The sequence below is a fragment of the Maylandia zebra genome, linkage group LG7, assembly GCF_041146795.1.
Source record: "Maylandia zebra isolate NMK-2024a linkage group LG7, Mzebra_GT3a, whole genome shotgun sequence".
Classification (NCBI taxonomy): domain Eukaryota; kingdom Metazoa; phylum Chordata; class Actinopteri; order Cichliformes; family Cichlidae; genus Maylandia; species Maylandia zebra.
In genome coordinates this window covers 20,663,391-20,951,748 of record NC_135173.1, presented here as the reverse complement: position 1 = coordinate 20,951,748, position 288,358 = coordinate 20,663,391, and the positions used below count along the sequence as shown (strand labels likewise).

The 288,358-nt window shown below is 40.6% G+C and overlaps 10 protein-coding genes and 4 long non-coding RNA genes across 35 annotated transcripts in view; 7 read left to right on the top strand and 7 right to left on the bottom strand.

Moving 5' to 3' along the window:
* The window catches only part of LOC101476659 (putative oxidoreductase YjmC), a 7,841-nt gene extending 2,636 nt beyond the window's left edge, over window positions 1-5,205 (top strand). Inside the window, exons 2-11 of the mRNA XM_004563853.6 lie at window positions 159-307; window positions 493-681; window positions 1,443-1,504; window positions 1,744-1,797; window positions 1,919-2,017; window positions 2,170-2,305; window positions 2,581-2,699; window positions 3,189-3,284; window positions 3,476-3,586; window positions 4,706-5,205. Of these exons, the coding sequence (XP_004563910.2) occupies window positions 159-307; window positions 493-681; window positions 1,443-1,504; window positions 1,744-1,797; window positions 1,919-2,017; window positions 2,170-2,305; window positions 2,581-2,699; window positions 3,189-3,284; window positions 3,476-3,586; window positions 4,706-4,771 (1,081 nt within the window). The 3' untranslated portion in view covers window positions 4,772-5,205. The remainder of the gene's footprint in view (window positions 1-158; window positions 308-492; window positions 682-1,442; window positions 1,505-1,743; window positions 1,798-1,918; window positions 2,018-2,169; window positions 2,306-2,580; window positions 2,700-3,188; window positions 3,285-3,475; window positions 3,587-4,705) is intronic.
* A 1,309-nt stretch (window positions 5,206-6,514) lies between these two features.
* LOC143419416 (uncharacterized) lies at window positions 6,515-17,282 on the bottom strand. 2 transcript variants are annotated; one of them, XR_013099372.1, is made up of 6 exons: window positions 17,153-17,282; window positions 16,099-16,247; window positions 15,233-15,397; window positions 15,019-15,153; window positions 11,075-11,896; window positions 6,515-6,773 (listed from the first exon to the last, which is right to left on the bottom strand). It is a non-coding gene; the product is annotated as an uncharacterized LOC143419416 (long non-coding RNA). The 2 variants fall into 2 exon arrangements; XR_013099371.1 differs by having other exon boundaries at window positions 6,515-11,896.
* Window positions 17,283-135,076: 117,794 nt separating this feature from the next.
* LOC101476359 (cyclin-dependent kinase inhibitor 1C) lies at window positions 135,077-137,459 on the bottom strand. Its single transcript, XM_004563852.5, has 3 exons — window positions 136,758-137,459; window positions 136,478-136,595; window positions 135,077-135,932 (listed from the first exon to the last, which is right to left on the bottom strand). The coding sequence occupies exons 1-2, from the start codon at window positions 137,266-137,268 to the stop codon at window positions 136,480-136,482; spliced, it is 627 nt and encodes a 208-aa protein (XP_004563909.1). The 5' UTR covers window positions 137,269-137,459; the 3' UTR covers window positions 135,077-135,932; window positions 136,478-136,479.
* A 2,160-nt stretch (window positions 137,460-139,619) lies between these two features.
* LOC112429841 (uncharacterized) lies at window positions 139,620-143,367 on the top strand. Of its 2 annotated transcripts, XM_024799254.2 has the most exons (5): window positions 139,621-140,126; window positions 141,016-141,266; window positions 141,434-141,601; window positions 141,722-141,817; window positions 142,268-143,367. In XM_024799254.2, exons 2-5 carry the CDS (start codon window positions 141,123-141,125, stop codon window positions 142,583-142,585), a joined length of 726 nt encoding a protein of 241 aa, XP_024655022.2. In that variant the 5' UTR covers window positions 139,621-140,126; window positions 141,016-141,122; the 3' UTR covers window positions 142,586-143,367. The 2 variants fall into 2 exon arrangements, with proteins under 2 accessions (XP_076742161.1, XP_024655022.2); XM_076886046.1 differs by having other exon boundaries at window positions 139,620-141,266.
* A 3,729-nt stretch (window positions 143,368-147,096) lies between these two features.
* ptdss2 (phosphatidylserine synthase 2) lies at window positions 147,097-172,542 on the top strand. 6 transcript variants are annotated; one of them, XM_012922585.3, is made up of 14 exons: window positions 148,121-148,283; window positions 148,792-149,125; window positions 152,838-152,939; window positions 156,053-156,135; window positions 160,405-160,472; window positions 161,115-161,249; window positions 162,820-162,870; window positions 163,115-163,228; window positions 164,022-164,140; window positions 164,235-164,349; window positions 165,097-165,242; window positions 166,223-166,408; window positions 169,459-169,622; window positions 170,354-172,542. In XM_012922585.3, exons 2-13 carry the CDS (start codon window positions 148,920-148,922, stop codon window positions 169,610-169,612), a joined length of 1,479 nt encoding a protein of 492 aa, XP_012778039.1. In that variant the 5' UTR covers window positions 148,121-148,283; window positions 148,792-148,919; the 3' UTR covers window positions 169,613-169,622; window positions 170,354-172,542. The 6 variants fall into 6 exon arrangements, with proteins under 6 accessions (XP_004563906.1, XP_004563905.1, XP_004563907.1 ...); XM_004563849.5 differs by lacking the exon at window positions 148,121-148,283 and adding an exon at window positions 147,097-147,175 and having other exon boundaries at window positions 169,459-172,542; XM_004563848.5 differs by lacking the exon at window positions 148,121-148,283 and adding an exon at window positions 147,832-147,941 and having other exon boundaries at window positions 169,459-172,542.
* Window positions 172,543-173,339: 797 nt separating this feature from the next.
* Window positions 173,340-177,882, bottom strand: tmem168b (transmembrane protein 168b). Of its 3 annotated transcripts, none has more exons than XM_004563843.5 (4): window positions 176,012-177,882; window positions 175,768-175,913; window positions 175,346-175,620; window positions 173,340-174,833 (listed from the first exon to the last, which is right to left on the bottom strand). In XM_004563843.5, exons 1-4 carry the CDS (start codon window positions 177,134-177,136, stop codon window positions 174,286-174,288), a joined length of 2,094 nt encoding a protein of 697 aa, XP_004563900.1. In that variant the 5' UTR covers window positions 177,137-177,882; the 3' UTR covers window positions 173,340-174,285. The 3 variants fall into 3 exon arrangements, with proteins under 3 accessions (XP_004563900.1, XP_004563901.1, XP_004563902.1); XM_004563844.5 differs by having other exon boundaries at window positions 175,768-175,910; window positions 176,012-177,880; XM_004563845.5 differs by having other exon boundaries at window positions 175,768-175,910; window positions 176,309-177,880.
* Window positions 177,381-198,986, top strand: LOC143419413 (uncharacterized). Its single transcript, XR_013099369.1, has 3 exons — window positions 177,381-177,511; window positions 198,109-198,235; window positions 198,856-198,986. It is a non-coding gene; the product is annotated as an uncharacterized LOC143419413 (long non-coding RNA).
* On the bottom strand, window positions 178,982-185,702 carry samtor (S-adenosylmethionine sensor upstream of mTORC1). Its single transcript, XM_004563842.4, has 5 exons — window positions 185,446-185,702; window positions 182,797-182,938; window positions 182,545-182,673; window positions 182,077-182,191; window positions 178,982-181,770 (listed from the first exon to the last, which is right to left on the bottom strand). The coding sequence occupies exons 1-5, from the start codon at window positions 185,603-185,605 to the stop codon at window positions 181,138-181,140; spliced, it is 1,179 nt and encodes a 392-aa protein (XP_004563899.3). The 5' UTR covers window positions 185,606-185,702; the 3' UTR covers window positions 178,982-181,137.
* ppp1r3ab (protein phosphatase 1, regulatory subunit 3Ab) lies at window positions 187,416-194,529 on the bottom strand. The gene is made up of 4 exons (XM_004563841.4): window positions 193,711-194,529; window positions 193,099-193,163; window positions 192,902-192,990; window positions 187,416-192,146 (listed from the first exon to the last, which is right to left on the bottom strand). The coding sequence occupies exons 1-4, from the start codon at window positions 194,490-194,492 to the stop codon at window positions 189,216-189,218; spliced, it is 3,867 nt and encodes a 1,288-aa protein (XP_004563898.2). The 5' UTR covers window positions 194,493-194,529; the 3' UTR covers window positions 187,416-189,215.
* Window positions 198,987-199,082: 96 nt separating the features above from the next.
* Window positions 199,083-201,791, bottom strand: LOC143419414 (uncharacterized). Its single transcript, XR_013099370.1, has 4 exons — window positions 201,660-201,791; window positions 200,854-201,026; window positions 199,805-199,875; window positions 199,083-199,200 (listed from the first exon to the last, which is right to left on the bottom strand). It is a non-coding gene; the product is annotated as an uncharacterized LOC143419414 (long non-coding RNA).
* On the top strand, window positions 200,907-210,130 carry LOC101479479 (forkhead box protein P4-like). The gene is made up of 14 exons (XM_004563863.3): window positions 200,907-201,038; window positions 202,160-202,240; window positions 202,686-202,797; window positions 203,042-203,219; window positions 203,675-203,779; window positions 204,466-204,553; window positions 205,515-205,646; window positions 206,381-206,564; window positions 206,656-206,726; window positions 207,986-208,087; window positions 208,195-208,316; window positions 208,916-208,985; window positions 209,070-209,200; window positions 209,291-210,130. The coding sequence occupies exons 1-14, from the start codon at window positions 200,907-200,909 to the stop codon at window positions 209,418-209,420; spliced, it is 1,638 nt and encodes a 545-aa protein (XP_004563920.2). The 3' UTR covers window positions 209,421-210,130.
* A 2,138-nt stretch (window positions 210,131-212,268) lies between these two features.
* LOC101473572 (uncharacterized) lies at window positions 212,269-218,787 on the top strand. Its single transcript, XM_004563840.4, has 4 exons — window positions 212,269-212,426; window positions 212,941-213,030; window positions 213,286-213,522; window positions 217,571-218,787. Exons 1-4 carry the CDS (start codon window positions 212,366-212,368, stop codon window positions 217,840-217,842), a joined length of 660 nt encoding a protein of 219 aa, XP_004563897.1. The 5' UTR covers window positions 212,269-212,365; the 3' UTR covers window positions 217,843-218,787.
* Window positions 218,788-219,575: 788 nt separating this feature from the next.
* LOC143419412 (uncharacterized) lies at window positions 219,576-220,452 on the top strand. The gene is made up of 2 exons (XR_013099368.1): window positions 219,576-219,833; window positions 220,142-220,452. It is a non-coding gene; the product is annotated as an uncharacterized LOC143419412 (long non-coding RNA).
* A 6,164-nt stretch (window positions 220,453-226,616) lies between these two features.
* Window positions 226,617-256,285, bottom strand: ankrd26 (ankyrin repeat domain containing 26). Of its 13 annotated transcripts, XR_013099367.1 has the most exons (47): window positions 256,202-256,285; window positions 254,989-255,955; window positions 254,560-254,674; window positions 254,275-254,448; window positions 254,028-254,134; window positions 253,786-253,923; window positions 253,367-253,524; window positions 253,223-253,249; window positions 251,050-251,086; window positions 250,892-250,961; window positions 250,762-250,813; window positions 248,273-250,404; window positions 247,871-248,051; window positions 244,803-244,864; window positions 244,635-244,719; window positions 244,280-244,384; window positions 243,774-243,841; window positions 243,620-243,689; window positions 243,488-243,532; window positions 243,079-243,090; window positions 242,603-242,869; window positions 242,330-242,428; window positions 242,176-242,246; window positions 240,143-240,769; window positions 238,986-239,161; window positions 238,492-238,707; window positions 237,820-237,850; window positions 237,586-237,727; window positions 237,207-237,420; window positions 235,759-235,933; window positions 235,112-235,258; window positions 234,529-234,991; window positions 233,743-234,248; window positions 233,471-233,623; window positions 233,170-233,345; window positions 232,888-232,981; window positions 232,754-232,780; window positions 232,272-232,349; window positions 231,974-232,108; window positions 231,770-231,882; window positions 231,162-231,303; window positions 230,732-231,022; window positions 230,175-230,410; window positions 229,800-230,031; window positions 229,346-229,403; window positions 227,486-227,531; window positions 227,288-227,381 (listed from the first exon to the last, which is right to left on the bottom strand). XR_013099367.1 is itself a non-coding variant. In XM_024799251.2 (46 exons), exons 2-46 carry the CDS (start codon window positions 255,186-255,188, stop codon window positions 227,254-227,256), a joined length of 6,891 nt encoding a protein of 2,296 aa, XP_024655019.2. In that variant the 5' UTR covers window positions 255,189-255,955; window positions 256,202-256,285; the 3' UTR covers window positions 226,617-227,253. The 13 variants fall into 13 exon arrangements, 12 of the variants coding, with proteins under 12 accessions (XP_024655019.2, XP_076742158.1, XP_076742149.1 ...); XM_024799251.2 differs by lacking the exons at window positions 229,346-229,403; window positions 248,273-250,404 and adding an exon at window positions 250,485-250,684 and having other exon boundaries at window positions 226,617-227,381; XM_076886043.1 differs by lacking the exons at window positions 229,346-229,403; window positions 248,273-250,404 and adding an exon at window positions 250,485-250,681 and having other exon boundaries at window positions 226,617-227,381.
* Window positions 256,286-288,358: the final 32,073 nt, after the last annotated feature.

The window sequence follows — 288,358 nt, the reverse complement described above, 5'->3', positions numbered from 1 at the left end:
TGGACTGTCGACCGTTGAATTTGATATGACTGATAAAAAAGTAATATGTGTAATGTGTTTTTAGTACATGCAATATCTAAACAAGCAGTATGATCACATCATCATCTTTACTCTACTGTTTCAAATGTTTCTTATTAAATATCACGTTCCCCATGCAGATGTTTGATCAGCGAGGTGGAGGTCAAAGGCTTCATTGAGAGGTGCATGACAGCAGTGGGTACCAAGCAGCATCATGCTCGCAGTCTAGCTGAAGTGTTGGTGGAAGGAGACCACAGGGGCCACTACAGCCATGGACTCAACAGGATGGGTCAGCCTCCTTCAAAACTGTGTTTTCATCATTGTTGCTTCATTGTTTGATCCTCACTGTACATATCATTGTGTCTTATTTGCACAAAAACTAAGCATCTTTCCTCACTGATGCTGGAGACATCAGCAGTAATTTTAAATTTAAGTCTGTGTGTCGTTTATGTGTACTCACTATATTTTTAACAGACATGTATGTGAAGGACATTCAAACTGGCATCTGTGCCAAGGATGGTGAGCCAGTGGTAGAAAAGGAGAGTGAAGCGACAGCACTGGTGGATGGGAAGAATCTCTTAGGCCCGGTGGTGGGAAACTTTTGTATGAATCTGGCCATAAAAAAGGCCAACGACGTTGGCATTGGCTGGGTGGTGGCACACAGTGAGTCCCATTTCAAGGAAATGTTATAGTGGCGACACAGTTAAACAGGTTTCCAGATCATTTATTATTGAACTGTTTGCATTTTACTTCCAGTAAGAACCAAAATATAGTGCACTATGTTAGACATAACTGGTCTTATACTAAACAAGCAATATATGTCTGTCATTTGTTGCCCTGTTTAAAAACCTGTTCATTTTACATAGATATTTACTAAAGTATTTGATTATACAAAATCTTGCCTTTATAAGTGCATGATTCCTGTTCAGCAACTAGTTGACTGTTTGGTTTGTTTAACACTCAGTGAGGTATATAAGACTCAGTTAGACTTTATTAACCCTCTGAAGTCATAAGTCACTATTGGTAATAATAACCCTACCCTTAACTTCTATTTTGGAGAAATAAATCTTTAAGTAGTTTTTAAGAGTGTAAATTAGAATTATTGCTTTCCTTGTTGCCTGACTGCCAAAACTTAAGATAACAATTAAAAACAACAAAGAAACCTACATAATTAGATTGCACAGGGTTTGATTAGGATTGGGGCCCATGATGATTTAGCTCTTAGAGGTTTAAGAAACTTTCATTTAAGGGGAACAAGTGCTCTGATCTCATCAATAAAATCTTGAGTTTTTAAATATAATTATTATATTTCAACACTTATTTATAGTGGAGAGATAGTTCTCAAATCTGACGACTAAAACAATGACAGTGCATTACCACTGCTGTTCAGCTATTAAATTTATATGTGACCTTTTTCTTTTTAGACTCCAACCATTATGGCATTGCTGGATACTATGCAATGCAGGCGCTGAAAGAAAACATGATTGTGAGTGAAATGTTTGTCTGTTGATCTTTTTTCCCCCTTTTCAGTTGATTTTTTCCCCCAGAAAGAATACATTTTTCAATTATAGGCCCAGATTTAGTATGTTTTAGTATAGCTTTGTATTTCCTTCCAGGATGATAGATGTCAATGACTTTGTTTCTCAGCTGCTTCTTTAGATCATAGCATGATCAGTTGCTTTTGCTTTTTGTTTAACTTTCTAAGAAAAAATCTAAACTCCACAGGGGATGTCATTTACCAACACATCACCACTGGTGGTTCCCACACGTGCTAAAGAGGTATATGTATTAACTATTTTAGAAAAGAATCCATAGTTAATGCAATATACGACATTTTAATTAAGATATTTATGAATTTGATCATAAAATCTTCATTATTCAAACTCTGTGAACTCTGCAGTGTACTTTGGGCACCAACCCCATCAGTGTTGCGGCTCCTGCTAAAGATGGAGACAGCTTTGTTTTAGACATGGCCACTTCAGCAGTAGCCATTGGAAAGGTAAGATCAACATCTCTACTGCTGCATATTTGTTTATTGCACATGTAAGCTGCTAACAAATTAAATGCAAGCGAGCAGTGATTGACCACTGAAACAACAACATTTTTAATGTGGAAACATTCTTCTCTTGTACTGTATATAAATGTGCATAGGTGGAGCTTCATGAGCGGCGTGGAGACCCCATTCCTGAGGGCTGGGGCTGTGACCCTCTGGGAAAAATTACAACAGACCCCAAGAGAGTGCTGACTGGAGGAGGACTGGTGCCTGTTGGTGGCAGTGAAGCCACAGGTCAGAAGCAACAGATCTTGTCAAGAATGTTTTCATTCTTCATGTGTGAAATATGTGTTTGTTTGCTTGCTTTTTTAAGTCTATATAATTGAACCACAATCCTAACTGGCTGATTTGTGCTTCATCTATACCAAGATACACAGATCTGAGAAACTCATATAGGAGATTAATTGGAAACCAGTTATCAGAACTGGTGGAATTACATGCCATTGATGGCTAGGATCAGTATAATACATTTATTCCATGCATATGTTTTTCTGTGTTTTTATCTTCAGGAGGGTACAAAGGCTATGGTCTGGGAATGATGGTGGAGGTGTTCTGTGGCATCTTGGCTGGTGCCCAGTACAGCAAATACATCCGCACTTGGAAAGTAACAGACCGTGTTGCAAACCTGGTACATCTTGTTTTGCCTAGTTGTGAAATACAAAGGACACACTGGTTCTATTTTAACATGTCCCTGATGTAACTTGTGACAAAACTGATAACAAAGTGTTCTAAAAGTCATGTTGTTGTTTTATCTGTGAAATGAAACAGACTGAGAAACAAGTTGAAACTGTTGTATCACCTTTTTATTAAGAATAATTCAAACACCCCCCCTTGCTCCCACAGCAATGATAAAATACAGTTTTTGAGTAGCTAGAATAGATAATACACTGCAGATAATGTGGTGCTGATTATTAGATCTGGGGCAAAGTTCATAAAGTAATCAGCCATCATGTACCAGCAGAAGAGAAATCAGCATGACACAAGTCTGAAGTGTTTGACTGCTGTTATCTAAAACAGAGGCCCAGCTAGTGACTCTGATATAGGTCATCTGACGTCAAGGCTCTGTTTGATGTTCATGTTTGATGAGCTCACAGTGTCACCTGTTTCGTATTTTCAGGGTCAGTGTTTTGTGGCAATCAATCCAGAGAACTTTGCTCCCGGGTTCAGTGACAGGATGTCAGATCTGCTGTCCATCCATAGAAACCTGAATCCTGTGAGTTGCTCCCAGTGATGGAATATTAAATGCTAAAAAAGATTAATCAAAAATGCAGTTGATATCCAGTAGTTACAGTTTCTTTGTTTTATGAAATCAAGTAGGGACAAACATTTGCAGATTAAAAGTGAATTTCTTGCTCTATACTTTCTTTTTTTCTTTGTTCCTTTTTTGTGGCTTATCTGCTTCAGGCTGACCTAGACACTCCTGTTTTGGCTGCCGGAGATCCAGAGAGGATGAACATGAAGAAATGTGAGGATATGGGTGGGATCCCTTACCACATCAACGTCGTCAAATACATGGTAAAAGCTAAGAAGTGGGGATGTTCTCATGCTAGTCTAAACTGCAGTGGCTAAAGGTTGTCCTTTTTCACATAGAGCTCCCAACATGAAATGCTTTTCTTCAGACCTGTTGCTTTTACTGGAAATACTCCATTTGATTTGAGTGAGAGTGCTTCTTTGGTGGAGCCAGGGAAAAAAAAGTGTTAATTAAATAGCTCCTGCTCTGTTTTCAGTTACACTCACACATTTTGCTCTAGAGAAAAGCTGATAGAGTCCCAGATATTTAACCTCTAGTGTTGCATGAGCTATGTTAAATGGTATTGGTAAATGGACTGGTTCTTATATAGCATTTTTCTACCCAGTCAAAGCAATTTATACAACATGCCTTATTCCCTCATTCAGACTCATTTATACAAGCACTTTTTCCCACACCCAAGTGCTTTCTATCTAACATTCGTATTCAGATGAATGCATCAGAGAGTAACATGGCGTTCAGTATGTTGCCCAAGGTATTTTAGGTATGCTGAACGGAGCAGCCAAGGATCCACCGCCAACCTTCAAATTAGTTGATGACCTGGCATCACATATGAGTAAAGCTGTGACTTATTTGTGAGAAACTGCCCCTCCCTGGGCCATCAAGGTCACACAGCCAAAGTGTGAGTGAGGGATGAAATGCCTGGGAAGGGATTTCAAGCCTGTGTTGCAGGTAACTGATAGCTATTGTCATAGGCTACTGTATTCATTGATTCAAGGTAGATATAGAAATCTAGCCTCTTTTACTCCTCTCAACCAGTCTATCTTCCATGTCCAAAATGAGAACATTTCTAACCAACGTAGAGGTTAAATACTGGGAACTCCCCATCAGCTGTTAGAACTCAAGAAGCCTTTCAGATGAAAGGTGAAATATTTTCAAATCCAGTTCAACTCACATGCTTGAAGACTACCATAACCTGGATGACTGAGAACCTACACAGACTACAGGAAGATTTAGAGGTCCTGTTTTAGCTTGGCATTAACACAAGTTTATGTTTTTAACTAGAAAGTAAATGAGAGTATTTTTACCTAAATACAATCTGACTTTATTTAAAACCTCTTTAAGCATGATGCTAACTTCATTAGCATTTTGTATTTTTCCTGCAGAATGAATGCGCCAAGAAAATCGGTGTCAACCCACTGTTGCCATGTGACAAGATCGTCTCGGGTTAAGTTTATCCAAACAGGATTCTCAGCTGTGGAAATCAGCCACTAATGCTCAACTTGAAGTGCAATTCTGTTAATACACCTTATACATTTTAACAGTAATATTTTATTCATGATTATACATGTGACATGTACTGTTATTTTTTTTTTTACTTTACTAAAAAAAAAAAAATGATGTTGTTGCAGATGCTTTTGAAGTTTCATCATACGTAAAGACACAGTGCTTTATCATCTACAATTAAATATATCATTCCTTGTTGCTGATGAAAGACAGTACTGTTGCTGCACAGCAATCACAAAAGTATTATACTCACTTCTAATTGAAAATAAGAATTTTCTGCTTCTTTGCTACTGATGTGAAAATTGTATTTTTACTGTGAGATCATCTTAAAAACATAATTCTTTTATTCCCAGATCAATAAATGCCATACTATTTGGAATGTAATGTGTGTTTTTTTATGCATTAATGCAATCCTGTTTTTAATAGACATACTTTAGCGACCTCTTGATCTACCAATAGATGAGGATGTAAGCTTCTCTCACTCAATCTCATCTGTCAGGGTTCATAGCCTAAACAAGTAGTTCAAATAATTCTCCATAACTTTAGTTTATAAATGCATGAAATGCACGAGAACTAGCACAGAAATATATCTGATCTTCCAAAAGCCTAAAATTTCATTTTTACTAAATGTCATCAATATTTTTTGTTGCAGTTAAACTCTACTACATTCTAAAACCATGCAAAATTCAGCCATGTCCTTCTTTCAGTTTGAGCTTGTGAAACTGTCAAACGCTTTGGGTTTACATTCTCCTCCAGTTTTTTGCTCATGTAAAAACCTTAAACACTAACACAAAGAATGAGTTGTGTAAAATAATCTCTCAACTTTCGAATCAAATTCAACTCTACTGACTTGAAAATCTGATATCACAACACTAGATGGAGACATAGACTCATTAAGTCCTGGGTCACTATTTGCTAATGCTATAACCTGACAGTTGTATGATATAGTCCAGGGGTCCCCAATCCTAGTCCACGAGGGCCGGTGTCCCTGCAGGTTTTAGATCTCACATTGGGTCAGCACACCTGAATCACATGATTAGTTCATTACCAGGCCTCTGGGGAACTTCAAGACATGTTGAGAAGTTAATTTATCCATTTAAATCAGCTGTGATGGATCAAGGACACATCTAAAACCTGCAGGGACACCGGCCCTCGAGGCCTGGGTTCAGACCCCTGATATAGTCAGTTCAATTCAATGCAGTTATATTTATGTAAATCGGAAATTTATTTAAACTGCACATCACAACAACAGATGTCTCAAGGTGCTTTATAATGTGAGGTAAAGACCCAACAATGATACAGAAAAAACAGACAAAACCCCAACAATCAGATGACCCCCTATGAGCAGGCATATAGGTGTAGGTGGCATATAGTTTTCTAATGTTTTTCTTTTGTTTTGTTTTGGGTTTTTTTACCATACATTAGATAATTTTAATGTAATATCACATAATTTGGTGGTAATTTCCTTGTTACACAATTTTTCCATCACTTATAAAGGACATAACCTAAGGACTGATTTGCAAACTACACTGCCACAGTTTAGACAACCTTAGCTATACACACAGATGTGTGTTTGTACTACATCGTGGTATAAGTACAATGAACTGCCCACACAGGATTACAGATGTATTTGTTAACACAGTGCACCACCAGCATTAGAAATCAATCAACTTCATTTATTGCCCAACTGCTTTCAGACATGTGGCTTTATTTGTAAACTGCCTCTATGCTCTATTTGAATCGGGGAGTTTTCTTTTTTCTCAGGGGGTCTTCAGCTTGAACAGCTAATTAACACTGAAAATAACTCAAGAAAAGGCCCCTCTCCAAACGGCAAAGAAAAAGCAGTACTGGACATTGACAGATGCCCAGATTAGGACCTTAATCTCCCATGCCAAAAGTCCTGTCACTGCGCTCTGGACTCTGGATGTCCCGTTAACACTCGGCCGACTGCAGACAAAAGGGGAGAAATCAACAAATCAATGGGCTTTCAGTCCCACCAGGGGAGGGAAAGGAGGTGGCGGCAGAGTGGGAAAGGAGGTGGGGGCAGAGTGGGGTAGTGGTTGGGTGGGGTCAGAGTGGTGAGTGCTGGGCTGGGCCAGATTTGTGAGTGGGTATGGAAAAGATGCATAAATATTAAGTCTGGGCAGAGGGGGAAGGTGGCTGTGTGCTCGGGTGGAAGGCTCCACTGAGTCCAAGGATTAAGAGGCCAATTCAAACACTTGCTATAGGGGCCAGACTCAGAGGTGTGTGTTCATGGATGGATAAATTGATGGTGGGGGTCTAATCTGCCCTGGCCTTGGCCCGGAGCCCTTGTGTGGATTAGACCAGGCCCCAGAAAGCACAGAGAGAGCAGGGCCGCTGGCTAGGATTAAGCAGATTCTAACAGGTGTGTTCTTTTGTAGGGGGAGGGAGTCGTCACTTACTGAACGAGCAAATCATGAAGTAACTGTTTATTACTCATTGACGCCAATGATGCCAAAAGATGTGGATTTGTGCCTGCTAAAAAACATGCTTGGTGATGAGTGTGTGGTGGTGCAAGGTGACATGCAGGAAACTAGTCAAATGAGGCAAAATGGAAAAAGATAAATAAAGAGGTAATAAACTCTCAGATTACTCCCACAAACACTTCGTCATCCCAGCAGATCGGTTGTTGTCATAGCTGGACTGGCCATCGGGCATACCGGGCGTTTGCCCAGTGGGCCACTGGCGATTTTTTGTTTTTATGGGCCGATGGATTTTTTTAAATTTTTTTTTTTTTTTTTTTTTTTTTTGTTAGGAAGGGTATATATAATGAAAGGTGTTGGATTGGCCAATTGGTCATGATCGACTCTGGGCTGGACCAATTACAGCCGAGGAGGCCGAATGCACCCGCCCCCTTGTTTAGCAATCACGTGATTTTCGCGCATTGCATGCCGTGAACTCGTGGCAAAACAATCCAAGTACCGCATCAAATGCAAGCATTTGCAGCACCGCAAAACGTTCATTCTCCGGTTCCAATACCTTCTTGTTTTTTCTTTGCCGCACAAAAAAGGAATGTACAAAACAAAAGGAGAACAATGCTGGTCCGTACAAAGACAGACTTGATGAAAAGTCAAAGAAAAGATACGAGGAAAAAATCAAAGGTGTGAAAGTGTCAGACCCTTACGAGCACACAGAGGGACAAAAGACGTTAGCGTGCTGCCCAACTTTCACCACGCTCATATTTATAATTACACGGTTCTTGGAGTGAGTGCATACACTCATGAAGTTTAGTAACTTCAGGTCACTGCAACAAGCCCAGGTACAGTTTACCGACGGATGGGTGCAGGACCTTGAAATGCACCGTGTAGAACGAAAGACCATCGTACGAACAAAGGTAAGTTTACCAGTCTCACAAATCGTCTTCATAAATACACATTCGTTAACCGTTTATTAATATAACCTTTGAGCTCAGCGGTAATTAATTAGTAGTGGAAATAATTTCTGGTTCTTTACAGAAATGTAGCAGTGACAATAATATTGTATGCTGTAATCGCACTGGACAATTAGTGATACAAAACAACTGTTTTATCCTGTGAATAAAAGTACCGTAAATGTCGGGCTATAAGCCGCTACTTTTTGCACAAGCTTTGAACCCTGCGGCTTTTAGTCAGGTGCGGCTTTTCTATGGATTGTCCGTGATTTTTGTCATATCGTAAGACGATTTGTTTTGTGTGTTCCGCTGTTGTACGGCACTACGTTGCCTGGCGGAAGGATCGGGGTTCAAGAGTGGTATGTTAGTCACATGTCCGTCCGCCAGGCAACGTAGTGCCGTACGAAGTAGCGCGAAAAACAAACTTCAAAGTAGCGGTACGCGTTCAGCGGGAGTCGTGGATGATGAGCGGCGATAAACTTGCAAGTTATGCCCAAAAAGCAAGTTATGCCCAACTCCACCGGTGGATTCTGACAGCGTGGAAAAGTGTGAAAACATCCACGATCACCAACGGATTTTGAAGGGCTGGACTGCTGCATGATGGAGAGGAGGACACCGCCACGGCCCTTCTGAGGGTGTTCGACTCTGACACTGACAATGAGGATTTCTTTGGTTTTGAAAGTGACAACGAAGGAGAGAAGCGGAGAGTGGATGACGAAGCCATCCTGAGCCTGTTTGTATCCGACACTGGAGAAGAGGACTTTGGTGGTTTTAGTGTGTAGGAAGAAGAGAAAGATGGTGGTGAATGACTGACTTTTCTTCTTGTTAAAGCTGTGTCACTGCACCTGAGCCTAAAAGGTAGTCCGAATCTATTTTTCTGGTGTGCTGTAGGCTACTGTTATGTACTACATGTGCAAATATGTACCCATAACTTGTTTTTCAAAATATTAATAAAAGTGATGTCTCCAAACAGCCATCTCTTTCCTGACAATTCCCTTTGTGCATATTCTCTTACATATGATAAGTCAACATTGAAACACCTGCGGCTTTTGGTCAGGTGCGGCTAATGTATGTACAAAACAGGATTTTCCCCTGATTTTAGCTTGTGCGGCTAATATTTAGGTGCGCTTTGTAGTCCGGGAAATACGGTATATGTTTTTGTCAATGTACCATAATAACAGAAGCGAAACGCAATATTGTGTCAGGACAATTTACTATTTATGCACAATAAATAAAGGAGCATAGCGCGACAATTTCTGTTCAGCGCCAGACTTGCTTGTAACCTATATCACCAATTATGTTAAGAAAAATGACGTATTAACGACTAAAAAACTCTGACCTTTGTGGGAATGCTTGGAGCAGACTAACATGTGAGCTGGAGTGTTCTGAGACGTTATATTTGGTAGGGGAGACCGGGGATAGTTGTAACGTGGGTCAGTTGTAACACTTCCAATTTCTCCAATCAGGGCTAAGTTTCAAATGATGTGACTCATCCTGTGCATGCCCAATTCAGTTCTGCTATCACATGTGAAAAATCAGCACATTTTGTCAAAAACAGACAATTTAACACCAAAAAAAGTAATTTGTATGCCAAAAAGTAAGTTTTTCTACTTTATTTCAATTTATAATAGCATTATCTGCTTTGCAGTTAAAGTCATCAAACTTAAATTATGTTATTTGTATGTCTATGGGGATATATTCTGTGTAGGTCTTTAGTGCTAATGTTTTAGCCGTTGGCTGTAATGTTAGCTAGTTCATGGCTATAGGAGTCTGGGTCAGTTGTAACAATAATGCAGATGTTACAACTTACCACACTATTACTTTAACTTATATTAAACAAGTTGGGGCAACGGCATCAGCAGAGAGAGGTTCACTGGTCACTTTTGTATATGCGGTTAATGCCATTGGCAACACAATTCCTCCACTGTTTGTGTTCCCACACATACACTATGCACACCACTGTGTCAGAGATGGACCAGTAGGAAGTACTGGTAGTGGAAATAAATCAGGATGGGTGCAAGAAACAGATTTCCTCATCTTTCTGAAGCACTTTGCAAACCACACCAAGGTAAGCCATGATAAAAAGTAATGGAATTGCGATGCTGGTGAACAACTACCTTTTTTCAGCTTCATTGTTATGTTCAAAATTGGTGCAAGAGTTGTAGGTTATAATGCCCACTGAACCAATGAGGCCAAACTCAAGGAAGACCAACCAAAATTAATGAAATATTCAGTTGCAGAAAATTCCATAATTTGTCTTTTTGGGGGGGGTTGGAATATGTTCAAAAGCTAGATTTCTGCATTCTGTCACACACACACACACAGAGCTACATAAATGGCTCTAAGTGCATTCATGTGTTGAATAAACAAAGATTACATGTTAATGTTTTGTTAGTACCCTTATTGAAATAAGGGTACTATGTTACAACTAACCCACACTATGGGGTCAATTGTAACATTTCACTATTTGTGTTTGAGGCCATACCATGCAATGGGTAATTGTGCTGCAGAGAAAATAGCTGCACTATTTAATAGCCGAGACATGTAAATACTTTGCATTACATTTTGAATCCACTACCTTAAAAGAGCTCCAATTTACAGACAGAAATGTCAAAAATGTTACAACTATCCCCGGTCTCCCCTATATCCAGACCATCCGTCGGCTCTTACTTCGGAAACATGGCTTAAAACATTTCTCTTCAACGACGTAATCCGATTAAAAAAAAAACGATCGGCTTCCCATGGCTGTCATGCGACCGGCTGTTGCAGTTAATATTACAACAGCTTCTTGCCATTTTTTGTGTTTCTTTTTATCCTGTGTAACTGAGTTCAATTGAAAGCCTGCGTGCACTAGTACCTCTTGCCACAAGTTCCCAGAATCCTTTGCGGTTTTACCCCTGAATGACGTCACATTTTCAATCTTTATCCTGGTGGGCCGGTCTCTAGTCAAAATGCCCGGGCCGATTTTTTGTCCCAGTCCAGCCTTGGTTGTTGTACCTGTGAAACAGCAGCTCCGCTATGGAGGAGAGGGAGAGAGCACTTTCACACTTGTAAGAGGATCAGCTGTGAGGAGCTTAGAAGCTCAATGACCACGTTAGAAATAGAAACAGACTTGGGGGATAGTTTATTGCACTGATGGGAAAGGTTTAGGAATAGGTGCCATGTTTAATTGGACTTATAACCATCAGTGGTGGGGAAAGGCATATGCACAAGTGTGTATTGGCCAGTAGGCGGGAGGAGGAGTAGAGTGATCATGAGAACGGGGTGAGCTAGGAAAGCTCTGCTGCTCTCATGCTGAGTCTTTAATGAAGTGAAACGACTTCCTGGTCTGTTCCTCCCAGCTGTTGTCCCTGCAGAGCCAAGATATTTGGCCTTGGCTCTTTGTCCTTCTCTGCCTACCATACCTCCAAATGTCCGAGCGAACACAGGAAAAAATAAAAGCAAAGCATCTGTTGTGTTGTTCACTCCAACTGCTCGGGAATGCAAATACGTCTCCATCTGTTGTCTCTCTTATTCGGATTTGAGCTCGGTGTTGATTGGTGCCACGGACTTTCTTAAGTGCCAAGAAGATGCTGGATACTGAACTCGAGGCTGGAATATTGGAATGATTTGCATAAAACATCATCCAGCACCTTCCCTCCCTCTGCTGGGACGATCTTCTTAATACTAAACACACCATCTAGAACAGTAGTGTCAAACACAAAGCAAATACTTCAATCTGGCCCATCCGACGGGTTTGGAAAATATGAACAGCAGCATAGATTTTAAGCTAGATTAGATAGATTGTTAACCCCCCCCCCCCCATCTCCAACTGCCATTCAATGGATAAACAATGAAATCACAGAAAAGTTCCTGTTTTTTCACTGTCTGCTGTAGAAAGGACTGTTTTCTTTACAGCCAGTCCAAAATGTGTTTGTTATAATTTACAATTTCATAACTACAAAACAGTCTGGAAGATGAACTACCAGAACGTTTTCTGTAATTTCACAAAATGATCATGTAGTTTCTCTGGGCTATATGTGGCCCATGATGTCAAATGAGTTTGACGCCCCTGATCTAGAGCATTTTGACATTAATAAATATGTCTTAATATATTTTTTAATGCTTTATTTCTTGAGTTGAAGTCATGTCACATATAAAAACAGATACCAAAAACACAAAAAGCAAGCCCCAGCATTCTCACTTCAACAATGAAACTATGCACGCACACACACACACACACACACACACACTAAGTGAGATTAGATAATGTTCATGAGAAACTACAGAGTTTGAAGTAAATCTAAATAAAAGTCAACATTTCCTTCCCCAAAAAACTCTTATTGCACTGGTAACTGAATAGTGCAACAAGAGTTTGCTGGTATCTCAGACATGTGAGTATGAGAAAGTTGCCACTCTGTGCAAAAGGTGTACAAGATTTCTACATTTTACCACCAAGCAAAACCAATCACAGGATGCCCTGAGGTCTGCTCCACTGATAAATTTGTTGACGGTCGCTTTAAGCTCAATTTATTCCAGTTTTAGAATCTTAATGATTTTAGCACACTCATCTTCACTCATATATTTACATTATCTCCAACATCAATATGAGTCACTGCAATATAATAACTGACTAATGATTTACCAGAGTTTCACATGTTTGAACACTCACACAGGTTACTTTTACCTAAATAGTGATTTCTACAACAAATATTTCACAAAATGCTGACAGCTGCTTTACAGACCACAAAGTCACAACATGAGAAAGATGCATACATTTTGTTCTGAGCTGATAATAAAGCCACAGTGTCTACTGATGGCAGACTGATTGTAAAAGCTTCTTCAGTGTTTGTAAAGACATTCATTTTAACAAGTTAGTATGCTCTGATATGAGATTTGCCAGTCACTAAATGAATGAGGAGTTTAAATGGAGCACCACAAACCTGCTTTCACAGTCTTTCTGAAACACACCCTTGGCGTGGTGCAAATAAAGTGTAAATAAACTGCTGGCAGATGTTCTTGTTTAGCATGAGAAAGTTGCACAAACCACAGGAAATTCATATAAAATAACAAAACAACCAGCCTCGTGCCTGTTCAACCTTAGCCACATCACCAAAATGCAGAACACCAACGACAAACGCAAAGTACATAAATAAGCATAAATAGCTGTAGTTACCCTTGTTTTTTTCTATAGTACACATACTACATACCGTACATTGTGAAAACACATACAGGGAGTGCAGAATTATTAGGCAAATGAGTATTTTGTCCACATCATCCTCTTCATGCATGTTGTCTTACTCCAAGCTGTATAGGCTCGAAAGCCTACTACCAATTAAGCATATTAGGTGATGTGCATCTCTGTAATGAGAAGGGGTGTGGTCTAATGACATCAACACCCTATATCAGGTGTGCATAATTATTAGGCAACTTCTTTTCCTTTGGCAAAATGGGTCAAAATAAGGACTTGACAGGCTCAGAAAAGTCAAAAATAGTGAGATATCTTGCAGAGGGATGCAGCAGTCTCAAAATTGCAAAGTTTCTGAAGCGTGATCATCGAACAATCAAGCGTTTCATTCAAAATAGTCAACAGGGTCGCAAGAAGCGTGTGGAAAAACCAAGGAGCAAAAGAACTGCCCATGAACTGAGAAAAGTCAAGCGTGCAGCTGCCAAGATGCCACTTGCCACCAGTTTGGCCATATTTCAGAGCTGCAACATCACTTGAGTGCCCAAAAGCACAAGGTGTGCAATACTCAGAGACATGGCCAAGGTAAGAAAGGCTGAAAGACGACCACCACTGAACAAGACACACAAGCTGAAACGTCAAGACTGGGCCAAGAAATATCTCAAGACTGATTTTTCTAAGGTTTTATGGACTGATGAAATGAGAGTGAGTCTTGATGGGCCAGATGGATGGGCCCGTGGCTGGATTGGTAAAGGGCAGAGAGCTCCAGTCCGACTCAGACGCCAGCAAGGTGGAGGTGGAGTACAGGTTTGGGCTGGTATCATCAAAGATGAGCTTGTGGGGCCTTTTCGGGTTGAGGATGGAGTCAAGCTCAACCCTCAGTCCTACTGCCAGTTTCTGGAAGACACCTTCTTCAAGCAGTGGTACAGGAAGAAGTCTGCATCCTTCAAGAAAAACATGATTTTCATGCAGGACAATGCTCCATCACACGCGTCCAAGTACTCCACAGCATTGCTGGCAAGAAAGGGTATAAAAGAAGAAAAACTAATGACATGGCCTCCTTGTTCACCTGATCTGAACCCCATTGAGAACCTGTGGTCCATCATCAAATGTGAGATTTATAAGGAGGGAAAACAGTACACCTCTCTGAACAGTGTCTGGGAGGCTGTGGTTGCTGCTGCATGCAATGTTGATGGTGAACAGATCAAAACACTGACAGAATCCATGGATGGCAGGCTTTTGAGTGTCCTTGCAAAGAAAGGTGGCTATATTGGTCGCTGATTTGTTTTTGTTTTGTTTTTGAATGTCAGAAATGTATATTTGTGAATGTGGAGATGTTATATTGGTTTCACTGGTAAAAATAAATAATTGAAATGGGTATATATTTGTTTTTTGTTAAGTTGCCTAATAATTATGCACAGTAATAGTCACCTGCACACACAGATATCCCCCTAAAATAGCTAAAACTAAAAACAAACTACAAACTACTTCCAAAAACATTCAGCTTTGATATTAATGAGTTTTTTGGGTTCATTGAGAACATGGTTGTTGTTCAATAATAAAATTATTCCTAAAAAATACAACTTGCCTAATAATTCTGCACTCCCTGTATATGTCATATCAAAACAAGCCCACACCTGCAGTTGTTTCAGTTTTTCAGTGGTGTTTCCTGTCAGCTGGTCAACCTCACTCAGGCGGACATCCATATCAGCCAACCAAACGACAAGTTCCTCCCTTTGTGCTTCAAATCCCTCCCACTCTGAGACAAGGAGCTGAAAGAGATAGAGAAAAGAGTCAATTATAAAGAAGAGAGAAAAGTGAAACCCTCCTCAGAAGGTCTGACTCGCATACGTGCAGTTGTGCAGTGATGGACTCCAGTTTGGCGTTCACGTCATCCCTCGTCGATGCCAACAGCCGAGTCTGCAGGGTGCCCTGGAAGAGCTGAGTTAATGTTAGACTCCTCCTGGTCAGGCTCTCCAGCTGGATGAGCCGAGGTCTCCCCTCTCGCCGCTGCCTCTGAACACAGAAACACAAATTGCATCTGAAGCAGGAGGTGCAGATTTTTTTTGCTATTCTTTTCTAAATGCAGGCTAGATCAAGTGGAGGTATTTGGAAAACTTTTTTGGCCAGCGGACGACTGTTGTCTTGCAGAAAGTCAAATCAAACATATGCGATACACAATCAATTCACAAGAACACATTATAAAAAATAAGTCCAGTTCTTGCCTGATTTCAAGTGAAATCTGCATCAAAACAGGGTGACAGAAGTAAAACGAGTGCACAAAGCCTCACTTTGTACAAGCCTGCTATTACAGTTCTCCTCTATGCAGACGACTTTCCGGTTTTCAAGGCACAACTTGGATCTGCTGTACGAATCTTATGGATACACACTAAATAAAACAATAGTGTGCATGACTCCAGATTCTGATCCCTCATCCTAATATGGTCCCAACATAGCAACAGCAATAAAGCAAATGTTGAGGCTTCAAAATACAAAGTCCATAAACCAATGGCTGACATGGGTTTTATCATAAGGGTGACAAATATACAGATTTCAGTCTGTCTTAGAGATTTGATGTTCATTTACCTGCAGATGCACTATACGTACCTGCTCCATGGTTTTTCACAACATTTTGCACATCACTATTTAATACAGGAAGTACGTGAACTAAAACAAGTCATCGTTCTTTGTGAGAGGACCATATTAATGAAACAAACCTCAATGACATCATAGGGATCCCTAAAGATGCTCCTGCTGCTTCTCTTCCTCCTCATCCTAAGCTTCCTTCTCCTTGTCCTCACCTTCCATCCAATTGTAATTCAACCTAATTGTGTTTCTCCCCCTCCTCTTCCTCATTTTGTTGGAGCTGTGAACACAATTAATGTGAATCTGGATTAATTTGTGCAAACAAGAAAAATCTACAGCTTTTTGGTCAGAGGTGCTCTTGTGATTTAAGCCGGGTAGAGTAGATTTATGTGTTGATGCTACCTGCTTCAGCTCTGGCTGCTGAGTGATATTTACACCCTGGCTGGATTACAAACTTTAACCATGTGCTGAACTTTGGCCCGGCGTTGATACCTCTTGTTAGTATAACGACCTCTTCTTAGCTTGTATGTATGATGTATGATGGTGGATAAATGAAATATACAAAAAAATTAACTATATTACAAAAGAACATCTATCTTGGAAACATCAAATGACCGGAGCATAACTTGTCAACTAGTCCGAAACTAAGTTATGCAGGAACAGTCAAAGACACACCTTCTCATGTCACATTTCTATTCATTTATATATTATTTGATTAGACAATAAAGAGTTATTCATTCAAAACACTTATGCATAGCTGTATTTTATACAGCTCATACAGAATTCAAAGTAGAGGTTCATGTGAGTATTTAATGTACGGCTCAGATCTACAGAATTTCAGAGTTTCTAGAGCAGACACAGAGCTCACGCCACAACAGGCTTCAGGCGCCATTTTAGTGACTTTAACAATATATTAAATTTTAATTTCGGTCTAGCTGACACTAGGTTATGTACGCAGCACGCAATTGAACCACATATTTTAGAAGCCAAAGGTTCAAATTAGCTGGGAGCAGCTTCACTTAATTATAACAGTGGTTTTGTTAGGAAAACAATTGGATACTAAATTGCGCTGACCTCAACGGCTAACGTATCTAGCTAATCGCTACTGTTAGCACAACATTAACAGCAAGCTACGACGAGTAACAAAAACAAAACAGTAATAAGGTTTCAATGAAAATGTTTTACCTTTTCCAACAGTCCCAGAATCCACAGCTTCACAGTTCAGCAGGTACTGAAGACTGTTATCCGTTTCGCTGTCACCGTCCGTGAGTTTTTTCCCCCGAAAGGTCACGGCCCGCCGCTCGCACACTCTGTCTGCGCATGCGCATCCCAACGACTGACCCCCGTCCGCTCCCGGGAGGTTACAGTATGACGTGTTCTGACGTCACTCTCTCGCTCCCTGTCATTTATTTGGCTCGAAACACATATTAACAAATTGCTCAGTGATGAACAACTACTCAGATCATTTACCTAAGCAGTGCGCTTTGTCAAAACGAAGTGTGTGTTCATTACACTGACATTCTGTTCTGCAATTGTTATTTACTTGTATTTTATAATTTGACTTACATACTACTGGGTGGTTTGTAAAGTTTACAATAACTAGTATTATCATTATGCTATATTTTCAAAAATATATAATAATCTCAAAAGTAATGCATTGGAGTAGAAAATAGTAATGCTTTATTAAAATTTAAAACTAAAGTACAGTATTTGAATGTGTGTATTGTGTCTATTGTTAGCAAATATTTCTAACTTTTATTTGAATATTCAGTTTCCTACCATCTTCTCTTAAAGGGTAATTGCCAGGTATCCCGCCCTCCCCCTTCGCACACACATGCACACAAAGAAAACACACAGTATAATTCACAGCCTCATTATAGTGAATAAATATTTATGCCATTTACACCATCAAACTTAGATTGCTAAGGATGAAGAACCTTTTGTTCTTTAAAGAACCATTTGTAATAGCTGAAGAACCATCCACAAAATAAAAAGGTTCTTTGACGTATGATGGTTCTTTAAAGAACCATGAAGACATCTGAAGAACCATTGAAGAACCATAATTTTTCTGAGTGTGGATGGGGCGTGGCTGGATTGGTAAAGGGCAGAGAGCTCCAGTCCGACTCAGATGCCAGCAAGGTGGAGGTGGAGTACTGGTTTGGGCTGGTATCATCAAAGATGAGCTTGTGGGGCCTTTTCGGGTTGAGGATGGAGTCAAGCTCAACTCCCAGTCCTACTGCCAGTTTCTGGAAGACACCTTCTTCAAGCAGTGGTACAGGAAGAAGTCTGCATCCTTCAAGAAAAACATGATTTTCATGCAGAACAATGCTCCATCACACGCGTCCAAGTACTCCACAGCGTGGCTGGCAAGAAAGAGCATAAAAGAAGAAAAACTAATGACATGGCCTCCTTGTTCACCTGATCTGAACCCCATTGAGAACCTGTGGTCCATCATCAAATGTGAGATTTACAAGGAGGGAAAACAGTACACCTCTCTGAACAGTGTCTGGGAGGCTGTGGTTGCTGCTGCACGCAATGTTGATGGTGAACAGATCAAAACACTGACAGAATCCATGGATGGCAGGCTTTTGAGTGTCCTTGCAAAGAAAGGTGGCTATATTGGTCGCTGATTTGTTTTTGTTTTGTTTTTGAATGTCAGAAATGTATATTTGTGAATGTGGAGATGTTATATTGGTTTCACTGGTAAAAATAAATAATTGAAATGGGTATATATTTGTTTTTTGTTAAGTTGCCTAATAATTATGCACAGTAATAGTCACCTGCACACACAGATATCCCCCTAAAATAGCTAAAACTAAAAACAAACTAAAAACTACTTCCAAAAACATTCAGCTTTGATGTTAATGAGTTTTTTGGGTTCATTGGGAACATGGTTGTTGTTCAATAATAAAATTATTCCTCAAAAATACAACTTGCCTAATAATTCTGCACTCCCTATATTTAGAGCTATTACTTTATTTTCTTTTACTCTCCACTATTGCTCCCGAGTCACAGTTCCTCACTTTTAGGTATACAATTAGAGAAAACTGTATTTGCGATTTCTGATTTGCAGCTAACTTTCAGTAAAACAACAAACACTAGGAAAACAGAAAAGACAAAACAGAGTCAAATGACCCCACCTACTTATTGTTACATAACAGCAAGAAAAAAAATAGCACCAGTAATCAAACCCATTACTGAGAATTTTTGGGGATATGGCCCAGAAGAGGATGTCTCTCTTTTGATCAAGCTAAGATTAGAGATGAGTAAATAAAACTTCTCATCGTCTCTTTTCTTGAATCACTTTGTGGTTTGCACACCTTTGGATATGGCCACCCCTGATGCCAGGTTCTTACACCCACATGTCAAGAGACAGCTGAGGTGCTGACCTGCTTTTGTCTATGTGTGAGGTCCTAATGGCAGTCTAACAGTTGTCCCCATGTGTTTTCCACTTAAGGTAATGCTGACTCTGTCACTTTCCCTTAATTTCCTGTTATCACCTTCATTATTTAGCTTTCACAAGGAATTCATTTAGGTTTGTTTGCACTGATGCTTTCTGTCATAAATCAATAAACACAGCAAAAATAATGTAGATTAATCTGTTGTTTTATTTCATTCTTGCTGTTTTTAGTGGTTATTTTTTTGTATTTCTTAGGCAATGAGAACTGAGAACTGTGTGTGATTTTGACATTCATCCTTTCTGTATAATTACTGCTAAACCAAGAAAATACACATTGCAAATGGTAAGAATTTGATTTATTTCATGAACATGTTTACCAGTATTAGATTGTCAGACTGATCTAAAAACAATCCCATCTGTTAGGCCTCATCAAATTCTTTCACAGACACTGTCTCAAACTGGTGTAATATAGCCGGAATAGTTAGATTGCTCAGCCGGCAGAGTCAGCTCCTGTGAGCAGTGAAGATTTTGTCACTTTTGTGTTGCTAATGCCAGCTTCAACCCCACCCCACAGTGCAAAAAGCACACCTCAAACAGATTCAGATTTCACTCTGCATACACTGATGTCCCTGAAGACCTTCAACAGGATCCTGCTGTGTCCTCTTATGAGGTGACAGGTATGACACAAGTCGACAAATAGTCACAATCTGACTTCTCTGACTGTAGTTCTCACCATCAGCAGCAGTCTTGACTGAGCTGCCAGTGGCAGCTCAGTGCTTCATTTGCTAACCAGCTGGTGACCTATTGTTTTTGCTCTGAGCTTAATAATCATTGCAATCAATACTTTGTTGTAAAGAAAATCACACATAATCTCAACTAATCTGCAAACAACAACTAGAGAGAGATATACAGACTTTATTTTCTATTTTACTTTGAGGCCATATAAATATGTGATATATATATATATCAAGTGGTGATTCAAGTGGACATTTAGTGTGCAGAGAGCCTCTCATGAAAGACGCATGGGGAATATGTATTTGGAGTGGGCTCCATGTTCAGTATATAAGTATACTGCTCAAAAAATTAAAGGAACACTTTTTTGCATCGTGACAATTAAACTGAGTTACTGATCTGTCAGATAAGTGGTGGTGGTGGGGGGGGTTCTAATCAGTTTCAGCTGCTTTGGTCTTCATAAAATTAACAACAGGTGCACTAGACAGTGAGGCAATCCACAAGACAGGAATTGTTTTACAGATGGAGGCCACAGACATTTGGCTAGGGTCAGTGTCACTACTGGTAGCATGAGGTGACACCTGGATCCTACAGAGGTTACACAGGTCCAGCTCCTCTAAAATGATACCTTCGTGCGTGCTATTCCCAGTAGGCTTGTGTGTCTCTCAGCACACAAATCAGGAGCATACAGGAGATTCCAGGAGACAGGCTTGGATAGCTGGACTGGGTCATAGAGGTCCTTAAACCATCAGCGGGAAGGGTATCTGAGGAACAGGATGACCACTACCAGAGCCACAAAGTGAGCTCCAGCAGGCCACTAGTGTCAATATCTCTGATAAAACAATCAGAAACAGACTTCATGAGGATGGCCTGTGGGGCTAATGTCCTCTGGTGAGCTCTGTTCTCACTGCCCAGCAACGTGTAGCCTGATTGGCATTTGCCATAGAATAACAGAATTGGTAGGTCTACCATTGGTGCTCTGTACTTTTCACAGATTTCACAGATTGGTTTGGTAGTGGGTCAATATATCCATGGAGAGAAGTAATTTTTTAAAATCTATAAATTGTCATCTGTTTGTTCAGTTTTGGTTTGATTTGGTTCTCTCCCTTGAGTTTTGATCAGCCTGTAACTGAAGAGGTCTGCTCGCTGCTTATAATGTTTCCAGGCAATTAAATGAAATCAAAGAACAAATGACTCACCCGTTCTCAAGCTGTTATATAAACAAACAATGAGATAATTTCAAACCATGAAAGGCTTTTGATCATTCCCCTCCCTACTAAATGAAAGCTATTTTCTTGGTGCCCAGCAAACCTCATTCCCCCTTAGATAAGGTGTTCTGGTGCGAGATGTTTTTTTTTTCCTTTGGCAAAAGAGGCCTTGGTACACAGCAAAAGGACTTACAGAGCAACCTTTAACACACTCGCAAAGGCCACCCATCACACAGTCTGCTTCATTAGGCCAGCTGCTGCCCTGTTTTCTATAAGGAGTCAGAGGGCTGCTGACAATAACAGGTGACAGGTGATGGTGGGAGGGCCTGGGACAGCAGCTCACCCTTCTCTGTGGCCAGTCACTGTTGGTTTAGGGGCTCCCAGGCCAGTGCTTGGGCCTTGTGTGATGGATTGCTACAGCTGACATGGTGATGGTTGGGGGAAACTGATCCAACAACAACCTGACCCTGAGGACCCCAAAGCCTTTTCTGAGCTCCCTTTTTATTGTGCTCACTCACTGAAAAGCAGGATTAGAGAAATGTATCAGTTTGCTGGACAGTTTATGGTCTCTTTAGAGATGTTAGAGATGTGATTTCAGCTTGTGAGTGTTAAATAGCAGTAACAGAGGGTTTCTCATTCTGCACTACCTCAATGTGTTATTTATGATGATATACACTCACCAGTCACGTTATACCTTTGTGTTTCAGAGCTGCCTTAATTCTTAATGCCACAGAGTTAACAAGGTGCTGGAAACTTTCCTCAGAGAATTTGCTCTATATTGACATGATAGCATCAGACAATTGCTGCAGATTTATCAGCTGCATATCCATGATGCAAATGTCTGGTGTCTGTGGAGGCCATTTGAATACTCACTGGCATGTTCAAGAAACCAGTTTGAAATGATCGCATCTTTGTGGAGTAGGGCATTATCCACAAAGTACCCTTCAGAACATGGTTACAATGTGGATATGAAGACATAGGAGACTTTTTGTTAGTGCGCCAGTGCTCACTGCTTCACAAAAAAATAATGTTGCTCTTCACTAACACAAACATACAAATGCAAACTTCTTAAATTTAAAAGAAAAATATATATATTAAAATAACTAAAAACTAAAGAAATTGCATCAAGCCACAGCCTCTGTCCTTCCTTCCATCCTTTCAAACCATAAAGGGATGGAGGTGGTCAGCAACGATATGTCTGTGAAGGTTCTCAGTCATCCAGGTCATCGTAGTCAAAGGAGCTTGCAAAGAAAAGCGTCTGGACTTCTTTAAGTTGCTTGAAGACGTTTCACCTCTCATCCGAGAAGCTTCTTCAGTTCTAAGGTCAAATGGTGGAGAGTCCCAGATATAAACCTAGTGGGAGTATCCCCCCACAGAGGGACAAAAGGACCCCCTGATGACCCTCTAATCGCCTGAGCCAAGGTGGGAAACTGGGCGTGGGTCCCAATCAGCCAGAGTTTCGGGTGTGTCCATTGTGAAACCTGGCCCCACCTTATCATGCAAATTCCTGAGGTCAGATGGCCCAGGATGTGAGTGGGCGTTAAGGCGTCTGGGAAGGGATCTCAAAACTGGATTATAGATGGCAGAGAGTTGGTGTCGTAAACCCCCGCCTCTGTTCAAAGATGGTCGCTCACAGTGGACATAGATGGCTTCTTTTACTCCTCTTTCAAACCATCTGTCCTCTCTGTCCAAAATGTGAACATTGGCATCCTCGAAAGAGTGTCCTTTATCCTTAAGATGCAGATGGACTGCTGAGTCTTGTCCTGTGACAAGTTTCTCTGATACGCCGGCGTATCAGAGAAACTCAGGAGAGTTTTCTCCAAGCATGACATCCCAGTGTATTTCAGACCCAGCAACACGCTCAGACAGAAACTGGTTCACCCGAAAGACAAAACGCCAAAACACAAACTTAACAATGTGGTGTATGCTGTACAGTGCAGCGAGGACGCCACTCACATCCTGGGCCATCTGACCTCAGGAATTCGCATGATAAGGTGGGGCAAGGTTTCACAATGAACACACCCGAAACTCTGGCTGATTGGGACCCACGCCCAGTTTCCCACCTTGGCTCAGGCGATTAGAGGGTCAATCAGGGGTCCTTTTGTCCCTCTGTGGGGGGTCACTCCCACTAGGTTTATATCTGGGACTCTCCACCATTTGACCTTAGAACTGAAGAAGCTTCTCGGATGAGAGGTGAAACGTCTTCAAGCAACTTAAAGAAGTCCAGACGCTTTTCTTTGCAAGCTCCTTTGTCAGCAACGATACTTAGACTGTGGTGTTCATTTAGTACAAAGCAAAGGATCTAAAATGTGCCGAGAACACCAATACACCATCACCAGCAGCCTGAAATAGTGATATAATTCATGATTGGTTGTTATGTCAAAGTCTGACCCTGCCATCCAAATGTTGCAGCAGAAGTTGAGACTCATCACAGCAGCTTTTCCAGGTGAGCCCATGTGAATTGTGGCCTCTATTTCCTGTTCTAATGTGAAATGACTGGCACTAAGCATGGTCTTCTGGTGCTCTAGCCCATCTAATTCGAGGTTCAACATGCTGAGCAGTCTTTGGACAGAATTGTTTTTGGACAATTCTATAAATCCTGAATGTGGTACAAAAAATCCCAGTAGATCAACACTTTCTGAAATACTCACACCAGCCTGTCTGGCACCAACATCCATATCTCGTTCAAAGTCACTGAAATCACTTTTTGTATGATTTTACTGTTCTGTTCTATTGATGCGCATGTTTTACACATGTGATGATGAGCTGACATAATGATTTCAGCTTCTGTATGTCACCAAACAGGCTCACAGAATTAGCTTGTTAAACTGTTATTTGAGACTAATTTTATGTTCAATTACATTACATCAAATTACACTGTAACTGAATTCAGTTTGTGCTCGGCTGACCATCGTGACGCCATCTCTAACCCAATAGTCTCCCATATGTGGTATGTTGTGGTACTCACGCCCATAAACATGTTTCCCATCCACCCTCCATATGGGCCCCCACACTGACCTTCATCTCTGTATTACACACATGCACACACACAGTCCTCCCTCCTTCCTTCCAACCACATGAAACAGACAATCAACAATAGCTGTTTCAACAAGGTAAAGAAAACTAATATGAGTGACTGATATTATCAGTAGATGTGATGTGAATAAGACACAATAATATATTAAATACCAAAACAATTACGCAAAAAGAATTTTCTTGCCTGAACAAACAGCTGCCAGATAAACATTTAAAGTCAGTGAGTATGTCTTCTTAAAGTTGCTATAAAACACTGAGAGAGCCTTTCTGAGTTGAATAAAAGTGAAAATAAATCAGGCAGTAAGATAAGGATCAGGTGTCTGCACACTGATGTATTTGTACTGAACCTTAAGGCTTGTTTATCCAGCTGTGCTAATAGACTCATTATGTGGAACACGTGTAGATTAGCCCATAGCCGAGGCCCGGCTGAGGAGCACTGTAGCTCCTTTTAGAGTCATAATGTACTTTCTCTGGCCAGTGTTCAGTTTTATTATGTCCTAAAATAGGAAATCCAAGGACAAGCACCATAATAAAGTGATCCAGTGGGGTCAAACTCATAATGTCTGCACTGGCAGACTAGTTTTTTAATTATTAACCACTCATTAATTCAGCTGTTTCAGATGCAGCCTTTTACCGCTGATCTTAACTTATGTAACAGCTGTGCGTTTTCTGCTTTTCTGGGCTTAAGATATAAACATTGATGTACTCAGTTACTGTTTGCTTAACACTTTACTTTGCCTTCGTAGTAACTCACAGGATTAAAATGTACTTTATTTTTTTCCACTCAACTTGTGTCACAGTTGTGCCTTTTTTTTAAAAAGAAACAGTTTCACTTATTTTTGAGTTGTCATAGTGTTCACTTCTAAACCTCACAGAGATCCTGCAACAAAACTGAGCTTTATTGTAATTCCACATTGCTAATAACGTACCTGTTGACTACTGGGGAAAAAAAGCTGTCTCTGCCAATCTGAACCTTTAGTCCCACAAACATTTCTTCATGGATCTGTTCCATTTGGCTCAGGTGAAAGGGTTCAGGTGAGAGCTGAGCTGACCTGTTACCTGCTTCTACAGCGGCCCTGAAAGGTCAGAATGCACTGCAACGTAAGTAAAACAAGAGCAAAACGAAAAATGCTGACAAAGTGCACAAAAAAACCTCCCCAAACATCCTTAACAAAACTCACAAAACAAAACCAAAGTGTGGCGTGACATGCTAACAGTAAACAGCTAGTAGCAAACATGTAGCTACAGTATTGCATGATGACTCATGTGATTAAACTGCACATTACCTTGCTTTTTTCTCTTCCTCACCACACTGATTAATACACTCTTTCTTTTAACCATCAGTGCAGTTCTTCACATGCGTTTGTAGTGCTTTTCTACTTGCTGGTGTTTTTATTAAGATGTAGCGTCTCGCAAGAGCTAGCCGATTAAAAACGTGTGTAGGACACTTCTGTTGTCACATACAGCTCAGTTCGGTGATGTTAAGAAAGGTTTAAAGCTACCGTGTGAAAATAGCTTTAAAGTGAGGAATCACATTTTATGAGACCAGAAAACTGCTGGACACAGAATGTTAATGTTTTGGGGCAAATACTGTTTTTGAAAAAACAGCAACCTATCAGCAACAAATATCCAGTTGCCTGCTAGTTTATGGTGAGCATAAAACTATAACGTCATGTTTGTTATCATATCTATGGCCACACAAAACAGATGCAATTATGTTAGACATGTTCGACCAGCTTGTTGAACACCTTAGTTTGTTTGTAATTCTACATTTTTTACATTTGGAAATAACTAGTAATTGTTCCAGGTGTAATTAATCCACATATATGTAACTACTCCATATATGTGATTACAGTCATGTAACATAAAGGTTCAGATTTACTGTTCTGTATAACACAAATCTTTAATTGAACAGCTGTGTGAGTCAAATGGGATATATTGTGCATTTCCATGTGTGTTTTGTCTGGGATCGTTTAGGTGTGGAGTAGCTGTGGGGGGTGACAGTGTCAGCTGGTCCATACAGTGAGACGACACTACAGCACTTCCACTCCATTGACAGCGAGGAAGTCTCTGGTCTGTTTGGTGCGATCATCAGGACAGCTGGTGCCTCGGCAGCTGCACGGCTGCGGGGTGGCTGGGAAAGAGCCCGTCCTCGGCAAACCCAGTAGGGGCTACTTCATCTGCTCAGCTGTTACCCACCCACCCCCACCCTTCCTCCTTCATATCCTCCCAGCTCCCCTATTCTTCATCAGCTGAAAGCAGCAGGAGAGACAGCTGGCTGATGCTGCCAGAAAGAGGAGGGTGAGGTTGTGTGTGTATTTGCATGGAGCACGGGGTAGTCAAAACACCAGTGACATCACTGCCAAACTGAAGCATTTAAATTCACTCACAAATGTGTTGTTTTGCTCCTGGTTGCTTGTCTTATTGTCAACTTGCAGGCTTCTGTTTGTGAAGACTGAAGTGAGTTTTCAGCATTTAAGTGACATAATTAAAGTGAACCTGCCCATTTGCACTGGCTTTAACACTACATGCATTAATAAAGTAAACTGGACTTTTTTTTACTTTGTATAAAGCACGTATGCTGTACTTAGTGTTTTGTTTCAAATTGATGCTTTATGTGCCAGTACCAATAATATCCTATTTTGTTATATACACTAACCCTGTGAAGCCTGAACCGTGAGATAAATGAAGCTGGAGTGTTTATTTAACCTTTTGACAATTTTTCAAAAATAACAATTTGCATATATTTTAACATTTTTGCGGCATTTGGCATTTTTGGACAATTTATTGATTGATCTTAAACAAACAAAAGAAAAATTTCAGATAAATTCATGCATGGTCCTAAGTCCAGAACCCCCTGGGTGTCTGGTCATTTGCTCACATCTCTTCCATTTACTCGATTCAATATGTGTCCAACATGACCTCTGTTTTCTTCTTTTTTCCAGTCCCTTGTTTCATGATTTTATTAAATGCCTGAATGACTTGTATTTATTTTTGTATATATTTGCACTATCTGTTGAAGACTATGGTGTATCTTTTTGTTTTACCACTTTGTTTAAGTGTTAGACAAAAAAAAATCAGGAATCCATCCAATACTGAGCATGCACTTTATAACCAGTGCAACACTGCAGGGTAAAAGTGCTTATTTTCATATCATTCTGAAGGATGTTACAATACAAAAATAACTGTGCCTGGCATGGATGTCCATTCATTGTGGAGGTTTTGTTGTTGATTATGACTTGGGGGGCGGGGCATCCTGGGGAGTTTAAATGAACAGAAGTCGAGTAGGGAGGAGGAATAAGAGGAGGAGGAGGGATGTGGCTGTACTAGAAAGCAGAGTTCCTTTGTCCTCAAAAAATCTGTCCATAGAGGGGTCAGGAGAAAACTTCAGTTCAAGAGGGGTGAAAACAGAAAGAGAAGTTGATGTCATACTGAGCACAGCTGCCTTGAGGTAACAGAAAGAGGTAAATCTGGATTACTTGAATGCAGTTATTAGGCGCAGTCAAACAGGATATCTAGCTTCTCCAAAGTATTTCCCCCTGGGTTACATGTTACTGTAATCATTATACCTTTGGATTGTTGATCAGAAAAAAAAACTTTATATTTATTTATATTTATTTATGTGAATTTAGGCAAACCAGCTTTTTTCCAAAATAATCTGCAGACTAATAACATGATGAAAATAATCTCGAGTTTTGGCTCCAGCAATATGCTTTTTTTTGTTATTTTAATATGGCCACACATTTTCACTTGCAATACATTAACGCCCATCTTTGATGAACCTGTAGGCTTAAATTCACTGCATGCCCAGGGGTTTAAAAAATAAACCCTTTGCTCTGGGCGGGGGGGAGGGTAGAACTGTGAATGCGAAGGATGGACAGGGTGGGGGCGGGGGAGGCTATACATATCCATCTGTCTGGGCAATAAAGCATGATCATTTCATCTCCACTGTCATCCTGTTACGGTTTCATCTAAGTGGTCACAGCCCATCTGCTGGTTGCTGGTGACAATTGATCCCTTATTGATTCATTGAAATGTTTAATGACAATCAAGGTCAATTAATTAACCATTTGCTTGGTGTTTCAATTACCCTGGGCTAATTTAAGTCCACTGATTAATTCTGGGTCCCCAATGGTGGAAATGAACCGCAATGTCAATGGCGGGATTAAGGGCACAACAATGGATGACAGATGACTGACAGAGCACTGAGTGGCTTTGGAAAGCTGTCCTGATGTTCGTATTGTAGATTTTAATGAGTGCATTGTGTTAACGGACTCCAAAGATGAACTGACCATATTGCTGCAATTTATTTTGACTACCACTGGAACATATTGAACAATTTCTTGTTATTTTTGTGAGGTCAACCTTGCCAAAGGACAAAGGCTGAGTGGCTGTATAGCCCGGTATTCATATCACAGATATGTGAGCCTGTCAATTAGAACAACAGGAAACCTAACAGTGTGAGTATGTGGGGGGGAATATACTTCAATTAAGCTTCTTGTTGTGATAAATCTTTAACAAGTAAACACTAAGGCCAGCAGGTAATCAGCATATCTTGAACGCTCAGGTTTACCTGGAGAGGATCGTTTTAAGAGGGGGCGATTCACCTCCTTTTGGGGGCCTCTTTTTAGTGCTGTGCCATACTGCACATTCTGGTATTGAGGTTTTGGTATAAAGGCAATATGAATCCTCATCAATTTGCAAATTCTGAACACATTTTAAGGACCACTAAATCACTGTGATTTTTACTTTTGTGCTGTCTTCTTTGGAGACCTTGAATATAAATGCACCTGTCTCTAAAGCACTTTGGGTTAGCTTCTGTTGTTTAACTACGCTATAGACTGTAAATAACATAGACGAGACAATCAACAAAGGTTTCATAATTCATGTTTGAGGTATACTTTTTCATTTCCTGGAAAAATTATTTCGTTATTTCGTTTACATACTGAACTTTATCGATAGAAACCAAGTATCTCTTTTTTCACCCATAGTTCACTAACGCCACAGTTACCACAGCCAGTTGGAGTCCCTCTCTTTAAAATTTAAACTAAAGTTTGAATTTTATGCAAAAGATAGCTTCATACATCATTTCTTCACTTTTCTTTACCACTTAATAGAATATTGATAGAATATGGTCATGGGTGGAAACAGGAAAAGTGGTAGGGCATTTGTGTGTGTATTTCTGTAACTGTGTATTCAGCAAATGATGTCAGCAAAACCTATAGTGACTGTTTGGAGGTATAATGTTGGCCACCTGACACAAAAGAGAGTTTGCAGGGTTTGCCGTTTCCTCACATTCTCTGCCAAGTTTGGCTAAACTGGAGATTTGCATTGAAATCTGTTGGATGATGTGAGGATCTATTGTTTCTGCTTCTAAGTGTCTTTCCATAAATCCGGTTAAAGGTTTTTTTTTTCTACCCCACATCTTATAATAATACACTCCTTACTCCTTATACAAAGATAAACACAAACAAGCACATCTTTATTTCCACCTTTGTCTCCCACGTCCTTCACCCGCTGCTTAATCTCAGTGTTTGGTGACATCAGTGTTGCTCTGTGTTTGCTATCAAATACAGACCTCATCTATCAGCCCTCCTGGCCTGTGAGAAAGTCCCGCAGTCAGCAAGTGGATGTGTGTGCATGCGGTACCAGGAGGGTGTGTGTGTGTGTTTTCTCCTGGCTATGCCAAGATAAAAATCAATAAGCTGTAAGTGGTGAATTTAATCTCTTGCTATCTTGAGTTCGAACTTATCAGTGTTTCCCGTGTTAGATTAAAAAGTATCTCAGACCTGTTTTCTCAGACCGAAAAGGGCAACGTGTATATGGGGGTAAACATCTAAATATCTACAAATAATTTGGGGGATTTTTCTTTTGGAACTTGATCTCTTGTTTTAGAATAAAGCAAGGGAGTTCAAAGACTCTCATAGTTTGGTAAGTGAATTAAATCTTCCCCATACTAGAGCTGACCTGTTAAGAGAAAAGCAATAATATACATAATTAATGAGGATATAAATACATGATCTACTTTTCATCTAAATGTATTTAGCATTATATCTATCATATACATTAACTAAAAATGACTGAAAAGCATTTACTTTAAGATGGTTTGTTTGTTTTCTGATTTTTTAAAATCTCAGTTTTAATTTTCATCAGAATCCGAATCAGAATACTTCATTGATCCCTAGGGGAAATTATGTTGGTTACAGTGCAAACAGACAATGCAAGAAGTAAGAAATAGCACAATATATGCAATATATACATACATATAAGTCACTTACTAATAAATATCTGAATAAGAAAGAAGAGCATGTGCAAAAAGGGTGTAGCTATTATTAGTATACAGTGTGTTAGGTGGATGAGTTGTACAGGGAGATGGCCACAGACAGGAATGATTTCCTGTGTGTGGCAGTGGTGCTTTTTGGTAATCTCAGTCTCTCACTGAACGTGCTCCTGTGGCTAGCCAGCATGTCATGAAGTGTGTGGGAGGAATTATCCAACATTGTCTTTATCTTGGACAACATTCGCCTCTCCGACACCACCTTAAGAGAGTCCACCTCCATCCCCACAACATTGCTGGCCTTGGGATCAGTTTACTTAGTCTGTTGGCATCTGTGACCCTCAACCTGCTGCCCCAGCATGCAACAGCGTAAAGGATAGCACTGGCCACAACAGACTGGTAGAATATCCTAAGCATTGTCCAACAGATGTTGAAGGACCTCAGCTGCCTTAGAAAATAGAGTCGACTCTGGACCTTCCTGTAAAGTGCTGTGGTGTTTAACCCGTCTCTTCTGTGTCAACATAGCTCCAAGAAACTTGTAGTTAAGTCTCTGTAATGAACACACAGCGCATTTTCTTGATCACTGTAGTGGTAATCAGATTACTGTCACACTCTTACATGGCGGTAGTAACTTAAAAAGTTTTGGTAGGGTCATGTCTTGACCTTTTTTTACCAGCAGGAGGCGGTGCCCGTCCGCGTAGGGCCTGATGAAATTAAACACTGCTGTCTCTCCACAGTAACACTTATTCCCCTCATCTAGTTCCAGCATGTCATTTTATACCTGTGTGTGTGTGTGCGCGCGCGCTTGTGTGTATTAGTGTGCTTTTCTGATTAAGAAAAGCACACTAATACATCTGGGGCGCACAATCTTGTGAATAAGGACATTTTGGAAACACTTTTAGGGGACCTAATTCTTTAAAGGATATTTGAGGGCATGTGCTTGAAGAATAACGCTTTGAATTTTGTTTCATCTCACAGGTAGCTTTTGCTCATGTCTTCACTCAAGGTATCAATTTACATGTTGTGCGCAAAGACGCTAGCACTGTGTCCTATATTTCATAACATCAGTCTTTGAGTTCCTATGGAGACTGCAGCCTGCCTCCACCCTCGCTTTCCCTTTACACAGCAGTAAGAATTACAAAATTAAGTTAACTCTGTAAATATTATTTATGACCCTAGGAAATGAGTTTTTGTTGGTAAAAGCCTTATCAGATGTGAAGTTTATTTATTTTGTTGCAGGGAACCAGGCAACTTATAGTAAGTGTTCAAGTGTTTCAGATACCAGAAGGGGGCAATAGAGGTCCATTCCCAGGTGGTATTCCCCAAATGCTAAATGGTCTTTTCTCCATCCAGAGAGCTCTCTTTCCCTCCCTCTTAATCAGAAAGGCACACTAATACACACAAGCGCGCGTGCACACACACACACACACACACACACACACACACACACACACACACACACACACACACACACACAGAAAGAAAGAGAAATCACATCGCTCCTCCTAGGGATATGCCAAGGGAGAATATCGCTCCAACCTAAGAGGAAACATGAGGAGTTTGCTTCAGGTAGGCTGTGCAAAACTTGACGTTGGTTCAGCAATGGTCGCTCATTCCACTACCCTTTCCACCTATGTTAAAACAAGCAATCAAACAATTGACCAACGACTCCAACACGTGTTGCCATGGATACATCTAAAATTAACGGTACTTTTTAAAATCTGTGTGTGTGTGTGTGCTCACCAGATGCAGATTCCTGAAGGTGTTGCAATTTCATGTATCTGTGCACTTTCCCGTCAGTGCGCTAAAGGTCAAACGCTTCCTCGTATTTTGTCACAGCTGCAACTGCATGGCATCCTCCCACATAAACCACTGGGTTGTGCATGTGTGCACGTCTGCATGTGTGCACTTATGTGACATGAGGAATGAGTGTGCTTCAAACCAAAAACAAAGGTAAGAGTAAAAATAGCACCCAGGGCAGCCACAGCTTGAGAGAATGACAAATGTGTAAAAGCAGGGGTGTTAGTGGTGGTGGTGGGGGTATTCACGTGATTCACATGAATTATGATTGGTAATGATTGGACAAAATGTTACCCTTAGATAAGGTTCAGAAATATATTACTTTAGCATAAACTTTTTGATCAAATTAAAAAATTAAGTCGTGCAAAAAAACAGGCACGCCTTTCTGACCTGAAATTCACAGACAGCACCTTACAGTAAAAAACAAACAAACAACTAATTGAAATGGAAAAAAGAAGTAAAACTATTTTCTTGTCCTTGTCCACAAACATACAATATGCTTAACAGTGTCTTTTTTTTTGTTTGTTTGTTTTCTTTTCTTTCTTTCTTTCTTTTTTGTGTGTGTGTATTTTGGACACTTCACACTGCCCACTACTTTCATTTCCCCTGGAAACTGTGAACTCTGGGTTGTTCAAAGATCATATGACCTTTGTAACAAAGTTGCTATCATTGCTAATATTGGAGTCATTGTGAGTTCCTGAGAAAACTCCCACTCTGTCTTTTCAGGTATCTATCTATCTATTTATGTTGAAGTTGTTCTCTTACAACTGTAAAATAGGAGCAACAAGGTAACACTAACAGCCTACAGAGAAGGATTTACAAACCATAGCACATCTGAAGAAAGCACAGTCCTGATGCCTCTGCACTGATGCAGCAGTAACTGGATTTTTTTCAACTTAAATGTCATTTATTTAATTAGACCTTGATTACTATAGAAATGCTGCACTAAATTATATCTACTTTGGAAAAATCTTTTTTTTTAACTTTCACTGTTGTGTAGTCTCATATTGTTCCATGGGAATTATGCATATGTATTTATCTATTTTTACTGATTATAAGAGCTCCTCTGAAGTTTATGAAGAACTGACTAGCATGAGGGGTGGTTCTCTCTACAGCAATGACAGCTGACAACTCATCTATTTTCCTTATCTGGGCTGAGATGATAGTAGACTAAGGTACCTCGGACATCCTTCCCCCAAATTCTCCAGCACTTCCTGGGAAATTGTTCCTAGGGCAAGAAGGATATCTAATCCCAACACTCATAGAGCAAGCACTTGTCTGTGTAATTGTTGGAGGGTTTTTTTTTTGTACAATTATGAGTTCTATAATCTTAAAATATAAAAACGCCTTCAGGTGGTTCTTGTGGTGATATAAATAAAATTGAACTGAACTGAAATCAGAAATGGGTCTTGTTGAACCAGTAGGGCAGGATATATCCCTATTTCCATTGCCAAGAAATAACCCAAACCAGAAAAAAAACCAAATTTCTGCTCAAATAATGACATTGCTCACAACCATGTCAAAGTGTGAAATGTGCACCCCGTCTTTTCACATCGCCTACCTCCCTCTTTATGTGTCTGTGTGTGCAACCTCCATGAGTGCCTGCGTTGACTTGCACTAATGGCCAGTCCTCGGCTGCTGCTGCTGCACTGCCTGGTGGGGCTTGCACAGACTCAGGTGACATCATACCCTCCTGCCACATCCACACGGGCCTGGTGCCACTCTGCTTTTGCCCCCTCTTTTAGAGCAACCCTCTCTATGAGGGCTTTCATGTCTACTAGGCCATGTCATGGGTTTAAGTATGAGTTCATTTCCCAGGCTGGAGTCCAGGGGATGTTTAATTTGGCCCCAGGCGCTAATCATTTCACTGAAGTGGAGGTGATGGCGATGTGTTTATATACACTGCTCATTTTAGGGAAGTACACGGACTCTAAATGCACATGCATTTGCCAACGTAGCTAGCATGCATCTGATTAGAAAAATTTTCACACTTTTTAAAGACCAGTGAGCAAAGTTGTTATTAGTTCCGTGTGCTTTTTGTGGAAAACAAGGACAAACGTGGATCGTCTTTCTTGAAGTTAACACGGCAAGTACAGGGCGTGCATGCAATTAAGGACTTAAGCACTTACGTAATATGCATGTGGTGCAAATGTGTGAATGGCAGGGGTACAAAAGTTGTTGTTTTGTGCCTCACAAACACACCTGAACAGAAGTCTAAAGCATTAAAAGACTCAACGAAATACTAAATGCTCCTTGCCCAACTCTGACATTTATGCCAACCTTAACCTAACCGCAATGAACATTATTACAAAACCAATATTCACATTTAATATGATTTAGATTCAGACAGATTTATGGTCCCACATTACACACATAAATACACAGAGACACACACACACACATATAAACATATCAAGGATACGCTTAAAATTTACTCCCAGTTTCCCACCCCTTCCTCTGTCTACTATGTGTTATTTCATTGAAAAGGTTGTGATAAGTGAAATCACACTAAAAATGTGAACCCTGCCCTCATGACTCAACTTACACGCAAACGCAGCATTGAGTCAATGCCACCAAACAAAGATGACATCATCTCACAATGTGTGTTCAAAGGGGAGGGGAGGGGGCATCTGCAAGTGGTGTGACTACTGTTTGGTCATTTAGTGTGTGTGTGTGTGTGTGTGTGTGTGTGTGTGTGTGTGTGTGTGTGTGTGTGTGTGTGTGTGTGTGCGTGCATTGGTGTGAGTGTCTGAGAGGTGTGTCTGTCCATGTGCATCTGGTTGTATGTGATTGCATGCCTTCACATCTTAACCCCCCACATGTGTGAGAGCATGCGAGTGCGATTCGGGATGACGCTGAGGAAGAAGCAGACTATGATTCACCACCCATCTGAAAGAGGTGACTCTCCAGGTGTGTGTCAGCTTTTTCCCGCCAAAATTCCCCCCCATTGTTTGTTCATCCTCCTCCCCCACCGGTGTACCACACTCCTTCTCCTCCTACAACCTCCCACCTTCTTTTCTCTTCTTAGGCTTCATTCTATCTCTGCTGACCTTTGACCTCATGCTCCCGTTGACCCAAGAGGCCGGGAGAAGTAACTCAGAGTGTGCCTCTGGACAGAAAAAGAGCTTGCATAAGTGTGTGCAAATGCATTATGAATAAATTATTTTTTAGGGTGTCAGCTTGTTAATATAAATTTCTGTGTTCAAGTAAGGAGCTTTTTAGTTCAGTCAGTATTTTTACACTTTGGAGACTGTGCAGATGTTAAGAAGTGTGCAGAAAATGGAAAACATTACAAATCCTGTCTTTTAAATTCACAGGCACTTTTCCACCCCTTTTCTTTCTGTTTTCCCTCGCAAAATATGATAAATAATAAAAACACGATAAAGCCAAAAACATATCACAATGTAATGACACAAAAATAATCAAAAACGTTCAACCGTATACTTCATTTATAAACCAGATACACAGCGGGTTAATCTTTTTGTGTGACTCAATCAGCATTCTTCTAAAAAGAAAAACCTGAAAGAGCAAGCATGGAGTAGAGTTGGGAACATGGCAAGGACATCACCTAGATGGGTGGAGGGGAATGGAAAAGTGTCAAGGAAAGGAGAAAATAAAATTTCATTTCTTTGAGGGTATTAAATAAAAGTATATTAAATAAAAGTACAAGTAATAAAATTATTTGTTGATACATACGATGAAAGATTCTTCCACCTTCGCTGCTGAATAGACATAAATTGCAGGTGTGATGAGATCTATAGCATATGTGCTATAGAACTGAGTTAGGTTAAAGAGAAGGAAATAACAAGAATAGGAAACAGATATACTCTATCTCTGTTCACTACAACACAAGTGGAGTTGGCACTCGGCAACAACAGCAACAGAGAGTTGAATTTCCCAGTCAGGAGCCATTTTTCATTCATTCATTTCATTTATGCAACAAAATTACAGTCAGCTGAAAATGTAAAAATCAGCTGCTCAATGTTGTGCCTCATATTAAAGTAGAGGCAAGAATTTGCATGATTTGTGTAATGTCATGTAATTTTGGGTTAGCATGGAATAGCATGGTTTTGGTAGAACAGTATTGATTCTGCCTTGTTAAATAGTACTGAAAATGTTGCTATCGAGCCCTTAAATACAGGGTCAGTACTGGTGATACTAATACTTTTAGCCTTTAAAGCCTTATAAAGCTTATGAAGATGAGAGCAGTGTGTCATGATTAATGAGGCAAATCACCATTAATTTGCAAAATTGGAACAAATTTTAATAGCCACTAAATCATTGTGATTTTTACTTTTGTCAACAATTAGTTCAGTCATGCTTCATATATTTTGAAACTGGGTTTTTTTGGACACCTGCCTGTCTCTAAAGCACTTGAGTTTAACTTCTGTTGTTTAAATGTGTTAAAATAAATAATAAAGACGAGCACACTTTTAAGGCTTGAAAATAGAACGCGTTGCTGTTACTGGAGATCAGGGCTTGTTTCTTCCAAATATCAGAGTCAACTTTACTTGGCCAAGTTTGTGCACACAAACAAGGAATTTGCTCTCTTCACACAAAAATAGGCAGAACACACTATATATAATAGATGAAATTAAGGTAAAAAAACAAGTTACAGAAAGTCTTAAGGAACTATACAACTATAAGTGCAAAACTATTGGATACAAAAGCATTACAATATTACATAGTTTTACATATTGTTGTCGCTGTAGTATAAGTATTAATAATAATCATATTAGAATTGAGGGCAAAAGAATGAACGAATGATGAAAAGAGGTAGGAAAAATGGAGAAAGCAGAAGCGAGAAGAAGTAAAGTCATGACCGTGTAAACAAACTTATCAGATGGGTTTATGGTTAAATTATGCCATGTCGCTTTACTTCATTTCGCAATTTCAAGTCCACTGAATCACTCATTGTTGTAAGACGTTGCAAGTTAAACAGGGTTATCGGTAATGTCATGTAAATGGCCTCATTGCCATGGGAAATAAAAGACAAATAGCCATCTTTAGGGTTTTGCAGTTTACGAGGACTTGAAAAATGCATGCGCACATACTTTAGCAACATGCATTTTGTTTTTTTCAGAGACACTCAGTGACTCATACAAAGTCACTGCTTTTGACTGCACATCCATACAAGAGAGTGGTGCCTCTCAGAGCAAACATATAATTGTCAAAGCCTCTCGCTCCTCGACACTTACTCTTTGCTTGTTTGAAACTCCACTGAATAATCTTGACCTCCTGGGTTCAGGAAAGACGCACAAGAGCCAGTCATATGATGTCATCAGGGTCAAAGGGCAGGATTGTGTAGCCTACACAGCCAGACCAGCAGCGGTCTTCGAACAAGCCCTGGCTTTATTCATCCTGACCTCCTGGAACAGTTACAGGATCCTAGAGACACAAAGAAGTTGAAGCCAGAAACACACAATGACTAATTTTCTACTCACTTTAAACAACAAATATATCTGTGTCCACAGCTTCTTTCCACTGCAAAGAAATCAACACAAAGAATAACAACAAAAAGGCTAGGTCAAGGCAAAACTGGTTTTTGTGGCAAGTTTTAAACATATAAAAGTGTTGATCTTTTTAAGGTCCAAGGTTCACGTTTTATGTGCCACATAAAATTTAGTGGAAATAAATGTTTCATTGACTAGCTGAAAGTCGCCTTCACAATGCTCACATTAAAAATAGATAAATAAATCAAAGTCCAAAACAAAGTAAGTTATAATCTTACTATTATGCTCATCTAGTTTAAGAATTGCAACAACAATCAGGATTTAATTTGGCTATATTTTGCTTTTGTGGGGGGGATTTTTGCCTTTTTTTTATCTAGCATTACTTTTATCTAGTAGACATTTATGTAAAATAACAAAATAACATATTGGGGGGCAAAATCTAAAGAACATGACAGAGCTGTAAGAGAGACACACAAGAGGTAAGAGATATGGCAGGAGATGGGTGTGGCCCACCTCTCTCTTCACACAAAGTCCTATTGTTCCCTGAGCCGTGCACATGCCAACAATGGGTTTGAGTGACAGACGGCTACCAAAACCAGAGGATAGGCAATGGCATCTTTGTTTCCCCGGCTCATATTGTGGTGGACAAAGAGTGCTCTGCAACTGGCAGAGTTGGGGGAGGCTACTTTGTAAGTGTAGTTTTACATCAGCCACTTCGCACTGGGAGAATTGGTCACTACGGTTGGGGTGGGCAGGTGGGGGGAACCAAACAAATATTACAATGATTAGTCACACTGAGAAATGTATATTTTGGACATTTGCACATTGATAGGTTTTCAATGGGCTATGTGTATGTGTGTGGGGGTATACTGGTTTTCACTAACATTACATTAATGCTTGTACTACTTAAATTATCTTTTAACTATTACTAAACCAAAAACCTGATCTAAATTATAAATAAAACAAAAAAAAAAACTTGATGTAAAATCCTGACTCATAAATATCCTTTAAATGAACTCAGCTGATGCTTATAGAGAGACGAGTAAATGAATGTTAAATTTGTGGGACTGTTTTAAAATCACAATTACTGTAGTTTGGCCTGTCTTAGGTGTAACGTGATCCCACGTTGTTGCATCGGAATGAAACATATGAAGGATAGCAAAAATGAGTGAGCACTTGGTGCGCCTTGTGAAATTGTCTCATGTGCAAATATTGTGCTTTGCGTGAAGTTCCGTAACTGGTCAGGTTACACAACAATGCTTCTAACGGTGCTGATCAGATGCAGACAGAGACAGAACTGGATAAACTGGATTAGTGTACTCGGCATGCTAATTATAGTATATCCAACCTTAGCAAATGTATTTAAGGTTTAACCGTTATTTACTGATCGTTTTCAAAGCAAATCTTTTCCAGTTCTACAAACAAACGAACACCATGAGCCAGTTCATACCCTCAGATTCAGTTTGAAAGTTGAGGCTTGACTCAAAAGGAGATTGTCCTTTTGCTTTCATCGATCTACTGTCACAGTCCTGTTATTTTGTTGTCTTTGTTCTGGTACTTTATGTTTCTCAATGAATTCATGTTTGTTTCTGTGTTCTAACGCCTTCACGTTTCAGTTGCAAATATCTTTTGGTTTCTTCTTTTGTAAAGTGTATTGTTTGTTTGCTTTCACCTGTTTGTTACTTTCACCTGTGGCTTGTTCCCTTCTTTGTGTCTCACTGTCCCGTCTTAGTCTGATCATCCATTTTACTCGCTTGTAGGGATGGGTACCGGTGTCCGGTGCCATGATGGCACCGATTCTGACATAAACGGTAGTAACCAGACCGAAAAGCAGCGCACATTTCGGTGCTTTATTTCGGTGCTTTTTTTTCCTGAGCTGTGATACACTTTAGATTCTAGCCAATCATTTTACGTTTCCGAGGATAGTAGGCGGGGCCAGGTACGTGCGTTCTTTTAGAGCAGAGCTACAGATTAAAAATGGCCAAGGCGAAGCGGTCAAAAGTCTGGCTGTACTTCACAGCAAAATATGCAAACTCAGCAGCCTGCAACAAGTGCTTTAAGGTGATACTGTGATACTGTCAAAGGAGGTAACACCTGAAATCCGATGAAACACCTGGCGACGTATAGAGTTTTTTTTAAAAGCCCAGAAATGCGCCGTATGATAGCTTGCTGCGAGACCTCTGACCGAGCACATCTACTGTGCGTGGGTTGCCTGTTATCGGACCCGGAGTTAGCAATATCCCCCAAAAACCCCAAAGAGGAGAGTCCTGGCCCCTAGCCCTGCCAGTGTAGCAGAAATGATGATGGCAGCAGCAGCCGTTCTTCTCTGCGTGAGTAGCTTAATGTTGTTCATGTGTAATTTACGTTGCGTAGGCTAACCACGTTATTACATTAATGCATGTAAGGTGAACTAGCAAACATCATCATAGCTACATGCGGCTGTCTTCTTGTTTGATGGCAGATACTCCCTTCACCCTGGCCAAAAAGGCTAAAATGACTAAAGAAAAAGAGGGAAACAGTTAAACATGAGAGGTTTTTGGACAAAGTTTGTGTTTTTTCCATTGATTAAGCACTGCTTCCAACCAAGAGTGATACCATATATGCCCCATAGCTGCAGAAAAGGCTAACTTTGTTATCTTTTTACAAAAAACCAGTTGAACATGAGAGGTTTTTGGACCAATTTTGTGTTCTCCATTCTTTAAGCACCGGTTTGAGCACCGTTTGAGCACCGGCACCGTTTCAAAAGTACCGATTTGGCACCGGTATCGGATAAAACCTAAACGATACCCATCCCTACTCGCTTGTGTGAAGAAAGTTCAACATAGCTGGGCTTTCTTTCTGTTAGCTAGCTCAACAAAACCTGTAACAGAACACATATCACGATGGTGTTTATTAACTTTCTTTGTTACTCCGTGCTCTGTGCCTACTCATGGGTTTTCTAATGCATTAGACTGGATCAGTACTTCTCCTCAATACTCAAAAAAGGGGGGAGGGGAGACAAAAACTAAAAATGGACTGATCAATTTTCTAATGTGTTCTACAAAGTGCAATTCCAGCAGTGTAAAAAACAGCAGCAGATTAGCACCAAGCACAAAAACACATCTTTTTTTTCTGAATGACCAACTAAATGCATGACCATTTCAGTGACAATGTGAGTCACAGTTTAAACTGTGGATTTTGCAGGTTATAAAATATATTCCTTCATCAGGTGATTTATATCGCACTTAGATGATAAAAGAAAAAATAAAAGTGTTCTGTGTCTGTTTGCTTGATAGTTGCTCCCAACCAGGGTATGTGTTTTGCATAAGTTACCAGGGTGATCTAGCCTGATCTGCCTTTGTCACACTGTACAGTACCTCCAAATTCAGGCTCAACGCATCTTGCTAACCCATTCATCTTGCTTCATAGTGCACCCATCTGATATTCTGTCATCCTGTCAGTGCTGGATTTTGACTTCTGATTGCTCCACAGCACATCTTAACACCCAATATCGAAGAACAACCTGAAGACGTAATGTAGAAACAGTTACTTACAAAGTCTCAGTTGTTTTGTTTTTTTATACAGTATCATCTTTTTTTGTGTTTCGGATGTTGTTTCAATCATTGTTGTGGCAAGTCTTCTTTTGCTATTCATTTTATTTCCTTCACCACCACCACCTACCTTCCTGTCTTAATTTACTTTTGGAGCATGTATAAACAGATTCTTTTATATATGTATTAGAGTTAACCAGCTTATTTAACGTCATGCCACCTAGGTGTTAGATAGCATGTGAAAAGTCATGAGAAATCTGAATGAGAATTTTCACACATGTACTAAAATGCTGAACTTTGTGGGACATTACACAACGTCTGGGTGATTTCACCAAGGAGATTCATGTCACACATATATTGGTACCTTTCTTGTCAAAACCACACAGAGAATTTCTATCAGTGCAACTGTAGCAGATGCAGATGTTCTCCTGCTGTTTTCTGCATATGAGAAAAGTTTGGACAATGTCCCGCCCTGATTCTCCTGGCATTTTCATTTGTGAAAACAGCTTGAGTGCAGTCATTATCAGAAAAGCGCTGTCCTGTCTATGAGGGTACAAATTTGTAGCAACCATCTGCCAAAGAGTGTGAAGACACAGTGACACTATGTGCATGAGGGAATTCATCAAAAAGTGCTTCTGTGGGGGACAACTTGGTAACACCAGAGCACATCTTTTGATAGCATTCACTAAACCATGACACAGCTGGTGGCAAAATCTACTGCCCCTTCTCTCCTCACTATCCTCATCCCCCCACTCCACCTCTGTTTCACTCATCTTGCTGATCCTGCGGATTCCGTCTGGGCAAACTCCCCCCGTCAGATGTGGCCCAGCCGAGTGTGGTGGAGCTTGCCTGGTTTTACGCAGTGGGGACCAGCGGAGACTATTGTGCATAATCTTGCAACGCAGCAGGTAGCCGGCAGAAGCCGCATGTCGGGAGCCTTTGAAGAGAAGTCGATAGGGGCCAAGTGTGTGGGGATAGTTGGGGTGTACAGAGTAGAAAGGGAGGAGGCAGGGGGACTGAGTGGAAGCCCCCAAAGAGGCAGTTTAATAAAGATATTTAATACCTCAGAGAGGCCCTGCTTTGACTCTTTTGAAGGAACATGGAGATGAAAAAGAGGGCCAGGCTGAGTGTACACCCCAAACCAACAAGAGAAGGGAGGAAAAAGAGGAGGGGTAGGGGAGCTAAGAATGAGGGTAGAGAAGACAAATGACTGGATTGAGCGTAGTACAGTCTTTAATAACTGTTGACATTGACAGATCTAAAATCTAGCAAATTAATTAATTAATTATGATCATTTAGCAATAGTGGCTTCTACTTTTAATGCACACTTCAGTCGTAATGTCTTTTAACTTAAGTAAGGCTGGACCCTTGCTCTTTTGATTGCTCATTAACACAGAGTGTATCAACAGCAGTCATCCGATTTCAGCAGGCTATCTTTTGAAAGTTATAGAAATTTAAAAAACATAGTGGAATATAAAGTTTTAGATTTCTACTATTTAGATGAAATCTGACCCCACAGATATTTTTTGGTTTTAAAATATGCAACATTTAATTTATTTACAACCAGCATTCATGGACCAATGTTAATGGATTTGGTTTAACTTTTAGAAGACAGGAAAGATATAGACTAGGGATGTGCACTAGGTAACTAGGTGAGCAGTCATTGCTATTGCCACTACTAGTAGTTTAATCCAATTGTTAACATTTTAATTGATACCCAATGGCAGTAAATTGTTGTGGAGCTGCAGTCCCGACATTGTTATAGAAAAACGCCTAAACTCTGGTAATCAAGACCTGAAGGTGTTGTTAGGCTTTTTATTTTTAGGTATTCTGAAGGCGGATACATGCGAGATGAGCTTTCTGCGATGGGTCGCTCTGGTCTCCCTTAGAGATGTGTTGATGAGTTCAGTCATTCAGGAGAGTAGGCTCAGAGTAGAGTTGCTGTACTCCTCCACAATGTAGTATAACTTGCACTGTTTCTAATGCGAAATGCAAAGTGCCACAAAGTTAAGCACCATTTAAAGTATAAATAATAATTGAAGAATGTGATTAATGTGTAGAAATTTGTGTAGAAACTCCTGAAGACAAGGTCCTCAAGTTGAAATTAACATCTAGTATTTCTATTTCTAGTTTCATAATAGTTGGTTAGTCTTCTCCCCCCACCCCAAAAGTTGCTCAAACATTTCAGCTAATTTGACATGTTTTATGGCAATACATTTCCCAGTGCAGCTTTGTACAGACAAATACACAAACTTCTACTGCCTAGCCAACTTTTGAGTGCCCCACCAGCTGAAAGAGCCTTGTTGTTTCATATAGTGACTGTGGGCAGAATTTTCAATCCATGACCATGCTTGATGCGCAATATTGGACAGCAGCAAGGCATTGTGCCCCCCAGCGCCAACCCTCCTCCATATTCATAGAAACAGGATGGAATCTAATAAACGTAGGCTTAGGAGAATCAGTTGTCTCACATGGGAAAATCAGCTAATTGTCTAGCATTGTAGGGAAACAATGCCTCAACTATGAGAGCGTGGAAACTGTTGAGAACGTAAAGAACGCAGACAAGATTGGGTATATTCGTGTGAATTCGCATCCACGCTGAGAAGTGGCTGAAGGTGGACACTTCGAGTATTTCCATGCTCAAATTTCCCATTTATGCAGATCTTTTGAATCTATCCAACGTCATTAAAAATGACCCCACAGATTGCTTTTGTAAGGAATCTCTAAGAAACTCACAGTGAATTTTACTGTTAAGGAGCATCAAGAAAGGACACATCTGATGACACAATGCCCCAACGTCCACATTTGAAGTTGGGTTTCTTTTCATCCATCCATCCATCCATTCGCTTCTACTTATCCTTTTTCAGGGTCGCGGGGGGCGCTGGAGCCTATCCCAGCTGTCATAGGGCGAGAGGCGGGGTACACCCTGGACAGGTCGCCAGTCTGTCGCAGGGCCAACACACAGGGACAGACAACCATTCGCACTCACATTCATTCGCACATTCAAACCTAGTGGCAATTTGGATTATCCAATGGCAGCTCGGTGGCACGGTGGTTAGCACTGTTGCCGCACCGCAAGAAGGTCCTGAGTTCAATTCCATCATCAGGCCGGGGTCTTTCTGTGTGGAGTTTGCATGTTCTCCCCGTGTTTGTGTGGGTTCCCTCCGGGTACTCCGGCTTCCTCCCACCGTCCAAAGACATGCAACTTGTGAGGGTTTCTTTTCATTATTAAAAAAAACAAACAAAAAAAATCCTTAGTGCTGTGTTTGTTATTGCAACCAAGAAAAAGGTTCAAACAACCTTTCTCTGGTAAAGTGTATTTGGCAATGCAATTTACCAGAGTATCTTCCAATAAAAGGGCTTATAGCAGTTTACCATAGGCGTCTCATGTTACTGGTGCACTGCTGGAACGCTTTAATGCCTTACAGAAACAATAGTCAATAGTTAAATGTAGATTTATTAGTCTAATTATTAATTAGAAATAATATCCATGTAGATTTCGGCAGAATCTTTCCTTTGTCTCCCGCAAACACAAAGTAGGAGTTTGTGAAAAGCGTTTTACTGTCCTCGAAAAAGGAAGTCTTTGTTCCAGTCCAAAGACACATGAACTCCTTCATGCTTTTTATTCATGATGTACTGTGCAGAGTTACATTAGTTTTGTCCCTCTAGCATAACCCAGATACGCACAACTGACTTTTCATGTGTGTTTTCCTTGTTAACTGGGGAAAGAAATCAGTGGTTAGTTTATGAAGTTACACTTCAAACAAAATGTAAAATCGTAAAATAAATAAAATTATTTGTTTCTTTTTAGAGCAAAATGTTGTACTTTCTTAATAAGTTTGTTTCTTGGATGACTGTATAACAGGCCGCACGGTTACCGGTCAGGTTTAACACAGAACAATTTTTACTGTGCACATATTATACAGGAGATGCCGGACTAGAGCAGCGCAGATACTGAAGGACCCGTCCCATCCTGGCAACAAACTGTTCCAACTTCTGCAATCTGGTAGAAGGTTCCGCATCTTCCGGGCAAGGACAGAGAGACTCAAGAGGAGCTTCTATCCCCAAGCCATCCGTGCCCTAAACACACACACCCGCCCTCTCACATCATCTATAATTGACTGAGTCAGGACTCTTCCAGACACTAAACCAAGGCACAATGTACATTTCAATTCCTTTAATTTTAAATATGTATATATTGTCTATCCTGTAAAATAGTCAGATGTCTATTCATATTAATGTACAGAATTCACCTGCTTGCTGCTACTACTGCACATTCACCCAATGTATATACTATATATATATACATATATATATATAATGTTCTTCCTCTACACCCCCCCCCCCCCCCCCCAATTTTTTTGCACATGTCGAGGAGCGTGTCAGGCTACATTTCACTGTGTGTTATACTTGTATAACTATGCATGTGACAAATAAAGAACCTTGAACCTTATACATATAACTTTTACTATACATAGAAATTCCCCCTGAAGATTGTTGAAAGAGGAACAACAGTGTTTGTGGTTTAGATGCACTGCCTCAAGAGTACATCACAGCATTTTCACTGACCTAAAACCCTTCATGACAAATGATGATCAACACTGTGTACAATAAGATATATATATATAACAGTGGCCACACATTCTTTTCTGTGTTATGATTTTGTCTGTTTCTCTGAAAACGATTCAACTCAAACCACAGAAATGACTGATTAACCCAACGAATTAATGAAAAACGCATGATAATAAAGACCTATAATGTTAATACAACCAAAATGACTTTCTAATCACATCTTTGTTGTAATGCATGGAAATCACATCAGTGCCGATGTTCAACATAAGGCACGTGATAACCTAGTTTTCTGCTCCATCCTTGTAGGTTTCAGCTCACTAAACTTGGCCCCTCTGTGGCACGCACAACCTATTTATCACCTTTAGGATCGAAATGACCTAGTTAACCGAGGATCCCATGACTGAAACCGCTCAAACTCTCACTTTCCTCCCCCGTTGAATGCTGATTTGTTACCTAGTAATCTCATTTAGCCCCAGGGCGAGTATTCTGCCCATATCACATTTCCTGTAGAGTTGGGACGTGTGTTGTGTTTACAGTTTTTAAAATGTTGCAACTGTTCTGTGGTTGAATACAGGAATCATTTAAAGAGGTTGATCTCCAGAAAAAGTTTCCCCAGTCTTTTGATAAACAGAATTATGACTGGTGAGATAGCTGAAGTAGTGAGGCATCAATTGTTTTTTCCATTTTTAATGAGTCACAACCTGGAAAATTGCATAACACTCATTATATCACAAAAGAAAAGTTACCAGCAAAGTCTCACAGAGCTCTTATACAACAAATCAGAGCAACACACCTGCATTTCCAATCTATGGTTACAAAGTCTTCACTTTCTGTCAAAGCAGCATACAACAAACAGGTAGTAACCTCTTATATAAACTGCCCTGACTATCACCAAAATACCTCTCTCCAACTCGTCGAGATGCAGCAGAGATATTGTAACCTGAATGGCCCTGTGTCCACTGTGATGTTGGCTGCTGAATTCTCTCATTGTGGGACTAATGGAGGAAGAGATAAGATTTTTTTGGTACTGTTTAACACCGCAGTCCCCTTGGCTCCAGCACTTGTGGTTGGCCAATGGGCTGTCTGGCTGGAGGCAGGGAGGTGTAGGGTTACGAGACGAGTAGAACAATGGGGCCGAGTGCCTGAGTCAGCACTATCTCGCTGCTCCGCTCTCCCTACTCTCCCTGCTCACCCGTTTTTTTCCCTCCAACAAATCTCGCCAGCCAATCGCAGCTTTGTGCTGTGGAGGGAGAATACGCACACTTTACAAATGCACACACACATACACACGCTTGAAGAAAGGAAAAAAGTCAGTGGGGGTTGGGTGGATTGTGAGACAGAAAAAAAGCAAAGCACTGTCAGAGTGTAATGTAAAAGGGGCCAAATCTTAGAGTGTAACTTTTAACTGCTCTAATCCTAAGGAGGAAATGATAGCTAAAAAACTAACATTTGAAGGCATAACAGGATCAGTTCACAGAGCTAAAAGTCTTGTTTCCTTTAATTAACAAGCGAATATCCATTGTGGGAAGGACAGCATTTCAAAACAAAGTGCTGTGATTTTTGTTGCCATGTAAGACAGAAAACATGATTTGCCACACAATAATCTGTCTGAATGTCATATTTGACTCAGAATTGAGTAGTTTTGAAGGAATACAAAGCTATATATTGTTAGGGTGAACATCCCAACATAGTATCATGTACAGACAACATTAGCAGCTCTCATCTCATAGCTGCTAATCTGGAACAGTCTGTCCCTCAGATGTTTCATACCCAAAGCACCTGGCAGGCATCAGGTTGTGTTGCTGGAGTGAAATCCACTGTTCTTGGACAATAATGCGTGACTATTTTAAACAGACGAGTGCTGATACTTCAAGGTTCAACAGATATTTTGAAACACTATCCCAGTATCGCTGTGTATGTGATTTTTGCTGTATAGGGTTACATGTTTAAAGGCTTCTTCCAAACTCTGTGCATACCATCTGCTCCTCAATGTAAACCAAACCCTGATTCATATCCAATGTCTCCTAAAGGTAAGATGACCCAGCAAAGGTTAACAAAACAAATCTGAGCTTCATTCAGCAACTTATAATGCTGCAAAATATAATATTTTCCTACCCCTTATGCTGAATGCTTTTATACTTTTCAATAATCTATGTAGGTGTCATGTGACACCAGTATAAGTACAGCTGCTATTAATTTGCTTGAAGCATTATTATGCTAAGATATTGCAGACTTGGTTTATTCGGTGGATGTTCTGTCTCTCTAAATGGAAACCTTGTAAGCTGAAATGCTGTCGCTCTATTTTAAATGTCTCAGACTGACACTGAACCAAAAAGTGTTAGTCAGCAGCAACAGCAGCAAAAGCAGTGGCAGTGTTTGATTCATTGAAACGTAAGTACCAAAACAGAAGTCTGTCTCATTTTTTCTCCCATTTCTTTGAAGATTGGAATTTAAATAGATGTTTTCAGACATTCATATACACACTTATGGATGCCACTTGAAATATAAAAATGAAATAAATAATTTATTGTAGGACAGCGCGCATTTGTTGTGACATTATATGTATTTCCCTCCAGAGTTGGATTAATTTTTTGCCAGGACCTCCCAGTTTTGATGATGGGAGAGTTGCACCGTTCAAGTCTTCTGCTTTGCATGCCAAAGATTCTCAATGGGGTTTAGGTCTGGATCAGTGTGTGGACTCTGTGGTGTTCAATCCATGTGTGAAATCTATGTCTCACGCTCCGTGAACCACTCTTCACAATTTGAGCCCAATTAATCCTGACATTGGCATTTTGGAATATATCCATGCCATCACGGTGGGAAAAAAAGTTCATTTATTGAAACGCCTGGATATTCCATTTATTCAGGTAGTCAGCTGACCTCATTTTTTGACACATGATTTCCAGCTGTTATGAAAATGTGGTAGCAATGATTTGGGCTTTGCAAGTGGTAGGAGACATGAGAATTTAAAAGAATTTAAGTAGTCTTTAATATAAACTTAACTGTAAATACTAATGAAAACACCAGTGTCATATTAGCTGATTGGATGTTTAAACATTGCTGCTCGCGGTGATCGATGTCAGAGGGGTGGCTGTTGCTCAGAACAACCCGTTCTCATCCCATGGCGTAACATACCAACTATTGTGACAAATCGTTGGTACGTTACACGTTGGGAATGAAAGCGAGTTGGAATGAATCTATAAATGCAAAATTAAAATAAACTGAACAAAGCATTACGTAAATCTGTTCACTGTTAGATCCTGAATCACATTGGAAAACACTATGTGATGGCCACAACATGAAGCTATTTCATTGTTGAATTATCAGTGATACCTTCATGTGTTTGCTTTGGACTGGACGGCTGGAGCCTCTGCTCTTACCGCCACAAGCGGGTTTATATTGGAGTTAATGGAGAACCTAGAGCATTTAATAAGGACGTGAAAGGGTACCTTTTAGGGTATGTTACGTGTTTGAATAATGCACTGCTCAAAAGGTAGAGCAGGTCATCTCTGCTGGTGGTTCAATCCTTGGTTGCTCCAGTCTGCAAAAGTATCATAGATATTGAACCCAAGTTGCTTTCTGATGTATTTATGAGAGTATAAATGTCAGAGAGAAAGCTTGTATGAATAAATGAATGAGGCGTATAAAGGTGTATAAAGTGCTTTGTGTGCTCAAGGATAATAGAAAAGCGCTATATAAGAACCTAGATTGTTGTTATTTCATTAGCATACAATGCCACCGGCCACTACCTGGGATTGCAGCCCTGACGGACGGCTGGACCCTTCTCTCCCTCTCTCTTGCTCTGTCTGTGAAAGGAAGCTAAGCAGCGCTATTCTGCAGTACTTTGATGTAAAAAAATGAATACTGGCATTGTTAGAATGAACTGGAACATAACCAAGCAACCGACGCAAAGCGTAAGTATGTTCTACAGCAGGGAATGGACGCTAGCACGGAGGACACCATGGATACTGTTGCTAGCACTGGTAAAGTTAGCCAAACTCTGCAAACTAATCCGACACTTTGTGTGTTTGCGATGTTACACACAGTTCTGCATATTTCAACAACACTGAAACCACGCTTTGACTGACGAGGAACATGACCTGTGTTTTTGTATAGCTCCTAAAATACACAGGAAATATTTGTTTGTCTAGTGTTTAGCTTCTTAGGTTTACAGTGGCCTCCGTTTTAAATGTTTTCTGTCTTTGGGAACAGTCAACTAGTCTAATTAACTTTACCCTCTCTCCCCCCCTGAATAGATGATTCAAGCTGCTGTGCTTCCACTACTTGTTTTGTCCTTGTGAGTCATGTGTTGTGTGTTGTAGATGCTAACTGATGCAATAAAGCTTGTCTGTGTTGCAATTTTAATTTCAGCATCAGAAAAAAGAAAAAAAAGTCAGAGTTAAGTACAATATAGTTACAGTTATGAAGGATACCAGGTAAACTAGCTGTTTACGTTTTTAATGTACAGTAATAGAGGCTTCTTATGTAGAAAATGACAGCTTGATTAACTCTCTCACTTTCACATACACAGTGTCGACTGTCACCAAAGACATGACCTCCTCCTTCCTGTTGTGAGCTCCAGCTGGTTTCCTCTCCCCAGCAAATGCCCCCTGTTGAGTGTGTAACAAATTTACAACTACTCTTCCTTCCTATCAGGGAGGGTGTTGAGTTTGTGCGTTTTGGGTACCTCCTCTTTATTTAAAGGGCGTGTTGGTTATGATTCAAGCTGCCTTAAATCTTACTGAAAAAGGCCTTCCATTCAACACCAATGAAACAGACAAAACTGCCCACAGAAACTCGCTTTTACCAATATACTATTTCCATAAGTGATGTTTCTTTCTCAAACAGAGCATATTACAGACCTTCTGTCTGCCTCACAGACTCATTAGTTGATGGTTAGCTAGCGGTGGAGCCAGCTGGATTCCACCACACTCATTACCACCAGCCCTAAATCAGCTCCCTCACACACACATGGCACGAAGATACTATTATCACACTCGCACACACAAACATAAAGTCATACCCATTACTCTGCCATCTTAAATGAATGCCATAAAGCAGAGAGGGGGTCGGCTCCAGCCCTCTGTGCCTACTGATATAGATTGTTACCACACCAGACTAAGAATGTGTTGTTCAAATGCCGGACATTTATGGCAGGTGATACTGAGGGAAGAGGTCAGAGGCCAGGACATAAGGAAAAGTGTCTTGGTCAGTAAGAAGTAAAAGCTGCATGCTGATGACTGCATGTGGGTCACTCAGTGCAGATTTTGGGCACTAGAGTTAAACATGTCTAACAATATTTACTTCTTTTTCAATGCAACTTTGAAACGACCCATAAAACAACACTGTAAGCTTACTTCTTTATTTTTCTCAGCTGTGCATACAGAAACCAATTATAATCGGTTCATCTTTAGCTTGTATGTGTTTAAATGTTTTCATGTTCAAAAGAAAGGCGACAAGCAGGAGAGACAGAAATGAAAGAACTGGTAAGAACTTGCACCAATCCTGAAGATCCGAATTTTTAGGATTTTAACAGTAGACGATAACAAACAATCAGATGCTGTCTGTGCACACTGGTCTCATAGAAGGTGTTACAATTGTTAATTCACAATTGTAAAGCAGATAATAAAAACGGTACTGTTGCTGTAGCTTTTGCAAAACTGATTTTTTTTGTGCACTCATGTGTTTTTATCTTTAGTTTTTTGAGGGAAATTACTTTATTTCTCAAAGAGTTAAAATAACATTCTCAATCAGCAAATACATTTTTAAATTCAGTTTTTCTAAAAATAAAAGAAGTGCAGTGCGCTGTATGATTGAAACATGAAACGTGGTGACTTTTTTTCTGCTACAGGGAGTGATGCTAAAATGCTGCTGCTACAAATCTTTTAAAATCAAAATCAAATTAAGAAAACTCAGAGATTTTAGTCACCTTGTGTGCACATGTGTTTGTTAATGGTGTGTCATGTCAATTGTGTGGACTGATGCTGGTTGAATGCTGAGTGAGGTGTTGTCCACAACACAAGGGTTTTATTTGATTTTTTTCAAGGCTTGTAGTTTCTTCTGATGTTTACTTAGGAGTGTGTAAACAGAGGTAGTGTGTGGTGTGTGCATACGTGTGTGTGTGATCACACAGGTCTTTCCTTTTCTTACTAAGTGCTTCAGCTGTGTTGATACAATACTAAATCTAACAAGGTGTTGCTTATTTTTGTGTTTTTGATTGTTTTGACTCTGTGTCTTTATTTTTAAATATGTATTGTATATCAGAACATTACAAATAATCCATAGCATAGAAAACAGACAATGGCCCTCTTTCACAAGCAGTGTGTTAACACGATCTGTGCCTAAGTTGCATATACAAATGTTACACAACAAATCGTTGCCTCATCAATATTTTTGTACCTAGGTTTGTTCTAGGAACCAATTTAGAAATGCCTCAGACCACACGTACGAACAAATGATGAAAGCCTATTTATGTTGCTTGGTCTACATGGTTTTTCTGTTGTTTGTAAACATTTCTTTACCTATAAATCATAAACCTTAATAGCTTATTTATTATAAAATTATTACTAAATATGATTTTTGTTAAAGCTAAATGTTTATATGGAGAAGTAAAAGACTAGACTTTCAACATTTTGCTGTAGGTCAGACACATTAATTGTCATATTTATATAATCATAGAGGTTTTTAACGGTAAACATCAAAATTGAGTCATAGATGACTAAAAAGCCAAGACAATAATTTACATCATAGGGTTTACATCGTAAATCATGTAGGCTTTACATGATTTACATTGTCTGCTGACTACTTTTAGCCTTTTATGTCAGTCCTGGTTCTTTGGATGTAGCATGCCCATGATTTAAATGAAAGAGTCCCCTCTCCCTGCCTTCTGTATGTATGTATGTTTGTATGTTGAATCATGTGATGATGCTTCATAATGCTGCATTGCTTTATTATATTTTTATATTTTATATTTTTAATTAATGACATAAAATTAGCATTTGTTGTTGCTTTAAACTAATGTAAAACTTTGGTTCTAGTACTACATGTTACAAAACATCTCTAAATTAAAATGGAAGGGAGTGTAATTTTAGCCATCAATCAAAATATGTTAATGTAGTCATATTTTCTGTTGGTACTCAATGTGAGTAAACATGTACTAATATTAATATGTTTCTGTGTGTGTGTGTGTGTGTGTGTGTGTGTGTGTGTGTGCCTGCCAGTCTCAAAGCGCTAAAGCATTGCACTTGGGTCATATTCACCAAGTGCCCAGCAGCTAACGCCCTGGAGAACAGACAGGGTAGTGTATGAAATGTGTGTGTGTGTCTGTGTGTGTGTGTGTGTCTTGGGGAGAGGAAGTAGGACAGATAGTTTGCACAGGTGTGTGAGGGGTCTCTGGGTGTGTATGTGTGTGTGGGTGGATTGGTTTTGAGGCCCAGTAGTTAGTGTTACCCTTTGAAACTGTCCTGCAATGCTCTTTCTCTTTCCATCTTTGAACGTATCCGGTCGTTCAGTGATGACGTGACGAATCCTACTTCCGGGCCTAAAGTAGTCTGCGTTTAATATGGCTTTTGTGTTGTTAACATGTTTAATGTTTTGTATTTTCTTCTATTGAATCTCAAAAAGCTCCTAAAACAGTCAGTGATCACTGTTGACCTCCCTCGGCTTTTATTACCGCTAATCATTTATTTAAGCTCAGTTTTTAAAACCTTAGGATGTAACTACAGCCCAGCCCATGCAGCAGTATATGAATGACTAACCTCGTATTGTGGATGGATTATCTCAGTTGTTCTCCTGGCTGAAGTTTGGTCCTTTTACAGCATCCTGCCATGCGATTACATTTGTTCCTGACCACCGAGAACACTCACAGTAACTTTTATCCAGTGGAAAAAAAGTTAGCTTGTTTATATTATGCTAACATAGCTGTGTCGCTAGCGGTCACGTAGTACATCATTATATACCAGCTAGCCAAACTTTACTAACCCTACAAACGTCACTGCTGTTTAGTTTTCTGTCTTTATGTTGGAAGTGATAACAGAGCTGTACGTTTTAATTTGTTTCCAAAACCCCGCAGTCAGGACATGCTATATTGTATTTAGATAGAAGCTAGCGAGCTAACTTCCTGTTAACTTCTAACTCTGTTAAATGTCATAAATTCCGTTTTCATGGATGCCTGGATGTTAAACTCAATTGTTACACCTGGTAGAGCAGAACGCTGATCATTTTATTAAAGATGAAAGACAGTTTTTCAACTCTCAGTAATGCCATAGTGATTGTTTGATATATGGACCTGCAGCGGAGTTTAGGCCCAGACACGACTAGTGACGTCAGACTTAACGACCGGATCCCATGCAGAGGACCAGTGTGTTCAACATAAAGTAACAAAGAATGGACTCTTTGTGTGTTTCAGCAGCTGCAGGAGTCACATAGAGCTCTGGTTACTGTTAGGCTAAAGCCCAAAATCAAGGTGAATGTTGAAAAAGTGATGAGGAATTATTCTCCTTTCCTTTATTTCTGCTAAGGTACACTAAACAAAAAAAGCTCAGTATCAGTGGAAATTCTTGCCTGTTTCAGATGTTGTTGTCTCTTTTGGGGGAAAAATGTGACTGTCCCAAACATAAGATTTAATAATTTCTATGTAATGGCAATAACTTTGTTTGTTACTGCCATTTATAACTGAGAGTGCACTCGCACTGAATAAACAGAAAGAACTTGGGCTAGTTGTGGAGCCATTTGAACCAATTGCTTCAGGCCAGTCAGAGGGCATGTGGGGCCCTGAAGTATCATTAGATGACACATGCAAGTGTCAGATTAGGCCACAGACATGACCTGGTTAACACAAACAAAGGTAGCTACGCTAATAACCTAGCTGAACGTCATCTTAATCATATTTTATTCTGATAAGATTTATTTTCTGTAAACATTTCTGTCAACTGTAAGTTAGCTTAGGGATATAATGAAGTTCTGTTTTTCCTCCCTGAGAGGATTGTCATCTTACCATAAATGGACAGAGGAGTGGACAGATAACAAAGTGCACAATGCCAGTCTGCAGGCCACACACACACACGCACACAAACAGCCAAACATCTGGGTGGTCTTTCAATAGCTACAAGGGTTAATGGCAGTCCTGTTTGGAAGGACTGACTCCTAACACGCAAACACACAAATCCATGTACACATATAAACACACACACAAGCATTTTCTCACTCACATACGATAGTGACTAACAACGACGGTGATGTGCCACCATGTGTTGAAGGTCAGTCAGTCGATGATTGTGTAATGATTCTGTGTTTTGTTCGTGTTCAGGACATGCATTTGTGTCCTGCAGGGATATGTTGTGATGTATTTTGTATATAAAATACAATGTTTTACACATACACATATGTTTCTCATATAAATAAAATGATTGATTAGTAAGTAATCAAGTAATCAAAAATAAATAAAAGCAGCAGACTTTCTGGCAACCACTTAGCAACAGGCTACAATGAGCTGTTTTTAGGCTTTATATACTTACTGCCACCTGATGAACGAATCCTATCATTTTTATTTCACAACAATAACATCCCAATTCTATCCACAAATGCTGAATTATACATGATATATAAAGTAATCTAGCAATGAGTTAAAATCTCCAATTTCTAACATTTTCCATCAATTTCACTTTGTAGCAGCACAAAGAGGCCAAACAATAAATAGCATGTAGCATGAGCATGTTGTAAGTTGCTTTTGTGAAACTAAGCAGCTGAGTGCCCAGTGCAGTTAGCAGACTTTATTTAGTTTTTACTACCAAGTCGTGTAAGGAACACATGCTCTTGCAGGTAGCTGTGCTCGAAGAATAGTTGTGCGTCTGGGACAGCGTGGCCTTCTCATGATAGGCCATTTCCAATCACAGTTTTAGATGCCATGTACAGGATGTTGCTATTATCAGGTAATATTACCAGTTTTTTATAGATTATGTAAACCAAAATGCAAAACACAAATGGAAGTTTTAGCCAATCTGATTGGTCACAGATGTTGTACCAGTTGAAAACCTCAGAAAGCTGTTCTTCATTGCTATGCCAACACTTACTGTCACCATGGAACTTGTGCAAGATCACTCTTTTGTCTTGCTTACAGTCTCCCATACGTACAGTAACAAAGGGGACCTTGTGGCTGCAGAACACTTGTTTGCCATTGTACAAAATTTCTAATGCTTTTAATCATATACGCTTCATCAGGCATTACTGCTGCATTGTTTATGTACCCCCCCCCACACACACACACACACACAAAAATCTCTCCCTCGTATTTATTTGAAAGTGTAAAGAAAAGGAGGGGTGAACTAAAGTGACAACTGATGAATGGCTGTGTGTGAGCCTGTAAAAACAGCTGCAGGTTTTGTTTTGGGAGCCAACATCATCACCAAACACACACATACACTCATGCACTAACACCACAAGTGAGCCAAGTAACCCCAAAAGGGAAAAAAACACTCTTGTCACACAATCTTCCCCATCCACTCCTTCAAAAAACAAAAGCGATCGCCTTAGGTTTGGTTTTGCATTGTGTTAGAGCACCACACCAACACACTGACATGTACGCACTTAGAACCCCCAGCTTCTCAAACTCTGAGACGTTTTTCTTTGTTTTTAATAATTGTGAATGCACACTCGCTCTACAGAAACAAACCTCACACAAACACACACACACAAACACACACAAGAAAATCCACAAATAAACACTTACTTTTGTTAATTTATTACAAAAGCCAGAAAAGATCTAGGAAGCACTTAATGTGCAAATACACTTCCCTGAATCAAATTTAATATGTTTAAATTAGCATAATATTTGTTTGTTAAAATGCACTGATTGTCTTTTTTTAAGTTTGTTTGCGGTGCGCTGAGCGCGGCTCTGTTCGCCTTTCTGAGAAAAGTTACAATTATATTATGCATGAAGTGAATGCGTGTGTGTGTCTATGCTGGTGCCAAGGGCTGGACTGGTGCTTAGTGCCAGCATGGATAAAGAGCAGATGGCGGCCCTTACACGGTAGAAAACCTCCAGTTCCCACATTCACCCATTCTATTCAGCCTTCACTCCCATACTTCCAATTGCGGCATGGCATGTGTGGCAAGGATAGCTTAGGTTTTTACTTGAATGCATGTTTGTAGTGGGAAAAAGAACAAAAAAAAAATCTGTTCTCTCATGCAAACTATTTCTTTTCAAGCGGTAATCATATTAACAATTGGAACTGAGAAGTGTGGCCTCACCAATAATTGGGGAAAGGCTCTTCATGATGCTGAATCAGTTTGGTGACTTTGAGAATATTTTAGCTTGTGACAGAAAAACATTTCACAGAAGTAAAACAAAAAACAGCAGAGTATCTTGCTAGAGTAAATGCTCCTAATTTACTCAACGATTGCCTGTTTTTTGTGACATACAGTACGAGATTTAGACTCATTTTAAAATAAGCAATAAAATTCAGTTTGCCTTTGTTTGGTAAATACTGCTTTTACAAGACAAAGGCACACTGGCACAGTCTACAGTAGCCATAAGACCAAGTATTTGAAACAAAGTTGGTGTAAAATGTCTTCACAGAATCTGCAGATAAGTCTTCTCAATATGCATGTATGTAGAGGTTGTGGAACAATGTTCTTGACTGACAAACCAGAAATAGAGTTACTGCAGACATTTTTGGCATAGGCCCCAAAAACATCTTTTCAAAAGAGACTCATACCAGCTGTGAAGCATGGTGGTGGAAATGTTTTGGTTTGAGGTTTCTTCATTGCCTCAGGGACTGGGCAGCTTTCAGACATGGATTCAGCTATAAAACTTGCATCGTATAAAAGAGTACATACACATAATGCAAAGTTGTTTATTTATTATGAGAGTTATGGGATGGTCTAGAAAAAAACTGATTAAAAGTTCCAGCAGAAATTAGTCTGGAAGTGTGCAGTGCATTTGATGCAAGAAAACGCTCAAATGTCTTTATCTTCGAGAATTTTGATAGAAAAGCTGGTTTAAGAAAACAGGAGAGAGAAAGCGAAAGCAACTGGTAGACGGTTATGCAAAATACATGCGAAAAGTTAGTCATTACAAATAGGTTAATAGCTTTTAAAGCCAAAGAGGTACTTAGCCTTTAATGCCAACTGATGTTTTTGTTTTACAAGGGATTTTATTTGTGGTTTTGTTTCCGTACTTTATAACAACTTTATTCACTATGCCAAGTAAGTCAAAACGGTAGCCTGTCTAAGTATCTTTGAAAAAAAATCCCATTTGTTTTTTCACTTTCAATTTCAGCAATTAAATAGGCAAATTGTGTTTAACAATTTCATATACAGGTAGCAATTTCCTGTAAAGTTTACATGCAGTTTATATAACATTAATGATGATTAATGATATTTCATAAACAAAAGTTGGCAAATCATTTAATTCGCTAATTCATAACCCTACGTCCTGAAAAGAGGAGAGGGCTCATTGATGCAGATAAGAGGACATGAGAGAAACAGAAGAGGAAACAATTCTTATGTCTTAAGCAAAGGTATGATGGCAAGAAAGCACTGGCCAAGAAGTCCTCACTTTTCCAAAAATGTCCTGACTTGAAAGGTCCAAGATTTAGCCTGGTCCACACACAGATAGCTTGACTGGCGCACACACACACACACACACACACATACACACAAGGAAAATGGAATACCAGCTCCATTATCATGACTAGTAAATAGGACTTCACCTGAAGAAGAAGATTGATTGACTTCCTCGACATCCTAGCTAAGTCAAAGTCCAACTTCTGCTTATTCTCTTTGCTGACTGACACAATGACGTTTACCCGACTACCTGACTCATCTTAATAATTCTTTTTGAGTTAACATTTTAACAGTAATGCATAAGTAACCCAACTAAAAACTTAACTGATAGTAAAGAATTAACCTGTAATAACTGTTTTACATTTTGAGAAGTCACATGATGCAGAAAAGTTTTTTTGTGGTTGATGTGAAACTGATAAGTAACTTTCATTCTGTCTCAGATATTTCAGACCACACTGCACATGTCTGCACAGTCTGTTCAATACAGATCAGATGATATCCTATAAAATTTAATTATGCATTATATTAGTGACTGCTATATTTTCCAAACATTAACAAATATGATCAGAGTATTTTAAAAACACTTATTTAAATTTCATGCAGCCTAATAATAATAATAGAGCTTATATAAATTAATTTCAGAATAAAAAAAAAGAGTATTATATTAGAAACAGAAAAATACTCAACTTTACTAAATTACCTGCTTTAATTTCAAGTAGCTTAGCATATATGTAGCAATTTGGGTAAAACTGAATTTGTTTGCCCTGACTTAATTGAAAAGCTTAAAAAAACTACTGTCAGGCAATACAAGTATTTCATGCTGACAAATTTTTCACATTAACCTCAAACCATCAAACCACTTTCTCAATATTACTCTTGAAATTATTATATAAATCTTGAACTCATAAACTGATTGTTTGGCAACTATTAAGATTTTAAAGGGACTTTTGTCTAACTACTAAACATATGCACATGGAAATTGACAATAAAACAAAAAATATAAAAATGAGAAACACAAATGGTCATGTACTGTACTGCTAACAAAACCACTGATAAACAATAACACCATAGGCTCTGGGCTTCGACAGCACCTAAAGAATTTGTTTGATGTCCCTGCTAAGGTCCGCATTTCGTTACTTACTCCACCCTTTGCTCCCCATCTGCCCTCCATTGTCTGGCCACTATGAGCAACAGGTGGTATTGTTCCCACGGTGACAGTTGCCATGGTGGCACACAACCTCACATCCACACACAGCAATCACTTTACTAACCTTTTTCCTGCTCCTGCCAGATGGGTGATGTCATGCCAGGAAGCGCACCACGTCTCCAGGTCAGGTTACTGCTAGAGTTCAAGCTTGCAGGTGTCTTGCTAATGAAAATTCCCATGTGAAATACACATTACTGCTTTGTCTTTGCTGAGAAGAAAGACATCAGATTTCGCTGTGATCTGATTTGGATTTGAATGAGCTATTCAACCCAATCTCCCAAAAGCTGCATATTATATTTCCGTGATCACCTCTTATATTTGTTTATCATCTAGCAGCCAGCGTGTTGTGAGTCAGTCCCTGGCAATTATACTCACTGAAGATTTTCAGACCATGATTGGCCCATCACCTCAAAATCATCACCTCCTCTTCCAAGACGTTTATGGAGACTCAGCTGAACTCTCTCATCATCCATGCACTGGCTGCTACCTTTTTTTTTTAATCTAAGCTGCTTAATGAAGTTATTTAGAATGTTTCTCCAAGCGATCTGTTGATCTGAGGTTATGTATTTCTTTATTTCTTTTTTTGTTTTTTTATAGAATAGATCTGGCATTATGTTTTATTTTTATAACAGACCAAATGCAACCCAGAAACTGTCAATCTGTCAGGATCAGAAAGTCAGACATTACTCAGACACAAATGATAGGCCACAATTAAATTGTTTAATCTTATGGAAAGGTTCATTGATTTCTAGATCAGGTCATAACACAAACATTTTCTTCTTCTTCTTCTTCTTCTTCTTCTTCTTCTTCTTCTTCTTCTTCTTCTTCTTTGTATGGTGCTCTGGTGAATAATGTTTATTGTAGCCAGACTGACTTTAGGCTGTCAGTGCTCATTAGGATAATGATTGTGGGACCTGGCAGGTGCCCAGACTTTCAGAGTGCGATGGTTGGAGGAGGGAGGGGGATTGTGGAGAGCTGTAAAAGCCCAGAAGGGGGGGGGGTTGCTCCTTAACAGGATCACATTACACTCCCCCCACCCGACCCCACCCCTCGACACACATTCACACACAAACACACCATTTTGTCCGCTATAAACAGACAAAACAGTGAATGCTTCAGCTAACACGGATCAGCATACATTTTAAAGAGAAAGAAAACAAATATGCCATACAGTTGCTTTTCTCCTCCTCCTCCTCCTCATACCATCCAAGCTCCAGCTACAGACACAAGGTTTCAAGTTACAAATCCTATCTTGAAATATTGTGTAGCTGTATCTGCAGTATGTCAGGCAGGGAAACGTTTTAACCTACCAAATCTGTTCATTTCTCCTTTTGTCTTCTTCATTTGTGATGATGGGAATAAAAGTGTTTTTATAATCAGGTTCATTTCACAAACTACAAGCTAAGCTGTAACGACCAGAAATGTTGTAACTATAAACAGCTTCTTTGCCCTGTCTCACGTTTCATTTATTTTGAATATCTAGTTTCTGCCGAACACACACAGGCTTGAAATTAAATATATACTGTTCTCTTGGGATATTTGTTTCACTTTGAATAGGTTTACCCAAGAAACACAGATTCAAATATCTTTAGCTAATATGTTACTGTTACTTTCTACCATTTGATACAATACTGTCATAATAAGTCAATCAAAGTAACTGACTAGAAAGCAAACACCAAGGCCAAAATTTGTTATGCTGTTGGTAGTTATTGCATGCTTTGGGGCATTTTGTGACCACTAATGCTTTTTACAGTCTAACTGACATGGGAATAAATAACAACACAGTGACACACAGAAGTTCAGCTCAAATAGATTTAAATACAGACACAAACCACCTTGGATGATGTCCAAACAAAACAGATAAATGTGAAACTGTGGTCATCTCCCACATCTCTTTGAAGCGGTTGTGTAGACTCAGATGCTGGTGTGAGGTAGCATGTTTGTCTCAAAATCCTTCACTCAGGTGGATCAAGGGCATTCATCACGCACTCAAACATCACACGTGTCTGCAGAGGGAGGGATTATCTATTCAAAACCAGAAAGGTCAGGGTGAGGAAGCAGCTCAGATCAACTGAGAGATGCAACAGATCATAAGTAAATGTTAAAAATAATGTTCAAGAGATTTATTTTTGAAAGGGTTAAAGTGACTAAATTTCATCAGTCTTTAATGTAACAATTATAAAACATTTTGTGACTTTGCTTCAAATCTTCTGTCATGTAGATAAGATTTCATCCACCTTACATTGTCATGTTCCACAAAAACCGGTCAAATTAATTATTTTCTTTTCTTCCATAAAATTCAAGATTCCAAATGGCTTTAATGCTTAAACATGAATAATAAAAAAAGAAGATTAAAAGTTCAAGGGAACAAAGCCGTGTGAGTCAGAACATATACCAAAAAGGGTAAACAACTCAAAACAAAACTGACCATGTGATTTTTTCATTGTTTTTGACTCACCGCAGAACAGGCACTTCTCTACAGCAAACAATTAATCAATTGTAAAGTAACATTTAGCTTTTCTCACAGGTTTTACTTTTGTTTCCACTGTCTATTTGGGCAAGTTCCTGGAACTCGATAATGGCACAGGAAGTGGTACTAAATGAAAGCCATGCTAGCCATGCCCTCAGTTGCGAATGGCTGAACAAGGACAAAGGCAACAAATCACATTTTTCCTGGGAACCAACAGGACGGTACTTCCTTAAGGGTAAAAATGTGTTCTCCTTCCCTGCTTAAGAATAATCTCACACACTCTAAGCGAGAAAATTGTTTATGTAGATTCATTTGATCCAAGAATTCATTGCTGCCTGGTCAAGGCTTCAACTCCGATAAATCGAATCACTGGACGTGACCTCTTGACTGTGCCATTTGGAGTATTTTCAATGCAGAAAACATACTTTTCTGTGTTTTTACTGACAATGCACCCAGGACATCAGATCAGATCTGAAGAAATGAATTCTTGCATTATATTTTGTATGTTATATAGCACCAATTAGCAAGTATGTGATTGCAGAATGCTAAAGTCAAGGCATTAACTTCAGGGCGATGTCAGAGTGCTAACATGCATATTTTAAATTGTAGAATATTTTTCCGTTTTAGATCAATTATCACACCTCACATCATAAGTCTTCAGGGCTAGATTTTTATTCTTTTCTCAGTTTGTCACCCTCTCTCAGTGGTATAAGGGGGATCTAGCTGGATGTAGTCCTAAATTGTTACATACCATCCATCTTTCACTAGACCTTGTCTAATGATTGTAGAGTCTGTGTTCCTTGCAAGTGAATACGAGTCTATGAAACACATTAACACTAGTACATCTGATAAATACATTAAGTTTTGTTTTGTTTTGTTTTTTAAACTTAATGCAATTCAAACTCAGTTTATGTTGAAACCAAAAATGCGCAAATGTATCAAATGCGGTGCTGGAAAACAGAACCATGTGAACCACATCTGTTATTCCTAGTGAAATTGCAGGTCTGTACAGGACAATGTATAGGAAATATCATTGATCTATTCGTGAACATCATGATGGGCGCTTGAAGGAATCAAGCTTGCCTGCTGTTCTCCAATTGAGCTGGAGGAAAGCGATCTCTGCTGCAAAACAAAAGCAGAGGGGGTCAATCCATTAGCGGGTTAATGCAGTGTGTATTTGTGTGCGAGAGACGGATGTTACATACTGTTGTTGTGGACATCTGAGGTAGATTGGGAAGTTATGGGTGGGAGCCTTTTCTTCACTCTAGACTGAAGTAAAAAAAAAAAAAAACTCTTTTCTATCACGCCTCACTCTAAGTGAATAGTGTAGAAGCTTCCCAGGAGAGCTGACCTCTCTCTGCTGGTGGGAACCTATTTGTCTCCTTCCTTCTTTCTCCTTCTGCCTCTGAAAAGAGGATGCTTTAACCAACGCTACACTAACTAGAGACCGTCTTGAGTTTCACCTTTTACTAAACTCCCACGAGGACCCTTTCAGCTTTCTCAGGTTGACGAAAACATGACAACCTTCTTAGAAAAAAATAAGGAGGACAAGGACGAGGTGCAAAGTATCAAAATGTAAACCATGAAAACAATCTGTGGAAAAATCTGCTTTAAAGGTGGCAATCAAAACAGCCTTCATGATTTATATTAACCTCAGCTAAGCTTGGCAAGATAATTAACAGAAGGACGTCAGCTTTATTTTTTGCACTGGACATGCACTGGGGGAAGACTGCTTTGACAGATGCCCCAGCACAGCACAGGCAGGTGGGTATTATAGGATTCAAGACCAGTTATGTCCATCTTCTATGGTCTTATCTAATCAATGCTGATTATTAAAATGCAAATTAATTAGATTAAAAAAAAACATGATAAGTACTCAACCTTGTTTCTTACTCTGCCAATAATGTCTTTCTCCTAAACACTGTGTTTACCCACAGACATACACACAGTTCCTGTAGATTTCCTTGTTTTAAAAAAAGGGCATACAAGAATAAAAGAAAGGGAAACCAAAGAAGAGGACAATTGTCATCATGTCCCCAGAGAGGTCTTCCAGTCATACCCCTGCCACAGACAGGAAGTCACACATATTGTTGGCCAAACGGAAAGGTACCAGGGGTTCCCTGAAGGAAACCTGAGCATGCAGGATACTGGATCACTGAAGGGGCCTGGGCCTCCCTTTCTATATCGGCAGGTACAATAGAATCTGCTACACTAAGTACTATTCAGCACAAGTAAGGGATATACAGCTACTATGTATGGTGAATAGAGTATCTGCGCCCTTAATTCAGAAGGGATTATGTAATGGTGGCAAGAAAAGGAGGATATTACAAAAACAACAGTGTCACTTTCACCTTCAACTGACGTCACTGGACAGTGGTCACTCTTAAATGTGAAAGCTGTGGACCATCTCACAAAACAATGTTAAATAAAAGCATATATAAAGTATGTGTCAGATGTGTTACAGATTTGACATCAGTCACAATACAAATTCAGACTTAATCCTATGAGCTTACTTTAAATCTGGAAAACATTCACCACTGTAAATGGAGCCTGATCAGATAGTGTATGTGTTGGTATAAAACCAATAGCAAATGCAAAAGCATTGAGCACCTTAAATTCTACTTAAAAGAACCAAATTTGAAAAAAATGGAAAGCTGTAGTTTCATTCTTATATAGGGCTTCTTGTATGTATCTCTTTTATAAGCTAATTGCTTTTACCCAGTGTTTTACTTGCGGTTTGTTTAAGGTGAATAGTTAATGACATCTTTTCCAGTGCTTCTGCTCTTTGTTTTCCCAGTGATAATTTAGATTTTTAGTCATATCAGTAGTGTGCATGCACAATAGAGCTCTTTCAGAAACAAAAAAAGCAAGTGCCGGTTTGGCACATTATGGGCTTGCAAGACACGAGCCCATAATGTGCTGAAACTAGGCACGAAATTTATTTAGCAATACAGAAAGAGACACACATTTCCTGAAAAAGGTTTGCAAGCAGGAAAAAACTCAGTAGCCTCAAGGTAATGGGCATGCTCATACTGGCAGTAGACACTGATGACATTTCACCATCAAAACCATCGACTGGAAAAACAACAACAGGTTTGCTGGATTGTGAGGGGAATCCTTGGACTTTTTATAGTACTTGTTCCTGTTTGGTATCATACTTTTAACTGTAGTTTTTTTTAAATTTAACAGTGAGAGAAAAACAATACTTATTTCAGTATAAAGAAAAATATTCCATCCATCTATCCATCCATCAATATTCTGCCACTTATCCAGGTTCCAGAAATCATCCTAATCAGATGCCTGAACAATCTCAACTGGATCCTTTCAACACAGCCGGTTTTGCGACTTTAGTCTGAGTCTGTCTCAGATGACAGAGCTCCTGACCCTATTTTTTAAGGTAAAACCCAGCACCAAACCACAGGATACCTCAAGGAATAAGGGCAAAAGCCTTCACCAAGTTCATTAAAATATGAACTCCCAAGCACCCACAAATATAAAGATAGGAAGGGTACATCAGGACTAAATGACCTCATTTCATAATTTCACCATCTGATTCTGGGGTTACTCTCACGACAAGCAGTCACAGCTCCGTGATCTCGTCTCACCAATGGAGGTGCGTGATATGGTCCTCTCTGACTCAATGCCCACAGCCTCCCTCAGAATGCAATTTTAGTTCAGCCAGATCAAATTAACAATAGAAACTAAAAATATCATGGATTGGTGCTTCTACCAGTACACCCTCAATATCTACCAGTATGCCATGATTGTCAAACATCTTTCCTCATAACCTGATCAACTGGTTAATAATGTCAAGAAAACATTTTAAGAAAATAATAATGTGATGCAAATGTTTTGAAATATTGAAAGGGGGCCTTTGTGTGCTTCTACCAGGTAGACTGTATTTTTACACATGCTAAAATTAATTGTTGAGTGTGAAGAGAAAGTTTATTTACTCTAAATTCTTACCCCAATTTTTTAGGCATTGTGTTATTTTGCACAAGTGAACTAGGCAACATGGCACCATGACAGTGTGAGATAATGAGTGAAAAACTCTCAGTTTCACAATCCTCTTATCTCGTGCATTGCGTGCTGCCATAGAGAACACAGAGTCCCAAGATCTGTCCTGTAATGCACTGAACTACACAAAAAGTAAACTGTTAGAGCCTCATTGCATGTTTGATACTGACATGAAGTAAGTATCAGTGTGATACTGAGCCAAATATGTTTTACCTGGGTGTGCTGCTGTTGTGTAATTTGGTGGATTCCTGCTTTCTTACTCTGTTGTAATTACACGTCATGTACTCTAAGCACAAGGATGTTGACAGGGCCTTCTCATCTCTCAGCTACAACTCATGCGTAGATGTGATTGTTTTCTTTATTACTCACCTCATTTGTATCCTGGACTTTGCTACGGTGTCACTGAATGATTTTTATTTAACTCTTAATTTTAAACTGACCAACTGTACACAGACTGCATTAATGTTTTCAATCTTTCCTTCTTTTTTTTAACTTTTGCTTTAATTTTCTGACTAGATTTAGAAACAAAATGTTCTTTAATGAAAGATTGTGTTTAGGGTTATATGGCCGTACACAACAGTGATGCTGTAATTGAAAGCCTGTGTCCACATGTAACACTTGTCCACAAGCGATGAATAGATAGTGAGACCCGTCTCACTTTTTCCATATCCTGATCTATGGCACCAGTACCAAAGGATGCATTGTATATATTTGTGAGCTGCCTGGCGGTTTGTGGATTTTATTTTTGCCTTATTTGGTTGGTGGTGTGGGTTAGCACTGTTGCCTGACAGCAGTTCTGGGTTTGAACTTATTGGTTGGCTGGGGCCTTTCTGCATAGAGTTTGCTGGCTTTCCTGTGGGTACACTGGTTTCCTCCCACAGTCCAAAGACATGGTTGTTAGGTTAAATACTAAAGCTAAACTGGCTCTAAGTGTGTATCTGTTAATGGTTGTCTGTTCCTCTGTTTAGTACTTAAATAAATTCATCCATGATTATACTGCCATCCTGGGAATTCCAGGTGAAAAGATATAAATTATCCATTATTTCCATATTTATCACACTATAAACCATATTTCTATAAGTCTTAAATATCTGGATTAATAACACCCAAAGAAAAATTGCAACTTTTCTTATGTTTTAAACTTTCCGCTTGTGACATTACTCTATTGTTCAATTGTCTGAATTCAGACAATTGAATAACACATAATGTGTATAAATAACTCATAAACTGTCTTCATCAATTTTATCTCTTCTCTACATTTACTCTTTTCTTATTATCACCATATTCTTCTGTAGTCACTATTTTAGCTGCCAATGCAGTCTGGATGCGATTCAGTACCCTGGAGACAACAGGAGATATGGACTGTGTTTTTTCTTGTAGAGCCTAGGGCCATACAGCTGTTCCTAAAATTAACAAAGATGTTTTTAACTATTTAATGTGCTGATGCATTGAATATTATTCCAGTTTAATTCTTTAGAGAGCAGATTTAAAGTAAGGTTTTCTTTTTTCCTTGTGTTCAGGGATTTTTGGTTGATAATTTTTTCTCGCTATAAATAACATTAAAAATAAATAAGATAAAATTACTATAAAATTGTAGATGCAAAAATTTTAAAATGGGTCATTTTGACAACTACAACTACAACTAACAGCTTCCATTCCCAAATAAAACCTAGTCAGCGTCCACAGTCTTACTATTGAATCCAAAGAACACTCAGCAGGATTTACTGCACTCAAGCAGAAATTATTATTTAACTAATAAGTAAAGACTGCCAAATCTGACAGTAAATATAAAGTAAATTATTACTGGCATATATATCAAATTTTACTGCATATGCCAGAATGTACATTCATATGCATATATTAGCATACTGATCACAGACATGTCACTGAGGTAAAATAAAACAGGAAACTGGCTTATGTTTCAACTTGCAAGTTGTCCACATGTGGAAAGAAGAAACCAAGATCAAGCTGCAGCATGATCAGTTATCACAGGATATTAATCATATTTCTTCTACTGTCTCTTACAGATGAATACAGACATTTTGATGATATATAAAATCGTGGCAGACATGTCACAGCACTTCCTTTGACTGCATGCTGAGCACATACACATCCACAAAAAGGAAAATCCCCCCATGCAGCTTCTCTAGTTGTAACTCTAATTGAAGCCTCATGCCAGCAATTGCTACATTTGCTTTTATAGCCCAAATTCAGCAAATGATTTTAATGAGAGAGTGGCACGGGCTCTAAGATGCTAACCTACTGCTTAAGTGGACGCTTGATTAAAAACAAATGTTCTCACTCAGCAACTAGAAATTCATCAAACTCTATGAAACTTGGCAATGTGCAAAAAAAGAAAGAAAAGCATACGTTTTTTTCTTTAATTTGATGACACGTATTGTCTAAAAATGCAATATTTTAAAGTAATGCTTACAAAGGGCTTTCCCCTGCTTTTTCAGTAAATCACAGAAGCACAATATTTTCTTTTTTTTTGTGTTGTGACATGCAGTATTTTGAGATTTTTATTGCCATCATGTCACATAAAGAGCATTCTGGGCAACAAAAAATTCCCTTTGATACTTCATGGCCAATGTCTTTTAAGTAAGTCTGCCAAAACAACCTCAAAGAACCAAAATTGCTGTTTTGGGGAGGCTGGTGGAACATGAAGCACATTTGCCCCAGGGCAGCTCTGTCTGGGGAGGGCTCCACTCTGGCTCCAGTGGTCTACAGTTAGTTAGGGAGTCTTCAGACAGATGTGGAGAGCTGCATGCGATCACTGCCACTTTAATTTTAGTTTAGTCATCATGTGGTTGTGAACATGGCTGGCTGATGCCAGGCTGGCTAGAGGTAAAGTGGATGGAGCCTTCTTCAGTCACCACCCTGCTCAATGTCTTTCTCATTTAAGAAAGATTCAGTTTTTATTTTTATTTACTTTGAACTCATTATCAAACTTGCATACAATATAGTTTGATTTATGATATAGTTTGTAATAATTTGCACCCGATACACCACTGAATACTGATGTAAATTTGTGGGCCTGGAAGCATCTCATGGACGCTCGTGTTATGATTCTGTGGGAATGATTCCTTCAAAGATGAAGGTTTAAGCTTAATTTAGACTTGAATCTATATAGCAGTTACAAAATAGCCAGCACAAGTGGCTGAGAAGAGATTATAGATGTGACATCGATAATCTATAATAGGCACGGATTTAATGCAGAAGCAAAATATGTTGTCGTCTTAACAAGATGCCTTTGTGCCCTGAATGATGCTGCACTGTCCTTTTTGTGAAATAGTTAAATTTATTTGTGCAGGTTTTCATTAAACAAATATGATGCACACATATATATGTATGTCCACACCTCTCAAACTTCAGAATCACTGGTGGAAACAGTGTGGGTGTTTTTGACCCTGAGCGTGAGGTACTTCCTATATGTAATGAGTAGGCCCTGTATATTGAGTGGGAGGGCAGCAGCTGACCATGAAGCAGTACTGTCAGGGTCAGTCTATAATTAGCAGCTTTTGGCATGTCCAAATAGAGAAGAACGGAAGTGTGGCTACAGTCTAATCAGCTTTACATCAGAGAGTAGGAGGAGGAAAGCACCACACTGAATATATGGAAGGTCAAATTACAAACTGTGGTTACATGCATCAACACAACCCACACACACCCAGCTGTGTTTCCATCACTTCAGAGGACATCACGTTGCCTTAACTTAATCCTAACCATACCACAACTTGGCTATGTTATAACCCTACCTCTAGTCTACAGCCAGACTTTTAACCCTAAATTTAAGGATTTGTGTTGTAAGCAGAAGGCGGGTCCCCACAAAGTGACTCCGACAGATTTACAGCTCTGAAACACGAGTAATATAAGCAGATGGAGAATTTCCAGCAGGCACCTACATTCAAAAGTCAACAGGCAAACACACAGGATAACTTTTGAGTACATTCCCCCTCTTTGTTTCCCTCTGTCTCTCGGTCTTACACTCAAAAAAGAAACTTCCCAAGTTTTCAGGTTTAAACGTCATCACAGTTTCATAAGTCATGTAATTTCTAAACAAAATTCAGTAAATGTTGAATGCTTATGCTGTCCTGTGGGTCTGTTCGTATACAAAATGCAATTCTTAACCACATTCTGTATTTGGCGAGCTTCCATTAGAGCTATTTTGGAGGAGAAATTACACTGACTTAAAATTGTTATATATTACTTAAAAGACCTTTAGAAGCCTGTGAACTAAGTTAAGGCTGAGGTATGCTTGAAATGCCCTAAAAAAAGGCAAAGTGAGGGGGGCGCTCGTGTGCAGCTATGGAGTAGACGTGTTTTCTGTGCTCTCCGTGCCTTCTCACTCATAAAGTTGCACTTTAAGTTTATTTCTAGCTGGGTAGTTTTAAAATCTGTTTCGCGGACTGTCGGAGCCGATCTTTTGTCATCATGCCGAAGAAAGATGAGTGCCAGAGGGGTACGTCCAAAGCGAGCCAGTCGGCGGCAGGTAATGATGCCATATTAGCGGCTATCGCTAACCATGGAGCTGAGCTTTCCAAAATAACCTCGCTCGTGGACGGGTTGAAGAAGTCGGTTGAGGGCCGTCTCGATGCAATTGATGCAACGCTAACTTCTCTCCAGAAGAAATATCATGAGTCTGAGCGCCGGTTTGAAGACCTTGATGAAGCTATGTCCGCTAACGATAGCCGATTAGCAGCGCTGGAAGCATCGTGCAAAGAGCTACAGGTGGTTAACACTCTCCTCAAAGCTAAAGTCAACGATCTGGAGGGGCGCTCTCGCCGACTCAACGTGAGGATTGCGGGAGTTAAGGAAGGGGATGAGAAAGGCAGCCCTACCGACTTCGTTGCTAACCTACTTCCAGAACTTTTGGGTCGTGAGAACTTCAGCAGGCCGATAAAAATAGACCGAGCCCACCGTAGCCTGAGACCGAAGCCACAGCCCAATGAACGGCCACGTGTCATCATCGCTAAAGTCCACAACGACCGTGATGTGTTTGACATACTACGACTCAGCAGGCAAAGGTCTCCTTTGCTGTACCGCGGAGACAGAGTTTCCATTTTTCCTGATTACACTGCGGAGGTCTCGGCGCAGCGGCAGGCCTTTGGTGGTGTGAGGAAGCGGCTGATCGACGCCGGTGCTAAGTGCTCTCTTCGCTTTCCCGCAAAGCTCCATGTCGAATATAACAACACATCGAAGACTTTTATGTCGCCGGAGGAAGCTGCACGGTTTGCTGACTCCATTGGCTCTGCAAATGAATAATAATTCACAAGTGACTTACTAATTTCACGACATGTTTACATATTCGCGCATTTTCTGCAGTAATGTTCTCTACCCAGCTATGTTGAATGTTTTGATCCAACATCTTTGTCCTCAGCTGATCAATGCGCAATATAAAGGTTTTTTTGGTTTGCATACTGTGATTTACATACTGTAGAGTTCATCTCTTTCCCGCACTGAAACGGTGTACAGTGCCTATTTTGCCTATTGGGTTTTGCCTCTACAGTATTTGTGTTACGTTGTGATATTGGGAATATGCACATGTTTCTGTATGCTCTGTCTCATTTCTGCATATTTGCAGTTTTGTTGCAACGGTTAAAGTTTTATATCCATCTAGATATTTGAGTTGGATCTTTCGTACTTGGTGCACAATTTTGTTTTTCATGTTTGTTAAATAGATTATATGTGGGGCGCACGGGGCTCCACGGTATTTTCTTTGAGTATTAGTGTTCAGTCAGGCTGGCCCTGGTTCCCGGCTGCCTCCCTGTTGGATATTGGGGGTGTTCCGCTATCTTTTTTTTCTGCGGTTTGTGGGGTGGGTGGGGGTGGGTGTCTACTTGTTTCTAAATATGTGTCGTTTTTGTTTTTTGATGTAAGTGCCAGCTCTTTATTTGTCAAACCTCAAAGCCTTCATTTTGTCCTTCCACATCGTCGTACACCATCCACTCACTTAAGATGGGGATGAGCCACATCACTTTTACAACCTGGAATTGTCGGGGTATGGGCAAAGCTCTTAAACGTGGTAAAGTATTTTCGCATTTAAAATCTCTGTCTTCTGATATAATTTTTTTACAGGAGACCCATATCCAACCTTCAGAGCAGAGGCGATTAAGATCGGTATGGGTGTCACAGGTGTACCAGTCCGCCTTTTCTTCCAGGGCGAGAGGGGTTGCCATTCTTGTTCGCAGAACTATTCCTTTTATATTCAAAACTCAGATATGTGATCCAGGTGGGAGGTTCATACTTGTTACAGGTACAGTCAACTCCACCCCTGTAGTCCTCTTGAACATCTATGCCCCTAATTTTGACAACCCTGACTTCTTTAGTAAAATATTCAATCTTGTCTCACAATACAATGACCATAATATCATTATCGGTGGTGATTTTAATTGTTATTTCGATCCATTGTTGGATAGGTCTTCTGCGTCCCTGGCCCCAACCTTGAGAGCTGTTTCTGTACTCAATACTCTTACTAAATCTTTGGACTTGGTTGACATTTGGAGGCACCAGCATCCGTTAGAAAAGCAATACTCTTTCTTCTCCCCTGTCCATGGCAGCTTCAGTAGAATTGACTATTTTCTTATTGATTCCAGGCTTATTTCGAAAGTGGTTAGTTCCACTTATCACAGTATTTTAGTTTCGGACCACGCACCTCTCTCAACGGTAATTGACTTCAACCTATATACCCCCCAATACAATTGGAAATTTAACCCCTCTTTATATCTAAATGACTCTTTTACGGTTTACCTATCTACTAAAATCGCAGAATTTTTACAATTTAATGATAATGGTGTAGTTTCAGACTCTGTTTTGTGGGAGTCCTTTAAAGTCGTTATTAGAGGCCATATTATTGCTTATCAAGCTTCTCAGAAGAGGGACAAACTCAGGCTGCGTACTAATATTGAGGCAGAGCTGTCTGTGTTGGAGGAGAAGTATCGCGATACCGGGGCTGCTGACACACTTAATACCATTCTCAAATTGAAATATGACTACAACCACATGTTGGGGGAGCAGGTCATGAATTGTATTCGTCGATTAAAACAGAAGCATTTTGAGCTTGGTGAAAAGGCTGACAAGGTGCTTTCCAGACAGCTGAAGGGCATTCAAGCTGAAAGGGCGATACACAGAATTCTCTCTGCAACTGGCCAGTTGCTGTCCGATCACAAGCAGATAAATGACAGATTTCGCAGTTTTTATTGTCAGTTATACACATCTAGTACTACGGCCACAGTTGCTGAAATCACTAATTTTCTTAATGCTTTAGACATCCCGACTCTTCCTGAGGCTGCACGGGGCTTACTCGATGCAGACTTTACGCTGGAGGAAATTAGAAATGCAATCTGCTCCTTTCCTAATGGAAAAGCATGTGGTCCGGACGGTTTCGGGATAGAGCTTTATAAGACACATATTGACGTTATCGCTCCCCTGCTACTTCGGATGGTAAATTGCGCAGTGTTAAACGGCTCATTCCCTCATTCTTTCTACGATGCCCATATATGTCTCCTCCTGAAAAAAGACAGAGACGAAACTAATGTTTCTTCCTATCGTCCCCTAAGTCTTCTCAACTCAGACCAAAAGATAATTGCTAAAGTCCTAACCAACCGGTTAAATAAGCACATAGGCTCTATAATTCATCCTGACCAATCGGGTTTTATCCCCAATAGATTCTCTTTTTCTAATACTAGATGTCTCTTAAATGCGATGTACTCAACGACACTGCCCAATTCTGCGCTGATTTCACTCGATGCCCAGCAGGCTTTCGACCAAGTGGAATGGAGTTATTTGTTTGCTACTCTTGAAAAATTTGGTTTTGGGTCGAATTTTTTGAATATGATTAAGTTGCTTTACGCTTGCCCTCGTTCCTCGGTCCTTACCAACCATGAGAGGTCGCTCCCGTTCCTCTTACACCGTGGGACAAGGCAGGGTTGTTGCCTCTCTCCAATGCTTTTTGCTTTAGCTCTTGAGCCGTTGGCCATTGCCATCAGAGCCAATTCCCATATCTCTGGTATAAATTGTGGCACGTCAGAGTACACCATCGGTCTGTATGCAGATGATATCATATTGGCTCTTTCAGATTTAAAGATCTCCCTTCCTCCACTTCTTAAGCTGATTGACAGCTTTGGCCACCTATCAGGGTTCACCATAAATTGGAAGAAGTCTGTTCTTATGCCGCTGTCGTCTGGTCTGGGCCCTGATTTCCTGTCTAGTTTGCCCTTTAAGGTCTCCCAGGATTACTTTTCTTACCTGGGTATTAACATCCCTAGGAACTCAAAACTCCTCTTCAGGCTTAATTATTCGGTTCTAACTGATGAGCTCAAGTGTATGATAGATAGGTGGAAACTTCTCCCACTTTCAATGATTGGCCGTATCAATATAATCAAAATGGTTGTGCTCCCTAAATTCATGTACCTATTCCAGAACGTTCCTATTTTTCTCAGGTCTTCCTTTTTCAAAGCGTTGGATGCCATTATCATGCCTTTCGTTTGGGCCTACAAGCCCCCCCGCATCTCGAAGTCTCACTTGCAAAAGCCCTCGGACGAGGGTGGTCTGGGCCTTCCAGTTTTCAGACATTATTACTGGGCCTGTAATGCCAGAGCCTGGGTCTTCTGGAATCTGCCTATAGTTGGTGATGCTGTGGGATGCAGGTCCAGCCCTAAATGGCTCGAATTGGAGCTTAGCACTGCTATCGAGCACACTGGAGCATCCTTGCCAGCTATCTTATTTTCAAAATCGGTTATTAAAAGTGCATGTGATGACTTTATTCTTTGCAACTCCGTAAAAATATTGAATCAAATTAAGAGAATCTTGAACCTCCCGGTAGTGTCAACTTTTGCCCCGATCTGCCACAATCCTAGCTTTACGCCTAGTACAATGGATGCTGCTTTCAAACAATGGCCTGTCAAAGGGTTAATTGCTATAAAGGATCTTTATATCGACAATCATTTTGCCTCTTTTGCTCAGCTTCAGACAAAGTACAATCTCCCTACAAGTCATTTTTTTCGGTACTTACAAATTAGGAATTATGTCAAGCAAGCATTCTCAAATTTAGATACCATCCCCATACAGCATGTCTTTTACAATATGATGAACGAACCTCCCACCTCAAAACACTTAATTTCTCGGCTTGTCAACCTTTTTTCTTCGGCAGCCCCCTCTTGCCATATTAAAGAGGCTTGGACAAGGGACACTGGTTTGGTTATCTCTGACGATCTATGGGCTGAAGTGTTAAGTCGGATAAAACTATGCTCTGTTAACGCCCGGCTTCAGTTAATTCAATTTAAGGTTGTCCATAGACTGCACTATTCCAAAACCAAATTGAACAAGATTTTTCCTAACGTTTCCCCCAAATGTGATAAATGTAAACTTGTGGACGGTACTCTTGGGCATCTTTTTTGGTCCTGTTCTACGCTTACAGCCTTTTGGACTAGTATTTTTAGTTTCTATAGCACTGTTTATGATAGGCAACTGTATCCTGACTGTCTTATGGTGATCCTGGGCTGCTCCGGCGACTCCTTGGCACTTCCCTTTGCTGTTCAACAGGCCCTCATGTTTGGTATGGTGATTGCCAAACGTTTGATTCTGGGGGAGTGGAAATCTGCCTCCCCTCCCTGCTTCAAGAGGTGGCTCGAGGAGATGGTCTCCTGTCTATACCTGGAAGAAATTCGGTTCTCTACGTCTGATTCCATGGAGAAGTTCAGGAAGATATGGGGGCCCTTTATAGACCACATTAAGAAGGACAGTCCACACCCTGGGTCCTGACCACATTGTTTTAACTGCTTTCATTCTGAGCTGTTGCCCATAACTGTTTTTGCATGATTGTTATCAGCTCCTCCTAGCGATCTTTGGATTTGATCTTGTGGATTGGACTCACTAGATTGTGAGTTGTTTGACATGTATACCACTTGCTTTGTTTGCTTCTCTGCTGTTTTTAATAAGTGCTGGCCTTGTACCCTGTTGTGTGGTTTGTTGCTCTGTTTTTTTTGTTTGTTTGTTTGTTTTTTTTGGTTGTTATTGTCTTTATTGTCTGTGTTCTTCTGTCCCGCTGTTTGTGAATGTGTAAAAAAATTTTGAAACTTGCATAAATAAATACATTAAAAAAAAAAAAAAAAAAAAAAAAAAAGGCAAAGTAAAAAGCCAGTCATCACAATGTGAACTGAAATATACAGACAGTGCATTCTGGAGGGTATTGATAGCGTTTGTTCACATGAAAAGTGACAGATGAAAGAGTGTGTGGGGTTTAGAGGGGAAATTCAAACATTGGAAAGCAGATGTGGTGGGAGGGGATTTCATATACTGTTCATTCATCAAACAGATTTTCTGATGGGCTCCAGTATGCTTTTCACAGTAACAAATACACAATTTTGTTTCTGTGGGTATGTATGTATTGTTTGCAGAAAGTCACATATTCTTGTTCTATTAATCTTAGTCTAAAAATTGTGTTTTTTGTAACACTTTTGATCCATGTCCAGTGATAACTGTGCAATAAGTTATAACTGCTAGAAGATGCAGTAAAGCTTATTATGATAGTTCAGAGCTAGAATCCTACTATATGTTCATTTTGTGTAGGATAAATGCTTTTTTGTGTGTTTGAACACAGTAGTTATTTGAATGTGTGTTTATGAAGGTGTCAGACAAGGAGGTGATTGGGCCGTGTGCACTGCCAACGACCTTGACGTTTCACTGTCACATTTTGCATACCAAGTGCAATTACTTAATTGTGGTGGTTTGCGGTTGCTCGCATATGTTGGCAAAGCCTTCCGAAAGAAGCATGCAGCTGGTTTAAAACAGTGGCTCGACTCTTCCCTCTAAGACAAAGAACCCAGGTTTGAATTCCTCCTCATGTCAGTATGGGTGAAATTTAAGCTTTCCCTTCGTAACCTCAGCCTTAATCATAGTTGTTTTAGTTTTGCAAACCATTACATGTGGCCAACAAGGCAGTGGGAAGTCTAACTTGAACTATTGTCACATCATTTGTGGTAGAGGATCATACTCATCACATAATTTGTGTCTACAACATGTAATCTGCATGCGTTCTTTTCATCAAGTTTTAGGAGACATTGGTTTTGGAGGCATAACTTGTAAAAATAATATATATCTCCTGTCTCACGCCATGTCTGTCCTTGGATATCTGCTACAAATAATGGTCTTTTACACTGTATTCGCATCCACCCTCACCTCTCCCTTTCCACTGTGGTGATAGATGTTATCGGGGCTTCTGCAGGAAGAGCTAAAAAACTAAAAAAAACAGCATATACAGAAGGTATAACTGGCTCGGTGCCCAGCTGTGAGTGTGGTTGCAACACCCCAGTTTTGTGTGTGTGTGTGTGTGTGTGCGTGCGTGTGTGTGTGTGTGTGTGTTGAAAATGGTCTAGAAACAGTGTTTGAGTCTATATAATGTGTGTGATGGGGGTAGATTGGAGAAACCTTCGTCTTGATGTTTGCTTAGAGTGGTTGGATGTTAGCCCAGTGCCTTGAAGATTAGGATTACTGGAGAGCAAATTGACACTTGTGTGGATGTGCTTGTGCTAAGCAGTTCACTGCAGGTTGCAGCAGGAAGATATTACAAATGCATATTATATTTGCAAGCAGTATTTTGAAGTATAGTCTTCTGATGATGGACAAATTTTAAGATGGAATTATGCTGAAAAACGCTTAAAAAGTTAAAAGAAATAAAAATAATAATAAGGTTTACTTTATTTACTTTTGCTGAATCCTTTAGCCTTCCACAATGAGACTGTAAAAAGGGACATCACACTGTCCTATCCAGGAGTGTAGCTATCATAATTGTTGTCTGAAAGCCAATAAAATGCCAAACCCATTTAGTTTCACAAGTGGAACATTATATCATTCACTATAATTGTCCACTTGACAGTCATATTTTATTATTACTTTATTAGGATTTTTTTCATTTTGCATTATTACAACCATAACAGACAAAACCAGGGAACAGAAGAGGAAAAAAAGTGAAGTTGAGGAGAAAGTTAACAGAAAGAGGAGGTGGGGGAAGCGAGAGAAAGGAAGAGAGAGAAAAAATGCTGAGAATTTGCTTCAACACATGGTGAAAAAAAAACAGCAGAGAAACCACGGCAACAATAAACGTGTATCAATAGCAATGACAATGTTACTGAAAAGCACACAGCACTAATAATACAAGACATTTTTAGAGGCAGCAGCAACTCAAGATAGTGTGTGTCTGTGCAAACCGGTGTGAACACTTGCGTGCATAAGTGCACTTGTGTTCATAAGGTTTCTCCATGCAAGTGTCTAATACAGGGAGTGCAGAATTATTAGGCAAATGAGTATTTTGTCCACATCATCCTCTTCATGCATGTTGTCTTACTCCAAGCTGTATAGGCTTGAAAGCCTACTACCAATTAAGCATATTAGGTGATGTGCATCTCTGTAATGAGAAGGGGTGTGGTCTAATGACATCAACACCCTATATCAGGTGTGCATAATTATTAGGCAACGTCCTTTCCTTTGGCAAAATGGGTCAAAAGAAGGACTTGACAGGCTCAGAAAAGTCAAAAATAGTGAGATATCTTGCAGAGGGATGCAGCAGTCTCAAAATTGCAAAGTTTCTGAAGCGTGATCATCGAACAATCAAGCGTTTCATTCAAAATAGTCAACAGGGTCGCAAGAAGCGTGTGGAAAAACCAAGGCGCAAAATAACTGCCTATGAACTGAGAAAAGTCAAGCGTGCAACTGCCAAGATGCCACTTGCCACCAGTTTGGCCATATTTCAGAGCTGCAACATCACTGGAGTGCCCAAAAGCACAAGGTGTGCAATACTCAGAGACATGGCCAAGGTAAGAAAGGCTGAAAGACGACCACCACTGAACAAGACACACAAGCTGAAACGTCAAGACTGGGCCAAGAAATATCTCAAGACTGATTTTTCTAAGGTTTTATGGACTGATGTAATGAGAGTGAGTCTTGATGGGCCAGATGGATGGGCCTGTGGCTGGATTGGTAAAGGGCAGAGAGCTCCAGTCCGACTCAGACGCCAGCAAGGTGGAGGTGGAGTACTGGTTTGGGCTGGTATCATCAAAGATGAGCTTGTGGGGCCTTTTCGGGTTGAGGATGGAGTCAAGCTCAACTCCCAGTCCTACTGCCAGTTTCTGGAAGACACCTTCTTCAAGCAGTGGTACAGGAAGAAGTCTGCATCCTTCAAGAAAAACATGATTTTCATGCAGGACAATGCTCCATCATACGCGTCCAAGTACTCCACAGCGTGGCTGGCAAGAAAGAGTATAAAAGAAGAAAAACTAATGACATGGCCACCTTGTTCACCTGATCTGAACCCCATTGAGAACCTGTGGTCCATCATCAAATGTGAGATTTCCAAGGAGGGAAAACAGTACACCTCTCTGAACAGTGTCTGGGAGGCTGTGGTTGCTGCTGCACGCAATGTTGATGGTGAACAGATCAAAACACTGACAGAATCCATGGATGGCAGGCTTTTGAGTGTCCTTGCAAAGAAAGGTGGCTATATTGGTCGCTGATTTGTTTTTGTTTTGTTTTTGAATGTCAGAAATGTATATTTGTGAATGTGGAGATGTTATATTGGTTTCACTGGTAAAAATAAATAATTGAAATGGGTATATATTTGTTTTTTGTTAAGTTGCCTAATAATTATGCACAGTAATAGTCACCTGCACACACAGATATCCCCCTAAAATAGCTAAAACTAAAAACAAACTAAAAACTACTTCCAAAAACATTCAGCTTTGATATTGATGAGTTTTTTGGGTTCATTGAGAACATGGTTGTTGTTCAATAATAAAATTATAATAATAACAATGGATACTTTATTGATCACCATGGGGAAATTACTTGCTTTTCTCTGCATTTGACCCATTCACTCAGTGAAGCAGTGGGCAGCCCACTAAGCAGGCGCCCGGGGAGCAGTGTGTAGGGACGGTACCTTGCTCAGGGGTACCTCAGGGTAGCCGTTAAGTGGATTCGAACCGCCGACCTTCCGATCATGGGGCGACCACTTTACCTACTGAGCTATCCCTGCCCCTTTTTTATTATTCCTCAAAAATACAACTTGCCTAATAATTCTGCACTCCCTGTAGTGGGTTTGGGGAGCATGAAGAAGGCATGGAGGAGAGCGGGGCCCCAGAGGCTCCCCAGAGGTCACCCAGCAGCCACAGTGCAAAAGCCCCATTAAGCAGCGACGAGCCCGCAGGGTCAACCGGCAGTCGGCTATGCTAGAGCAGACCTGGCTCTGGGACCCAAGGGCACCCTTAAGAAGGGGCCTGACGGAGTCAGGGGGCCCAGGCGGCTGCCAGGAGCCAACCAGTACACACCCGAGCACCTAGCCTCGGACACCGAGAACCTCCAATGCACTGATGGGTAAGGTGCACCAGCCACTGGCAGGGGAGTGTGTGTGTGAGTCTATATGTCTGTTTACACTGTGAGGTCATAGTGGATGTGTTAATTCTGAGTGTGCGTATGTGTGTGATCATGCCATGCAGCTGAAATAATCATTGCGTAAAGATCGAGGGTGCAGAAACAGTAACAAACAGCTCAGAATCTTAGAGGAAAGTTCTGTCTGACTAAGTAGGAAAGCAGATGATCTGTGCAATGAGAGAAGGGAGAAGGAAGAAAAACATGCAATGGGGCATGAAAGATTAGATTTAGAAGAAAACAAGAAAATTGTAACCAATACCTTTAAGCTGCGGAGACTGCTGCTGATTTATCTGTTATGAGTCACATTGAATTAACAAAATGACATGAATAGGCTTGACAGATATTAAGGGAAGAGGAGGACAGAAAAATGTAGTGGATTCTTATCTGGAGTGGTACCAATAATATAACCAAGGAGTGGTGCTGGGGTTGTGGTAGAGCTGTCCATTCACATAGAGCAGCCAAGACAGCAAGGAAAGCTGAAGTCATTTACGCTGAAGTCACTTTCATTCAGCTCCCTGTTGTAATTCTTCACTGTCTCCTTCTCATTGAAATGTTTGAATTTGGTCACAATAGGACACAGCCTTTGGGCTTCAGGCCCGCTGGCTCCCAGGCAATGGATGCGGTGGAAGGTGATATTCTTCACAGTGTTCCCCAGAAGCTTCAGGTGGGTCTTGATGAAGGTTTTAACTGTAACTTCTGCATCCTCCTCAGGTGACTCTGGGATGCCTGAAAACACCAGGTTATCTCTCATGCTACAGGCCTGGAGATCAATGACAGTCTCTTTTATTTTTTATTTTCTTCACTGAGCTATTGTCAGTTAAAGAATTGACCCATACCGAGGTGTTTTCGGTAGCGAGTGTTTCTACCTGCTGCTGACCGAATTCCAAAGATTCCCTTAGGTATTAGAATTCCCGTTGTAGAATTTCGACCAAAGACATCGCATCATCACATCAAAACTGGACAATCACTTATCAGTTAAGTCCATGACGTCGGCAGTCTTTAACCGGGCAGTGATGTTGTTCTGGGGGAGTCAGATGGCGACTTTAAAAAGCAATGTAAATAGAAAAAGGCTTTGACAAATAGTAGAAAATGCAAATACACGTGAACAAAAATATTAAAAGCTCGCTTAATAATAAAACATTTTTGAATTCAGTGGTACACATGCACAGAGTTGGACCAAAATATTGTTGGACCATTAAGTTTTCCTCTGTGATGCAACATGTTTTATATTTCAATGCTTCTGTCTATCTACAATACACCACCAAGACATCACAGTCTCTGGCCAAAAAGGAACACTTGGTCAAAGCCAGTTCCCCTTTATGTGCGATCCTCTATGCTGTTGCATGCTGGGGGAGCAGGCTGAGGGTCGCAGATGCCAACAGACTTAATAAACTAATCTGTAAGGCCAGTAATGTTGTGGGGATGGAGCTGGACTCCCTCAAGGTGGTGTCGGAGAGGCGGATGCTGTCCAAGATAAAGACAATGTTGGATAACACCTCCCACCCACTCCATGACATGCTGGTCAGTCACAGGAGCACGTTCAGTGAGAGACTGAGATTACCGAAAAGCACCACTGAACGACACAGGAAATCTTTCCTGCCTGTGGCCATCTCCCTGTACAACTCATCCACTTAACACACTGGTTACTGCTACAACTACACGTTTCTTTTCCAGCTATTTATTTATGAGTGACTTATGTATGTATATATATGTATATATGTATATGTATATATTGTACTATTCTTAGTTAGCGTATTGTCTGTCTTGTCTTAATGTTGGTTTATGTTGGTTTATAATGGAGCACTGTAACAAAAAATAATTTCCCCCAGGGATCAATAAAGTATTCTGATTCTGATTCTGATTCTGATTATAGGACAACCGCAAACATACCTGTGGCTCTCAAACAGAAGTTTGGTTTCTTGCGGCATAAATGTCCTTCTGCCTTTTTTATTCTGGGTTAGTTTGTATGCATTATGTAGCTGTAATAGTTGTGGTTATATGTAAAAAGAACCAAGCATTTCTGAATTTGCTGCTTTGACTTACAACAAATTTCTCAAATCACGTTATGTGTTATGGTATTTAAAACAGTCTGAGATACACCTGATTCTAGGAAAGTTTAAATAATATGGTTAATACTTTATCTAGTATCATTTTAATTATTATGGAGCCTTTGCTTATGTATAATAAAGTACAGTAGTTATGTTTAAGACTTTAAACTGGCCCTTCATGCCTGCCAGAAATTACACATGTCAGACGGTTGGATAGGGTCAGAAATTCTATCTGCCTTCACCTTTCCAAAATCAGAAAATGGGGGGAGGTGTCTGTGTTAGCCATTTGCCCTGTGGGATTGTAGACCCACAGAGGCATGTCTGGGCGTCTGGATGCTGCGTGATTCACTTATAAAGCTCCAGAAGATGGAAACACTGAGCTGATTGTCGTCTGACTTCGTCTACAAGTTTACTTTAAGAGGCTTTGTGTGAGCTGACATATGTTAGCAGCAGAGAACCAGATGCAAGAATTACAATCAAGTGTCAGAGTTGACTGGACAGACAGAAAAATGCCTGTTTAGGCTCACCAGCAATGATTTTAAACTGGGGTGCACTGTGTGTGCAGATGAGACAAGGAAGAGTCACAATGAGAACATATTGAGGTGACTTTTTTTTCCTGTTTATTAAACAGGAATAATTGCATTTGAATCTATATACAGAAGTGAAATAGCTAGAAATGAGAAAAAAAAGTTGCATTATTAATTACTTGAATCTCCCTTTGTGAAGCAAACTTTGTCATTTGGGTCATTTGTGGTTTCGAGGATGGGAGTTGGAGCTGAATGCCTCACTTAAAAGCTGAAATAGATAAATATATCTCATATATTAGAAACACAATCTTCCATCCTAATATGTCAAAGGCTACATTTACTTTCCAGGCTGCACCACATGTCCAGACAGGCTGCATTCATGGAAAAGCATTGAGAGTACAGCTGTGTGGCAGGATTCCACTCAGTATGACTCCAAGAAAATTTAAGAAAAATTCATGCCTGAACTTGTAATAAAATAGAAGCTAATGTTGCACACAACTATTGGTTTAATAATTTAGTTAAAATTATTTGCGTGCCAAACTCTAAGTTTATGTACTTGGAACAGAAAGTCCACTTTTTTAAGTTTGTATTGTTTTATTTGGTTTGTTTTAGCTGAAACTGCAAGTGCAAGCCTCTTTAATCAGGTTATAAATCTGACTTGTTAAGGTTTCAGACTTTGATAACATTCACTTTTTATCCAGAGTTTGCTGCCAGTTGTTTGTATCTAATTTTCTCTATGTTTTTAATGGAATACGTTTCAGCCAAGCAACAGTGTGCTTCAAAAGGATTTCTGGAAGAAGCTGAGAACTTAAATAAATGTAACTGACAAAAACTGATTTTTCTGGCCTACATATATAGCACCTCTAGCTAGTTTTTTCAAATTCTTAGTGGTGAGTCGAACACACTCATTTTAGTGACTATTAAGTCACTAAAATGAGTGTGATACATTAAAAAAAAACTTTTATAAAGATAGTAATATTGCATTTGCAGGGGGATGAAGAAATTAACATAAACATTAAACACAAATCTAAAGAATTTTGATTTATAATCCCATATAGCAATTAATAATTAGTGAACATGCATACATGTCCCCACCATTAAGGAGGCGATAGGGTGCAGACAGACATATGCTACATGATAGTAAGACTTCTAGGACCTTGTGAGTGGAGGCATTTATCTAATGCGCCATAGCAAATGTAATGACAAATCAGTTCATTGAGATGAGCAAATTCAAGTATATGAACTGTAATGTAATTGAAATCTTTAGGATCATCTTTGAGAAACATGATCCTATCGAATGCTATTTGATTGGCCCTTGAATATAACTTATTTCAATGCATATCTAATCCATTTGGGACTCTGAATAAAGTACTTACTGTCATTTCTTAGTGTTCATTTTTTGTGACCTGTGACCCTGTGTGAGAGGAGTGCCTCTACGTTGCCTTAGTGATGGGTCAAGTCACAAAGAGGAGATGAGATATTTTATAGATTTTTAAAGAATTTGTTAGCTGACAGTTCAGGTGGGAGACAGCAGAGGCCTGAAGCAGTGGTTTAGTATATGAAGGAGCCAACAGTAGCCAGTGGATTAGTGAATGTTACTCATTAACCCAATCATAATAATTTGACTGGGTTTGCTCTTGGCTGTGGGGCTGTATGTACGTACATATATAATAACAGCGTATGGAACAGCAGCAGCCCGGTGGGTGGATGTCTGCCCACCCGTGGTTGTCTAAGGGCTATTTAGGGGGTTCCCTGTCTGCTTTGAGAGGTTATTATAGGGGATGCGGGGTTGAACCGAAACTGGGGGCATGTCAGGAGATAAGGGAGGTCCTTGTTGGAGGGGCCACAAATTTAGTATAGGTTTCAGACCCTGACTGCTTTTTTTTTTTTTTAATCTAGTAGAAAGGAGGCAATGATTGTAATTATTTGATAGCCCACTCATTTAGCTGAGTTACCGCCCTCAGTGGAGTTGTATAGCTCTGATCCACAGCTGCTCTGAAACACAGTTTCATTTGTTTTCACCATCGTCTAGGGGTCATGGCATTATTAATGATGCTTGCAGGTCTTTAAGTGACATGGGCTGTGTTATAGAATTCGCGTGCTGAAAAGAAAAAGAGTCCTCTGTGTATAGAAGCAGTGCCAAAAAAAAAAATCACACATCAGATAATTGAGCCACCATTTCAGTTACAAGCGTGGTCAATTAGTGAACAAAACAACATTTCTGTTTTTTACTAACCTGAAAAAAAGAAAAAAAAATGATTACATTTAAAAGCCACAAAGCTGCCATTATTCTCATCACAGATTTTGATATTATCAGTAAACATGTTTGCTTTTCCACTAGAAAACACCTTAAAGGTTAGATGAGTTTAACAGAAGAGTAAATAATACCAGTAATGCTTGTTTACCATGATAATTTGGAGCTTGACTTCTTTCCTGTCTTAACATGACTTTGCTGACGTACATTAAAGAGATGGCATTAACGGACACTATTTCTAAAGGCATCATCCAAATATACCCAGCATAACAACCAGCCACAGCTGCGTTTCCAGAAAGCCAATCACAAGAGAATCAATCATCCCTCTGGCTGATTCCATCAAGCAACAACTGTTAGAAAATTGATTTGATTAGACATGAGACATGCACAGTCATAATCTTCCATCTGACTGCCAATTAGTGGCACACAGTTGTGCCGTGTTGACACTGAGCCCGATCTAGTAAGTGTGCAGATGCAATTTTAGAGGAAAGTGGCATTGGACACAATGCCCGCATGCTCAGATGGGATCAGATTCATGGAAAGGAGTGCATGTATGAAAGGGGCTTTATAAAGTAGCTAACATAGTTAGTAAAACACAGTGCATTTTTCAGTACTGGTTTTCAGTCTCATTGGCAGCTCTTTTGCTCACGCCAGATCTCTCAGCCTATCGAAATAAAGTAGGCTCCTGACACTCCCCGGAGACGCTCTTGTGGTTACTGCTTGGGTATTTTAAGGTCCTAAAAGCCCCGTTGAGCTCAGGTAAAAGGGCTGTTGAGCGGGTTATTTTCAGCCACCAGGTGTTTATCAAGTGCAAACATACGTTGTGTGTGCCCAATGTCTGCTTTTGGATTTGTGTATTTAAACTATGTGCGATAGCTGCATACTTGGCTGTGTGCAGACTTCATCATGGGTAGTTCGTGCACTTATTTTACTGGGCTTCTCAAAATAGCTCTGGCCCCAGTGTGATTGTGTGTTTATGTGTGACGGACACTTCTAAAAGCCGGGGGGAAAGCTAGCCTGGCAGCCCGAGTTGTCTCGGAGCCAAACCTCCAGCTTGATGTGTGGTTAGCCTGCACAACTATACTTAGTGTAGCACACCCTGTGTGCAGTTATGTGTGTGTGTGTGTGTGTGTGTGTGTGTGTGTGTGTGTGTGTGTGCCGTGTGGGGTCTGCCAGACAGAGACAAGGGGATGTCTATGTGCACCCCTACCTATTAATTCTGTTGGGGTGGGGGCTGTGGCTAATGGTTAAAGCTAACCACAGCTAAATTGAGCTGTTTGTAAATCCAGGCCTAGAACATATCAATGTGAGATGTGTATGTAAAACTGTCAGCTTAGTTCAAAACTTTAAGATTCTGTGTGTGTGTGTGTGTGTGTGTGTGTGTGTGTGTGTGTGTGTGTGTGTGTGTGTGTGTGTGTGTGTGTGTGTGTGTGTGTTTGATTGTGTGAGTCGATATTAGTCATCAATTACTCGTAGTACAGGGACATTGCTTCTTTTACAGACTCAAGAGTTCCCATAACAAAAATCTTTCATTTTTGTGGACACTCAGTTTCAGCTTAAGATCAAGGTGCCCTTAAGTTAATATCTGGTTAGGTTATAGTTAGCTGAAGGTAATGCTGGATCAGTCCACGTAATGTCAGTTGAGATGTGAGAGAAAGTAAGAGACGTGGATGAATAATCCATATTTACAACCAACTTAGGAAGGGAGTGAATTAGGAACAAAGAAACAGTGAAAGAATATTTAATAAAATGAATGTGGCCTAAAAATTTCTGTCATCATATGTATATTTTATTGGTACAGCATCAAAAGTGTTTATTGAGTTTTGTTTATCTCTGGTCAATGAGTTTATTACATGGTGAAAACATTAATTAAAGATGGATATCCATAACGTTCTGTCTACACATCTACACCAACAGGCTCAGCCAGGGGCAGAAATTAGGGAACTAAGAGGATTGTTTAAAATATACGGGTGCCAAAACCTGAAGACAATCAGTAATGCTTGTTTTCACTGATTGATGCAGTTCTTTGAAATATTTTACAGGGCTGTTAAAAAATTATTTGCCCTCTTCCTGATTCCTTTTCTTTTTCTTTTTTGTTTGGATATTTGTCACACATACATTTTTCAGATCACCAAACAGATGTTAATATCATTCAGAAATAACCCAGTAAGTAAGTAAACCCAGTATTAACCCAGTAAGTAAAAATACAAATTTTAAACAGTGTTTCATTTATTAAGGGGGGAAATGCTGTTCTCACCCACCTGGCCCTGCATGAAAAAGTAATTTCTCCCTAAACATAATAATAATTGTGCCACCTTTGGCTGTAAGAAATGTTGTTGTAATCAAGCATTCGCAATAGCTGGCAGGCCTTTCACATTGCTGTGGAGGAATTTTGGCCCACTGATTTTGTTTTTATTCAGCTCCACATTGCAGGGTTTTCAAGCATGAATGGCTTGTTTAAGTTATCGTCAAAGCATCACAATTGAATTTAATACCAAACTTGAACTAAGCCACTCCAAAACCTTTTCTTTTTTTCTTCTCTTCTTTTTTAAGCCACTAAGATTTGGACTTGCTGGTGTGTTTCAAATCATTGTTGTGCTACAAAAGCCAAAGTGTAAAGTGTACTTCAGGGTATGAACTGAAGGCCAGGGATTCTCCTTCAGGATTTTCTGGTAGGGAGACACAGGAGCTGTAGTTTTACACTCCAACTTTATTCACCTCCAAACATGAACTGAGCATATTGCGCCCAAACACAGCAGAACCCTTCCTCCCACTTCGGTGCGGGTGTGGTGAGTCGCCACACATGCAACCTCCCCCGAACACCTAAACAAACAGTCCACTAGTCCGGGCTTAATCAAAGGTCCAGAACGGCTGAAACGGGGAGTCCGAGAACTGGCTGTGGGTTCACCAGGCCGGGAAAGACAGGCCGGACGAGTGCTGGCGGGCACAGAGCGCTCTCAGAGGGAGGGTCAGAGTCCAACATTCCGGCAGCAGGTGGCAGGCCGCGGAGGGGGGGCATGGGCCGGCACCACAGGAGCATCCTGCAGAACGTGTGCAGGCTTAAGGCGGTCCACTGAAACTGCCTCCTGCCAGCCCCCAAAATCCAAAACAAAATGCTTGGTACCTGGTGCAATAACCCAAAACGGGCCGCCGTAAAGGGGGGTTGATGGGTGTCACGCCAAATAAAAACGAAAGGAGAAGATTCCAACGACCGCAGAACAAAAACATCTGGCAGGCAGTGGTGCACGGGGCCAGGGACAGAAAAGGGGCCTCCAGGGGAGTGGAGAGCCGGCACCGAAACATGCCCAAGGACCAGTTCGGCAGGAGAAACCCCAAGGTCCTCCTTAACTGCGCTGCACAACCCCAACAAAACCCAAGGCAGACGGTTGACCAAGTTACCACTCGTTAAGGAAGCACGGAGCGCGGCCTTGAGCAACCGGGGAAACCGCTCGCACATCCCGTTAGCCTGCGGGTGGTATGCCGTGGTGTGGTTGACCTTGATCCCCAGGCCGTCAGCCATGGCGGACCAAAGTTCCGACACAAACTGAGGGCCTCTGTCCGAGGTAATGTCAGCGGGGGGACCAAAACGCGAAACCCACGTGGACACGAACGCCAGGGGAACCACCTCCGGCCACCTGGTGGTGCAGTCCACCACAGTCAAAAGGTGTGTGAAACCCTGCGACTGTGGGAGCGGTCCGACCAAATCGACGTGCACATGGTCGAAACGCCTACCAGGTACGCGGAAAGGTTTGAGGGGCGCCTGAGTGTGCCTGTGGACCTTTGAGCCTTGGCACGGAACACATGTGGCAGCAGTGCACGGGACAGGCAATCAGCAACCTGGTTGGACTTACCAGCTACGTGCTGAATGTCTGTAGTAAACTCTGATATTGCTGCCAACTGACGCTGCTGGCGCGCACTCCAAGGGTCAGAAACCTTGGACATGGCAAAAGTCAGAGGCTTATGGCCAATGTATTCGGTAAAATTGCGGCCCTCGAGAAAAAAATCGAAAATGTCACTTCGCGAGATGCAGAGCCAACAACTCTCTGTCGAAAACACTGTACTTGCGCTCAGCGTCTCGGAGCATGCGACTGAAAAAGGCGAGGGGCTGCCAGATGCCGGAGATGCGCTGTTCCAACACAGCGCCCACCGCTACATCCGACGCATCAGTGGTCAATGCAATCTCCACTGACGGGAACGGATGGGCCAGCAGAGCAGCGTCGACCAATGCCGACTTCGCCGCGGAAAACGCACAGAAGCGGTTAGGGGACCAGTCAATGGGGTCTTTTGCTATTTTACCTTTTAAAGCAGCATAGAGTGGTTGTAACCAGTGAGCAGCCCGGGGAAGGAAACGATTATAAAAATTGATCATCCCCAGGAACTCCTCGGTTTGGACCCTGTCCGGCAACGGGACCACACTGTCAGCGGAGATGCGGTGCCCCAGGAAATCCAGGACCGGCAAACCAAACTGACACTGGCACTGATCATCAACCGACAAGTTGATGCACCAAATCGATTTTGGAAAAAATCGAGGTCCCAGCGAGATGGGCGGAAAAATCCTGGATGTGGGGAATCGGGTAACGGTCGTTCTCTGTAACATTATTTAAACGCTGAAAATCCCCGCATGGTCGCCACCGCCCATCTGGCTTGGGTACCGTGTAAAGTGGAGAGGCACAGGCGCTGTTCGAGCGCTGCACAATGCCCAGGCACTCCATCCAGGTGCTCCATAGCCGCGAACTCCTCCCGAGCGACGGACAGTTTTGTGGGGTCGAGGCGACGAGTGCGGGTGAACACCGGGGGTATGACCGTGGAGATAAAATGCTGAACTCCGTGTTTTTCTGCCGCGCTGGAGAAATTAGGAGTTGACAGCGACGGAAACTCTAACAGCAAATGCTGAAACACGTCTCCGGAGGCCACTAAATTGGCCTGGATGAGGGGGTCGGCGGCCCGGGTAAAACGGGGTAGTGAAACGAATGACACAGCGTCGATCAAACGTCTGTGGGCAACATCGACTAACAGCCCATGGGCATGAAGGAAATCTGAGCCTAGGATAGGCACAGAGCTGGTAGCAACAACAAAGTTCCACTGGAATTCCCTGCTGTGGAAAGTAACAGTCACTAACCTTTCTAAGTTGCAATAGGAGAACCGTTAGCCGCAATCAGCCGCGGACCGTGGCCTGCCGCTAAACGGTCCGCGGCAAATTTGCCACGGCAAATGAAGCTGCAGCAGGAGGCAGAGGGCCAGCGGTAGCTGGCGCATCCAGGGCGAACTCAATGGTTCGCTGCGTGTTCAAGGTAGGGTCACCAATATGGAGACATTTGACACACGACACAGGAGCTGCAGTTTTACACTCCAACTTTATTCACCTCCAAACATGAACTGAGCATATTGCGCCCAAACACAGCAGAATCCTTCCTCCCTTGGGTGTGAGTGGAGCCCTCTAGTGGGTCGCCACACAACTATTTTGCTGGTAATACCTGAAATGAGTAAAGAAAAACAACAGCCTATTTATGCAAGATATATTCAGAATTTTATTGGGGGGGGGGGGTTATATTGGTTGGTTCTGATTATTGGTGGGGTCATAACCCCCCTAACCCCCTGGAAATTATGCCCCCTACTTTTTATGAAATGCTGTGTGAGTTTTATGCCAGATGTAACAGGACACAAACCTTCCAGAAACTTCAACTTTTGTCTCATCAGTCCACCGTGAGCCCTGGCAGCTGACCTCTCATATGTCAGTACATGATGTCTTTTACTTTTATTACTAGAACCTTCAGTTTCTTTAGTTTAGTTTAGTTTTTCACATCCTCAGTTTGTTTTGCCTGTTGTTAAAAGTTGCTGGAATTTATTGACCTTGGGTACCATTGCTGCTGTGTGTGCTCCTTTAGATGAAGAAGAAAACAGAATGCATGCAGGTAGCCTTTGTGGTGTTTTACCATCATGCAGTTACAGCTAAGTTTTTATCACCAAATTTAGATATATATGTACTTGGATGATTAATTCTGTGAGTTTGTAGAGTATGTGAGCATATTTCTGTCAGTGATAATAGATGTGGACAATGACTTCGCTCCCCTTTTTTTGTACAAAATTGTCTTGATGTTTCTTGACCCGCATAACTGCTGTCTTGCTAGTAAAGAGTTTCCCACATTCAGGCATCTTTAACGTGATGGATCAAGCACAACCCATACAAAAATCCAAAATATTCAGCCAATAATGAAAATTCAGACATTCTTTTTCTTTCATGCTCCTTTTTATAATACATGATAACAAACTAGTGTCCAGTGTAGTATTGTTTCATGATATCCAGCTACATTATTCCTTCTTGTTTAGTGAACCAGTTTTTAAACTGCTCCACCAGCAGGAATATTTTCTCTTGAATTCCTCCTTGTTAGAAGCTCTCAGGACATTATAGCTCTGACTTTTGGCCTATTTGTCATTAGTCCTATTGAGGTAGGAAGTGAAGCTTATTGTATTGTCTCACACATTTTCCTGTTCTAGTTTTTTCCAGCCCAAACAATGGTGTCTTGATCCTTTCCCATTCAAACAAGACATAAAAGCAAACAGCTCTGTCAAACACTGACTTTGATTTTGGTCAGTGGTATTATTTGGCTATCTTTAGCTATCTTTAGGGGATAGACATCTATTAAACAGGTGATTTCATTTTAATTTTCCTGGGTTTTTAAGTCTTATCACCTTACACACAAAGAGGAATCTATGAGGGCTTAGTGGGGTTAAAGCTTTACCTGACTTGCCATTTTCATCCTTCTTAAAACAGCCAAAAACCCCTTCTTTAGTTTCCTATGACCTACTGATTTATAACCTAGGTAGTGCTTATTTCATTTGGGTCGGTTACAAAACCAAAATTATGCTATTTAAGACTTGTTTGGGATCTCAGGAAGATTTGTGACTCTCCACCATGGCGGGGGGCCGAAGGGAACAGGAGAGAGCTTATAGAGCCACAATGGCATGCTTAATTCGTTATTACACTGGTGGGATTTTGGGTGATCATTTTATAACTTAGAGACTGTCAGCGAGGCCTGAAACATTTTTGAACGCTCACTTGTTTCACACAGACGAGAGAGCGAGAGGGCAGGGATTGACTTTAGTGATGGATGTTACAGTCTGGAGGGTTGTGTGGTCCAAATAACACCCCTACCCCTTCCGGCTTCATCTTTTAACTTCAGTAGTAAAGAAAAGGGGTTTACATTCTTTGGGCTGAAAAAATTTTTGGTCACAGGAAGCTATGGAGCCCTTTGGCTCTGTGTGGTTCCTACAAAAGGAAAACCTTGTTATTTCCCATGTTTTCACTTCATCTCCTGCTTTGTCAGTGGTGGTTGCATGCGTGTAGGTGGTTCATGATCACCTCTGTGTGACTGTGTGTGTGTTTGTTTTTGTCTAGGTGTGTTTATATGTGAGTGGTTGGCTCAGTCATACCTTATTGTTGTCTCGCTGGATGATTGATATGTTAGTCCAAGGGAATTTAAAAATTTCATTTCTCAAAGCAAGCTGTCAAGAGGCTATTGGTCATGCATTGTGTGCTTTTCCATATACAGCATAAAACATGAGAAAAAGGTATTGTGGACTTTTTTTTTACATAAATCTGTAATCATTTGTAAACTGTAATAAAATAATAGTTATAAAACTGAAATTTTCAATGTATTTTGCATGGTTTTATCTTTGTTTTGGTAATAATTGCATAGACATTGTATGTCTAACAATTTATAATTTCCTGCAGTGATTATATATAAATGTTCATCAACAATAATAACCTCCCCAACCCACCAGAAATTCAGGCAGTGCTGCTACAAAATAGCAACTGAAAGCGTATTAATTAAGGCGTGACGGTGGTTAAGCAGGGGATGAAAATGATGTGCCAGGAGTTCTCTGTTTTCGCCTGCTCTAGTGATCCTCAGACGTCTCCGAAAACGTCGGAGCACATTTGGAAATATATGACATCTTGATAAATCAAACAGATATTTGAAGCTTACACAGCTACATTCTCGCTTGAAAATAACTTAAAAGTGAAAGAGTAATATTTAAAAGTTTTTAGCCGCTTCTCTGCCGTTGCCGCGTTTGGGTTTTGGACAAAATGCATTCTCGAATATTTAGTTGTACCAAGTACACACAAGTCACCACCAATGCATGCTCGATAAAAAAGGTGGAGCAAGAACACATCCGGAAATCTTTTGCGTTCTCAGCTTGATGCGTACTTTGAATTGGAACAGTACTTGATCTCCGACTGATGACGTATCACGAGTACACGAGAATCCAAGTACGCGAAAGTACGCATATTGAGACAGGCCCTCTGTTAGCTGCTGTTAGCCAGTTTTAGTGAAACTTTCTTTTAAGTGGATTAAGCTGCCTGTTGGACTTGTACACTTCTAAAACTCTTTACAAATAAACTCTCACACGATGTGAGACTGTAGTCAGAAAGTGATTTCTAAGCTACTCGAGCTCAGCGTTAGCTTAGATAATGCCTCTAGCCGCATACATAAAACATGATATTATATCACTGTATTCAAGATGGCAGGACAACATGGTGGCTTCCGCAAACCAGCACCCGCTCCTGTGTAGTTTGTGTGAATGAATTGGTTTGTGGGAAGATGTAATCATATACTAATGAGTATGAGTAGATGAGTACAATATTATTTTTTTCTATTAAACAAACCTTAAAAAATGACTGACTGTACCTTTAAAATGACCAAATACCAACAGAAGAAAAAGGTCAAATTAATTACCTTTGTAATTATGTCTGACCTACACAGTAATTTAGCCTCGGGTCACTCCAGTTTCTGTCATTGATATCTGTTGTTATTTCTACCCTGACACCTTCAGAGAAACAGAAGTCTCACAGAGACCATTTTTTGTTTTTTTGTTTTTGTTTTTTTTTGGGGGGGGGGGGGGGGGGGGTTTCTCTGCTGATGGATGTAGTGAAGCACCTTATCACTACAGCGCTCTGCGTTTACTCTGCGTTCACTCTGCAGCGAGGTGTGACCTAAGCCTCCTTCCATGGTCTCTTGGGCAGGAACAGCACTGCCTCACCCTGCTGTGCAGCACCAGGCTGCAGCGGAATTTTCATTATTTTCAAAGCTGCTGCTCCTTCTTGGGTGGTCCTCGCCATGTGTCGGCCCCCAGTATGCGTAAATATGTGAGTGTTTGAGTGTGTGTGTGCGTTCGTGAGTTTGTCTTGTTGCTTGCACATTTTCTGAATAAATTTTATCTACGTGGCTTCTCAAGTATATATTTTTGCCAAAAGCTCCACAAGTCACAGATTCCCTCCCCAACTAATTAGCCATAGCTGCATTTTATGAGGGTGATAATCTAAAGTGGGCAGCAGCCAAGTGGTTAGAGCCCAGCTAAGTCAGGAGACGTGTCTGAAACTGACAGATAAGGCAAGTTTACTGATTTAATACCTGTTTATGTCTGTTTGTGATATCTTATCTTTTATCTTAGGAAAGCAGTCAAAAAATTTAAGCAGTGTAATAGTTCTGATATATCTTTCCACATAGGCTGCAGATGGTACTTAGAAGTATTCACAAGTTGTTTAAAGATACCTAAGGCAGGATTTGTGGCTTGAAAAGTATATTTGAGAACACTGTACGTATAATATTGGATTACAGTGACACTCAGTTTGACAACAGATCCATTCTTGGTCATTTCAGGTTGTTTCAGCATTTTCAAAATGAAAAAATGGACATTTCCTTTAACATATTTGTACTAAATTGCACTTTTGCTTCAAGGAAATCTTCCCAGCAAAGTATGAGGAAATTAAGCACAAAAAAAGCTAAATGACCTACATGCTCCACACGCTTGTGTATTTGGACATTTGCACTCAGGCATCGACTTTTTAATAAGAAAAAGGCAGAACTCCAGGTATTTTTCAAAATTCTCATTTATTTTGCTTATGCAGAAGATTATATTGAATATCTGTCTGCGCAAAAATTCCTTCTGACTGAGTGCACACCCAGTGTGCATGCACTACAGCTTGATGTAGAAAATCATCCGCTTAAATATTTGTGGTTGTTTAAGAAGAAGCTTGCTTGGAAATTTGACTCTTCCTCCTCCAAAATGATTTTTCCGTTGTTTTGGCCAATTCCACAGAACCTGGAAACAGAGCCAAGCTCCGAGCCAAAAGAGCCAACTATTAGTCCGTGCAAAACTGCACATGTTCTGTAGAGTATAAACCAGCTGTATGTACCATCATGCTATTTTCACAGTACAACTGTAGCACATGATCATCACACAGAAAAACTGCAACCAATTTTCTTGTCATGAGGTGGCTACATGATGAGGACTATTCCTGATATGAAGAAATGTGCAAAGGAAAGTGGAGAAGTCAAAACACTCTATGCTATTTTTTGATACTATGGACTATCATTCTCAGTCCCAGAGGTGCATTATAGTTTCCACAAGAGCTTTATGTGAGAATGGTTTCCGCATATCTACCACATAGCATCCTAACTAACTTCCTCTGCTTCTGCCGCAGAACTAAAATTCTCTGATGCTGTCCGTTTACTTTGAGCTCTGGTGAATCATTTCTAGATTTGAGGTTAGGTCAAAGCTGAAACACTAATATTGTGAACTGTGTTGAGCATTGTCATTGCAATGTAGCAAGGATCCTACAACAGTATCTCGAAGATCTGATGCAAAGTCAGAATTTTATAGAAAAAAAAGGGGATTTGGGTGTGGGAAAGCAAATTCAACCACAGAACAATAAACACGCACACACACTAGTGAGACCACTGACTTTAACTAAGTTTAGAATAGAAAAGGAAAGAAAACAAAAGGTTTTAAAGAGGATTTCGCAACAAATATACTTCAATTCAATACAGTTTTATTTACATAGCACCAAATCACAATAGCAGTCATCTTAAGGTGCTTTAAATTGTTAGGCGAAGACTCTATAATAATATGAGAGAAGTCCCCAATAAACAGACAGCCGCTTATGATCAACTAGCAGTGGTAAATAAAACTCCCTTTTAACAGGAAGGAACCCTCCGGCAGGACCAGGCTTAGGGAGGGGCAACCATCTGCCGTGAGAAGTTGGTTCGCTTAACCATTACTTTCACAAAGTGATATCATGCAGGCTGGCTTCATGGAAATACATGAATTGGCCATGGCTTCTTACCACAATATTCTGTTGTGGTGACACCTAACTGGTTAAAGTAACACATGAGGATCAAAGCGGCTGGTTTGTTGTTCATTGTCCAGGTTGCTAGCAATGATCAGTCCCACTTCCATCATTTTCAACATTAACCCAAGTAGTTTAGATGCCTGAATCTAAGAAAAATAGAGAGAAACAAAGAAAAAAAATGTCTAACATCTAAAAACAGCAACCTCAAATACATCTCAGCTCAAATATAGATTAATGAAAATAACTTCTTTGTGTGAACTGGTTTTAAATGTAAAGGTCGATTTTTGTTTAACCATGTTCAACTCTGATTCAGCGTGTTACTACATGATACCACACCTGTCACCAGCTCAACAGGTTTTTAAGGAAAAATCAGTTACCTACAGAAAGCTTTCTTGTATATCACCTACCTGCAGCCAGAATACTTCCATGTAATAAGAAAGGAGCATGCAGGCATGAATTCAACTGATGGAGTGTGGAGAGTCAATAATAAGTCTACAAGAAAATGATGGAGGCCAACACCTTCATTAACAGATGAGGTGCTTGTGTGAATGCAAATGTCAGATGCAGCAACCTGTTCTTTACACCCATGTGTGTCCGATTGCACCCATGTGACAGTGGTATAAGTAATAGTCCGGTTTGAGATATCTTTTTTTTTTTTGGGGGGGGGGGGGGGGGGTTAGTATAAAAGTGCGCACGAGTGTGTCTCAGTCTGAGTGACTTTGTCCTTTTTTGTGCAAACATGCTTCTCTCTCTCTTCAACAATCTCAAAAACAATAGCCTGTGGTGAAGTCCTGAGAAGCAGCCAAAGCTAGAAACAATAAGAGGGGCGTTGCATGTCTCAGCAGGAAGCTGTTCATTGCCCGAGTCTTGGTCAAGGCAAATGTGAAAGACACAGCAAAAGCTGCAGCTGAAGTCAGGTGAAATACCTGAAATCTCAGAATCATACTGGGCTGCTTGCGATAGAGAATTTGCCCATTAAAAGACTAGGAGCAGAGAAAGTGATGGATTACCTTCACTGTTCATAGGAGTTTGTTAGGCTGGGAAGGACATTCAGTATGTTATCTTGCAATGCTTACTGGACAAAAAGACTGGTGAACTGTCCAGAGTGTACCCTGTCTCTCACCCTTTAGCAGCTGGGATAGAGTCCAGCCCCCCTCCAACCCTGAATTAGAAAATGAATGAATGGATAGAAGAAACAGCAAATGTTTATAGCCTGATTGCAATTTGAGGGATTTCTCAAATGTTCACAGCAGCTAGGATCTTGTAGTAGAAAAAAACCTCCTAAAACATCAATCTTTGCTAAATCACCTTTTGTGAGTTTTATATACCTTGATGAAGGTGAGACAAACAGATTTACAAGAGCTTTTCTCATTATTTTCCTGTTATTTATTTAGTAAAAGCAAAATGTTTTGAATCAAATTTAAAATAGAAATTCAGCTACTGAAATGTGTTATCAATCAAGTCACCAGGCAGGAAAGGCACAAGGACAAGTCTGGCCTTGCCTATCAGTCTCGGCGCCAAGTCAATATTTTCATAGCCCTGAATCCCAAATCACAAGTTTGACTCAGAGTCCTTGCCAATCTGTACAAACCTTACCCAGCCCCTAACTGCTGCTTCAATAATTTGATATAAACAAGTAAGAGAGGCTGCGTGAAAACAAGCCTGGACACATCGGTGTGCTCACTTTCACTTTTTGGTTCATCCCAGATCGTTCAATCATTTCAGTCTGAGGAAGGACAAGCACTGACTGATGAAAAGAAAATGCAGTTTGAACATGATTAGGTAAAACCCCCGTACTTTCCCCGGACTAAATCCTGCACACATGAATAAATAAAGGAGAAAAAGCCCACTTACTTAGTTCTTTACCTTTTGCTCTTTCTCATTCTGCTTTTTGTCTCCATGTTTCTCCCGCTATCCTTCCTCTGTATCGCCCTCAAAGTCCTTTCCTGAAGTGTGAACGTTATTAAAACCAAGGCCAGCACCGGCCTTGACGCCTTTTTTAGATATCATTTTTAATTCATAGTCCCTGTGGAGTGAGTGATGGTCTCCGTTTTCCTCTGTACCTTCTTGTACATTTACTGAAATCTTATACCCCTCCCTCTCTGTCTATCTGTGTTTATACAAAGAGCTGTCAAACTTACCAAAACATTAATTTAAAAAAAGTGACAAGATATATTGTAATTCCTCCAAAGGCACTTTATAGTACTGCCAGATGATAATTCTGAGGGATGCAGCAGAACAGGCTCACACTAAGAGGCAAACACATACGATTATGTGAGGTGTACAGCAGCAAAAGCTTACCACATAGAAAGGCACTCTTCAGATTAGACATGTGTCATATTGTAAGCAAATAAACATCAGCTGCAAGTGGAAAAGTTCTTGTTTTATTCTATTTTCTATTGTTAAAATTGAAATGAAAATATTTCAGAATGATCAATAATAATAGACATCAGTAATGCAGACTGCAACTGTTTACATCTTTAACAACTTTAAGTCTGCATTATTCGCCTTCTTCATTGCAGCCTTAAAGTGTCCCGATGTCTTTGTCACGACATTAGAAGATCCACTCACTTTAAAGGTAACTTGCTTCCCTAAACATCTATGTATGCTGCCAAACAACAATATGTAAATTAATAATTGTTTAAATCACTACCACTTAGTACTGAACCCTGAATGATTTAACCATAATAAAGCCACTTTATGGGCAGCACTGTGGCACGGTGGTTAGCACTGTTGCCTCACAGCAAGAAGGTCCTGAGTTCAATTCCACCATCAGGTCTTTCTGTGTGGAGTTTGCATGTTCTCCCCGTGTTTGCGTGGGTTCTCTCCGGGTACTCCGGCTTCCTCCCACCGTCCAAAGACATGCAGCTTGTGGGGATAGGTTAATTGTATAATCCAAATTGCCACTAGGTGTGAATGTGAGTGTGAATGGTTGTCTGTCCCTATGTGTTAGCCCTGCGACAGACTGGCGACCTGTCCATGGTGTACCCTGCCTTTCGCCCTATGACAGCTGGGATAGGCTCCAGTGCCCCCCGCGACCCTAAAAAGGATAAGCGGAAGCGAATGGATGGATGGAAAGCCACTTTACGCAAGGGATGAACTAGTTTGGCACATAACAGACAAGTTAACCCATTTTAAATTTTATTTTTGGTAATCGAAGTATGTCACAAAAAACAGATTGCTGTAATATAAAAATTATATTTTTACACCAACAAGGTGATTCCCAGAGATCTATTAGCTGAAAACCTGGCATATCTTGGCATCATGTGTAGTGCGTCCTTAGAACAAGAGCAGGACAAAAGAACAAGTGGCAATCTCAAAATCTATGTACCGCAGATGAACATTTGTGCCCTGAAGAAATAAGGAGGAATCTACCAACGGACCTGACACTACAGTGTAGCCGTCTATGGTTTTGCTGAAGTCTCATCGGAAGGTGTCTCAGTGGAAGGTTGACTGTCAACGAGCCAGTCTTTAGGAATGAAAATAAGGAGAAAAGACCAAGGTACATCAAATTACATAAGAAATGGACTAAAAATCATCAGCAGCAGGTCTTTTGCAGTGATGAATCCAGATTTGACATGTTTGTTTCAAATTGTCAGTATGTACGGAGAAGGTCAGAGAGATACAATAAGTAGGTCCTTCTCTTCTGGCTAGAAAGCCATCAGTAAAACATGGTGGAGGCTCTGTCATGGTTTGTGGCTGCCAGAAATTTTGTGGATATTGTCAAATTGATGGAATTATGAATGCAAAAAAGTACAGTCAGCTTTTGACCATGCAATATCATCTGGAAAGCATCTGATTGGCAACAGCTTCATTTTCCAGTACAACGACGATTCCATCCACACTGGAAATTCAGTAAAATCATAACTGGATAGAAAAAACATCCAATCCAACACTATCAGTCATGGATTGACTTCCCCTGAGCCTGGCCCTCAACATTATTAAAGCAGTGTGGGATCATCTTGACAAAGAATGGAACAAAAGACAGACAAACATTATATGATAAAAGTCTGGTTTGAATATATTGTCTTTATGTGGCCAGATTCTTTAGCTAAAGTGACTGCATTAATTGCATTAATGTTAATCACTTTAGTGTTCCAGTGTTAAAGAAAGCAGAGTGCTGAGCTGGAAGGGGACTAGAAAAACCACACGATCTTAGAAATCCAGTTACAATAAAATGTTTAATCTGTATGAAGCCTTACTCATGTGACTCTTTGTTAATTACTAATTATACAACTCTGAAAACTGTAAACATCTGTTTTATCATTCATCACAATGTTGCAAAACGATGCTCAAGTACTTTAGTCACTTCATTCAAAAAGATGCCATCCAGTGGTGAGTGCTGTGGCCACGCAGCAAGGAGTTTCCTGGTTTGAATCTGTTGGCCAGTTGGAGCCTTTCTGTTTGGGTACCCTGGCTTCTTTCCGCAGTCCAAAGTCATGCATGTATGGTTAATTGGCGTTTCTGAACTGGCTGCAGCAGCGAATGGTTGTGTGTCCCTCTGTGTTAGCCCTATAATGGATGTCAAGGGTGTACACTGCTTTTCAGCCTTTGGTATGGGCTTTAGCACTCTATCTCCATGAACTGGAGAAGCAGTTGTGAACAAGTGTGGACAGGAAGTGTATATAGATGTGTATTGTCCCAAAGCTGCAAACAGTTTTTCAATAAGGCTGAAACAGCTTCATTTTTCTGCAGGACCTGTTTTGCCAATCCCACAAATGAAATCACTTGAATCAACTTAATGTCCACGGTTCAACTATAGTTCTTTAAACTGCATTTGCAACACCACATTTCAAGTATATGATCATTTTCACCTCAAAGAAATACTTTTGTCGTAAGATTTATTCAGGAAACGCAAACCTCAGTGTGCTCCAGTGTCTTGGGTTGTTTTGTGCAGGCGGGAACAGGAGGAACTGTCGTGGTCTGGGTGGTTTTCCACAGCATCAGCTCCTCCCCACTGGGTGGAGTCTTTGTTGTTCCTCACCTGATGGCAATCGTACCAGCAGTATTTATGACCGGCGCACTCAACTGGTCTTCACCAGATTATCTGCCAACTTTAATCAGTTCTCGGCCTCACGTCCGTTCCTTGGTGACTAATCGTGTGTATTAACCGTATCTCTGTTTTTCTCGTCAGCCTCTGAAACCCACCTACCAAGCTCTCCTGGATACCAGTTTGCTGCCGCCGGTAATCCCTCTCCGTTTTGGAGCTGCCATTCTCTCCTGCCTGCCTCCCTGCATTGCATGCAGCACCCACCTGGACCTCTCCTGCCTCCCCCCTCCACGCAACCCCCACCTGCAAGCTTGTAAGACAGCTCAGTGTACTATCCTTAGATTCACTCGCAACCCTCTGTGGGATTCCCCTGACTGCTCTGTCCTCTGTTTCAGTGCCCTGGCCCGCCACAGTTTCCCCTGCCCAGTACCTGCACCCAGTTATCCCTGCCATCTAGTTATCATCACAGTATTTTTCTCTCGCCTCAGACATCTAGTTTATGTTCATTGATTCTAGTCTGCACTTTCTGTTAGCCTCTGAGCATTGTAAAATAAAATCTCTTTTCGTTACACCTCACCCCTGGCCTCCGGTTTTGAATCTGCACTTGAGTCCATCCCATGTCCACGGGCCACTGCGCCTGACAGTATAATCTGGCGAGTATATGAACTCAGCGGATCAAATCCGGACTGCCGTCTCGAAACAGGGCGCCATTCTTGGTACTCACGAGGACGCGCTCCAGTTTCTCCTGGCGAAGGTTAACTCACTCACTGACGAGCAGGAGAAGATGCAGTCCGCGGTTCAGAACCTTCAGTCAGCCACTGCCTCTGAACCCGAACCCGTTCCCAGTACGTCGGCACCGGTACCCGCGCCGCCGCCGCCTCAGCCCACTGCGGATTCTGAGCCTCTGCAGACGCCGATGTTCCGCGATGCCGCCTCCCCGGAGCCGGAACCCTTTTCTGGCAGCCGGGGGGGATGCAGCGGTTTCCTCCTTCAGTGCGAGCTAGCGTTCGGTCGCTCACCCCGCTCGTTTGTTTCTGATACCGTGCGGATTTCTTATTTAGTCGGGAAACTGCGCAATCGCGCCCTTACATGGGCAGAGGCTTATCTAGCTAGACATCCGTTACCGACTTGTCATTATGATGACTTTTTGAGAGAGTTTAAGAAAACTTTCGCTCACCCGACCTCTGAATGCAGTTCGGCGCGGAGGCTGTTGCATCTTCGTCAGGGACGGCGGAGCATTGCGGACTTCCTGATCGATTTCCGCATCGCCGCCGCCGAGGCGGGCTGGTCTGATCAGGCTCTGCATGGGGTGTATTTGCACTCTCTCAACGATGAGATGAAGGACCACCTGGCCTCCCGGGATGAGCCCGCTACTTTTGAGGAGTTGGTTTCCCTCACACTTCGCATTGACAGCAGGTTGCGGGAGCGAGAGTGGGAGAGGGACTACAGTTCCCGTCGGTCCTTGCGGCGGTCATCTCCGGTCGTTTCTCCCCCGCCACCGCTTCCGGTTCAGCTGTCCACTCCCATTGCTGGCACAGGGGGTGGTGAACCGGAACCGAAACCATGCAGATCGGGCGTTACCAGCTGACGGTGGAGGAGAGAGAGAGGCGCCGCCGTTCACGTTCTTGCTTTTATTGTGGCTCCGGTGAGCATTTGATTTCTTCCTGCCCTAAGAAGGGAAAAGAGACCGCCCGCCGGTAGGTCCGGGGGTACGGGTGGGCAGTACCAGGGTTAACGCCAAGCCCCGATTTTTGCTTTCTGTGACACTCTTACTCGGTCAGGGAGCCCACGTCTCATCAGCGCTGGTTGATTCAGGGGCCGAGCAGAGTTTGATCGACAGGGGATTTGCTGAACAGCTTCAGATCCCTCTTTTTGAGTTAAATCCGTCTATTCCAGTTAGGGCATTAAACGATCAGGTCTTTTCTTACATTACTCATCGCACTGCACCGGTTACCTTGATCACTTCCGGCAACCACAGAGAAACACTGATCTTTTACACCTCACAATTCCCTGACACGCCCATAATTTTAGGTTTCCCATGGCTAAGACATCATAATCCTCACCTGGATTGGGTGGGACAGAGGGTCGTGAGTTGGAGCCCATATTGTCACGCCAACTGTCTCGTCTCAGCTGCCCCACCAGGGGCCACCGAGCCCTCTAGCAAGGAGAACTGCACCCCTGACCTCTCTGCGGTTCCCCCCGAATATCATGACATATCAGATGTTTTTAACAAAGATAAGGCACTGTCCCTACCACCCCATCGCCCTTACGATTGTGCCATTACCTTGTTTTCCGGCTCCACGTTACCTTCCAGCCGTCTCTACAACTTGTCACGCCCTGAACGGGCTGCCATGGAAAAATACATCGGAGACTCACTGGCGGCTGGACTCATCAGACCATCAACTTCCCCCGTGGGTGCTGGCTTCTTCTTCGTGGGTAAGAAAGATGGCACACTCCGTCCATGCATCGACTTTCGGCCCCTTAATGACATCACAGTTAAAAACAAATACCCATTACCACTCATCAGCTCCGCTTTTGAGCCCCTCCATGGGGCCACCATTTTTACCAAACTGGATCTCAGGAACGCATATCACCTAGTCAGAATCAGGGAGGGGGATGAGTGGAAAACTGCGTTTAACACACACTTAGGACATTTCGAGTATTTAGTCATGCCATTTGGCCTCACTAATGCACCTGCAGTTTTCCAAACCCTAGTGAATGATGTCCTTAGGGATTTTCTGGATCGTTTTGTCTTCGTTTACCTCGATGACATCCAGATTTTTTCCAAGGACCTCAAGGAACACAGAGTCCATGTCCGGGCCGTACTCCAGCGGTTGTTGGAGAACAAATTATAGGTCAAAGCCGAGAAATGCGAATTCCATGCACCATCTGTGTCATTCCTGGGTTACATTCTTGCAGGGGGGCAGGTGAAGACAGATCCGGCTAAAGTGAAGGCAGTAGCAGAGTGGCCACTACCTACCTCACGAAAACACTTACAAGGGTTTTTGGGCTTCGCGAACTTCTACCGCCGCTTCATCAGGAATTACAGTCAAGTAGCCGCTCCCCTAACTCGTCTAACTTCCTCTAAGCTTCCTTACCATTGGAGTCCAGAGGCCGACGCCGCCTTCTCCCGGTTGAAAGAACTGTTTACCTCTGCGCCGGTCTTAATCCATCCTGATCATAGTAAACCTTTCGTCGTGGAAGTAGACGCGTCAGGCGTTGGGGTCGGGGCGGTGTTGTCCCAGCGTTCAGGTTCATCTGCTAAGCTTCAGCCCTGCGCCTTTTTCTCCCGCCGCCTCTCACCTGCGGAGAGGAATTATGACGTTGGAGACAGGGAGTTGCTTGCTGTAAAGCTAGCGCTGGAGGAATGGCGGCATTTACTTGAGGGAGCAGAGCATCCATTCACTATTTGGACTGATCATAAGAACTTAACCTATTTACGCACAGCCAAAAGGCTCAACTCGCGCCAAGCTCGATGGTCCCTATTCTTTACTCGATTTAACTTTTCCATCTCTTACCGACCAGGCACCCGCAACACTAAGCCGGATGCTCTGTCCCGCCAGTTCGACCCTGTGTGTGACCCGTCTGATGCACCCACCATCTTGCCGGCAGGAGTCAGGATCGGTTCTGTCGCCTGGGACGTGGAGGAGGACATCCGCCGTGCGCTGGAGACTGAGCCAGACCCCGGCACGGGCCCTCCGAACCGACGCTATGTCCCCACCGTGGCTCGCCCTAAGGTGATCGATTGGGTCCACAAGGGCAAATTTTCTTGCCATCCGGGTGGGGGGAGAACAGGCTCACTCCTTAAAAGGTATTTCTGGTGGGAGACTATTGATAAAGACGTCAAAGAATATGTAGCTGCCTGTCCTGTCTGCGCACGTAACAAATCGAGCTCACTACGCCCAGCTGGACTTTTACGACCCCTCACTATACCTCATCGCCCCTGGTCTCACATTGCGTTGGATTTTGTCACTGGCCTTCCCGTCTCCTCAGGTAAAACCACAATTCTCACAGTAGTAGATAGATTCTCCAAAGCTGCACACTTCATTGCCCTAAACAAACTCCCCACCGCAACGGAGACAGCCAAGATTATGACTGCGCAGGTCTTCAGACTCCACGGCATACCTTGCGAGATCGTGTCAGATAGGGGCCCTCAGTTCATTTCGCGAGTGTGGAGGTCGTTCTGCACCGCTCTCGGGGCAAAACCCTGCTTGAGCTCAGGATTTCATCCACAGACGAATGGGCAGGCCGAACTGCTCAACCAGGAACTGGAGGCCACCCTCCGTTGTGTCGCTGCCTCCAACCCCGCCTCATGGTCCTCATTGCTGCCGTGGGCAGAATACGCTCACAATCGCTTACGTCTTCTGCTACTGGCCTCTCGCCTTTCGAGGCCTCCATAGGTTGCCAGCCGCCTCTCTTCCCCGACCAGGAGGCCGACCTCGAGGTTCCCTCGGTCCAACACCATCTCCGACGTTGTCAGCGGGCGTGGAGGTTGACCCGTCGGTCGTTGTGCCGGTCCGTTGCTCGCCAGTGCCTGTACGCGGACCGTCGCCGCAGGGCAGCCCCTGCCTACTCCCTGGGCAGAAGGTGTGGTTGTCTGCTAAGGACGTTCCCCTCAAGGTGGCATCTCGTAAGCTGGCCCCGCGTTTCATTGGACCCTTCGAGGTGGAGCGGGTCCTCAGCCCTTCTGCGCTGCGGTTGAAGCTGCCTTCCTCGCTGCGCATTCACCCGATCTTCCACGTCTCCCAGGTCAAGCCGGTGGTCGTGAGTCCGTTGTGCCCTCCTTCCGCTCCCCCTCCTCCCACCCGGCTCGTTGATGAGCATCCTGCCTTCGCGGTCCGGCGCATTCTGGACGTCCGTCGGCGGGGACGGGTCCGGCAGTTCTTGGTGGACTGGGAGGGTTATGGGCCTGAGGAGCGGTCCTGGGTGTCTCGTTCCTTGATTTTGGATCCTGCTTTGCTTTCTGCTTTTTACAGGGCTCGACGCGGGCCGCGGGTGGCTCGGTCGCCGGAGGTCGACCCTTGATGGGGGGGTAGTGTCGTGGTCTGGGTGGTTTTCCACAGCATCAGCTCCTCCCCACTGGGTGGAGTCTTTGTTGTTCCTCACCTGATGGCAATCGTACCAGCAGTATTTATGACCGGCGCACTCAACTGGTCTTCGCCAGATTATCTGCCAACTTTAGTCAGTTCTTGGCCTCACGTCCGTTCCTTGGTGATTAATCGTGTGTATTAACCGTATCTCTGTTTTTCTCGTCAGTCTCTGAAACCCACCTACCAAGCTCTCCTGGATACCAGTTTGCTGCCGCCGGTAATCCCTCTCCGTTTTGGAGCTGCCATTCTCTCCTGCCTGCCTCCCTGCATTGCATGCAGCACCCACCTGGACCTCTCCTGCCTCCCCCCTCCACGCAACCCCCACCTGCAAGCTTGTAAGACAGCTCAGTGTACTATCCTTAGATTCACTCGCAACCCTCTGTGGGATTCCCCTGACTGCTCTGTCCTCTGTTTCAGTGCCCTGGCCCGCCACAGTTTCCCCTGCCCAGTACCTGCACCCAGTTATCCCTGCCATCTAGTTATCATCACAGTATTTTTCTCTCGCCTCAGACATCTAGTTTATGTTCATTGATTCTAGTCTGCACTTTCTGTTAGCCTCTGAGCATTGTAAAATAAAATCTCTTTTCGTTACACCTCACCCCTGGCCTCCGGTTTTGAATCTGCACTTGAGTCCATCCCATGTCCACGGGCCACTGCGCCTGACAGTAACGCTGTGAATGTTGAATATGGTGTTGCTGAAAATAGCAGGTGTGCACAGCAAACAGATGGAAGTCAAATTTTTAGGGTCTGCCTCAAGGGACTTTAAGCATTAGTCGCTATAGCAAAGCCTTTTGACAGAATACCCAGGCCTGTTTATGTAACTCCATTTCCAGATTTTGCATCAAAGGGACTCTTTGTAGCCATCAGAGTTCAATTTGAATTTCAAAGGGAATACGCCAGCGCTTATTAAAGTACAGAGGATAAAATCAATGTATTCATTTGCAACACCAATGAGTTGAGTCAAATTAATTCTGTTTAATCTGCAAGTTTTTTGGCATTCACTCTTTGAGTCCCTGCCAGTGTTTTAATAAACAGCTTCGGGATCACGTTTGACCCTTCTGTTCCAGCATTCTTTCCTTTGTGCAAAATCTCATTTAATCACTGTTATTGATTCTTCTTAATCGCTACTGCCGGTTTCATCTCATTTGGTGACCTCATCTGCAGTACTAATGATATACGCAGTGCCGTCTGTTCAGTTTGAAGGCAGATCTGGTTATCTGCCAGGTGGCACCTATTCCCAATTGGCATACCCATACAAAGCTTAAATGAGTTGGTCATTCATTACAGAGCTTCTCCTCCACACTAGCTCATTATGTACTACTGAACAGCATTTATACTTGTCTATTTATTACTATTGTTTATTACACTCTTACCTGGTAAATGTTGAGTTATTGCTATGTACTGTTTTAACCCTTTTTGTTTTTCATTTTTTTATTTTTGCACCAATCAAAATTTTATACCTTAGTGAATATGTTTTGTTTATGTGACCTAGATTAGATTAGATTAGATAGATTAGATAGAACTTTATTAATCCCTCGGGTGGGTTCCTCTGGGAAATTCGACAGAAGTTACAGAGTTACAGAATATTATATATATATATATATATATATATATATATATATATATATATATATATATATATATATAATACACACACACACACACATATATATATATATAAATACAGAGACAATATAAATAAAATATACGAAGGGGATAAATAGAATAAATAGGAATAAAAATAAAAATACAAGTGAATTGCACATTTCAAGTATTGAGTCTATTGCACCGTTGACTATTAACAAAAGTATTGCACAAAAGGTATTGCACAGTGAGGTGAAGAGGCACTACAGCTTAGTTGTTCCCCCCTCCTTTGTCCTCCTGTTTCCCCTCCCTCTCCCCTCCAGGGAGGAGTTAAACAGTCTGATGGCGTGTGGGACAAAGGAGTTTTTAAGTCTGTTAGTTCTTGTCTTTGGGAGAAGCAACCTGTCACTGAACAGACTCTTCTGGTTGTTAATGGCCGTGTGCAGAGAATGTCTGGCATTGTCCATAATGTCCATCAGTTTCTTTAATGTCCTTTTCTCTGCCACTGTCACCAGAGTGTCCAGCTTCATGCCGACCCTCCTGATCAGTTTCTCCAGCCTGGATGAGTCCTTCTTTGCTGTGCTGCTCCCCCAGCACACCACAGCATAGAAAAGTACTCCAGCAACCACCGACTGGTAAAACATCCTCAGGAGCTTCCTGCAGATGTTAAAAGACCTCAGCCTCCTGAGGAAGTACAGTCGGCTTTGGGCTTTTTTATACAGGTGCTCTGTGTTGCATGACCAGTCCAGTTTATTGTCCACCCACAGCCCGAGGTACTTGTACTTGTTGATGACCTAGATAACTGAAAACCTACACAGACATGTGCAAAAGATCTTCACTCGTGCATCACAAATGCTTAATGTGTTGAAATGAGTGCAGGTGGGATGGGGTGGTGCTTTAATTATCCCTTCAAAATTCACTATCTTTATGTAAATTCTCTCAAGCAAGCATGGTCTTTACTTCAAAACATGCATTATATTAAACCTCCTTTTTAAAATTCTCATTGCGTTTGGACAAATTTCCACTTGTGGTAACTGTTAAATTATGTGCAGGCGACATACGCTGAACATGACATGTTAAACAAATGGAAATCATGACATTCGCAGGGGGATGATGAAATGAAAAGAATATATACAAAAATAAAAAGAATTTGGATTTATATTAAATCTGTTCTTTTTTAAACATAGGCTTTGATAGTCAGTGTATGTGTGAATATGTTCGTGCAGAGTTTCATTCAGACATGTTCAGGAGGAGATGGGGTACACACAGGCACATATACACACATGTGCTACAATCATAGTAAGATTTTATGGCAAAGCGTAAAGTTATAGAAAACAATGGCAAAGGCCAACAGAGGGTGGGCCTCCAAACTCAAGCATATCCCTCGAACCAACCTGCCACAACAGAGACAAAAAGGCAAACAAATCAAGCAGTGCTGACCAACAACTGAATTGTCATTGAGTGCTTGTGCTCAGAGCAATGATAATGGGCACTCTGCACTGTGTCTGACAGCTCACCGTTTTATGGCCAGAAGAGAAGGCCTTTGGTAACTCAGCACCAACAGATGTGTTTACGCAACCTTTATTACCTGTCATTAACGAGCTGTCATTGTGTGTGTGTGTGTGTGTGTGCGCGCGCGCGCGCGCGTGCGTGCGTGTGTGTGTGGAAACAACTGAAGGCTTACTTCAGAGGCATATGTGCACAGGATGTGACTGAAACTGTGGGCTCAATCAAAGAATGGGTTAGAATACTAAGATGCCTTCAACAGAAGAAGCTCTCAGCATGTCTGCTCTTTTGCCTATATGAAAAGGAAGATACTAGCATTGTGTCTATCCAGAAGATAGACATAGCATGCTGGAAGCAGAGAGGCAATTCATGTTTGTGAAGCAAGCAGGTGTAATCGAAGCTCCAGTTAAGCAAGGATTACAGTAACTACTGTATTTCTAACACTTAGTGTAAAATGATATTTTAGTAAAGAAGACAAATCCAGCAAAACCGAAAATGACCTAAAGCAGGTTTTCAAAACATCCTCAGCGTATTTTCTGGGTTTTAAGCAAAGATCATTTTGGCATTACTATTTCAGTAAGCTAGCCTGTTGGAATAAAGTGCTAAACAAGTTTTGTTCCTTTTTCTGCAACAAAGCCTGTTGCAACATATTTTATCTATGAAAAACAGTTTTTTCATGTGACGATATTTTTCGTGTTGTTATTGTTGTTGCCCATGTTTTCAGCATACAAAGATGGTGAATAGCATGCAAAAACAGAACCAAGGCTTGAAAAAGAGGAAATGTTTATGATACAAAGATAAAATCATAACATTTTGCCTACAATTTCAGTGTGTGCAAAATGTTACACCATCAACTTATTTTTCAGCGTATAAAGATAAAATGTGGAGAAGTCAGAGTTGCTAAACAGGAACTTGGCATGCTTGAAAATATGCTTGTTCCCTTTTTTGCTGATGCTTAGATAAAAAGATGACACTCATATTGAACCCTGTCTCTTATGTGAAAGAAGAAGGGGGGTGTCTGCTCATTTCCCTTCGTTTCAGAGCTTAGTGCTAAGGTACCAAGTATCAGTAATAGTAATCGTAATAGTTTGTGGAGGCCCATCCATGACTGATAGTGTTTCCACTGTGTAGTTTTCTATTGACTTTGGTTTATTGCATTGGCAGTGTGTTTGGGCTCATTGCCATGCTAAAAAATGAAGGCATTGCCAATCAGATGCTTTCCACATCATATTGTACGATAAATCAAAATCTGACTTTACTCTTCTGCATTCATAATTTTTTCAACTTTAACAAGATTCCCAGCACCACTGGCTGAAATAATGCCGAATCCGTGGTAGAGCCTCCACCGTGTTTTACCTGTAGACACTCACCTCTCTCCTTACATCCTGAAAACAATTTGAAGTTAAAATTTTCCATTTGAATTCATTACTCCATTGCGCCTGTTGCCACTGATTTTCTTTCATCTATTTTTTCCCATGTTTTAGCGACAGACTGCTAATAATAAAGTACTTAAAGATAACATTTAAAATTGGCCCTTACCCTTTTAAAAAACACAAGAGTGTGTGTCTCTTTGTCAGTTAAATATAAAGAAATGAAGAATGAGGGGGAGTTCAAGCTTGCATAGCATAGTACAGGTGCAGCTGTTTTACCGTTTAATAATGTAGTTATTTATTTATTTTCATTTTATTCAGTTTGGATTTTTGGTGTTTTAGCCTTCTCAGCTAAAAAAACCCCCACAGTAAACAGATCAATAATAATAATAATGATTATCAATAATAAGAGAGGAGCAATGATGAGAAAACGGAATGTGAAGGAACCCAGTGACAATGCTTCTACCCTCATTTGCACAAGGAAGAGGAAACACACAAAGAATTGTAAAAAGAAAATAATCTATCTAAATGTTACTGAATATATAATAGAGGAATTAATTAAGATGTAAATATATTCAGAAACATTAACGGCATATGAATTTATTCACAGTTTTGTTTTTGTTTTTTATTTCTGTATTTTTGCATTTTTGGTCCACCAGAAAGCACTTCTGGAAAAAGAAAACAAGAAGATAATACAGTAAAGAATAAACACAAAACAGTAAAAGGAACAAAGAAAATTGCAAATAAATAAATAACAAATAACACAGGCATCCAAAAATAAGAAAACAGCCATGACAGGACCAATAAGAGTGTGACTGTGAGGATATAACGAAAGCCCATGGTGGCGATGATACTACCGCAACGAGCAGCTGCTATGTTTGCGCTCTGCTCGAATAAACAAGGCACAAAAACTATTTACTGAAAAAAAACCTTCCCTTTATGTGCTATGAAAAATCTGGCAATCCTATGAAAAATGACTGGAGAGGCCAAGCTAAAGACTAAAGTGTCTGTTTATTTTCCGCCTGTTCAGAGTTTGTTTCTGTTTCTGGTTGACTGCACTGTAAGCTTTGGAGAGGTCCACAGCTGCAGGCTATAGTATACCATACAGACCACTGCAATTATAGTAGAGCATGTCAAACAGCTACAGTGGACACTCCAGGGAGTGTGTGTGCTTGTCTTTTCTGTTACATTGTGCGTTTAGTTATATGGACAGCTGCCAGTGGAAGGAGGAGGGAGGGGTGTCTGGTTGGATATCAGTGTTTGCCCTGGCTAAGCACCAAGAGACTCCTCTGTTTTTCTCAGCTGGCGATAATAAATGGAGAGGACAGAGACCGAGAAGCCTCTCAGCTAGGAGAAGGGGGGAAGAAAAGGAATAAAACATAAAGACTGTCATGTACTGTGTAATAAACACAGAGAACGGGAACAAAAAAAGATGGGCGATAAAATCAGAAAAGGAAATATATATATATATATATATATATATATATATATATATATATATATATATATATATATATATATATATATTAGGAAAGAGAGAGGTGGAGAAAACACATAGAACAATACAGTAGGGAACAGGAAGAAGGAAAAAAAAGAGGAAAATGCCAAAAAGTGCATAAAGTCTGTGTATGAAATGAAAATGAGGATGAGGAAGTGCTGATCACATTTCTGAAAGCTCTCACATTTCCTTTTGTACTATTGTAAAGCAAAACATGAATAGTAATTAGTTTAAGAAATCAGCCAAATTATGTTTTGAATGCCTTGTACCTTACAGACGTTTTAGAAAGAACAACCAACAACAATCAAAAAATGACTGTTTCTATTCTTCTTAGTGAAATGTGTGGGTAGGTTCTCAGCCATCCAGGTCATGGTAATCTACAGAGACTGGACTTGTTTAAGTTTCTTGAAGATGTTTCACAAGAGCCAGCTCAAGAGGTCAAGACTCAGGTGTACATGTGTATCTAAAGGTGAAAGGTCACTGTTCACATTTTTGACAGAAGTTTGAAACAGGAGTGAAAGAAGTCATCTATGTCCACTGTGAAAGGTCATCTTTGAACAGAGGGGGTGGCTTACAACACCAGCTGTCTGCCACTACAGTCAGTGTTTTGAGGCACCTTGAGGCCCACTCACAACTTGTGTCAGTTGATCTAAATAAGCACCATGACAGGGTGAGGCAAGGTCTCACAATGGTTTCACCTAAAACCTCCACAGCCTTTTTCACACCTAAGCTCATGTGCCTCATCACATGATCAATTGTAGGTCAATGACCCTCTAAAGGTAAACTCCCACTAGGGCTTAAAAACCTGGGACTCAACACAATTTGGTCTCAGAAGAGGCAAGTCCTTAGATTACTCAGTGAGGAGCATAAATTACTCTGTTTATCACTGATTCAGAAAATGTTGCCTCTCCTTAGCTCAACAGTTAAGCAGTATTGGTTTCAATCAATTCACATCACATCATCAGATGTGGTGAAAGTCCTTTCCACAGTCTAAAATTCATGGATTCACCATTTTCAAGCTCTGTAACACTGAAATCTTTACAAAGCAAATTTCTAATTGCTACAGTCTCAGTCTGCCTTCAGTTTTCTTTGAAACACTTCGTTAGCAAAACTTATTGACATGCATTCCCTGTTGTTGGAAACATGCACACATAAGTCTTTCTGCTTAACAGACATGCTTATACATAACATGTAATACTTTTTAAATGGCATTTATGGGACTGTGAATAGTAAAACTCAATGTTTGGTTAAAAAATCTGGAAAAGCATCTGATTGTTTGATGCTTTTAAAATGGGACATTGTAGTGTATTGTTACTATTTTCTTTTTTCCAGTGTAGGAAATGAGCTTATATTTTCAACATGAAAAAAACATCATGGATGCTTCACCAGTGACTCTAGTACACATTCTGCACTTGTAAGTCTGTTAGTATCTGCTGGGGTCTGGTAGATGTGAATTTAATTATCAGAGTCAGTATGAATGTGTAACTTTCAAAGCACAAACTTTTACAAACACACGCAGAGAGGTTAGCATGTTAGCGTAATGTTCGCTCATCAACCTGTACAGCAGCTACAGTCATAAAGAACTACAACTCGCGAACCCATACATTACCTTCTCTCTGACACAAGCTTGCACACATGCAGCCTAGGGCTTATCATCTCAATTTGTTGCTTTGATCACAGCGACCACAAATCCAGCTGGAGTGGTGTTTATAGTGTGTAGTTGTCGCCTCTCTGTGACTGTAGAGTGGAAGACGTGGGTGTCATACCACGTAACATGGCTTCCAACTTCATAAAGATCAGCCAATTAGTTGCGTATTTACACTGCAGTCCAGCTACCCAGCACCTCATGCCCTTTTCATGTAGGCTTCCCTGTCTGTTGGCTTTTCTGTCTGGGGTGTAGGGTGGTGAGGCAACGTTGGCTAATTGGGACCCACATCTGACACGGGCCTCCTCACTGATGTCAGAGCCCAGCCCAGATGTGACGCTGTGGACAGATGAAAGAGTTTAGTAGGCGCATTTCTTTTTCCATCAAGGGAAGCAAGGAGTGAGCGGTGATCTGGTAGAAGAAAAGATGAAATAACTGGCAATAATCTTAACCGTAATGGTTCGATAACAACGAGCTTTCTGCAATCTCCACGTTAAGAGCGGATGGGAGGGAGGTAGATAAAAGAGGCCAGCTCCTCGGATTCAGATGGCTTTTAAAATGTTTGTTGTTGTTCAGTTTGAAGTTTTCTGTTGACGATAAGAGCCCCCTCTGATCACAAGACCTATTATTGAACTATTCAGAAGGCAGCTCATTACAGACATCTGATAAAAAAGGAGAAAAAAGCTAAACAAAAAGGGCTGATTTGTGTTTTCAAGACAAAAGACAAACACACAATATCTAAGTCCCAGTGGGTTTGTTTGCTTGGTTTGCTTGCCCCCCCTCTGAGCTGTGCTGCAAGTGTCTCTTAAGGCTGACAGTGTTTTTCGGGTGGGGTGGGAGGGGGTTCTAATCAAAGGGGTGAAAATCCTCTTGGATGCAGTAAAAGTAGGGATTGTGTCAGTTAATGAGATGACCAACAAGCTTCTCAACTGCAAATGAAGCCTTCTGATCCACAGTGAAAAGACATGATCTGGTCCACTCGCTAGTTTGCTGACGGGAGTATACCACAGGATGAGGAGTTTACTTCACCTGTCAGCATCTGATATGGGCCATTGCAGTTTTTTGCAAACAATAAAGTATCTTAATTACAATTATTATAAAAAAGTATTTTTTTTATTGTTTATTTGTAATATAATAAATCCAATTTCTTAACCAGTTATACAACTAGTGTCCTGGAACAGAACAGGTCCTGTGAGCCTGTTCCAGATAATACTGGGTAGGGCATGGTACATCCTGGACAACTTCATATATTTATATGAATTTATGTAGGGGCTGTTAAGTTGTGGGACAGATAGAGCTTGTATTTTCACATTAAAATTCAGCTGCATTTTTCATTGCTATTGCTATTTCTGTTTTTACAGTCTAACCTCTATCTGAGATAATCAAATAAAAATGAAAAAATAGAACAACAGAAGAGATAGATAAAGCTCATTCTATATATAATCACTGCCCGCTTGTCTTTCTACAGTGCATCAGTTTTTTGGAAGACTAGTTCCACACTAATGTCACATTTAAGATGCTATAACATGTTTTGACCAGCCAATTATCCCACATAGGATAACCCGAAAGCAGTTTTTCAATTTTTCTTCCACAAATCAGAAAAGCAGATCAAATATCCAGGGCTCAGTGATTATTATAGACATTAAATTGGTTTCGTTTTGCTACTCAAGCTATGATGTATCCCATTACATTGACTGCACTGATGCTCAAAGCTGTACCTAGGGCTGCCATTATGGTCACCAGGTTAAGTAAGCGTCTAAAAGGGCCTGGTTTCAATTCTGCCTGAGGCCACTTCTTGCATCTCATTTCCCTTCGTGTTCTCTTCTTCCTTTTTTTGATCTGCTGTACTGACATGCTGACGAAGAATAAAGGCAAAAAATAAATAAATAAAATGTTGCACATAATAAAATGTTCTGGAAATTTAGATTTCCTTGGGTTTTAACTGAAAAATTCCTACGTCCCGTACTTGGGAAATTATAAAGGACCAGAATTACTGGAAAAATAAGTCAAATGAAAAATGCAAAAATTTGAACCCACACTTATGCATGTCATGAAAAATGTTCACAATATGAAGGTAAAATATTGCATGGTTACATATAACAAAAGCGTATGAGATATGCTAACAGTGAACAAAGGTGGGGGCCTACCTCACCAGCTATCAGCAACCTGTAACACACACCTGAGATTTTTTCCCAGGTAATTTAACTGCCATTTACAACTGACCCGAGTGACCTTAATGACTAACAGGGTGGGGCAATGATACACAAACATGCCCTGACATGTTTGGATTCTGGGCTTGTTGGGACCACTTCCAAGGTGACAGCCACACTAGAGATTAAGACTCTAGTGTGGCTAGACACACACAGAAAGCACTAGAGATTTTGCAAAGTGTACCTTGGTCATAATGATTTGGCTACATTGTTTTCAATTGTAGCAAAAAGAAGTTCAACAGTGATTCCACAAATAATGTTGCTCATAAAAATCCCCCCCTTCCGCCAAAGTTGCACAGTCAACGGTAAATCTACCCACAATCATCACAGTGAGTGATAACAGATGGAAGTGTGAGATTCAGAAAGTGAAGGTGGAATCAGAGCAAATAACTAGAGGAAAAAAGCTTTGACTAAAAAGAAGGCTACACAGATTGACATTAAATTATAGATACAGAAGATCAGAAATGACAAAAGGCTTCCAAAACCCAGAATCAACACTGACATGTTATTTTTTTTAAAAAGAAGAAGAAGAAAGTACAAAAAAGCCTGCCTTCCTCCTGCTTTGACCCTTTACTTCTCCCAACTATCACACGGGGGCATACTTGAACCAGCAGACCGCTTTTTCTCACCCTCTCCGGCCTGTTGTGACATATGCACACAAGCTCGCACACACAAACACACGCCCTCACTCACCGAGGGCTCCGACATTCACTCTCACACAGGGCGACACCCCCTCTCTTTTGAAAATCCACAATCACCATTCACTCTGCAAAATCCACACACACCACGTCCTGTCTGCTTGGGTACACTTCATCAACGCACACACGCTCCTGCCTACACACATACACTCACACCGACTTGTGCATACACACTTCACAGAGGGCCCCCTCGCCTTATTGCCTCTCTATTTGACTGGTGCCATTTGTTTCACACTTTTTATCTGCTTAAGGTTGCTGATGAAAGCCTCGTCCCCGGTTGTTAAAGACTTATGTGATCACTTAAGATTTAAACAAAACGTCAGCTAAATCAGTATAAAGATATTTTGAGCACTCAGCATTTGAAAACTGATATTCAAATCAAATTCAAATTTTATTTGTCACGTACACAGTCATACACAGTACGATATGTAGTGAAATGCTTGGACAACTGCTCGTGACCTAAAGAAAACAAAAAAAGGAAAGGCTATGAATAAGATAGGAACATCCATCCATCCGTCAGTCATTTTTTTAACTACTCACCTGATTCAGAGTCATAAGGAGGGGTGGAGTCTATCTCAGGTGACTTTGGGCTATCACAGGGGACTGATAAACATCATGTACATTTAACTTATCTCAGAGTCAAACTGAACACTGCCAACCAGCTAAGGTTGTGACCTCTATGGAGCTACTCAGTAGTTAAACTAATGTGTTGCTCTTTATTAACCTCAAATATCTCATATCATTCCATGGCAGACAGTGAGGATCTGTTGCACTTAAAGTGTTTGACTGTGAAAGTGATAGTGCCAGTCATCTGAATGAGCACATTTGTTATTTTTACATAATAATCTTGGTCAGGTCTTTTTTCACATGAACGCCAGACTGTGGTCCACACATTATGTTGAAGGTTTTCTGTTCCACATGTAGCACAAAGGTGTTTTCTTATTACTTACACCAGATTTATATACGTTTTATATACGCTATATAACGTTTGATGTAAGCTGATGGGGATCTTCCGGGAAATGAAACTACACGTCGGGTTGACACACCCCACAACTGTTGTGTCTGGCCTGTCCACTGCTGTTGAATCCTCTTGTATAGTTCTGGCTATTTTTGTGCTTGAGTTTGTGAATTTATCAGTGAGAGAATAACAATCAACATATCACTATAAGGAATAATAACCATAGAATCAATATAAGGATTCACAAATATCAGAATAAATGTGAGGGAATCTACAAAGAAGTGGAAAAACTGGATAGACAAATATGTTTCCACCCGAACAAACTGGCACTGCATATGAAACACTGGGACAGGAGTGCATGGTAATTAACACGTAATACACTGGCACAAGCATGAATGTAGTTTACATCTTAGGCTCTACAAAGATTTCCTGCAGAAGTCTAAATCAGGAGTTAAACTGTCATTCACTGGACAATTACCTGTGCTATTCTCACATGGGTGTGAGTGAACAACACTCAGAATTGTGTTAGAGAGCCGGCAGTATAAAGTGTGTTTAATGTCCCATCTGTCTGACCCACCTCAAAAACAGGGCTGCAGTGTATGTGCGAAATCTGCACTAAGAACCCAGTGAATCGCGTGCGTCTCTGCAACAGTTTTGGTTACATCTGAACGCAGATGTGTAAAATGTTAATGTGAAACTGACCTCTGAATGACACATTGAGAAAGTCATAAATGTTACAAATGATATGTGCGAACGAGTCTTAACTACTGAGGACCAACACTACAGCGAGTGCAGAATTATTAGGCAAATGAGTATTTTGTCCACACCATCCTCTTCATGCATGTTGTCTTACTCCAAGCTGTATAGGCTCGAAAGCCTACTACCAATTAAGCATATTAGGTGATGTGCATCTCTGTAATGAGAAGGGGTGTCGTCTAATGACATCAACACCCTATATCAGGTGTGCATAATTATTAGGCAACTTCCTTTCCTTTGGCAAGATGGGTCAAAAGAAGGACTTGACAGGCTCAGAAAAGTCAAAAATAGTGAGATATCTTGCAGAGGGATGCAGCAGTCTCAAAATTGCAAAGCTTCTGAAGCGTGATCATCGAACAATCAAGCGTTTCATTCAAAATAGTCAACAGGGTCGCAAGAAGCGTGTGGAAAAACCAAGGAGCAAAATAACTGCCCATGAACTGAGAAAAGTCAAGCGTGCAGCTGCCAAGATGCCACTTGCCACCAGTTTGGCCATATTTCAGAGCTGCAACATCACTGGAGTGCCCAAAAGCACAAGGTGTGCAATACTCAGAGACATGGCCAAGGTAAGAAAGGCTGAAAGACGACCACCACTGAACAAGACACACAAGCTGAAATGTCAAGACTGGGCCAAGAAATATCTCAAGACTGATTTTTCTAAGGTTTTATGGACTGATGAAATGAGAGTGAGTCTTGATGGGCCAGATGGATGGGCCCGTGGCTGGATTGGTAAAGGGCAGAGAGCTCCAGTCCGACTCAGACGCCAGCAAGGTGGAGGTGGAGTACTGGTTTGGGCTGGTATCATCAAAGATGAGCTTGTGGGGCCTTTTCGGGTTGAGGATGGAGTCAAGCTCAACTCCCAGTCCTACTGCCAGTTCCTGGAAGACACCTTCTTCAAGCAGTGGTACAGGAAGAAGTCTGCATCCTTCAAGAAAAACATGATTTTCATGCAGGACAATGCTCCATCACACGTGTCCAAGTACTCCACAGCGTGGCTGGCAAGAAAGGGTATAAAAGAAGAAAAACTAATGACATGGCCTCCTTGTTCACCTGATCTGAACCCCACTGAGAACCTGTGGTCCATCATCAAATGTGAGATTTACAAGGAGGGACAACAGTACACCTCTCTGAACAGTGTCTGGGAGGCTGTGGTTGCTGCTGCACGTAATGTTGATGGTGAACAGATCAAAACACTGACAGAACCCATGGATGGCAGGCTTTTGAGTGTCCTTGCAAAGAAAGGTGGCTATATTGGTCGCTGATTTGTTTTTGTTTTGTTTTTGAATGTCAGAAATGTATATTTGTGAATGTGGAGATGTTATATTGGTTTCACTGGTAAAAATAAATAATTGAAATGGGTATATATTTGTTTTTTGTTAAGTTGCCTAATAATTATGCACAGTAATAGTCACCTGCACACACAGATATCCCCCTAAAATAGCTAAAACTAAAAACAAACTAAAAACTACTTCCAAAAACATTCAGCTTTGATATTAATGAGTTTTTTGGGTTCATTGAGAACATGGTTGTTGTTCAATAATAACATTATTCCTCAAAAATACAACTTACCTAATAATTCTGCACTCCCTGTAGACTACTGAGCTGAACACTACTTTTCAATGTGGTTCTGGAGATTGATGAGTGCAGCCAAAATTGGGTTCTTAACACCAGGACACAAATGTCGCGATGCTTTACCCTAACTTTGTCTTTTATCAGTGACTTTCCAAGATGCCTAAATTCATAATACCCTCAAGAACAAAACAAACCAAGTTGGAATAAGGAGGCTGACAGGTCGTTAAAGATCTGGACAAGTGGCAAAAGATGCATTGGTGGATGACTTTAACTTCATAATTTCCAGCTTACTTTATCCTTTTTTGAGATTTCTGTTAAGCTATAGGACAAAGCAACTACATCACACACCTGATTTCCTTCCCTTCCGTCTTCCTCTCTTATTGCCTTTGAAAAAGTTTCCAGTATTTATTGTTCTCTCTGCATGCACATGCAGGGGTGCACAAGACCAAGAAAAGCATCTGATTATGCTTAAACGAACTGGACCACACACCAGCACGCACGTAAGCAACATGTGGTGAACACACACCTGAGCCACGTTTGGCTCAGTGGGTGGTGAAGAGATCACCACATTTCACCTCGTTAAACAGAGCAGAACTATTCGGCACCATGCGGAACAATGTGAACTGAATGGGAGAGCTCCTTAACATAGGGCTGAAAGAGTAAGAGTGAAGAGTTGGCATCTTAAAACGTATCGGTACCTTCACACTTTGTAACGAGGTTTGCAATCTCTCAAAAAGTCTTGGGTACTTACATCTTTGTCTTTGCTCCTGGCATAATAAAGCTTTATAAATATCAACTTATAATGTAAAATAAAATCAAGCTTGTACTCTCCAAACCTCCAAAAATAATGCTCCTTTTTAAGCAATATGTTTACAAAGATCGTGTGCAGCAACTGTGCACATCTCAAGCAGCAAGAAGATTCCCATACAGAAAGTTGCACAGGTAAGTAGAAAGCATTATAATTTGTAAAGCCCCTAAGCAAAGTACGCAAGGTGTTGTTGTCCTGGTTCCTCACTGACCTGCTCTCAGAGTATAAAACCAGTGACGGTTGAACATATTTCTATGAAAAGAGTAGTGTGTCAGGTTATATTTTGCATACACGACATGGAAAGCAAAGACTCACGTAATAAATAATTGTGGGTCAACATTTAAAAAAAATGATCCACAGAAATGTAGAAAACAACCAACCAATCCTGAATTTTAAATAAGTACAATAAAAAGTCTGGAAATCTACACAGTGATTGCTAATATGTTATTTGGGGTGTTTTGTTTATTTTTAAATTATTATTATTATTAATAACAATAATAATAATAATAATAACTTTATTTATAAAGCGCTTTCAAACTAAGTGCTGTACAGCTATTCGAAACTGAAAAGACAATTAAATAAAAACGATACATAGCAATACAAGTTAGAAACAGTAAGAATGTTAAAAAGGCATAGAATTAAGACATGTAAGATAGGGTGAACAAATGTGTCTTCAATTTAGTTTTAAGAACCTCCACAAAGCATGCCTGCCTAACATCTTGAGGGAGGTTGTTCCCCAAAAATGAGGCACGAAAAGAAAAAGCACGCTCTCCAGTTGTCTTTTTTCTGGCTCTAGGAACCTTTAGAAGGCCAGAGTCCTGAGATCATAGAGCATGGGATGGAACATAAAGGTGTAAATTAATAAGCTAAAGAACAAAAGTGCAAGTTAAAAGTCCAGGTGCATTTATTCACTGCACAAATCAAAGAAAGCTGTTCCCTGTCCATGCTGCTATCCCATCCTCAACCACTCTCTAGGAACAGATCAGGGATCATACGCAGGTTTGAAGGGGTGAAAGGTAAAAAAAAATAGAATAAAAAGGGCGTGGGGGTGAATTTGGGGGACAGACAGGAAAGGGGGGTACCCACCATATCTGGGAGCAGATGGCGTGCCTCTCCCTCTCGCTCTCTCTTTTGGTGACGTCCACTGGGAATTGAAGAGGCCTTTAAGCATTCCTTTAGAGGCCAGAGACAGATAAGTGAGTTATGCAGTTCACCACCATCTGGGCTCAGACAGCGCCTGGACTGCAGCTGACAAGTGTGTGAGTGTATGTGTATACTATAGTAATAGTAGTGGGGAGGGGTAGGAGTAGGGGTAGGGGCGTGTTTCCATAGCGATAGGTCCTATTCCTAGAGAGAGGTCTGTGCATACACTTGGACGGTGCCCTCCTCCATGGTGCGGTGTGGTTATTGTTAACTCTGGATGCTGACTTTGAGAATGCTTCTTTGTGTGTGTGTGTGTGTGTGTGTGTGTGTGTGTGTGTGTGTGTGTGTGTGTGTGTGTGTGTGTGTGTGTGTGTGTGTGTTTTGTTTTTCTTCTTTTTTTTTTTGTTTTTGTCCGCTGTCATTGTCGACAAATTTTGGGCCCATTCTTGTGCAGCTGACAGTGTCTTCATGGAACATAGCATCTGTTGTGAAACAGAGGGAGGGAGTGAGGGATGATGGCAGGATACCATGTTAGGTTTGCCAATTTCCCTGTTCCCATCGTCGAGGGCTTTGTGCACATTGTAAGATGCTCTGCGCCACTGCCAATTCTGATCTGCGCTTGACCTGCTGTGTATCTGCCTGTTGTTATCTAGGTCTACTCTTTTGTTTTGCTCAAGCTCTGCAAATGCATCTGTGTATATAGTTCTGGAGACGTGTTGTATTTTGCAGAGTTTTTCTTTTTCTTTTCTTAAATCCAGATACAATATTTACTACTTCTTGGACATCAACCTCTGCTACTACCATAATATCGACCACACTGAAAACAACTTTTGTAATGAATTAACAAAGTTGCCGACTGCAGAAGTTGGTAATAATTATCTCTGAATTCCAAGAGATAAAGGATGCAAAACAGTCCAAGGGAGGTGACCAAGCTAAATGAATAAATGAAAACAAACTGAAGATGTGCAGTAATTCTTTAGAATTAATTTCTCAAAATGCACTCTGTTGCAGCAGTTCCCTTTTTTTTCTTCTTCTGTCTGTTCATGCAGGATGCTGAGAACTATGACGCATCACACTGTGACACATCGGGCCTTTCTGTGCATTGTAATCTCTTCCTTAATTAGCAAGAAGGCAGTTAATAAGTGGGGAGGGGAGACCACAAAGTAGTGAAAATGACCTTCTACGTCAAAAAATTAATTAATTAATTCAGCAGGCTGTGTTGTACAAACTACCTGTCTTGTGGCTTCAATTTGACAGGGTATGTCAACAGCCCTCAACCACAGTACGTCATCTTTGGGCTGAAAGCTAAAGAGAGAGAAAAACAACAGCAGGAGGAATTTTTTATTTTGTGAAAGTGCCTGAAAAAAAGCAATGCTTAAAGAGACTATGTCAATGTCACAGTCTGGCGAGGGCAGACTGTATGAATTGAAAAAGGACCCAAAATGCAGACTCCAAGGAACAGGGAACAAAACTTGAATGTTAACAAAAAGCGAGCCGTTTAATATGGCTGGAAAAAAAGGTACAAACAAAGGGCAAGGCAAACTGAAGCAAAATTAACACAAACCTAAACTGGGGAATCTAAACAAACAATAAGAAAAACCTAGACAAGACACTTGGAAGCATGGCATAGGAAACATGGCGTGGACAACAGACGACCTGACAATCACACACTGAAAACAGAGGACTTAAATACACAGGAGGTGATTAGGGGAAGTGGAGACACATGAGGAAACAGCTGGCACACATGAACATAATGACGTCACAGTGGGAGAGTAAAACTGAACATGATGAACACAGAACACCAGACCTCTTCACAATAAAACAGGAAACATAATGAGACATAGACATGACAACCAGAACTTGACAACGTAAGACACAGACATGAAACGCATGAAGAGCAGGGGAGATTTAACATGGTTGGAAACACGAGGGGAAAATAATAACTAGAAACACTTAGGCATAATAATACAAACTTGATAACATAAGACACGCAGCATGAAACACGAAGGGTGAGGGGAAGCTTAAATACAGGGGAAGAAAACACAAGGAGTCTAATAACCAAATGAACTTAGATAACCTAATGAACAAAATAAACTCAAACTTAAAACGCTGGGTCAAAAGACCCAGGACCATGACAGTCAAACTTGTTTCAGGTCGATTACCACATACAGGCTGGACCCATGAAACTCTCTTTCTGTCAGTGTATGGAAATTTAACTTACATATAATCCCTGACAAATCTTAACATGGGGGGGAGTGCAATTTCAGCAATATGTCCGAGTTTTTCTGCACGATGAAGAAATCAGAAATCAGCACGACTCTTTGGGCTTATATTGTAAAAAAATTTAAATGTGTGAAGTTACAGAAATCTAGAACTTGCTTACTTTGGTAAGGTATGAATGACCATGGGGGAGCTCTTTATCAAAGCTGTAAAACGTGTGTTAAATACAGTTAAAACTACAAAAAATAAAAATAAAAAATCCTCTGAGTTATATTTTCCAAAGCCAGACTGGAGTACTCATTGGGCCAATTCTGGCCCCCAGGCCTTATGTTTGACACCCCTGTGCTAGAAGTATGTGTGAAAAAAAATCCATAATCAGTTTATGAGCGACTGGCATATGATCAATTCTAAAATTTAAACAAACAATAATGACCAAAAACATTTACTGTTGTTACATTGCTACAATCTTGGCTGCTGAGGAAAACACAACATTTTCATATTTGACATTCTGATCCTCTTTGGGGTTAAAGCGTGGTCGCTATGAAGATAAGCTGTTGCTCAGCTCCTCGATACATTGATTTCCATGTACACAATGTAGGCTGAATTCCCACTGTGTAAGTACAAAGCACCAAAACACACACTGAGACAGTTTCCCTTTCAATTCAGTTGCCCTCTCCCTTTCTCAATTCTTCTTCAAAGCAGCCTTCCGTCACATCACCTGCTTCTTTTTTCCTTCTTAGCCAAGCCAACTATTCATCCATCTGTCTTTCCATCCATACAGTTTATGTGTGTGTGTGTGTGTGTGTGTGTGTGTGTGTGTGTATGTGTGTGTGTGTGTGTGTGTGTGTGTGTGTGTGTGTGTGTGTGTGTGTGTGTGTGTGTGTGTGTGTCCAAGCAGGCCTTTCCTGCTGTGTAATTGCAGACTGCGTATCAACCCATTTCTGCTGCCCAGCGAGAAGAGTAAAAGATGTTGCTAATCCGCCAGGTCAAGCAGCCAGCAATGGCTGAATTCAACCCCAGGACCACAGCCACAAATTAGGACAGGCTGACAAGACCCTGAGGCATTCTGGATATTGTTATGAGCTGCCAACAGCCCTCCAAAGCTTCAGATCTTGTATGAAAGGGCAGCCAAAGGAAAGGTGAAGATTAATAGTGGCTTGGTGACCTGGGAGCATGGCTGTAGATCTATATCGACACCAGACACATTCACACACGCACATAATGTGAAAGTTCAGCACAGAACAGAATTGGTGCAAACAAAACATAAGCTTTTAACACTTTGCAAGATGCTTTATTTGTAATTTAAAGAAATAGCCTTGAAGAATGAAGACTACACGCTGCACTTGCTCAGAATCAACATTAATTTATTAATGCATGTATGGTTCGTTCTTTTTTAAAATACCTACACCTGAGATGTTTGAATCTGTGCATAATGCCTTCAAAAAAAAAAAGATAAAAGAGCCATGAAAGAGTGCGGAAGATTAGAGGAAAGACACCCATGCCTGAACACGATGTTGGCTAAAGCGAGCGACTGAGTGCTAGCGGGATGAACCCAAATTCTGCCACCGCTGGGTGCTTTGCTGCCTGATGAATGATGGCCCTTTGTTACGTGTCCCATAAAGGCTTCCACAGCCATCCCTTTTCATTGGACCTGGTGAGCAAATGTGAGGCGTGAATAGCATTAGTCCAAGTCAGTGCACCCATAGCAGTGTAGCCAGCCCTGAAAACACAGCCTGCTAGCCCTCCTCCCTAAGTTTTATGAGCCAAGATGATTGAAGGAGAAGAGAACAGCACGTCCAATAGAGAGGACCGGGGAAGAGAGGAGCAGGGAGGAGAGGCCTCAGAGATGGATGGATGGACAGATAAAACGTAGACAGCAGCCGCTCAACAGAGGACTCACATCCCGCGGAAGAAGGGATGTGAAGGGGAACAGGTTTGCCTGAGACGCACTGAAAGGGATTCGCACAAAGGGACAAAGGAAAAGAATGGAGGTGGAGGACTCTGTCTGTCAGGACTGGCGCTGGGATGGAGTTAGATCTCATTTCTCAAGTGTCATCACACTATCTGTGTCTCCTCCTCTCTCCTCTCTGTCCAATTACTGTCACAATGAAGCAGACCTCTTCCCGTGGAGCTGCATATGGCTCTCTGGTTGTAAGGCCATCACTCCCAAGCAAAGCTATGCACTTTTTGATATGTACAGTATGTGCAAAGCTCAAAGGGCCTCAGTAGGTTGTTGTTAGACCTAGCATGAGCGGCCGCTGGGACACTCTTGCTAACACAATGTGTTCTGAATTGCTAACATGAGAAAACACTATCACAGACTACGACAACTGAGTAGGATTAAAGTATCTTCTGCATATGTATTAGAGCTGGGGGAGAAGAATCGATACAGCAAAGAATTGCAATATTTTGCATTGTGATATTAGGATATTAGGAGCAACAACTGTCAGTATAGTACAATCACAAGGTCTCATCTCACCTGATAGCATGTCTTTTGTCCTGTTTCCTTCCCCTCACCCCCAACAGATGGCTGCCCCTCCGTGAGCCTAGTTGTGCCAGAGGTTTCTTCCTGTTAAAAGGACATTTTTCTTTTCCACTTTTGCCAAAATGCTTGTTCTTAGGAGGTCATCTGATTGTTGGGGTTTTCTCTGTATTATTGTTGGGTCTTTACTTTGCAATATAAAGCACCTTGAGGGGCCTGTTGTTGTGATTTGGTGTTATATAAATAAAATTGAATTGAACTGAGAGGAGGCAACCTTTCTCCAGACTGCAATCACTCTCGGACAGATTTTTTTAAGGTTTAAAACTAACTGCTGTCTACTTTATAATTGATAAATGCAAACAGATTTCTGGCATTTTTCCGTCTGAAAGAGTTAACATGTGCAACCTGAGGGGACTCGGTTTAACTGCCTGTCACCTGGTTGTATTTTGGTTAAATTACTGTAGAACAGAAATGTTGCTGCACACAAATGGAGTAATTCATTGTCAATTTATGTAGACAGCAACGCATGTGATTTCTGACTATTTGTTACACTTACCTGCTGGATTGTCAGAAAGCGATTGCATGTAAGTGCCAACTTGATCCCATTCAATCACTGAGCCGCTGATAGCAGTCTTATGCCAGCATTTGTACATTTACGACAGGTTTTAGTGACGGTGCTGAGTGATGCATTGTGATAAAATCGTATCATGGGGTTTCTGATGAGTCCCACCTCGGGTATGTATGTATGTTTGCTTTTTGTTAGGATGACTGACAGTAAGGTAGATAATAAAGATATACTATCTACCCGCCAACTGATTGATGGTAATGCTATTTTGATTCGAGGATACCACACAGTCCAGGTTCAACAGGTTGCTGCTTGATGTCTAATGAAGCTACTGCCAGATAACAAGTAAGTACTCCAAACATTCCCATCTGTCATTCATGTTGTAGAGGCACTTGATACTCACACAGCATCACTGGTGTGTGTCCTGTGTGGGAATGCAACATATGCCATATGTTCATGGTAATCTGTCATGGTTCCACAGAGACTAATGCTTTGTGCAGTTAACCACAGCCATGTTGCCCTTTGCTTTATTTAATTATTTTTAAAATGACATTTAATCATATTGTGTTGATTAAAAAAAGCAAAAGAAACAAACAATAGTTTTCACAAAAGGTTGAGAGGTCACCACATAGCACTCGACTAGACATTTTTTAAGTTGCGGAATGCTGCAAATATGTACAACGTACACTGTCACGTTTAGGTGTGCTTTACTTAAGGCTTGAGAAAACTTGAGGCAGCAAGTTGCATCAGACTGTTCATTCTGAGTGTCGGGGGGCACAGCGGTACAATGTTTTGCACTGTTGCCTCACAGCAAGACGGTTCTGGTCCTGTGTGCGATCTTTCTGCATGCTTGTCAGGATAATTGGTGATTCTAAATTGGGCTTAGATGTAGATGTAAGGGTGTGCGTTTGTGTGGCTCCCTCTGTGTTAGCCCTGTGATAAACTGGCGACTTATCCAGGGTGCACCCTGCCTTTCACCCTATGACAGCTGAGATAGACTACAGCCCCCGACACCACCCCCCACCCCCACCGTGTTGTGTGTATGTGGGGGGGCTGTAGTCTGCTGCCCCCATTAAGGAAATGGATGGATTTAGTAAGTAAGAGGTCGCTGCTTAACATTGTTAATAGACTTTAGTATTCCTGACTTAACTGTAACAATCTCTTATGCTTGTCACAATCTGGTGAGGGCAGACTGTATAAATTGAGAAAAGGACCCAAAACGCAGACTCCAAGGAACAGGGAACAGAACTTGAAATGTTAACAAAAGGCGAGCCGTTTAATATGGCTGGTAGAAAAGGTACAAACAAAGGGCAAGGCAAACTGAAGCAAAATTAACACAAACCTAAACTGGGGAATCTAAACAAACAATAAGAAAAACCTAGACAAGAAACTTGGAAGCATGGCATGGCATCAGAAACATGGCGTGGACAACAGACAACCTGACAATCACACACTGAAAACAGAGGACTTAAATACACAGGAGGTGATTAGGGGAAGTGGAGACACATGAGGAAACAGCTGACTAGGATAAACATAATGATGCACAGGCAAGAGTAAAACTAACCGCATGAGCACAGAACACAAGACCCCTTTTCAAAATAAAACAGGAAACATGCAGACTAAGACACGACAACCAGAACTTGACAACGTAAGACACAGACATGAAACGCATGAAGAGCAGGGGAGATTTGACATGGTTGGAAACTGAGGGGGAAATAATAAGAACTAGAAACACTTAGGCATGATAATACAAACTTGATAACATAAGACACGCAGCATGAAACACGAAGGGTGAGGGGACGCTTAAATACAGGGGAAGAAAACACAAGGAGTCTAATAACCAAATGAACTTAGATAACCTAATGAACAAAATAAACTCAAACTTAAAACGCTGGGTCAAAAGACCCAGGACCATGACAATGCTATGCTAAAACTTTGACTGTGGATGACAAGATACATTTTGTGTCATGGAAAGTTTCTCATTTATTGTCACTGTAACTAATGTTTTGACAGCCCTGAACTTGAACTGAGGCCAAAAGTGATTAATCATTACTGCAGTGTTGGTTATGATGGCCAAGCTCAGCTTTAACACTGTTCTTGGCCACACAAATAATGGAAACCACATCACACGTCCATGATCTAAGTTTTAGCACAACCTAGCAGATTGTAGCTGCGTACTATTGATAATAACAGTACTGAATTAATTATTATTAAAGGAATTAAGCAATCGGGAAAAATGATAACACAGTGTAGTAGGCAAACATAAAACACACACAAGTGTCAATTGTTTGTTATTTACTTTAGAAATTAGAAGCAACAGTACAAATACGCAGGAGTAATATGACATTGGTGTAGCTAACAACATCAGTTATGCCTCCATTCAAATTTTTCAGCCAGTACAAGAATCCTGGTATTGTACTGAGGTGCCTCACTCATTCTTATGGCTGACAGGGACACTTTAATGGTACTGTGCCATTGTTAATGTTATTAGTTACACTTGCTTTTCCTGCTGGGCAAATCCAGCTGCTGTTTTCTCCAAGTCTTTAAGACACATGTTATATAGAGGCCTCATCTGTGCACCTAACATAAGCGCCTGAAGACAAACTCAAGACAAATAGAGATTTGGCTTTTATTTAGGTTGAGACAGGCATGCGGTGAGAAACACGGTGACTAATTTTGAGCCTTTCACTGGTGGAATGAAGACGGTTTGTTGTTGTGCCAGACGTGGTGGACCTTTTCACCTTTTCAGGGGAAAAACAAGCCACCTTTTATTTAAATAGAGAGGCTTTAACTTAGACCTTATACCTTTTACACTATTTTTGTCTTGTATAATGTTTACCTTTAAAATTACAACCCACAATGGGCTCTAGTCAGAGAAGCATCATATGGGACGTTTATATAAATATACCAAAATTAAGACTTTTTTGTCAAGCCTACAAAAAAAGAAGGAAGGAAAGAAGAAAATATTCAATTTGACAAGATTTTTAAAAAACTAACATTTATGATAAAAATCACATATTAAACTTTATTATAGTGATTAGGACTTTTTTTGGTTACTTGAATTGTGCCGAACTTGTACATCCTGTACACACTTAAAACTGGCCTTGAGCTACAAAATTCCTAAATTGGGATTAGCTACAAAAATCATATATTTATCAAATTGATATCATACTGTGCTGCACATGTTTCCAGACTCTAGTCCAAAACCTATGTGAGCCACTCCCTCTTTCTTGTTGTGAAACATTGCGAAGGAGGAGCCTTTATTTTTCTGCGCAGCATTAAATCCGATCCCCTTGATGCGTGCGGAGAGGAAAGTGAATTAGAGATTGAGGTGCCAGCCCGAGTCACACCCCCACTCCCACCCCATCCTCTACCCTCACCTCCCTCCGCCTCCTCCACCGGAGACCAAAGTCGTGATGCAAAAAGGAGAGAGAGAGAGAGAGAGAGAGAGAGAGAGAAGAGAACGAGACACAGAAAGAAGATATTTGAAAAGCTGCCACGAGTTCCCTGTCACACCGCCTCCTGCGTGGATTGAGCCGTGCTCTTTGTTATCTACAGGCATGAATACTGAGTGGATGTAAAGGGGGGAGGCCAGGGACAGGAGGGAGGAAAGGGGGAAACACGGATATGTCTGCATATGGTAGAATCCAAATTGAAAATCACATGACTTACATTTTTCTGTGAATTATCTTGTTGTACTTTAATATACGGAAATTCCCTGTTGTGTCATCACCATATGCATGACATAACACTACAGCCCTGATATTATTTGGTATTTGTTTTTTGAATGGTATCATCGTGAGAATGCTCACGTGAATTTTCTCCTTTAAACCCGTGAAACTGTCTCAACATTAATTTTTAACTTAGTTAAAGGCCTCTGATTTTTGATGTAATCCAACAGGCTGTTTGCATCTCACCGTGTGCGTGATGTTTTGTGACTTAAACGGTCCACGAAGATCCACTGCTTGTTCTAACTGTGCGAGCATTGTGTTTAAGACTTACTTTAGCTTTAACCCCCACACACAACGTGCACACACATACACACAAACAGCCAATTTGCCCTACACAACAATACAATCACCTTTCACATGCGTGTCTACCCACTCCACTCATCCGCACTCAGTGGAGGAGGACAGGTGTCCCAGCTAGCTGTCCAAGTCTTATTCACCCCCCAGATACGTTCTGCACAGAGCACTCCTGCTATTGGTCGCACGGAAGACAACAGGGTGCAAGCTTCCGGGAAAACACGCACACACACACACACATATATATATATATCATCGTTAAATACAAGCAATGCGCAGGAGAACATGCAGAGACTCCTTAAAGAGTTACTCATGAGTAAAGATCGACAAGGCCTAAAGATATATCAGAGCTTATCGAGAGTCACTCTTTTTTTTTCTTTTTGCATTTCTATCTACACATAAACCAGAAGCCTCGTGTTTGTTCAATAATTATAATTATTTTATAGCAGGGAACATAAACACAGCTGTACTACTAATTTGAACTTGTGTTTTCTTTGAAATACACGCAGATTTTAATGATAAAGAGACGAACAGACCTGCAATATTGCACTGTTTGCACTTTCTCAATAACTCCTTCTTTTGACAGTTTTGGTCTGCAGCTCTTAAACATACACAGGCCTGGACTTAGGCCCCCATTCGTCACACTATAGGTTTTTTTTTTAAAGTGTTTTGTACGGGAGGGGGGTAAAGGGGGTCAGGGAGCTTTAACTCGGTGACAAAGCCTCATTTGCAGGTCAATGCGATGGCACACTCGCCTCTCCTCTCCATCCAGCTTGCCTTTGTTCCCTGTCGCCTGCGCCGATGCCAGATGGTCATGGAAAATGCTAATTCCCCCTGACTGATTTTCCTCCTTTCTATATTTAATTGCAGTCTTTGTAGACTGCCCCGTTAATTGTGTGTTTTGAGTGGAAAATGTGCTCTCTGGAATTATATTTTTGGTTGCTACATTGCTCGAAACCAATAAGATATAGGCCTACTAAAGAAGCACATAGATAGAAAACAATAGGGCAGGGCGTTTTAAACAAAACACCGACGCATTTTCTAACATATAGTTCATAACAAAGTCACGAATGCGAGAATCTAACCCGTATGCCCACCAATCCTTCAATTTTATAAAACTTAACTTATCTTAATTAATCAAAAAACATCAAATAAGAGTCAGACTTATAAATTTTTTTTGCCAACTTACATATTTTCATTGTCTAGTGTCACATTAAAGGACGAATAAAATGTATTCCTTTTTCGTTTGTTGGGGTGAAGTGTTTTTCGAATCGTAATTGTAATATGGTAAATGACAGTAAGATCTACTTTTATTTCTTTAAAGATTTGAGAAAATGATGATAAATCGTAATATAAATTTAATGCTCAACATATAACAACATCGCAAGAAATGGCTATGGTATTTTTATTTATTTATTTATTTATTTTGGTGTAATGATCGAAAGTCTGCTATATCACATAATCACGTAGCTCATAGCTAATGTAAAAAGAAAGCTACATTTTTATCCGTGTATTGTGGGGCCTAATGAAGCACATGCGCACTGTTTTGCTCGTGACTGAGGCAAATGTATCTGATGTGAGTTAAAGGTCAGACGGGAGAGTGTAGGGCCCTTGAGGCTGATTCTCTCCATCAGCAGCTGGCTGTTTAATGATATTCATGTTAATGGGGTCTGTATGTTGGCTGTCATCTCTTTCCTTTATGTCCATCATATCTGGGCTCAATTGAATGAAGTCATAACTGCCAAACAGCAATTTCTGTGAAGCTCAAACCTTAAAATATCCACTAACACCGTTTTAGGCGTTGACCTTGAAGCTGATGAATGAAATGTGATATAATACAGCTTATTATTTATGTGTAGTCGGATAAAATTATTTTGATTTTCTATATATATACTCCAAATACAACTAATTATCACTTTAATAATTAATTCTGCTTAAACGGAAGTCTACCAGTTGATTTTCAGGCTTTAACCCGTGACCTCTCCCATAATGGATCCAGTTCAATAGCTGTTTGAAAAGACGAATACGAATTTAAGTTCTATTTACTGCGACAAATTTTATATAGTTACACAGCTGCAGAGACAAATAAAGGAAGATGAGCCTTTTTAGCACGGTGGGGTATTGGAGCCCCCAGAATGTGTCCAGTCTCCAACATTGGGACTTCATTAAAGTAACACATAAACAGCTGTTGTCTTTAACATGTAAACTATTGAGAATTTAAAACTGCGGCTGAATGGCCCCCGCAGCTCCCCGTGGGCATATGGGCGTTAATTAGCTGGATATAGCCATAGATTAATTATAATATTTTTTCGCCCATTCGTATCAATAGACCAGGCAGACAAAGTGTCTTTTGTTCCGTGATGCAGGACATTCTGTGGCTGACTGAATAGGTCTTGGCTATGTCTACATGGATTTGCCATATGGCAACAAAAAAGAAAGAATGGAGCCGGAGAGCGCTTTGTGTTGGAAATCAGAACAAGCTCCGTCAGAGCTTATGGCTGCATGGAAATGACAAAGTCACTCTGGCCATCAAAAGTCTCCTTTTTTTTTTGTCAGAAACACTCGTGTCACGCAGTCAAAGCTGCTCAAACGAATGGAGAAACTTGTGGAAAATTATGAAATGTGGCTTTATTTACTTGTGAAAACAGCCCAAAGGGCCCGGAGCGCATTCACACAGACACAGCATTTGGCTTCTTTCAATTAAGGGTAAACTTGCAAGTATGACCTGCTGAATGGTTTGTTTCAATAGACGAGGACAATTACAAAGACTAGTAGTTTTCTTTTTCCAGCTCTGGCAGGTGGCCTCCACGCCCGGTGTATCTACGCCGTGGTAAACAGTGTGTGTGTGCGTGTGTGTGAGAGAGAGAGTGGGTCTTTAGAGGGGCTTGTCGAGTGCGGGTGGATGTGGGGGTGTCTTCGTGGCAGACAAAGCGGGATCCAAAGGCAGCTGCTGCTTCTTTTAGGGAGCGAAAGGGCCTTTAAATCCTCGCCTTATATCCCGCAGCTGCCAAGCAGCATACGGCTGCGACTCAATGCGTTTTCCTCCCGCAAGAGTCTGCGTGAAGAGGACACACTTCCATCAGGGGGAAGGTGAAATCAGGTAGACGTGTCTGTCACCACAGCATGTGTGCTCTTGTGTTCTTCGCAGGGTTTCTTGTGTAACTTTGCAACTGAGTGACCCAATCTCAGAGTGATCGAGGAGCACGAAGCAGTTTCACAAGTAACCCGGCCGCTGATGATGGCAGCTTTGTGGCAACCACACAAAGACGTCATCTGCCTCCTATCTCTGTTTCAATTTCCCTTTTCTTGTTACTCTCGTAACAAAACACACAAACAAATGTGTTTAAAATTAAAGTGGAAGAAAGAAAATTTTATTCACGTCATTCGCAAGACATAATTAGGTCACTTGTATAGAAAAAATACACACAAAATGAAACCGGCTCAGAGATACAAAGAAAACTATTTTTTTCAAGTGTGGGACTAATATGAGGAAGCTACATGATTGCGAAAGTTAAGAACAACAAACCAAAAAACCCCACAAAATTTCAAAAGAAAAATGTAAATAATAAAATTAAAATTACAAAATATGCCCTTTGGCTAAATCAACAAGGCATTTATCAAATATGAACGAACATAAATAAATTATAAGTTAGAATAGACTTAAAAAAATATACATTTTACCGAACAAAGGGAAAACAAATAATAATAAACACGCACGCATACACAAACGAGAACAGAAATAAACATTTATAAGGTATTGTCTCTATAAAGCTGTACACTTTTGGCCAGTGTAGACGATTCTTTTAAAGAATTTTTTTATAATTGCACAGATGTTAAAACATTTAACACTGTCGAGTGGCTGTATGCAAAAGCAACAATGAAATGCTACATTTGTACTGGATAGAAGTCATTCGGAGAAATCTCCTCTCTCTTTCTTTTTCTCCTGCCCCCCCTCCCACCCCACCCCCAAACCGTTCAGAGTCCTGAGCCTGGTCAGGAGCTCGGATTGCGCTCCGCCGGGGCGCATCGAGCCACAGCCGACCGTTCGGACTTCTTTGTCCCCCCAACACCGTCCTCTTCTCTCTCTCCTGCGTTTCAGTTGCTTGAGTGGATGGGTCGGTTGACGGGGTGGTGGAGAAACAGTCTCCCGTGATCCTCAAAATGCGCAGGAAAATAGTGCAAAACGAACAAAAAACACCTGAGGAAGAAACAAAACGCAATAAGTTTTCTGAGAAAAGAAGAAGAGGAAAAAAACCCGGCCATTCCTAAGAAAGACGGCGAGTCAGCTTTCTGAGGAAACCTGAGACTCGCACTCAGCAGAAGGCGTCACCCTTTGCCAGAGCCCTTTTTCCCGCCACATCGTGACGCACGAACACCCCTCCCCTCCCCCAACCGCTGGTGTTACTACATCAACTACTATCACTACTACTGCGATTTCACCACCGCAGTCTCGCCCCATCACCCCCCCCCCCCCCCCCCCCCCGACACACACACACACACACACACAGAGAGAGAGAGATAAGGCTGCCTGTGCCTTTTGGCTCACGTAATCCGCTGCAATAATTCAATAATTAAAGCGTAAAAACCATAACACACACACAAAGACACCCCCCCCCCCCAAAAAAAAAAAATAAAAACCGAGGATGCTGAACATGAGAATCTGTTACTCTCTTTATAATAAAGCTTCACTGTCTCTTCTGAGTGTGTAAAAGAAAACAATTTTGATTTTGATTTAGAAAATACCTTCAACGGATCCTCTTCCGCGGAGTTTGTTCCACCTGGATTGGAGACTTGGAGAGGAGACAGGCGGTCATGTCACTCGGTTTTATATCAGTAGGCCTCTTTCGTTTCACGTAGAAGTCTGTGACAAAAGAAACAACAATAGTGAAAAATTAATTTGGATTTATGAGCCGTTATGAAATGATGCGCTGCGCACAGCGGGAGGAAAGGAGGATGGTGTGGATGCTGGTCTAGGAGCCAATAGCAGGCTCGATTTTCAAAATACGAAAGCCGCTGAATTTACCTGTGATGTGTGTGTTGCTGTCAGGAGCGGCCGTTCTCTTGCGCCTGACACACGGGAGCTGCCTGGTGGTCGCTTTCCCTGAGTTGATCTTGTCTATGCGGTTCTCCTGGTTGATCTCCCCCGCGCAAGGAGAGCTGCTGCTCTCTGGCACGGCCAGGCGATCCAGTGCGTCCGCACGAGGGCTCTCCGGGAGAGCAGAATCCGACGTGGGCACGGGCACTCGGATTTTGCCGTCCTGCACAGAGTCCTGGTAAAACACCGGGGTCTTATCCGCAGTCACCGCCTCCCACTCGTAATCCCCTTCCAACGGGGTGTTGGCCTCGAAATTAAAGTTCCATCTCTGCTGGTCCCGTTCGGAAATCTCTCGCAATTTTTCTTTCATCTCCCGGTTCAGCTCGTCGTGATCCACCGGTCCGAAGAGGTTTCGACAGACTCCGGTGCGCCTCTGGAGAGGGAAGGTCTTCCTGGCCACCATCCTCTCTAGCGTGGTTGATAACTGGACGTGGGACATCTCCAAAAACAAATTTCCCCTGGAAAAAAAAGAATCCAAAGTGATAGACTGATCCCTGCTGAGGTTGTATGTTGATAAATGTTGTTGACGTTCAGCCCGAAGTGCGTTTGTATGTGTATCCTAATTCTTACGCTCGTGCCTATGCACGCCGCACCGTTCCGTTTAAATGTACAGCTTTCATAGTAAGTCTTTGGAGTATATAACCTCCTAACGGGCACCTTGATCGCCCTTCTCATTGGTTGCCTTGAAGTCCAGCCCTCTCCAAAACCCCCACCCTGATTTCCCATTTCCCGTTGTACCTATTGGCTTCGTGCCGACCAGAGCGCAGCATTTTGATTTTTTCTCTCTCTGAGTGTCAACCCTCGGGAAAACGGAGCAGTTTTTTTCTTGTGTCAGCAGGAATGTGTTTTACTTCGCATTTGTGTATCTGATTCTACTTTCGGACACCTTGGTTTTTGGTTTTGTCTTCCGTGTTTAGTTGTAAATGCCTCCGACCAAGGGCGTAAAAACGCACCATCACATTATTTTCATACTTCATATTTAGTGTTCAGCAGTTGAACAGCTTCAGTGTGTTATTCTTTAATGTGTAAGGAAAGAAAAACAAATGCTGAAACCCGATCTAACCACTTAACTGATGTTTGACCCTGCCATCATCCGGCACATAAATCCACCCACTTTTCGATTTCTTCACGTTTTCGTTTATTTATTTATTTTTTGTCGCCGATCGCAATGACAGCGATTCCAGTCTGCGGGGATTTGCCCCACAGTGAGCAACTCTGTCTGCAGTACAGAAGCAACGTAAACATTAGTGAGACCTCAATAAACCACAATTTTAGCAGTTTCTTAAATGTGTTTTCTCATTTACTTAATAAAGCAAGGCAACTTTTCGAAATCATTTTTTCTTTTCTAAATGCGTTTTGTTGCATTTTTTTATTCATTTTTTTACCTTAATATATAATATAGCAAATCGAGAATTTAAGCACCACGCCGTGTTATTTTTGGCAATTAAACATGTACGTCTATCCACTCACAAATGCATAAATCACGCAGGTCACAATCCGCCTGTTATCACTAATGTGTGCGTGTGGCTCTGGGGATTGTTACTGGTAAATAGTCATTATTACTTATGAATAACTTCAAAATATGTACAGTAGCATTTACTACAATACATGATTTACGTTTTAAATATCATAGCAAGCTTTATTATAAGGGGAGACTCGGGGAGCTCATTCTCCGCCGAAGACAATGCGATATTTGGCAATTTTGAAGAAAATGATCCGGATCCACACCAAAATGTACTGAGTGCTTCAGCTGCCAGTGTTTCACCACACAAACGAGTTTCCAGAAATTCCGCTGTATTTATTTATTTATATTTTATTTTTCTCGTGTCGTGCTGACAGTCAGGCACTGGAAGCACAACTTCCAGAAGTTTGACTTCAGGGTACCGGCTGTCTTAACAAGCAGGGAAACAGTCACGAGAGACGGGCAACGCCTTTTTGCAAGCAATGATGGGTGCATGGCGTCCCGTAGAGGTTCCAGTCTGATACTGCAGCTCAAACCTCAAACTAAACGCAACCATCATCCCCAGAAGAAAATAAAGGAGCAAGACTTACAGTGTATCACCTCCTAGTTTACACATGTGCACATAGATATTTTTAAGTGACACTGGTAACATATTCAGGGGAAAATCTCTATAAATTTTTTTTATCCACATTCATCCTGAAAAGGAGGATGAATGCAAGCTCTGTGTAACAACGTGATGTCACATAAGGTCAAGAGGTTTACATGTGAGCGTCATCAAAGCAGCATGAAGAAGACCGAGGGACGCAGGGTCTGGCCATATGTGTGCAGGCTTCCTAAAACACTTCCAGTAAAGGTCAGGTGGTCTCATGTGACAGCGACAGTAATATGTGACACTTTTCCTGATTCGGGACTGTAAACTGAATCCATGAGGACTGAAACGATATTATAAGGGTGTAACGTTCATTAGAGGTTTTTTTTTTAATGATTTTGAAAATAATTAGCTTTCTTTTTACAAGAACAATTAATTGTCTATTAAGAAGAAGCATTTAAAGCACGCATGCTTGAACAATGCTCTTCAACAACAACAAAAAGATTTGTTTTTGAGTCTTTTAACCTTGAAGTGGCCATCCTGGCTTGAAATGTGCTTTAGTGATTTTGTTTAATAAACATGCTGCATAGCACAAATTTGTCAGTCTACTCCTGAAAATTTTACGGGTATTTGTTCAATGTTTAGTGGAATTTTCAGTTTCTTTTCACTACACTGTATTGTTTGCAGTCATAGTTCACAGAACTAAGATTGTTTGTGTGTGTGTGTAAACCACAAATCAGTCAACCCACACTGTAAGACCGAATAGTAATAGTTTGATAAATGAAATGAGTTCCAACTACTTAAAAACCTGTTATAAGTTCATACACCTTTATTTTTTTGAGTAGTTTGAACAATTTTGTTTTTTCAAGTTATCAGTACTTGAATATATTGATTAGTTTCTAGCATTGCGCTCAAATAATTTGAGTTTTAACACTGACGTCACTTACGTGCCTACGTACGTACCTACGTGCGCCACCTGTTTCTTTATGAAGTGCTGGCAACCATCTTGGATTCCTCGCTTCGAGTGCGAATGCCCGCTCATTACCCCGAAAGAAACTTGTGGAACGTTAATATCCGAACAGAAATAAAAACATTTGTCAACGGGTTTTTTGCGGCATTGCCTTTGACGCTGGATAAAGGAGGGCATGCTATGGTATGTTACGGACTTTTGAACTGGAACAGCTAACCCTCTGCACTTGGCTAGCTGCATTTACCGCCTTCGCGGCATCTTCAGGAGCGCTTTGTGGTAAGTTTTATTTTTTCTGAAACTATAGTTCTCCGTTGTAATATGGGTTTTTATCGTCATAAATGTACAACTCTAGCAGGCATTTAAGAATTACATGCATGCGTCGTTTTATCCATGTCGGCTTGGCCCCAAAGTGTTTGCATGAATTATGCTAATACGCTCATATTTAGTATAACACATTATTAGTCCCTGGGACTAATAATGTGTTAATAACTTTTCTAATCTCTTACTATTTTAAAAGAAGTCTTTAGAAGGCATTTCTGGATTTGCAGATTATAAACTGCCTTGTGGTTAAATTGTTGAATCAATATGCACTGCTGCGCTGCTTCACACTTAGCGCATACGTGGATATTGATATTGGCTAGCCCATTTGCTAACTAGTGGAACTTAAAACTTACGTTTAGTTCTCTGGAGTTGTACATATTAAAACTGGGGCAGCAAAATTGTAGGCACAGGACATACTTACAAAAGCAGTGAATAATCATTACATAATTACGCGGTAGAACTTGGTTTACATTGCAAATAGTTATGTATACCAAGTTGAAATGTAGAATCTTCTGAACTGTAAAATTGTTGTGCCTGGTCTATTTTAGGTTAGCTTAAGGGTGAATCCATCAATAATATATTTACCAAACAGTTATTTTTTCGTTTTATTTTATTCTGATGCCCAGTGTTCATTAGTGAAAGACTTAGTTTTTTATCTGTCAGGGGCTGGGTCTGTGAACCAGCATTTTGAGTTTATTTTGTAGTTTTGCTTTCTTATGTTATATTGAAATGAGGTGAAGTTCTTGTATTGTTGTTATTATTAGTTAAGGTTTAGTTGAGTTCTGGGCTGGTTATGTTTCATCTGTGTCTCCTTGGTTGTGTGTCTTTTCTGTTCTCTGTGTAGTCTGTCTTGTCTTCTGTGTTTTACTGTTATGTCCATGCCAGGGCAGAAGTAAATTTTCAGGGGTGAAGATGCTGTTTACCTTGACCAGCTAAGACTACAGATTGTAGATGAAGTCGAGAAAAGTGAAAAGAATCCTGATTACAAAGCTGATGCTCACAACTTTGGCCTTGCAATGCAAAGAGATCATCAATGATGACCTACCAGTAGGTCAGATCCTGGATTGCTGGCCTACTCTGAAATCCCAGTCCCAGGTAAGAATGTATATAGATGTATCTAACAAGATGTATTTTATATCAACCCCTGTTATCTGGCCTGTCTGAACAAATTATGCCTTTGGAGTGTAAGGATTTTGATGTATTTTGCAAAGATTTATAGACTAATTGAAACTTGTAAACACAAATGTATCCTGTGTGTTCAGATCTGTGCAGAATTCCACAGGATTACAAACCTCCACCTGAAGAACCGCTTTTATGCTGTGCTGGACCAACATGCTCCCCGGCTCCAGAGCTTATTCAGAAAGAAAGCTGTTTGCACAGGGAACGTGTCTGATGTCCTGTCTCAGCTCTTCAGAAGCTATAATCTCCAGGTTAGTGAGTTTTTGTCTTGTTTTTTGAGCTTCATTTGATTTGATCAATTTTTCAATTTTAATTACCATTCTTGACTAGGTTAGCCAATAATTTAAAATAAAAATTTTCTTGTGATGTAGGAACAAGCTGATATCCATGCCCAAAGTGCTGGTGTGCTTCATGCCCTCTCTGCCTATTTGTACGAAGACACCTCTACCTTCATCAAAACATGGGATGTAAGTTTTGGACAAAGTTGTGAACAATATCTTAGTAGCATCCTTGTTTAGATTTCTCAAAACATTATGACACTTTGAGAGTTTGAGAAGCATCTCCATGCTTGGATCTGTCTACAACAGTGTCCATGTCACATAATGGAAACACTACATGTTTTTAATGTGCGTAGACCTTCTATAATGTTCCTAGCCCAACCATACATCACTGTACAAATGAAAAAAATATATAACTCCTATTGACTTTCTGTTGTTATTGCTACGAAGAGGTATGACTTTGCTTTACTAAAAGTACTATTTTTGTCAGTTTGTTTTCTCAAATCTTGGTGTGTTGTGGCTTTTTTGTTGTTCAAACAATTGATTTCTGAGCTAGTAATAATCCAGAAATGTGACTTGTATAGATGAAACTAAGAGAAATAGGAATGCACTAACATGTAGTAATTTTGTTTTCTGTAGATGATGCATTCTGATAGACCAGATATTAGTGAAGTGCCACTTGGACTCCTCCTGATCAGAGCCAATTCCAGCGATGCAACATTCTTCTGCCCTGAGAAGACTGCAGTTTTGGTCGAGGGTAACATGATCATTGTTTTCACCACCCTGGCTGATGCATTTCTAGTAATATTTGGACTGACTGACGTCCTGCACCTAAGCTACCCAAAATGTTTGGCCAACATTTTTGACTTCATTCAGAACGTTTTGATGGGTCTGGAGGGTGGGAAGTTGAAGCCCAAAGTGCTGAGTCTTAAAAATGATCTTTTGGCAGCAGAATAATGTCCAGGGTTCCTACACAGCCCTCAAGTGCCTGTTAAAGCAAGTAATTCAGTTTATCATGTTTCCAAGTCTGGATAAGTTTTTTATAAAAAGAGAGAATAGAATAAAGAAATCTTTGCAGACTCTGTTTCATACTTCATTATCTAAAAGCCACATCCAAAGTAAAAGGGGTGATTTTATTATTTTTATTTATTTTTTTCCCCCCATCATCACTTGTGTTTTAGTTGATTTTGATTGTGTTTTTAGTCAGATAACTGTAAATCTATAGAGAAAATGAAGGACAATCTCACTACATTTCTGGCTTCTAGGTGGGATCTTGAATGTCACTTAAGGAACGTTCCTCCTGAACTACTCATAACTGACATAAGGCGCTAAGGAGGTTTATAACACTTTGTTTATGTCTCTAAAGAAGTATTTTTCTGTTTAAAATTTTATTGCTTTGTTGTTGAGACTGTGATTGCACTCTACAAATGTGCATTTTGCATAACCACAGTACTGGCATATTAAAAAGGTTACCAATTATATTTCAGTGTATTAGCTGCACTATACTATTACTTTCATTCGGTTTTCCCACCTAATAATGCAGGATTTTCTTTTCCTTTTGTTTGTTTTTTTAATAAAAAGGCCATACTCATGTGTTAATCAAATTTGAATACTCTTAAAACATGTTGTGAAATTCTTTATTTCTAATATTGTAACCTTGTGCCAAAATTTCTGACATTATTCCCTATAAAATGTGGTGGATTTATGTCTTTGGGCTTTTTGTGTCAAAGTAACTCAATAAATCTGTAACTTGAATTTATATTTTCTGTCTTATGTTTTTACAAGTGTAATTATTTTGGGCACTTTTTTTTTTTTTTAAATCAAATTCAAAACACAGTAGATTTGGATATTACAAGCATTTGTATTTAAAATTTTTGAGTTGTATTAGCTTAAAATGGTTAACATTTTGAAACTAAAAATTAATTCCTTAAAGTTACTTGAGCTAGATTTGTACTTGAAACTCAAAATATCAAGTAGAGAGTACTAAACCAAAAATGTGGATATAACATAAAAACATTTATCAATGGTACTTAAAAATATTTATCTAAAGCTAATAAATAAAGTGTGTTTATTTAACTTTTATTTTTAAGTTTTAGTTACTTAAAATATTTTATGTAATCAGTTTCACCAAAAGTTTTGAGTAAAATTAACTTATTGGGTTTTACAGTGCACAAAAACAGCATGGTCACTTGAGGATTAAAGTGAAAATGAACGTAAGCGGGCAGAAATCTGACTGTTGTCTTTTGGCGCCCCCTGCTGGTAATACAAGTTTACTAAAATTTGACCCAGCTGGTGAACCTAATTTGAAGCCATGTAAAGTCAATGTAAATGAATAAACACATAAATCGGTTTTATTTTGCTTATACTGATGGTAACCAATTAACTGCACACACAACATCCTCCTAAGCAGATCACAGATAAGGTTGATCAGTGCCTCTGCTGCTGGTTATTTACATATAACTCAGTGCAAACCAAAACTTATCTCATCACTTCGCTCAGTCCCAAGCTGGTTACAGATTTGCTTCACAATTCTTTGATTGTGGGAATAACTCTTCTGCTCCTCGGGTGTACTCTACCAGCTGATACTATCACCTGATGGTTTCAAGTCAATTAAAGTGCAAAGAGAAAGTCTGGATTCATTCGTCCTTCAAAGGGGAAAATAATCTCTTTCATCAGGAGTGGTCAGTCAGCTATGTAGCCTGACTCATTTAGCTGACACATGCAGGAGTATGATTCTTTCATCTTCTCACACACACACACACACACACACACACGGTACAGATGACTTAACTTGCTCTTTGACTTGAATGGAAATATCCAGAGGGCCCAATCGAAGTAAAAAAAATAAAAAATAAAAAAACCCCGGAGGCTCACTAGACTGTGGGCAACATGTTGATTGATGGAACAGACAAAGACGGTTGAGCTCTAACTGTGTTTAAGCTATTGTCAAATACTTGATTAATCAAAAGAAGGCCTTGAACCAAATAGAACAGAATGTGAAATTAAACTGAGCTCAAATAAAACATTTAATTAAAAAGTGCATATGAGCAGTAGGTTTTTGGATTGGATTTTATTTGTTTTAACATGTTTCCTTTCCACTGGTCACGTTAAAGCAGTGAAACAAATGTGCATATATGTAGTATATGAAAAAAAAGAGGCCAACAGCTATGGTCTTTTTTTTAAAGTTAACTGAAGAGGAAAAAATGTAAACACAATAGGAAGAAAACAGCTGTCTACTGATTTATAATGAGTGCATTAATCCCAATTGATGTATTTAACTAGGGACTTGTGTGTTTTTCAGGTTGACCGTGCAAACACATTGTTTGTGTTCTGTTTTTATTGTCGCGGCTCTTGAGTAACTAAAAAGCACACACAGGCAGACCCCTCACCTGAACAAACTGATCCTTTTGATCCTGCAGAGTGTCTGCAGGCATCACTGCTGGGACTTTTAGCAGATGAATATACGGTCATCGAGGCCCGCTGTTCCACATGACAGCTATAAAACTGTTTTGTCTGCATGCTTTCTCTGAAGACTGAAGCTGGCAAACATGTGACACACCCATGACGACCCACTCCAAGAGTGATGAGCCACTCCGTCAAACGACATTTAAGATCATCAGACCTTTTACAAGAAATGCATATTCTACAATACAAAGAGAAATGCAAACATAGAGACACTTCAAACTTCTGCTGTGCTACTGATGCATCCATTTGCAACAGCACGACATAAGCAAACATCTGCATATGTTATTTTTAAAGTTGTGCATTGCTGTCAGGACCTTGAAAATACTACCCATTACTGACTATTGCCTCATTACATGTCAGCAAAAGAAAACAAACTTGAAAATGAAAATGTTATGTCACGAAATCAACTTCTTTTTCTGACAGAAAATTGAAGGAGTACATGCTTCATTTGCTTAGTTAATCCACCAGCTACCATCCAACTGGATGGTACATTTCTGCCAAATTGTGAGCTGTAATTATATAAGCCTGTGTCCAGTCCTTTAAAACATTCTGTGCCGAGCTGTTTGTTCAGAAGTTAAAATAGTGCTTTCAGTGTTTTTATAGCACTTATGCATGAGTAAATATCTAAAATGTGCTGCGGTTTGTGGCTGACTTGTTCTATTTCTCTTCAGGCAAAAGACTTTATAGTTCATCTACATGACCCCTGAACGTTTTTTGAACTCTGCCTCTCCATTACTTTAGTTGCAAGGGGCTTTACTTCCTTGATTTATGTTGTGCTTTATAATTTTAAAACTTTTATTATAACTATGGTTAAAGTGCAACATGACATGTTCTTAATCATAGAGAGGCAGAGGAGTGCTCTATTTAAAGCAATATATATACTTTAATGCTACTGTTTTTAAAAGCCAGCCAATCAAACTGTTTCCAAGAAATGCTTAAAGCTTCAGGCTACACCATTTATTCCCGTTATGAAAACAAAAGCCAAACACATGCTTCACTCATATGAGTCACTGCACTCATATGATGGCTACTTTGGGCAGTGAGGTCTTTAGAAACAGTGATGCTACACTAAACCTTACACTGAAAACTATAAACATACAACTGGTAGTTGTATTGCTCAAAAAGTTTTGAATGAATTCCAGTGAAACTTTGTAGACGTGTAGTGCGTGTTGTCAATTTATCAACAAATACAAACTACCATACTAATATTTAAAATATGTCATATTTGTCCTCTGACCTCTCCTTCAAAGCCAATAGACTGAGCTGAAGGTCAAAGTGATAATAAGCAAGTTTTAACTAGCTTTGCATAATGTTATACAGATTTATTACTGCCATTGTTTGTACTGAGAACATATAGGCTTATAGGCAATGATATATGGGTATTCTAAATATCACCTTATATTTTGCATCCAAATATCATATCATATTTGACCTCTGACCTCATGTTTACATCTCACATCTAACTTTCTTTCAAGTTGAACCCACAATGTTTTATATCTTTAAAGAAAGTGTCGTCAAAACAAAGAATGAGCTGCCTAGTTAGTTTAAAATATCCTGTTGTATAATATTATATAATAAGCTAAATTATTCAGGTCCTCTTATTTACAAGTCAGTACCTTTTACCCATTACTAACCCCTGCATAATGTTTGTGTAATCACTGTAAGTATTTTTCATGCTACCCTTATCTGATTTTTACGGCTTCACAAACGTATTAAAGTATGTTTAAAAAGAACAAAGAAAAAAGAATATATACAAAATAGAGGGATTGTTAGTTTAGTTTCAATAATAACTGAAAACATAAAGTTCAGAACAGCTTTCCCACCTTGCTTTTTCACCTTTGGCAAGATCTCTAGTTACACAACACATAATAATAGCTGCCATGTGCAGTCAGGTATGTTGAGAGGGACGTCTTAAGGAGGAGCTTCTGTTACGATCCTGAACTAAAAAAACTCGGTGAGGACGTTTTAGCAAATATTATACCAACCTCACTGTGGCAAACTTTTAAAAGTTTCTGTAACAGCTGTCAGAGAACAGACAGTACAGGCACATGTTAACATCTTGGCAGACTGCTCCATCTACGGGTATGTTTACACCACATTGATTAGTAGAGACAAGATCTTGTGTATCAGGCGCTAAAGGTCCCAATTAAATCAAAATATTTAATTGGGACCTTTAGCAATAATAAGTATGATAATAATAATCAATAAAAGTATGAGCTATCGGATAGTAAACCTGCAATTTCAAGAAGGTCAAAAAAGGAAACATATTGTTTAATAAGTAACTGACTATTAACGTCAGAGGTGAGTATTATAAACACTATTTGTGGAAATTGTGGAAAGTTGTTTGCATTTTATGCTTCTTATGTTTTTCACTGACTTTATGAATGTAGTGCTTCACGTCATCAGAAAGTCAGCGCAGTTGAGTTTTACTGAATAATCTGGCAATGATTTTGTATGCTCTCTGAAACAATTACGCATATCATTTTGTCATATGAAAAACAAAACTAAAAAAAAAGTTTGCTTTAAATAATAAGTACAAACACCATTTTGTTTATTTATATTTAACTGATTATTTAAACATTTCTGTATGCAAATAACGTCACTTTTAAACTAGGCGGAAATGACGACATACCAAATACCCATATATAGCACTAGCCAAAACAATGCGGTTTTAATAATAGTTTTATAGTCTAACCAAGTTAACAGTGCCGTTTTTTGCAGTTACTTGCATTAAAACTTACTGTTACTGCGAAATTTCTAAAACTTACCATTTACTTATCAATATTACATGTAAACGGATTAACTAAACCCGCCAAATAGGTCAGGCTATCAATGTGTTAAATTTACGGTAAGTAACGAGAGTTTAACTTCCGAATGAAATATTTGTATTTCAAAATAAGATTGCGTCAATGTATCGCATCGTAGAGAACTTTGTTGGTGAAACGAATAAACCGGAAGCCGCTTGATTGCTCAACCACACACCGGCGCTTTCGCTATGCCCACGTGACGCGCGTAGACGGTAAGGTATCTGATGCGGTTTATCTGTTAGTAGTATCAATAAAGACGGGCTACAGTAATACACCAGTATACTTCATTTGTTCCTCTGGTTCTTTTACTTTTATACAAATGTAGCTTTTTCTAATGGCAAAATACATTCGGACTCCGGTCAGTAAGCCCGTAAATTCAGCTGGTAAGTAATGTTAGCTTGATTATTTTCCCGGCAAGGAATAGGTAGCTAATCAATAATGGCATAAGTAATTACGGTTTTGCCTTGATTGGTTAATTGATAAGGAGCTTGTCAGTCACCGCAGTCTCGCTGGCAAGGTCAAACTGCTACAAATAGCTAACGCAGTTCACCAAGCTGCCTTATATCAACGCTACGCACCCATCGAAGTGCAGGCACAGTGATTTTGTTTACCGTGTAATACCCCACCCACCAACCCCTCCTCTCCCCAGTGGGCATGTGGGAAAGTGGTCGCCATTGCTGACACATAGAAGTGTTACTCTGAAGGTTATGTAGAAATGCTTTAAAATAAGTAGGCGGTGTCAAACCTGACTCAATTGCATTTCTCATCTGCATGTGAGTGCGGCTGTCCGTGCCGGGCAGGTCAGCTCAGCAGCAGGGCGTGATTTTCAGGTTATTCTCCCCACCCTTCAAGTGTCGCCCTGGTAACGTTCATTTCCCCCGACCACCACAGGATGCTGACAGCCACTTGGGTGGGGCTGACGCGGATGACAGTAGACGGGAGGAAAGCTCAGGGATAAACCAAAGCGCACGGGATCAGTTTTTTTTAAAGCAGCGCAGGGCGGCTGGTCGGTGAGAACCATGACCAAGCCGGAGTCGAAGAAAAGCGGCGTGGCTGCGGGCAAGAGCGTCGGCGAGCAGGTTAACAACGGCTCCGTGGATCCAGCGTGTCCGGATCAGAGCACAGCGATCAAAGCCAAGGTGATGAAGCAGACCTCCAGGGAGAATCTGCACCGGAGAAACACAGAGTGCGAAGTCTACGACGACGGAACCAACACCTTTTTCTGGTGAGTGTTTGTGTCGGTGTCAGTGCAAGTTCACGGCTCCTGCAGAGATAGAAGGGGAGGAAACATTTGTTAGTTGACAGCAGGGTGTAATATGTGCTTCAAGGTGAACTGAAAGACAGGCCCAGAGCGACCTCCATTAATGACAGCAGATAATGTGACCTTGCTGTAAATGCCAGGTCAAACTGAAATGTTTGTTGTTGTTTTTCCATCCTGGTGCAACTATTCCAGTAAACATGATCCACTAAATGTCACTTCTGGAGGTGTTGTGGGGTTTGCAGTGTTGTCATGGATGCTCACATTGCACATCCAAACTCAGGGCTCAGATATGACACTTGAGAGATTCTTTGACATTCACAACAGATCTGAAGATGTGCCAGGTATAATACCTGTCCTGCAAAGTGTAGAAATGAGCACATACTTCATTAGCCTTTCCTAACACCGCATGTTTTATTTCTCACTACGTAAACAAAAGTATGTATGAGCCAACTAAAAAAGAAAAAAGCATGCACAATGGGAATACCACACGCATGTTGCAGGACACGGGTTTCGTTATGATATGCTATGCAGCTAGTTTGGAAAAGTGACATTCTCTTCTGCAGCCCTTTTTAATTTATAGCTACGTTAGCTTTCCAGCCTGTCACTCGAGGAATATTTAAGCTTCTCTGAGTGTCTGTGCGGTTTTCATTTCTGCTTTGTGTACAAAAAAATATGGATTGAATAAGAATCTGCTAAGCTATCCAATATCATTGACAGCAGAGGAGACTGGTCCTCCCAGTGGGAACCTTAATGAGAATTTCTCATTACTGTGGTACGGCCTTGGCATCAGATTTCTGTAGTGAGGTGGCTAGTGAGGAGCTAAAATACCTTTGTCTGTTGCAGTTATGAAAATACAAGAATCTTGTTTTTATGTGGATTAATAATCAGGGTCACTTGTCCAGAACAATATTGACAAATACATGAGGGCAGGGTTGCTGTATTAGACTGAACCTAAACCAGGTTTTACCCACTTATGTGGCAATTAAATGTGTCGGCAGTCATCCAGATGCAGTCTTACGACGTAGCATTGTAAAGTTTAGAGTTTTACAAGGGCTTTTTAGCTGTTTGCTTTAGGGGTCAACATAACAACAGTGTGTGGGTGTTGTTGATTGCATCCTGAATTTTTGCCGTCTAGTATTACATACATGAACGCATTAAAAAAACAAGAACGGAAAGTGGTTCTTCCTGTGAGTCATTTGAATTTACATTCTGCAGTTATTTGTACGATTGAACCTTTTTTGTGGAACATTTTCAAGTGCTGACTGCAGATGATAAACCTGCATGTATGAAGCAGGTTAGGAAAAAGATGGCAGTTGTTGGTGTATTTCCAAGTGTGTAGGTGGTAGGGCACCACATGGACTCTGTCTCCCAAGGGTTCAGAGTTCATAGTAGAAAGCTGTATGGCAGCAGCTTTTGGTTAAAAATGGTATTCAGCCTGCATCACTGGCACAGGAAGGAACTGACAATGGCAAACTCTTTTTTTTTTTTTTTTTTTTTTTTTTTTTTTTTTTTTTTTTGGTAAAGTTTTAATATGCCTTATAAAGAACTCGGACTTATTAAATGTGATTGTGCTGGCGTTCCACTTTTATTTTCCCTTAAACTGATTTAGTGCTGAGGCATTTCAAAATAATGGCAGTTTTGTTCACACTGGTTTCGGCAAATGTTTAATTAGATGAAACTGACAAGAAGACGCATTGTATTAAATTGTTAGTTTGTCTCTGCTTGTCATTAAAGTCGAAGGCTATTTTAATCCAATTTCATCCTTAAATCTAGACTCTGATTAGTCATGAGGCTGGCATAAAGCAGAATCTTTTCTTCTGTTTTTTTTTTTTTTTTAATCTTAACTTCAAGCTTAGAGGTGCACTTTGTTTCTAAGCTTAGCTGGTTGCTCTGTTGCACAAAACCAGTATTTCCGCTGCACCTTTCCACTCTTGGTGGTGTATCGTTGTCAGCGAAGAGAGAAATCATGTCCTCCCCCTGTGGCTCCAGCCAAACAGGTTGGATAAGGAGGTGGAACAGGAAAAAGGCTGACAATACCTGGTGTGCTGTCTTGCACATCAAGCTTCAGCCAAAAGAAATGTGACTCAAAGTTGGCACTTTATTATTTTTAAAAAACTTCTTACAGAATCGCTATACCTCACTTTCAGGTACCCTTTAATTATTTTTTTCTTTTAATCTAAATTCTCAGAGCAGCACATTGCCTCTGTAGTTTTAGATTAGATAGATTTATAAAGTATATGTCGCTTGGCTGTTTACCCCAAAATATTAAGGCTACTGCAGCTGGTGACCCTTTCATTAATGAGAGGGCTGGCAGGAATAAAATACACTTGCTATAATTGTTCTCCACAGGTTTAAAACTTGAGGCGTGATGGCATCTGTCGTGTAAGATGTGTTATGATTGACATTTGGTTGTCACACGGTTTTGTCTTAGCTTATTACAGATATTTAGGTATTCACATAATGGTTAAGTAACAAAAAAGGTATCGTACAAATGTTTCCTGTAAGTGCTTTGTAACTAGTACGAGTAACACTCAGATCAGTCATTGGTACACACTGTCATGTAAACAGGTCGACACCAGTGTTGATTGTGTTGATTGTTTTCTATTTACTTAAGCTTAACAGTTCACCTACATGTTGCATGTTTGGATGCTACTTGGTGTCAGGGTATATAACCCATTACTTTGGGGTTTTAACCAACAGACAAAATGAGTTTTAAAGATATCTGGATTAGCTTTATTCCCAGAAATCCCTCCTCCCTAATGAATACTGGCTCAGTCCACCTGCAGCCTGATCAGCGTCAACATTCCAGGAATGATAAGGAAACTCGGTGACTCTGCCACTGTTCTCAGCAGTCACCCCATTTGTCTTTCTAGAACTTATCAACTGTTATGCACTTGTCAGCATTCCAAATACCATTCAGGTCCTTTTGTCTATTTCTAATCGAGAAATCTCCCATTATATAGCGTGTATTCTCTTGACCCTGACATTATCGTAAAACTTTGCCCTGTCAGCTGAGGTAAATACCTCAGGTTGCGTGGACGTATATCTAAACAACTAGAATGTCACACCACAGAGGCCAAAGTATGTTTGCTGACATGGGGTGATGGAAGATACAGCTTGGGCCTGTAGCCAACAACATGGCTATCAAACTCCAGCTCACCTTGTCTGCCAGAGCATACAAATTCTGTTGTTTAAACAGACCTGATATAAAGCTTTTCCATCCACTGTCAGGCACAAGACATTTGATGCAAAAGCTATTTTTGACTTCAAGTTAAAGAAAGGTTTGAACTGAAGCTTATCACAAACTTTGTAACTATTTTTAGCTGTAGCAACTCAGTTTCCCAACAGATTTCATCTCCTATTTTGTCCTTGATTTACCCCTATATATGCCTTTTGATATTTGGAGGCAACAAAGATGTTTTTAGCAACGAGCAGATTTACGTTCAGATTTGTTTAGACCGTTCCAGTGTTGTAGTGTTATCTCAGTGTTGCTTAACGTTGTCTCATGGTGATGTCAGACAACATCAGCCTATCTAGGGTTTTTTTTGGTTGTTGTTGTGGTTTTTTTTTTTTTGTTTTGTGTTTTTATGTCCTGTGCTGACTGGTATTTGACTTTCCTGTTCTACAAATGGTACTCTCGTCCTTCTCTCTGTCCTTTCCCCCACTTTCACTGCAGGCGAGCCCATACTGTCACAGTGCTGTTCATTCTGACCTGCGCTCTGGTCTACGTCACGCTGTTGGAGGAGACTCCTCAGGACACGGCCTACAACACTAAAAGGTCAGTAGGTTGCATTTCTCCTTTCCTCAGTGTCACCAAAGCCAAAACACTCCAAAACTCAGGCACCCAAAAATCTACTTTAACCCCAGGAGGCTTTTAAACTGAAGCTTCATGATATCATTTTTGCACCAGTTTATGTAGAGAGAGAGGGAGAGAGAGAGATTATTTTATTGGTAACTAGCATTAGGAAATTTGTGTTTGGTCATTTTGTTGTAACAATGTTTGCTGACAATGCATCTTATACTGTTTGTTTCCCCTTAAATGGTGCCACAATTTGAAGCAACAAGCATTTGTGGGTTGAGCAGCTGAGTTAAATATGCAGGTTGTGACCATGGAAATAAAACATGCCAATCTTCTCTGCCAATCCCAGACAGCTTATTCTGCTACTGAATCTTGTTTTGAGTTTCTGGAACGCCGGATGCTGCTAATCAGATGCCAATAATGGATCGTGCTACAGCGGTCTGTTGGTGTCTTCATGGCACAATTGACTGATCTGGATAGGGCCGTGCCACAAGGCAATGTCAAGGTGATGTTCTGCAAAACCAAGTCTCCTGATTATTTGGACCTAGTACCATCTCCAAAGTGAAGTTCCATATAATGCGGGATATTATATGGAACTTTACCATTGTGTCGGCCCATTGTATATTTAACAACTCATTTAAGCTTTACTCGCTGAAAGTCTTGGAAATTCAGTTCCAGCTAACCAGCTAGCTACAGCCCTTCCTACCTTGTGTTTTCCCTTCTGGCTGGGTCTTGAACTAAGTTGCTATTGTGGTCATCCTCCATGTCATTCTGCTGCTTCTGCAGAGGGCATCTCTTACATACTTTTATCTCCACCGTTATAGACTGCAACTGGCAGCAGCAGCTCTTCTTCTGTTCTGGAGATGGGCTACGAGTCAGACAGTCTAACTGGAACAGCAGCAGGTGCAGACTGCTGAGGTTTGAGTTCATCTGCTTCGTGAGGAACAGCACATTTTATTGCTCAGTTTTTTTTGTCACGACACACTTGGAGAATAGATCAAATCTAAATGTGGGGGTAACGCCGCAATGCAACCAACCAACCAACCAGTAGCTACTCTGATTTTTTTTTTTTTTTTTTTTTTTTAAACAACATTTGGAATAAACCACTTATTTCCTATAAACATGGGCAAGGAGCAAAAGTCACCATTTGAGATGAGTCACTAGCCTTTACAGTCACACTCACCTTGAGCTTACAAGGCCATGTATAAAACAGTCATGGCCATGAAAAGAACACTATAAATACGAGTTGAGCATTTAGCAAGTAGATTTAATGGGTTTTATTTAAACTTTGGAGAGAAATATACATCCAACTTTATCACGTTTATTAAACCACAGAGACTTGGATAAATGCCAAATTATTTCAGTTTCTTTTATTACTGCAAACTACAGAAAGTTGCAGAGCGACTGCTGGAAGTTGTGCCAGCTACTTTGTGCTTCCTGGTAGGAAAAGGCAGGTAGGAGTAGGAGGTGCACTAAAGCAGTGTTCCTATGGGAATACATAAGCTGTTGCAGAACTTGTTTTTCTTGTGGCTAAAGTTTTGTTTTTTTTTTGGAGCTGTTGCCATGCTGCTGAATAAATATGGAAATGATCAGACCTGTTCCTGATAGTGTTTGTTATAGCTTCTTGTATTTCAAACAGGGAGATTTAGTCAAGGCAAGTTTGCATGTGGCTTAAAACTCCCATTTACGTGTGTTACAGCTAAAAATCTGTGACACAAAGCAGGGTTATAGTTAGTTGTTCTTACTTTGTACTTAGGTGTATTGAGAAGGTCAGGCATAAAACAGGCTCTATCAGTGATGTGTGTTTGCGACAGATGGGGTGATTTGTAGGTTGCATTTGTGTGGATGCTCCTTAACAGGATTTGCTGCCATCAGCGTAGTCTGGCTCCTTGGGATAAATACCCTAAGAGCTTCACCCTGGAAGCGGAGCTCACTCTCAGGCACTGCTTGGTTACTCCTCAACTCCCAGTCAACCCTGCAATCCGGGACCACTCTCACTAGTTCACACACAACTTCACTTTGTGTGTTGTATTCTTTGAACACACATTCATTTGATTCCAGACTCAAACAGCGAAGAAATTGATCCCTAAATCTCACATGCTCATGCTCCTACGCTTGTTGGCTAGCACGCACTGTAATCCCATTGTATGCTCAGTCTTTTAAGCCTGCTCTGTTTACTTGTAAGGTCAGGACAGGGTCCTCGTCTGGTCATCCGGTTTTCAGAGCTTAAATCAACAGCAACTTAAGCTCAACTTGGCTGGTCTTAGCTGGTTCTTAATAAACACAAATGAAGTTGTAATATTGAAATAGAAGCAGTAGACCAGACCTCCAGATTCAAGTTATTTAATTATTAATTCTCCAAGCCATTATGCTCCCATTCATGCCTTGTCTGATTGATCTGACATCACAGATCTTAAAGGTTTACGGGGTTGAAATGCTGAGACTTGTATGTGTAGCTGTAATAAAAGCCTTCCGGCCTCTTTGAAATGCATACTGATTTTAATTGAAGTTACAGTAATGGACAAACACAATTTGACTGAGCTAATAAACACAAACAGGTGAACTTCATGTCTTTATTGAACACGCTGGGTGAACATGTTGAGCCATCGCCCTTGGATGTGTCCTGTAGCTACTTCTGAGACTTGAACAGTGATGTGGTGGAATTGTAGGCCATTCTTCCTACAATGCTGTGAGTTCATCAATATTTCTGATTGCTTTAAAAAGCCTATTTAAGGCATTGCCTGACATCTCAATTGGGTTAAGGACAAGATTTAATTTTTCTCACATACTAATTTGTTTTGGGTAAACACTTACTATCCTTTTGTTTTTCCTTCAGACACAGAGCTGGACCCTTTTTGTTACACAGGACAAACAGTTTTTTCTATTTACCCACATTCCAGTCTGATATCTGTAATTTGAATGTTGGATTCCAGGTTTTTGGAGAAGTAGTTCGCATAGAGGTTCACTTTTTTCCTAGTGTAAAGACATGAAAATAGGCTGGCTGTTTGTTGGTGGTTCAGTAAGAACATGTATGAGGAATTGATACAGAAGTCTTTGTGATTCCAATGAATTCCCAAATGTGTGTCCTCTAGGGGTATTGTGGCCAGCATCCTGGTGTTCCTCTGTTTTGGAGTGACACAGGCCAAAGATGGACCTTTCACCAGACCGCATCCAGGTATGAAAAGCACATTTATCACCAGGTTAAAGTCATTCATGTCGGATCTCTTTTTATATTGAGAATATAGCATAAGTTAACAAAGTTGGCACTTGGAAATGCAAGTCAAAGTTCATATTAAAGCCATGTAGTGCTCTTTTTATTGAACCCTGGTCTGTTTTATTACCTTTCATTAAATACTGGACAACATCCAGGATATGCCAGTTTGACATTTGTTTTGCCTCTTAAAGCTTCCAGATAAGTGAAATGATTGAAATGCTTTAAAACAAAGGTTAAAAGGGGATTGTGAAAACTGATTATATAAAAAATATGTTTGCATTAAAAGCAGCTGACAGTTGCGTCAGCAGTTCAGTCGGTAGTAATAACATTCTCATCCTCCTAATGGAAAATACACATCCTGGTTAGAATCAGCAGCTGATTGAAGACAGTCATCAATTTAAATGAGTTTGCAGACAGTACGGACGATCCCAAATCATTCATTTTTATGAGGCTTTAAAGCTCAGTGACTAATTTATAATGGGCTGTATGGTTCTAGTAAATAAACAGTGCTTTAGGCATTGCAGTGGCATTAGTCAGTGACCACTGAAAATGGCAGTTTGTGACAAGCTCACATCTGATACAGTTTTTTTTTTTTTTTTTTTTTTTTACCTTTTAATGTAATCAAACTGTTGGTAAGGTCTCCACAAAGAGGCTTTTGCTTGTGCCATGCAATCGAATTTATATGAAACATCTTTGATCTTGTCATCCAAGCGGGAGAGGATGGAAAGAGATGACATTTCATTACAATACAGATGCAGGGTTTTCAGGGCATATGCATGGGAAAAGGGAGAGAAAGCACAATCTGTTACTTGTCTGCATTATATGACACTGAAATGCAGAGCTGTTGTAGGACATGTGAAAAGCAATTGATTATGCTTGTACTAAAACCTGTTGCTCAGGTAGAAAAATCTACGTGCCTGACTGCAGCACGTAAGCTGTGGCAGTTGGATTTCTGCTCTAATGCTTTTGTAAACTTGCATCCTAACAGAATCTTTTCCTTCTTTAAATCTGATGCAGTTTGTAAAAGGTGCTACTATTTAAATAAGAGCACTCACAGCTTTTTAAACAGAGCTTTCATGCAGAAAACACTTAACATCTCCCGCACAACACACGCACAACAGCTAACTCCAGCGGGAAAGGGAGGAAGGAAGGAGGGGAAAACAGGGCGTGGAAGGCAGATGCAGCGACATGCTCAATACTGTCGGTTGTAGGTAGGCGTGAAGTGGTTGAGCGAGTATTTGACTGCATTACTCGCACCTTTGTGGGCTGTTCGAGGGATGTGGTTGTGTGTGTATGCAATTGCTTCAGTCTTTTGCTTGTTAATCCAGCAGGGTAGGTTCTGGTGTTATTCACATTACAGTTGGCTCTCCATAGAATACCATCATGGGAAAAAGACCCAGTAGGGTTTTTGTTTTTTTGTTTTTTTCCTCCTTCAGATTTAAAACCTGTAGCTCCTGCTGAATCACGGGCTGGGTGTGTCAAAGGAAACTGAGCTTGTGAATGTGAATCACCACTATAATTCAGCTCAATAGCAGTTGAAATAAAAGCACTCCTCATGTGGGACTTTAGGACTGAGATTGGTGTTTACCACAGTATATATCAGTCCTTTTACTTGATGTTTTATTTCTTAATGAAAATCAGTATCTCTGTCTTAAATCTTCAGAAACACATTATGACATTATGTGTATACTGAGGTAATTCAGGCATATGTTTTAGTGGAAATGAGCTAATGATTTGGGGTTGAACCAAATACCAGGATTAGGGATGGGTATCGAAAACCGGTTCTTGTTGAGAACCAGTTCCCACTGTTTCAATTCCTTGGAATTGTTTGCCATTTTTGCAAACGATTCCCTTATCGATTCCAGTCGCCCCGAATGACGTCACCACGTTGCGGAGCGTCATTTACCTGGCAGGAAACACGGCGGCTCAAACGCTCAAAAGTTTGGTTATACTTTACGAGAGCGGATGACAACAGGGCAACTTTCAATACTTGCAAAGTAGATATTTCATTTAATGGAGGAAACACTACGAATATGCAAAAGCATTTGCTCACAAAACACACGATGACCTTAAATGAATGTCGTGTTTTTAATTCCGCTCCGGACTCGTGAATCTCAACCCAGCAGCAGCGGTAACGTTTGCACGTCCTCTCCCGTTAATGTGGCAGGTAAATAATCAACTAACAGTGCATATTATGTTAGCGCGATCTGGCTTATTACAAAACCTGCCATTACTGTGCATTTAGGTGACCATGATGAGAGAGACAGAGTCTGGCTGGCTCAGATTCTGGCAGTTCTCGCTGCAGTCTACCAGTAGCGTTTCCTTTCAGGCCAGGATAGACGAATGTCACCGAGCAGTGACTAAGTTTGTGGTCAAAGGCTTGCCACAGCAGATGCCCCGATTTTCAGTAGTGAATGTGTTTAATTGTAGGCAGGGACATTACTGGATATTCTTGTGCAATTGCTACAGAATAATTTATGTTATACTTTGTTATTGCTACAGAAGAATGTTTATTTTATTATTTTACATTTACAATTTTTTTCCCCCGGGGACTCTGTGACACCCCATTGAAGAGCCGTTGGCTGTGGATCTCATAAGATCTCACTGTTGGGTAGGGATGGGTACCGGTATCCGGTGCCATCATGGCACCGGTTCTGACATAAACGGTAGTAACCAGACCGAAAAGCAGCGCACATTTCGGTGCTTTATTTCGGTGCTTTTTTTTCCTGAGCTGTGATACACTTTAGATTCTAGCCAATCATTTTACGTTTCCGAGGATAGTAGGCGGGGCCAGGTACGTACGTTCTTTTAGAGCAGAGCTACAGATTAAAAATGCCCAAGGCGAAGCGGTCAAAAGTCTGGCTGTACTTCACAGCAAAAGATGCAAACTCAGCAGCAACAAGTGCTTTAAGGTGATACTGTGCAAAGGAGGTAACACCTCAAATCCGATGAAACACCTGGCGACGCATAGCGTTTTTTTTTTTGTTTTGTTTTTTTGTTTTTAAAGCCGAGAAATGCGCTGTATTTGATAGCTTGCTGTGAGACCTCACACCGAGCGCATCTACTGCGGGTGGGTTGCCTGTTATGCAACATCCCCCAAAAACATGAAGAGTAGAGTCCTGGCCCCTAGCCCTGCCAGTGTAGCAGAAATGATGACGGATGATGATGGCAGCAGCAGCCGTTCTTCTCTGCGTGAGTAGCTTAATGTTGTTCGTGTGTAATTTACGTTGAGTAGGCTAACCACGTTATTACATTAATGCATGTAAGGTGAACTATTAAAACATAGTCATAGCTACATGCGGCTGTCTTCTTGTTTGATGGCAGATACTCCCTTCACCCTGGCCAAAAAGGCTAAAATGACCAAACAAAAAGTGGAAAACAGTTAAACATGAGAGGTTTAGGACAAAGTTTGTGTTTTTTTTTGTTTTTGTTTTTTTTGTTTTTTTTTTTCCATTGTTTAAGCAGTGCTTCCAGCCAAGAATGATACCATATATGCCCCATAGCTGCAGAAAAGGCTAACATTGTTATCTTTTTACAAAAAACAGCTGAACATGAGAGGTTTTTGGACCAATTTTGTGTTCTCCATTCTTTGAGCACCGTTTGAGCACCGGCACCGTTTCAAAAGTACCGGTTTGGCACCGGTATCGGATAAAACCTAAACGATACCCATCCCTACTGTTGGGTTTGTAAGGCCATGTTACTCCTAAATTTCTATCTTGTTCAAAGAGAAGATATAAAACAAAGTTCTAAGCTACTCGACCTGTGTGTTCTCCTTTTTTAAAAAGAATCGATAAAGAATCGAATCGTTAAACAGAATCGAAAATGGAATCAGAATTGTGAAAATCTTATCAATACCCATCCCTAACCAGGACCCCTAGCAGCTCATTTCTGTGTGTCGTCAGGTGCTCTTTTTAAATGTCTTTAACCAAAACCCACATTATACGTTTGTTTATGGTGGTTGTTGTTGGAAAACTAGTGGGAACTAAATGTCAAACTTGGGGCAGCAACGTTGAAGTTACGTAACTGGGCAGTAAAATATTAGTCTGGACTGAGTGTCAAATGTTCATAACTGCAGGGAATAGAAGTAGTTAGATTTGGAACGTGGAATGTTCAGCACAAATAGGAAATTGTCATGTAACGTTTTTATTATTTGTTTTTTCATTGTGTTTAAAAAACATAGTACTAATTTAGTTTGTATTCAGTGTAACTGATTTCTCTCTCTCGCTCTAGCTTACTGGCGTTTCTGGCTCTGCGTCACTGTCGTCTATGAACTGTTCCTCATCTTCATCCTGTTTCAGGTTGGTGTGGTGAGAATTTTGCTTCCTGGAAAGGCTAAAACATGTCAGATCAACACGTGCAATGCAAATTCTTAACTCATGGGAACTCTGTACACAATCACATGACAATTTTCCCTCCCACATCAAACTTCTCTTTTTGAGATTTCTACTCAGTGATTTTTATGACATGGGTTTTCTGGACGTTTGCTTTGACATTTAATTATAATCGTGGTCTCCAAAAAGAAGGCCAGATGGAGTCCATAAGTACTTCTTAAAAGTGTAGTCAAGCCTGGGCAAAATATCGGGCTCCCCCCCCTCTCCCACTATGATATGTCTGTTCCAGTCTCTGGTGCTTTTTCTGCTGTGATCCCTGGAAGTCTCTTTTCCCTCTTCCAATTTAATTAAATTGTCACTGAGCCAGGCCCTTCAGACAGCCCTGGACACTGTAAAAGAAGAAGAATAAAGGGGGGGGTTATATTTAACCATCTACTTCCTGTTTGTAAAAGGATAATTTTAAGTTGTTGCTAGGTAAAAAGCAATAAAATTTTACTTTTATGCCACAGAAATCTGCCGTTAACTGAAGGAGGACACCATCTGATGTAGCCTGTGTAGAAATGTAAGTTCTGGTGGTGCTTGCTCTTATTCTTATCCTCCTTTATCCAGACGGTGCACGATGGACGACAGTTCATGAAGTACATTGACCCCAAATTGGGGGTTCCTCTCCCTGAGCGTGATTATGGGGGAAACTGCCTCATTTATGACCCTGGAAACACTACAGACCCTTTCCACAACATCTGGGTGAGAGAATGAATTTTTTTGCTTTTTATGTTACTTTTCTCTCCTGTGTATCTTTGCAGGTAGGAATGTTTGTAAGACTTGAATTTTTGATAGTATTATGCCGTTAAAAAAAAAACTGAGTAAGAAACAGGCCGCCTTCCTAAAAGTAAAATTTCTTGTCCAGTCATGCATTTATAATTTTGTGCATATTGTCCTCAATTATTGCTATAAGGAAGTGGCTCAGATACAGAAAAGAAATATGGCCTTTTGTAAAACTTCTCTTATCTCTTTTTCTTCTGCTTTATCTCTCTTTCATTCTCAAACACACACAAGAATACAGTTACTGTGGAGGTGTGCAGCAGCTTGAGTCTGGGGCAGATTACAGTCCATCAATAGAACCAGGCCTTCCTCTGTCTGCTGCCATGACCCAGAGCCCACCTCCACTAATAGTCTGATTTTGGCCTCTAAAACCCCATTTCTGTGAATAGACTTTTTAAAATGTCAAATTAAAGCCACATATTTATCAATAAACTTTACTTTGGTTGTAGGAATTTTTAATACATAAAAATGTGTTGGGTTACTAAGCAGAAATAATATGATCCAAATAGTAAGGGTAGAACTGTGTGTTTAATTGCATTTTATTTGTGCTTCATGATGCCCAAAGAGGCTTTGTCCTGTTCAGTGACCCAGTACTCTCTGTGCTCATTTCTTCCTGTTTCCAGTGTGAACTAGATGCGATGCTTTATTTGAACACAGATGGTCTTATTTTAACTGTCCGAGCACAAATAGAAAGCAGCAGGACTTTTTAGAGCACAGGCTGTGTGTGTCTCCAAGCTCGCTTGCTGTTTTGGGTTATATCAGTGGAGCAGTGAAACTTAAAACAGTGCTCAATGAACTGAAATGCAGTTTGAAAATGTTAAGAAATGCACACAGTCACAGATCTGTGTTTTAATGGAAAGTTAGAAACCATAGGATGCTTATCATAATCCGCTACCAGTGTAATGCAACACATCTCCCTGTTAAATGGGCTACTTTGCAGTAAATATGGTGGATGGTTGGCACTGCACTCAGATGTGGAATTTCACAAATCAGTGGCTGCATGGTTATCAAGATCAGGGTTCTGGTGCCTACATGTGGCTGCTGGGATATAAAACACTGAAGGAGCAGTTGTGTGCAGTTTCTTACAGTGCATTGTATTTATGTGTAGATAAATGGAGAGCAGTCAATATACAGGCTTGGAGTGATTAATAATTGTTTGTATTGACAACATATAGGCTTTCTGGGAATGATATATTTGCATATTCTAAATGTCACTTTATAGTTTGCATCTGATTATGTCACATTTGATTTCTGATCTCCCTTTCTCATTTTCACATCTGTTTTTCTTTCCAGTTGACCCTAAAAACAAAAAAGTTATTTTTACCCCTCAGTCGTAAAAGGCTGAGAGGGTATTTGTTGGCACCCAACTTTAGAAATGCAATAACACGATCATTAAACACGATCAACGGTTTAATGAAAGGGCTTTTCACGTGTAAGATTTAGGGGCAAAATTGTAGTTGGGCTTGCTGTTAAACATCATTTGTCTCTGCAGGACAAGATGGATGGCTTCGTGCCAGCTCACTTTCTCGGATGGTATATCAAGGTAGGTTTGGAATTAGCTGTCTGACATGTTTCATAAAAGCAGTTGAGCGTGCTGTCCTCGCTGTTATGTACACATCACAGATTTAAATGGTTTGACTTTGCAATGATTACAGAGCACCTAGTCAATAAGTGCCAAGTGAGGTCATTCCCATTCTCGTGTGATCATTTATTGACAAATAAAGTTGCACCTTTTTTATTGTTTGTCTGTTATCTTGCTGACCTTCTCACACTCTATTTCCCTCCAGACTCTAATGATCCGGGATTGGTGGATGTGTATGATAATCAGTGTCATGTTTGAGTTCTTGGAGTATAGCCTGGAGCACCAGTTGCCTAATTTCTCGGAGTGCTGGTGGGACCATGTACGTACATTTGTGCTGTTTTCTTCTAATTACAAAATACTGTGTGACACACGTTGAGGTTATTTTGGTTGTTTTTTGTCTAGTTTTCTGAGTGAGTCTTTTGTAATAAGGCACAAATGGTAAGATCAAGATGTCTTCTCTTTAAAGTGTAACAGTGTTTACTGCAGATATAATCCTGCCTAATGTGGACATACTTTTTAAATGTGTCCATATTAGACAAGAAGTTTCTTTGAACCAAAGTGTGAATAGATAAAATGTTCAAAACAAGGATTGCATTGTAAATTTAAAAGTAAAATTAAAGGGTTTTACGGACATTTTGCAGAACACATTATATTCATCATGTGTTAAGTTGGGAGGTTCACAGATCTCTTGCTCGTCAGCACATTGATAAGTAAAAGCACAGAAAGTGGAAGCATGCGAGTGATTATTTTGCTAGTGATATTTGTAATGGCAACAAAGTGCTCATTTGTTTGCATGATAAGAACTTCATACCAGCAACTAACAAAGTGGTCTAATTAACAGAAGGGGTAGCTGGTAAAGCCAAGTGAGCACTGCTGGAAAGCAACAGGAAAAACTCCAAATATAAACAGACGGTATAGGTATTATGTAATTATAATCACGACTGTAAAGATAAATACTGCGGTTGCTGTTGCTACTTGTTACACACAAAAAAACCTTAGTTATAGTAAATGTAAATTATATTCAAGGTGGAGGAGAGGTGTGTGATAGTTGGTTTGGAGGATTACTGCACCTCACTTACCCTTTTTTTTTTTTTAATTGTTTCTCTATCTAGTGGATCATGGATGTGTTGGTGTGCAATGGTTTGGGGATCTACTGTGGCATGAAGACCCTGGCCTGGTTGTCAATGAAACCGTATCAGTGGCAGGGCCTCTGGAACATTCCTACATACAAGTATGACTTTATGAAAGACATTTCTTTGCAAACATTTTATGTTGGGCTTCTGTATTTGTTTATATTTAATGATATCTCTGTCTGTACTTGGCAGGGGGAAGATAAAGCGTATAGCATTCCAGTTCACACCTTACAGCTGGGTCAAGTTTGAGTGGAAGCCTGCTTCAAACCTTCGCCGCTGGCTTGCTGTGTTAGGCATCATCTTTATGGTAAGAAATGCTAACATGAAGGGAAAGCATTTGTCTCACTGCAGAAAATGATGACATCACCATGCAATAACAATGCACAGAAAGCGTAATGTATTTAGACTCTGATATATAGATAATACATGTTCATGGACTGGCCTAACCACTATATTGATTAATATATTGCTGATATATCTCTATCTGGATTTGTGACTATTGATAAACTGGATAGAGTAAAAGAAGAGATCATAGAAACACCCTTCAACCATGGTTTGAATGTTGGCGTTGCTTAGTTTGTCCGCCAGATGCCACTCTGCTACTTCCCTGTTAGCAACACATTGTAACGCTGAAAACATGACAACCACCTGATGTGAGCAGAGGCGGGTGGAGCATAAACATCAAATCCACAACTTGTGACAATCGATCAACATTAAGCTTAAACAGCACTATCCTGTCGTCTTAGAAAGGACTCAAATAACTGCACATAACAGACGCATAGGAAATGTGTTTCATGAATCGAGGAGAGAGGAAAAAAAGATCAGATTTGTAATTCATCAAATATGGGCGTAGTTATGTTGGGCCCTATTTCTGTTTTTGGTTCCCTGTCTGACACCTGAATTAGTTCACGAAATGTAAAAGACTAGTTCTTGTTAGCTAATGGAAAAGAAAGACGTGCCCAACATGGACTGATTGTTGTAACTTTTTCTTTTCTGTGTTGTTTTTGTGTTCTTGGTGCTTCTAAATTAGATATTTTATCTCCTATCTCGCCAGTTTCTGTTGGCAGAGCTGAACACCTTCTACCTGAAATTTGTGTTGTGGATGCCTCCTGAACACTACTTGGTGCTGCTTCGTCTTGTCTTTTTTGTCAACGTGGGGGGCGTAGCCATGAGGGAGATCTACGACTTCATGGATGACCCGTGAGTAGCAATGTGCAGCTTTTCTTTTGGGAGTTGGACAGTTTGACCGGGTGTATAATAAAAGACTGTATGTGTTTTATACACACCGAATAAAGAACTTGTTGACATTCAGCACTGATTCAGTTTAGTCAAGTGTTTGCTCTTGAGTTTTAAACTGGTTATCGTAGTGCAAATTGAAATCAGAAAACTAGATAAGCACAGCAGTGAAGAAATGTGTGAGTCTTCTGTATACTATACACAGCAAAATTATTTAGTAAGAACACCATTCATACATACCAGCCATGAGCAAACATGTGCATTGATAAGAATATGGTTACTAGTAACAGAAACAGACAGAAATGTTTCGTTTTCTGCTATTTTTCCAGTGTTGGGTTAGTGTTGGAAGATATTTCTAGTGATTAACTGATTAAACCTGAGGGATTATAGTCTCATTAAAAATAAACTCAATTAAATATGTCCATGTATTCCATATGTATATAAAAGCCATTTTTAACTGTTTAAATACCAAATGAAGGGAAATGTGTGGCGCTCACGCACAGTGTCAGATTAGTTTGCCAAGTATGACTAGCATTAGTGGACTTCTTTACTTGCAGGTTAACGTCGTCACAGCTGCTGTGCAGAATGTTGTTGGGAATTACTCTGATTGCATTCCAGTTCATTGTAGAACAGCCTACATACATCCATTCATTTGCTATAGCTAAGTACTGCAGTACTGTACTAGTTCTGTTTAACCAGTGTTGTCCACTAACAAAATTCGTATAATTACTCAGACTGTAGTATTTCTGGTAGACTAGAAATGGAAGTATCATTTAACTGTTGACTATTCACATGCATGGGTAGTGATAGAGTGCTGTGCGTTACGGTGTTACATCACAGGCATACATGTAACCAGTAAATATTAAAAATAAACCTAAAAAAGTAAATGTATCCTCCCTATTGAATAATTTTTCCATAATAACATTGTTTCATTTTCCTAACAGGAAGTTCCACAAGAAGCTCGGCCAGCAGGCGTGGCTGGTATCAGCAATCACAGTAACGGAGTTCCTAATAGTGGTCAAGTATGACCCCCACACCATCATGCTGCCCATTCCTTCTCTTATCATTCAGTGCTGGTTTTTAGGAATCCTCCTCATACTTATCTGGACCATGTGGCGGTTTTTCATCCGGTAAGTAGTGGGATGGCTTATTTTATTTATTTAATTGTTGTTGTGGTTGTTGTTTGTTTTGTGGTTTGTTTGTTTTTTTGTTTGTTTTGTTTTGTTTTGGTTTTTTTTGTTTGTTTGTTTGTTTGTTTTTTTGGGGGGGGAAGCTGAGGGTGACAAACAATGTTTGTTGAAAGGTAATGAAAGTCTGTGCTCTTCGTGTAAAAACAGCTAGGCTGTAAGGAGGAAAGATTTCAGCTTCTTAACCATTTCTAGCTTGTGTCTAGTAAACACAATAACTACATTGGGACCAAAGTCCAAAGTATCGCTCTGTTTTTCTATTTTGGTTCACTGGACATCGTGCAGTCTATTTGAGACAGGTCCAGTCTGCCTTTGGGTCGCTCTTCTCTTTTAAGTTATTGTTTTTGTGTGTGTCAGCTTTCTGTGGGTTTTCCACTGGTCTGTTTCATGTAGAGTCCAGTTATGGATCTGTAGAGACATCTTACATGCTAATTATAGAAAGGGAAGTTGGAAATTGGCAAAAAGCAGCTGTTTTCCAAATGAACTTTATACACTCATGCAGGAAAAGATGACAATCTGCTTCCATGCTGCTGTTTTGCACTTCACTTTTACTTTAAATGCACTGTTCATGGTGACTGATGAGGAAATACAGTTTAATTACAGTTTAAGAAAGATGTCTTCACACATGTGAGACTCCATCCAGTGTGCTCCTGTATTTGATTTAGTTATTCCTCATGAGCTCATGGAGTGTGTTCTTTTTCTTTTCTTTTTTGAAATGTAATTAAAAAAATTTTGAGCTGCCTTATCTTTACTGTGTTGTTAGGTGCAGCCTGCCCTGGCATGTTAGGCTTGTTGTCGGTTCTCCTCCCCCCCCCCCCGCCCTTGCCTTTTCCCTCCCCTTCCTTACTACTTCCTGCTCTTGCTCAGCAATAATGCAGTAATGTCCTAGGTATAGGAAAAGTGTAGGGTTTTTATTTTCTTTGTTTGTTTGTTTCCACTCTTCTACCACATCACCATTTGGATCTATAATCATTATTAGAGGATCTATGAGATCCTCTAGAGAACGTCTGTGGTGAATTTTATCATCTTCATTTCCCTTCACATCATTTTTACTCTGTTCCAGTCAGTTTAGTGACGCTAGAGGGCATTCAGTTTGTGCTGACACTGTTTAAGTGAGTCAGGGCAGTGAAACCCAGAGGAACTGATACCCCCCACACACACGCACACAGACACTAACCATCACGTGACAAGAGCAATGAGATCCGCTCAACCACTTCTTCTGGTCTACTAAAGACAAAAGTGTGCCATTATCCAGTTATTCTGATCAAAGTGATTTATTTATTTATTTATTTTTTTTAACCGAGAACCTTAAGAATTTGCAAGCACTGTTTGACCCTATTGCACACTCCCAGTCTGTTACCTAATATGCTTCATTTAGTATGAGTGGACCGAGGCAAGTGCTGAGTGCATGTTTTGTTTTGAGGTGTGTAACTGCTTGGTGCTCTTCCATTAAGTGTTACAGAGGTCCTCATGAGGAGCATTCAAAATAATATTAATGTTAACAATAAACATAGTATCAATGATAAGTACTTTTTGTATGTTTTTGTGAAGTGCTTCCCAGAAACAGAATAAACTTACACGAAAAGAAATGTTAAAATGTATTTATATATCATTTAAAATAAGTTCAGTATCAAAAGAAAACTAAGATAAAGAGCCGAAGCGATCGCCTTTCATCTGTAAGCATGAGATGGACACAGTTAACGGGTTCCTGCCAGGGGATCTCAGACCGTGACCCGGTTGCTATGCAGCAGTTGAAGTACATATTCTGGAGTCAGGCGATGAAATGCTTTAAAAGAAATAAGTAAATCTTAAAATCGATTCTAAAAGTCATTAGGGTTGAAGTAATATGTTCACTTTTCCTGGTTCTTGTAGGAAGTCTTGTTGCTGCACAATCTGAGCACAAGCAGAAGTCTGTGTATTGATTTCTGATTGTTACCTGTTAAGAAACTATTGCATTAACCAGAGAGAAGGTAAAACTGAAAATGAACGTCACTGAAAACTCAGTGTTGATCATATCCTCGCACTATTCCTAAAAAATGAGATTAAAATCAAACAACACACCCAGATTTCTGGCAACTCGGTAAACTGGTAAAGTTGGTACTTGGATGCAGGCTGTCCAACCCAGATCTAAGAATTTTTGTTTTATTGGAGTTAAATTTTTTAATAATAATAATAATAGTAATAATAGTAATAATAATAATAGTTATTGTTATTGTTTTTAAATGCACATATCTGTTTCTTGATGTTGGTTAAATAGTTTGTAAGGTTGATGAAACTTGTTGAACCTTACTGGGAAATGGAGCAGTGGGTTATCAGCATAGCAGTGAAACAAAATGTTATTTCACTGTATAATGTGGCCAAGTAGTAGCGTATATAATGAAAAAAGTATATTATTATTATTGTTAGAATGGCATCCAGCTTATTTTGGGACACACAAATGACATTTGTTGTCAAATACACAAAAGGTCCCTGCCCTCACCCTCAACCAGTGGTGGCAGATGTCTGCCCATCCCTGAGCCTGGATCTACCTTCCAGTTCCTTCCCACTGTCACCAAGTGCTTGCTTAAAAGGGGTCGTTTGATTTGGTTTTCTCTGTCGGTGGTCTTCTCTGTTTTATTCATTTTTCCCCCCGACCTTCCTAAAAGCAGGGATTTCATACAGACTGACTAATCGATTCCTGTAGTGATGGATTTATTTAACAAAGAGAAACTAGGAATTTTTCTTATTCTCAAAAAGTAAGAAATGCAGCTCACGTGAGACTTTGAGAGCAGAGCTTTATCTTCTGTTTGTGATGTTTGTTAAAGTAATCAGCTGTTTCGTTTGTTTGTTTTTCTTTTAATATAATCCAGTGTATAGTGTAGGCGTAGGAATTATAACAAATAAACATTCTGTGAGAAAAGTTAGTGGACCAGAAACCATCTGGGAAGACATGACCCTCAGGGATGACGCACTATAAATAATGCGTGTGCTTTTTTCCTTCTGTCTTCTCACAGTGACATCACACTCCGCTACAAAGAGACGCGCCGGCGTAAACAGGAAGCCCCCGCTGACTGGGACCGCCCGCTGGGCAACGGCAGCACAGCCGCCCCCTCCGGTCGCAGCAAACTGAACGGCAGCTCCGAGACGCTGAGGCAGCGGAAGTCCTGAGAGGAAGCCGGTCAGTCACGCTGTCTGCAGCGAATGAAGGGGGACAGTGAGAGGAGTTGAGGAGAAATGTAACACAAGAAGACACTTAGAGGATGGACACATACTGTTCTTGTGCCTACATGAACCAAGTAGTTATATAACACAGGCAAGGGGGTGAAGGGGGCAATTTTCATTCGGTGTATGTGTAGTTATTGTCCTACTTCTGGTATTTACCTCATTCTGTTTCAAAGAACATTTGGTGGATTAACAGACAAGATAGTTTTGCATTAGTAATATATATATTTTTTGAATGTTTGGTGATGAGGTGAATCAGTACAGAACTGGAAAGTAGATGTGACCAATAATTTTTCCATTTTCTCAACTGCACTTTGTCTTTAAAAACAAAAAAGCGAGAGAAGAAGAATGGAGGAGGAACATCTGCCACTGTAAATATGCTTAACCCTGTGTTGTGCAGTCATATCAGTGCAGGTGAGAAAAAGGAGAGCATTTAGAGGAGTTTCTGAAGGTGTAATGACTGATCTGGATTCTGTTCTACTATCCACTGCTATGCAATCTTCAGTATCAAACTGGGCGCAAGTAATGATAACAACACATGGCTGTTCAGTTTAGTTTAAGTGACACTTACTTTACCAGCTGATTCCTGATTCAATCTGACAGCTTACACTAGGTTTAGTCCCAGGTACATGATGTATTGTTTACATGTGGAAGACGATTGAAGCTTTTTTTTTTTTTCATTTACAGTTCAGCGTTCATTCCTAGAAGCACTGAGCCTTGAGGGTTCTTGCTCAGGATCCTCCTTTAGTCACACACAAGAGAGGAAAACTGGTCAAAGCCTTTCTTTCCTCTCAAACTTTGTTCTTGACAAGAACAACAAGAATAAAATCAAGATGTACTATATTCTAGTTATTTAACTGGTGAAAATAATATACTTGGTGTCTGGGATATAGTTTGAGTGTTTGTTTGTTTTGTTTTTTTTTTGTAGCTGTTTTCTTATCACTGTTATTTCTTTAGGGTAACTCGATGCTAAACACTAGATTCCTTTTTTGTGAAATGAGGTTCAGAGAAACCTGCAGCACTAACATCCACAACAGTCACATTGATGGGAAGCTGTGCTCAGTTTTCCTCAGACTGTGACGCGTTTGTTCCCCGCAACAAAAAAAGGATAAATGGCAGAGATGTGGGTGTTCCTCTACACTTTTTACCATTTGTCACTTTAGAATTTAATATTCGATTCCTTTTATGCCAAACATTCTTCCAGTTTTACATTTTGGGGGTTTTTATGATTTTTTTTTTTTTTTTTTTTTCTTTCTTCTCAGCTTTGCGAGGGTCACCATATTGCACATGCAATCAGCCAAAGCTTAAGATCTGGTTCTTGCTAAAGCCATAAGTACCATCCACCATGAGGTACCATGCACCTCAAACTGCTCGTTTTGATTCTTTCTGAGTTTCAGCATCGTCAGTGTCTGCGTCTAGTTATAGTGTTACAAAAGGTCACCTGGAGGTCAGGCGGCTAAAACCAAATTCACCTGTACAGCCACGATTACAGCTAAAAAGTCCTAATTATGAGGAATTGTCTTAGTTGCTTTTGATCTGTGTCGGTGACAGCTGCTAAATGTAGAGCTGCCACGATTAGTCAGCTGATAATGAATTCATCCTGAAAACATCCCATCACTACTTGCTTACACATTTTCTTAAAATGATCAGCAGATTAATCTGATGATGAACACAAGTGTTAATTGCTGCTCTAGTGAAACATGAAAGTGTTTCAAAATAAAAAATAAGCTTTACATTAAAATTATTTAGGTGGTCAAACTGAAAAAGCTGGAAATATCAGCATGTTCCAGTTTCACTCCAAACTCTCACTGTTACCAAAACATTGCGTGCGTGTCCTGTGACTATTGGGGTTCAGTTAAATCTGTGTTCCTCACAGTGTCCCGGTGACTCTGTGCTACATAAATGATATCTGTGAAATGAGATCCAAATTCTGGTCTGTTTTTAGTGAGGCTGCAGTCGTTTTCTCGTGAATGTAATCCAGCAGATTCAGATGTTCAGATTAGAGGGTCACAAACACTAAACTGAACATTGATTCTGCAAGGCTGCACCTCCTGCCGCAACATTTAAACCACTGGGATGCTAATAAGGTCTTCTTTGGGTCTTGTGGGTCCTCCAGTTTGACCTTCTGAGGGAGGCCCCTGTTTATGGGGGAAATGTTTAGTTGGGAAGTACATGATGGAGTTACTTATGGATGGACTCAAGGGTTTCCCAGCAGACAATTGCCTTGTAACGTGACCGATGTTAATCACTTCACCTGTCAGTGGTTTGAGTGTTGTGGCTCTTGCTCTGACTGCAGCGATTTCTGTGTGAATTTCAAACTAATGTTTAGCTGATATTTCAGATTTTGTGCTTATTTAACCTGTGCTGTGCTAATTCGGCTGCTTGAGGGTTTTTTCTTTTCTTTCCTTTTCTCTATCAGATACTTTCAGACACGGGCTGGGTATCCACTGTGTACCTGTGTTCGTGCCTCGAATTGGTCAAAGCTGTTTTTTGTTTGAAATGAAAACTTAAACCCAAGTTATGAATTTGCACATCAGCTCTGCATTAGAAACAAGTGAATTATAAAAAAAAAAATAACTTTAACATGTAGAAGCAGTGTGGATCAAAGTGGGATAAAAAAAAACAAAAGAACAAAAACAGGAACTTTAGTGTTTGCGGTTCAGTTTAGTTTCACTTGCAGCCTCATGGGGGCAGTAGATGCCTCGTTATCTCTGCCCTGTGCAGTCATGTCTCCTGGAGATTGATCATTGACTGCTTGCTGTAAATGCCATTTTCAACTTGGATTGTGTAAATGTGAAGATGTTGATCATAAAAAGTGAATATGCTGCTGCAACACATACTTTTATAATGTTTTCAATAAAATAATAAAAACTGAACTTTGCACAGTCTTTTTTTCTGAATAAATCAGGTGACAGATGTTATAACTGCCTCAAATTGAATTAACTTTTGGTGCTTCAATGCAGTTAGTGACCACCCATCAGTAATACTATAGGTAAGTATTGTGTCCTTTGTAATATCTACTCCAGAGTTTTAGTTTTGTTATTTTTTTGTTGTAAGGGCAGAAAGTTTATGCTTGGTAAGTTTGTATACAGTGTCACCATGGAAACAAATTCCATCAAATCTTTATCTGTTTTGCTCTTGATGTACTCGTTAGACGGGCTGGACATGTGCGTCTACAAGGGGGAAACTGCCACAAAACTTGGGAAGCAACTACTAAAATGCTTTGTCACACATCTGTGGCATACACACTTTTTCCTCTTCTGAAATTTGAAATGTTGCCAGCTTTCCAGATTCCTCAGTTTTCTATAAAGTTACTTGTGATTATGGATTTTACACAAGATAAACATTGCAAATAGTATCACCATTGCGCTGCTACCAAATTATCACAAGATAGTGGGCATGCAAAAAAGAAGTCTTCAACATTTGTCAGTTCCAAACTATCCAATCCACCAGAATAAAATATCCTGACGACTATCGGTTCCTTTTGGGAAAGAACAACAGTGGTACCTCAGTAATCAGAACTGATAAATAAGCAGAATCCAAGCGGACTCAATGGCACTGATGAGTAACAGCACCTCTGCAACTTTGAACTGGACAAGACTAAGGAGATGGATGAAATGATACCCCTTTTTAAAAAATAATATAAGGAGATAAGCAAGTTCATACATTAGAGTGATATTTGACTTTTTATTGCATAGCTCCAACAGGTTTTCTTCCCATGAATCCCTTTCTATACACACACACACACACAGCCTATTGGCATACAGTTGCATAGTTCAGTGAACTGTAATAAACCCCCAGGAAGAAAACAAATTCCTGTGGTCCATTACAAGAGAGACTGCAGGTCTTCCGGTACCTGGCTTGTAGTGCATTGGTACAATTAAGTCTTCGAGGACTCCCTGCAGCAGCAGGAGTGGATTTAAAGATCACCTGGTAAAAGGCATTCTAAAATATTTTTTAGAACAGACAAAGCAGTGCATTCAAGCATGCAGTAAGCAACGAGTGACAAAATATTTGTAGGAGTGCAGAAAAATGTACGAGGAATCATTTCATCATAACAGAATAATAATAGCAAAACCTGCAGCTGAAGAGTGCAGAGAACAGCTTTTATGCCTGAGATCCTCCTCTGAAAACGTACCGTCGACTCTTTGGTTTAAGGTTAAAAACAATCAGCCTAGCAAGTCTGAGTTTTGGTGAAGCTAAAAGGCACCTGTGTGAATGTGCAGAAAACTGAGGTGGCTCAGATCTAACAGTCAATACGGTGCTAAAATGTGCAAAATAGGGTCCATGTTCAGTCTCACCTTGCATTGTGTATTTGTCTAATGTCTGGGGAAGAAAGAATAAGACCTTCGAATCCAGTCACACATTAACAGAACTGCTTTTCAGACACTTTAAATAATAACTCTATCAACATCCCAATCAGTAACTGGCTTATTTTAAAGTAACTTGAAAGGATTCTGGTTAACAATCTTATAATCCAACAGCTGCCCGTCTTTGGGATACAAAAAGAATTAAAAAAAAAACAAACAAACCCCCAAACCTAACAACAACAAACAAAAACTTTAGAAAATATTTTTTAGAAATATATTCTTCAAATAAAAACAGGTTCACACATATTTCTATGATCTGACCAGTTTGAAGCCCTGCCCCGTGTCCAGTATTGCTGGTGGAAACCAGTTGAGCTTGAGTCTCTTGAGACATCGCAGGCAGGCGCTGCAGGTCCACAGCAGGTTCAGGCTGCCGCACCACAGCGCCAGCTGGACCACGGGATAGGTAACCCGGGGGAAGTACATGCTCCAGTGATTGGTGACGTCGCTTCCTGTTGGTAGGTGCAGCGTGTAGTCGCCCCAGTGTTTGGAGATGCCGTAAGCAGCAGAAACCGCCCTGCCCCTCTCTGACCACTGGATGTTGCTGTTTGAGTTGCAGTTGTACTCCACCCACTCGGAGGTGAAGTCTCCGAGCTGCGGCAGGTCATGCAGCTCGACGTCCGCCGCTCTGGAGAGCGTCGCTCCCTGGATGGCAACATACAGATTTTCCACCTTCGTAACCGCCTTCACCCATGGCAGAGAGTTGTCACAGTCGAGCACCACAACAAGGCGGGAACAGAAGTTGGTGTTCTTTTCCCTCCACCACTCCAAGATGTGATCCAGATGTAGAGTGTCTCCACCTAAAGATGTGCGCATGAAACAGCTGATTTTATATTTATATATATATATATATATATATATATATATATATATATATATATATATATATAAAAAAATAAAAAATGGGGTGGTTAATCCTTCAAGCTCAGGTCCTCTGCCAGAGGCCTGGGAGAGGTCTCTATTTCTTTTCTTTCTTTTTTTGCATTATCCTACTGCCAGGGTTTTTGCTAGTTAAAAATTGGCCTCTGGGTGGAGTACCTACAGACATATGCATGACTGATTGTACATTTAGGATGTAGTATGCATTAATATCCATTTTCCTAATATTTCTGGCTATTTAATAAACAAAACAGCATTTTATACTCAAATAAATTAAACTTCAATTCAATACTTGGTTAAAAATATATGTTTTTACAACAACCCAGGTTTCCTTTTTGGAAAGTGCCAAACTTTTTTTCCCTTCAAATACATACGCAGGTTTAGAAAAAAGCGAGTCCCAATCATGACTGCTTCAACTTAAAGCCTCTCTCACCTGCCAGCGCCCACTCGCCAGTGCGATGCGTATGGCCACTGTAGAAGATTACGTAGGTGTCGTGGCGTGGGCCGTCTGGGGTACGGAGGTCCAGAAAGGATTTCATCTTGGACTGCAGAGCCTCCAGGGTTACCCCGCTGGTGGAATAGTCACAGCCAAACGTCTCAATCAGGTGGTGGGCAAAGAAGCGCTGCACGTTGTTCAACATACCCGTAGAGCGCCTGTTCAACTCGTGCACCTGGCCTGGAGGCAGCAGCATCGGCTGACCGTCAGGACTGTAACAGGAAGGAGAATTATGCCACTTTCAGAATTCCATTTCATTTGTGCGCACAGAATATCAATGATGTAAATCCAAACATGAATCTGAATGTGGTCTAAATTGGAGAGGTTTCTAATTCTCAGATACAACGCTGGTCCTCTACCTGCAGTAGTTGGTGGGAATGACCACTGCATAGCCCACGCATGTTCCTCCCAGGGTGTTCCCGAGCTCATGGAAGAGTCCATGGAACAGAGACTCCAGGGGCAGAATGAGCAGGAAAGTGCTCACAAACAAACTGTTTTTGGCCTGCTGAGCAAATTTACAAGAGTCACGTAAAGGAAAAAATGAAACAGGAAACAGAATAACCCGTGTGCTGCAGCAGTAAAGCATTTTTGAGACAGACCTACCTGCCAGCACAGAGCACCCACAGCTACCGTGGACACCAGAGTAAAGAACACCAGGCGTTCAGAGATGAGGCAGAAATGTCGCATGCCTTTGGAGGCCATCACCTTGTCCAGGCCGCTGACCTCCGACCAGCACAGCCTCTGGCATTCGCTGAGCTTAGAGTGAAAACCCCACACAGTGATGACAAACACCATGTGGCAAATACCCCAGAAGAGCGCACACACCACGAAGGCTGGGATCGTGCGGTACCACTGTTCCTGGTCTAAAAGTCTCACAGCAGAAAGGACGATGAAGCTCACCTCCACCGCCAGCAGGGGCAGGAGGGAGACCCGGCGCCACAGCCCCCTCCACACCAGAAACGGTTGCCAGCGCTCGGTCACAGAGAGGCCGCTGAAGTAGACATCGAGCAGAGGGTCGCAGATGAGCTGGCTGAAGAAGCAGGAGAGGGCGAACGGGTTGGTGGTAATGTTCAGAGACTTAAAGAACAGCACGGCAGTGATGACAGCGAAGCAGGCCAGGTTGGCGAGCGCCAGGAGCGCCTTCATCCGCAGCGCAACCATGACCGTGCCCAGAGCGACCACGAGCACCATCACGCTCAGGGACTTCTGAATGAGCAGCGCGGTGCTGGCGATCGCAAAGCCAGCTAGCTCCAGGCGCTCCGCGGAGGTCAAGAAGGCAGGGCGATACCTAGCACATCCAACCAGTCTCTCCAGCAGTGCCCACAGTGTCCTCAGAGCCACGCTGGCCAGCAGCAGGTAGTTGGTAACCTGCTCCCTGACGTCGACGTCCAGGGCGGGGGAGTTGAGGAAACACAGGAGACCCAGCAAAAAACCGAACCACAGGTGGAGGATGTTGAGGCTCATCCTCTCCATACTGAAGTAGTAGAGGCCAATGGCTATTCCAAGGACAACCAGGGCCAAAACAAAAATGACAAGAAGAGCGGACTCCGCGCTTGTTTCCCACCGGACATAGAGACCTATGCACAGGGCCACGAGCAGGTTAAGCCCGGACAAGTAGCCTAGCCACCGGACTGATGACCACATGCTCATCTCTCCGTTGACTTCCTCCAGCCGGGTCATCGCTGCGTGAAGGCAGTGACTGACACAGTAACGTAGAAAACGACACATTTTCCTTTTAAATTAAATACCAACGACCTGAAACTAAAAAATGGCATTTAAGTCAGATATTACCCGGTCTGCTATCCGCTGTGACATTCAAACTCGGTTTAGCCAGCGGGCTAACTTGTTGAAAGTAGTTAGCTTAGCTGGCGTTAGCTCCTCAGCGGCACATCTTCAGGACGGTTAGTGTCAGCGGTCAAAACACTCACATCTTGGATGTCACTTGTTTGTATTCTTCCATCTGACGTTTGGCACGATTATAAACGATCGCAGTTGGGTTATTCTGACGCCAGCCAGCGGGACTGTGAAAGACATCAGTTCAAAAAGTTTCACATCAAAACTTTTCAGTCAGATGACAGTCGCCATGATTGTGCTAAGACTACGGTAAGCATAAAGGGTCAGAACTGGTGTTGAAAAGTTCAAACGTCCAAACCGTATTGTTGATGCAGTTTTTTTTCTTTTACTTATTTATTTATTTATTGAGTTCGCTCAGTTAAACTAAGATAAGACCCCCCGCCGCCAAAACAATAGAGTAAACTTTCTCCGTGCTGGCAGGAACTAACAAATGACACATTCAAGGAAGATCCGATTATTTGACCCCTGCATTTAGAAAATCCAGTTTGTTGCCGTTTTTCCCCCGACATGGTTTAGGCCTACATTTTCCCTTGTAGATATTTACAATTTAATTAACTTTTTTTTTAGTAATCGCCTTTTTCCTGTGGACATGGAAGCGGTCTCTTCCATGATTTTACTTCTATCCTCAGGGCACGAGGGGTCGCTAAATGGTTTGACGAGCATGAAAATTATGTGAGTTGCATAGCTTCATATTCCCAAAATTTTAACCCTAGTTGAACGCTTATGGAAGACTTTGGACCAACGTCCCAGTCAGTGCACTCTGCTACTATTATTAAAACACCAGATGAACAATTGCATTTCTGCTTCTCTCCACTACAACTTTAGAGACTTTGGATGAGCATTGTTTAAAGCACACTTAAGTTGTTCTGATTTCTGTGTGGGCTCAATGTGAGACCCTACCAGCCACTCTTTTGACCACATATATGTTTAGATAACCCTTTAGAGATTAGAGGTCTCCCATCACTTTACAGGGGTGTCAAACATATGGTGCGAGGGTCAGAACCAGCCTGGCAAAGACAATAACTGGATGGCTTTGAAGGAGTTCATCTTTGTGTGGTGCATGTAATAGTTAAATAATGAAATTACCAAAAATTCCATCACATCACCAATTTCTTCACCATCTACTGAAGAAATTTTAGTTTTTCTAAAGTGGGTCTGAAAAAAAATCTGAATTAACAAAACGAGACTTTATAAAGTTGTTAAATTTTATAAACCTGATAATTTTAGATTTTATAAATCTGGGCAATAAGCTACAAGAACCTTTTGTTATTTTACACATTCTATCATGAAATTGCACTTTTTCCTTATATTATCATAATCTCAGGGATTAAAAGTTTAGTTAAATGTGTCTGCTCTGACAGAAAGGGGAGTTTCACTGCTCTGGCCTACTCGACGGTCTAGCCCCATCAAAGTGGGCTGTACGGGGCCCACAATGTAAAATAAATATGACATCCCTTCCTTACAAAAATACTAACACTCCTTTTTTAATATTATTAATTAAAAACTCTGCGGCCATGGGGTTTGAATGGTTTTTTTTTTTTTTAAACAAAAAAAGCAAACAACAACTACTATTTCTGTATAGTACTATCAGAGGAAGATGAAGAACTTCTGACCAAGTTGTAAAAGAGAGCCGTGGACGTTCTAAGTTGTAAACAACTGATTTTTTTTTTTTTTAAATATAAAAATCTTAGCACAAAAGAAGGAACACACACCGCCACCTTATATTTACATTCATTTATAAAAGAGAAATACAATGGTACTGTAAGGACACATTGTTCTGCACTGTTGAAAATGCTGATAATGAAGATGATCCATATCATGCAAATAGGCCAAAAGAAACACTGGAAGACAAAAATCACAAAACACGCCCCTTTAAAGTCTGAATATGTACTGTGAATTTTTTTTCTCCTGTTAAAAATCAGGAAGAAAAAACAAAACAGCAGAGATATGCATTAACCAGAAAATGATATGGAAATGGCAAAAGCACACTGCATTACATAAACACATATCCACTAATATGATGGACAAAACAAAAACACAGAAGGCACCTTATAGTTATTATTGGTATCGTTTTGTGGGCCTATCACATTGGTTGTAAAATTGTGAAAAGAAACAACATTTTGTGACACCCTTTGGGATCAATGATAAAGTGCCACTGACAAAAACAAAAAACCAACCAAAAGAAATTCCACACACTAGAAATTCACTTCTTCAGTCACACAGTCTAAGCCACACCCACACATTTAGTCTATTCAGGAACCAGCAGGAACACACAATAACATTTCACCTGGTAGTGTCTTAGCTAAAACCTCCCTGCAGCATACAGCATTTTCAGATCAGACCTCGCTTTCTAAATTTTACAATATTTCACCTTTTTTACAAAAGTGAGTGTAAATTTCTCTCTGTGATTTTTCTAAGGAACTCTGCATCTGCTTTTGTGGAGTGCTGTATTTTCACATCAAAGTTGTAAAACTGTGTCAAAGGAAACTGGTGTAAAGTCACTGACATGCAGTGTTGTACCAATCTGCTGCTTAAGACAAAAAAAAAAAAAGATTAAATGCAACAGCAGGAAAAAGATCATTCAGAATGAAGTCAGTCTTTAAGAGAAGAGCAAGACAAAAACCTTGTACCTACTATGCACTTGTACCTTTTTAAACACAATAAGTAAACACTTAACGTTTCACATTAGTAAACCTACTAATACTACTGTATGGTTCTGAAAATGTTTCAAATGCTACAAATACCATTTTTTTGTTGTTTTTTTTTGGTAAAAGATACACAAAATCATTCATAGAATGCCAAGTTACCAAGGCATTGCCACAATTTACAACACCAATGTTTGACTGTTTGACTATGGATATCTATTTCCAAACAATTTTTTTATGTCTTGGAAAACTAAAATGAACATCAAAAAAAAAAAAAAAAAAAAAGTTTTCAGGAAGTTGAGCTGTATGTGCCAGAAGCAAACACGCCCGTCTACTTATTCCATCTCTGTCTCACCAGTGCAATCAAACCCCCGTCGCGCTGCTTAGGTTTGCTGTATTTGGCTTTTTTGTACAGAGCAGCCTGCGACTCTAGCTTATTTCAAACAGAGACTGAGTACAGAATGTAGACAAGCTGACTTTTGATATTAAGAGGAGCGGGGAGTTCAGAGATCTTGCGGGTATTCGATTTCCAACTCTTAAAAAACCTAACTATTTATCAAAATATATCCATCTTTTGTGTGTGTGCGCGTGCGTGCGCGTGTGCGTGTGCGTGTGTGTGTGTGTGTGTGTGTGTGTGTGTGTGTGTGTGGATATGAGAAAATAATCTGTAAACTTTTCTTTCACACTGTGCAAACTGCATTGTTTTGAGAAGGAGTAGAAGTGGGGTAAGAATGCAGCTGGTTAAATTTGGCAGCGCAGCAGTTGGAGGGGAGACGACAATTAAGCCCTTTTCAGACACACTCTCCATTTACGGTAACCTGGCAGCATCGAAATGTGTCGGCTTCACATCTCAATCAGCATCCTGGTCGCTCTTCGGCAATGCCAATCTTTCTAGGTCAAGCCTTGAAACATTAGCGCGGGCACGGCACAAGTCTGCATGTGTCCCGTGCTTCATTGTGAGCTGCTCAGCTGACCAGAGGATGCATTAAACTTTCAAAAGCGTGGTTACACTTCTAAAAGCTGACACTGATAATACTGTGTGTCAAACCTCATGCTTGTACTGTAGCCTTCTCTCTCACTGTCAGGGGTATATTTGATTTAAAGCATTAGGAATATTAACTAAATATAATTCCATCGCTTTTACAGACTTTTGAAGCCAGCAATGTTATGCTTTCCATGTCTGAAAGGGGCTTTAGGTGGAGAAAAGGGCGGGAGGGTTGCTGGTTTAGCCTAGCTCTGGAGCAAGATGGGATCCTCTAACTCATGAAAGCCGGGGACGGAGCTGCTCTGGCTCTCCCCAGAATCGGAATCATAGGGTGTGTCTGGTAGCTCCGTGAAGCCCCAAGCTAGCTGGTCATCCTCAAACTCGGAACGCGCCTGCATTGTGATGTCTTCACAATCTTCCTCCTCATTGGAATTAAAGTCCTGAGGGATGTAAAGCATCTCAGGGTAGTTGTGTGACACCAGGTCACTGGTGGTGGCCAGAGACACCTTTCGGAAGGCGATGAGATGCATGTGAGAATACTTGACATATTTGTAGCGCTTGAAGCCCAGCGACTCTACCGCGACCCGCCAGCTGCGCATCATGAGGGCGTGGCGGTTTTGGTGAGAAGAGTCAGGCGTGATGATGAGCAGCAGGCCATGCAGCTCCAGCAGCTCATGGGCCTTCTTGCAGCAGATCCAGCGCTGGTATGGCGAGGGGAAGTAGGACAAAAGCAGGGAGAAGACCACCACGTGGAAAAGCTGAGCGGGCAGAGCATCGATGGGGTTATGGAGCTGGCGGAGGAAAGCCTCGACTGCATCACCCGCCAGCTGGAGCGGCTGCTGAAGCTGGAGGTTGAGGAAGTCACACTTGTACACACTCTGAAAAAGCACAAATTTAACACAAATCAGGGTTCAAACTTGATCTATGCCAGCAAACATTTCTACACAGCTCGTTTGTTTTCATGACTTGCAGCTGTTGGGCGTCACTTTTTCTGTGTTCTGCTGATTTTCTTCACATAGTCTAACCACAGCACTGGCAAAGGACATGACTCATTTCTGGTGTTGTTTTTGCTTTATAACGCAAACACCCAAGTGGGAAACTGTATCCATTTCATGTGAATAAACAAATGGTATAAAAGCACATAGTCAATTAAAATGTAAAACAGAATTAATATGCACTCGTACCTCAACCGCAGGCACTATGTCAATACCGACTGTGAGGAACTCGTCAAACTTCAAGAAAGGGTTAAAGCAGCTTCCCACATCAAGAAGGCGCATTTTCCCCAGCTGAGAAATCGAACTGTAGCACAAACAACAACATGCAATGCCTGATGAGTATAATACACAAAATCATATGCATTACACACACTATAGATAACTCTTTGTAATTGCACAGTCATACATAGTACAATAGTACAATGAAATTGGAAAACTGTCCCACATCGGCACTACGTACAACACGACACAACACGGTAACTTAAGTAATAAAAAGAAGAATCAGTGTATGTTTATTGCACATTATTATTACTATAGAGTGAGGGCAGGTCGTAGCAATTCATTTTTCTTGTTTTTTGGACAAAGACTTTATGATATATATGATATAGAGTGTTATCTGTCATACTCATGACAGATAACACTCTTACTTCATCTTACCTGGGGATGGTGCTGTACGGCTGGGCACTCGTAGATGCTGTACCCACACCCATAGCAAGCGTGGCACTTTTCTGATCCTTCTCTAACACTCTTTTCATTCCACCATCCAAAAAGTACTCTTGACAGACGCTGTGGAAGTGGCATCAAAACACTGCGTTTACAGAAGCTCATTTTACAGGCTCAGATTAGTCCGATTTCACCAGGCTCTATAAAACCTAAAAGATGCCCAAAGACCTTTGGGGGCGTTCATACCTGCGACACCATTCAATCCGGCCCTCTCCTTCACACTTTTTGATCCAATGGTTGTCAGCAAGATTCTTCATGGCGAGGGCGTACTCACTCAGTGTCTGCTCATCCTCGCAGTGCTCACGCCAGATCTTGTCAAAGTCGCCCACTAAGTGAGAAAATCAAACCCCCCTTAAAAATAAGGTCAGCAATATCCAAAACATGGCAAAAAACAGCTTCAAGTACTTCAAGTCTTACTCTTGTATGACGACAGAAAAACATTCACAACCTACTTGCAAGTTTTGGTTATCCACTAAATCACCAAAACCGGATCTTGGAAAAAAGGGGGGGGGAAAAAAACGGCTGAAAAATCTCAGGTCACTGCTGGTACTTCAATATTGCCTATGTCTCACTTGTTTCTGCTTGCACAGAAGCAGAATTGTGCATCTAAAAATAATAAATAAATAAAACAAACCCACCCTCAAAACAGTCATTTCACAATAAAAGTTATGTCCACAAAATTTTCCATTTGCAGCTGCTCAGACGTTGACAGCCAGTAGCACAAGCAAACATGCCAACAAGGGAAAAATCCCATGACCAGAAGGGAGAAAAGAAAACTATATAGGAGTTGGTGATAAACAGCAGTGCTTTCAAAACATGACCACTGTGATTCCATGCCAAGCCTACCAGATCATGCTTCGCTTATTAACCAATCATGAGATCTGCTCGCAGGATGACTTCTTTATGCTCTTCTAGGCTCCAAAACAAGCAGCTACTCTCTCCAGTGCTGAGGTCTTATTCAAACCACAAATTAATCCAAGCTCATTTTAAATACACTACCAGGGTTATGCAGTGTTTTATGGTGGTAAAGTAGGGCAGCGCATACACAAATAACACCAAGACTTGACATTTTAATATGCCTGCATTTTACTACGACACTATTTTAACTATTCAAAAAAAAAAAAAAACAAAAAAAAAACAACTTTCCAGGATTTCTTTCATATTTCTGAGCAGTGAAATGGCCAACTGTATAATTTTGATTCAGAGCCGTTCAAATGAAACAAACTAGCCATGCATTCAAGCAGGAGATTAATTCATATTCTTAGTTTATACTGGAAGAAGAAAATATAAAGAAATCTTGCAAACCGTTGTGTCCTGGCCATTGACTCATCCAAAGATTTATTTCCTCTAGATATTTTAAATTTACCTCTTGTGCACTCCTCCCACATGGATTCCCTCACTATGCACAGCACAACATCATCACCAGAACAAATCCTAGCTTCTGTAGGATTTGTAGTTAAATTTAAAATTCAGAGGACGTTAAAAAATACATCTTTCATCAATACATCTTTCAACTGCTAACTCAAATATGGAGTTAACCGCACTGATTGGGCTGTAAAATAAGACAACAGATGCTACGTATGCATGCTGATGAGCTGAGATCGGGGTTTTCCAAACTTCCTTTTTTTTTTTAAATTGAAGCAAGACAGATGGTTGGATGCTTATGAACTGATACAGTGATTGCAACTAAAAGATCCATTACCTCCTCCCATTTCATCTACTTGAACACAAACATCAGAGCATGTGGTTGCATTGTGTTTTGCATAAAAAGGGCCAATAATGATTTGGTCATTTTATTTGTATGTTGTTTCAAGGCTTGCCAAACAAAGAGACATTAATACCCACCAAATTAACAAATCAAAGAAATCACAGTAATCTGCTATTAAACAGACACTTTGTTGCTTCTTTAATCATCCCCAAATTGCCTGAAATAAAACTCATTAGAGTGGTAAACAAAGAGACAGTGTTTTCCCTTGTGACCAAAATGAGAATATTTATCAAAAAATAAAAAAGGAGAAGACTCATGCTTGTCTCTCATATGTAGTGGCCCCAATAATTTAAAGAAAGTGAATGATTCACCTTCCACAAACTTGCACAAACTTCCTTCTTTACATGACGTGTGTGCAAAGAAACAGCAGGAAGCAACAGCCACAGACAGGATTTAACCTGCTGTGTCGTCTTTGTGGTTTTTCTCCTGGCAAAAAGTAAGACGAGGTTCTTTTCCCCAATCTCAGCTCCACAGTTGAAGATCTCCTTTGGCTCTTTTATCCTTCAAGACACAGTTAAACCTCCACTAGAAAGGGGGGGGGGGGGGGGGGAGTTCTGGCCTATCCCAATGTGCCTTTTAATTAAATTATTTTCGCTGTCTGGCTCTGAACGGTAGCAAATCTCAGAAACAACACTAATTAGGTTGTATAAATTGCGGCAACTGTTTGCTCAGTCTACAGAGTTATCTTTTATTGACAACCGGGAGCCAATCGGAAGTTACTCTTTTTCTTTCACCAGTCAAATGTCACATGTGTGTTGACTAGGTTTGAGAGCGAGAGATAAGATGTTGTTTGCAGAAGAGCCTTGTGTAAGCTGCCACAATTTATTTCTAAGGAGCTTTAATCAAGGCCTCGCTTGCTTGGTGCAACCCGCTGCTGTCGACTGGAGTCTGCCACCACAACAGCTAATCAGAAGTAAAAAATAAAAAAAAAAACCTTACAAATCCGTGATTACCGGATTAACCGCTAACTTTTTAACGTTACTTCAACATTTGTGAGATAACTAACAGTATCAGCCCATAGGCTGCAGGGCCACAGAGAAACAGAGGGGCCCACTGAGGCTGCTTACCCTCCCTGTATTTCCTACGCAGTTTTCTGTGGACGTTTTTGACGACTCCCGACAGTTTCTCCTGCTCCTTCTTGCACGGTGCTTCACTTGGAATTGGCACGTAGAATAGCTCCGACTGGTTTTCCGTCTCCCCGGTCTCGACATTGTCCCTGGGGTCCATAGCACCGCACCACCGATGTTACCCTCCGCCAGTCGTTTCCCCTTTTCCAGGCTGCAACCCGACCGGCGAACCGGCGCACGAGCCAACAACAGGGAAGCCGATTGGCTACCTGGAGCATACACGCGTCATAAACTGACAGCGCGTCGTCCAATCACAGGCGTGGAAGCATTCTTGAGCTGGCGTGCGTGCTGCGAAGCGTTCAGGTGCATTTGGAAATCTGTAAATTGCTGAAAAATCGTAAACAACACATCAGACAGTGTTGTTTTGTGTTTTGCAAAAGTTTTTATCTACAAAAGAAAACTAAACTTTGTTTTTTAGCCAACTGATTTATTCGTTTAACCCCTAAAACTATTCAAAGATAGTATATTACAAAAAATGTATGTTCTTAGACAATATCCCACTGAACTGAATAACTTTTTGTGTGTTTTTGTCGTTGTTTGCTTTCTTTTATTAGTTCTCCAATTAAAATATTGGACATGTGTTGAAGAAACTACTGGAAGCCCTTCCTGTAAAATAAATTTGCTAGCATTATGTATACAAACCTTGTTCTGAAAAAGTTGGGACACTGTATATTATGCAAAATGACATCAACGTCATCATTATCACAATATACAGTATCACCAACAGGTGATGAGACTCTGGAGAAATCTCTGTGTGCAAGGGAAGAGGCTGAAAATCAAAACTGGATGCCCTATGGCAGCACTGTCATGTAAATCACTGCACAAGCTCAGGAGCACTTCCAGAAATATCTCACTGTGAACATAGTTCAACGTGCCATCCTTATATATCATTTCCCTTCTTTGCATGAAGCCAAACGATTTTTATATTATAACAGACCCATATATAGGATCTAGTCCCCCGCCTCCAACCCCCATCATGATTTAAGACAGGGTGACTGGAGAGGATGTTCTGTCCTGTTAAATGGGATAGTGTAAGAAGGATCATTTCTAAAGCTGTACAGATATTAAACCTTTGAAAAGATGATGCAATGTTTTCTAAAATAGGCTAAGAATTTGAAAACCCACAAGTGATGCCAATCCATGGTTATTGTTTCTGGAAATTGGCTTGGAAAATCCTGATGGAGAGCATTATAGTCTGAGATGGTAATTTGACTCTGGCTAATGAAAACAAACTGACACTGTCTGAACAACAGGGGAAAAAGTTAAATACCATATATGTCAATGCTGTTTGCAGGACAACATCTATTATTAACTGCATGTTCAGTCATTTCAGAATATGAGGTAATGCCTTACGGTGGACACTGTGTAACCCCAATGAAAATAAAATAGTCACTAAATCCACATTGGTAGTGGACTTATTACATCTGTGTTCAGCAGAACCATGTCCACATGGACTCGAGGTAATAACAAATATTAGAAATCTACAGTTTTATCACAGGGACTACATTCTACAACATGAATAAAATTTTAGATGCCTTCCTGTTGTGTGTGGCTGATCATGTCCGTCCCTTTATGACCACAGTATTCCTATTTTCCAGTGGACGCTTCCAGCAGGATAATAGAGCTCAAAGCTCAAATAATTATAAACCAGCTTCTTGAACATGACAGTGAGTTCACTGACCTCAGATGGCGTCCACAGTTACCAGATCTATGTCCAATAGAGCGTGCAACAGAATATTCACATCATAGATATGCAGCCAACAAATCCACACTAACTGTGTGACGCTATGTTAATAGGGACCAAACTATCTGAGCAGTGTTTCCAGCACCTTGTTGAATCTGTGAATTGAGGCAGCTCTGAAGGGATAAGGGGAGTCCAACCTGATTTTAGTACAGTGTACTTTATGAAGTGTCTGAAGAGGGTGTCTATTTATTTTCAGTTTAAACACAGATTTCATATGAAGTGAGGACAACTGTAGCTTTATTTAAACTTTTGTTGTAGTTATAAATTGTATCCAAGTAAAAACACCTAAAAAGAGGTCAGATAGGCACCTGTTAGTCTGACAAAGACGACAGTTGCCTGACTATCTTTCACTTTGTAAAAGTTATTAAACAATCCAAGAGGTATAGGGTTTAGTCAACATGTCAGCCATGCTAATAAAACTGCATTGCTATTGCTCTAAAGGGTTTACTTCTGAGAGAAACACCTTTTTAGGTCAACTAACTGGGTAGTTTCATGGCTGCAAACTAAACAAAGTCAGTGAGCTTCCAGACAAAAGACAGCATTACAACGTGTTTCACATGATACCTTGGAACCATCCTGTCTTTATTTAGAAACACTTCAAATCAAAAAGAAGCCCCTGTTTATACCTTTTGTGTGTCCGGCTTATAAATGTTATGGTGTTTCTTTTTAAAAGGGAACGCTAATCCTTTTTTCCCTGAAGTCATACAGCAGCTGTGTTCAGCTTGCACAGCTAAAAGTCAAAGTTGAAAACAAAAGTTATGGGTCCAAGTGACTTGATTTCTATCTGGGTTTATTCATTCATCCCAGGAACTTCAATGACCCCACTCAAACCATTGGGGTGAGTGTGACCTGGCCAAAGAAGATACTAAACGCTGAGTTGCTCCCGGTGCGTTCACTGGACTGTAAATGTTAGTTAAAAAGCACTTAGATGCAGGAAAAAAGTGATGTAACTCAGTATCATGTGTGTGTGTGAATGGGTGTGGCATACGGTGTTTTGACAGCTTGAGCAGAAAAGCACCATTTAAGAACCATTTACCTCACCTCAGGTGACCTCAGTCGGTCACATGATGGATTGGGGAAAGGTCTCATAGTGGTTTCAGCCCTTAATCCCTGGTAACAGTAATGACTCATACCTTTTACCAGAGTCTAAATACTTGGACCCTCTACCATTTTTTAGAACCGAAGAAGCCTCTTGGATGATTAGAAAAACATCATCACAAACCCAAAGAAATCCAATTTCCTTCCTTTCCTTAGTCTCTCAAGACTACCCTGACCTGGATGAACCTGCACATGGATACTGATTTTAAGGCTACACCTAAAAACAAAAAACATGCGCATGACATCTACACTAAAAAATAAATGTAGTATAACAGAAAAATATTTCATTTTTTTAAAGCATGATCGAAAAATTAAAATTAAAATTAAACATTCTCATTAGCTTCAGTGAGTAGTGTATTTCACCTTGAAAAAGCTGCAGAACTGATCAATGTAACCATTGTAATGTAGGTTTTATGTACAGTGAAGCATTGAGAATAATGACTTATGACAGCAAATGTGTGTGATATCTGCCTAACTGTGTCTTCTTGAGCTTAATTTGGACTTCTGCTGGAAATCTACTTCCTAACTCACGATGTAACCGGAAGCCCCTTTTCCCCCTACGCCACATCCATCCACGCTGTTCGAGTCGATGCTGCGACACCCCGACATGTAGTTACATTTCGGTGGGCTTGCAGCAGGTCGCGCGGAAGGTTATGGTGCAGGGTTAAAGGAGTTTACAGTATAAGTAACAGCATAGATCTCCTGCAAAAATCAGTCTAAATCATGCATTAGTCATCACTGGAAGAAGAATTGGGTATCACATCAGTACCATGTACACTCTGAAAACCTTTAAAATCAAACATATTGTTTTTTTTAATTATTATTATTACATTTTAATTCAGCCCATTGTGTTGTCATTTTTAACTGGTTACTTCTCTTCTCGGCAGCAGAGCCAAACCAGAGATATCAAGTAGAGGCCCAAACAGGCAAAAAAGTCATAATGGTATGCCACAACTAAAAACACCACCAGCAGGGTTGCATATAGCAGTGATTTTGCAATATTGCTACAGGAAAACGTGTCTGTCCAGGACAAAACACTCTGACCCATGCGCTCCTCTGCAGGGGAAACAGCAGCATTGCTGTCTTCAAGCTTCTCCTGAAGGCAACTGAGGTGTTGTTCTTCATCGTGATATTCAGTGATGGGCGGCATAGTGGCAGACAGCAGTTTGGTTCTGCTTAGACGGGGCCTTTTGCTCACAGTGCTCTTGTCTTCGTGGGACCATCCTCCTGTGCCGACGGCCCTCAGGCAGTGCATGTACAGCTCCACCTCATCGCCCGAGTCCGACTCTGCTGAAGCGCTGTCCTGGCTTGTTTGATCACTTTCAGGTTCATCCGTTAAAGCGCCCCCCTCTGCAGCGGCACAACCATTTCCATCTTCTGACTGAGCTTTTGTGGTGTGAAGACATTGTTTTTCAGTTTGAATGTGTGCACTTTGCTCTTCTCCTATACTTTCTTTCACTGGTACGCTCTCGTCGCCATCCTTCAGCCCACTGTGCACCAGAGCAGATAAAACCTCTCCATCCTTGCTTCCTGTAATTTCTAACTTCTCTTCCAAACACAGTTCTGGATCTTTTTGTTCCTGTTTCGCCACACGTGAATGTGATTCTACAAGCTCCGCCTCTACTGCTCTGTAATTTAGGAATTCGTAACGTGGATCCAGCTCCTCTCCGTTTCCCTCCTTTGGTTCTTTCTCCCACTCTGCTCCGCCTTCACCTTCCTTATTCAAGTTTATTTTCCCATCTCCCTTTATCTCCTCGTTTTCTTGGATGTGTGCCCATTCAATACTGACCTCTTTTCCTGCAAAGTGTTTTTTTGTGTGCAGCTCTGTCTCTACTGGTCCCTCTGTTTCTTGTACTTGGTTCTCCTCAGTTAATTCTTCCCTTCCACCTGTTTTGTTCATCTTTATGACTTGAGCACATTCTACCTCAGTACTGGCACCATCTTCTCCAGAGACAGCCTCTCCGATTGTTTCGCTGTCCTCTTCTACTCCTGTCACTGCCCTCCCCTTGACAAATTCCTCATTTTCAATTTCTTTTTCTCTTACTTCACAGACGCCCGGATTTAAATATACTATCTCCCTTTCTTCTTCGTGTATTAAAATGTTGTTTTCTTCTTCTTTAACCATCATTTCCCAGTCCTTCACTTCAGTGATTTCTCCTAAACAGAGAGCCTCCTCCTTAGCTTTGATTTTGCAATGCTCTGTTTTTTCCTGTGTCTCTGTAGTCACGCATTCAGCCAACTCCCCTGTTACCTCAGTTTCACCAGAGGATTTTGATTCATCTTTGAGTGAGCCGTGTGTCATTTTACTGCCTTCTCCCATGTTGTTAGTTTCTCCTCGAGCTTCCAGAAGTGTCTCGGGTGTTGTGAAATCTGATTTCTCCACAAGTTTGCAGTCAGGAACAGTTGCTTTTGTAACTGAATTGTCATTGTGGTGCAAATTCAACTTATGCAAGTCTTCACATGGTTTAACCTCACTAAAAGATGCGTTACCAGGACACAGAGCTTTGATTAACTCACATTCATGGCGTTTTTCTTCTAAGTCGGCGCTCTGTTGGTCAGGTTCTTCATTAACATGTCCCAGCAGGTCCCCAGAGCTTTCAAGTTTTACAAATGATGTTTGCGGACTGGTCCTGACTTCATGTGTATCGCTTTTTGCGTGCGTTTCATCCAGATTAGTTTTATCATGTGTACATGGATTCTCTGGGAGTGGACACTGTGTTGTGTCTGCTGTAATTTGGCCTTGGGGGTCATGTGTTACACTGTCTTCCTGTGCTTCTCCCCAGGGATGTAAACTCTCAGCCGGTATTTGTGGATTCAACAAATCTGCTTGCGATAAAATGTTTACAGTCCCAGGACAGCTTAATGTGTCTTCTAAACAAGTTTGTGAACCCTTAAGTGTGCTTGTGCATCTCCGGTCTGTATTTTCAGTCCCAGCCAGAACCTGCAGAGTCTCTGCATTTAATGTCAGACTTAAACTTGCTTCTTCTTCTTCTTCTTCTTCTTCTTCTTCTTCTTCTTCAACACGATTATTGCATGGTGCTATGTCTGTGCATTCCTGGTTTGATTTCTGGTTATTAATCACATTTCGAAGTGCTTTACTATTGTTACTTTTAATATCTGTTGAAACAGTGCAACTAATCTGTCTCATGCCAGTGTGAGGATGTAAGCCTCCAATATTCAGTGTAGCCCGTGCAGGATTTTCCCAGCCAGCTCCTCTCTGACTTTCACTTCCCACTCTGCCAAACACCTGGTGATACAGCGGAGCCACCACAGTGCCAAATGTGAAGCTGCTGGTCTGGCCAACAAGGCTTTCATTTCTCACTGCTGTTCTGCTAATGTATTCATGACCCATGTCTGCCTCCTGACTACTGTCCTGAGATTTGGTATGTTGCTGTTCTGCTTGAGCAAAATTATCAAACAGGTCATCTTGGATGTCCGTGGCACTCTCACCTTCTGCTAATGTGACTGAGGCAGCCAAAGCAATGCTCTCAGATTTCTCTGGCTCGTTCTCAGACGTTCGGTCAAGTGCTGGTGACAAAACATGTGAAACACTGAGGAGGGGTTTGCTGCACTTTGCTTGGGAACCTTCTGGTTTGCGGTTGCTCTCAGCAAACAGTTGCACATCTGTATGGCTTTCCTTTGGGATTTCTTCTCGAGCTGCCTGTGGTACCCCTGGAGGTGATTCGTCTCTATCTGCGTTGTTGGCGTCTCCGTTTCTTTGAGCAAAGTAGTCCCTCACCCGGGCCATCCGTGCAGCCTTTCTGCGACTCCTTTGGCTGTCGTTTACTCCACTCTCAATCTGTCCACCAACACAGATAGATTCATTTCAACAACATGCCCCTTAAAGAAAACCAAGTGAGGTAAAATTTAAAGCTGCATTTCTCACAACAAGAAGACATTAAAAAAAAAACAAAGCATGCCTGACTAAATGTAATTGAAACTGTGAGAAAGCACAAACTGCAAGTATCACTTCTTATTTATTTTTTTTAGGTGCACAGCACATTATGTTATACTGGTGGTACCCAACTCCAGTTATGTGACCCTCTCTGAAAAAGTGCACCAGGGTCATGTTAAGCTCTCTGCTCCTCCTGCACCTCACAGTCATACCGATCCTTTAAATGCCTTTACACTGCTAATAATACATCATATATGTAGAAAACTTAACCCTAACCCTAACGCAGGGATGTCAAACTCATCTTACATTATGGCCCACTTCAGTGTTTCGTGGGCCTGACCAGTGAACTACATGTTTAATCCCTGAGATATTATTAAAAAAAAGGTACAATATTAATAATACATCTCATTTTTTTCTACATGATAAAGAAACGTTGCTGTAAAATGAAAAGAATCTGTCAGCACTACTCTTTGGGTTGTAACGAATGTTCAGAATTACAATAAAAGGATAGGAGTCTTTGCTGGGCCGATTGTGGCCCCTGGGACTTATGTTTGACACCCCTGCTTTACAACATTTTGCATGTGAGGATTTACAATGTCAGGACAGAACTGGAACTGTTGCGTCATCAGTCATATCGGCAACATTTTTTTTCCACTCACCAGTAATTTCTGTCCATGTTCCTCTGACATTCCTGACTGATCATTCTTAGATTTCAAAGTGTCACCCTCTAGTCCACTGTTGGCCACATCTGGAGACAAGAAACATTTTATCTATGATCCTGCTGGGCTATCAACGCAGTTTTCTTCAATTTCAGGTCATTTCTTCATTTCACAGTGGGGAAAAGGAAAATTTTCACCTGCTGCAATATTTCCCTGTGTTGACGACTCCTTTCCTGAACTGTTTTCCACGCTGGAGTTCGAACTGTAATAAGTTAATTAATTAAAAATGCGATCAGTCAGGGTTAATTCGCTTTTCTTTTTCACGTAGCTTCAGGTGATTATCGTCAATCAACAAACCACGTAAGGTGACAGTGCTGAGATACACAAATTGTTTTGATTAAAAAGTGTTAAATTGTTAAAAACTTGTAAGTATTTATATGTGTGAGATGTGAAATTGTGTATTTTCTAACTGTGACTGTTGTCCATTTCACAAAGTCTAGATTGGTTATAATGTAAAAAAAAAAAAAAGAAAGAAAGAAAAGAAGAAGAAGCATATTTCTTCTATTTATATGAGTTATTCAAATTATAGACCTCACATAGTCATCACCAAAAAAACTTAAGTTACAAAACTAACTAGCAAAGGACATTTTTAATGAATAGTCGATATTTAATTCAAGGCAGGAAATGGCCTTTACAATCTTCCATAACAAGCATAATGGACATTCCCCTGACCATGCACAATTCCTATAATTAAATAAACCTAAAAAATGTGCCTAAAAATGTTTTATGAAATCACTTTGTATTCTCACCTGGCTGTCTTGAGGCAGCTTTTCTTGTTCACGTTTTCCTTCTGTGGCTGATCGTTTTCCTTTGTTCTGCGGAAACATGACAGCACGTAGTTCTTGTTGGCGTTGTTGGCCCAGAACGTCCCCACAGGTGTTTCATACCGCAGACAAAAGTCAACTCTGGCCCCCTCTTCCCGAAATGGAGGCCACAAAGTGAGCGTGAATGAGAAACAGTCCGTCAGCCCATCGCTGGAACCAGGGATGTACTCAGCCAGGAGGTCAAAGTGGCTGGACCAGCAGTCCAAAGTTGTTCGAACATATATCGCCTTAGTGAAGGAGATGTTGAGGACGCGCACCACCGCTTTTACTATTGTGGTCCCTGGAAGTAACTCAATTTTTTCCAGCTCTACTTTCTGCTCCTGGACCTTGGTCAGTAGCTCCTCGGTTAATAACGGGAGGGAAAAATTAAGAGGTGAAAGAATGTATTCATCTTCATCATTGCCTTCCCCATCAGATGTGTCGTATCCTGGCAGTTTGGGCACGTCCCACGTGTCGAACTCCTTCACTTGAACCAAATTGAGGCCTTTGGCATCTGCGAAGGAAACTCTCCTGGAGCCACACATGGGAGGCTCAGGCTCCGAGTCCTCATCAGACACAGAGCTCTTTCTCCGTGGGAGAGGAGAGGATTTAGGCCTGAGGCCGATGACCACCTCGCCCTCATCATCGTCCACGTCCCAGGAGCTGAGGACTGGGACTCCTAAGAAGTTACAGGCCCCAGACCCTCTTGGCTGCCCCCAAAAATCCATGAAGCTCTCTGTGAGAGACTCAGCGTGAAAATGAACTGCGCTGCTTCTGGCAACTGACATTCATGCTCTGACTTAACAGATGGAGTCAAATTACAGATGACATTGTTGCGAGGGCCAACACTATAAATAGGCCAGAAGGGACTTAAACTATGTGCAGTAGTCTAAGTCTTCTCCTGAAGAGAATGTATGACCCAGTGCCGTATTTGTTTTTTTGTTTTTTGAGGGCTTGTATGACCTAATCTAAACTATAAGTTGATAATCATCTAAGTTTCTTATTACAAAACCACCCCAAAGTCTAAATATTTTGTGGACATCTTTGTAGAATCCATGACTCCCAAAGGAGTTATAATGTTATTTTTACAGCCACATGGGATTTACCATGGAAACTATTTATGTTTTGTTACTTCTGGCCCACAACGGGCTCCATTGCACTTGCATCCTGTTTAAAATCATTTCAAATCTGTGAATATCTGATAATTTAATAGCTGTGAAAGTCTCAAGGTGAGAAACAGTCATTCCACATTAGATTTATCTATTATCCACCTATCACATTGGCAGATACCATGATACAGTTTATGGCTCTAGTGTGTAATATTTCCTGTATTTATCTTATAGGTGACAAATTTGCATAATTGCCAAAAAAGTGGTGAGCGCTTAATATTAGTGAGTAAAACATATTGTTTAACAATGAATAAGAATGAATGGTAAGCACTTGATTGATTCGTATGAGACAAGGCTTTTGTCCAGGCTGTTAGAGGATGTGATGCAGACAGAATACCTTTATTGCAGTGCTCAGTCGTGGAAGGTAGGGTGAAAATAAACCATGAATACAGAGGAAGGAAGCATCATGCTACATATTATTGACACTTTTTACAATATAGAAGAAAAAAGCAGGAAGTGATTTTAACCATGTACCTGAGACAGAGGAGAGCAGCATCATTATAGAACAAAACATGAAGCAGTATTTACTTTTAAGACAAGTATTGTATTTTGTATGCATTCATTTATTTTTCTTTGTTCCTTTTAAACATGTTCTAAGAATTTGTAACTCAGTAAACATCCGATAAGGGCAGCCCGACAGATGTTTACTGTAAACATTATGTATCAGTAGGTAATGGATAATAGATAGTGATTTGTAAATGAATGTAGATAATATTATACTACATTATATTTCAAAATAACTAGGCAGCTCATGCTCTTTCTCTTGATCATACTTTTTTTAATAGCTAGAAATCTTTTTGAGGTCAACTTGAAAGAAAGGCAGATGAGAAAAGTAATGAGGTCAGAGGTCAAGCATCACATGATATTTCAGTGCAGACTATAGTGTGATATTTAGCGTCCTCATATAGCAGCATCATTTCCTAAATGTCACCAATACAAAGGCAGTAGAATTTTAAGTGCAGTTTTAAAGATAAAAGTTATGAAACTTTGACCTTATTTGACTCTGAAGAAGAGGCCAGACGTCCCCAGTAAAGCGATATTTAGAATTCCCATATATCATTCCCTATATGCTTATATGTAGTCAATATAGGCATATAGGGAATATTTAGAAAACATAGTTTCTCACATTTTTATTTTTTATTTTATTATCTATTATTATTATTTATTTTCATCTTTACAAGGTACTTTCTATATGCTGATAATACACATTACACTTATAAGAATCGTAGTTTCTAATTTATAAGGCTTTTTGTCCATTTTAAAGACCTTGGTGGATGGAAGTGAAATTTTAATGGGTTATTAATATGACCCCACTCAAAATTCATTCAAACCTTTTCGAGCTCTATTTGGTGTATAACCTCCTTGGCGGCAGTAATAACTGCAACGAATGCTGTTAGAACCTTTTCCAGCATCCTTACTAACTCTTCCTAAATCTTCTGAGGACACACAGACCTTGTCTAAGCTCTTACTCTGTGGTGTTGCTCTGATTGCCAAAGTCATCCTGTCTTCCCTCTCCCAGAAAATCAACTTGAGGTTTCTCTATCTCAGGAACCCCGGTCTTGTTTGGAGGAACAGCAACGAGCACAACGACTGGTTTGTGAACCGAGTCCTTGGCTCAGGTGGAGCCACAATGCCGTCTGCAGGACACGTAGAGGAATAAAATGAGGGGACCTCATCACATTATGAGCCTTAGTGCATCACAGTGGGTTGGTTGCTGAACTGAAAGAGAGTCACACACAATCAAGGCTAGGACACCACCACCCTTTAGGTTTCCAGTCTCCAGTTGTGAAAGAGTGAAACAGTAAAAGAGTTTAGAAAAACAAAAACAAATAAAAGAACTTGTTTCAAATCCCTAAATGATTTTATAATGAAACAGAACAAGCTGGAGGCAGAACAAATATAAGATGTGAATACACACGACACTAGTAGTATTTAATGATGTATTGACTTTTAATTCCATGGTGTTTTCCAACTGTTATTATATCCATATTGTGATTTTGATACTTAATTGCTTGTAAGGTGTCCTTGAGTGTCTTGAAAGGTGCCTATATATAAAAAACACATTATTACCTTTTTCATCCAAATTGGAAGGCAGGTAAATATTAATCCAGTAGGTGGCAGAAAGTTACCTTGGTAACAATATACACAAGTCAGTCATTACCTGCTATGAAGTCTAATCTTGTACTTTTTGTGAAGATGTACAAGTCCATTTCCCTCAGCTGTTACTTCTGTGAATATACACGATGTAAAAGGCTTCTTTTTAACACGTTTTATTGTGCATTATTGCTATAAATATTTTTTAAGCTAACACATTAATTCTTTGTCTGGATTATTTGAGGGGAAACTAAAGGTTTCTGAGCCTTTCCTTGCGATCCCTCATACCAACAAGAGATAAATTACAAGGACGTGGCTGTCTGGCCTTTAGTCCTCACCCTCGTCGAGGACGTTTATATGATAAAGGTGGCACGCTGAGAGTAAACATTTTTTTAAAATAAATCCATAATGATTGTGCAGAACTGTCTTCCACAAAGTTTATTTTGTCTCAGACATGTCGAGAGTTATTCAAAGTGTTATTTGTCAGTTTGTCAGCTGCGTGTCTGCACTCTAGGGTATACTGCATTCATCAGCAGGCTAAATTAAACACTTCTATTTGTTTTTATGTACTGCTGTGTTTTTTTTTTTTTTTTTAAATTTTCAAATGTGCAGATGCAACTGTAAATAGCTCTTTGATAAGAGTTTGACAGTTGTGTGGTTAGAGAGCCCTTTTTTCAGACGTCTTAGATACTGAATATCTAAATAAAGTAAAACTATACTTGTCTTCTCTAAGAAATGTAAAAAGGACTCTTTGTTTTTCATTTAAGGCAATAAATGATGTGTGTTAGGGGGCGTTTTGCTTATTGCACTGTGCACATCTATGAATATCTCAAAGAAAAATAGTGTCAGGATTAAAAAAAAACAGGTAGCTGGGAAGCACAACGCTGTGTGTGCTGTATGCACTAATGTGAATAATACATGTTCTATAAATGTTTGTATTCTTACAATGTAAATGACATTAATCAATTCAAATTTTAAGAGGAGATTTTTTATATTGCAGGAGACTTTTGCCGGCACTTTTATGTTTTAAATATATTTGTAGCGCCGGCTGATTTTATAATATTGTTTTTCCTGCTCACAGTGCTGTGACTCCTCCCCTCGAGGTAGTCACACAACTCCATCAGTTATCTCTCATCCACACTCCAAACTGCCTAGTTGAAGACACCAACTCTTCTTGGCTGCTCTGAATTCAGCTGTTCACCTTAACGGTACGAAGCTTTTGTTCGTTTTCAGTAGGAGAGCTTAGATTGTACTTCCTGTGCATTTCAGGACTTTATATGAAAACTTAAAGTCATGTTTTATGTAACAGGATATGTGTTTAAACTATTGTTAGGGAGCTTTTTATTAGCTTTGCCTTTGTGCAGTGGTAAGATATGTTGACTAATTTTCTTTAATGCCTATACATGTTATAATCTATAGATCGATTTTCTGGATACATCCGGTTACAATCAATCATTCTGACTTTTGATGGTATTAAATGATTAAATCTTACAGGGTATTATCGTTTAAATGTTAGGAAGTCAATAACAGGTCAAAAAAAGCATGCACTGATGTTTTTTATGATTGGCATTCATTAAAATTGTTGAAATCTTTACTTGAAAGTCAAAAATGTATCTATATTTTTTTTGTCAGCAGTCCTCTAAATATTATCTGCAGCATATTTCAGCCTATTTTAGGCCTTCCTTGAAACATTTTATTTTTGTTTTGGTTGTAAGAATATTTTTTAATTAGATTTTCTTTGTCCTGTCTTTGAGATTTTCTTTTTTTCAAATAGCAGTAGAAGTTTGCAGCTTACATCTTTGATAACCAGCTTCTTTTATGATGTTAGCTGAGATGCCAGAGTCCCCTCTCAGTCCCACAACAGCCCGTCAAAACCCAGCCAGCAGCCTCCTCAGTCACACAGACAGTAGTGGAGGGGAAAGAGTCGCTAATGGGAACGCTGGCACTCTGAGTGGCGACGACTGGCAGACTCTTCAGCATAAACAGGTACGTGTGTGTCCTGCTACTCCTTCATCGTGCCCCTCATCCTCCTTTTCTTCATCCTTCAGCTCTTTCCTCTCCTTCATAAGTGGAAAACAGAACACTCTTCTTCAAACAGATGTCAAGAGAGAAATACCCCATGGCCTCATATTGGATATCCTCTGGCAGGACACGAAACCCAGAGCTCACGGCTCTGTTGACAGTGACAAAGATTTCATATGAGATCTGAGGGGAGCGGGGAGTTGACACACAGAATTCTTGTTTGTCCTTCGTTATTAGCTTGTGAGTCAGAGCCAGGGAGGAATAATTGTGCACAGACCTAGGTCAAACAGATGCAAGTGAACGGCAAATAAGCATGGCCCAACACAATTTTATGGTTGTCTCTTGCAATTCCATCCCTGGTAATCTTAATCTAAGGGATCAATGAAACAACTGAGATAATTAGCGGCCAGCAACAGCGCTTCCTCCAGTCCGTCCTGTCATCTTGTCACTTTTGTTCTGTTCTATTCTCCTAATTCACTTTCTAAATCTGGACTTCAACTGCATGGTGTTAATATTTAAAGATCCTATTTTTTGGGGGGGGGGGGGGGGGGGTATTTTCAGCTGACATAATAACTTTACCCTTTACCCAGATTCTGGTCTTCAGAATTTAATAATGACTTGTGATATGAATATTTTTTTTTCAATCTGAAAACCCTAAAAATATTACAAATAAGGACTATTCATGTAGAAAACTGTTTTTTTTCCTTTGATAATAAAAGGCAGGGACCTTCATCTTCAATGCATTTCTTTCTTACCTGTATCCAGGCTGCACGCAGCAAATGGATGCACGGTGATTTGTAAAGTGCGATAATGAAGCCAGCTGCACCTACATGCAAAAGAACATTCGGGGAGAACAAAAAAAGTTTGACACATATATTTGTCAGTCTTGTCTTAAACTTTTATATTTTTAAAAACGTGGCATAACCACCGTGTGGTTTGTGTTTTTTTGGGGTGTGGTAGTTGAACTTTTTTAAAGCTTATTTTTTTCTTTGCTAATTTTGGTAAAGCGTCTTTGTCCTCCCCCTGGTTTTTGAGAAAGTATGTCTACATAATCTTGATGGTTGATTTAACTTCTGCCAATCAACCAGTAAATTAAAAGGGCAGCTGTTTCAGCACTAAATAAGACCACTGCACCTCCTTCCTTCCTTGTTCTTCATGTAATGCCTATTGCTCTTAACTTTCTCAGTCTGGTTGAACACAGGGGGCAACATCTCAATGGACTGATGGGTGGAAAAATTACAAACTTGAAGTCCTTGGTGCATTCTTTCATTACATCCTGCAGGCTGCTGAGATATTACTTCAATATGACAGCTTTACCAAACCCAAAGAACAGCTTTAGTCTTTATATAACGGTTGATGTTTTATATATAGATAAGGAAACCACATACTGCAAAATTCAAATAAATTATATTTTCCCCAACAATCATTTAGTAGCACCTTTTTTATGTGTTGTTTGTAATACAACATGTGGAATATGCATGTTGTTGTTTCTTAATGCAGTCATGGTAATTGCTGTAGGCTCTGTGTGACTACAAAGGGAGACAATAGCCTTGTTATTTGTCACCCTATCAGTGACAGCGCAGATCAGTTATTATTCTGGGAGTGTTTGCCTTTATTAATACCCATACACTTCTATTAGGAGCCACAACAAGCTTGAAATTGTGTTGCTAATTAACTGGTCAGCCTATCTCCAGTCTCATTTTGGGTCAGTGACACAATCCAGCATGATGATGTTCACAAAAGGTTGACAACACTGTTGTGTAATTGGAAAGATTCCCATTTGATGGTTATTACTGTTTATCACCTGACACTCTGTCTCAGTTATTGTTTTGACTGCACTCCTGACTGTCCTTTAAAATGTTGTCCTTCCTCTTCTTCTTTGAGGTCTTTCTTGCTATGATGGCCCCTCAGCAGATTCAGCAGTTTCTGGCTCCCAGCCAGCTGCAGGCTCTGATCCACCAGAAGCAGCAAGCCCTTCTGCTTCATCAGGTATTTGCACAGTTAACATATATACATGTCAGGGTGGTGGTGTTTGATAAACATGACTTACATAACACAGCAAAGTTTGTAAATTGGCTACTATATTTGTTTATTTATTATTTGCATATACATATAATTATTATGATTGTTGTTAACTTAGCCTAGTTTACTAGCTAAGAGAAGTGACTTAGCTAGCAAGCGTTAAAAAACGACAAAACTCTTATCAATGGGAATTTATGACAATGAGAATACATTGTGGTTATAAGGTTAGATATTTGAGTTAATGTTACTGCAAAATGATTTAGACTGAGGCCGTGATTAACATGAGCTTAATGCTATCAAGGTGAGCTAATTTGTAAGCTAGTCATTCCAAAGCAAACTGGTGTTTCAAAGTCAACCAATCAACCAATATGTATAATAATAATAATAATAATAATAATAATAATAATAATAATAATAATAATAATAATAATACAATAACACAGCAGCTTACTAAATGTTATAATACATATTTAACATTAGATAAAGTGCAAAAGTGCTAGTGCTAGCACATTATGACTTATACTAGGAGAACCAAAAGGTATAATTATTAAAAACGCTTCTGGATTTTAACTCAACCTTTTCACTTACCTAGACTTTCTCCACTAAGGTTTAACTCCATCTCATTAAAGAGAATGTATTAATTTTGGCTTAGTACCATCATATCACCAAGATGTCAGTATTTAAAATGGCAATGTTAGCCTATGACCCCTTTCTTCTGTGGTTTCTGTTGTTGTTGCTTTGTTGTTATTTATTCTCCTCTTGTAGCAGGGAAACAACAAAGAATCATGATTTTTATAAAGAGTTTGCCTGGGTTAAAGTGTTTTAATGCTTAAGCACGCAGTCTTTGAACAGGTTTAATATCAGACAGCCTATACCCAGCTAGTGTGTCTGTAAATCTCTATCTTCAGTAAAAAAAAACTTTTTGTCATTGTTTCCACCTTCTGTAATATACCAAATACTGAAATTGTACCACACACCTAAGATTGGCAACCATGAGGCAGCCTAAAATAAATAAAACAAACAAACATTTCTGCCAGTAGCAGTTATAAGTGTCTAAATGATCGTGATAATGCTACATTTTTTGATAGCATCACCTGAAAGAGTTCTACAAGAAGCAGCAACAACAGATTCAGCTGCTTCAGCAACAGTCCAGTAAGAAAATCAAAGAGGTAAGAGTCTCAGGCTACAATATTACACACCTATATATTTTTGGAGGATATCCTATTGTTAAAGATTGATACACATATAAAAAATAAATATTTATTACTTTTCCTTTCTCTGGTTGTAGAGATTAAAGTGAAATAATGAATGGATTTGGGCTTTTATTTTAAAAGAATTTTGACATCTGAGCTTGAACAGAAATAGTATGTGGATTTGGCCTTTTATTTTAAAATCATTTCAGCAACTGATAAAGTCATTAAACGTTATCATTAAATGGTGATATCACCTGACTTAAAATTACGCTCTTCCAGCCTTAAAAGCCCAGAATCGATATCTAAACATCTACCAGATGTGACCCTTAATGGACTGACTGGTCTCACTCTGGTATGGCAAAAGAGAGTGAGGGCAGTGTTTACTACCTCAGTAGAAATGCTTTCTTTCCCCATCCTCCAGCTCTCCTCTCCCCAGCTCGTCTTCCAGCAGCTCATCCAACTCCAGCAGCAGCAACAGCAGCAGCTCCTCCGGGCGCACAGACCAGCGCTGTCCTCTCCCGCTCTCTCTCCAGGTCACTCCTCTTTACATCTATTTCCAAAAGTTATACATTAAAAAAAAGTTTCTTCAAATCAACTCTTTCATTTTGTGCATACTATGTGTTTTAAGTCATCATTTCGAGATTGAAGGAACAGCAGGGGCTCTGTATAATTAATGTACACTGAATAACAAATGCTACATCGCTAGAAAAATACACCACAGCTACTTTGCTATTTGCAGCAGTATTGATAGACTTTGTGTTTTCAATCATCTTTTAGCTTGTCTCAGCCCTGCAAAGATGCAGCAAGTATGGAAAGAGCTCACAATTGGAATGACTGAAGATAAAACCACAATAAAAGAGAATCGAGAATCTTCCGCTGGCAAAATAATGTCAGCAAAAGTCCCAGGGAGACAAGCCGATGACCAGCAGTCTGCCTGTCCTCACAGAGCTGAGAGGTAAGAGCCGTCTGTTCTCGCTGTAAGCAGCAGGAGGGCCCAGGTGACACTGCCTTTTTTCTGTTAACATCAAAGACTTGTCATCTGTAGACATTTTTTTTTTCTCTCAAGGTGCGGGTGAGGAGATGTTTGCTTTTGAGACTTCACTTTTAATTCCCCTTGGGGACAATGTATTTTGTATTGTTTGTTTGCTTTGTGTTTTGCCACCTGAAGTGGATCAGCAAAGAAAAAGTTTACGTAACTGCAGTACACGTCCCGAATCAAAAGTAAATAGTTATCCTGTTTTTTGTGCTTTTTTTTTGTCAGTGCTCCCTGCCACCTCTCTCCTGTCATTTCTGCTACCTGAAAAGAAAACAAAACACTCTTATATCTGTTTTATTGCTGTTTTGTTGTTTGCCTGCTGTGGTTTCTTTAATCTTGACAGGCCCTTCTCTCTCTCTCTCTCTCTCGATCAGCACTGTTAAAGGTGATCACGCTGCCAAACACGCCCTCTTCGGTCACGGCGTGTGTAATTGGCCCGGTTGTGAGTCAGTCTGTGAAAACTTCAGCCAGTTTATCAAGTAGGTTTAAACAATCTTCACACTTTTAATTTTTGACATATAGCAGTGAAAACAAAGCAGCAGAATAACTGACATCTCTTAACCTCATCTTCAGATACTAATGGATAATATGTGAATTATGTAATCACATTTTTTTTAATGAAATGGATTACATTTGAAAAGACATAATTAGGTAATAGCTCCACTGTTATGGATTTGCTTTTTTCATTTTGATTACTTCTTTCAAACTTTACAATTTTAAAATTATGATATTGATCAGCTTACAGTTAAATATGTTAAATATTATGTTAGTTATGTTACTTTGTGAAAAACAAAAAATCTGGTTATTTAAAACTAAAATTAGAAATTAACACGATTTTATTGTTTGTGTTGCTTGTTTGTTTGTTTACTGTTCACTCAAAACCAAAACGAACATTGAGACATGAGAATAACAATATAAATAAACTTAAACTTTCTTTCTGCAAATATTGTAAAATCCTTTACTTCATAACCACACAGCTGATTTGAGTTTGATTTATTTTTGTTTAGATACTTACTGTTGTTGTTATAGCCCTTAACATTCACTTCATCATCAGTGTGGGTCTAAATGTTGTTTTATCCACAGTATTTGATAAGAGATAAAAGATTCTTCCTCTACTTCTACATTTAAAAAAAATCTCCTAACATATTTGCTCTATTTGTTTCAGGCACATAAGCAGTGAACACACTCTGGATGACAGAAGTACAGCCCAGTGCAGAGTCCAGATGCAGGTGGTTCAGCAGCTTGACCTTCAGGTAGGGACTCTTAACTTATAAGTATCACTGACAGAAAAGGAAGCAGCGATGCTTGAATTATGTCCGATTTATTGAAACTTGCACAGTGTTAAGATGTTCTCAAGGTCAACATTGATTTTATCATTTTATGTGCAATTTCCAACTGAGGTCTACAAACCAGAAGCACGAGTGTTCATAAATCCAGACTTAAAGTAGAGGAGCTAGAGCCTTTTCAGCAGTGTTTCAGCTGCCCACGTCTCTGTTGAAACTTATTGAAACTACTTATTCTTGCTTTCAGTTCTAGTTGAGCAGAGAACCCTAGCTTTTATACTTAATTGATTGTATTTGATGGTTTTTAGTATGTATTTGGTGACTGTTACGGATAAATGTGCATTTTGTATAACCTGTGCACTTTGGTGAGCTGAGTTCTTTTAAAATGTGCTGTAGGAATAAACTTTGACTTGACTTTCATAGCGTTCTTTCGGTGCTTCGCACGTTACAATAACCTCTAAATTGTTATGGATCATGTGGGGGATTAGTTGCTACGTCATCAAAATGTGTAATATTCTATAGACTGAATGATGAACTGAGATGATGATACAGTCATAATTTAAAACATGGGTGATACCTGATATTATGCATGAGATAAGAGGATTTTTCTGTATACTTTATATATGCCCAACCCAACCAAGAAAAAAAAAGTTTATATTTGGAGCAAGGCTTGTCTGCAGTCACTTCAAACAAGAAACACTTGATTAATTTCTCCAATGCTCGACTATCTAGAAACCTTTCTGTTTATGCTAAATCCTCATGCAACATTCAGCCCCTGCTGTGCTTTTCCTGGTGTTTGACACAGAACGAACGCTTTCTTCCAGAGATCTGTCAGGTTCACAGCCTTCCATTTCAATAACCTCTGTCTGGTGATTACAATGTGACACCATCCACTACAATTTCCGCTTCCTTTCTTCATCTCCACTTACAGCTCTGCAAAGAACGGCAGCGTCTGCAGGCAATGATGGCTCACCTGCATCTGCCATCTTTAGAAGCTCAATCGCTCTCGGCGCCTGCACAGTCGCCACAGTCCGACACGGCTGCTGACCCGTGCGGCCCGCAGGTAGGCAGCGTTCAGTAATAGCTGCGCGAACAACACAGGTCGAGTAACTGAGCCGTGATATTTACGGCGTTACGGGGGGGAAACTCCAAATATGTGGAGAAAACAGCACATCTGGCTTCACCCTCATCTCTTCTAGCGCTGATGAAGATACTGCCAGGCTGTAATTGACTTGTTGAACTTTTACAGTTGAATGAGTTGCAAAAGCAAGCTGACATTTCCTTAGGAACAAAAAAATCCCCAAAACACAGCACTGAGGCAATGCTATGTGTGATGAGGGTCCTGGTAAGAAATATTTTATCAAATTGAAACACAAATTCATTTTTTGAAAAAGTTTACAAAGCACCTTTTGACTATGGCTCTAATTTGATCTTTGCTCTTTTACTTTGCGGAGCCCTCGGTGCTTTTTCAAAGCGAGGACGCTAAATGTACAGAGCGCTTCCTCTCCTCTCTGTGTCCAGCTGTTGGCACAGACGTGCTGTGATAATGTGGGAGCTAATCATTTGTTAATCTTGCAAATATTGCGCCATAATCACAACACCCACCAAACAATTTCACCCTATAATTAACAATAATTGGCTTCCTCCTTATTGTGACATTAGAGGAATCACCTCTGAAGAGGCAAATCCAATCGCTCCGTTACGCCCTGTTATGAATCTCCCATTCTGTTTTGTTTCCCTGTCAGAGTGTTCGCTGCTCTCGATCCTTTGTTAACTTCATGCTTTTGTCACTCTCAGCTCACTTCAGTCACCAACAGCTTACCCTCGCTGAGACCATCAGACCCAGCCCAGGTGTCCCCTCGACCTCTAGATCCTGTTGGCACTCCATCCCAGGGGTGTGAGAAAGAGTTCCCCTCTCACACGTCAGGCGTTGGGCCAATCAGACGTCGTAATCACCCTCTGGTCTACTCGCTGTCTTCAGGTGACGTGTAACCTGGCCACTTGACACACAGCAGCTCATTCCAGATTTTTCACTTTGCTTTTTCTTTATTCTGCTTTTTTTCTTGTTTCAGAAAATGAATATGAGCTTTACAAAAACACTGATCTCAGACCACCTTTCACCTATGCCACACTGATTCGACAGGTATGACAGGTTTTTTTAAACTTTCTATTCGCCTTCTTTTATTTTGTATTTGCTGGTCCCGTATTAATGGATAAACAACGTTTTCATGGAATCTCTATGTTGCATATTGATTTGAATAACTTGATTCAAGTGATACAATTTTCAATCCGTGTTTGAAGTTTTTATCAAGTTAAATATGCATGTTTTCCTGTTGTTTTAGTAGTCAGCTGGTTTTAGAGCGTGAATATGGAAAAACTGACATGAGGTCTTTTTACAACTGATTAATAAGTAAAAATAGTTTACACATGACTCACTAGTTAACTGTAAGACAGAATAATGTTATAAAACAGAATAAAACATTTAATTTTCAATATTTTTATCCACCTGACATCAAAAAAATGTGCTTGTTTGTGTTTTTTCTTTTTATATCTTTTATATATTTAACCTCGGTTTGTATATGTAAGTTTAGAAATTTTGTTTTGTTTGTTTGTGTGTGTGTGTAAAAGATTGTATTAGGTTGATGTTTGTATATTAAATGTCATATATGTGTATGTAGTTAACCAATGCATTTACATTTTTGATGTCTCGTGTGGAGTCGCAGTGTGTTATATGTTGTTTTGCTGTTGCACAAAATGTAAAAACTGTGCAAGTACACTTTAACTACGTCAATAAAATAAGTGTGAAGAAGAATCATTAACTGAGTAAAAAAAACAGGATAGAAATGATTAAGCACAATAAAAAATACAATAAAGTAAGTAAATAAAAAGAAGGAAGTAATTGCCTACTTCAATTAAGAGTCCAATTAAAGGTCGGTTTTACATTTCTGTTTGGAGCTTGGAGTGTAAAAGTTCCCTCACCAAAGGCATTGCGTCCTGCGCTTTGGAGCAACTAACAGACTCATGCCAGAGAATCCGAGCAGTCATACAAGCTCATACTTTGTAACCACGTGAGACATCTAATAGATCACAGGGTGCTTCAAAAACATCTGGAAGCAGTAAATGTCAGGAGTCTCCTTCTGGTCCAGATACATGCTCACCTGCAGGGTTGTGAAATATCTGTAATTGATTTTTTTTTAACATTTTCGTAGCATTAAAGCGTGAATCTTGATAGAAAAACATGCATCTGTTTCTACTATAGCATTATTTTTGCAGAATTGGCGATTCCTTAAATTTAAACAAACACAAAAGCCGTATCTTTGTTCCTTGCCTTCGATAAACTAGTGAAGGCTTTAATTTGATCCTGTATTGCGCTACAGTGTATTATTTCCTTTCCATCTACAGGCTATCATGGAAACATCAGACATGCAACTAACCCTCAACGAGATATACAACTGGTTCACAAGGACATTTGCTTATTTCCGACGCAACGCCGCCACTTGGAAGGTATTCCACCTGCAGATGATTAACTCTGTATCCCACTGTGTGTCATACCCGATGCATGCTGCATGCATTCAGAAATATCTTCCTCACTCTGATTTCATCTGGATCAGAATGCGGTTCGACACAACTTGAGCCTGCACAAGTGTTTCGTGCGCGTGGAGAATGTGAAAGGTGCGGTGTGGACTGTGGATGAGGTGGAATACCAGAGGAGGCGATCCCAGAAGATCACAGGGTACAGTAGATCCTCCTAGTTTATCGCAGTGCCGCCATCAGGGTATCTGTACATATTTCATAAATATAATGATAATTAATTACACAATAATCAAAATATCACATTTTAATCACAAAACACAGCTTTAGCATGAGTAACCACAAACTTCTGCTGTTTGTAAATTCACAAATTTATATTCAACCTTATGGTCTACAGTGCTAAGTATCATCTATATTATAAAAACCAAAAGGAAAGGTTTAGTTTCCTTATTTTAAAGACAGACATCTCTGCAGGTGATTTATTTAAAACAGCTGAAAATTGCTGTGAAATATAAGGCGCAATATTAATGGAGACAAAAGTTACATTTTTAGCATTTCCAGGAATCACGGCTTTGAAATTTAAGTTGAAATCAATCCATAAATTCCAATCTGATTGCTCTCCTATATCACTCAAATCCGACGATGTTGACTTTGAAAAAATTCTCAAAAATCTTTAGAATATGGATAAACGTGGTTGGAAAATTCAAAATTCCATTCAGTAGAGGCCCTTTACTCTTATTCATTTGTTAAATACATTATGAATTTTCATTGCTGTTATCTGTTATTTTCTATTATCTGCAGAAATCCATCACTGATGAAAAGTATTTCCTCCAGTGCAGGTTATGGAACCCTAATGAATTCTGGCTTGCAGGTGAGCCAATGCATTCTCAACGCAGGAGTGCTTACAGGTTGGGGGCGTGGCCACTCTTTCATTTATGCTCACTTTTCTTTTCAGACCGCACTGGCAGAGGCGTCACTGCCAGGACTCAAGAAAGACAACGTAAGAGGAAATTCAAAGAGTGAAATACAAAGGAGCAGCATGGCTGACAGCCACAGAAACCAAAACTTCTCTCCTCGTGTCCAGACGTGAGTTTAGCTTTGATATAAAATTCGCTCCAAAAAAATTTAGCGATATAACTCTGAAGTTTGATGTCTTTTCTATTTAACCTCTTACAGGCCGCTTTTCCTTGAAGACAAAGAGCTGAAGGTGAATGACCAAGGATGTCTGATACAGACAGTGAAACCAGTCAGCCTGCAGCCAGACATGAGTGAAAATGATGGAGGGCATTTGTTTGACCTTGAATGACTCTTTTATTGTTAAGAAAAGCAGTAAAATCAGCATTAAAACAATTTAGAATATTTTCTATTCATCAGCAAATGTAATAAAGTAAATTTAGCTTTGAGACAGATTATAGCAGCCTCAATTTCTCCTCAATTTCAGTCAAACAGCAAAAGAAAGCAGAATATAGTGCCACTTGTGGTCTCTGTGCTGGGAATACTTTTATCAAATATTTAAATATTGGACTATATATCTTAATAACAGTTATTATTCAAATATCAAACAGACATGTAACAAGTTGAGCATTTAAAGGTGACCGAGATTAGTCGCATTTCTTAGGATAATAGTATTTTTTGTTTGTTTGTTTGTTTTGTTTGACTTTCTAACGGACATCTTGCCAAGAAAATGGCAACAATTTAGAACAATTTGTGATTTTTCACCAAAAGCAACCCGTACGCTTTTGTATTAATTATTTATGATGATAGAAAATGTTTGTTGATAATGTTTGTTAATAGTTTGTGTCTCAAAGACACTTTTAAATAACTGAAAAGCATTCGTTGTGCACTGTTTCTTCTGTTTTCTCTGTTGTGATTATTGATAGAAAATATGGGATTTTCACAGGTCAGTTTTTTTTTTTTAAATGAGGGTCTGTATACTGAAATAAAGGTTCTGTTTTTGTTATTGAGAACACGGTCTGTATAATGTGTGTAAAGATGTGTCAGTCTGTAGGCTTGTGTCCAACATTTAACAATAAAAATATATATAATAGTTTAATGTTGTATTTATAAGGCTGTGCAACATTATGCTTTTTCCTTCAGTTATCAACTTGCATACTTAAAAATGTAACACCCATGCGTCGGGTATTTTTAATGCTGATTTATACAAAGTTTAAAAAAAGGCAAATTTGTAGTGTCATGTTTGGATTTGTTTGACATGGTGCATGTACTTGTAACCTAAACACTTTGAGGTTTCTCCAAACCATTGTTTCAAAAAATGGCTGCAGCCCCTGTCAGTACAACCATAACATTTTAACATTACACTTTAATTTTTACATAAATTTCACAGTACTGCTAACTGTTTCAAAATTAGATAAAGCTAATTAAATTTCCATAAAGACAGTAAAATAACTTCTGCATTCACTTTCATCATGCTACCATACCCTGAAATAAGTGTTTTCTATATTACTATATGAATATATTATATTATATTTCTAAAGATCACCGATAAGAGGTCTCAGCTACAATCCCTGTTAAATTATTAGAAATTAAAATAATAAAATAAACACTCCCAACATTGTGTCATCAACTGATACACACCCTGAAGTGAAGCTGTGACTGTAGACTTCACAACCAAACACAGAACAAAAGGTTTTTCAGCTCCCTGTTTTGACTATTGTCAGTAATTGTCTTTGCTGATAACATGTTAGCTTTAGGTTTGCTGTTCCTTCTCAGGTCTTGCTTTGATTTGCTGTCAGCCTATTAGATGACATTTTCTTCTGATTGCCTCCGTGCCGTGTGCGTACTGACTGAAAGTTAGCATGGTGCTAGACAACTTCAACAGCTTCACTTATGTGTTGCTTTGATGTGCCATATACTCATTGCGAGGCGGGCCAGTCAGCATGTTTTTTAATGTAGCACTTTTGACAGCACTTAATCAACAGCCCCTCCAAAAAGGCCGGTCTCTGTTCATCTTCTCATCAGTGGGTAATAATGATGCTGCCGCACATGTGCTCGTTCTGTTCGCGACGTTCTCTTCTGCGGGAAAAACAATATCTCCACATGCAAAGATTTAAATGTATTTAAACTACTTATTACTGATTTCATCTTTTAAATCCAACGATGCAATGATGTGGCAAATCTTTACATACCAGAAACTGTCAAGCTCAATTTTCAAGTCAAGTTTAAGCAATTTGTTTTTATTTTAGTCTAAATTGATCTTGTGAGCCAGAAATGTAAAATCTTTGGAATGTCTGAATTTTAAAAAGTTTTCTTTTGGTGTGAAAAGAAAAAGTAAAAGGATATTCTCAAAATGAATCTAATTAACCATCTCTTAACAAATAAGTTAAACAGCTGAAAAAAAAAATCACCATTCAGAAATGATGCCAGACATTTACACACTGATTTTACACACTGATTGCATCTAAAGTCATTAAAAAGAAACTTAACGTCATAAAAATGTTCTGAGCAGGTTCTTGGCTTAACCACCTTATTGGTAATTATTAAAACCCCTGGTCCTGATGAAATGAATGATTCGAGATTAAAAAAGAAAAACAAAGCTGGCAGCTTTAACGCTCTGTTTCTCCACAGAAGCTCTTAAGATTAAAACAAGCATGTCAGGCTCAGGACTGAATGTTGGCTCGTCAATGACAAATGTTGACTTTTTACTCTGTTCTTTTTACATTTTAAGGTATTTGAACAATTGTGAAAGGCAAACAGAGTAATGCACAAAACAGGAAAATATCCTGCTTTATGGCACACATAAAAATATGACTTTTCTTGAAATTAGTGGCATCTTCTCATCTCACATGGGAAATATTACTATGTTATGCATACTAAAAGCTAGACAGCAGACAACTTTTATCGGTTTGGCTTGTGTGAGAAAGAGGGAAGAGAACATACACAATATTCAGCTGACACACTCATGGGGTATGTGTCTCCATTGTGTTAGGTGACTAAAAGCAGAACAGAGAAAGCAACTTGAAGTCACTCAGCAAGGCCTCGGCCTTCTTTGTGCTCTGTGATCAGCAATGTTTGGCACAGCCGCTCTGTTGGGAAGGGGATTGTTATTAACTCACAACAAAACACACACACAAAGAGCACAGCTAAAAGCCTCCTGAGCGGTGACTCATGTCGGCATGTTGGGTGTTGGTGGAGGTTTCCTGACCCTTTGGTGTGGACAGAAGCCAGAGGGTGAAGGAGGAGATCGAGTGAACAAAGCGTAAGAAGGATCCTGAGCAGTCATGTACACCAGACATGTTACCAGGAGAGCACTTATCTGTGGATGGGGAGGAGCAAAAAACAAGCCAGACTAAAGGTAAGTGCAGATGATGTGATGTAAAAACAAATAATTCCAGTAACTTAGAGTTATGTTAATAGGATTAAGGACGGATTATTTGATGGACATTGACAAAAGTCTCGCTCTTTTTCCTAATTAGCATATGTAAACAATGGTGTCATTTTTAAGAAATCACGAGAAATGGGTGGGTGTGAGGGTGGAGGTGCAAGATTTTATAGGTTTTCTCAACCAATACAGAAACAAGGACCAACATTTGGTTCCTCTGTTCACTATTTGTAAGGATTTCTATTTTTCCGTATTTAAAGGTTTTAGTGTTTCTCCACAACAAAATGGGCAAAGGGTCAAAAGCTTTTTGGACACAATAAAGCAACATGGGACAGCAATAAGAGCTCGCAACTTAAGAGGTTTCCATTATATTTGTTAAATATCGCAATATTCTGGCAAATATATAAGAGCTGAGTGCATTCACGATAGAGCTTCTTGCCTTTTTACCAACTCAACATCTAACTTGTCTTTCTTTTTGTGTCTCAAGGTAGCACGTCTCTAAAATCAGCCCAGGAAATCCTTTCAGTGGGTGACCCTGTTAGCAGAGGAAATACCATCACCACTGATCTTATCAGCTGTAAGTGGAAACAAAGAGACCTGCGAAGCATTATTAATACAGTTACAAAAATTTATTGTTACTCTGACTGATCAGGTTATTTAGAAGGTGTAAACTAAGAAATTTCCTCTTTAATTCACATTGTAATTAATCATTGAAATACTTAATCAAATTATAACTAATGATAAAGACAGACATATAACAACATGTGCCAGAAAACTGCTTCATCCGGCATTTAGTTGCAACAATCTCACGAGCTGATCCTTCCATTTCCAGCTCAGCCTCTGCCTGCTGTTTCTCCACCAGCAGAGGCCTCACAGGAGGCAGCAGCATTTAAGAAACGTACATATGACCACCAGCAGAAGCCCGAGTGTCCACGGTGTGGCCTCACAGCTCCAGATGACAGACTGCCGGGCTCCAGGTTGTCAGTGCACAGCGGCAGCAGGAGCAGTAAAAGGAGAAAGGAGACAGGTGCTGCGGCTGGATCACACCAAACTGCGGCTACACCTGCTGGTAAGTTCTACAGTATGACTTGATTTACATAATATAAAGAACAATGACGATGTGAACAGAAAGTACAAACTGTAACGTTTATTTTGATGCACACAGTAAGCAATTTTAATATGCTAGCAGATCAATGTTCCTTTCCAAGACAAGGCAAGTTCTGTATTTCGGGACTAAGACAATAATAACTGTGATATTAACATACACAATATCAAAAGTTATTACACAGTAAAAATATTCTTTTTTTTTCTATATTACTGCTTCTATATGGTTATATTGTGACATCTGTCTGTTCTCACTTTTAATCTGAGGAATTGATTAAGCTAATAAACTGAGAACATACAGTTAAGTCAGGAAGAGTTTGATAGACACAATATACAGGGTGGGCCATTTATGGATACACCGTAATAACATGGGAATGGTTGGTGATATTAAAGTCCTGTTTGTGGCACATTAGTATATGTGAGGGGGCAAACTCCCCAAGATGGGTGGTGACCATGGTGCCCATTTAGAAGTCGGCCATCTTGGATACAACTTTTGTTTTTTCAATAGGGAGAGGGCCATGTGACACATCAAACTTATTGGTAATGTCACAAGAAAAACAATGGTGTGCTTGGTTTCAACGTAACTTTATTCTTTCATGAGTTATTTACAAGTTTCTGACCACTTATAAAATGTGTTCAATGTGCTGCCCATTGTGTTGGATTGTCAATGCAACCCTCTTCTCCCACTCTTCACACACTGATAGCAACACCGCAGGAGAAATGCCAGCACAGGCATCCAGTATCCGTAGTTTCAGGTGCTGCACGTCTCGTATCTTCACACCATAGACAACTGCCTTCAGATGACCCCAAAGATAAAAGTCTAAGGAGGTCAGACTGGGAGACCTTGGGGGCCATTCAACTGACCCACGACGACCAATCCACTTTCCAGGAAACTGTTCATCTAGGAATGCTCGGACCTAGCACCCATAATGTGGTGGTGCATCATCTTGCTGGAAAAACTCAGGGAACATGCCAGCTTCAGTGCATAAAGAGGGAAACACATCATCATGTAGCAATTTCAAATATCCAGTGGCCTTGAGGCTTCCATTGATGAAGAATGGACCCACTATCGTTGTACCCCATATACCACACCAAACCATCACTTTTGTTGTTCCAACAGTCTTGGAGGGATCCATCCAATGTGGGTTAGTGTCAGACCAATAGCGGTGGTTTTGTTTGTTAACTTCACCATTCACATAAAAGTTTGCCTCATCACTGAACAAAATCTTCTGCGTGAACTGAGGGTCCTGTTCCAATTTTTGTTTTGCCCATTCTGCAAATTCTGTGCGCCGATCTGGGTCATCCTCGTTGAGATGCTGCAGTAGCTGGAGTTTGTAAGGGTGCCATTTGTGAGTAGCTAATATCCGCCGAAGGGATGTTCGACTAATGCCACTCTCAGTGACATGCGGCGAGTGCTACGCTGTAGGCTCTTGCTGAATGAAGCAAGGACAGCCACTGATGTTTCTTCATTAGTGACAGTTTTCTTGTGTCCACATTTTGGCAAATCCAACACTGAACCAGTTTCACGAAACTTAGCAAGCAGTTTGCTAACTGTAGCATGGGAGATGGGTGGTCTCGTAGGGTGTCTTGCATTGAAATCTGCTGCAATGACCCGGTTACTGCGTTCACCAGATATCAACACAATTTCGATCCGCTCCTCACGTGTTAACCTCTTCGACATGTCAATGGCTGTGAACAAAGAGAAACTTGTAAATAACTCATGAAAGAATAAAGTTACATTGAAACCAAGCGCACCATTGTTTTTCTTGTGACATTACCAATAAATGGCCACCATGGTCACCACCCATCTTGAGGAGTTTGCCCCCTCACATATACTAATGTGCCACAAACAGGACTTTAATATCACCAACCATTCCCATGTTATTACGGTGTATCCATATAAATGGCCCACCCTGTATATAAACTTTATTTACTTACCTACTTACTATTACCAAGTGAGTATTCACTCACCCATCCAAATGATTAAATTCACCTGTAACCCTCCATGGTCACAGGAAGTGTTGGTCAAGTTACTTGAAAATAGTAATTAGTTACTGATTACTTCTCCCAGAAAGTGATCCCCTTACTTTACTGATTACTTATTTTCTAAAGTAATTCGTTACTTTATTACTCAGTTACTTTTTAAAAACATGATACGCAACCTGAATACTTTATAGACCTTTCAGTCCAGTTCTATTTGTTTCTGCATAATCCATCATATAAAATGTAATCAAATGAAAAAGTCTGTTTTTAAAACTTGTTTTATTAGTTTTAATCTTTTAACTTTATGCATATTACATCAAGCAAAAATTAAATTATACAAAACATCCTTTGACTGGAAGAAACTTGTTTAACATTTAAACCTATTTTCTGTATATTCCAGCATCTAAAATAAAATAATTTTTTGTGTTTACACTCATTCTTTCAAATAGATGCAAGTAAAACACACCAAAAAATAAATAAAATCAAAGATTCAGCAGCACTAAGTCTATTTTCACCTGTTTAGCAGGAGTGGGGCCAGTGGAGGTTTGCCAGGTGCTACAACAGTCATGTCAGTGGGAGGATCCGGGGCTTTCTCTATGAATTTCACATTCAGCGTGCTAGGTGCTTGCTCAGATTTGAAGTTTAATTTTTCGCTGCAGAAAGAGGTTTTCTTCCCACGTGTACAGCCAACGATAATGTTTTTGTCATTTTTTTGACAAAAGCATTTTTGCTTACATAAGTAAGAGTAATCTAATTAGTTTTTTGCAATAATAATACTTTGCTCATTACTTGAAAAAAGTAATCAGACTCCCAGTCTCTGGTCACAGGTGTATAAAGTCAAACAGCTAGGTATGCAGACTGCGTCTACAAACATTTGTGAAAGAATGGCTCGCTCTAAGAAGCTCTTAATGTTTAAGCACCTTTGTTTGGGATGATTTAAGAGTGGAGCCAGGCCTTCTCATCCAGCATCAGTGTCTGACCTCACAAATACAGTGAAGAACGAAAGAATGGCCCAAAATTCCCATAAACCCTCTCCTAAACCTTGTGGACAGCCTTCCCAGTGGAGTTGAAGCTGTTATAGCTGCAAAGGGTGGGCCTACATCACATTAAACCCTATGGTTGAAGAAAGGGATGGCAGTCAGGTTCATATGTGTGTGAAGGCAGCTGAGTGAATACTTTTGGCAATATAGCTTACATTCAAATGAGTTACCAAAGAAGATAAAAGTGACTCTTTCTATACAAATTTAGCTGTTTCAAGTTTTGCTGAAAGGCTTTGAAGCTGCACTTTCTCTTGTTTTCTCCAAGTGTGCAATGGGCCACTCCTTGTTTATCATTGTGTTCATGTTGTTATCTCTATGAAGTTACTCATTAAATCAATACAGTAGCCACAGATAATGCTCTGTTTTCATCTACGCACAAGTATTACCGTGAGTTATAGGTGGGGGGTGTATAATTCGGGCGGCTAAGCAGGAAAACGCTCAACCCCACTCCCCAGGGAATTCTGCCGCCTCCTTTTCATTTATTTCCTTCAGTAAACAGGATAAAACAGCTTGATTTGCATGATATCACATGCTATCCAGTCCGTGTGAGGATGAAAACATTAGCTTCGTAACAATACAACTGTTGGGATCGCGAGAGACGCCCTGTAACCCACTGGTGGGGTTAATGTATGCAATTTCATCTGCACCTAATTTAGGAAGCGGCACAATTATCATGTGACAGCTCCTTCCTAGTTGTTGTTCATCACTGGAAGCCCTCTACGGCCTTTTTTATTTTCCCATGAGGACTGAACAAAGCTCTGTGATTAAGTAAACACAATCACACTTGATCATTGCAGCACAATAGTTTATCTTTCAACTTTCAGCTGCCACTGCAAACAAACATGTGAGAGATTAATTTAGGGTTAATAGAGTCGTTAATCCCAGTTTGTGATGGGATGCGGCAAGCTCTTAGAACACAACATGTTTGACCTCACGTGATGAACGTTGCTGAATCTGTTTTGTGTCTGATTTTGCGTGTGTTCTTTGCAGACACGTGCTTTCACCTGCTGCTGGCGTGCCTGTGGTGCCACTGCTCCGTGCTGCTCCTGGGTCTCCTGGAGGCTTGCTCATCATGCCTTCACGCCCTCTGCTCCTCCTGCTGCCACGCGTGCACCCGCTGCTGTTCAGCCGTTCAGGAGGTTCCCATGGAGGAGCTCACCTGCCACGCCCACTGCCACTCCGTCTTGTTCGAGTCCTGCTGCGAGCCAACCGAGTGTCTCGAGTTTTGTCTGGAGTGTTGCGAAATCTGCCATCGCAGCTAGGACACTAAAGACTGTGGGCCAATAAGAGAAAGTAACACTAATGTTGGATTTATTAGTATACTGATGTTGGTTTTGATTAACTATCATTTTATTAACCGTGATGTAAACAGATGAGTAAATGTGAGATGTGATGAGTCAATATTTTTTCTCTGATTTGATGCTGCTTGTCTTAAGCGAATGAAATGTTCTTGGTATGCCAGATAAAAAAACAAAACAACGACAACAGTTGTGCAATTGGGAAAAAACAACAGTAAAAATGGGTTTCTTCGTGATATATTAGAAGTTGAATCAATGAAAAAGACCCAAGAGTCCTTTAGCTTAGGCTGGCATAAAGACTGAAATTTAGGGGACACCAGCATGGCTGCTGGCCACATTTAAAAGGGAACTCCTTCAACGACTTTGTACAGATCTTGGAGACTACCACTGCCGGTGTTGGAGTTGTAACTAATGCAATACATTACACATAACCTTTCCTTAAAGCTGCATTACTTTTATGTTGCCTAGTCCTTGCTGTAGGAAGTAATGTGTTACACTAGTCGTTACATTACTCTCCTAATTCTTTGTAAAATGACATGACGCATGTTGCAACATAACGACAAGTTAACAATATAAACCGCACACTAACACAAACACACCAACACCAATCCTAATAAGGACCGAGATACAACAACAGAAAGCAAAGTTGAAAACCAGCCCAAAGGACACTTCAGAGCGATCCCCGAAGCGAGTCTGTTTTAGAAACATGAACAGGTAGAAAGAAGTCTTTAACATCCTGCTGGGTTTTTTTTTTTTGCTAGCTTTGTGTTAACATCCGGTCTGCAGCAGGTTGCAAAGACCTGAAGTTCTTGTATCAATATTTTTGCTGCTGTTTCTGTCCTGAACTCAGTTTGCATGTCCCTAATGCTCTTATCCTTTCTTGAAATAAAAATAAAATCCATGTTCATATCTCCACTCCTCAAAGTTGTAGACTACTCCACCATTTTGACCTCCTGCACCCAAAATGAAATTGACTGTAGCACTAGTTCAGATAACTGAAGGACATTTGTAATGCAAGTAACAACATCATTTTAACTGTAATATAATAGCTTAATATTGTTACTGAGAACTGCAATGTCATTACAGTAAGCAGTTACTGACCTGTTAGCTACTACTAGCACAGCATAATATAATTTCTGACCAAACTTGGTCGACGGCACAGGTCATGAAATTAAAATGACAGAATGCCTGACTCGCTTTGAGAGACGGCGCTTCTTTCCAAAGAAACTGTACAGTGTTAGTCCGACAGTGTTATAGCAGCGCAAACCACAAGGGCTCACCAAATTCTACAATATGAGATGAGGAAATAGTTAGCTTAGCTTGGGAGAGGGACTGCTATCTTTGCTCTATCTGAGACATATCCAATACACACCCTCAACCAAATGTATGGCAGCAATTCATTGCATGTAGACACGGTCAACACAAAGTTCAAGCCTAGCATCAGAGTAAGGAACAGAGGTGATTTGAGTGGCTTTGAACTTGGCATGGTTCTTAATGCCAAAAGATCTTGTATTACTGCTGATTTACTGTGATTTTTCCCATGCAACCACTTCTACAATTTAGAAAATTATCTGAAAAAGAGAAAATCTCCATTTGCTGTTTGTGCGTTGTGAAAAACGTGAAAAATGGCCACACTGCACTCAGAAAAATTATGGTTCTTAAATGGTTCTTCAGACGGCTTCATGGTTCTTTAACCCTCTGATGCATAGTGGTCACTGGAGTGGACAGCTACTAAAACGTACATATCTCTTTAATGCATTGGTTTCTATGGTGGAACTGCATATTAGCCTCTAGAGTGCTCTCTGCTGCCATGCTCCATTGAGGTCAATTCAGTGTTCAGTTAGTGCAACTGCAAGTAAATTTCCTCTGAATCAAAGATGGCAGACAAACTGTCACCCCTGCCGACCACTGCTGGCATATCCTGTCAATCCTTCTATGCTAAAAGAGCCCAACAGGTAAAAAAAATATGATGATATGCAGTAACATCTAGGGAAGGATATTATCTGTTTGGAATAAGAAATTGTTATGTCTAATATGTAGAAAACTACAATTAACCATGTGTCCACTGTAGTGGACATCATGCATTACCCACTATATTTTTTTAACATAAGTCATAAATTGTCTCACTGTTTTTTGGGACTGTTTTGGTTATAATTAAGCATATAATTGTTACATTTATAAGCTACTCATTTAAAATATATATTTCTGTGCAGATCAGCTGTAGTTTGAGTTACTATAATAATTATTTTATCATATTTTGTAGACTTCAAATGCAGCAAAGAATAAGGCAGCGTACAGAATAGTCCAGGAAATTCCATCCAGCTCCAGTGATGATGATTTCATTGATGAGTGCAGTGATGAGGAGTTCAGTGATAAGTCCAGTGATGATGAGAGTGGCTGCCAGAGCAGAACAGAGACATAGGAACTACGGATGATGAAGACACAGACAGTCAGGATGCAGAAAGTGAGAACGATGAGGGGCAGGATGAAAAGGAAGGTCAGTATGATCAGGGAGCTGTGGGAGATGGGTACATGGCACCTGACCATACTCAAGCCCGCAAAAATATTTGGAAAGTCCAAGACAATGACTTGGTTGGAGACTTGCCTCCTTTTCTAGGAGAGTGGAAATTGAATGTGGAGGGGAAGGATCCCATAGATTTCTTCAGACATCTGTTTCCAGCAGATCTAATTGATAATATAACATACAACACCAACTTGTATGGGAAAGAACTGTCAGTAACAAGAGAAGAGATTCTCCCTCCAGCAATGCAAAAGAGGAAGACCCAGTGGGACCCCACAACCCGTGAAGTGGAGAGCAGTCACCAAAGTAGCCTGTGAGGTCAGGTTTGCCACAGGATATCACTGGCCCCAACTGACCGAGGTGAAAAATGCAAACAGGTGCCATGATGTTGTGTGCACACGGAAGACCAAATACATCTGCATGCAATGCTGTGTGCCATTGTGCCCTGGATGCGTTGCAAACTTTCGCACAGCCTAGGTGTGATGAACATAGAACTGTTTGGAGATGCAGAGACTAAGATGTCAGTTTGTGTTTTCTTCCAGCATGCTACTAAGGGCTTGGTAATACTGTCCTGCATCGTTATAGAACTGTGTAGACTCAAAAATGTTTCTCTTGTTGGAGATAGTTTGCCATATTCAGGTGTAGGATTCATAGCTAGGACTGTTGATTGGTTTTGTTATTTACGTCTAAACATTGGGGCCTTATGAGTTGAAAGTTCCAAAAAAATTGCTGAGATGTTTTTCAAAGGATACAAGCAAACAAGTGTTTGTATATTTACAATAGAACACAAGGTAATTAATTTTTACAGTAAATTCACAGTATTTCATGCTAAGTGCTCAGGCGCATGTAGTCCACTGGAGTGGACAAGTTTATAACTTTATAAAAAAACATATTTTTGAAAAAAAAAGAGTTAAACATTTTTTTTCATGTCCTGAGAAGAATAAAAGCACTTAAGAAAAAAATCTTGACCAAGGCTTTCATAATTCATGCATCAGAGGGTTTTAAAGAACCATCATACGTCAAAGAACCTTTTTATTTTGTGGATGGTTCTTCAGCTATTACAAATGGTTCTTCAAAGAACCATTGTTTGAAAGGTTCTTTGTGGCACCAAAAAAGGTTCTTCTATGGCATCAGTCTAAAGAACCACTTTTGGTTCCAGTTGGCACCTTTATTTTTCTGAGTGTGCTTTAAGTTGATGGGAAGGAAACAGGAACTTGTTAACTCCTTGTTACAACAAAGGTATGCAAAAGAGCATCTTTGAATACATAACACGTTGAACCTTAATCGGCTGTCAGCTAAGAGCAATAAACTAAGGGTGCAAATCACAAGAGCTCATCAAATTCTACAATAGAAGAGAGTGGACAATGTAAAAGTATTGCCTGGTCTGGTGAGTGTTAATATGGATCAAAATCTCTAAGGAATGTTTCAAACACCTTATTGAATCTGCATGTTGTAGAATTAAGCCAAGGGAGATGGGTCCAACTAGTCCAGCCGGGTAGTCGGAAGCTGTGGCTAATAAAGTGTCCAGTAACAAGTAAACTAATGAAGCTCATGCGCAAGTTCAGATAGATCTATGGCCTCACATTTGTCCGCTCCCAGGTGCTGTCAGCTTAATCTAAGCTTATCACTTCCACTTTCCCACACTGTCAAACTGTTTGTGTCATCACTGGTCTAGTCCAATCAACTTCTCCCTAGGTTAATAGCACTTAAATATAGTCCATCTCTTTGGTAATATGTCAAACTACTGCTATGCATCTCACTTCACTGCAAGCCTACTGATTTAAAAAAAAAAACTGACTAGCTTAGTTATTTATCTTGAGTGGTTTGTGCACAACAGATTACAACATTAGAATTTATTACAAAAAACCTTCAAGGCCTTTCCTCAGTTAGCCAGCAGAAAACAGTGGGGAACACAATAATCTAATAATGTGATTCCTACTACACAAATGGTCTCTTTTTCATAAACACAAACTGCACAAAAAGACTCACACTGCACTGTGCGCAAACAGAGTATTCAAGATTCAGGCTTTATTCCACAGAAATGCTTTTTGTTTGTACATGAAGTTCCATTTAATGACGTTGACCCAGCAAGACCCTGAATGAGAGGGGTCTATCTCTTTGCAAGGTTTCTAATGTTAAAAGATTGCAGGCTTGACTTCTCCCTGAAAAGCTCTGTGCAGCTGAGGAACAGGGCGACGCAAAAATTGTCAGCTCTTTCTTGGCTCCCTTTTCATATTTGTCATATGAAGCACTTAGAACATAAAAGGATGCTTATTGTCTCCAGATCTCTAAAGATCTAAGCAGGCTCTTTTAAAGTGGTAGTACGAGATGACAGCAGAGAGGCAAAGTAAACAGCCAAAAATAAAACAAAGTGGCGATAAAGACAACGCTGTCAATCTGTCCGGGCGAGCCAAGAGGCTCATTTAAATCATGTTAGAGCAAGTAAATCGCATTTAAGTATCTCTTTTGCCCACAGCACATTTGGATTCTGTTCGTGACAAGAAACAGTGGTGACGTCTAATTTAGAGCATGGCGAGTACACAGCATCAGATAAACACCCTGGCTTGTTCCACTTGTCCCCCTTGATTTGTTATACCCTTTACCCACAGCTGATGCCTCCCTCCACACAGAAACCGCTCATATTGTCAGATTGCCGCATACGTTGGGCTTCTGCCACACAGAAACAAAGTGTTGAGAATGGATCTATGCAGAGTGCCATGAACCGCTGGTCAAATTATCTGTTACTGTGAATTGTCAATTAACAGAAGCAAAAAAAAGGTACAAAGTTCAAGAAGATCTACAATGTGGAAGCTACTCCTCCACATCGAAAGGAGCCAGTCGAGGTGGTTCAGGCATCTGACGATCTGACGACCTGGCCTCGGATAAGTGGAAGAAAAAGGATGGATGGATGAATTGTCATCCACTCTTAAAGTTGGACATACTTAATTTAAAATCTTTATTGTGGAAAATACTTCTAAACCCCCCTACAGAAAACATAAATTAATAATTAAACAACATAACACTTACTTGAGACCTTACTTTTTTGTTAGAGGAGCAAACATATTCATTATGAGTGTCATGTTTTCATTTGCTTCGCAATCAAAGTTTCTGAGATGTTATTCGCACATTCCAACCGTAGCGGTGTGTTTATAAATAGATTGGCCTGTTTAGTTGACAACCTCGTCACGCGCTGGAGGCTCGAGGTTTCAAACCGACACCTTGTTTTTCTTAACAGTTGTTGGACTGGCAGCCTGAGATAACAAGACTGGGCATCACAGATGGAAGATGACCCAGTGTGGAGCAGTTTGTTTTAATCCTGAGTCGCTATTCAAAAACAAGTCTTTCAACACTTCCTTTAAAATAAAATAAAAAATCTGAATCTGTCTGTTTGTATTCTCTCGCCTGCCTCCAAAGCTTCATGACAATGGTTGTAACCTCCTCAATCATTGTGGTTCCTGTGTAGTGTTTGCTGTGGAGTCTATTGTGAAAAAATGGGAAATAATAACACTTAATAGTCTGTCAGATGTGCCCGTCTGCTGTAAAGGAAACAAAAATAAATGTAACGAGATTTGAATATCTAACATTTGATGCTGACGCAGAGAGGATAGATCAAAGGGAAGAGAGACGTGCCATAGGGGGGCAATCATAAACACATTTTCTCATTTTAATAAGTGAGGGAAATTGTTTCTAAACTGGCGCATACCATCACTCCCATGCGCTCGGAGTGTGAGAGGCAGGAGAGCAGTGAATTAAATCAAAACATAGCTAATGAGGGTTGGGTTTAAAATAGATAGGTATAAGGAATTGATGACAAGCGGTATTATTATTTTGGATGTAACATACATGAAATTTAAACATGTTGAAGAAATAAAAAAACAATTAAATACACAGTTTAAGTACACACACACACACACACACACACACACACACACATAAATATATATTTAGAAAAACCCAAATTTAGGCTTATTTTATGGTTTTGGTGATAAGTAATATTGTTATATTAAATGTTAACATTAAAGGTAAGTTTATCAGTATATTTGAATATTATTTATCTTTGCTGGTCAATTTGATGGATTTTGAGGGTTTAAAAAAAAAAAAAAAAGAAAAAAAAATATATATATATACATACATACATACATACATACATACATACATATATATACATATATATATATACATATATATATATATACAGTGGGGCAAAAAAGTATTTAGTCAGCCACCGATTGTGCAAGTTCCCCCACTTAAAATGATGACAGAGGTCAGTAATTTGCACCAGAGGTACACTTCAACTGTGAGAGACAGAATGTGAAAAAAAAATCCATGAATTCACATGGTAGGATTTGTAAAGAATTTATTCGTAAATCAGGGTGGAAAATAAGTATTTGGTCACCTCAAACAAGGAAAATCTCTGGCTCTCACAGACCTGTAACGTCTTCTGTAAGAAGCTTTTCTGTCCCCCACTCGTTACCTGTATGGATGGCACCTGTTTGAACTCATCATCTGTATAAAAGACACCTGTCCACAGCCTCAAACAGTCAGACTCCAAACTCTGCCATGGCCAAGACCAAAGAGCTTTCGAAGGACACCAGGAAAAGTATTGTAGACCTGCACCAGACTGGGAAGAGTGAATCTACAATAGGCAAGCAGCTTGGTGTGAAAAAATCAACTGTGGGAGCAATCATCAGAAAATGGAAGACATACAAGACCACTGATAATCTCCCACGATCTGGGGCTCCACGCAAGATCTCATCCCGTGGGGTCAAAATGATCATGAGAACGGTGAGCAAAGATCCCAGAACCACACGGGGGGACCTGGTGAATGACCTGCAGAGAGCTGGGACCAAAGTAACAAAGGTCACCATCAGTAACACACTACAACGGCAGGGAATCAAATCCCGCAGTGCCAGACGTGTTCCGCTGCTGAAGCCAGTGCATGTCCAGGCCCGTCTGAAGTTTGCCAGAGAGCACATGGATGATACAGCAGAGGATTGGGAGAATGTCATGTGGTCAGATGAAACCAAAGTAGAACTTTTTGGTATAAACTCAACTCGTCGTGTTTGGAGGAAGAAGAATACTGAGTTGCATCCCAAGAACACCATACCTACTGTGAAGCATGGGGGTGGAAACATCATGCTATGGGGCTGTTTTTCTGCCAAGGGGACAGGACGACTGATCCGTGTTAAGGACAGAATGAATGGGGCCATGTATCGTGAGATTTTGAGCCAAAACCTCCTTCCATCAGTGAGAACTTTGAAGATGAAACGAGGCTGGGTCTTCCAACATGACAATGATCCAAAACACACCGCCCGGGCAACAAAGGAGTGGCTCCGTAAGAAGCATTTGAAAGTCCTGGAGTGGCCTAGCCAGTCTCCAGACCTCAACCCCATAGAAAATCTGTGGCGGGAGTTGAAAGTCCATGTTGCTCGGCGACAGCCCCAAAACATCACTGCTCTCGAGAAGATCTGCATGGAGGAATGGGCCAAAATACCAGCTACTGTGTGTGCAAACCTGGTAAAGACCTATAGTAAACGTTTGACCTCTGTTATTGCCAACAAAGGTTATGTTACAAAGTATTGAGTTATATTTTTGTTATTGACCAAATACTTATTTTCCACCCTGATTTACGAATAAATTCTTTACAAATCCTACCATGTGGATTCATGGATTTTTTTTTCACATTCTGTCTCTCACAGTTGAAGTGTACCTCTGGTGCAAATTACTGACCTCTGTCATCATTTTAAGTGGGGGAACTTGCACAATCGGTGGCTGACTAAATACTTTTTTGCCCCACTGTGCGCATATATATATATATATATATATATATATATATATATATATATATATATATATATATATATATATATATATATATATATATATATATATATGTATGTTGTGGACAACAATCATATTGCATTCCTGTTTTACCCAAACAAACCACCACTGAAAATACGTGTATTCGTTGGAATACACCTATTTTCTAAAGGTGAATTGTTGCATCACTGGATTAAAACTAGCTGCACAACATATTTATAAAATAAAATTATAATAAATATTTGCACTCACTGAATGCAGACACTGTAAAAAATACTATAACAGCATCTACCCAAAAAGCTAAAATATTATCAGTTCAGAATCATAAGCAAAGAAAATGATTTGCAATACTGCTTAAGGGTCTGACAGCATTTGAATGAAATGATTCATAACACTGTAAATTGGGAGGATTTTTAATTATAGTTCACAAAAATACTACACAGTTGCTCCAATTACAAAATATTACGTGAACATCTTTAGACAGAATATGATCTCTATACATTAGTTATTCCATCTTTGTTACAACATATACAAGTAATGGGAAAAAGCTTACTCTTAGTGACTTTTAAAAACAAGCCAACAAAAAGCTGAAGCGCAGTGACCCTGTTTCTATAGCCGGAGAGTATTCCAGCTTGTCTTGTTCAAGTATATAGTGTTCATTAAAAAAAAGAAAAAGAATAAATAAAATAAACACAGCACTAAAATAAGAGAGATATTGCACCATTTGATGGCATGTACCAAAAATGTAATATCATGGCAAATATCTTAATCATGCTTACAAGCACATTTGTAAATACACACGTATGAATGCCAAAATATGCACAAACAAAATAAAAACTAAACTGTGTTTCAAATACTTTTCATGCTTTGAGATATATAAATCTTATCACATATATGACTCGTCCTTTGATCCTGAGGTGTTAAGTGCAATGTGCAGTATTTATGTTTCTATAAAAGAGGACTGAGAGGAGATTTACAACATTCAGGTGTTTTTATTGGCTGAAAGATGGTGTCTGATTGAAACGAGATGACGGTCAGATCATACTGTTCTTCTTCAGTACCTCCAAGTACTGTTGCGTTGCTCTGCTAACTGGGTCCAACTCCCTTCTGGGAGATCCCACAGGTGACATACGGGCGGAGGCAACATCCAGCTCTGCTGTGGCTGAGGACCAAAGACAGATCACAGTTACATCTACATGCAGGTTCTGGTTCATAAGAGACAATGCCACTGTGCTTTTGTCATCTCTCTAGTTTCACAGCGCTCACCATTGTTTAATTCCTTTGTTATGCTTCTATCCAACTCACTCTGCATCTGAAAAAAGAGAAAGCTGTAGTTAGAAAATAAATATGGTCTTAACATTAAGTATTAAGACATTTTAAGAAGCAGCAGACACATGAATAACATTTTGCACAATGATTCAATATTACAAACATTAAATAGTGGAAAAACACTGCAAGAAAGTCAGTACACGTAAATGAAACACAGCAGAACATGCCAACCATGCAAGCTGCACCTTCAGCCGCAGTCACACAGCTGATCCTCTAACACATAGGTGTCAAACTCTGGCCCGCGGGCCAAATTTGGCCCGCAGCCTAATTACATTTGGCCCGCAAAGCCATACCAAATTACTATTAGAGCTGGCCTACTGGTATTATACAGCTAATATATATATCGTTTAGTATTAAGCTTTGCTTGTTCCATATTCAGTTTTTCAGCAAAACCTGTTTGAGTCCATAAGAAAAGATTCATTCCTATATCTAGATCTTCAATAAATATTAATGTTAGCCCGCGACTTTGTTCTAGTTTTGAATTTTGGCCCACTGTGTATTTGAGTTTGACACCCCTGCTCTAACATCTCAAAGCTGTTGGAGAGCAAACATTTTCCCCATGGTGGCCACTAACTGTTGTCTGTGCCTGTGTGACTGGTGCTTTAAGTGCAGTGCTGTGTAATAATATTGATATCAATGATACAAAGAGTGAATTATAAATTTAAACAACTCATTTTTGTTAATTAAATGAAGCTTTTTGGCTACTTTTTTGTAGCCAAAAAGCCAAAAGCACATAAAACCTTTAAGGACTCGTATCCATACTTCGTATAAATTAAAAAAAAAAAAAAAAAGACTGATGTAGCTTTTGTGACGCCAACCACTGGATTCTCAACATGATTGTTTCTGTTGACATCCTTTTTGCAAAAAACGAATGTGATGAGGAGGGAGGGAACTGAGAAATGGCACGCTATCGCCATCTTGTAGCCTTTAGATAGAATTTAAGGCACTTCTTAATTGGCTTAATTTTTCTGACCCAGAAGCTACATCTTTGTTTTATACTGACCAGGGTTGGATATATGCTGGTAATATTTATGCCTGTCCTACCTCCTCAGAATGCAAATACAATTGTTAGTGTGTTGTTGTGTCAGACAACAAATTGGTACATCTTATAGTGACTGATTATTCATTTGATCATGATCTTTATGATTCTTTGTATCTTAATCGGCTGTTTCTGTCCTTTATCACATGCTTGGAATAAGGTGCTGTATGATAAATACAGATCATTTGGGTTTCAAAGCAAAATATACTCATATAATATTATACGAGTATGAAACAAAGAGCCACATTATCTCTAATCTACTAAACAAATAAAGAGCAAAGAGAAAGTCCACTGAAAGCAAAGACGTTTAAGATGTCTGCTGGCATACTGACTTACTACAGTCACAGCTCACAGGTAAAATTAAACGATTTCTATGATTTTTTTTTTTTTTGTAATTTTTTTCTTCACATTTTTGAAACCCCAACACATTTTTATATTTAAGCATTTACCCTGGTAATATTTTTTGTTTTATTATTTTAATGCTATAAAAAATACTTACATTTGACATAACATATTTTATATTAAGGTATTTATAAATACCTTAATTTTCCTTTACCTTTCCAAATAACCCATAACTGGGTAAGGGACAGAGACATTCATGGAGAAATCTCAGTGGATTTGATTTTTTTTTTTTAATCAATTTTCCCTGTGCTGATCCCAAACATTAATGTTTGCTAGGAAAAAGAACCATAGTAATCCCATAAGCAAGATAGAGGAAAACAGTAGCCAACTGGACTGAGCTAAACACATCTACACACCTTATTATGAGTCTGGTTGAAGAGAGGAGAGGTGAGAGACAGACTTTTGAGCTAGAAGCTAAAACAGTGAGAAATAAAAGAAGATTAGATGTAAAGTACTTTAATAGTAGCTAGAGACAGAAATTGTGCAAGAGGAGGAAAAGAACAGAAAAGAGGAGAAAAGAAAAAAAATAAAATAGCTTTAGATCTATAGGAATGTTTTCTCTCAATCTAAAATACTTGAGATAAAACACCTAAACAGCCAGAGATGTTCTCTGCAGTTATGACAACATAACAACACACTAACATGGGAAAAAGCAACATTTCTGAATGCCGGTAGTTACAAAATAACACCATGGATGCCATGACTATGAAAATGAATTGGCTCAATATAGATAACTAGTCTACAGAAAAAAAACAATTCCCTGCAATCGTCATGAGTGAGTGAGCGCGCACATTAATGATTAATGCAGACCTTGGCTAAGTAGTCCTCCACCCTGCTGTTCTGTCCCTCAGCCACAGGGTTGAGGAGAGAGAATCCCAGACCAAGATTCCTGTTGAGGGGCCCAAGTGAGGCTCCATAGTTGGCTGGTGAAGCCAAAGAGCTAAAGTCAAGCGATGGCGCTCCAAGGCTGCCATTTGTGATCAGTGACCTGCTGCGCTCATTGAGCAACTTGGAATTGGCTTCTGCAAGCCGACTGTTGGCCCTGCGGATGGAAAACAACAAATTCAAACTCCCTGCATGATCACACCAGCTGACTGCATCTACTGATTTTATGACATATTCAGCTTTAGACACAAGCACTGATTTTGAAAGTATCACATGGAACATCTGGTAAGATTTTCTGACCTCTCTAATTTAGCAGCCAGAGACTTGCGTAGGTGCAGTTCTTCTGTATATAGTTGGCGGAATCTCTCAAGCTCTGTGCGTGTGGACTCGCGTTGGTTAACGCTCTCCTGCTGGGAAGTGCGGGCCCGGCCCAATTCCCCCTCCAGCTCCCGGATTCGCTGCTCCAGCTGAGAGCGCAGGCTAGCTTCATTGGCAGCTTTAATCTGGTCGAGAGCTTCCTGTGATGCAGCCTGGGACTGGAACAAAAACATAAACAAATATTATAAATCAGATCTCTAGGCCATGTATTTTTACTTTTTTAAATTAAATATTGGATTAAATAATATATATTAAATAATAACTATATCATTCTTTATTTGCATAGAGTTTCACTTTTTATGGAAACTGGATACAATGGACAGGCATATAGTAATCACAGAAACCATGTACATATGTCATTCACACACCAGCTACATTATCATTATCACTCATTCTAATTGTATTATGCTCATTTTTAAAATGTATTTATTTTAAGTTTTTGTATTTGTGTTCCCGTTGTGCATGCTGTAGCTTGGTACCTGGAGGAACAGGTTAACCTGCTCCAGCTTCTGTTGTACTTCTTGCCGAGCCCTTTCCTCTGCATCGCGCCGGTACTGCTCCACGTGGCTCTGCTCAACCTGAGCAGTCTCCATTCGGCGTCTTAGGTCCAGTACCTCTTCCTCCAACTGCCTCTTACTCCTCTCAAGCAAATCATTACTGTGGCTCATGCTCTTCAAGGAAGACACCTGATCCTTGAGCTCCTCGTTCACCTTCTCTAGCTGTCTGCGAAGAGATGCTTCCTTCTCCAACTGCACCTGCAAATCGTCCACCTGAGGATAAAGGAGGCCAATGTTTGACAGCTGATGTATAAAGCTACATGTAGGAGACTGACACTAGAGCCATAGCACGTTCTGTAAGATATTGGGTAATACTGGAAAGGTTTAAATCTGCTGTGTCAGATGGACAAACCCTGTCTTTCATTCGCCCCAAGTGCCCCTCAGTGTGTCTGCCCAGATCCATCCGCATGCTGCTCATAGGAGAGCCAAACTCAGCACCACCAGCGTCTTGATCGCGCACTCTCTTTTTTGCAGTCTTCAATAAGGTTCGCAGCCTTAAATCCATAAACACAAAGTCAATTTCACATAGAGAAATAAAGACAAAGCATTTATCAAAACAAACCAATCCAATGATCTGACCTAAAACTGAAAATGACTGCAAACATCAATTAAAGCATAAACTTCATTAGTAAGTCATTTAAGTTGTGATTTTCTTTTTTTAAAATCAGGCCAGTTATCATACAACAAAGTTAAGGTAACTGTATCCCACAAAAAACAGATGTTTAATACAAACTCAAATACAAATCATAAATCATCAGTTAAAGAGAAAGTCTTGTTATAAACATACATTTTGTCTGGGAATTAAAAAAAAGCACATCCTTACTCCGAATACAGACACTGGTGCACCACAGTCACAAAAGCAAGGAAAGGCTGCAATCTACTGGATCCTAGGTGTACCTAAACAGCACAATAAGGCACTGCCAAAGGTAAGGAGGGCACGAGGAGAAAGTTAGGGGTCACCTGTACATTTCTTTTTGAAGCTCCGTGTTTCTTTTTATCTCCTGATCCAGACGAGTATCAACAGCTTTCTTCTGCTCTGCTATTTTCTTGGCTTTCTTCTTTTCGATCTCCATCTGCAACACAAACAACAGCCAGATAACTCACGAGTCCTAGATCTCAGTTTTCATAACATTAGGCTGTGTACAGAGGTGTAAGCTTGCTGGCCTGGCTGTTCAGTTCTCCTTTTTCCTTTTCAAGTTCTGCCAATCGAACTCCCAACTTAGAGCGACCCTTTAGCTCCTCCTCCCACAAGGCCCGAGAGTCCTGGGCTGTGTGAGAGAGCAAGCTCTGCTTCTGGACCTGAAGAAATAAAAAAGACAAAAAAATATATATCTATTAAACAGGAAATCTGTAGATGGGAGCTCCTGTACGTACGTACGTATATAAAGATTTTAAAAGAGGACTAGAGTAAGAAATTGAAAACAACTGTTTTAATAGTGAGGAAACAGAATATGCCACCAACCTCTCTATTCAGTTGGTCTTCCAAGGTCATCTTACTGCTTTGGAGGTTCGTAACCATGTCCTCCAAGTGACTTCGAACCTACAGAAATGAAAAAAAGCTTCTTAAATGGACACTAATGATGGATTTTGGTTTTCTGGTGACACTGTTACACTTTTCTTCATCATTTTGGAAAGGAGAAAACTAAAGGAAGTAACATGCACCATGCAACCCAAGAATACACAGAGTGGAAAACCCCACACACCGAGTAAAGTGAGAACATTTTGCATTAGCATTTGTTTTTCAGACAACAAGAAAAACTCAACAAAACCAAATATATTTCTTCTCTATTTGCTTATTTTTGGATTCCTGGTGTAGCAGGAATCCTCATTAAGCACCAAAAAACTTCATCCAAATACAATCTGATTTCATTACTTATATTATTTTGGAAAGTATAAAATGTGATCCCACACAAGAAAAGCTAAGTCTACATCCACAATACCAACCCCTCCTCCAGGTGAGCAGCCAGATAGCTGGAAAAAGATTGCAAACCTTAAAATACAATAATGATCCACTGCAAAAACTAGTAGATATGGCAAATTATGAACACCCTGTGTGTGTCAGGACTTTGACTACTCACCGCGGCAGCTTCCTGAGCTCCTTTCTGCAGTGCATCAATTTTGTTGGACTGTTGCTTCGCAGCAGCTTCTAGTCTGGCATTCTCAATCTCCAGCCTGACATGACATAAAAGATATGGCTGAAGATGCTTCTATCAGACAGAATTAAATTATAATATATATTTATTTATGTGTGATAAGGTTGGCTTGTTCTATAATACCAACTATGTTATATTTAATGTTTGCATGTGTGATATCTACTGAAAACTCAAATGTATATCTGGATAAGATGTGTTGGTAAGTACCTCTGCACAGCATCCTCCAGCTGTTTGATCGTGGTGTCAGAAGCAGCTGAGGTAGACAGCGCCTCCTGGAGTTTCTGAGCAGCAGTTGAGAGTTCCTTTTCCCTTTCTTCCAAACTGCTCTTCAGGCTGTTAATACGTCTCTCTGCCTGTACATACTCATCCTCACTTTCCTCCAGCTGCATGACAGAAACCGCATCCACATCATCAGCATCACCACACCATTGCCCTATACCCTAAAAATATAGATAATAAACCATCTAATTTAAGTCAAAGTTGAGTTGGCCTCATTTCCCACTAATACCTTTCCTTTGAGTCTGTCCAGGTCTTTGAGCAGCCGAGTCTTCTCTTCCTCCAGGTCATTGCGATAGCGCGTGTTGACCTCCAGAGAGGCTTCGCTCATTGACAACTTTTTGAGTGAGTCGGCGAGTTCCTGCTGCAGCTGCCTCAGACTAGTCTGTGCACGCAGAATTCAGAGAAAGGGAGGTTTTGAAGAGATGCTTTAATTGATATGTGGAAGAAAGGCTAAAAGTGGTTCTGGAGAAGGAGTAAGGTCTTTCTTATTCTCAATCTTACCTCTCTTTCATTCTTGTCTTCCTCCAACTTGTAGACCTGATCGTGGAGATCCACCGCCTTACTGGCGAGCTCCTTATTTCTGTCCTCCAGTAACTGTACCCTCTCTTCACAGTCAGAGCGCAGCTTGGACAAAATGTCACTGAAGCGCTCTTGGGCATCTGTCACAGCACGCTCCTTTGCAGCACCTTTGTTTTGGGCCTCTTCTAGCTGTTGTCTTAGTAACATGGCTTCGCTCTGCGTTTGAACTAGCCGCTCTTGTGTAGCCTCTTGACGTGCTTTGTTACAGCTGACCTCCTCCCTGTGAGTCTGCAGAGCCTTTTCTAGCTCCTTGACACGAGCGACTGCCTGGTCCTTTTCCCGCTGTAGCACTTCCAGCAGTACGCCCTTCTCCGTCAGCTGCATGGTGGTACGATGAACTTCATTTTCCATGCTGTTTGATTGGGACTCTGCCTTGGCCAACTTCTGGGACAGGCTACTGACTTCCTCACGCTGACTGGCTGATTCACCTTTAGGAATAAATGCAAGAGACAAATTCAAAATACCATGTGAGTGAATCCTCTTACTGGTGTAGATTAATTGAAACAGCTGTCTCTAAATAAAACCTGACATATTCATATTCTGCTATTGCAAATGGGTGTGCCATAAGAGTGGTTCACATGGTTCTAGGAACAGAATGAGTCTGACAGAAAGCATAAAATACTTGCCTAGTTGACTAAATGTGTGTTTTTTAAAAAAAATCTAATTTATAAAATTCTGTTGCTTGGTGATATTGATGGTCTAACTAACCAGTGAATCTGTCTTTGAGACGCTGAAGTTCCTCTTTCTCCCGGAGCAGAGCCTTCTCAGTTTCTGACTTAGATGCGAGACAAAGCTCGGCATCCTTTACAGCTGCAGCCAGACGAGCACGACTCAATTCAACCTCCTCCTCCAGTTTTTCGCGAATCTGACGTTCGTTTTCCAGACGGGACGTTGTTATTGCCATTTCAGATTTAAGGGTTGTAACCTGGTTTTTGCAGTTGAACACAACTTGGGCCATGGTTTCATTGTTAAGCTGGGATTCCCGTCGTACCTCTTCAAGCTCTTCTTTCAGTATCTCCCTCGCCTCTATAAGATGGCTCTCGTTCAGACTGCTTTGAGTCTGCAAACGCTCAAAGTCTGTCCTCAGGAGGGTGAGCTGCTCCTGTAAGGAAGCGGTCTGCTGCAGTAACTCTCGCTCCCTGTCACTGGCTTCAGTGAGCTGAGATAAGACCTGTGGACGTCAGGATTTCCAAATGTATTAAACATTGAAATTTTTTTAAATCCTTAAGACATTTAAACTAAATTTTCAAAACCTAAAGGCAACAAAAAAAGGTTCTAAAATGATGATTACTTCACTGCTTTTGATCATGTTTCTTTTGTTTTCCTCCTCTATCTCTTGGTTCTTCCTCAGATGGCTGCTCAGAAGATTCTCCTGAAGGGTGCGTGCACTGCGCTCCTGAGCCAGCAGTCTCTGCGTCTCATTGTGGGCCTGTTCAAGCTAGACAGGTGACGTGTCAGACAATAAATAAATACACCAATAATGTAAAATACTGAAAGTCATTATTACATCAACATTAATTTAAAAAAAAAAAAATGTTATTAATTAGTATTAAAAATAATACCATGCCAATTACATAATCATTTGAAAATAAAAGTAGATCTGAAACAAAACTAAAACAAAAGAAATACTAAGAACTACCGCTCACAATTTACCGCCTAAATAAATAATAATATGGTGCAATATGTCATGTTTTGTTTTTTAATTAGATATTTAATACTAATTTTAAAACCTTGTAAGGACAAATTCATGTTTGCTATATCCTGATATGTCAAACCTGAAACAGTGTACTTTTTTTTTCACATGATTGAATTATGGCTTAAACAGTTAATACAATGACAACGGTAGTAAATACAATACAATAATTATAATGAGATAAAAAACACATTTTCACAGTTTTACTTTCACAAAAAAAAAAAAAAGGAATTTAAGAAATGTACCTGTTTCATGTTGTTAACGAGTCTTTTAATCTCTAGCTCAAGGTTCATGTGCACCTTCTGCATTTCCTGAATTTCTTTCTGATGTTCCTCATCCATCCTCCTCATCTTATCGGCAGCAGTACTGTACTTCATGGTGGTGTGGCGGTGATTCTCCTGTTCTTGTTTCAGCTGAAATCTGCACAATGTGTCAGTCATAAAGTTCAAGTCAGCATTATCAAAATAAACAGTAAGAACATTAAAAAGATCGACAAAGCTGTTCATGTTGTTCTATGGTCAAGACTACCTGCTGAAGTTCACCCTTAGCATGTAGTATACAATCTGATCCTGACTTTGAACCCCGCCTGCCTTGTGTGCCTTATACAATTCAATTGTGGTACAATATTGCCTCAACACCAGTTTTTGTTTTGTTTTTGTTTTGTTATTGTGCTTGTTTGTTTTTTTTACTTTACATTGGACGTTTATGAAAGTTTATTAAAATGCTTCTTTACATGCCAATGAAGGTGATTTATATTTTTCTGTAGGTGATTATCTGGATGGAAAAAGGTGTGTATGTGGGGGGGTTTGTTTCCCTGTCAGCAACCCCATGAGCTGAGATGGCACTGACTAGGACTGGGTATCCTTACTGATTTCTAGAATCGATTCGATTCTGATTCACAAGGTCCCGATTCAGTCCACAATTCGATTCAACTTTGCCTCAGACAGTCTTATCAGAAGTCATTTAAATAAATAAATTAATTAAAAAAACAACTGCGGCTGACAGCGCTGTAAACAACAGTAGACTGGTGGGTAAAAAGCAAGCGAATAATGCAGAAAACAAAAATTTGAGATGGTAAACTGTTCTTAAATTACACAGAGAGAGAAAGAGCTGTGCCAAAACAGCAAAAGTAAGAGGGAACTGATGACGATGTTTACGTGAAGCGAAATGTGAAGCGTAGTTTTGCTTCTTTTGCTGCTGGTTCAGTGAATTTTAGTTGGAGAGCGACAAAACCTGCAGCATCAGAATCTGTCAGATGTCGGCGTCCAGCACCGACGGCATGTCTGTGTACGGGGCGTCCCGTCAGGTGAGAAAGCTGACATCTCACTGGTTTTGATGCGTTGGGTGCGCGCTTTGTATCTTTTTGCAGATTCTGTTTTCCTGCTCTCATTTACTGTTTCAGCTGTTTGGTGGTTGTTGACATAGTTTTGTGAGGTTTAACCTGAGAGTCTGAGTGTCGGGGAAAATACATTTATATTTAAAAAAGATTCAGATTTAATGAATTGATATCGCATTATTTAAGCTAAAATCGATTTTAAATCAGAAAATCGATTATCAAAACCCACCCCTAGCACTGACCAATTAATTGAGTCTAAATTTATTCTGAAAAGCTAAAAGGGGCAAAACAGTAGATAGGAAGCTGTAAAGCAATGGCTACATAAAATAAAATAAAATAAATGGACTTATTTATTACTTGAGATTTGTAACTTCAGTCTGTAATTCCAACTGCACCCGCTCCATGGCAGACTTGGCATCTTTAATGCCCTCCAAAGAGCTCTTCAAGTCTCGTCTCTCAGTTTCCAGCAGGACCACTTTATCAGTCAAGTACTTATGCCGATCCTTTCCCTTCTTGATGGAGCGCTCATATTCATGGAAAATGTTCTGCAGCTTCACTACACATGTTGAGTCTGTGACACACAGCAGATGGAGGCTGGATGGGAGTTTCATTATGTTCACGGCACACAGAAGGTCTTGCTTTCAAAGGTAGGTTACATATAAACAACTTGTGTCACAAACTCCTAAAAAGCAAGACTTATTAGTTAACTTATGTGTGGAAAAAGGTGAATCGGTACCCAAAGTTGCTGAGTCCAGTTTCTTAATGAGGAGGGAGGCGTGACTGTAGCCTGTAGCGGGTGAATCAGCATCATCTGTGGCTGTGTCTGAGGACTGAGTGAGTTCATCAAAATCTTCTGCCATTCCCAACTCTTCACGGTCCTGAATATCAAAACAATAAGTAACATTAACATTACTCATTTTCTGTTCACTGTGTTCAAACTTTCATTTCAAGGTATGAACTGGTGTCTTACCTTATCGTTCTTTGGTCCACTGGCTGCCAAACTGAGCGAAGCAACGCAAAGAAGAAGAAAATCATGTCATTCAGAAAAATAATGTGGATGTTCCTTAATTCTGAGACAAGTTATTGGAAGTGTATTTGGTATAATGCAGTATACGATCCAGTAATAGGAAGGTAGCAGTTAGTTTAAAGAGTGAAAAGAATAAAGAACAAATGCATGCTAATCATCAGCAAGATCCAACATTGTAAAGCTTTGCTCAGACTTAAGGCAAAATGTTTGTCACCTGGGTTTTTTTTTTATTCAAGCAAATTTTACCACTTCAGTGATACAAAATTATCTGGGTTTATTTCTAACAAATCATTAATGCTCAAACATGATCTTATAACGTGCCTAAAAAAATAACGTGCCTCTCCTTTTTATTTTTAGGTTTCTTGTATAAAATGTACAAATATACAAGGTTTATTATATTAAGTAGTGCAAGTTTTACAAAAACTATCCAAAGAATCTTCAGTTTCTGCACCTAGACTGAATATTTGACATATCACACCTATTCAATACTTTCCTCTGGCTATATACAGATTTGTGCTCCGTGTATAATTTATTTTGCGTTCAGTCTGAACATACCTTACGGGTTAGTGACAGAGAGGTAGAACTGATACATATGAGGGCATACTGTATATATACCTTCCTTCATCATCCGACACTTCACTTAAAGTGCCATCGTCAAACACACAGAGAGGATCTCCATTAATATGTGTGTTGGTCTGAGGGGCTCTGCTGCCCCGGGCCCCTCGGACCAACTCTGACTGTAAAGTCTCCACTACAGCTTGCTTCTCTTGTTTGTTGCTAATGCAGGTTAGCTGGACTGGGAGATGCAATTGCACTGGAGCCCTGTTGGTGCTACAGAGAGCAATAAATCTGATAATCAGCGACATGTGGCTTTTTAAATGCAACAATGTATCAATTTTTAATGGAAAAGAAAAGAAAAAAAACCTTTGAGACATCACAAAACAAAAACAACTTAAAACTGGACTCTCTCTGCTAAAAGAAAAAAAAAAAAAAATCAAAAGCCCAACATCTGATTAGAGGATTGTGCACGTATTGCTTTGAAATAAAGGGAGCAATCGTTAACATCTACTGACGATAACTGTGAATCTACAAAGCAAAACTGCACATACCTCATGGCGGCCTCGGGCTGCTGCTCCTGGTCAAGTGCTTCAGCTTGATTTGACATGCATCCTAAGCTGGTCTCAGGTTTCCCCATACCAGTTTCCTCCAATGCTATTCCACTAGTAACCTGGGAAGTACTTGATTTTTGTACCTCAACCTCGATTTCTGTTCTCCCTTCTCCAATCTGAGGGAAAAAGAAAATATTTGATAGCTGGCCTTTAGACATTTACTCTAACTGTAACAGGTTTGGTCCAGCCTTTTAAGATGCATTTTGGAGTTGGTACTTGTTCACTTTGTCATACATAATTTAGTGCCACCCTTCCCTTTGGAGACCTAACACCTTTAATGTAATTATAAGGACATATTTTCCATGCACTGCAATGCTTGGAAACTAAAATGAGAAAATGTCATCAACTTTAAATAAAGAGTTAAAGTTCGTATCAGTTTCCACAGAAAAACAGCAAATAACTCAAAAGGCTGACCAAAATACAATCCTCATACCTCTTAATAAAGACAAGCACAAAGAAAAACTGAAGCATTGCATGCATAAAAAGACAATAAACAACAACACATTTATATCATCACTATGGTGATTCTTTTTAGAGCCAAGAAGGCCTCTATTTATTCAAACCTCATACAAAACCTAAAAACAGAGAATTCATACAACACCGATGTAACAATACATGCAAAACTCATGCAAAGCAGAAAGCTAGACATGACAAAAGAAAACACAAGACTGCCCTTTGTGTAATGTCAAAGTGCAATCAAGAAGGACAATCGACAAAATGGTACCAGATGGGTGGGTGTACTGAAAATGAATTTCTTCAATTCTACCTTTTTTAAGGTGTGTTAAAGACACAAATATTCATTGAGAAACATGCAACCTCACTTCTACTTGAAATGAGATCTACAGACAACATATATGACATGGAAAATCTTACAGCCCCCCCAAACACATACGCACACACACCTACGATGAACGGCAACTTTGAGCCCTTGGAAACAGGTGAGTAAAAGAAGGAAATGAAGTATATGAATGACATGAGAAAAAGAGAAAGCGAGGCAGACAAAAGGAACTACGGATGGAGCGGCCATCCTCTACCTCTTTCTGAAGTTGGGCTTTTTCTTTCTCCATATCGAGGAAGACAACCTTCAGCATCCCTACCTCAAGTTTAAACTTTTCCACGTCCTCTTCCAACTCTTCACCAGAAACACCGGGAACAGGTGCTGAACATCTGAAGGGAGGCTGACTTATACCAAATTCATTGAGATCGTCTTCTGAACTTGCAGTATTCTCCTCAGTTTGACGTAAATCAGCACGGCTTGTGACGGTGCCATCACAAGCTGGTTGCTCCTTCATCCTGTCCTCGCATAAGGAGTTTACATTCGATTCAGCTGCAGAGTCCTCTGGTCCAGACTCTCTCTGCTCAGCTATGGTGATAAGGGGAGTGCTTCTTGCTCTCGCAGTAGGACGCTCAATGACTTCCCCATCTTCTTCATCACTTGAATCTTCTTCTGCAGAGGTGGAGCCAGCTGTGGCCTGTTCTTCTCTGATGTCATGTCTTGATTTAAACAGTTCTCCAAACTTTTCTTTTAATTCACCAGCGACACTCTTGAAGGTGGACTTTACCTCTCTTTTCTCCACCTCTACCCAGAGCTTCTCATAACGTTTTTCCCATGGCACGCCACCGCTTTCTCCAGCACTGCACTGATCTCTAAACTCGTTATCCTTTTTTCTATTGTCAGATTTATTTAGATCTAACTCACTTCTATCTACTGCATCATCTTTCTCCTTTGATGGCATGAGTGGACATAAAACAAAGAACAGACAAGACAAAAATGCAAAAACCGAGACTTGATAAAATATTCGAGAAAATATTCAGGCAACAGTGCATTCTCATTCTTCTTCCTATATTTTCATCATAGAAAATACTCATGTTTACAGGATTATTAAATAACATACTTGATATCTTGACTGACCTTTTTCTTTTTAGACTCTAAAACTGAAATAAGTGATTTCTGGCATGGTAAACATGCCAGTAGTAAACACAGTAAAGCTGTCAGGAAACCATATGCAGTCAAATAGAATCAGCAGCTCAAATCAGGATGTCAGACATAATAATGTGTGTGCCACCTGCAAGCTTGAAAGAGGCAGTGGTCTTTCTTTAGAGTATAGGATAAATTCCATTTTTGGGGTTGTGTCATTTTATTTGTCCATGATAATTCCAGTATGTTTTTATGTGATATAAAAATGTCATTTTGCATATCATTGCAATAGCATCATACATTTATGTTCCCTAGTGTAGCTATAGAGAAACAGCTGCATGTGGGAGACACTTCAACAACCTCTGAAAAAACATAGCACTTATACTTTTTTAAACTGCTGCTGCTAAATGTAGAAACAACTTGTTTTTCAGCATGAGGCAAAAACGCACCACAGATACCAGCAGCTGATGGAGTGTAAACAAAGACTCCAGCAAGTACTGATGGAGAACTCAGTAGATACACTCCATGTGGCAAGAGGCAAATTGATTGAAATGCCAGATGTGGTTACATGGAGGAAATTGAGGGCTTTAAGCAGCTGCTTAAAAAATTTGACCCAAAATGTGACAATACTGAGCAGCTCCTGATGAGGTACAAGGTAATACAAGTTTTTTTGTACTTTTACCCAACATGTCCAGGGAAAACACTACCTAGACTACTTTTGTACATTACATTTATGCTGTGTCACTGGATATGATACTGTGTCACTATAACGCTGTTGCGGCTGGCAACTTCATTCAACAGATCCACAGTGTTATCCACAGTTAAAAAATAAATAAAAAATAAAATAAAATAAAACAAAAAGAATGGAAAATGCTCTTTATTGACTTACACTTATAAATGCTGCAAACATCAATAAAACATTAATTTTGGTTTAAAAAATATTTAGATTTTTCTTGAAATATCATGATGTAATTTTGAGGTTAATTTGAGGCCAGCCCAATGGTGTTAACATATTTATTTTGTCTACCAGAATTACAAATGATCTAATGATGAAGCAATGTCATAAATATGTGTGAACAAATTTACCAGAACATATCATTTTGCGCCGTTTATTCCTTTGATTAGGAATGCCTTGGTACGTTTTATTTTCCATGTCTGAAACAAAAATAATCAATCATTAGTAGGGATGGCCATTTTACCACTATTTCTCACCTTTTGTTGCTGCTCTTCAAATTCTGTGATGATTTCACTGTCTTTCTCCATCAGTGAGGGGTCAGCAGACCCTAATAAAGAAACAGAGACATCAGACAAAGCAAAGGCCACAAGTTCATAAAAAGGTAACGCTAAAAAGACCAAAGAACCTTACTTGGTTTAACCGTTGTTTGAGGCTCAGCCATATTTTGTAGTGGATTGTCATTTTCAGCTGTTTCGCGAGATGTTATGTTTTCGGTTTCCCAATCAGATTCTGAATTAGAACGAATAAAAGAGGAAAACCGCCAAGAATAGGTTAGGAATATATCTTTTTTAATCATTATTATTCATGTGAATAATAAAGATGACAATAATAATCATCATAATAATAACAACAACAACAAGTCAATGTTTAAGAAAGAACATCAAAGTTCTTGCTATGCGTTACCTTCTTCACTCTCTAGTTTCTGAGGGACCGTCTTCCGCGTACGAGGTTGGGGCTTAGGAACAGCTTGAGAGGGTGTTCTGGGCAGTCTCTCGTCTGGGCTGATGCCCTTCTGATGCGTCAGTGCTGCTGTGGCAACATCATCTTTGTCCTGGTCCTTATCAGATGAACTGGAGCACTCTGGAATTTTCTCAACTACAGGGGACGCAACCCCGTGACCACACTGGGCTCCCATACTGGCAGTACTGGCTGAATCCCAGTCCGATGCATCTGTCAAATTAATGCAGGAAGCTTTATATCAGTTCAACCAAATGAGCCTAATCTGTTGCTGAAGACTAGAGTTTACAGTGGGAGAACACTGATGCACAGCAATGGTAAAAGATCAGAGGTCGGCTGTTACACTACCAAACTACTACTGGGGTCTCAGGGAAGAAATCACAGCTACAAAACTGTTAGTTTCTTAATTTATCTTTACTGACCTGCTTTTTGAGCTTAAAAAGGTTTAATGAGAAAAATAAAAGATAGAAAACTCAGTATTAAACACAAGCCTAAAAAAAAAAAAGTTTCTGATGGTGTGCAGCACAACTGCAGGCAGCATATATGTAATGATGCAAATGGTTACAGATTTGGTGGGACAAGGTTTTTTGATGCTATGCTTGAGTTATATGGTTCTCTCAGATAGAGATGGGAGAAAAAGGAGAGAGCCTGGAGTGAGAAAAGGGAGCAAAATCTTAGGAATTGATGCAAGAATGTTCTAAAAATGTGTTACTGTAACTTGAGTCCAGTTATTGCTTTTATGATCCATGGAACCTTTGCTTTCCATATTACACTATTTCGTTTTCAGCAAACTCTACAATGTATAATCTAAAAATCCTTGTTACAGCTTACCTTCCAGATCATCAACATCACCCAGATCAAGCTCTTCCATTAAATCTAGAAAAGCGGAGCAAAGCATGGTGTTAAAAATCAAAAAGGTTTTCACAGTAACAAATTATTTCATTTGATTTTGAATAAATTCACCTGTCTTTCGGCTGACATCGCCTTCAGGCTTCCTCAAAACATTAGGTGGTACCCACTTTGCCCTCTCGGTCTAGTACAAAGGGAAAATATTATTATTTTACTTAACTGAATTACAGATAATATTATTTTTTATAAAATAAAATGCTTAACCTACCTCTTTCTGTACTTTATTGTACTGATCGGCAGGTTCACCTTCAAGATTGTCATTACTGCTGCTGGCAACTGTAAGAGGCAAGATGACTTACTTACATTTGCCAAAACACAACGTCTATGAAAAATCAAACAACATTGATGAAGCTGGATGAGTTTTCCAGAACTCTGTAAAAAGCATTCCCATGCAAATGAGCTCATTGTTAATTAGTATGAACACACATGCTTAGCCTTTAGAAAAGCATTTCAACTCCCAGCAGTGTTTCATTGGGTAACAAGTTCAGCATCAGCCAATATGAATAACATTTAAGCCAAAATCTTGTGGAAAACAAGCAAGCTTAGTGCAACCCTGGGGGCCACTTAATCTGGCAAAATAAGGTTTATGGACAGCAGGCAGGATGAAGTACAGTATACTGCATGCATTCTATTATTGTGATCATGAGGTGAAGTTCAGGCCTCTGGTATGGTTTGCATGCTGATCCTCTGACCTATAAATCAAGATATTCATACCCCCTCCCTGGCTGACTCTTGGCCTGCCTACACTCCTCCGAGGCTCTAGCACTGCCATCTTATTGTCTCTATCCCCTCTTACAAATGAGGGAACATATAACAAGTCTACAAAAGAAACGTAAAAAAAAAAAATGTTGGAGGCTTTTTGATTGACACAAGTTATATTGCACTGCACATTCCACATCATGTTAAAGCTTGAACCAGAACTGACAGAGAAAATGTACAAAGTAAAGAACACTTTTCTATACTTACGATCAAATAAAGTCTCACTGTTTCTGCAGCATGAAATGGTGCTTGGAATGATATGAAAAAAAAAAATCCAAAACAAATAAAGGAATTTACAAAGTAGACTTACTCATTTTAATCTCTTCTTTCTCTCCTTCATTCTGACTATTTAATCCTCGTTTCTGCTCGTCAACATTCAGGTTTTCTGAGTGGGACTGAAAATTGCGGCTGGTCTGTGAGAATCAGGTTGGCAAACATTGGATCCTGCATGTCATTTAAAACTTTATCTTTACTGTACCTCAGAGCTCCATGAACTCTGGTCATCCTCACCCCCCTCTAGACCCAGCTCAGACAGGAAATCTGTTTAAAACATTAAGAGTGATGGTTAGCAACAGGACGAAAAAAGTCTTTTAAGTGCAGCTTATTTCATTTCCTAGGTCTAGTAATTACAGCTATAGTTTAAGTGTTGTTTTGTTTGTCCACAAAATTATACAAAACAAATTTACTAGGCTGATTATTTAAGGTAAGCTTTGTGAAGAAGTGGAGCATTGCTAAACAAATAACTCACTAAATGATGGCAAAAATTTTCTTTAAAACTGCAATGTGGAAGGGTTTTTGTTTTTCCATGCATCCTTTATTCAGCCAGGAATGAGATACAAGATTTTTAGCCTCTCATAATAACATGAATCTCATCAGACAATACTGGAAATGCGTGCTGTACCAAAGTAAAGCAAATCAAGTACACCTTAAATTAGCACCTGACCATTTGTCAATTACAGCTTTTTGCTGCACCGCACAGCATAAAGTTTCTTCAACAAGGAACAGTATGTTAAAACACTGCAAATTTCTAATGTCTGACACAGTAGAAGCTGAAGATCATCATCTGTTGTTTAGAAACACATTGAATTTAGCACAACATTATAACCAAGATGAAATCATACGCAAAGAGTGCTCACTTGTGTCTGTGCTGCAAAGCAACAGAAGTAACTCATTCAGCCACCTGAACACGCACCACTAACTCTAGCATGACTAATACATGAAGGCCAAGGAAAAGAATGCAATGGCTGCTGACGTGAATCTCCCAACACCAACTCAGAGGTCGTCAACAAAGTGAGCCTGTGCAACACGTCCGCATATTCGTCCAGATCACAAAGGCGCACCAAAATCACCAACGCAAACACCAAACATTTGTCCAGTACAGACAGTGAGTAATGAAAAAGATGATGTCCCTACACAGGGTTATTTTTTCAAATTGAAAATACCTGTATTGTATGAATCTCACACCTGTCATGTACTTTGTAACAAGTTTCATTCACATCTGTCATGCAGGTACAGTGACTAGAGAAAAAGTCTGTATTGGCTTCTAAGTGATGGTATTTAGGACACCCTATTTCAACACCTTCATTTCATTAAGTTGTAACTAAAAGGAATGTAGCATAATGTAAAAGTAAAACCCTGTTGATTTAACTGTTTTAAGTTTTTTTTTTTTAAATTGTGATTTTCTTCTAAGACAAACAGTGAATTTTGATGCAAAGATTTGTACATTAGCAGGAAATTAGCACAAGGATGTGAAAGCAGAGTTACATTTACATGAAAGTGCAATAAAAAGTGTTTCTGTTAATAAAATCAATTAATAATCGTGACAAATTACTGACAAGTTAGCTACTTCATCTACTGAATCCTACTAATCCTATTACATTTCCCATTAACCATACATACTTTAGACTGAAAAAGATGCCAAAATAGTGTCTAAAAAAGAAACAAAGAATTAAGTAAAGGTCATGACTTAAAACTCTTTTACGTGTTTAGCTTACATCCGTTTAATAATGTCCAGTAATTATAGAAGGCCTGCTTGTGACCTAGGCTAACAGTGATTAGTGCTCACCTGCTGGCCTATGTTACATCCTCTTTGTGCTCAAAGTGGCAAACCCCCTGGGGTGCCTGTCTCTTACACACCATGTCTGGCAAGAGTGACAGCTTTGCAGCTCTGCATCTCACTTTTGAGTTATAGCTGGTGGACAGTGCTACATTACTGGACATCAACATTCAATTGTACGGCACTACAGCTAAAATGCAAAGCATTTTTAAATAAATGACTTTTTTTAATTGAAGCCTTTAAAATAGGTTGCCAGTATAAACACTGTCTATTTTTTTCTATTCATTAGGTATTTTGTGAGAGCAGACATTTTCATTCAGAAAACTTTGTAATGTCCAGATAGTTGTTAATAAGGTGCTTTAAAGCAAAGGCATGTGGAGGTCATGGATTAAGTCTCTCATTTTTATTTTGTATGGGATTTTACAGTGAAAACTTCAAGGATTTTTATTGCTTGGTACAAAGCATCATTGGGTTAACAGGTGGATCATCCAGTTTCAATGCAGCTAGCCAAGCAACAAGGAACCACCTCCTGCTTAAAAAGGCAGACAGTGAAAGTGAACAGTATCCTTGATTTTAACATAAAACTCTTTGTTGGAGCCAGGGGCAGCACAAAGGTGATCCCCTTAAACCGATTTTTAGTTTTAGTCTCCTTATACTCCCCTGGGTTACTGGTTCTGTTACTAGTTAGCTAACACAAACTAATATGTCTATTGACCACAACCAACCAAACAACAGTGATGTAACACTGTACTGATACAATATGGCGCTAAACATGTTTTAAAAACCTTAATTTTAAGCACTTATTTCATAAATTCAGCTTCACAGGCTCTTGTTACACCTCTGTCAGTTTTTAAGAGCAGGGCTCTATAGCGTAAATTAGCCTTTATATATTTAGTGAGGAGATATGGTAGAACCGTTACGTCGTGGGGTCCCTCTATATCTATGGGTCACTAGAAAATGATGCTTTGAAAAGCTTTTAAAAAAGAGAGAGCGAAGTTTATAAATGATGGCCTCCAACCTATGATGAAGCATTTATAAATTGTCCCCTCACATGGGGTCAGTAATAAGTATGAAAATTTTGTGAGTCATATGCTATGGCCTTTGACGTCACTAATAGTTTCAAAGGCATGAGAGAGACTGGCACTAAAAGAATCCTGAATTGAAATCTATCGGAGAATCCTGCAACAATAAAGATTGTGTCAGTTTTGAGGAGTTTCATCAGATCTGACTGATTATACTACAGACTTGCTTCTATAAGGTCTTTGATCTTTGGTAGACTGGTGGTTTACTGTCATGGCGGAGTTCTAGGCACAGTACAGCCACACTCACATTAGACACTAATAGCAATTACAGAGCTACCCTCCAACCGATCCAACAGTCACTTACAATAAGCACTTCTGCACAATGGTTTTTAGTATTGTTAACTCCTGTGGACCACCATTTTCCTGACATATGAGCATTTGCTGGTTCTGTAGAAAGTAACTCCTTACCCCTCTTCTTCTCTTTAGAAACTTCGGCCTCAGGAGCAGGCGAATTGGCGTCACAAGACTCTCCACTTTCTTCAAGCTGATCATTCTCAGCTGATTCGTCTCCTTTCTCCTCCTCCTCTTGTTCCCTCTCTTTGTCATTATCACCCTCATCCTCTTCCTCATCCTCAGTGGAATCTTCCTTCTGTGCGCAGGAAAAAATGGAAATATTCAAAACTGTGCATGGTAAATCCCATTTTTCTGTGAGTATGCATCCACAGGTCACATTTGATATACATACAAGCTAAGCTAGGAACAAGGACGTGAATATAACTGTCTTAAAGGTCTTGGCCTAGCTATAGAGGACAGACTATTAATAGCCAAACTAAATGAGACAAACACAAGTAAAAAATATTCCCGTTTTACCTGAATTCCAGAGCATATCATATATATGTTTTCTGCCTCATCAGGTGAGTCTACATCAACGTCATCAATGTCAGTCTGAGGTAGTACTTCATCTGAAAATGTGTTCACATCTGAATCACTGTGCCGACAAGCTGTGGTTTGATGTTTGATGGGTGGGCATGAAAATGTCTTTTCCTTTATTGGTTTTTCATTAATCTCCTCTGACAACACTCTAGTTTGGTTTTCAAATGGAACGTATGCAGTTAATCTAGCTTCATGCTCATCATCTGCATCGATACCTTCACAAAGGCCTCCATCAACAGTTTTATCAGAATCGTCTCCTACTGTACACATTTTAACTGTAGCATTGACAAAATCGTACTGCAGCTTCTGGATCTTGCTGTCAGAGTCTTCACTCGTCTCATCGTCTTTGTGGACACTGTATTTCTTAACAACCTCCAGCTTTTCTTCTTCCAGTTCAACATTTTCTGCAAGCATATCATTTTCACCGATAACAGACTGAGGAACCAATTCACCATCTTCATCATGCTGATTATCCCTTTTAGCGTCTTCTGCCACCTTCTTGTGTACTGTAGCTGTGGACTTCAACTTTGGAGAACACTGCTTGGTTGAGTCGGGTATCTTCAGGATATCCTCACTGTGTAAAACATCACTGTTATTCATCACAATTTTCTCTTGCTTTTCTGAGCCATTGCTTTCATCTTCATCATCCCAACAGCTTTCATCTTCTTCAACTTCATCATTCCCCAAAAGTTGGTTTTCATCATCCAGTGCCGATGAAAGTACTGGTGAGGGGTCATCTGACTCTTTCTCAATACTTTCTCTGACCTCTTCTTCCTTAGACTCTAATTGCATCTCTCCAGTCTCATTTGCTTTGGAAACTGGGGACACCACTTCACAATTACAGTTAGTGCCAAAATCATTTTGGTCTTTATTTTCAGAGGAATCCCACTCTGATTCATCTACAGCTGCTTGGTTTCTGGACTGAGAAGAGGTTTTTGGACCTAGACCAGACAGTGACTTGTGGTTGTCTATAACCTCCTTAAGTGTAAAACATTTTGGAGATGCAACTGGTGATGAAGAATCCCATTGGCTATCTGGATGTTCTTCATTTGACTGGAGCAATGTGTTTTTTAAATGCAATAATGATGCTTCTGGTGCTTGAACAGTGCTTTTCTGATTAAAAACCTCATTGCTTACCTCAGGTATGTCAATATCACTGTCCTCTAATGAAGATCCCCATGAGGACCTGAGTTTCACTCCTGTGGAAACTTTGTTGTGCGATCCACAATCATCTTTACCATCAGAAGTACTGTCTGTGTTTTTTATGCCAACTTCAGGTAATAGATTTGTTTGATTAGCAAGAAAATGTTTGTCCTCTTCATTATCACTGTCATTCCAGTCCATATCACCACGATTCTGTTTATTGCCCCATGAGTCTTCATCATCCTTTCCTGTGTCTCTCTCACATTCCTTCATATCCTCGCCTGGTGAATGAGTTTCTGGACAATGTCGTGTTGAATCCTGGCCTGAAATTACGTTTTGATCCGATGAACTCAAATATTTCTTTCCCAGGCTGTCATCTTCATCTGAAAACTTAGATTCTACTCTTATGGCTGACACAACGCAATCCTCCACTATATGTAATGTGGCTGGAGTAACAAAGCTCGATGTCCCAGCGGGGTGCATGAAGTTGGTGCTTAAAGTCTTTGTTTTGGTATTTTTCTCTGAGGTATCTGCACTTTCACGTACAACTCCAAGAAATGTTTCACTCTTTGCAGTGATGCCAGCATCATGTGTGATCTGAGGGGCTTTAAATTCTGTAGTGCTAGCCACGCAGTTGCTATCATCCTCCTGATCCTCCTCTTCAGAGCCTTCTTCTTCTTCTTCTTCTTCTTCTATTTCTTCTTCTTCTTCCTCGTCCTCCTCCTCTTCCCCTTCATCACTTTCTTCATCATCTTCTTCCTCTTCATTAGACTCCTCTTCTTCATCGTCTTCCTCTCCCTCTTCTTCGCCATCCTCCTCTTCAGAGTCATCTGCATCTGAACTTCTTTCTTGAGACAATGGTCTTGATTTAGTACCCAGAGGTTGTTCAGAGTGTTTTCTTTTCCCCTGTTCAGCTGCACAGCCAGCTTGTTTTAAGATTTTAGGGAAAAAGACAAAAATCTGTCAGACACAAGCATGTAACAAAGGTTCAACAGAAATTTTTCACCTTTCTGTAGTGTGGAAGCGGAGTGGAAGTCATGTGGGATGCACTGGTAAGGAAGGTAATGGGAGTGGGATCTACTGGATGCTGAAGACTTTTGCTGGATGACAAAGCCTTTGGGAGGGATGGGATTCTCTGAACTCTATTTTCACTTTCTGGCTCAGAGTCTGAGCCACTCAACGATGTGTCAGCTCGTGCCGAAGCTACTGGAGAAAGAGGGATAGAAGATTACTACCTAAAACTACAAACTATGGATTAAAAAAGGTTGAAAGATTCTTGGTACCTTCTCCCTTTTTAGATGCAATCATTTTGCTGAGGTCAACTTTCAGAGGTTTCTGCAAGTCAGAAAATTAAATGAAAGTCAGGGCAAAATTACAACAATACAATATAAAAGAAGAATGAGTAGTTCCAACCTTTTCAATTAAAACAGATTCATCATCATCATCTGATGATGGCCAATCATCTGCAGCCCTTTTTGAAACACTAAAGAAGAGAAGGAGGAAGAAAATGGTCATAGCAAGGAAGTCGGCTGTAAGTATAAACTGTAGACAGCATTAAGAAATTAGCTCACCGACTTAGTGACTCTGACTGAGAATTATCTTCAAAATCTGCAAGAAAGCAGGAAAACATATTTTCAGCTCAGCCTGATCTAAAACAAATCATTAATGTAATATTTCAATAGGACAACTTTTGAATGGTGAAATCTTTAGAAGATTTAAATGTTGGCACACACACACACAAATTATATATATATTTATTCACCACATAACAGTGTCAGCAGATGTATTATCATTCAGTTATCCCTCTAATTTGCCCCAGTGAGTTTTTGTTCTTCATTGATACTAGCTAACATGAAAAGTCATGAAACTGCGATGTGAGAAAGTGAAATTTATGGGCTAACCTAGTTAGTGTTAGTGTCCCTGTATTTATTAAAATATTTGCTGTCACTGTATTGCTATTTTATTTTTTAATTGAGCCTAAGAGGCAGTAGGAAAAATTGCACTTCCAAAACAAATTTCCCTATACAGTGGGGCAAAAAAAGTATTTAGTCAGCCACCGATTGTGCAAGTTCCCCCACTTAAAATGATGATAGAGGTCAGTAATTTGCACCAGAGGTACACTTCAACTGTGAGAGACAGAATGTGAAAAAAAAAAAAATCCATGATTTCACATGGTAGGATTTGAAAAAGAATTTATTCGTAAACCAGGGTGGAAAATAAGTATTTGGTCACCTCAAACAAGGAAAATCTCTGGCTCTCACAGACCTGTAACGTCCTCTGTAAGAAGCTTTTCTGTCCCCCACTCGTTACCTGTATGAATGGCACCTGTTTGAACTCATCATCTGTATAAAAGACACCTGTCCACAGCCTCAAACAGTCAGACTCCAAACTTCGCCATGGCCAAGACCAAAGAGCGTTCGAAGGACACCAGGAAAAGTATTGTAGACCTGCACCAGACTGGGAAGAGTGAATCTACAATAGGCAAGCAGCTTGGTGTGAAAAAATCAACTGTGGGAGCAATCAACAGAAAATGGAAGACATACAAGACCACTGATAATCTCCCTCGATCTGGGGTTCCACGCAAGATCTCATCCCGTGGGGTCAAAATGATCATGGGAACGGTGAGCAAAGATCCCAGAACCACACGGGGGGACCTGGTGAATGACCTGCAGAGAGCTGGGACCAAAGTAACAAAGGTCACCATCAGTAACACACTACAACGGCAGGGAATCAAATCCCGCAGTGCCAGACGTGTTCCGCTGCTGAAGCCAGTGCATGTCCAGGCCCGTCTGAAGTTTGCCAGAGAGCACATGGATGATACAGCAGAGGATTGGGAGAATGTCATGTGGTCAGATGAAACCAAAGTAGAACTTTTTGGTATGAACTCAACTCGTCGTGTTTGGAGGAAGAAGAATACTGAGTTGCATCCCAAGAACACCATACCTACTGTGAAGCATGGGGGTGGAAACATCATGCTATGGGGCTGTTTTTCTGCCAAGGGGACAGGACGACTGATCCGTGTTAAGGACAGAATGAATGGGGCCATGTATCGTGAGATTTTGAGCCAAAACCTCCTTCCATCAGTGAGAACTTTGAAGATGAAACGAGCCTGGGTCTTCCAACATGACAATAATCCAAAACACACCGCCCGGGCAACAAAGGAGTGGCTCCGTAAGAAGCATTTGAAAGTCCTGGAGTGGCCTAGCCAGTCTCCAGACCTCAACCCCATAGAAAATCTGTGGCGGGAGTTGAAAGTCCGTGTTGCTCGGCGACAGCCCCAAAACATCACTGCTCTCGAGAAGATCTGCATGGAGGAATGGGCCAAAATACCAGCTACTGTGTGTGCAAACCTGGTAAAGACCTATAGTAAACGTTTGAGCTCTGTTATTGCCAAAAAAGGTTATGTTTCAAAGTATTGAGTTGTATTTTTGTTATTGACCAAATACTTATTTTCCACCCTGATTTACGAATAAAGTCTTTACAAATCCTACCATGTGGATTCATGGATTTTTTTTTTTTTTTTTTTTTTCACATTCTGTCTCTCACAGTTGAAGTGTACCTCTGGTGCAAATTACTGACCTCTGTCATCATTTTAAGTGGGGGAACTTGCACAATCGGTGGCTGACTAAATACTTTTTTGCCCCACTGTATTTAATAATCATCCCCATAGCTGTTAATGGTTTTAAAAAGGGGACAAAAAACAGACAGATTTTGCTAACGAAGTCTAGCTAAGGAAAGCAATACCTTTCCCTGCTTCATCTGCTCCATGCTCTAGAGCCAGTCAAGAGGTAATGCATGAGGAATAAGTAAAATGACCAAAGTCAATTATTAATAGACATGATAATAATGATTTTCAGTGGCTTTGATGTGATAAAATAAATTGCATACCATCTCTGTCAGTGGCTGGTCCTCCCAAAGAGAAGCCTGCTTCAAGATCTTGGGAAGGAGCACTCAGCATTTTTTTCTTCTTCTTGCTCAGATCTTGATGTGATAGGGAGGCCCTGTCCGAACGCTGGGTATCATGCTCTATGATCAGGTGGGAACAACTGACAAAAAGAGAGGAGAGACCCAAAATGTCATAACGTCATGACTGCTGAGAAACTTTAGCAAACTAAGAGTTAAGGAGAAACATTAATAAATTATTAAAATAAAATAACATCACAAATAAATTATTACAACCCATTTGTGGGCTTTGGCTATTTAGTTTATTTCATTTCTGTATTAAAATCCGACATAAATGTATAAATTACAGAAGAAATACCCATATACAAGCACAAAGACATATTCTTTTGAAAAAGTGTGCTTACGAGTGATGCCCATTTATTCCTGCATAGTTATCAGCTGAACATCCTTTGGTATCCTTTAGTGTGGTATCTGCATCAAACTGCAGGAGCACCTTTACCATACAGACTTCGCCATTTCCAGCAGCTATCATTAATGGGGACCTGCAGGTAAAAATCAATTGCAGCAACATGTTCAACCATGCCAAATAATGAGTAACACACATTAACATAATCCAAAGTGAATCACAAAGGTGTCATCGCTTAACCTTTGATCTTGATCCACAGAATTCACATCAGCAGTCTCCTTGAGGAGAAACTGAGCCATCTCAATATGGTTCTCTCGCACTGCTACTATCAAAGGTGTGAAACCCTCCTAAAATATAGATTACAGTTAAAATCACAGTTAAAATTCTTGCCCACTGGACAGTGCCTTCCATACGCACTGAAGAGTATCCTGATGTTCACCCTAAAGCAGAGAAACTGCAAAGTAGGGGACAGAAAGAAAAAAGCCACCTTGTTCTGGGAATTGATTTGAGCCCCATGTTGCAGCAGCAGGACAGCAGTGGGGACGGATGGGATGTTTGCCGCTAAATGTAGTGCCGTATTGCCATTGATGTCCATCAGATTAGGGTCAGCATGATTTTCCAGCAGTATGCTCACACAGTTGTCATGCTGGCCCTGAACTGCCTGTTATTAGATGAGAATTAACATTAACGGGCCAAAACAAGACGTGAGGAAAAATGAATTTTTACAATTTATTAAGAGTCACCAACTTGAAGCGGCATCATCCAAGATTACCTTCATTAAGGCAGATCTATTTTGATTGTCACATAGGTTAAGCTTGGCTTTGCTCTCAACGAGGAAGTGTACCACCTCGACATGACCACTAGCACAGGCAATATGCAGTGCGGTTCTGCAACAGTAAAAAAAAGAGTGTTACATATGCAAGCACTGTTGTTCTAACAGACCTTACCAAGATTATAGGTGTTTTACAACTTTGGTTGGCTGTTTCTTCAGGCCAAACTACATTCATTTTCAATTCACTCACTTCCTTCTGACACCTACTAATTGTAGATGGTAACTAGATCCTACCTTGACACATAAGTGGAAAAGAAAAAAAGGCAGTGTCATGTATGGGTACAGCTGGCAGCTTTCTGCTAACATTTAAGTGCGTGCCAAAATCCAGAAAATGCAAAAATATTTATTAGGGTTTTCATCCCCACTTACCTGTTCTCCTTGTCAAGTTGATTGACATCATTCTTCTTAGCCAACTGCTTCAGCTTTGCCAAATCACCCGCTAAGGCAGCCTTGTGAACCTTCCCTAGGTCCTTGTCTTTCAGTTCATAGCCAACAGAAAGCCTGCTTGCACTGTCTGGAGTGTCTAACGGGTGTTTTTTCTTTTTAGTGAAGCTGAATATCTTCTTCATTGTATATGGCACTAAAACATTACTTTAGCACCTGTCGCTACCTGCCACTCATCTGGAGGTCAACCACAGCCGACACTCCCATCCCTAAAATAAGACGTTCAAAGCGGATTAGAAGCCCTTGAAACAGTACTAAGCACTACAGCGTCGCTTATTATAAGGTATAATGCAACCACCGATATACAGAATTAGGTGGCTTTCGCACGTTTACTCTATAATAATCGAGTGCATATATCAGAAGGCAATACGCAACACCGAGTACTTCATCACGGTGTTGGATGACAGCAGAACTTAGCTGTCATGCTAACGAGATTCTTTGAGTCATACCTTACACAGAGGATTCCTTTAACGATAAGGTATCGTGAGTAAGCTGCTTTTTGACGAGATTACGATAAAGCAGAGAATCTGTAGTAGACAGCGTTAGCTGAGGTCGCCGGGATTTTTTTTTATCATGCGTTTAGCTAGCGTTTGAGATTAAGAGCTGTTGCCATGGTAACTGTCTGTACAATTGATACGTAGCTGAGGTTTTCCAATTTACTACTGTTCAAAATTGCCTAACCCTATTTTTTTTGTAGCGCAGTTGTGTAATACTGCTATATTACTGTATGTATTATCACTTCAAAATAAGTTATTGTAAAAAATATATGCATGTAGCTTCAACTGGCTCGTTACTGCGCCTCCCACGTCGTCACTTCATCATTGATGCAAACCGCCACATTTAAAATGAATGTGTGGTAGAGTTGAGCACAAGATGGATTGTCGCTATACGTCTGAAAAAAACATAACGACAATTTTCAGCTTAAAAACACCCCACTTGTGCACGCATACAACTCAAAAACTATGGTTCAACCTTAACTCGGCTAACACAATGCTAATTGGCTAAGACGCTGAAAATCAAACCTGATGTAGATAATTGGTTAACTAGAGCAAAGAAGACGAATAATGTATCTGAAGATATTACACCCTACTTAATGCGAGCATGCATGTAACTACAGCACACGAAGTCAAACACTAACCTGTTGATTGTCAGACTCAAACCATCACAGACCTAGACGAAAGCGAAGCAGCTCACAAAACCTTGCTGGTTGTTGGAGTTTTCAGGTAACCAATCAAAAATGAGCTGGGTGCAACGATGGGCCAATAGGCCTCTTAACTTCGTACACAAGGTTGGTTTACAAAGCAAAGAGAGTCATTACAGTCCATAGTGTAATAGCAGAGTTTTACCACTTGCTGGAGATATTTGACTGTAATCTTAAAGTTATATAGTTATTCCAAAAATACCTCAGCTGCACACAGTTTAATCTCAACAAAACGACTTACATTACAAAGAAACATCAACATGCTAAATCAGCATATATAATACATATACCAAACAATCTGATTTCTAAAATGCAGACACAGTTTTAAAATCAATCACACACACACTTCCCCCTCGTTGTCTCTGTGCAGGTCCATTTATATATTTTGCTTTCCCCCCCCATAACAGTCGGGAAACCAAAAAGTACGAGTTGTAAGGAGGGATAGACGTTTCGGAGCTAAAAATCCTTTTAGAAGTAGAAGGCCATAGCTAATTTGATCTCCTTTGTGAAATTAAAAAAGCATACTGAAAGAGACAATGGAAGCAATTTCAAAAGCAGAAGGAAGAAAATCCTACCCCTAAACATGCGGAGGATGCCTTTCACTGTGAGATGTAAGGCGATCTTAATGTATCCCAAGTCCTTACTGCCTCTGCATTTTCAGTTATGATTTAGGATACAATAACATGCTTAGATCCTGTAGTGAGTAAGTGCTATATCAAGAACACCTGTATAAAGTTATAAAATTACCAGTGTATGTGTTTACACTATTTAAACACTATCTAGAAAGAACCACAGATGACTGCCATTTTTCAGGCATTGGATAATATCACAGTTGGATAACAATTATGATACAAAAAAACGATACAGGCCACTTGCATATAAATCTTTACATTAGTTCTTTCACCTCCACTGAAGATCAGCTTCTCAAAATTATTACATCCTGCAGAAGATGCCGTGACACCACTGCTGGAAATGTAGCATTTGGAAACCATTATGCCTCAGTGATGTAAAACAGTGGTTTATATTTTCAAGGCAGCAAAGCAATGCTATAGGTTACACTTCAGATAAAATATGACTATTCAAATCAGAAAAAAGTTCCACTCACATCACTTTATAGTGCAAGGCAGTCATTTATCATTTTCAGAGAAAAATAAATGGATACTGTGGTTTGACATAATATTCTTGCTTTAGTCGTCCTTTTTAAAGACAACACAATTTCTTTGCAAACTGTGGAAAAATCTATAACTGAACCTTATTTTAAGTTTTTTTTCCATTTAAGAATGAACCTTTCATGATCAAATGGTATCGGAAATTTATTGTAATAAAAAAGTAAATGCATTTAATATATTTGTTATATATTAATGTCTGAAGAGAATATTTTGTATCATATGCATATTAATATATCATATAAAAAACCAACAAGTTGTTTTGCCTGATATGCTGTCAGGTTCTTCACTGCTTATTTTGATCGTATGTTGTGCGTTTTATGGTGTCGTTAATAGACATAGCGACCTTAGACTATTAGAACTGTCCTGAAATTCAAACAAAAACTACAAGTTGCTGAATTATTTTTTATAGTATTAGCTTTTAGTAAATGTCATAACAGGTTGTTTTAGACGTCACAGGCGTGGGTTCTCCATTACAGTAGATCCCGCCAAAATCCATCTGTAAATCATATTGCTTTGCTGTGAGAGCAGCATCAAATGTTTGCCCATTAGCTATGACTGAGAAAACAACCTCACATTCTTAGATATACTCTACTAAAACCCAGGTCCATAAGTTATCCTGCTATTTCAGATTTATGGAAATTTAAGTCCCTTCGCTACTGACAGCATTTAGGCTTAAATAGTTATCTTCGAGGAGTAAATTTAAAGCAACAGAATAGAATTCACTCAGCTTTACTGCCACTGTTTGAAAGAAAAGGACTGATAAACACAATAATTTTCCAGGTGTGGATAAAAGACGACAAGCTTTATTGTGCTCTGACATCTTCACGTGACTTCAAATTATATGTTTTGCTTTAATTGTGAGCTGGAGTCTCCAAATTCTTGTGGCAATAAAGATGACAGTTAGGAGAATAGGTATTTTGTTAGCGTCACACCCCGCTTGGGTTTTTGCTCCTCGCTGTGCTTGGACCAATTACACGTCTTGTACTGTGGCAGGTGGATCTCTTGAAAGAATGAAAACTAGATGCTTACTCTTCGGTGGTATCATTCCTGATGGAACACACGCATGCGATCGTGGCTCAAGAGTTGGGAGTTCGCCTTGTAATCGGAAGGTTGCCGGTTCGAGCCCCGGCTTGGACAGTCTCGGTCGTTGTGTCCTTGGGCAAGACACTTCACCCGTTGCCTACTGGTGGTGGTCAGAGGGCCCGGTGGCGCCAGTGTTCGGCAGCCTCGCCTCTGTCAGTGCGCCCCAGGGTGGCTGTGGCTACAATGTAGCTTGCCATCATCAGTGTGTGATTGTGTGTGTGAATGGGTGGATGACTGGATATGTAAAGCGCTTTGGGGTCCTTAGGGACTAGTAAAGCGCTATATAAATACAGGCCATTTACCATGCACCGACATGCTTTTTGTCTCCACCGCATCTTACGTAGTTCTCACATCTCTGAGTCTTTTGTCTTCCACCTGAAAAGAAAACTTCCTTTTCTTGCTGCAGGTGCACCAGCATCACTTCCACACCTACCTTCTCATTTTTAATCACTGCCTGTTTCTCTCAAACAGAAAGGTGCTTATTTCAAAGCTATTTAACCAGTCCCACTGATGTCGTTTTGCTTCTGGTCTATCTTCATTAAAGGTGCCTGTGAGATACACTCTGTCTTGAGCTTTTTGTCTACTGGCCTTTGGATTTAATAGCTGGTCATACCTGCAGTGGCTGCAAAAACCACAAACACAACATTCTGATTGTGAATGACAATTTAAAATGAATGGAATTGTTAATATAAACAAGTTTTAGTTTGGTGCTCTTTTGATTTATATATAACACCAGCATTTCAATCACAAAAAGGAGAAAGGTCCCTGCCATACACGTATGTCTGATGAAGAATTCATTCCTGTTCACTGCTGTCAAGATGAAAACATACAGTTCTACAGACTGGTGGACAAAATTTAACGTCAATCTGTCCAAAGGCTGTTAAGTATTAACCAGATGGATAGGTGAAATTAGAATTAGAATATCCGAAATTAAAAAATAAGATTTAGGCATATTAGAAATGACAGGCTGCTGACCTGCTTGTATTTTCCCACCAGACCATATTTGGTATGCAAAAGAGCACCTTGAAGCAGCTGGGCTACAGCAGCAGAAGACCACACTGGTTATCATTCCTGCCAGCTAATAACAGGAAATTGGAGCTACAGTTTAGACAGACTTGCCAGAATTGGACAACTGAAGAATGTAAAAATATTGCCTGTTCTGGTGAATCTTGATTTCTGCTGCAACATTCATATGACAGGGTCAGAATCTGAATCCATCCTGCCTTTTAACAACGCTTTGGGCTGTTGTTGGCAGTGTAATTATATATTTTCACGGCACACTTTGGGCTTCTTAGTAACAACCAAGCATCATTTAAACACCACAGCATCCCTGACATTGGCATAGCTGATCATGCCCATCCATTTATAACCACAGTTTACCCATAATCCGATGGCAGCTTCCAGTAGGGAGAATCACCATGTCACAAATCTCAAATCATCCCAAATTGTATTCTTGAACATAACAGTGAGTTTACTGTACTTAAAGAGCCTCCACAGTCACTGACAGAGAACCTCCGGCATGTGGTGGAACAGGATATTGAAATCAAGGATGTGCAGCTAGCAAATCTGTAGCAACTGTGTGATGATGTCATACCAATATGAACCAAAATCTTAGAGGAATTTTTCCAGAAACTTGTTGAGTCTATGCTACAAATAATTAAGGCATTTCTGAAGGCAAAAAGGGGTCCAATCCAAAACTAGAAAGGTGTACCTAATGAAGTATCTGTCCTCATTTAAATTCCCCATTTAAGTGAGTCTAAGTCTTAATTTAAACGCAGTAGCCATGAAAGAGCTGAAAATAACTTGCAATTATTTGTCAGTGTTTACACAGAAACAGCACACAAAATTAACAGTTGCATCCTGTTCAAGAACGAACAAGCACGTGTTTTCCAGTCAAAACAAAACCACACTGAATCCAAGGCCTACTTTCTCTTTCCTCACCAGGAGCTGATCAATACCTCATCCAAGTAATTCCATACCAGACTGTAACACAGTTGGTCAGGGTGCTCTCTATCGCACAGCGGTAGAAGTTACCCAGTATGTCAGCAGACAGGTGTTTCTTCTTCAGTGTTCTCAGGAAAAAGAGGCGCTGAAGGGCCTTCTTGACCAGGCTGGAGATGGAAGATTCAAGATTCTTTATTTGTCACATGTATAGTCATACGAGTACAATACACAGTGAAATGTGTCCTGAACTGTTCCTTTTTCTGTGCAAGTCAATGAAATTTAAAAAAAAGTTAATTAAAAAAAAGATGTTAGTTGACCAGGACAGAATCTCAGCGATGTGGGTCCCCAAGAACTTGAATCTGGAAACCCGTTCAACATGTGTGCCATTTATGTAGATGGGGACATGGGACTTTCCTCTCGCCTGAAGTCAACAATGAGTTCCTTGGTTTTGCTGGTATTCAGGAGCGGGTTATTGTCAGCGCACCACAAGGCTCAGACAGTCAGAATATATAATTCTGATCATTTGTCAGTACAGACACCTGTGAGACTCCATCAGAGGTGTACGCATCACAGCAGAAGTTTATGAAAGTTATTTAAAATGTTTCTTTACATGCCAGTGAAGGCAATTCATATTTTTTCTGTAGAAACCAAACAAGCAACCCAAAAACAACATACAAACACCAAATCTCAACGCTGTTTCAGTTCCTTTCATTCATGATCTCGGACGACCCCCCTCATGGGACACTATTTCAAGAGAATTAGGCAAACCTCGTCCAGTGTTTTGGACCCATTCAGAAGGTGTTGGCAGATTCCACAGGCTATGCCTAATAATTACTATAGGGTTTGGTAGGTGGTATATTAAAATTTGGTGTAACGATCGCAGGTATAGTTAGTAGCTTTGCTTATTGCATTGTGTAGGACTTTCCGTGACAACCCGCCGGTTTGTATTTATGGAAGGGTTTGCTATGGCCCTTGCAGGGCCTCCTCCTGAAATTGCCCTTGTCTGGGTGTGTCCTGCTATCTCTCTTGTCTTAAATGCCTCCTTTTTTGTACAGCTGATTCCCATCAGAAATTAGAAGTACTTAACGCCAGAGAAAGGTAAGCTCTAGAGCCAGAGAGCCATGTTGTTGATTGCAGCTAGTGACCTGTGTGTGGTGATTATTTGCTCCTCCTCTATGGAGAGGAGTGTGTGTTTGGTATCTAATTGTGTGGATGCTTAAGCATCCACACTATTGAGTTCCTGTTTCTCTTTATTCTTTATTGTGTGGATGCCTTAGGCATCCACACTATTGAGTTCCTGTTTCTCTTTATTCTTTATTACAGTTTTTCCCAAATGTTAAAACACAAAAGCCAATCCTGTAACCCAAATGACCAGTAGTCTAAACACATTTACTAAATGTAGCCACCATATTCCAGTACCATAAACACATGTCACATGAAGACACAATTCACAAAACACAACCCTCTGTACTCATAAATCTAAACACATTTTTCCTTGCTAAAACACATGTTGCAAAACAACTCTGCTCATATTCTCAAATGAAAGCCCATGTGATGCAAAATGCTTGCCACAGTCACCAATCTTTGAACACAGGGAACACACCTGGCGTCATTCACTACACACAATGACTCAAAATTGAAGACACTTGTTGCTAATGCTGTACCCACATGTAAAAGCAAGTTCAGAGTGCACAGTATGCTGAAGATTCCAAACAAACACAATGGATGAAGGCAGAGTCAGGGGAAGAGGAATTTGATGCAGAGGAGGGAGAAGAGCTGGCCCTGGAAGAAGAGGAGCAGGCCAATGAGGAAGAGGAGTTCAAATGAGAGGAGGAAGAGGAGCGACCAATGAGGAAGAGGAGAAGGCCAACATGGGAGAGGAGAAGGTCCAGTAGGGAGAGCAAGACAACCTCGCACCATCATTACGGACGAGATGCGAGCAACAGCTCAGCGACATGATGCCGCACAGTGATTGTGGTGTGTGTGTGGTGTGAATAACGTAAATAAAAAAACTTCACACCCTGTTCATGTTTTCAAGATTACTGTTGTGTGCAATAGATTCTGTTTTTGCATTGAGTTGTGTTACAGTAGTGTACGTACATGCAGGATTTTCTATAGATTTATACTACTCATATGAAACTCACAAATCTAAATGCCTAATCCTCTGCAGAGATCTACGACGATCCGTTACTGTATAGTTTCTAAAATATGCATTGGCAGTTATGAAACAAAGAACCTTCTCACAAATTGAGCATTGTGTTTTCAATTGTTTTGCTGTAGTGTGTAATGCTGTGTATAGTGTTTACAGTTTTGACAGCTTCGAGCTGCTCTCTTGGTGTGGGAGTTTGAGTTTTGCAGTGGGAAGGTGTGGTTGTGTTTATGTAGCTTTGGAAAAGGGTGTTGTGTTTGGACATTGGGGAACATGGTGGTAACATTTGTGACATGTGTTTTAGCATTTGAGAAAAACTGTATTCTAGTTGCTTCCGTACGTTTTTTGGACCGCTACTCCTCCCACAGCTTTTGTGCTATTTTCACCGTTCAAATCTTAAAAAATTCTGCTCTTTCTGCTAATGGGTGCTATATCTTTTGGTGCTCATAACTTCTATACTTTTTGAGATATTGATTTTTCTTTTCAATATTTTTTGCCCTTTTTTGCATATTATCAGTGGCCTCACTGATTTTCCTTGCCGGCTTGACCTGTGTTTTAGCTCAGTGAGATGAGCGTCCGTTCTCAGACTGGGAGGCCCGGGTTCAAATCCTGCTTATGGCAACATTTCTTTCAGTCAACAGTTAAACTTTTTTTTTAACTCTTTTCACCACAAATTTAAGCTTTTTCACCCGTTTTCAGCACATTTTTCAGTTTTTTCACCAGTTTTCAGCACAAATACCAGCTTTTTCAGCTGCTTTCAGCAAAAACCTCTTTTCAGGAGAATTCTGCTCATTCAACTCTTTTCAGTAGAAATTCTGCTGATTAAACGCTTTTCAGCAGAAATTGTGCTGATTGAACTCTTTTCAGCAGAATTTTCATCTCGTTTCTGCAGAAATTCTGCTTATTCACCTCCTTTCTGCAAAATTTGCAGCCTTTTCACCTCTTATCAGCTCAATTCTAAGCAGCTTCTGCTAATTTCACCACAATTGTCAGTCTCTCCACCTCTTTTTTGTGCGAATGAGTTTGGTGCAGTGAGGTGAGTTGCTGCCTTTAGACCACAAGGGCCAAGTTCGAATCCTGCTCAGGGCAATGTTTTTTGCCTTTTCAGCTTTTTTCAGCTGACATCTTCAATGTTAAGGCATCCACACAGCATTTTCGCAGGAAATGCAAATTTTTCTAGTTATTCTAGTTGCTTCCGTACATTTTTTGGACGTTAACTACTCCCTCAGTTTTCAGCCGATTTTCTCCGTTCAAACTTTAAAAAATTCTGCTGTTTCTGCTAATGGGTGCTATATCTTTTGGTGCTCATAACTTCTATACTTTTTGAGATATTGAATTTTTTTTGCAATATTTTTTGCCCATTTCTGCCATATCATCAGTGGCCTCACTGATTTTCCTTGCCGGGCTGACCTGTGTTTTAGCTCAGTGAGATGAGCATCCGTTCTCAGACTGGGAGGCCGGGGTTCGAATCCCGCTTATGGTAACATTTCTTTCAGTTAACAGTAAAACTTTTTTAACTCTTTTCAACACAAATTTCAGCTTTTTCACCTCTTTTCAGCAAAAATACCAGCTTTTTCAGCTGTTTTCAGCAAAAACCTCTTTTCAGCAGAATTCTGCTCATTCAACTCTTTTCAGCAGAAATTCTGCTGATTGAACTCTTTTCAGCAAAATATTCAGTTTTTTCTGCTGTTTTCAGAAAAAAACTCTTTTCAGCAGAAATTCTGCTCATTCAACTCTTTTCAGCAGAAATTCTGCTTATTCACCTCTTCTGTAAAAATTTCATCCTTTCCACCTCTTATCAGCACAATTCTCAGCAGCTTCTGCTCATTTCAGCACAATTGTCAATCTCTCCACCTCTTCTTTGTGAGAAAGAGGTTGGCTCAGTGAGCTAAATAGCTACCTTTAGACCAGGAGGGCCAGGTTCGAATCCTGCTCAGGGCAATGTTTTGTTTTTGGGTTTTTTCTCAACTTTTTCAGCTTTTTTCACCATACATCTTCAGCGTAAGGCATCCACACAGCATTTTCGCAGGAAATGCAAATTTTTCTAGTCCTTTTTACTTTTCAGTTTACTGACCAACACCTCAGTTTTGTTTTGTTTCTTTAAACTATGACAGCGACTTGTCTGTCTTTTTTAGTTCAGTTACTAATAGAAGCATTAGTAAAACTCTTAATTTAACAGTTTTGCCTTCCTGTCTCCTTTTTTCGACCTGGACACCTGTTGTTACTTTCCCTCATCCCCTGGACCTTTTTAGGGGAATATAACAAGTGGGGGCTTGTCTGGGTCAGCAATTACCTCTCAGAGGTTACATAGGTTGGGAAAGAACTGTATGATGCAGGGGTGGTTGTCCCGTATCTCTACACTGCTTTCTAGGTGATGGAAAGGTCCTGTTGTGTGATTGTCCTGCCTGTGGTGTGGAGTTGTGGGAGCAGTCGGGAGAATAGCTGCTTCAAGTAAGTAGCGTGGGCTTGTGGGCCTCAACAGCAGGAGAGCTTGCTGCTAGCGACAGGGTGGGCCTGTGGGCCCTCTTACTTTGTTGTATATTCAAGCAAATTTTACCACTTCAGTGATACAAAATTATCTGGGTTTATTTCTAACAAATCATTAATGCTCAAACATGATCTTATAACGTGTCAATAATAACGTGCCTCTCCTTTTTATTTTTCCTGTATAAAATGTACAAATATACAATCAGGTTGTGGCGGAGGCGTGGCCCCGGGCGCAGCTGCAGGGGAGGAGTGGAGCGGAAGGCTCAACAGGGCGGCGCTGCCAGGCCGGTAAGGACAGCTGATGTTGTTTATGGACTGATGATGGTCTCCCTCCGCTGTGTTTATAGTGAGACGAGGAGGAGCGGCCAGAGGAGAGATCAGCTGGGCTCGTGAAGCTGTCAGACTGTGTGACTGAGTCAGCTGTCAAAACAACAACACTTGAATAAATGTGGAAGTTGGCTGTACCTACCTGTGTGTGCGTGTGTCTGTGCCTGGTGTATTCCACAAGTGGTGCCGAAACCCAGGAAAGTGCCAGTGGGGAAATGTCCGACCCACAGGCCGCGCCACCCGCCCAGCCTCTGCAATTCTTGGCGCAGATGCTGGCGGAGATGGCGACGATGAGCCGGGATCAGGCGGCCGACCAGCGTGCCCACCTGGCCGCGCTGCGGGAGCAGACGGACCGGCAGACGCAAGTTCTGGAGCGGCTGGTCGGGGCCGCTGCCACGCCGAAGCCCTCGCCACTGTCGGTGGCGGTGCCCCGGATGGGGGACGGGGACGACCCACAGGTTTCTTTGGAGACCTTCCGTGCCACGGCGGAGGCTTGCCAATGGCCGCGGGAGGAGTGGGCTCCGCGGCTGCTCCCCCTGCTGTCCGGGGAGGCACAAACAGCGGCCCTGAGTCTGCCTCCGGCGTCGAGGAGCAGCTTCGCGGACGTGAGCCGGGCGGTGGTGGACAGGCTAGGGCTCACCGCCGAAGACCACCGCCGGCGGTTCCGGGCCTGTCGGCTGGCTACAACGGACCGACCATTCGCCTGGGCCCGGCAGCTGCGCAACGCGGCGGTACGCTGGCTGCAACCGGGAACATCGGAGGGGGAGACGAAGCTGGTGGACAAGGTGGTGCTGGAGCAGTTCACGGAGGGATTGCCAGCGGAGACGGCGAGATGGGTCCGGTGCCACCGGCCCGCAAGCTTGGAGGTAGCGGTGACGCTGGCGGAGGACCACCTTGCCGCTGGAGCAGGGGAACCCGGGGACGCCGGACGGAGGCCGAACAAACAGGCCCCGGTGCCGGCCCCGAGGTGCCGTGTGCCGGCACCAGGGCAGGCAGAGCGGCTGCCGGCGCTGAGCCCCACTAACCCTTTCGCGGCGTTGGTGCCGTCCAGGGGAGCCGAGCCAAGTGGAGCCGCCCCCGAGCCACAGAGAGCAGCACAGACGCCGGGGCCGGAGTGTTGGAAGTGCGGGCAGCCGGGGCACCTGAGGAGGGATTGTCTGCTTATGGAAGTGGGGCAGGTGTTTCGTGTTGCTGGCGCCCCAGCACCCTCCCCCGGTCCAGGAGGGACATACAGTATTCCGGTAAGGACTCGAGGGGGTATACGCCAGGCGTTGGTGGACACGGGCTGCACGCAGACCCTCGTACACCAAAGCTTGGTTCGCCCCGGGGCATTGCTGGAGGCAGAATGGGTGGAGGTGAGGTGTGTGCATGGTGACGTTCACAGGTATCCCATAGTGCCGCTGTTATTAAAGTATAAGGGCAAAACGCATAGAGTAACGGCGGCGGTTAGCCCGCGCCTGTCGCACCCCCTGATTCTGGGTACCAATTGGCCGGGGTTTCATCAGCTACTGGGGCAGTACGCGGGGGTGCGATCACGACCGGAAGCGGGGTGTAGCGTGTGCGCGGCGTTCAGCGGTGACGCGGGGTCGTCCGACACTGACTTCGGGGGGGAGGAGCCGGCAGGTCCCTCACGGGACGTCCCGCCGGCCCCGGAAGTGTCCCCCATGGGTGATTTCCCACTGGAGCAGTCTCGTGACGGCACCCTACGCTCAGCCTTCGACCAAGTGATGGCTATTGATGGTCACATGGTGCGCCCTGAGGCCGCGCAGACCTACCCGCGTTTCGTCTTATTAAACGACCGATTATATCGAGTGAGTCGTGACACTCAGACAGAGGAAACACACACCCACAGGTGGACGCACCTGCCCGGCGGCTATCGCATCCTGCCCGCGCCCCAGGACGAAAAAGGAGGTGAGACGGTTCTTGGGGTTGGCGGGTTACTATCGTCGCTTTGTGCCGGGGTTTGCGCAGCTAACCAGCCCCCTGACCGATCTCACTCGAAAGGGTGCCCCGGATCTGGTCCAGTGGACGGGGCCGTGCCAGGCGGCGTTTGTGCAGGTGAAAAAGGCTCTCTGTGGGGAGCCGCTGCTTCACACTCCTAACTTTTCCCTCCCTTTTGTTCTGCAGACTGACGCCTCGGACAGAGGGCTGGGAGCCGTTTTGTCCCAGCAGGTGAGGGGGGCCGACCGCCCTGTCCTATACATCAGCCGGAAGCTAGCAGAGCGCGAGCGCCGGTACAGCACCATGGAGAAGGAGTGCCTGGCCATCCGGTGGGCGGTTGCAGCCCTTTAAGTTCAAGGTGATCCATAGGCCGGGGGCGCAGATGGCAGTGGCCGATTTCCTCTCTCGCTCGCGGGGGGGGGGGGAGTTGGCTCGGCCGGACGGCTCCCCGGCCTCGAACGGGCGGTGGGGGTGTGTGGCGGAGGCGTGGCCCCGGGCGCAGCTGCAGGGGAGGAGTGGAGCGGAAGGCTCAACAGGGCGGCGCTGCCAGGCCGGTAAGGACAGCTGATGTTGTTTATGGACTGATGATGGTCTCCCTCCGCTGTGTTTATAGTGAGACGAGGAGGAGCGGCCAGAGGAGAGATCAGCTGGGCTCGTGAAGCTGTCAGACTGTGTGACTGAGTCAGCTGTCAAAACAACAACACTTGAATAAATGTGGAAGTTGGCTGTACCTACCTGTGTGTGCGTGTGTCTGTGCCTGGTGTATTCCACACAGGTGTAAGAAGAAAAAAGTAAAATATGTAAATAGTGTTTTGTATATCCACTTGGGGTTATTGCACAGACTTTAGTATTGCAAAGTGGTGGTTTGTAGAGGGAAATGGGGAAAATGTTGTGGTAAGACTGTGTTATCGGTGCATGTGTGAGTTCAGAGTGGTTATGGCCTTTGGGAAGAAACTGTTCTTGAGTCTGTGGGTCTTTTTGCTGATGTACCTGTAGCACTTCCCTGAGGGAAGCAGGCTTAACAGGCTAAAACCAGGGTGGGAGCTGTCTTTAATGATGTTTGCTGCTCTGCTGAGGCAGCAGGAGGAATAAATGTCCATAAGGGAGGGGAGAGAGAGCAGCCGATAATCTTCTGTGCTACCTTGACTACTCATTGAAGTCTCCCTCTGTCCGCCGTAGTGCAGCTGTTGTACCATACTGTGATGCAGTATGTTAGCAGACTCTCAATGGACTAGTGGTAGAAGGTCAGCAGCAGGTTGGAGTTCAGTTTGTACTTCCTGAGGGCCCTCAATAAGTGCAGCCACTGTTGGGCCTTCTTGATGACCGCTGAGATGTTGTCTATCCAGGAGATGTCTGTGAATCTCCAAAGCAAAACTGCACATACCTCATGGCGGCCTCGGGCTGCTGGTCCTGGTTAAGTGCTTCAGCTTGATTTGACATGTGTAAAACTCAAAAACTATGGTTCAACCTTAACCTGGCTGACACAATGCTAATTAGCTAAGATGCGTGAATCAAACCTGAGGTAGATAGTTGGTTAATTAGAGCAAAGAAGACAAATGATGTATCTGAAGATATTACACCTAGGGGTAGGTTTTGATAATCCATTTTCCAATTAAAATCGATTTTAGCTTCAATGAAACAATATCGATTTATTAAAATCCTAAATCACTTTTTAATTATGAATTTGTTTTGCCTGAATCTCAGGTCAAACCTCACAAAACTATTTTTATATTTAACCACCAAACAGCTAGAACAGTAAATGAGAGCAGGTAAATGGATTCAGCTACATTCTGAAGCTGTAGGTTTTGTCTCTCTCCAACCAAAATTCACTGAACCAGAAGCAAAAGAAGATCAAAACTACGTTTCACATTTCATTTCACATGAACATCGTCATCAATTCCCTCTTACTTTTGCTGTTTTGCTTCCACCACGGAAAAAAAACACTTCCTGCATCACACTTCCTGCAGAGCTCTCTCTCTCTCTCTCTCTCTCTCTCTCTCAAGAACAGTTTCCCATCTAAAAATTTTCATTATTTGCTTGCTTATTACCCACCAGTCTACCGTTGTTTACAGCACTGTCGGCCCTTTTTTTTTTTTTTTTTTGTTTGTTTGTTTTTAATTTAACTGACTTCCAACAAGATTGTCTCATTTCTGCTTTTCAATACTGAAGAAATTTTAACTTTTTAAAATGATGGCGAATTGCAAAATTCTTGGCTGTGTCTCTAATAAAACCTCTGTAACTTTGCTCTGCTTCACTTCAGCAGGATCAGAAGAAATGTTCATATGTTGAGTCATGGTTTTATTTAGTTTTTGATCTACTGCAGAATTTTTTTAAGGTTATCTGCTATAAAAAGCCAGGACAGGAAAGTCTCCTTCATGTTTTTCTGTGTTTTATCCTCAGTTACTTTAACACAAAGGCATCTGCTGTGATGCTCACACCTCAGATAAAGTCTCACAAGTGTCAGCTTTCTTTTTATATATTAAAAAATATAGATATGTACTGAGAAGTCATCAGAATTATAATATTTCTCACTGTCTGATGCAAAATTTCCCTGATTCAAATCTAATCGAATGGGGACCTTGTGAATCGGAATCAATTCGATTCTAGACAAAACCCGGCCCTTATAACACCCTAGTTAATGTGAGCATGCATATAACTAATCCTAACTACAGCACACAAAGTCAAACACTAACCTGTTGATTGTCAGAGTCAAATCATCACAGACCTAGACGAAAGCTAAAAAGCTCACAAAACCTTGTTGGTTGTTGGGGTTTTCAAGTAACCAATCAAAAATGAGTTGGATGCAACAATTGGCCAATAGGCTGCTTAACCTTATGCAAAAGGTTGGTTTACAAGGCAAAGAGACTCATTACAGTCCATAGTGTAATAGCAGAGTTTTACCACTTGCTGGAGACATTCGTCTGTAATCCTGAAGTTACATAGTTAAACCAAAAACCCTCAGCTGCTCACAGTTTAATCTCAACAAAACGATTTACATTACAAATAAAAAACAAACAAACATGTCAAATAAACATATATATTACCAATCCCAAATAATCTGATTTCTGTAATGCAGACACAATTTTAAAATGAATCAATTTTCCCCCTTTGTGTATTTTATGGGGTTTTTGCCATGGAAGTCGGGAAACAAATAAGATAAGATAAGATAAAACTTTATTAATCCCTCGGGTGGGTTCCTCTGGGAAATTTGGTACAAATAAGTACGAGTTGTAAGGAGGGATAGAAGATTAAGAACTAAAAAAACTTTTTAGAGGTAGTAGACAGTAGCTAATGTAATCTCCTCTGTAGAAGTAAAAGAGATGGCTCAGGGAGTACATATAGAGCACAACATAGAAGCACCATACCGGAAGAGATGATGGAAGCAATTTTAAAAGCAGAGGGAAAAAAATCGTACCCTAAACAGGTAGAGGATGCCCTTCACTGTGAGATGTAAGAGGATCTTATTGTGTGAATGGGGGGATGACTGAATGTAGTGTAAAGCGTGTTGGGGTCCTTAGACACTAAGTAAGGCGCTACACAAATGCAGGCCATTTACCATTTTTACCATATCCCAAGTCACTACTGCCTCTGCATTTTCAGTTATGATTTAGGATACAATAACATGCTTAGATCCTGTAGTGAGTAAGTGCTATATCAAGAACACCTGTATAAAGTTATGAAATACCAGTCTATGTGTTTATTGGAGTGAGTGGTGTATTTTACATGGCTCTCATGTGCTGAATGTCTGCTTGTCATTAGTCAGAACAGGAAAAAGGATGGCTATGATCTTAATTTCTGGCATTATTAACACATTTTTTCCTGTTAGGCATTACTGGCTAGTTTCTGCTTTCTGAAACTCAAAACTTACAAAAAGTTTTTTTAGAACAATTGCAAGGACACACTAATTTTAATTAAATTCAAATCACTAATGCAGGCATTTCTCTACTCAACTTGATAAGACAGAGAGTTGCATTATTTGTTTGCTTAATCAAAAAAACAAACAAAAAAACCCAGTGTAAAGTATGGTGCAGCAAATCATGTCATGTGTGATCCAAGTAAACTTCATTAGCAAATTTCAAATAATCAACATTTTTTTTTAAAATTTCTGAATAAAAAAATAATAACCACAAACTAGTTTTTCATCAACAGAATTTACACCTAGTGAGTAAGTAAAAAATTAAGTACACACACATTTGAATTCTATGGCACATTTAAAGCCAAAGTGCTTAACACAAAATAGTGAAAATATACATTTTATACATTTTTTTACATTTTGTATAGTCCAAAAATGAACAGAATCATAGCCTTGGCAGAATAAATACACAAGGAAATAGTCATATGACCGACAATTGCTGCAGTTAAGCAGACTGTCTAGAAAAAAACGAAAGATTTTTTTTCAGGCATTGGATAATATCACAGTTGGATAACAATTATGATACAAAAAAAGATACAGGCCAATTATATATAAATCTTTACATTAGTTCTTTCACCTCCACTGAAGCACAGCTTCTCAAAATTATTACATCCTGCAGAAGATGCCGTGACACCACTGCTTGAAATGTAGCATTTGGAAACCATTATGCCTCAGTGATGTAAAACAGTGGTTTATTTTTTCAAGGCAGCAAAGCAATGCTATAGGTTACACTTCAGATAAAATATGACTATTCAAATCAGAAAAAAGTTCCACTCACATCACTTTATAGTGCAAGGCAGTCATTTATCATTTTCAGAGAAAAATAAATGGATACTGTGGTTTGACATAATATTCTTGCTTTAGTCTTCCTTTTTAAAGACAACACAATTTCTTTGCAAACTGTGGAAAAATCTATAACTGAACTGAAGTTTTTTTTCCATTTAAGAATGAACCTTTCATGATCAAATGGTATCGGAAATTTATTGTAATAAAAAAGTAAATGCATTTAATATATTTATTTCTATATTAATTTCTGAAGAAAACATTTTGTATCATATCAGGACTTTGTATCATATGGTTGCACTGGTGCGCCTAACTTTTTTTCTTAGGTGCAGCAGCACAAAAGTTGGGTGCACCCAAATTTTTCAACCGCACCGCTGAGCCCTACAGTTTTACATGCCCATACATACAATATTGATTTGTAAATGATTAACTAACAATCTTGTCAACACAAACTTCTTTATTTGGATCACAGTTCTACAAGAAAGATAAGTTACTGAAAAAGTGCTTGTGCTTAAAGTGCTTTGGCACTTTAGCACTCTTTGGCAATTTCGTAGGCAATGTTAAACTTAATCATCATCTTGGCCTCCTCTGATGACCTGTTTGCTGCTGCCTGCCGCTGAACGGCAGTGGGGAGAGGGTACACTTGGGCAGTGCATTTATCGCAGCGTATAATGTGTTTTCTGGATACACTGTGCCTTTTCAGCGTTTCAATTCGAACCATATTAGCACCAGTCACAATTGCAGAATTATTGGCCATGGTCTTTCCACACTCACGACAGTAAATGCAGTGCATCATGTTGTCAGCTTTACGGTATCTTAGCCAGGGAAACTGGCTACTTTCTTCTAAATGTATACACTTTCCCCCTTTACTTTCAGTGGGCTCTGGCTCAGAGTCTGGCTGGGAATCGATCATTAGAGATTAGATCATGAGACAGTTCATTATCTGATGCCGTATCCGGACCAGTATTAGACATAACCTGAGAGGTTGATGGCTCCGTGTCAGAGCACTGGCTATGCATTTCAAATGGATCAAGCCTTAATTTAATGAAAAAGTTATCAATTGTTCTTTTCATCTTTTCATTGCCCACAGCTACATCCATGCTTCGTCAGGCCTAGGCTACTCACTAGGCTCGGGTATCGTCACTGATTTCTATAATCGATTCAATTCTGATTCACAAGGTTTCGATTCGATCACAGCAGATGTCTTGTGTCAAAGTAACTGAGTATAAAATACAGAAAAACATGAAGGAGATTTTCCTTTTTATAGCAGATAACCGCCTTAAAAATATTCTGCAGTAGATCAAAAACTAAAGAAAACCATGACTCAACTTTGTGCGGAATCTGTTTACCTGCTCTCATTTGCTGATTAGCTGTTTGGTGGTTGTTGAAATAGTTTTGTGATCTTTAACCTGAGATTCTGGCATTTCTGGCAAAATACATTTATATTGAAAAGTCGATTCAGAATTTAATTAATCGATAACGCTTTATTCAAGCTACGCAACTCTCTTAATCTGCCTGCACTTTCAAACATACACACAAGTAGGACATGAATATCTGTCAGAGAGGTCCCACCACCTAATCTCTGATTGGTTCAGACCATGATATGGGTATAACTGTAGCTTGCCTCCACCAGTGTATGAATGTGAGAGTGACTGAATAGTGGTATTGTAAAGCGCTTTGGGTGCCTTGAAAAGCGCTATATAAATCCAATCCATTATTAGGGCCCGAGCACTGACAGTGCGAAGGCCCTATTGTAATTGCTCTGTTTATTATTATTATTATTATTATTATTATTATTATTATTATTAGGGCCCGAGCACCGAGAGTGCGAAGGCCCTATTGTATCTGCTCCGTTTCTTATTATTATTATTATTAGGGCCCGAGCACCGAGAGTGCGAAGGCCCTATTGTATCTGCTCCGTTTCTTATTATTAGGGCCCGAGCACTGAGAGTGCGAAGGCCCTATTGTATCTGCTCCGTTTCTTATTATTAGGGCCCGAGCACTGACAGTGCGAAGGCCCTATTGTAATTGCTCTGTTTATTATTATTATTATTATTATTATTATTATTATTATTATTATTATTCCGGCAAATGAATCGGCCTTTTGAGGGCCTAAACATGCTCGAAAACTCATGAAATTTTGCACACGCGTCAGGTCTGGTGAAAATTTACGTATTTTAATGTTCTCAGACATGGCCAGGGAAAATTAGCTCAGTAGCGCCACCTAGAAAAATGAAAAACGCGAGCCCCCGGTATGGGTATGACCTACATGTTTGAAAGTCGGTACACCTATAAAATGTTCAGAGTCGAACAAAAAAGTCTATTATGGCAATGTCCTAAACCCAACAGGAAGTCCGCCATTTTGGATTGAAGGTGACATTTTGGCTCTGATTTTGCCATTTCCATGCCTCGAACTTTTGCGAACTCCTCCTTGGGGTTTCATTTCATAACCTTCATATTTGGTCAGTGTCAACTACACCCTTGTGCCATGTTAAATTGCGGAGCTTTTGAGTTTTCACAATACTATGAGGCCGTGGCGCCATGGCGAATTTCGATGACTCGCCATCAAAATCTTATTGCCTCTCATTTTGTCATACATTTTCTGACCTTGACCAAAGTGAACACATATGATAAGGCTCCACCCCTGAACATATTTCAACTGCCATATTTGACACCAGGGACAGCGCCACCTAGTGGGAACAGGAAATGTCATGTTTTACACTTTGGGGTACAGTATAGTGATGGGTGACATCTGCAGCCTCAAATTTCTCCAGGAAAGCCTTAAGGAGTTGGTCTTGGGTTACAGTGAAAACTGTGAGTTTTCGCAAAAGGGTGTGACCCCAGCAGCATGGCGAACTTTGATGTCACGCCATGAAGAAACAAATTAGTATAACTCAATGAAATCCAGTCTGATCAGTACCAGACTTTACAGGCATGATGTCAGACGCGCCCTGAACAGATTGATGTGCCCATTGTCAGAAATACGGACAGCGCCACCTAGTGGCAACAGGAAATGTCATGGCTTTAATTTTGTTGTACTGATTTTCACAGGTTGATCGTGGCCACCTCAAAAGCGGTGAATATCACCATCAGTCCCTCGTGATGCTTCAGTGCAAAAATTGTGACTTTAAACTGAACGGCGCACCCTGGTGGCAACGCGGTTCATCATGAAAGATGAAGTGGCTTTCGAGGGGCTTGGAAAGTTTATAGAGGCTTGAAATTTGGCACACACCTCCAAATGGATGAAGGCATTGTTGTTATGTAACCATTTTCCTTGAATAGCGCAAAATGGCTCCACAGCGCCCCCTACAATATTTCAAAACATCAGCCCCTGCTCTGTGTTTCATCTATGAGTCTGACACTTGGTAAGCTTGTGTAAGATATCAAGATGTACAAAAAAGTCTCTTGGAGCAATATCCCAAATCCAACAGGAAGTCAGCCATTTTAAAATTAATGTGTAATTTTGATGACATTTTCCCCCCTTTTCAGGCCTCATACTTTGACGAACTCCTCCAAGGGATTTCATCATATTGAAGCATTCTTCAGTGTGTAGAATCTAAAGACCTTTGTGATGTTAAATTGCGAAGCTTTTTCCGTTCAGGGAAACGGGGTGGTCATGGCGGCACGTAGAGTTTCAATCACTCGCAAAAAGCAGTAATCTGCTGTCACTAAAAAACACAATGTCCAATCTCTCCCAAAGGTCGCAGGTGTGATGAGACTCGAGCTTGGAAATGTTTGTTATGCTATTTGTCAATAATGGTTAGAGCGCCACCTAGTGGCATGACTATAATCCTGGTTGAATAAGATGAAATGTTAGCTGGTGATTAAAAGCATGAAATCCATCAATGTGACATCACATCGGACGTGCCGGTTTGAGGTGTTGGCAGTGGCTCGACGTGCCGGGGGTGCGAGGGCCCTCATAACGCTGCTTGCAGCTTTAATTATTATTATTATTCACCCCAAACAAGGGCCTTTTTGAGGGCCTAAACATGCTCAAAAACTCATGAAATTTTGCACACATGCCAGGTTTGGTGAAAAATTTTGTATTTTAATGGTTTTACATATGAGCACTGGGAAATGGCTCTACAGCGCCACCTATGCCTTGTTAAATGCAGCCCTACGACCACATCGTTTGAGCTACATGTATGAAATTTGGCACACATGTGTATCATGCCGAGTCGAACAAAAAAGTCTGTGGGCCCATTGACGCAAACCCAACAGGAAGTCCGCCATTTGGAAGAGAAGGTGACATTTTGGCTCTAATTTTGCCATTTCCATGCCTCGAACTTTAACGAACTCCTCCTTGGGATTTGGTCCTATAAGCTTCAAATTTGGACAGTGTCAACTACACCCTTGTGCCATGTTAAATTGCGGAGCTTTTGAGTTTTCACAATAGTATGAGGCCGTGGCGCCATGGCGAATTTTGATGACTCGCCATGAAAATCTTATTGCCTCTCATTCTGTCATACATGTTCCGATCTGGACCAAAGAGCACACATATGATAAGGCTCCACCCCTGAACATATTTCAACTGCCATATTTGACATCAAGGACAGCGCCACCTAGTGGGAACAGGAAATGTCATGTTTTACACTTTGGGGTACAGTATTGTGATGGGTGACATCTGCAGCCTCAAATTTCTCCAGGAAAGCCTTAAGGAGTTGGTCTTGGGTTACAGTGAAAACTGTGACTTTTCACGAAAGGGTGTGACCCCAGCAGCATGGCGAACTTTGATGTCACGCCATGAAGAAACAAATTAGTATAACTCAATGAAATCCAGTCTGATCAGTACCAGACTTTACAGGCATGATGTCAGACCCGCCCTGAACAGATTGATGTGCCCATTGTCGGAAATACGGACAGCGCCACCTAGTGGCAACAGGAAATGTCATGGCTTTAACTTTGTTGTACTGATTTTCACAGGTTGATCGTGGCCACCTCAAAAGCGGTGAATATCACCATCAGTCCCTCGTGATGCTTCAGTGCAAAAATTGTGACTTTAAACTGAACGGCGCACCCTGGTGGCAACGCGGTTCATCATGAAAGATGAAGTGGCTTTTGAGGGGCTTGGAAAGTTTATAGAGGCTTTAAATTTGGCACACACCTCCAAATGGATGAAGGCATTGTTGTTATGTAACCATTTTCCTTGAATAGCGCAAAATGGCTCCACAGCGCCCCCTACAATATTTCAAAACATCAGCCCCTGCTCTGTGTTTCATCTATGAGTCTGACACTTGGTAAGCTTGTGTAAGATATCAAGATGTACAAAAAAGTCTCTTGGAGCAATATCCCAAATCCAACAGGAAGTCAGCCATTTTAAAATTAATGTGTAATTTTGATGACATTTTCCCCCCTTTTCAGGCCTCATACTTTGACGAACTCCTCCAAGGGATTTCATCATATTGAAGCATTCTTCAGTGTGTAGAATCTAAAGACCTTTGTGATGTTAAATTGCGAAGCTTTTTCCGTTCAGGGAAACGGGGTGGTCATGGCGGCACGTAGAGTTTCAATCACTCGCAAAAAGCAGTAATCTGCTGTCACTAAAAAACACAATGTCCAATCTCTCCCAAAGGTCGCAGGTGTGATGAGACTCGAGCTTGGAAATGTTTGTTATGCTATTTGTCAATAATGGTTAGAGCGCCACCTAGTGGCATGACTATAATCCTGGTTGAATAAGATGAAATGTTAGCTGGTGATTAAAAGCATGAAATCCATCAATGTGACATCACATCGGACGTGCCGGTTTGAGGTGTTGGCAGTGGCTCGACGTGCCGGGGGTGCGAGGGCCCTCATAACGCTGCTTGCAGCTTTAATTATTATTATTATTATTATTATTCACCCCAAACAAGGGCCTTTTTGAGGGCCTAAACATGCTCAAAAACTCATGAAATTTTGCACACATGCCAGGTTTGGTGAAAAATTTTGTATTTTAATGGTTTTACATATGAGCACTGGGAAATGGCTCTACAGCGCCACCTATGCCTTGTTAAATGCAGCCCTACGACCACATCGTTTGAGCTACATGTATGAAATTTGGCACACATGTGTATCATGCCAAGACGAACAAAAAAGTCTGTGGGCCCATTGACGCAAACCCAACAGGAAGTCCGCCATTTGGAAGAGAAGGTGACATTTTGGCTCTAATTTTGCCATTTCCATGCCTCGAACTTTTGCGAACTCCTCCTTGGGGTTTCATTTCATAACCTTCAAATTTGGACAGTGTCAACTACACCCTTGTGCCATGTTAAATTGCGGAGCTTTTGAGTTTTCACAATACTATGAGGCCGTGGCGCCATGGCGAATTTCGATGACTCGCCATCAAAATCTTATTGCCTCTCATTTTGTCATACATTTTCTGACCTTGACCAAAGTGAACACATATGATAAGGCTCCACCCCTGAACATATTTCAACTGCCATATTTGACATCAAGGACAGCGCCACCTAGTGGGAACAGGAAATGTCATGTTTTACACTTTGGGGTACAGTATAGTGATGGGTGACATCTGCAGCCTCAAATTTCTCCAGGAAAGCCTTAAGGAGTTGGTCTTGGGTTACAGTGAAAACTGTGAGTTTTCGCGAAAGGGTGTGACCCCAGCAGCATGGCGAACTTTGATGTCACGCCATGAAGAAACAAATTAGTATAACTCAATGAAATCCAGTCTGATCAGTACCAGACTTTACAGGCATGATGTCAGACGCGCCCTGAACAGATTGATGTGCCCATTGTCGGAAATACGGACAGCGCCACCTAGTGGGAACAGGAAATGTCATGGCTTTAATTTTGTTGTACTGATTTTCACAGGTTCATCGTGGCCACCTCAAAAGCTGTGAATATCACCATCAGTCCCTCGTGATGCTTCAGTGCAAAAATTGTGACTTTAAACTGAACGGCGCACCCTGGTGGCAACGCTGTTCACCATGAAAGATGAAGTGGCGTTTGAGGGTCTTGGCAAGTGTATAGAGGCTTGAAATTTGGCACACACCTCCAATGTGACGAAGGCTTTGTTGTCATGTGATCATTTTCATTGAATATCCCAAAATGGCTCCACAGCGCCCCCTACAAAATTTCAAAACCACAGCCCCAGCTCTGTGTTTTATGTATGAATCTGAAACCTGGTAGGCTTATAGGAGATATCAAGATGTACAAAAAAGTCTCTTGGAGCAATATCCCAAATCCAACAGGAAGTCAGCCATTTTAAAATTAATGTGTAATTTTGGCGACATTTTCCCCTCTTTTCAGGCTTCATACTTTGACGAACTCCTCCAAGGGATTTCATCATATTGAAGCATTCTTCAGTGTGTACAATCTAAAGACCTTTGTGATGTTAAATTGCGAAGCTTTTTCCGTTCAGGGAAACGGGGTGGTCATGGCGGCACGTAGAGTTTCAATCACTCGCAAAAAGCAGTAATCTGCTGTCACTAAAAACACAATGTCCAATCTCTCCCAAAGGTCGCAGGTGTGATGAGACTCGAGCTTGGAAATGTTTGTTATGCTATTTGTCAATAATGGTTAGAGCGCCACCTAGTGGCATGACTATAATCCTGGTTGAATAAGATGAAATGTTAGCTGGTGATTAAAAGCATGAAATCCATCAATGTGACATCACATCGGACGTGCCGGTTTGAGGTGTTGGCAGTGGCTCGACGTGCCGGGGGTGCGAGGGCCCTCATAACGCTGCTTGCAGCTTTAATTATTATTATTATTATTATTATTATTATTATTATTCAGGCGAAACAAGGGCCTTTTTGAGGGCCTAAACATGCTCAAAAACTCATGAAATTTTGCACACATGCCAGGTCTGGTGAAAAATTTTGTATTTTAATGGTTTTACATATGAGCACTGGGAAATGGCTCTAGAGCGCCACCTATGCCTTGTTAAATGCAGCCCTACGACCACATCGTTTCAGCTACATGTATGAAATTTGGCACACATATGTATCATGCCAAGACGAACAAAAAAGTCTGTGGGCCCATTGACGCAAACCCAACAGGAAGTCCGCCATTTGGAAGAGAAGGTGACATTTTGGCTCAAATTTTGCCATTTCCATGCCTCGAACTTTTGCGAACTCCTCCTTGGGGTTTGATTTCATAACCTTCATATTTGGTCAGTGTCAACTACACCCTTGTGCCATGTTAAATTGCGGAGCTTTTGAGTTTTCACAATACTATGAGGCCGTGGCGCCATGGCGAATTTCGATGACTCGCCATGAAAATCTTATTGCCTCTCATTTTGTCATACATTTTCTGACCTTGACCAAAGTGAACACATATGATAAGGCTCCACCCCTGAACATATTTCAACTGCCATATTTGACACCAGGTACAGCGCCACCTAGTGGGAACAGGAAATGTCATGTTTTACACTTTGGGGTACAGTATTGTGATGGGTGACATCTGCAGCCTCAAATTTCTCCAGGAAAGCCTTAAGGAGTTGGTCTTGGGTTACAGTGAAAACTGTGACTTTTCACGAAAGGGTGTGACCCCAGCAGCATGGCGAACTTTGATGTCACGCCATGAAGAAACAAATTAGTATAACTCAATGAAATCCAGTCTGATCAGTACCAGACTTTACAGGCATGATGTCAGACCCGCCCAGAACAGATTGATGTGCCCATTGTCGGAAATACGGACAGCGCCACCTAGTGGCAACAGGAAATGTCATGGCTTTAATTTTGTTGTACTGATTTTCACAGGTTCATCGTGGCCACCTCAAAAGCGGTGAATATCAACATCAGTCCCTCGTGATGCTTCAGTGCAAAAATTGTGACTTTAAACTGAACGGCGCACCCTGGTGGTAACGCGGTTCACCATGAAAGATGAAGTGGCTTTTGAGGGGCTTGGAAAGTTTATAGAGGCTTGAAATTTGGCACACACCTCCAAATGGATGAACGCTTTGTTGGCATGTGATCATTTTCATTGAATAGCGCGAAATGGCTCCACAGCGCCCCCTACAATATTTCAAAACATCAGCCCCTGCTCTGTGTTTCATCTATGAGTCTGACACTTGGTAAGCTTGTGTAAGATATCAAGATGTACAAAAAAGTCTCTTGGAGCAATATCCCAAATCCAACAGGAAGTCAGCCATTTTAAAATTAATGTGTAATTTTGATGACATTTTCCCCCCTTTTCAGGCCTCATACTTTGACGAACTCCTCCAAGGGATTTCATCATATTGAAGCATTCTTCAGGGTGTAGAATCTAAAGACCTTTGTGATGTTAAATTGCGAAGCTTTTTCCGTTCAGGGAAACGGGGTGGTCATGGCGGCACGTAGAGTTTCAATCACTCGCAAAAAGCAGTAATCTGCTGTCACTAAAAAACACAATGTCCAATCTCTCCCAAAGGTCGCAGGTGTGATGAGACTCGAGCTTGGAAATGTTTGTTATGCTATTTGTCAATAATGGTTAGAGCGCCACCTAGTGGCATGACTATAATCCTGGTTGAATAAGATGAAATGTTAGCTGGTGATTAAAAGCATGAAATCCATCAATGTGACATCACATCGGACGTGCCGGTTTGAGGTGTTGGCAGTGGCTCGACGTGCCGGGGGTGCGAGGGCCCTCATAACGCTGCTTGCAGCTTTAATTAGGGCCCGAGCACCGAGAGTGCGAAGGCCCTATTGTATCTGCTCCGTTTCTTATTATTAGGGCCCGAGCACCGAGAGTGCGAAGGCCCTATTGTATCTGCTCCGTTTCTTATTATTATTATTATTATTATTATTATTATTATTATTATTATTATTCAGGCGAAACAAGGGCCTTTTTGAGGGCCTAAACATGCTCAAAAACTCATGAAATTTTGCACACATGCCAGGTCTGGTGAAAAATTTTGTATTTTAATGGTTTTACATATGAGCACTGGGAAATGGCTCTAGAGCGCCACCTATGCCTTGTTAAATGCAGCCCTACGACCACATGGTTTGAGCTACATGTATGAAATTTGGCACACATGTGTATCATGCCAAGACGAACAAAAAAGTCTGTGGGCCCATTGACGCAAACCCAACAGGAAGTCCGCCATTTGGAAGAGAAGGTGACATTTTGGCTCTAATTTTGCCATTTCCATGCCTCGAACTTTTGCGAACTCCTCCTTGGGGTTTCATTTCATAACCTTCATATTTGGTCAGTGTCAACTACACCCTTGTGCCATGTTAAATTGCGGAGCTTTTGAGTTTTCACAATACTATGAGGCCGTGGCGCCATGGCGAATTTCGATGACTCGCCATGAAAATCTTATTGCCTCTCATTTTGTCATACATTTTTTGACCTTGACCAAAGTGAACACATATGATAAGGCTCCACCCCTGAACATATTTCAACTGCCATATTTGACCTCAAGGACAGCGCCACCTAGTGGGAACAGGAAATGTTATGTTTTACACTTTGGGGTACAGTATAGTGATGGGTGACATCTGCAGCCTCAAATTTCTCCAGAAAACCCTTAAGGAGTTGGTCTTGGGTTACAGTGAAAACTGTGAGTTTTCGCGAAAGGGTGTGACCCCAGCAGCATGGCGAACTTTGATGTCACGCCATGAAGAAACAAATTAGTATAACTCAATGAAATCCAGTCTGATCAGTACCAGACTTTACAGGCATGATGTCAGACCCGCCCTGAACAGATTGATGTGCCCATTGTCGGAAATACGGACAGCGCCACCTAGTGGCAACAGGAAATGTCATGGCTTTAATTTTGTTGTACTGATTTTCACAGGTTCATCGTGGTCACCTCAAAAGCGGTGAATATCACCATCAGTCCTTGATGATGCTTTAGTGCAAAAATTGTGACTTTAAACTGAACGGTGCACCCTGGTGGCAACGCTGTTCACCGTGAAAAATGAAGTGGCTTTTGAGGGGCTTGGAAAGTTTATAGAGGCTTGAAATTTGGCACACACCTCCAAATGGTTGAAGGCTTTGTTGTCATGTAACCATTTTCCTTGAATAGCGCAAAATGGCTCCACAGCGCCCCCTACAATATTTCAAAACATCAGCCCCTGCTCTGTGTTTCATCTATGAGTCTGACACTTGGTAAGCTTGTGTAAGATATCAAGATGTACAAAAAAGTCTCTTGGAGCAATATCCCAAATCCAACAGGAAGTCAGCCATTTTAAAATTAATGTGTAATTTTGATGACATTTTCCCCCCTTTTCAGGCCTCATACTTTGACGAACTCCTCCAAGGGATTTCATCATTTTGAACCATTCTTCAGTGTGTAGAATCTAAAGACCTTTGTGATGTTAAATTGCGAAGCTTTTTCCGTTCAGGGAAACGGGGTGGTCATGGCGGCACGTAGAGTTTCAATCACTCGCAAAAAGCAGTAATCTGCTGTCACTAAAAAACACAATGTCCAATCTCTCCCAAAGGTCGCAGGTGTGATGAGACTCGAGCTTGGAAATGTTTGTTATGCTATTTGTCAATAATGGTTAGAGCGCCACCTAGTGGCATGACTATAATCCTGGTTGAATAAGATGAAATGTTAGCTGGTGATTAAAAGCATGAAATCCATCAATGTGACATCACATCGGACGTGCCGGTTTGAGGTGTTGGCAGTGGCTCGACGTGCCGGGGGTGCGAGGGCCCTCATAACGCTGCTTGCAGCTTTAATTATTATTATTATTATTCAGGCGAAACAAGGGCCTTTTTGAGGGCCTAAACATGCTCAAAAACTCATGAAATTTTGCACACATGCCAGGTCTGGTGAAAAATTTTGTATTTTAATGGTTTTACATATGAGCACTGGGAAATGGCTCTAGAGCGCCACCTATGCCTTGTTAAATGCAGCCCTACGACCACATCGTTTGAGCTACATGTATGAAATTTGGCACACATGTGTATCATGCCAAGACGAACAAAAAAGTCTGTGGGCCCATTGACGCAAACCCAACAGGAAGTCCGCCATTTGGAAGAGAAGGTGACATTTTGGCTCTAATTTTGCCATTTCCATGCCTCGAACTTTTGCGAACTCCTCCTTGGGATTTGGTCGTATAAGCTTCATCTTTGGTCAGTTTCAACTACACACCTGGGCCATGTTAAATTGCGGAGCTTTTGAGTTTTCACAATACCATGAGGCCGTGGCGCCATGGCGAATTTCGATGACTCGCCATGAAAATCTTATTGCCTCTCATTTTGTCATACATTTTCTGACCTTGACCAAAGTGAACACATATGATAAGGCTCCACCCCTGAACATATTTCAACTGCCATATTTGACACCAGGGACAGCGCCACCTAGTGGGAACAGGAAATGTCATGTTTTACACTTTGGGGTACAGTATTGTGATGGGTGACATCTGCAGCCTCAAATTTCTCCAGGAAAGCCTTAAGGAGTTGGTCTTGGGTTACAGTGAAAACTGTGACTTTTCGCAAAAGGGTGTGACCCCAGTGGCATGGCGAACTTTGATGTCACGCCATGAAGAAACAAATTAGTATAACTCAATGAAATCCAGTCTGATCAGTACCAGACTTTACAGGCATGATGTCAGACCCGCCCTGAACAGATTGACGTGCCCATTGTCGGGAATACGGACAGCGCCACCTAGTGGGAACAGGAAATGTCATGGCTTTAATTTTGTTGTACTGATTTTCACAGGTTCATCTTGGCCACCTCAAAAGCGGTGAATATCACCATCAGTCCCTTGTGATGCTTCAGTGCAAAAATTGTGACTTTAAACTGAACGGCGCACCCTGGTGGCAACGCGGTTCACCATGAAAGATGAAGTGGCTTTTGAGGGGCTTGGAAAGTTTAAAAAGTCTTGAAATTTGGCGCACACCTCCAATGTGGTTAAGGCTTTGTTGTTATGTGATCATTTTCATTGAATATCCCAAAATGGCTCCACAGCGCCCCCTACAAAATTTCAAAATCACAGCCCCTGCTCTGTGTTTTATGTATGAGTCTGAAACCTGGTAAGCTTATAGGAGATATCAAGATGTACAAAAAAGTCTTTTGGAGCAATATCCCAAATCCAACAGGAAGTCAGCCATTTTAAAATTAATGTGCAATTTTGGCAACATTTTCCCCTCTTTCCAGGCATCGTTCTTTGCCGAACTCCTCCAAGGGATTTCATCATATTGCACTATTCTTCAGTGTGTGGAATCCAAAGACCTTTGTGTTGTTAAATTGCGAAGCTTTTTACGTTCAGGGAAACGGGGTGGTTATGGTGGCACGTAGACTCTCAATCACTCGCCAAAACGCAGTAATATGCTGTCACTCAAAAACACAATGTCCAATCTCACCCAAAGGTCGCAGGCATAATGAGACTCGAGTTCGGAAATGTTTGTTATGCCATTTGTACATAATGGTTAGAGTGCCACCTAGTGGAACGACTAGCTAATCATGAATGTATGAGTTGAAATGTTAGCTGGTGGTTAAATGCATGAATTCCATCAATGTGACATCGATCGGACGTGCTGGTTTTAGGAGTTGGGCGTGGCTCGACGTGCCGGGGGTGCGAGGGCCCTCATAACGCTGCTTGCAGCTTTAATTATTATTATTATTATTAGGGCCCGAGCACTGACAGTGCGAAGGCCCTATTGTAATTGCTCTGTTTATTATTATTATTATTATTAGGGCCCGAGCACCGAGAGTGCGAAGGCCCTATTGTATCTGCTCCGTTTCTTATTATTATTATTATTATTATTATTATTATTATTATTATTATTATTCAGGCGAAACAAGGGCCTTTTTGAGGGCCTAAACATGCTCAAAAACTCATGAAATTTTGCACACATGCCAGGTCTGGTGAAAAATTTTGTATTTTAATGGTTTTACATATGAGCACTGGGAAATGGCTCTAGAGCGCCACCTATGCCTTGTTAAATGCAGCCCTACGACCACATCGTTTGAGCTACATGTATGAAATTTGGCACACATATGTATCATGCCAAGACGAACAAAAAAGTCTGTGGGCCCATTGACGCAAACCCAACAGGAAGTCCGCCATTTGGAAGAGAAGGTGACATTTTGGCTCAAATTTTGCCATTTCCATGCCTCGAACTTTTGCGAACTCCTCCTTGGGGTTTGATTTCATAACCTTCATATTTGGTCAGTGTCAACTACACCCTTGTGCCATGTTAAATTGCGGAGCTTTTGAGTTTTCACAATACTATGAGGCCGTGGCGCCATGGCGAATTTCGATGACTCGCCATGAAAATCTTATTGCCTCTCATTTTGTCATACATTTTCTGACCTTGACCAAAGTGAACACATATGATAAGGCTCCACCCCTGAACATATTTCAACTGCCATATTTGACACCAGGTACAGCGCCACCTAGTGGGAACAGGAAATGTCATGTTTTACACTTTGGGGTACAGTATTGTGATGGGTGACATCTGCAGCCTCAAATTTCTCCAGGAAAGCCTTAAGGAGTTGGTCTTGGGTTACAGTGAAAACTGTGACTTTTCACGAAAGGGTGTGACCCCAGCAGCATGGCGAACTTTGATGTCACGCCATGAAGAAACAAATTAGTATAACTCAATGAAATCCAGTCTGATCAGTACCAGACTTTACAGGCATGATGTCAGACCCGCCCTGAACAGATTGATGTGCCCATTGTCGGAAATACGGACAGCGCCACCTAGTGGCAACAGGAAATGTCATGGCTTTAATTTTGTTGTACTGATTTTCACAGGTTCATCGTGGCCACCTCAAAAGCGGTGAATATCAACATCAGTCCCTCGTGATGCTTCAGTGCAAAAATTGTGACTTTAAACTGAACGGCGCACCCTGGTGGTAACGCGGTTCACCATGAAAGATGAAGTGGCTTTTGAGGGGCTTGGAAAGTTTATAGAGGCTTGAAATTTGGCACACACCTCCAAATGGATGAAGGCTTTGTTGGCATGTGATCATTTTCATTGAATAGCGCGAAATGGCTCCACAGCGCCCCCTACAATATTTCAAAACATCAGCCCCTGCTCTGTGTTTCATCTATGAGTCTGACACTTGGTAAGCTTGTGTAAGATATCAAGATGTACAAAAAAGTCTCTTGGAGCAATATCCCAAATCCAACAGGAAGTCAGCCATTTTAAAATTAATGTGTAATTTTGATGACATTTTCCCCCCTTTTCAGGCCTCATACTTTGACGAACTCCTCCAAGGGATTTCATCATATTGAACCATTCTTCAGTGTGTAGAATCTAAAGACCTTTGTGATGTTAAATTGCGAAGCTTTTTCCGTTCAGGGAAACGGGGTGGTCATGGCGGCACGTAGAGTTTCAATCACTCGCAAAAAGCAGTAATCTGCTGTCACTAAAAAACACAATGTCCAATCTCTCCCAAAGGTCGCAGGTGTGATGAGACTCGAGCTTGGAAATGTTTGTTATGCTATTTGTCAATAATGGTTAGAGCGCCACCTAGTGGCATGACTATAATCCTGGTTGAATAAGATGAAATGTTAGCTGGTGATTAAAAGCATGAAATCCATCAATGTGACATCACATCGGACGTGCCGGTTTGAGGTGTTGGCAGTGGCTCGACGTGCCGGGGGTGCGAGGGCCCTCATAACGCTGCTTGCAGCTTTAATTATTATTATTATTATTATTATTCACCCCAAACAAGGGCCTTTTTGAGGGCCTAAACATGCTCAAAAACTCATGAAATTTTCCACACATGCCAGGTCTGGTGAAAAATTTTGTATTTTAATGGTTTTACATATGAGCACTGGGAAATGGCTCTAGAGCGCCACCTATGCCTTGTTAAATGCAGCCCTACGACCACATCGTTTGAGCTACATGTATGAAATTTGGCACATATGTGTATCATGCCAAGACGAACAAAAAAGTCTGTGGGCCCATTGACGCAAACCCAACAGGAAGTCCGCCATTTGGAAGAGAAGGTGACATTTTGGCTCTAATTTTGCCATTTCCATGCCTCGAACTTTTGCGAACTCCTCCTTGGGGTTTCATTTCATAACCTTCAAATTTGGACAGTGTCAACTACACCCTTGTGCCATGTTAAATTGCGGAGCTTTTGAGTTTTCACAATACTATGAGGCCGTGGCGCCATGGCGAATTTCGATGACTCGCCATCAAAATCTTATTGCCTCTCATTTTGTCATACATTTTCTGACCTTGACCAAAGTGAACACATATGATAAGGCTCCACCCCTGAACATATTTCAACTGCCATATTTGACACCAGGGACAGCGCCACCTAGTGGGAACAGGAAATGTCATGTTTTACACTTTGGGGTACAGTATAGTGATGGGTGACACCTGCAGCCTCAAATTTCTCCAGGAAAGCCTTAAGGAGTTGGTCTTGGGTTACAGTGAAAACTGTGAGTTTTCGCGAAAGGGTGTGACCC

Excerpts from the sequence above, each read along its gene's own strand:
- ppp1r3ab (XM_004563841.4), bottom strand. The coding sequence starts at position 194,492 with ATGGATTTTTGGGGGCAGCCAAGAGGGTCTGGGGCCTGTAACTTCTTA. Across the intron at positions 192,991-193,098 it reads ACAGGGAAATATTGCAGCAG|ATGTGGCCAACAGTGGACTA; the intron begins GTGAAAATTTTC and ends TCTTGTCTCCAG. Across the intron at positions 192,147-192,901 it reads AACATGGACAGAAATTACTG|ATTGAGAGTGGAGTAAACGA; the intron begins GTGAGTGGAAAA and ends GTTGGTGGACAG.
- LOC101479479 (XM_004563863.3), top strand. The coding sequence starts at position 200,907 with ATGTTGTCCTTCCTCTTCTTCTTTGAGGTCTTTCTTGCTATGATGGCC. Across the intron at positions 205,647-206,380 it reads CTGACCCGTGCGGCCCGCAG|CTCACTTCAGTCACCAACAG; the intron begins GTAGGCAGCGTT and ends TGTCACTCTCAG. Across the intron at positions 208,088-208,194 it reads GCAACGCCGCCACTTGGAAG|AATGCGGTTCGACACAACTT; the intron begins GTATTCCACCTG and ends CATCTGGATCAG.
- samtor (XM_004563842.4), bottom strand. The coding sequence starts at position 185,605 with ATGGACCCCAGGGACAATGTCGAGACCGGGGAGACGGAAAACCAGTCG. Across the intron at positions 182,674-182,796 it reads CGGATTGAATGGTGTCGCAG|CGTCTGTCAAGAGTACTTTT; the intron begins GTATGAACGCCC and ends CCACTTCCACAG. Across the intron at positions 182,192-182,544 it reads CCGTACAGCACCATCCCCAG|TTCGATTTCTCAGCTGGGGA; the intron begins GTAAGATGAAGT and ends TTTGTGCTACAG.
- ptdss2 (XM_004563849.5), top strand. The coding sequence starts at position 148,920 with ATGACCAAGCCGGAGTCGAAGAAAAGCGGCGTGGCTGCGGGCAAGAGC. Across the intron at positions 149,126-152,837 it reads GGAACCAACACCTTTTTCTG|GCGAGCCCATACTGTCACAG; the intron begins GTGAGTGTTTGT and ends CTTTCACTGCAG. Across the intron at positions 161,250-162,819 it reads ACCCTTTCCACAACATCTGG|GACAAGATGGATGGCTTCGT; the intron begins GTGAGAGAATGA and ends TTGTCTCTGCAG.
- tmem168b (XM_004563843.5), bottom strand. The coding sequence starts at position 177,136 with ATGTGTCGTTTTCTACGTTACTGTGTCAGTCACTGCCTTCACGCAGCG. Across the intron at positions 175,914-176,011 it reads TGGGTGCTCTGTGCTGGCAG|CAGGCCAAAAACAGTTTGTT; the intron begins GTAGGTCTGTCT and ends AAATTTGCTCAG. Across the intron at positions 175,621-175,767 it reads ATTCCCACCAACTACTGCAG|TCCTGACGGTCAGCCGATGC; the intron begins GTAGAGGACCAG and ends TTCCTGTTACAG.
- LOC101476359 (XM_004563852.5), bottom strand. The coding sequence starts at position 137,268 with ATGTCCCACGTCCAGTTATCAACCACGCTAGAGAGGATGGTGGCCAGG. Across the intron at positions 136,596-136,757 it reads CAGCAACACACACATCACAG|ACTTCTACGTGAAACGAAAG; the intron begins GTAAATTCAGCG and ends CTTTTGTCACAG.
- LOC112429841 (XM_076886046.1), top strand. The coding sequence starts at position 141,123 with ATGAAGTCGAGAAAAGTGAAAAGAATCCTGATTACAAAGCTGATGCTC. Across the intron at positions 141,602-141,721 it reads TCAGAAGCTATAATCTCCAG|GAACAAGCTGATATCCATGC; the intron begins GTTAGTGAGTTT and ends CTTGTGATGTAG. Across the intron at positions 141,818-142,267 it reads CCTTCATCAAAACATGGGAT|ATGATGCATTCTGATAGACC; the intron begins GTAAGTTTTGGA and ends TGTTTTCTGTAG.
- ankrd26 (XM_076886034.1), bottom strand. The coding sequence starts at position 255,188 with ATGAAGAAGATATTCAGCTTCACTAAAAAGAAAAAACACCCGTTAGAC. Across the intron at positions 253,924-254,027 it reads TCTGTGGATCAAGATCAAAG|GTCCCCATTAATGATAGCTG; the intron begins GTTAAGCGATGA and ends TTTTACCTGCAG. Across the intron at positions 238,708-238,985 it reads CAGCCCGAGGCCGCCATGAG|CACCAACAGGGCTCCAGTGC; the intron begins GTATGTGCAGTT and ends TGCTCTCTGTAG.
- LOC101473572 (XM_004563840.4), top strand. The coding sequence starts at position 212,366 with ATGTTACCAGGAGAGCACTTATCTGTGGATGGGGAGGAGCAAAAAACA. Across the intron at positions 213,031-213,285 it reads CACCACTGATCTTATCAGCT|CTCAGCCTCTGCCTGCTGTT; the intron begins GTAAGTGGAAAC and ends TTCCATTTCCAG. Across the intron at positions 213,523-217,570 it reads AACTGCGGCTACACCTGCTG|ACACGTGCTTTCACCTGCTG; the intron begins GTAAGTTCTACA and ends TGTTCTTTGCAG.